This window comes from Meriones unguiculatus, chromosome 5 (assembly GCF_030254825.1).
Source record: "Meriones unguiculatus strain TT.TT164.6M chromosome 5, Bangor_MerUng_6.1, whole genome shotgun sequence".
In the NCBI taxonomy this organism is placed as follows: Eukaryota; Metazoa; Chordata; class Mammalia; order Rodentia; family Muridae; genus Meriones; species Meriones unguiculatus.
Window position 1 is genome coordinate 28,342,746 of NC_083353.1, and position 233,651 is coordinate 28,576,396.

The window sequence follows — 233,651 nt, forward strand, 5'->3', positions numbered from 1 at the left end:
GATGTCATTATTGGGGAAAACTGGGTCAAAGGTAATTGAGATCTTGGCTATTTTTGCAATTTCCCATGAGTCCATGAGTAAGATAAAGCTTGGAAATATGAATAGCTGCCCTAATTAAATATTTGTAAGCTACAGATAGTTGGAATTAAATATAAATGCTGCTTCTCATGTTTCACCAAGTCTTGGAAATCCATAACTTTTATCTTTTAATGTTCTCCACAAAATCTGATAAAAGTGTATGGTATTAGGGGCCAAATCTTCCCATCTATCTCTGACATCCCATTCAGACTTCAAGTCTTCATAATCTTGCTTTCACTAGAGCCCTGCATGATATTTTGACCTCAAGTAGGCTTTTGAGGCATATTAGTGAATAAAGAATAAATTAATGAATGTATCTAATAGGCTCTTCAGTGTTATATCCTCTAGTTAGGTCAAATATCTCTCCCCACTGCTCTTGAAAGAATCAGACTAACTTTGTAACCTATGTTTCTTTTAATTGCCTTATAAGTTATATTTGCAAGTTTTAGGCCCATGTTAATTAAAGCCTCTTAGTGCTTCTTCAGAGAGCCCAGGAATGTAAAAGTTCCTGACATTAGCCATCTGTGAGGGCAGAGGTAAGAGAACAAGCAGAGATCTCTATGAAATGGAGAGAAAATCACCGGCTGGCACCAGTGAGATGGGCTTTGTTTGGAAACTGGGCCAAATAGCCCCAATCCTTCTCCTGACCTTTGATCCAAAGCCTGTAACCCCCACTCCTCAGAACAGACATGGGATGAGTTAATCACCCTCCCACATTTAACTGTGGATGGCAGGAAATTCCAAACTGACTTGAAGATCAGATATTTACGACAGGGCTGACCAGACCTAAGGGTGCCCAGAACCAACCAATTATTTTAAAAGTTAAACACCTCATCCAATCCTAAATCGCCAAGAAAGCAACCCCAGGAGATTCCTGCCTTGTGTCTTTTAAAAACCTAAGGTCTTTGTCTCCTGGTGCCACTCCTAGCTGACCAGCAGGGGTGACCCCATTGTGCAATGGTCAAGAGGAACCTCTTGCATTTTTGCATCGATGGATGATTAGTTTCCTGAGTTCTCTTCATACCTTCTTATATTTAGGCTCTTGTTGGGCCTAACACTCTCACCTACTCAGAAATTCTCCATTTCTCTCCCATCCAACAAATCTTCACAGCTTCATTTTAAAGCTTCCTTTTTTTCTCTCCCAGAGCACTCTTGCTCCAGGCCTGGAAGTCCACAGTGAAAAGGGATGAGCACTGGTCAGCTCTTCTTCCCCTTCTCAGCTTCCTCTTCATTGTGTATGTAAGCTTTATAGTTATATAGGAGTGGTGATGTGGAAGAGGCTCTGTCCTAACATTTGCCTCCGATCAGTATCAGTGCCCTCAGTGGCAAATCTGACTCTCTGCTGTTGGGGTGTGGCCTGGTCAGATGCAGAGTTCTTTGCCCCGAGATCTGATTACAGTCCACACACGGGCATTGTTATTTCTATGAAGAATCTCCTGTATCAATGTTGTGTAAACGTTGTTCCCCACTTATCTCTTAATGGTTAAAAAAAGAAGCTGAGAGCCAATGACTGACTGAGGAGACAGGTAGGTCCCAGTCTTGGTGTCTCGTCTCGGGTAGGTTAGGGAGAAGAAAGAGGAAGAAGGAGAGAAAGGATGTAGCCATGAGGACTGACCTGATGGAGCAGTAGCAGCACAGGCAAGACCAATATAGTAAGTAATTTGTGGCATGTGGCTAGGAAGTAGCCAGACGAGCATAGAGAGTTAGAATAGATGAATGTCTGCCCAGCTCTGGCGCTTTAAAGCTTATTGAATATGTTAGGTCTCTACCTGCTGCAGGGCGTGGCTAGCATACCCCGCCCTACCTGGTATGGTGGTAGGGGAGGGCGGGGATTCCCCTCTCTCAGGGGCCCTTCACTCTATAATCCAGACTTGTCGGTTCCTCCAGCCTCCTTCGCCCTTTGCGCTTTCCGGTGCCTTCCCCCCTCTCTCTCCTGCCCTGCTCTGCCCTCTCTCTGCATTTATATAATATAGGTTCATCTTGCCATTAGCTCATTTCGGTATTTATTCAATCAGAATAAATAAAATCGGTGTGTCTTATTATTTGGGAGCCAGAGAGGACGGTTAGAAAAGGCCTCCAAATGATACCGAACTTTACAGCCTGCCTCCCAGCCCCCGCCGAGAACTTCCCGCTGCACGCTTGGCTAGGTGAACATCTAGGTCCCAGAGTCCCAGCAGCGGTCTCTCCCCAAGGGCCAACCTGGTGCTTGGTCTGTGAGGCTCTCAGCCTTGCTTCTTAATGCAAGTAACTGTGGCGCCTGTGAGCTTGGTTCCCGATTCGTCCTCTTTATTTTTCCTTGAGCATACCATACGCATTTCATTCTGGTCACGTGATTTTCTTTTGTCACCTCGCGCTGTACCTCCGTCAGAATGCAATTGCCAGCTAAACTCCATGCACGCATCTGCATGAAGCTACTCCCATTTTACTGCTTTCTGATGAGATCTTCCCAGATTCATATCCCAAGAAATCTCGTGTGTAACACTTGAAAGACCAAAAGATAACCAGCGATCGTTAACACTATGTAGAGTAGGCGCGGTATAGCAAGAGCTACCTCGCTGCATTCTTTCCCGCCTTCCGGTTCCGGGGGGGTACGTGACTTGGCTCACAATCTGCCTTCCCGCCTTCCCTGTTCTGGGTACGTAACTTAACTACGGCTTTGTTCAAACCACCCAATCAGAACCCTGTAACTGCTTCTCGCTTCTGTAACCGCGCCTCCTGCTCCCGAGCCCTATAAAAACCTGTCACCCTAACCGAGAGGCGCGCAAGTCCTCGGATAGGCTTGGTCGCCCCGGGTACCCGTGTATCAAAATAAACCTCTTGCGGCTTGCATCCGAAGGCTGGTCTCGCTGTTCCTTGGGAAGCGGGGTCTCCCCGTCTAGATAGGCTCCTGGGAGTCTTTCACACTCCACACCCCAATTTCACTTAGGAAACTTAAATGTATATTTAAATATTAACCCTTTACTATACACAGTTCAACATTCATGTAATTAAATACAACACATATAAATCACTTCTACATTAAAAGAAAAAAGACATGGTGGCTTCAAGGGAAAACAGCTGGTTAACTGACCTATAAGTAGAGATTGGAGCATAAGTATATAAATGTATAACTTCTAACTGAAGGCCATATAAGTTAAGACACTAAAATGTACTTATTGACACTTATTTACTGTTCATAAAATGTTGCTGATTGCCTGTTTCAAGGTGGGTGGATTCTTTTGGGAGCTATTTACCTGCTCAGAACCTCTTATTGAGGGGCTGGTGAGATGGGTCAGCAGTTAAGAGCACTCACTCCTCTTGAAGAGCGCCCCATTCCAGTTCCCAGCACCCACATGGCGGCTCATTACCATCTGTAACTCCAGTTCCAGGAAATCTGACCCCCTCTTCTGTATCAGGCACACACATGATACACATACATACATATATGCAGTCAAAATATCATACACACAAAAGTGAACACCTTAAGTAAACTTACTAACCAGTAAAACCAGATACCTGGAGATTTAAGCCTAAAGCAGATTTGTAGCATCAAGTTTTCTAGGGCTAATATAAATCTACTTTAAAAACAAAAACAAAATCTTTTTATTGGTTCTTTGTGAATTCAACATCAACCACCCCAATCCCACTCATCTCCTCCTCCCCTCCTACCTGCCCTCCACCCTTGCAAGCCCCCACACAGAGAGAGGGAGAGGGATAGGGGAGGGAGAGAGAGGGAGAGAAGGAGAGAGAGGGAGAGATCTCATTGTGGAAGCTGTTGTGTGTCCCATAGTAAACCCTTGTCCACACTTCTTTGCTTGGAAATGTTCCTTACAATGACTCATTGGTCTGCTGGGAGGCCTCTGGCTTCTGCTACACTAACAATACTGAATCCTCTCGGGGACTCCTCTTGGATATCCTGTTGATGCCGGGTGTCATGGAGATCCTGTAGTTTTGGATCTGTAGGACAGGCCCCAATATGCACTCCAGCAGTTCATAGATGTGGTAGATGTTGGGGTGGGCCAATTCCAACTCTTGGATCTGGGCCCGAGAGCTATTTGAGCTGATCAGCCCTCCAGCTCTCCTGGACCCATACCACTTGAGAGACCAAAAGATAAATTAGCAGTTATTATTAAGACCTGAAGTGGGTGGGTGGAGAAGTCCAGTAATGCCCTGAGGGGAAGGACCGCCCTACTGCATTCTTTCCCCACCCACTAGAGATAACAGTTGCTAGGAAAGTGGCCCATCCCCCTAGGGAAGGACACCAGGTCATTATGGTCTGGGGACCTTCCTATAGCCAATCAATTCAAAATGTAGCATTTTGACCAATAGATGCTTGCCAGGCAGGAATTGCCCCTGCCTTGGGCATGCTGGGAGGGACCAGAATCTATATATCACCCAACTAACCTGGATGCGGGGCGCTCGGCTCCCACTGCTTCGGCGGTGTGGGCTTGTAATTTACAGTAAAAAGAGCCTCATGTATTTACAGCGAAGTCTGTTTATTCCTGGTCTTTTGGGGTTCGTGAACTGGGCAGAACACGCTGAGGAGAACACTCCTGCCCTGCCCTTGCTCACTCATCCAGCACTGTAGCTAGCAAGGGGCCGAGCTAGCTCTTCTGCTCTCAGGCCCACAAGGCTAGCTCATTCATGTCCGTGCCATCAGGGACAGCTCTACTGTGCTGCCCAGGTGAGGCATAGGGCTGGTCTCTTGAATGTTGAAGCAGGTAATTGGCAGGGCCAGCTCTGCTCTAATAACTCCAGGGCCAACTCTCTTGCCTGCATGCCAGAGCCCGCCGGCAGGGTCGAACGGTTCTCGAATTGGAAGTGAGGATTGAAATTAATAAACCAACACATGACACATGGGACCTTTCTGAGAGGCTCTAGTGGAAGATAGACACCTTGCTTTATTCCAGACTCCTTTTAAGCCAGAGCAAAAGCACCTCAGCATAAAGAGTAAATTCACGAGGAAGTCAAGCAAAAGCTGTGACTTTGACAATACATTCTACCTGCTGTCTCAAACAAAAGGAGATAGACTTGGTGACTTGTCACTGACTCCAGTGAAGGCCAGGGAGAAAGCAGTCTTTCCACTGAGATCTAAATATCAAAGCAGGCTGGCACACCAGCAGCCCCAATACCTGCATAAGGTGCAAGGGGAGAGGGCAGGGAAAGCATCTCTCCCTCACCCACACCACCACTCACCCAAGTTGTGCAGCTCGGGAGGGGCAAGGTCAGTTTTCCTTTCTCATGACCCCAGGGCCACGTCTCCCACCTGCTGCAGGTGGTGAGAGGCAAGGGATGAGGGAGAGATATGCGCATCCATGCCACTTCACAGGAGATGAGTGACAGGGCCAGCTCTCCCCCACTCAGGGCCAGCTCTCCCCCACTTGTGGGGCCAGCTTAACTCCCACAACCAGGGCCAGCTCTACCGTGCTTTCTGGGCTATGCGCACTCACTCTTCCAAGTACTGCAGTTGGGGGGGGGAGAAGGGGCAGCTCTTCCGATCTCATGCTTGCTCACTCCCAGGGCTGAGCTCTGCCACAAGGCACAGGCAAGGGGTGGGGCCAGTTCTGCAAAGCCCTCAGACAGCTAAGCGTCCCCAGGAGGGAGGCGGCCCAGACCAGAGATGTCTGCCTGGCCTTTGGTGATAATAGACCCTTGCTGCTGCAGGGCCTCAGACCCAGACTTAACCTCTAGTAGTAGCACAGGTCTGGACCCCACTGTGGTCCCAGGTGGCATCACCAGCTTCTCACCTCAGGTTATTCCTCCCTACCCTTGAGTCTCCACTTCGGCCTCTCTGTTAATGCTATTTTTATAAAACTGTGTTTGTTTCTCTGTTTTTTTCTTAACCTGACTATCACCCAAATAACTGAGATTCTATTTGTTTAATAAGCTTCACAACACAATACCTAAGCAGTGATTACTCTGTTCTTAACCCTCTAAGATAATCTGGCTTCCTCTTTGCCAAAATCTCCAAAACATTTGGACTTTGTGTCTTTTCCTGCGCCGGCTCTTCTGATGTGTCCTCAAATTCTGCCCATGGCTGAATCCTGTACTTCCTCCTCTACCCCCGACTGGCAGAAAGTCCAGCCCTATTCTCTCCCCTGCTTAGTGATTGGCTGTAAGCTGCTTTATTGGCATATCAGGGGACAGCTGGGGAGCCGTGCCTGCACAACATTGAGACAGGAGATTCCCAGAATATGGGAGGGAGGGTGTACAGAAATCAGCGTTTTCATTACACACTAACCTTATGCCTACACCTCTGTTGTGCCCACAGCCTTCTGTTCCTCTTCCTTCTTCATTTCTCCACCACTTACTTGCTCCTTTTAGTCCTAGGGTCTCTGAGTGTCTGCTGTTGCCTCAGGAGTGGTCTCAGGAGTGCTATGCCCTGCTCTTGCATTATGGCACCGACAGGGGTCATCTCAGGCATGCTCTCCCACTGGCCGGCCCCCCACACCCAGGCCTGTGCAGCACTAAACAGGTGGCCATCTCAGGCTATCTCCCTGGTTTTGCCCCATGACATGGGACTGGTAATTGTCTTGGACTTGCTCCTGCCCAGGGCCGAAAGACCCGGGCATGGTTCTTCTAGTCTCTGGCTTGCTTCCTGCCCTGGAAGCCCATCTGGGCTTGCACAGCACTGGACTGGTAGACAGCTCTGGCTCACTTTTCTCAGGGATTGTTAGGCTAGTAATCATTCAGGTGTTCACAGGTCAGAATGCTGAGCATAGACACAGCCTCTCTCCTGTCTCTCCCGTCTGCCACCTGCTTACACACGTGTGACACAGCAGCCACACCTGTAACACTTCTATGGGCATGTACATTTATTTTCTTTAAATGAAAAAAAATGTTCAGCAGGCACGGTGACGCATGCCTGTAATCCCAGCACTCTGGGAGGCAGACGCAGCTGGTCTACAAAGTGAGTCCAGGACAGCCAAGGCTACACAGAGAAACTCTGCCTTCAAATGCATAGCCCCCTTTTCCACTAATTTTTATTGCATGCATATGTACACACACACACACACACATGCTAATAAATATTCCTAAATATAACCTCCTCAATCTATATAATGTTGCTTGTATACATATTTTCAGGGCTGAACATTTGACACTGAACAACTAATTGGTGTGCTCCTCTCTGAATACTAGCTCTCCCACTCTTAGTATGCCTTAGTTGACTATAGTTCTTTGGGTAGGGTGGAGGGAGGCCTTATTGACATCAGTTTGAAGGACAGTGGGATGGGGTATTAGGAAAGAAGAAAGGGAAGGAAGAAATTGCAATTATGTTATAATCTAAAAAATAATAAGTAAACCAAAGAAAGTGTTCAATATTAGATTGTTGACAGTTGACAGTGACGGGAACAACTTTAAACAATTATTTTATAAGTGGGATATTTTGCCTACACACGTAGAAGTGTACCCTGTACATACTTGGTGCCCGTGGCGCACAGATGAGGGTACTGGCTCTCCCAGAATTGGAATTACAAATGGTTGTGAGCCACCATGTGGTTGCCAGGATTCAAATCCATATCCCTTGGAAAGCAGCCAGTGCATTGAACTGCTAAGCCATCATTCCAGCCCATAGGTCTACTTTTAGATTAGAGACATGTTTTAAATCAAATGTAGTTTACCTCTCCAAGTACTGGGGAATACAGAAATGAATCTCAAAATATGAGCAAGCCATTAATGAAAGGAATTAAATTTTTTAGGTTCTCAGGAAACAGAATATGACTTGTTTCTATTTCTAATTGAATGTAAGTTTTCTTGGCACAACAATTTCTCTCTTTCAACTAACTATTCTATCCCTGTTCTGAAAATACTGATGACAGATGGCAGATGCTCAGTAAAACCCGAATGATTTGAATGAAACCCCCCTACTCTGTGCTTTCATACTTGTTAAAGCATGGTAAGCCCAGGGTCCTAGCAATAGACACGCGGCTCAGATACTGACATGAAAACTGGCAGTCACATGTGCAGATCTTCATCCGCACTTGATAGCGCCTTCTTAGTACCTGTGGAGTTCACTCTTGATATCAAACAAGAGCAATGGGAAAGGCAAGAAAAAGTATGAAAAGAAAATGGTCTTAATATGTTTTATTCAGTGACAGATCTAATAATAGACTATAAGAACTAAATAATTGAACCAGTTTATTATTATGCATTTACTCTTTGATTAGAGACTATACATCCCTTTGTACAACTCAATATTGATGAAAAAATAGGTCATGTTGTTTTTTCCAAAGAAAGCCTTCAAATAAGAGAAATAGAGATTTTATAATCCATATTCTCTGATCTAAGTTTCAACCAAAAATAAGATCTCAAAATGTAATTACTTTAAAACTGTGAAACCTAGTTAAGATAACCCTTGAGGCAAACAGAAAATCAAAGAAATCACTGGAAGGGCTACTCTTTTGAAAATCTATAGGGTAAGGTGAAAGTTATGCTTAGAGTCCTCACATTGTTGAAAAAGAAAAACTAAGAATAAGAAAAAAAAAGAGAGAAAAACAAATATTCAAGATAAAGATAACAATAGATAAGAATTAAACAGTTACAGGGAGCCTAGTGGCAAAATATTTAAAACCTCTCAGTAGACTATTTCCTAGTAAAGTTATCAAAATTACCCAGAAAAATTTAAACACATATTGCCATATATGAATGCAATAGCTTGGAAACTGCCTTCTAATGGAAGTACAAAAAAAAAAAGTTAAAGGAATTCTAAATAATTTAGATGTTATTGTTTCATATATTACTTAAAAATCCAAGATACCTTAATTTGTATTCACAAAAATATGGTACTGTTTTGTTAAATAATGAAGAAGCCATGGACTGACCTCACCTATGGACACATTTGCAAAATGTTCAAACTTACCCAATAACTTGGAGCAAGGCATCAAAGGACCAGGAATGAACGGAGTATCGTGTATGTGTGTGTGTGTGTGTGTGTGTGTGTGTTTGCAAATTGAGAGAAGTGATCCACATCCATCGATGATGAATGAAAGCAGATAAAGCTCAAGATTGATTTCCAGTAAACAAACAAACAAACAAGTCCCAGAGAGTCATAGAAAGAAACTAAATATGGTGGAGATCATCACGTTACCATTTGTTGATGGTTTAGGTGTGGTAAACGCATGAGGGATGTTTTTGGTTTACTGGGTTAATTCTCCAGGGTGCCTGGCAAGCATTCTGATACGTCACTTCCATGAAACCAACCGTGATGTTAAGAAACATGAATGAAGGGGGCTGGCTGGCTGCAGATCCTCTGAGGTAGACCCTCACCCAAGTTTCCTAATAAGGCAATGAAAGGGTCTCATGACCTCGCAGACTCCCACTATCTATCTTTAATCAATGATGAGTAAGGCTTTCTTTTCAATTGTTGACACGTACTTAAGAAGTAAGGTTATGAAGTAGGACAGAGGGTGCTATGTGGCTTGGGTTAGGGTATAGTGGGGAGTATTTACAGTCAGCTTAAGTGCTGACAAAATGTGATAGGAGGGGTCTTCTCCCCCAGTTCCATGAACAAGCTTCCATTTGCCACAGCCTCAAACTTGCTAAAGGCAACGTGTAAAATGTGACATTAGTCCACCTATTTTTAACTCATCCACACCAACTCAATCAAACTGACCTGATTCTTTCCTTATATGGTGAGGAGCAGTGATTTCCTAGGTGTGTAAAAAATAAAGAAGAAATGAATACAAACCAAAAACTTTGTAATTTTGCCTTAACATGACCTATTGATCTTCATTTGAGTGAGGTTGTATTTGTTTACAAGTCTTTTCAAATTAATTGTGTGTGTGTGTGTGTGTGTGTGCGCATGCGTGCCCACTTGGAACCACATGTGAAGTAGTTTTTTAAAGCACATTCCAACTCCCTTTAAAGGGAGCTTTGTTCTCAGGTGATCCATTAATACAAGTACCACTATAGAACTTAGGACAAAACTCAATTTGTATTCTAGAAGTTCCTAATGCGATTCATTTTTCAGGCTCCTCACTCCTCCCCTCTTGCCTCCAAACACATTCTTCTTCCTCCCACCTCCACAGCTATTTCAGAAGGTTCTGTAACAAGTTCTCAGAAGCCCATTGTGTAGTAACAAAGAATCCCAGCAGCACAGCAGGTTCTGTCCTCCAGCTGTTCTGAGTGGAGGACATCCTTACCCCAGGCCTGCAGCTCACAAAGGCTTGACTCCCAAGTTAGGGCTCATCATGGAAATCAGACCTATTGGGTGGATAAGCGGGCAGGTGCTGAAGAACCTCTCTGGCAGACGTATGGCTGACGCTCCTGTAACTGGGGATTCGGGCGTGGGAGCTGGGAACGAGTCCCACAGGCTTCCCTGTGCTCCCAGTCATCTGGGAGGTGGGCCAGGGTTCCATATGCCTGCGGATGTCACAGTGTCTCCTAACTTCTCCTTCCTTAGTTGAGGGGCTCCAGAAGGCGGTCATGGACCTTATAGATGAGATTAAAGATGAACTCCCTAACATCCTAAGATTATCAGAGTCTACTCAGGTAATGTGATTTATAAGCTTCATAAAGAAGATAAGATATGTAATTTTTGTATCATACAAATCATTAATGATGGTATTAGTAAGTAAAGTTTAAGAAATATTAATTTTTCCTCAGAAAAAAACAATTTCACATTTTATTTACCAGGAGGAGTCCTTGAGTAGCAGAGAGGTAGATCAGGAAGAAAATGAAATAAATCAATTAAGATTAAAATAATCATAGCATAGTTAGATTAACAATTTGGAAGTCCTTCATATCAGAAACTGACAATGTCGTTTACTTAATGTAAAACTGGAAAACTAGCTGGAAATACTTAGGTAAAAATCTAAAGACAATGAACTGAATACAAATACTTAACTAAGATAAACTAATACGGAAAAGATACCGAGTGTGTGCTAATGTGTGCTAATGTGGAAAGAGGACACCAATTGCTAGGTCCCCACCTGCTGCAGGGGTGACAAGTCCTGCCTTTTACCGGGGGCGGGGTTTCTCTCCCAGAGGCTCCTCACTGTCTAATCCAGACATTGGGTTCCTCCCGCCTCTTTTGCCCCTTGCCCTTCTCTCTCCCCCCTTTTCTTTGCCCCTTCCTCTTCCCTTCTCTCTCTCTCTCCCTCTCTTTCTGCATGCTCCTCTTTTCTCTCCCTTTCCCTTCCCCTCCTGTGCTGCTCCAAATAAACCTGCATTTATATAATATAGCTTCATCTCACCATTAGCTCATTCTGTTTTAATCAATCATCAATATCTACCAATTTAAACAAAATATATATAGATGCACTGTATTTTTAAAGTCTCTGTTCCAAAATGATTTGAAATACATAAAATATTGAAATTGAAGGCAGGGCTGGAGAGATAGCTCAGAGGTTAAGAACACTAGCTGCTCTTTAAGAGATCATGAGTCCAATTCCCAGCAACCACATGGTGGCTCACAACCATCTATAGTGAGATTTTGTGCCCTCTTTTGGCATGCAGGTGTGCATGTAGGCAGACTACTGTATACATAATAAATAAATCTTAAAAAAAAAGAAATTGAAGGCAGAGAGAGTTTTGAAGACACTTATAGTAAAGAAAAGAACTATCTTTTCTAGCCTAATTATTTTTCACCTTTGCAGTACAATACACTTTACATGACACCGTAAAGGCCAGATTTATAGCAATGTCACATACTGACTTTTTAGCCCAAACCAGAAAGGAACCAGTGACAAAAAACACCTTGAACAACAGAGTAATCACAAATGTTGTGCGCTTCATTAGGACAGGTGTTGGCACTGTCTTACTCATTCCTTGAGATAAGCATCTGTCAAACATTTGCCAAATCACCTCTTAGTTGCTTGGGACTGGGAAGAAAGGAATACAGAGACAAACAGGACATGATCCCTTGTCAGTGAGGTTAATTTAATGAAGACAGGATTATAACGGTAAAGTTAATAAGGCATTATTAATTTAACCCAGACCCAGAATGTAAAGATCTTTGGAAGTTATGCAACAAAGAGTCTGACCCTTGACTAATTATAACACAAACATATGACAGAAAAGATTTTGAGGATGGAAATAATACCCAATTTTCAGATAGTTCAGTGATCTGTCTGTGCAAGCAAAGAGTCTGAGTCCCCAGTACTCACGTAAAAACCACGTATACCTGCATGTGCCTGTCACCTTGGCATTGCGGGGTGGAGACAGGTGGACCCCGGGATCTCACTGGCTGGCCAGCCTGGCTGAAATGAGGTTCAGTGAAAGATCCGTCTCAAAATATCAGGTAGAAAGAGAACGTTAGAGGAAGACACAGGAAGCCCTTCTTTGACTTCTTCATGGGCACATGAACACAGATATGTATGTATATCATACACACACATACACACACATAAAGGAAAAATTATTTTTCTAGTGATAATGTTTTCTTAATACTGGCAGTGTTTCTAGTGAGACTCTACTTTGAATGGCTGCAAGAATATTGGGAATATAAAGAATGGGTGTTCAGTGTATCATAAAATTGACAGTCTGGGATGACAAGGCCATGCAAAGGTTAAGAAAGAGTCTGTTTGTCTTGAGTAGCTAGAAGAATAATGGTTCTATTAAGTAGGACAGGGGACTATGTGGACTATGTCAAGAAGAGAGAGATGGAATATAGTAAAATTATTTTAATCGAGTCTTCATTCAAGGGATATAACACCTTGTGCTTAATCCAGGCAGTTGAGCTGTAAATTGGAGCTACTTAGCTTATAGTTCTGACTGTATACTACGAATAATACTAATACTAATACTAATAATAACAATAATAATAATAACCCTCTTCATCTGTGGGAAAGAAACGCGAAGGTGAAGTGTGGGTTTTCAGGTGGGAGGTAGTTGGGCAGTGTACAGGTGCTGGTTAGCTGAGCAGACCAGACTAAGGCTTGAAAACTCTAGAAGGCAAACAAAATCTTCAGTTTAGAGTCTAGTTACCCCATCTTTGCATTCTCCTGAACTTGGTATAAAGTATTTTGAGAAACGGTGAACTTTTCTTGGCCAAACTCTGAGAGAAGAGATGGACAGGTCTCCTTGGTGGACCTAGAATGTAAGTGTTTAAAGTAGGTGGTAGTGGCAATAATTATTGAAGATGTCTCAAGGGGAGTCCTAGAAGCCAGAGACATGCCTTCCATCTTGTTTTGTTTTCTGATGGCATCATTGTCATCAGATCTATGGCCACGGTTTATATTCAGATAGATAGCTCCCTTTTATCTAGAGGGAGCTCTATATCTCAAATTTAATTTACTAATGAGAATCTTAGACTTCTTAGAGAAAAACACAACGAGGACTTTTTGCCCATTTTGAAATCCATTTTTCTTCTTTCATCATTCACTTTGAGAATGTAGTTAGACAAAGCCCCTCATACGTGTGAGCTGTGCAAGGCACAGGATTGGGTAGAATGCCTTTAGGGAGTCCTTAAGAAGGTACGTACTTACTTGGACACCCCTAGGTCCTCTCATGCATAGTCCTTGGTTGGTGCATCAGTCTCTGCAGGACTTGGGGTCAGTTCTTAACCACACACCCATGATTTGCTTAAAAACAAACCAACAACATAGCATAAGTGACAGAAAATGGAAAACAAAAAACAAAAAAACAAAAACAAAAACAAACCTGGCCGCTGAGAATAAAGAATCTTTAATTTTTTTTTCCTATTAGAACTAAGAAACTTGTTGAACGTAATACTGTTTGAAATCATCATAAACATGTCACTCCACCTTTGAGGAATGTATGTAGCTGCTTCTCCCTGACATCTTTTTGTTCAGAGTGCAGGAGGTTACCATACGTGCATCCCTGTGCTAGGTTTGCTTTCCTACATCGTTTTCCTGAGAGGCAGAAAGGATGTCTTCCTAGGAAAGCCATTTCTGTGGTTTGTGGGAGGGAAGATAAGAGCAGTCAAGAGCATTGTGTTGTTGGAAGTAGCAAGTCTTTGAAAGTTATATGGGAAAGTTTTTATTTATGGTTTGTTTTAAAGAAAAAGGAATAGGGGGCATCTCAGGATCAAATTGTTACAACTAACTTATGATCAAATTGTAACAATTAAGCATTAGAGGGAAGCAAAGACCATAGTCATGAGGCACAAGTTAAGACCTGGGGACAGCTAGGATTTCATGATAACAGCTAAAAATGCTATTATTGCAGTGCAGGCTTGCATGAAATAATATTGTTTTCAACAAATGTCATGTTTTGACCAATCTAAATTATGTGATCCCTACGTGAGATTTGAGATGAGCAAATTCTCACTGATAATTGAATTTATTTTTATATAAAGACAAAAAGCAAGAAAGAAAATGTAGAAGGGGAGTTAGACTGATTTCTCTGATACAATGAATCAGTTTGCTTAAAAGAAACTGATGGGGACAGTGACCGCACGCCGCGGTGTAGAGAAGAGCGTGAGCTGTGATGGTACATGCCTGTAATGCCAGCTCGCAGGGCAGAGGAAGGAGGGGCTGGACTTGGAGCCAGGTTGGGGTTACACAATGCGTATGAAGCCATATAGGCTTAGATAGCAAGACTGTGTCTCAGAAAACAAAACAAAACGAAAAAAAAAAAAAACAAAACAAACAAACAAACAAAAAACAGAAGAAAGTAAAAGATCCTGTAGAGCCACTTAGAAAATAAAAAGAGAAATCTACAGAAGATAATCATTTCACAACTGCCAACATGGTAGATCACCCTAACAGGAATCACTTAAGAAGGAGACCGAGGCTGGCTGTTCTTATTAGCACAGCAACAGAGAACGTGGGTAAACTGCAGTCACGAGTAACGTCAACCTAGAGCCGAGCCCACAGGGAGCCAGGGCTGAGAAGGGAGAGCATGGCATAGACAAGCCAGGAGAAACAGCCCAGCAGATATGGAGCTTCAATACTGCAGGTGGCACGGCTTCTTCCAGCTGTTCTTCAGCAACAGCCAGAAAATGAGACCAAGTGATTATGCCTTTGTGCTGTTTTACTCACTCTGCTTTTAGAGTGCTTTCCGCTGTGTGGCTTGGGAGGGGGCAGTTTCAGCAGCCCACTGTCTCTATCACACTATCTACTGTTGCCGTTGCCAGGGAGACTAAGACCACTGTGGGCCACAGTACTTTTTCAGAACTGTTAACAGAACAAACCACATCAGGACACTAAAAACATGGAAAAATACATCCTTACAGATGGGCCAGAACAGCTTAGTTGTCTCCAATGAAAAGTGCTGAACAGTAAGAAAAACATGGAAATCAGATGGTGTATGCTTATTTTTAAAGTAAATACACAAAAGGTTAGCTTTTAGGCAAACACATGATGTTCACTGCAAACAAACAAAACCAATTCAACAGATATTGAGTATGTATATAGTTAGGCTTGACAAAATGTTACATACTTGAATTTGTTTATCTGCAGCCAATGCTTAACCAATTTTTCCTAAGTTATGACCAGATGACCCCCAACTACTTAGATTAGTGGTAAACTGTGCCTGTCTGTTGCCTGGATTTCAGTTTCTGCGGTAAACTCTTGGGTAGGGCACAGAAGAAACCACATGTCATCTGTTTGATAATGCAACAAGCTTGTAATAGAAATGACTAGAATTTCTGAAGTTTTGAGATGTAAGATTTTTTTAAGCTTACTAGGAGATCTGCATATAGGGTATTTGATTTAGTTTCCATTAAATCTTTTCTACATACTATATATACTCTGGTTCATGACTAAAACCCTTCAGAGTTAGCTTGTAAAAAATAGTTGCAACGGTTTTAAATAAGTGCTATTGCTTAAATATTTCAGATACTGAGTAATACTTAGATAAGAATTATTGTTTACAGTGGAGCCTGGTGATTCAGGACGATAGTACCAGGTAAACAGGAAGATGAGGTAATATGATCGCAAGTCCAAGACCTGACTGGGTTACAGATGAGTTCACACCCAGCCCGTACAACTTATGAGACCTTGTCTTAAAATAGAAAGTAAAAAGAGAGCCAGGACACAGTTCAATGGTAAAGCACTTGCTTAGCATGTACAAGATCCTGGGTTCAATCCCAAGTACTGGGAAGAAAAAAGGGAGGGAAAGAGAGGGGGGGAAGAGAGAGAGGAGGAAAAAGAATCTTGTTTATTTTTTTAAAGCAACCTCTAACATCAATGTAAAAATACCATAAACCACCAGGCACAGTAGCACATGCTTTAATCCCAACACCCCAGTCAGGTGGCGTTCGGCTACATAATTCAAGGCCAACGAGGGTGACACATGAGTATGTCAAAAACAAACTAAAAAACCCAAAAAGAAAGAAAAATCTATCTTTTGGTTAATTCAACTTTTGATATTTATCCTAAGGAAAAAAAATATTAATGTGTTCATACAAAAGCTTTACTTAGGGATGTCAGTGAACTGTATGAGGTGTATTTATTGGATTGAGTAAGTGTAAGTCATAATGTACAATGTAGTTATAGACTCAGTTTCTGCTATAAGTAGATTCTAATAATGTATCAGAGAACCAACCATATATCAGGTTCTTTTTAAAGCTTATTTTTTCAGAAAAACGAACCAGTGCAGAGAACATCCAAGGTCAGAATGGCTCTAGCTTTAGCTAAGATCAACCGTGGAACAATAATTAAGGGACTAAACAGCATATCCAGCTCCTCCAAATCAGTGGCCAAACTTCTGCAGCCGCAGCTGGCATGTAGACTCTTAGAACTGAGGCACATATCCCACCGGCTCCTGAGAGAAGTGAATGAACCCAGGCAAGCCCTGACCAACATTCAGGTAAGCGCACGTGGCATGCTCATGAGCTGTGGAGCTTTTCTAAAGATTCATAACTGACCAAAGTGTTGAAAGTAAGCAACTGTTGAATCCTCAACCCTAAACAGGACGTCTATATCACTCCTTTCACGGCTCAGGGAACATCCCAGGGGCGGGGCAGAAGACTGGAAGGAATGCTGTGAAACCCCACTCGGACATGCCATGCCAGTTGCACCCATGAGCTCAGAGCGGCAGTGGCTACCCGAACACGACCCGGCCCACTGATACTCCATCACCAACTAGGAAAGGCTCGTAAGGCTATAGACAGTTAATGGCTGCTAGAGGAGGGTGAGTCATTTTTCTTAAGTGATACAGGCACAGGTAAATTGCCCCAAACCTATGTTCAAACAAGTCCACGAATTAAAGGTAATGGGCCACCCCTTCCTCAAAAGTCATGAAAGTAGGAGGGGACTTGTTGGGGAAAAGAAAGTATCATTGAGAGAGAGAGGGATAACACAGAAAATATGAAAAGTTATGATCAAAGTATATTATGTTACACAGAAATGTGAAAGAATAAATAACATGTTAAAACTTCTTAAATTTAGAAATAAAATTGTGGTGTATTTGGAGTTCTTCATGTGCAATACATAAAGTGGGATCAAAGAAATATAGCATAGTTGCTAATTTAAATCTGAAGGGGAAAATAATGTGGGATTTTTCTACCTTATTATTTGAGTTTATTATTACCTTATTATTATTGTCCATTTCAAATAGTTCAAAGAAAATATAATCATGCAAATTGACTACCTGTGTCAAACCTAAAGGGGATTCTACAGTGAATTTTCAAAGTGGTTGTATTTTGTTCCTTACGCTCAGAACATTGTTACATTTCTAAAATAACCTTTGGTATGGTAGTTGGGTGTATTCAGCTATAAACTAACTTGTGTGTACCCACTAATATTTATGTCTGTTTCTAATTGTTTTCTGCATGGCTTTATGAAGCTTCTGTTATTTTTGTTAAGGGATGCAACTGTTACAGCTCTATTTCTTTTTTTAACTTCATGACCCAGTAATTCAGATGCTTCAATGCGGACATTGTTCAGAGCATCCAAACTTGTTCTGTGGGAGGAAGCCTAAGTGTATCAGTTTGAATAATTTCGTTGAGGGGAGAGAAAACCATGCTGAAACTGGGTTAAACCAAAAACGAAGTGTTAGCTCACACAAACAACCAAGTTAAGATTCCAGACACAGCTGCACAGATAACAAAGCCCTACCTTTTTTCCTTCGCATATCTTATTCTTTTCCCTACATCCACTCTACTCTTTGACTGTCCAAGATGACTTGTAACTGTTAGAGGGTCTTCATTCTTCCAGGCTCAAGTAATTACAGCAGAATATCAAGTCCCTGAGGCAGTGTTCCTTAGGCTCACTGAAGAAGGGTGGCATACACCCGTGCTTGCCTTTAAACGGGCCACATCGGTTGCTCTAAGACTCCCTGCTTCATCTCCAGACTTGGGGTCAGAGGCCTATCCAGACCACATGGCCTGAAACTGGAAGAATAAGTCCTCAAATAAAATGGATGCAGAATGCCCATTTTGTTATTTAGGAATCTATCTTTAATTAAGGGTTTTAAATTTGAAAAAATAATTAAAATACTTCAATTATTCATTAACTGAGAACAGAATTTATAAAAGGTTTCTTGTGATACTTGATATCTAAAAATATAAAGGGGGGCTGGAGTTATGGGGGGGCTGGAGCTATGGCTCAGAGGTTAAGAACACTGGCTCCTCTTCCAAAGGTACTGGGTTCAATTCCCAGCAACCACATGATGGCTACAACCATCTGTAACGAGATCTGGTGCCCTTTTGTGGAGTGCGGGTGTACGTACAGGCAGAACACTGCATACATAATAAATAAATAAATAAATCTTAAAAATTATTTGAAACAGAATATAATATAAAAAAGTTTGCATTTGCTAACTAATAGTTTGCATTTGCTAAGTTGGAGTTAAGAACTCCAAGCCTTGTTTCTTATCTTTATAATGTTGAAAAAATAACTGAATATTGTCTTAATTCCCTTTGAAATGTTCTTTGAAAGCTGATGTTTTACCTTGTTATTCCTTCTCTGATTTTGCCCAAACCATAGGCTTAAAAAATAATTTCTATTTTATCTGAGAATGTTTGCCTCTATGTAATGTCTGTGTATATCGTGTGTCCATGACCGTGAAGGCCAAAAGACAGCATCAGATCCTCTGGAACTAGGGTTATAGACAATTGTAAGCATATGGATGCTGGCAGTCAAACCCAGGTCCTCTGGAAGAGCAGTGGGTGCACTTAACATCTGAGCCCTCCCGTCCTCAAACCACAGTTTTTATGGAGGTGTTGTGAAATGTCTTTTGAGTATATTTCTGAAGTATTTCTGACAAATTAGGGTGTCATGTTTGTCTGTTTTTTCTTCCTTTTCTACAAACTCAAAGCTGCAAAGGATCTGAGATTTTTAAGCCAACAGGTTTTCCTGTTATAGACACACACACACACACACACACACACACACACATACACACACACACACACCTCATCCCTCATGTCAGGAGCAGCGAGTGTATTCACAGGAAAAGTATTAGCCAGAGCAATGTCTTCTGTTGGTTCCCTACTCTTCATGCCTTCCATAGGATGATGCAGTAGGGGTCTTTTGCTAACTGTGCATATTTAATGTGGTATCTGAAGAGAAGACCCTTGAAATGGTGAAATAGAGCCTTTTTTCAGAGACACTGAAACAGCTGCCCAGAGACTCTTCTCTGGGGAGTGGAGACACTCCATTACCTTGGAGTGTGTCTGCACAAGAAAAAGGAGTGTGCCCTCTCACATAGCTGGAGATTCATCTCTAGATCTCTCCACAGGAATGTACTTGTGGTAGCTGCTAAAGCTATTTGATAGTCAAACATGTCCTTTGCTCAGAAGACACAGTTTGTGCAGGAATGAGTAACCCATGGAGAATAGTCTTTCTGTCCTCATAAAAACTTAGAGGCAAAAAAAAAACCTATCTTTGCATTCCAGGTATGTGTTTCTTTTTATCCATTAATAAGAACTAAAAAATACAACAAATTTGCCTTTTTGCCTTGACTGACAATGAGATTCTGAGATACACATCTAGCTTGTCTTACTCTAGCTTAACTTACTCTAGAAACTTGTTCTGAGGCTGAGTGGCTGGTCCAAGGCCTATGTGGGGTCATTGTCTTCTTTGACATCAATTTATAGTCAGCACACATAACTTTTTTTCCTTGTGAGGGCTCTCTAATGATGTACTGTTAATAAATTTACCAGTGAAAGAATTCAAACGCAAAAGTAATTTATCAGAAGTCCCACACAATCAGTCCTATGGGTGTATCTGATTGCCTTCAGAATGGACTTTATGAAAAGAGACACCTCCTAGCCCCTTCTCCATTTTTCTCACCGAGGTGATAACCATGAAGCTGAAGTGAAGATCTCCATATAGACATTTATATTTTATTACATTTGGATGGCTCTAGTTATGATATTGAATATTACTGTGTACGCTCAACATTCACATACATTACATTATACTGCACTAACCCTTCTGAAAATGCTTGTTTTTGTCTAGCATTATTGGTAAATGTAGCTAGAGTTTATTTTATCTTAGTTTATCTCTCTGGTATTCCAGAAAAAGAAAAGATAATCTAATGTTTGTTACTGGCAGGATGAACAATTTAATTTCCAATTCTTTTCTTTTACAAATGGTGCTTTGGTTAACATGCCTACAGATGTCTTGCCCTCCATGTTTGTCTGCATGTATGCAAGAGGGATTTCCTTCAACTCTTACCAACTCAAACTGTACTTTAGGGAGGCTGAGCTTTCTTGAAAAGTTCTAAGTCCTGAATCTGGCAATAATTAATTCAATTCTTGAAAACCCTTAGTAATATTTTTTCAAATATTATGTCTGTCAGTTTCTATAAACTCTTTTCTGACATGCCTATTAAATGCATTTTAATTGTATTGGTTTTTTCCTTGTATAGCAGTGTTGAGAATGGAAACAAGAACAATGTGCACACTCAGTGAGCATCAGCCCGCCCTCTCACTTTACTCTTCATGTGTGTCTATGTTCTGCGTGCACCGCCCCATCTCTTTCCACACAAGGTTTCACTATGCAGCTCTGGCTGGCCCGGGGCTCACTCTGTAGACCAGGACAACCTTAGTCTCAGAGAGATCCCCCTGACACAGCCTCCCAAATTCTGGATGAAAGGTGTGAGCCAAACATGCCGGGATCTTTATCTCTTCTTTGTGCATCTTGAGTAATTAGCTATGTCCAACACGTTCGACCTATTTAGTGTATCTTAAACGTAAAACCTTGATTCCTTTTGTCTGCACGAGTGTGCATGTGTGTGTGTGTGTGTGTGTGTGTGTGGTGATGTGTATGGAGAGGTGGCTATATGTGTATAGAGAGGCCAAAGGTTGACATCAGGAACCTTGCTCAATTGCGCTCCGCTGTATTGTTTGAGACTGGGTCTGCTCTAAGCCTACAGCTAGGTACAAGATCCTCCCCTCTCTGCTTCCAGCGCTGGGACTGCAACTGTGAGCCACCAAGCCCGACTTTTAACTCAGGGCTTCATGCTTGTATGGCAAACATGTTACCAAATGAGCCTTTTTCTTCTTGCCCCATGTTAATGACTTTAGGCAGACCTGTGAGTTCTTACCCTAAGGACCTGTTTCTTTTTTCCTTCAAGTCTTGGAGTGCTTTTTCGCTTTGAATTTTTCCAATTATCTTGAACAAATTTGTGTGTGTATGGGCTTTCAAATGATTATTTTTTTAAAGTGTTAGGAGCTACTAAGTTTTCAGACTGTCATGGATTTGTATTGCAGGCTCATAGGAGATAATATCCGTATGTTTATAACTGTATTTTAACTGGAACTACCTCAGCAGATTTTCATCCTCACGAAACCATCTCTCCTTGATGGAGGAGCTCTCCGTGAGGAATTGTGCTTGTGCTCCAGGGTTATACAGACAACCTGGGAGCAGGCTTCAAGCTCTCCCTGCTCAGGCTTTTCTGCGCCACCTTGAGAAGCTCATACCCTTCTCAAAGGCGTGACCCCATGAGAAATGCCAGCCCCAGGCAGGGAGCAGCTCCCTCCCCTCCTGTTGTGCCTGGTTGAGTCTCATTCTCACTGAAAAGGCAACTCTGCAAATCCTGCCTTTCACCTGTGTCCATCCAGGCCTCTCACGTAGCCAGGGATTAAAGCTCACCTGTTGGTCCATTAAGGGTCTAGAGACCTGAGATACAAGCTCACATGCTTGCTATTCTATTAGTTTCTTCTTTGTTCTTGACATGGGGATTTATCTTTTGTTGTTGTTGTTGACTTGGCTTTACATAAAGTGTTGGGGTTTAATGATAAACGGAATTCCTCAGCGGTTGTGACTGTTTCCACATTAGCTGGGCCGGATATGCTACTGGAGCCATCTTTCTTTCAGCCCTACTTGCCTTCTTTCCTTTTTTTTTTTTTTCAATTTAATATAAGATGCCTAAATTTCTTTTAGGAAGTAAGTATAGTATAATTTAACCTTTCAATTAATCCAGCAAATACTTATTGAAATCTGATATATAAACTCAATAGTTTAGGCAGCAGGTATTTTATTCAGAGGTATTTTATCCTTGCCCCAGGGAGCCAATAGGAAAACAGACAGATATTGTCAGTCGAGTGTATCAAGTACATGACCAAAGGGCGCAAAGTGGACGGACAGAAGAAGCATGTGGTTTCAGAGGGGCTCTGTAAACTGTCTAGAAAGCACAATATTCTATATGAGACAAGAAAACAGAAGAACCAGACAGATGAGGTGGCAGGAATACCTTCAGAGGAAATGAGGAGTCCTTAATGGAGGTAACAATGTGAGGGAGAGCATGGCTTTTCAGGGAAACGCCAGCAGTGGTGTGTGTTTGGGGTGAGGCAATAGAAGAGAGTTTAGGTGTCAGAGATTTCAGGATATTTGAGCATTAGGGGAGAGGAAACCACTTTGCCACAGTGACATACACAATGGAGAGAGGAATTGTCACTGAGCGAAAACTATTAGCAGCAAGAGAAAAAAAAAAAACAAAAAACAAAAAACAGCCCAAATCTGAAGACAAAGTGAGAGCATACATAGAAGCATGAATGTGAACATTAGGCCAGAGAGACGAAGGTAAAAAAAATGGGATGCATGGGATGTGAAAGGTGGGAAGGCCAGGGGTTGCTCTGGGGACCGAGTGCATCCACAGTGCTAGAGTGTAAACCTCTTAATCACAGATGGAGGAGCTATGCTAATTCTTAAGATCCCACGATAGATTTTCCTAGCTGCTTCCGGGAAAGCTTTATGGTGGAGAATTCCGAGGCATTGATAGCTGGAATTAATGTTCAAAGGAATATGCTGTGTGAGTGCCTGGAGGATATGGCTTCATGTAAACATGGCTGTGGGAAAGTAGGTGACCTCATAACCAATCTGAAGAGAAGTTTCATGGTCCAAAGGTCATTTTCAAGCTGGGTCTTTGATCTGAGAGTAATGCAGCATCTTTTTGTACCTGCAGCAATTTAATTGGTTCTACCGAAATTCTTTTATCCATATGGAATACCAGGGAATCATATTATTATTATTATCATTTGCAAACCACGGAAATAGAGGATATTAGGGCATTGACAATAACTAGAGTGAACCATTAAATAACTAGTTTAAGTCATTTGGTAAAGGGAGGTCTAAGATGAAACCTACAGTACTGGTTTCCTTACAATGAACAGAAAGAGGGTGCTGGCCCAGCACACCTAAGACAGAGACCTGGGTCTTTTGAATGGATGCTTAGATCTGGAGCACCTGAACATTTCTTAGCCTTTAAAATGCATACAAAACATGAGCTGCCCCAGGATCCAATCCACACAGGCTACTTAAGCAGTTTGCTATAGCCAGTCCCGAGTTGAGCACAGAGGTTGGTGTTCAGCCCCTCAAAGGGCCATCTTGTTAGAAACTTCTTTCGCACTCGACTGTACAGATGGGTGCTGAGTCATGTTTCTTCTCATGGCTGCTGAGATGCTGAGTCATGTTACTTCCCAAGCTGTTCCAGGTTCTGCGGAGCTGAGACTGCAGATGCTGATGATGTTAAGCCTCAGAAATGGAAAACTCGGAGCGGAGAATTCCCTGGAGGTTTCCGACATCCCTAGCACTAGCGCTTGAGAGTGATGCATCCGCTCAGCCTGTGAGCTGCCTGGCTGAGCAAGCCTGCAGCTACTCTTGCCGCAGTGACCTAGATAATCAGCTTAGATGCTGACCTCAGCCAAGACTCGTCAGCTCCATAGAGAGCTGTTGATTCTGGAAGGCCAGTCAGAGTGGGGCCGCAGACCGGAGAGCTCCTCCTGGGTGGAGATGAGATGATCGTTTCTTTTGTGTATAGGCATCATGGGAGGTGCAGGACTAGACAGAGCAAACCGAGTGAACCTCAAGCCCTGTACTCCCTGGATATTTATTTGAGCCCTCTTTTCAGGCTGAAGTGAGAAGCTTGCTAATAACAACCCCCCACACACACACCACAACCTTCCCCGCACCCTTCAGGGTGCACTCCAGTTAAGAGTTTAAAGTGTATGTTCTACAAATATCAGGACTTCTCTGGGTCCTTGATGGGCCTGCCTCAAAACTAACCTAGCCGGTGTGGCTAGGTTGAAAAATGTCTTCTCAAAGACATTTTCCAAAAAGGAGGACTTCTCAAAGACATGCTGCTCCAAGCTGGCTGAAAGGGTTAAGCCACCTGACTTCTACTAATCACCTGGATAAAAGCTTTCTCAGGAATAATGTCCCACAAGATGCTAACCAAAGCTTTACATCCTGTGCTATGCAGGGAGTCTTGCTTATCCTCCTAGCGAGTTAGTACGCGAAGGCCAGGTAGCGCCTGCGGACTTATCTGAAGCCTCTCTTCCTGGGCCTGCATGTTAGCAGTCAGGACGACCCACTGTTGCTCATTAGTCAGAGAGTGACAGCTTTGCTCCTGACTCCTCTCCTATCCCTCAGAAAGGTGATTTTTGAGCAACGTAGGGGAAATCAGGCCTGATAGTTGTCTACCCTGCAGGTTATGTGGAATTAGACTTTTATTTTCTCAGCTGCTCAAATATGGCTTTCTTGTGATTTATGTCATTATTAGTGAAAAGAAAAGAAACACAGGTGCTTTTTTGAGATGAGACAGTCAATTATGTGAGTGGAGTTTAAAAGTTGAAATGTTTTCCTGTCTCAAAATGTTAGTAAAACATTGTGCAAATTAATGTACCCAAACTAAAAAATATTGACTCAGCACTGATACTTTACTTTAATTCAGATATATAAACAAGTGAAATTAATAAAACAAATTTAAGATAAAATATGTCAGATAGACCAAGAGAATATAAATAGACTTATTTTTCCAAACATCACCTGTTTATTATTTGTTTTTCTATAATTGCTCCTGCTAAAAGCCAGAAATGAAGCAAGATGGTTTACTCATAAAAAGCACGGAGCACATGTGTCTTTATCTGTGTTCTATTGCTGTGAAGAGACATCATGGCCAAGGCAACCCTTCCAAAGGAAAGCATTTCACTGAGGCCTGCTACAGCTTCAGGGCCTTAGTCTATTGTCATCATGGTAGTAAGCATGATGTCAGGCATGATGTTGGTAAGAAGCAGGTAAGAGCTAGATCCTGATCTACAGGGCAAGAAGGGGAACATGGGCCTGGCATGGACTTTTTAAACCTCAAATCCCATCCCCTGTGACACCCCCACCTCCAGCCCCACAACAAGGCCCCTCCTAATCCTTCTCAAATAGTGCCACTCGCTATTGGCTAAGCCCACAAATATATGAGTCTACGGGGGGCATCCTTTCTCAAACCGCTAAAGCAAGTGACCCATAAAACTGAAAAATACTGCTTGCTAGTAGCCACATAAATTTCGGGGGAATTAGGTTTCTATGGGGATGATTTATTATAGAAATCAAAAGCCATAAGAAATTGAAAACAGCAATCCTTAGGCACTACACAAAATTAATTACTCACAAGTGTAATAAGTATCATCTATACAATACACTCGAAACTAATAATTTTAATTGTCTTTTTATGAGAAGAAATCTGGGAGACCATGTGCAGTGAAATGAAGAATGATTTCTCACACAGAACCTCCTTTGCTATATGAAACTTCCTACTTAGCTCACATAGACCTTCCACTATGCACACAAATGAGGTTTTTCCTCTACAAAGAGGCATTTTGTTGGAGTATATTTGCTTTTCCTTCTCCTGTGTGCTTGTGTCCTGTAGTTATCCATTCAGATTCAAAAGTGTGATGCCATACCCGTGTTTCTGGGAAGAAAGAAAATGCAACCTTTGATTCCTTTTCCAAAGGAAAAGCCAGAAACTTTGAGACATTTTCCATCTTGACTTATGGAGAGATTAGTCCAAGTTAGAGGAAATATTTTTCCTACGGTGGTGATTTATTACAGAAGTAGAAAGAATTTATTGAAAGCAGTAAGAAAGTGGTACCTATTCCACTGGTGTGGCCTGAAGGAAAGATAAAACCATAGAGTTCACCTTACAGTCCCTTGCTTTTAGCTAAGAGGCCTTTGTGGCCTCCTATTTGTTTCTGCATTCCATAAATTTCTTACTAAGAGCCAAGGACATACTGGTGGCCAATTTTGTTCTTCCTTCAGAAGCGGCAGCAGTCAGACAAAATGAAACCTTTAGGGTATTGAGCACACTTAGAGTTTAGAAATTTTAGTAACACAGTACCCTGTGCTTTTTCAACCTAATGTGGATAATACAGAAGAATCTCTCTGAACCAGTGTTCCTACTTCATAGATTTCTTAGAGATTAAAACAATGCTACTAACACTATTAGAAGAAAAGTTAGCTTATAAGGAGTGTTGTATAAATATCAATGATACAAAGTTGTATTCAAACAAAAGCTATTACAATTTTGATCTATTTGTCATTTTCTATTAAAAAAAAACTAGTTGCTTTTTTTAATCATAAGAGATGGATAGAATTCTTAAATTTTAAATCAAAATATTCAGACAAGTTTGCAAATTATCGAATGTGTAACTCAGTGAATTTTCATAAATTGAACACTATTTATGGTAGCCACACCATGAAAAATCTCGTTTTCTTTCATCAGCACTGGTCTCAGTGCTGTGAGGAAGAAGTCCATTTTCTTTCTTTTTTTTTTAAGATTTATTTATTATTCATACAGTGTTCTTCCTGCAAGTATGTCTGCACAGCAGAAGAGGGTACCAGATCTCTCTCTAGATGGTTGGAAGCCACCATGTGGTTGCTGGGAATTGAACCCAGGTCCACTGGAAGAGCAGCCAGTGCTCTTCCTCTGAGCCATTGCTCTAGCCTCCCGGAGTCCATTTTCTTAATTCCCAGCAGTAGAGATTACTTGGGCTCACTTTTATTTAGAGCTTAATTATGCCTAGGCATAGTCTTAACCTCATTCTCGTATATGCCATGAGATATTAATGTGCATCATGACACTTCATGCTACCTGTATGCAGGCGTTGACTAAGTTCTTTAAGTTTGTTCTTGTTTTCCTAGCAAAACTTTGACATAAACATTGACTAGCTCCATCTTCTCCTTTCTCGCTCCAAGGAGCAGAGCGTCCTGGCAGTATAGGCCACCGGTCCAGTGAGGGTTATTCCTTGTTGGAGTAGAACTTTACTTTCAGCAGCTATGTCGCGGCAGAGCGCATGCAACTTCCGTCTCGTTTTCCTCTGCTCTTTGTGGACTGGGAACAGCAAAAAGTGCCACCTTCGTGGAGTTGTTTTAAGGATAAAATCAAGTGTTTATAAAGCACGTATTTGGCTTTGCTGCTGTTTGATTTGAGCTAGGGCCGCTGTGCGAGCATGGCAGCACTTCAAAAGCACACCTTTAAGTCTACAGAATATATTATTGGTCATATTTCACTTTCCTAACCTTTCTGATATCAATTATTTTGGCTTTTTTTTAGGGGGGAGGGGCAAGTATAAGAAACCTTTGCAAATGAGATCTTCCTATGCTGCCCAGGTTGACCTCAAACTCCTGCCTCAGCCCCGAAATAGCTGGAACACATGCTCCTAGCGTGGGTGCATTTTTATCGTATTGCTTCTTGATGATGCTAGGGAATAACTGAGAACTGGTCTGTGCTAGGCAAACACTCTCCCACGGAGCTGAAGCTCCAGCCTCAGCGTTAGGAGTAATGTCTAAAGGCCGTGCACACAATGTTCTTAACATGCACTAAAACTGTGCATTTCTATGACTTCATTAGTCGAGTCCTATCATTGGACAGTCACTGAAGCTGCTCCTGCGTGGCTTGGCTCTCTGACTTCAGAGGAGCACGGCTAACCGCCACTTCACGGCTGGAGGGAAGGAAATGTTCCCAAGGTCCTCCTTTCAGAGCCTGCTCAAACCAACAGAGGTGGCCCACAGAAATAATCCCCCCTTAAACTCAGTATGTTACACTGATTTGTTTAAGGCAGCAACATCTGTTACCAGACACTGGAAACATTTGAGGGGCAAATTCATTATTAGCATAAACCCTGCAGAGCTGCAGGCTGGGTCTGAGCATGGAAATCTGCCTGAAGCTTAATGATCATCTAAGGTCAAGGCTGGCCGCAACAGTCCCATGATTAACATTTCCAAGCAAGCCATTAATCTTCAGGAAATGCTTAGAATTTTTATTGCTGTTTGCATAATTGAGGTTGTGAATAATTTAGTAAGGAATGATTACATGAGTATTAGAACAAGACAGAATTTTTCTAACATCCAGGAAGTACTTCCTTGTGAGCACATTTCACAGCTGTAAACATTGAAATAGTGCAGGTTTCAGAAATGGAGATTCCAGGTTTGTGAAGATCTGTCACAGGTTTAGATTAGTAAAAGAAAGCATCTTCTTGCTAAAAGGAGAAGCAGGAACTAACATATTCTTACAATGTAAAAAAGCGAGATAGTTAAAATAGAGACAACTTTCATTAAGTAAAAATTTTAATTCTTGTAATAATATTGTGAAATGTAACACTGAAACCTTGAATTTTTCATTTTCATAAACTTTCTGTTTTTGCAGGTCAGAAAGCGTTCTTTGTTTGATATCATTTCTTTTCCAGCAAAAACTGCGTTAACTAGCATACTGTATGCCTCCTATGCAGCACTAATTTATTTGGTAAGTTGCTGTTAGATTCTAAAATTAATGTGTGTACGCCATCTAGCATTAGATGTCCTGGACCTGGCAGCGGTCTAGCCACACCACAGGCTATGCAAAATAACTTCAAGTGGTTGCTTCTCTGACAAGCTAAACTCACCCCTTGCCCAGTTTGCTTATCTAATTAAAATTATTTTACTTCTCTAAAGTTAATTACTAATTTAGTCAAAACTAGTTTAACTTTCGATTTGAGGTATCCTGTTGACTTGTTATAGCCATTGTCTCATGATGTTGTTAGTTCAGTATTTCATCATTTGGGATCTGTGACTTTAAAGAACAGTTACTACATTTTGATATACAAATCCTGTCCATTGCTGTGTAGTGTTCTAGTGATTTGCATTTCTTTTTTTTTTTTTCCATTCAACTACCAATGGACGTTAGATTGTTCCTAATCTGAGCTTTTATGAAGTTGCTATATAGATATTTGCACATATTTTGGGTTGAAATTGCAAGGCTATCAGATCTGTATGCATTTATTGCTAACAGATGTAGCAAAAAAAAACTTTTAAAATGGTTTTTAGCAATTAAAACCCATCCTAGACAAAATAATCCTATATGTCATTAGGGTGCTAGATATTGTCAATATTTTAGCCATTTTTGAAAGTATTATAATACCAATTTTTATTTACATGTCCTTGATTAATAATGAGATTGATTACCATTGCATAAATTAATTGGCATCTGTGAATTTCTGTTAGTCTTTTATTTTTCTGAGAGACATTTAATTCTCTAACTTAATGGTTTTGTTTTGAAAATATACTCCAGGATATTCTTGTTTGATTTCATCTTTTCACTTTGATAGGATCTTTTAAAGTATAATTTCTTAATTCTAATGTATTTCAGCTTATTAATATTATTCTTTATATTGTGTGGGGTTTTTTTCTGTTTAAATAAATCACCCAAAGGTCAATGGAAGATTCTCATCTGTTATATTCTAAAAGCTGTATTATTTTGTCTTTCACTTATAGATTTATAATCCATGTGGAATTGGTATGAGGTCAGAGACAAACAGTTACCCCAATGGTACCCAAATATATAGCCTTACTTATTTTATTGTCTTAGAACATTATTGTCACAAGTACGTTTTGTATGTGGGTCTGTTTATAAACTCTGTGTAGCTGGTTTACCTATTTTTGAACCACTTTTGCTCTCTGAATTGTGTGAGCTTCCTAAAATGTCTTTATAAATGGTAGGGTAATTTCTTCTAATCTAAGAAGATGGCAAATCCTCTGTTTACTTTGGTCTTTTGAAAGTTTTCCTAACAATTTTTATGATTTTATTATACTTCTCATACTTCTTTGTTAACTTTTATTATATTGCAACATAAAAATGTAACCTTTTCCCATAATCTACAAGTTTAATGCAGTCCAAATTAAAATCCAAATATGTGTGTCTAAGTCGATTAACTGACTCTAAATTGTACAGGGAAATCTGGGAATGAAATGGAGCTCAGTTGGTAGGGCTCTTGTCTAATATGCATGAAAGTCTAAGGTTTGGTTTCAAGCAATGCATTTATGAATTCGGCATGACTGTGATCTCAGCATACAGGAGGTTGAGGTGGTACGGTCCAAACTGAAGGGAATAAGAGAAGCATGTGTTGCTGCGCTTTATAGTGAGGAGCAGGTAAGACAAGAGACAGGAGAACAGCCTGAGGCCTCAACCCTTTTGCTGTTATCCTTTCAAGAAAACCAGAGCTGGATCTACCTGCACAGGGACTGTTCTGATGCCTTCTGTAGTAAGATGGTGGAACAGAAGGGTCCTTTGCATGACTCTGCAAGTGAGAAGAGTCAGCATAACAAACTACATTCTGAGGACAGAAAGAGGAAAAGCTACAGGAATCAAGACAGAGGTTATAGGAGAACTAAAAGGCAGAGAAACAGCAAGACAACTCAGAGAAAAGCACAAAATGGTTGGAAAGTCTAACTTCGGCCCCCAGCAGGGCTGAGGGGGACGTTGTTCGTGCCAGAATACCCAGTAAGCCAGAATGCAGACAGTCCCAGTGAGGGCATCGTCCTGTCTTAGCAGTGGAGGAAACCCAGAACATGTGCAAGCCTGGCATGTCTAGTGCTGTGATTTGTTCTGAAGTGATTCATTGCTCATGCCTTGTCAGCTTATCAGGATACAGTGTGAGAAGAGCACTGTTAAGGACTAGACTCCTCTGGATTTCACACTACACAGAACCGTCAAAATTCAGAGTGTAAGCTGTGGGGCACAGTGGTCAGTGGCACCTTCCTCTGAGGGAAGGAGAAGAACAAGTGGTGTACTGAAAGGAGTGCTGAGAGAAGGGGCGGTAGACTGTTCACTTCCCACAGGGCTCCCTCTCCCCTCCTATCACCAGCCAGATGTCAGCAGTCTGCTAGCATTCCATGCTCTGCCTCTGAAGATACACTTTGGATGTTTGCCAGTGCCCTGGGAGATACAGACTGAGGACATCTTGAGTAAGGGAACACTCGACTATCACAGATTGGTGGGGTTCGTGTGGAGCCAAACTTCAAGAGAGAAAGCATACCCACCCAGCCCCTAAAGGGGCTTCTTGGCATGCATACAGAAAACCTTTGAGGTGAATGCACCTCTGCCTCAGCCAAATATACATTCTTGACCAAGCCAAGTAGAAAATGCAGGGCAGGGCAGGGCAGAGCAGAGCAAGGCTCAGTCTGCACATAGCACACTGATGGACAATGTTATGACCACTGGCCTTATCTCTGTCCCACTATCCTCATTTCCCCACCAATCACATTTGCTAGAATGTAGAATACAGTAGAGGACAAAGAAAGAAACATTCAATCTACGGACCTCAGCTAGAAGGAAGTTTTTAGTGTTTTCTTCCTTTCTTTACATTATTTTTTTCTTGCTTATGTTTAATTTTACTTTTTATTTTAACTGAATGTTTAAATTTCTCTTACTGCTTTTAGCTCTTTAGTTTATTCTCTATTATTTCTGCTTCTTTTCTATTTTTATTGGTGGTGGTATTGCTGTTTTGCTTCTTAGCTGTTTGTTGTGTTTCTATGTCCAGAAGGTTTTCCTGTTCTGTGATTATTATCATCTCTTTGAGTGATACTTCATACAGAACTCTCAAAAGAAGGCATCTTAGTAAGAAGACCCTTGCATAATAAAGTAGAATAGATATTAGAGAAACTAATTCTAAGAGAAATAATAGCAGAAAACTTCCTACATGTCCCCAGTGCAAGAACAACTTAAGACCAAGTAGATATGACCAGAAATGAAAAATCTGGATTTTTGTGATTTTAAAAGTACATGCTAATAATGTTTATTATTAGCTCACTAATTATGGTGGTATTATTTAACCTATTATAATCATTAAAGGACACAGACCCCTGATAGATTTTATAATTGCCTTATATCACCTTGGGCTGGGTAGATAATTCCACCTACACTATTCATATCTGCCTGTCCCCATCCCATTCCATCTGCTTTAATAATTCCTAATTAGGCTACCTCCCATCTATATTTGCTAATGTTCTTCATCTGGGCCAATCCTTTCAACACCATTCGTGAAGTTTTTCCTCCTGGTCCACGTGATCTCTTCATGTCTCCCTCCTTCTCTTTCTCTCCCTCTGGTGATCCCCTCCTGTCCCCCCAAAGCCCATCAACCTCCGTCAAACCTCTCTATCCACCTTGCCCAGGTATGTTGGCATTTTATTAGTTAAACAGAGAGGCAAAGTTTACAACATCATTTGGGGAGTGTATATGTGCTTGCTTGTAACAAGCAGGCCTCAGGGGTGAAAGTGATTAACTTTAAATTAGACAACCAGATCAACCTCCAACACTGGACCCTTTCTACATAAAAGCTAGGCATGTCAGCATACATCTAGAACTTGAGTACTGGTTGGTGGTAGGTGAGGAGGGACAAGTGAGTCTATGGAGTTTGTTTCAAGCCAGCTTAGATAAACTGACAAGTCTAGGTTCAGTAAGCTACCCTGTCTCAAAAGACAAGGTGAATAGTGATCAAGCAAGATAATATACTCTTGCCTTGCCTTTGTGCACATGTGCACATGCCTCCACATACACATACCATATATACAGATAACACACATACATATGCACACAAAGTTTCAAATCAGCTAATTGGATTATAAAACAAGACCAAAGAAATGCTGACAGCAAGAAACTCACATTCCTCAAGAATTCATACACAGAAAATTATATTCTAAGCAGATTAAATGGAAACAAGCAGGAGAATCTATATTCATATCAAACAAAACATACAAGCCCAAATGTTCAGAAGAGACAAAAATGAGGTCAATTTATATGGACAAAAGAAACTGCTTTCCATCACTGAAAAAAGGAACTGAAAGAATTTTAAAGAAGAGAATGTTGATTTTGGCCCATGGTGTCAGAGGTTTCAGCTAATGTTAGTTTTCTCCACTGCTTTGGCATTGGAGGTATGCGAGACAGAAACAGCATGGCAATGAAAGCAGAAGCTGTTCCTTTTATGACAGAGAAGAAGCAGAGGGAAGAGATATGGACAGGGCAAGATACAGCCCTAGAATATGCCTCCAGTGAAATATTTACTGTAAGTAGTACCCATGACCTAAGATTACCAGTACCCCCTGAAACAGCTCCATTATCTGGGGACCGAGCCTTTAGCCTATGAGCCTGTGGAGAACATTTCATATCCAAACCATAAGAGGAACAATCCAGTAAGGAGACATATGGTTATAAATATGTGTAAATTGAAAGTCGGATCACTCAATCTTATTAAACAAATACTACACAGAATAAAAGGAGATAAAGATACAATACAATAATAGTGGGTGACTTCAGTATCCCTGCTCTCACCACCAGATAGATCATCATGACAAAAATATAAACAAAGAAACATTAAATATACTAAAGTCAATGATTTAACAAATATCTACACAATATTCCATACAACATAGCAAAACACACATTCTTTTAGTCAACACATAAAACACCTTTTTCCAAAACATATTTAAGTCATTAATACAAGTTTTACAAATACAAAAAATGAGAAATGGAGAAAAGAGAGGGAAAGAAAGTATAGGGCAACATAATCTTTTTAATTCTTGAATATCTCTAAAATGTATTAGATGCAAAAAAATGTAAAAGATTTAAAAATTTAACTCAAAAATATATTAAAAAATATCATCTAGCTGAGTGTGGTGGTGCATGCCTATAATCCCAGCACTGAGGAGGCAGAGGCAGGAGAATCACTGTGAGTTCGAGGCTAGCCTGGTCTACAGAGCGAGTCCAGGAGAGCCAAGTCTACACAGAGAAACCCTATCTTGAAAAACTAAAATAACGATCATCTAACATCATTAAATCAGTTTCATAACAAGAATGCTAGGATGGTTTTTACATTTGCAAGCCAATACATTTAACACAGAGTATAAGCAGAAATAAGACAAAAATGGCATGATCATCTATATCAATGCAGAAGAAAGCTATGAAATGAAATTATATCATGTGGAAAAATTAAAACTAGAACTTGAGGTCATCCTGCTGAAAAAGACTACAAAAGACACAGAAAAGTAGAGTATGTGTTGTCTCATACGGAGACTAAAATGACTTTTTAAAAAAGACCTAAACTATTGAGAGTAGTGCTAGGAAGGGGCAAGGGACTGGTACAAAGATGAAGAGGGTGGGTCAGATAAAGATGCAGTGTAATAGGATGTATGGAAGTGCACAAGGGTAAGCCCATCGTGTTAACCAATGTGTCACTCCAGTCAAAGCTTTGTTAGAGGTCACAAAGCCCTCTAGCTTTGAAGTCTGAAGGAGAGGGAAAACAGAGCATCTACTGTCACAACGCCACCTTGAAGCAGCACGGGAAGCTAGTCAGGCTCCCTTTAGCTCTCTGGAATATGCTGCCATCCTACTTGGCTTCATTGTTGTCATCATTAGTAATGCAGAACAGGTTGAATGAATAAGCCTGCTGCATTTCTCACTTCTGCAAATTTTACTTAAACACTTTTCCATATTTAGGATAAGGAATTAATCTGTCGCCTCCCATGACTCAGTGTTTCCTCACAGGAAGGGCTTTTTAAATTAGAACATGTAGATTATTGACTATGTCAGATGTGTTACTTTTTGTCTGTGGTTTTTATTGGTACAGGCCGTCTGTGTTAATGCTGTGCTTGGAAAGATAAAGAGCATTTTCCAAGAAGAAGAATCCATAAGGCAAAATAGAGGGAGTGAGACTTTTAGGAAAGCCTTTTCTGAGCCTGTGCTTCCAACGCCCATATTTTCTGAAGGTGAAATCAAAGCGAAACCTTACAGGTCATTGCCAGAGAAGACTGAGAACCTTGCAGATCACCCCAAGCCTCCTGCCAACAAGCAGAGTAACAAGATCCAGGTTTTACATTCCGTGTTTGACCAATCAGCTGAGCTGAATGAATGAGAAATATGAACAGATACCACTTTATAGAGAGTGCAATAGTTATCTATCCACATGCATTTCATCAGACATACCAGAAGACCAGTTCAGATATGCTGAATGCTCTTTTAAAAGGGGATAGAGCAGCAAAAAGGCTATGGCATCATTCTCTTGTATTTATATGACAGAGACAATAAAATGAATCTTGACATACAATATATGTATGCCTATCCAGTGTTTTTAACTTTTATTTTCATATGTATATGTGTAGGTATCTGCACAGGCCAGAAGAGAGTGTCAGATCTCCAGGAGCCGCCTGACACGGATGCTGGAACCCAAACCTGGTCCTGTGGAAGAGCAGAATGTGCTCTTAATCACTGACCATACTGTTGTAGAAAATATTTAGCCATACAACATTTATAATAATACATATTTTGTTGTATTCATACTGTTTATAATATAGATGTGTTCAGATTCATTTATATGTTAAGAATTGTTTTGAATGTTTATCTGGAAAGAAAAATATCATAACAAAATGCTGTATATTTGGGGGCTGGAGAGATGGCTCAGTAGTTAAGAGCTCTTGCTGTTCTTGCAGAGAACCCAGATTCGGTTCTTAGCCTCTCTGACCGCTCACAAACTCTCTGTAACTGCAGGCTCTGTGATCTGATGCCCTCTTCTGGCATGTGGTGCATATACATACAGGCAGACAGAAACTGTTTAAAACAATGCTTACATATCTTTTTCAGAGAAAGTAAAAAACAACAACAAAAAAAAGGTTCTATTTGCAGGCTCTAGAGCTGAGTCCTCCTCCTGACTCACTTGTAAAATTATAGGATGTATGGAAGTGCACAAGGGTAAGCCCATCGTGTTAACCAATGTGTCACTCCAGTCACAGGACTTGATGTTTATAGATATCATAAGCTTATAAAACAAAATGTTACTTGCAAATCTGGGGAGATTTATGTGATAGGACAAGATGTGATAAGGTTGTTATTTGATAATAAGAGTTTGGCTATATCCCCATTCCAGCTCTGAATTTCTGGGTCAAGTGATCTATTACCTAAGCCTCCTGAGAAGCCAGGACTATAGGATATTGCCACTGAGCCCGGCAAAATGACCATGTTTTTTTGTTTTTGTTTTTTTTAAGATTTATTTATTTATTGTGTATACTGTGTTCTGCCTCCATGTACACCTGCAGGCCAGAAGAGGGCACCAGGTCTCGCTGGGAATTGAACTCAGGACCTTTGGAAGAGCAGCCAGTGCTCTAAACCTCTGAGCCATCTCTCCAGCCCCAAAATGACCACTTTTATTTCCAAATTTAAAGACAAATTAGAACAATGAACCCAGTCCATAAGTGGCAGTCATCACTTCCATTGGCTCATGATGGAAATGCTGCTATACCTGGCCCTATTAACTGAGGTCCTAGTTTTTGCCTAAAGGAATGACTTTGATTTCTCCAGGCACTTTACACTCTAACACATGGTAAAATTTTGTGGCCGGTAAAAACTCCCCTCAGAGATGGCACATTTCTTGAACCCCATGAGTAGCTCAACTGTTCGTGTAAACACTATTGAAGAAGCCCAAACCTGGCTTATTAGTACTTCCACAAATAAGTAACAAATGTCTTCTATCACATAACCCATATCCCAAAAGAAAAGGAAATGCAATAATTCACAGCAAAAGGTCCAAGCACTTGTGAGCCAAACTACAGTCCTCAGAAAAGAGCAGCAAGTACACTTAGCCACTGAGCCATCTTGCCAGGAATCCCAACCTCTCCACCCCAGGTGAAGTCCTTTAGCATGCTAAGTACTAGGTTAAGATACTTAACTCACCCAAACCATGAAAATTCCTATGCTTTGAGATTTGGTTTTGTTTTTCAGTGTATTCGCCCTGAATTCATAACCTTCACACCCTTTCTGGCCCCATTTATACCTCCATTTTACTGAGTGCTAAGTTCTACCTGACAGACATCCAGGGTGTTACTCTAAATCCTGACTAACAATAGGGTCCCAGGCAGCCGGAACAGCCAGGCCACAAATAACTGGTGTAGTAAAACCAGGGCAAGCCAAGTGAACATCAACCCTGCTTGTAGATGCTAAGCAACGAGATGCTCCATCTCTGCTGCCCACACATTTATGGGACTAGATGTTCCCACGGACACCATGTTCTCTAAAATTCTTTTATTTTATTTTAAACTCTTATTTGAAAGTACTTTGGCCCATTAAATAGGAGGCTTTACATCTGTCTTGGCTACAGTGTGTGGCCTTTTTACTTCAAAAATCACCCCTGACAAGAGACAAGTCAAAGATGGGCAGTGGTGGTATACACCTTTGATCCCAGCACTCGGTAGGCAGAGGCAGAGGCAGGTAAATCTCTGTGAGTTCGAGGACAGCCTGGTATACAGTTAATTCCAGGACAGACAGGGCTACAAAAAACCCGCCCCCCCCCAAAAAAAAAAGAGACATTTGGTTTTGACATCTAGCACCCGCAGCCCCCTGGATAGAGTCTCACTATGCAGTGTTGGCTGCCTGGGGCTATGTAGACCAGGTTGGCCTCAAACTCACAAAGATTCTTCTGCCTCTGCCTCAGAATGCTGGAATCAGAGGTGTATACCACCTAGCTTTAAGTTTTTTTTTATGTTCAAAATATACATTGCCCTCATTTTTTGGAGGCAATTTTAACAAGTAACACATGTTAACCATTTGTAAGCAAAAGTATCTAAATACACTGAGAATCTCAGTGTATTTAAATTTTACCTTTAAACCTATAAAAACCATAATTAGAGGAGGTAGGCAATCTGTGGACATAGCAATATGAAAAGAATGCTCGGAACTAGTGAAGCAAGCGATAAGATTCATTCTGCTGTTAACTTTGACCATATGAAAACTTTCCAAAATAAAACCTGCTGTATTTAAGGGGGATCTATTTTCCATCTAAATTTTTCCTGTTTTCTGTTTTATCTGTTATGACTGTGTTTACTCTAGGCTATCTCCATCCTTCTTAAGCTGATTATCTCAAGCCTATAATGTACAGATTCCAATCAGTCCTGAGACAGATGGAAAGTACTCTACCAACATCATCAGGCCCCTGAAATCATACCAAAGTAAATGTGCTTTTAAACCTCCCAAATCCAAGACTGTAAGAAACATCTGCTTTTATTTTCATTTATGTGTAAATGACTTGAGTGTGCAGGTGCGCAGAGAGGCCAGATGAGGGTATCAGATCTCTTGGGAGTCGGAATCACAGGTCACAGGTGACTATGAGCCACTTGTGAGTGCTAAGAACCAAACTCAGGTCTTCTCAAAGAATAGCAAGAGCTCTTAGGCACTAGCCCTTCTCTCCAGCCCCTGACAAAATCTGTGATTTTTGAAGATATTTGTATATATGTTGGAAAAAATTCATCTTTGAAACTGAAAAAAAAAAAAAAAAAGACCGAAAAATCTTTTCAAACATACACATTTTTGTTGTTGTTGTTGCTGCCATATATTTTTTTTATCAGGAAGAACTTTGAATCACTTTGAATTCTCCAGTGGCATAAAAATCAGAGTCACATTTAAAAGGTTCCTTAGAAAGTGTGACATAAATATTGCCATTATCCACCGTCACGGTATGAATCCTTTGCTTTACGCCTTTGGAACACCACTTGGGTTTTGCTGATGGGTCTTTAGGGTTTATAGACTGATATAATCCTTCTCCTGTTGCCAAAGTGATTTTGTATTTATGCCAGGGGCAAACTATGCATGACTGTCCATTGAAATCCTGGAGGAGAAAAATAACAGATTAATACTCTTGACATTTCAAGTGTTATGACAAATCTGAGTTAGTTAAGAATCCAATGCAGGAGAGCTGGGTTAAAGAACAGCTTCATCTGAGCACAGGGGTCTTTTCTGAGACTGATACTCCAACCAAGGACCATGCATGGAGATAACCTAGAACCCCTGCACAGATGTAGCCCATGGCAGTTCAGTGTCCAAGTGGGTTCCATGGTAATGGGAACAGGGACCATCTCTGACATGAACTGATTGGCCTGCTCTTTGATCACCTCCCCCTGAGGGGAGAGCAGCATTACCAGGCCATAGAAGAAGACAATGCAGCCACCCTTGATGAGATCTGACAGACTAGGATCAGAAGGAAGGGGAGGAGGACCTCCCCTCTATCAATGGACTGGGGGAGGGACATGGGTGGAGAAGGAGGAGAGAGGATGGGATTGGGAGGGGAGGAAGGAGCTACAGGGGGGATACAATGTGAATAAATTGTAATTAATAAAAAATTAAAAAAAAAAAACAAAAAACAGCTCCAGGAGCAGGCATTTGCCTGTCATCCCAGTACTGAGGAGATGAGGCAGAAGGACCTTGAACTTGAGGCCAGCCTGGACTGAGTCAGGAACAAGGATGAGTCTGCCAGTGAAACAACTGAGCAGGTGAAGGCACTGGCCTCTAAGCCTCATCTGGGTTTTCAATCCGTGGAGCCTGATGAAGACCAGAGCGGCCTCTGCAGAGTGATCCTCTTTGCTCACAGGGATCGTCCAGACAAATGAATAAACGCACAACACAAACAAACAAAGGTGGCGCTCCACCCTTCCCCCACTTACAAGTTATTCAGCACAAAGAGAAACCTAATCTGCGGACAATCAAGTCCTTTCTGTATCAGGTTAGAACACACTGAGCGGGAGCTCCAGCAGACGAAGATCACAGTGCCTTATCTCTATTAATGTCACTTCCTTGACAGAAAAGGGACAGGGCTTCTGGTGCTTCCAGAGAAACTTTCACTATCTTCTAGGAGAATTGTAAGACCTATGTATGAGTTCAAGGCTAATGAATAAGCGATTTGTGGTCCCAACCTTTAAGAAAATTTTTGAGACAGGGTTTCTCCATGGAGCCCTGGCTGTCCTGAACTTTCCTCTGCAGACCAGGCTGGTCTCCAAGCTGATCCCAAGTTTTAAATTGCCTTAGTGAAGTATTGCCAACCATGGGTTTTGCATGTCTGAGAGGCTCCAACATGTCAAGAGCGCTAGATTGTAGCTCACATGTTGAGAAGTAAATTCTTTATAGGCTAAAACACTGGAGACAATTCTATAGCATTCTCAACATATGCTTACAGCCCAGTGCACCAGAATCAGAGGAATGTTAATTTGGGTTCCCACAGAGGTATCAGCAAAGAGTCACATTTTTATAACTTAAATACATGCCCTGTAACATAAGGAACAAGAACAGATATAGTTACCAGGCAAATAGCAAGTGCATAGAGAGTGAAACTCAGGCTTGTTCTTTTCTTAGACAAAACAAAACATAACAAAACCCACAAACAAATAGAAGACAGAAATTAGATAACTAAGAAGGCAAAGACAATTTCCCCAAATTCTTCAGATAAGATTTTAAAATGTAGTTTCTCTAAAATACTTTGAAAACTTTTTATTATATTGAAAATATATACTCATAAAATTCAAAGCATACAATATATAAATAAAAAGTGAATGCATTAGACTCATTGGAACTACTCCATTTGCTCTTAATACTCAAATGCATTGTGAACATCTCTCCATACCTGCACACATAGGCTTGCTTCATTAATTTAATGAGTGCATAATATTCCCCAACATGACTATGTTATAATGTACTTAATGAGGTGGTCTCAAGTTTTCCATTGTAATGATAGTATAATATACTTTTCCTGTACATAGTCAAACATCTGTGCAATTATATGCATGGGGTAGATTATCTCAGCATACTTGTTAGGCCAAAAGATATTCATAGTTATCATTTATCTGCAAAATGGTTTTCTTTGCATTTTACGATATGACTAGGTAAGAACAGAGGCAATCATCTTCAAAGCACTAAAGTAGAATTGAATATAAATTATTAATCTTCGAATAAGGAATATATAATAAAATAAGAATATAGGAAACATCTGAGTTTGCTTAGAGTAAATTTAATTTTACATACCTCAATTTCTCCCAAGTGTAAGGGTCCTCCAGAATCTGAAAAGGAATTGATATATCTATTCATGAAACTGAATTTTTATAGTTTAATGAGGAACAAATACAAATTCCATAAATGAAAATAAATCTTACGGTAGCAGCGAATGTCCATAGCATGATATTCCCCTTTATGGTAGAAAATGACCACTTCTCTGTCATGGACAACAGCTGTCATTCTTTCTGACTTTCTAATGTCATCTTCTCTGCCAACACAGACAGAAGTGTACTTCTTTTCATCATCTTGTTCAGAGATTTGAAGGTCCATGCTATTTAGTGAGGAGAGAAAGAAGACAAGTCAGGAAAGGATGTGAGGAGGAAAACGAAGGAGAAAAACTGTGTGTTTCTCTGTAGTCTGGATTTCTTGGAACTAATGAATGCATTTTTCTATAGGTGTATAGAATAAAACATTTATAAGCACTAGATTATGCTCATCTTTACCTTGATTTAGGGATCCAACATCTGCTAAACCAAGGAAGACTTCCCACTATCAGGGAAGACGCTGGTTACTTTCAATACTTCAGAAGGAACTTTTGGAGCAGATGCCTAAGCCTCAAGAGCCTAAAGCGTCACTGCACTTTCATTCCCTATCACAGTCACTATTAAAGAACATCCAGTTGTTCTCTGCACTGTTTTTGTCTGCTGAAGGAGTCCCATAGGTTCTTGGATGCCCTGCTGCACTGGCTCACTTGAAGTGCATGAACACATGGCCAACTTTTGTCCATCCAACTAGATAACTACTCTGTGCAAGAGGAGAGAGGGCTGAATAGATTATTCCATTTTTATAAAAAGACACTAAGACGATTTTTCCCTTTGGATAACTTATACAAGAGAATTGTAGACTATGCATTTTTTTTTCTTAGAACAAATATTCAGTCTTTTTAATTGGAAAGTGACTCGGTAGCTTCCACACACTTTAAGACTATAATCACAGTCTGTTGACTCCATGTGAGCAGAACTAAAACGACAGCAGTGTTGAGACTTTAGGAGCCGACTGTGACCTCACAAAGTAAGCTCACCCCTGACAGATATTAAGGTACAGGGGCTGGTAGGTGCCTGGACTGCTTGTTACCTTGCAGCAGATCTACTTCAATTCCTTTATTAGGTGAGAAAATGAAAGCTTACAACAGATGACAGAGGTCACAGTGCCACGGTAACATGTAATCACAGCTGTTCACAACACTGGCAGAGAAGATGCTCAAGGAATGGCTGCAGGTAATCTTCAAAGGCCACCACAGAATTACAAAAGAGCTCTTTCCACATTCTCCTGCAGAGCTTTCTCCTTGTTATAGACATCATTTTAGAGAGGTTTTCTGATCAATGACTATGTGATTGTCACTTTGGGAGTTAGGACATGCAAGCTTTCTGCTATCTCCAGGACTGTGTTCTACATAGTATGATTGATAGAGAATGGATATATAAATACGGATGACATTAAAGTAAATCATGATGAAATTACATTGGTTGACAGGGTGAGGAAATTTTGCAAAGAACTGTAGAGTAACTGAGCTAATCAAGTTGAAGCCCCTCCCCTAAAAGGAGCCAGATATGCGAAGCACTGGCAGAAGAGAAATCCATGCAAAAGACAGAGTGACAGCCTTACGGAGAGAAAAGGCTTGTTTAATCTGACTAACCAAACATAAAGTGGAGGATAATGAGCAAGATTGGCCATCTCTTGGTTAGAGGTAAGAGCTGGTTGTATCACACTAGTGGTGACAGAGGCAAGGACAGCTGTTCTAAGAGCACTGAGAAGTCACCAGCAAGGAAGTTTTACATGTTCCCACTTTCTCTGGAAAATGGGTGCTAACAGAACAAGTATGAAAACACAATAGAAAGCTGCTACAGTGAGGCACCACAGCCAGAGCGAGCTGGCTACAGTGTTTCTGATGTGGGAGGGAGAAACAACCAATCCCTAGAGCAAGTCCCATTTACAGGACAGTAGAAGACAGCACAAGGGGCAAGACCAGTACAGAGAGGCGAGACCACACCTAATAACTGCTAATCAAATGATGATAATCTACTTTATCACCTGCCTCAAATTGCAGGTAGGTAATAACCAGAGAAAACTAAAGGCAGTCAATGAAGTAAAATCACTAAATGATACATGAAAAAAACTGGGGCTTCCCAGGAAACTAAATTGTTCTAAAACTGGTTGTTAGCAAAATGCTCAGACTATCCTGCTTCCTTCCTATAAACTTACTTTTTTTAAATTAAATAACCAAATATTGGTTATTATCTAAGTGAAAGGTATAACCACTACAAGCCCCTTTTTAGCCTATACTTCTAAATTTTGTCTGGCATTTCATTCTGTGTGCCAAAGGTAGACATTAAAAGGTAAACAAATCTGGCACAGTGGTGCACGCCTTTAATCCCAGAACTCAGGAAGGCCAGAGACAGGCAGATTCTTGTGAGTTCGAGGCAAGCATAGTCTACAAAGAGAATCTAAGACAGCCAAGGTTACACAGAGAAACCGTCTTGAAAAACAAAATACAAAACCAAAAAAGGATAAAGAAAAAATCAGGACTAAGAAATTATTCAATATTATCCACAGAGACAGTCTCAAGGGCTACAGGTCTGACTTACCCTCAAGAATAACAATTTATAACATGTGCCACTCCGCAGATGTTCTTCAAGATGCAAAGCGACACAGCCAGATGTTTACAAGACATGCTTGGTTTTGAGCCAGTCTCATGTGTCTTAGGCTGCCTTGCACCCTGATCTTCCTGCCTCCATTTCCCTAATATTACAGGCCTTAGATACCACACCAGGTTAATGCAGTGCTTGGGATCAAATCCAGGGCTTGTGCATACATGGAAAGCACTCTAACAACTAAGCTATATCTCTAGCACCAAATGCTATGTGTACGTTTTCAATAACCAAATACTTATTTGATCATCTTAAAAGCCCTCAATAGATGTTTACATCGGACATAGCCTTCCAAATCAAAATAAAATAATTCTAAAGATTTAGCAATCCTAGGTTTTAAATAATATCCTTTTTTTTTTTTTTTTTTTGGTTTTTATTTTATGTGTATGTCTGTGCACCACATGTTCATGCCTGACTGGGGCTTGAGGAGGCCAGAAGTCAGCGTCCGATCCCCTGGATGTGGAGTTAGAGAGGCCTGTACACATCAGGTGGGCGTGGAAGTCAAGCCTGGTCCCTCTGTGAGAGCGGCCAGTGCCCGTAAACCGCCAGTCCAGAGCGGCCAGTGCCCGTAAACCGCCAGTCCAGTGCGGCCAGAGCCATTAAACCGCCAGTCCAGAGAGGCCAGAGCCATTAAACCGCCAGTCCAGTGCGGCCAGAGCCATTAAACCGCCAGTTCAGTGTGGCCAGAGCTATTAAACCGCCAGTCCAGAGAGGCCAGAGCCCGTAAACCGCCAGTCCAGTGCGGCCAGAGCCCGTAAACCGCCAGTCCAGAGAGGCCAGAGCCCGTAAACCGCCAGTCCAGAGCGGCCAGTGCCCGTAAACCGCCAGTCCAGAGCGGCCAGTGCGGCCAGTGCCCATAAACCGCCAGTCCAGTGCGGCCAGAGCCCGTAAACCGCCAGTCCAGTGCGGCCAGAGCCCGTAAACCGCCAGTCCAGAGCAGCCAGTGCGGCCAGTGCCCGTAAACCGCCAGTCCAGAGCAGCCAGTGCGGCCAGTGCGGCCAGTGCGGCCAGTGCCCGTAAACCGCCAGTCCAGAGCGGCCAGTGCCCGTAAACCGCCAGTCCAGTGCGGCCAGAGCCATAAACCGCCAGTCCAGTGCGGCCAGAGCCATAAACCGCCAGTCCAGTGCGGCCAGAGCCATAAACCGCCAGTCCAGTGCGGCCAGAGCCCGTAAACCGCCAGTCCAGCGCCTTAGCACCTTTCAGTTTCACCTCAGCAATATTATAATTGTATGAATTTTTTATCACAGTATAAGGTTTACAACTTTGCCTTACACAGGATAAAGAATTAAATATGGAAAAGGAAATGAAGTGAATGAAAATGATGTCCCACATTATCAGTAGAAACTCCACTGCTATTAAACACAGCAAAAAGTATACTGTGAAATGCTCCTAGTGTTAAAAACGTACAGTTGTGTAAAACTGAAAAACCGTGAATCACACGTTAACGTCAATACTCCAGTTGTACGAAGATGACCCTCACAACCTACCTTCTAAACACTGATGCTGCCACCTTCACAAGGAGTTAAAAACACCTTTTCTTGACCAAACAGGAAGCTACCCTCCTGGAGCCTTTCAGCCTGAGGCTACATTTTGCGGGTAAGTTCCTCACACATCCAATTTGTTTAATGGAGGACTTGGACCTAGATTATATGACTCCAACCCATCAACCTTACAATGTCAGGAGGGAAAAACTATGACTCATTTAAAAGCAAGCGTACAAAAACAGAAAACATTTACTTAGAAATAAAATCTCTAGGCGGTTTATTAGAAGGGAGCTTTAGAAAAGGGAATTTACAGCCAGGCGTGGTGGCCCACAGCTGTAGTCCTAGCACTCAGGGAGGCAGAGGCAGGTGGATCTCTGTGAGTTCAAGGCCAGCCTGGTCTACAAAGCAAGTACAGGATAACGTAGGCAACACAGAGAAACCCTGTCTCAAAACACAAAAAGCAAAAAACAAACAAAAATAATAACATTAAAAGAAAAGGGAATTTACTGACTAACAATGGGCGCAACTAAGCCAGGTGGAAGTCTGAGTGCACCACAAGCCTGGGGTCTAGAACATGCATGAATGAAAGGAGAATGTCTGTACTGATAGGGTTCTCAGAACTGAGAGCTTTCACACCATGTATAAACTTTACACAAGTTAAGCTTAGGAACTACTCTGGAATTTGCAGTCAACCCTTGCTCTAGTTACCCTAGATGGGCTGCAAATGCTGACCAACAAATGCTGGAGTTCTGTCCCTACCATGTGGGTTGGGGGTGGGTACTTAATTTGGCATTTGACTGTTGTGGTTCTAACAGGAATGGCTCCCAGACTTAGTATTTGAATGCTTGGCCCATGGGGAGTGGTATTATTACGTGTGGCCTTCTTGGATGACATGTGTCACTGTGGAGACAGCTTTGCGGTCTCATATAATCTGACTGCATGCTGCCATGTTTCCCACCATGGTGATAATGAACTCACCTCTGAAGTACATGTCATCATCCTGCCTCCAATATTTTCTCCCGTAAAAGAGCTGCTATCTATGGTCATGGTGTCTCTTCACAACAATAAAACCCAAACTAACACAACTGTTATTTGAAAAACTATGATATATGCTCTTTTACAGAATTATTCCACAATAAAATAAGCAAAAATAATTGTAACAAAAAAAGCAAGGGGCCAGGTGTGGTGGCACACATCTTTAATCCCAGCACTCAGGAGGCTGAGGCAAGCACATCTCTTTGAGTTCAAGGCTAGTCTGGTCTACATAGTGAGTTCCAGACCAGCCAGGGCTGTTTAATAAGACTCTGTCTTAGGAGAAATAAAAAGGTAATAAAAATAAAAATAAAAATCACCATAATTTGGGGGTGTTTGTGGCTGATGAGAAGCTGCAACTTCCTGTATCTATGGTCATCTGCTTTGGCTTGATTTGGTCAAAAAAACAAATTCCTAGTGGGAACATTCACCCTCAGAGCTGGAACTACAGTCTTATCAGATTTCATGGAAAGAACACAAGGAAACCAAACGATAAAAAAGTAAAGAAACAAGTAGAGAATGGGGAAATAGGCTGAAGTAAAAGGAAAGAAATTTTAATATGCAACACACACACCCTACAAAGTAAGACACAGGACGTGTGAAGAACTCTTGTGGACAGAAGTAAATGCCAAATAAGCAAAGTGGTCAGAAGACATGAACAGTTCACAGATGAGGAAGTCCTAGTGGGCAATAGAGATGTGAAGATGTTTAACCTCATTGGGAAGATGAAAGAAAATGCAAAGCAAATCCCAAGCCAGAATATTTCCACCCAGCAGACTAGCAAAAACGCTAGAGAAGATAGGCAAGAATATGGCGTAACCCCTAGGATGGCATAAGCTAGTGTCAGTGCCTCTTGGCATCACCCAGTAAGGCCTAACATTCATGACCCAATATCCTACTTGAAGAATGTCAGAAGAATGACCACACCAGCAAACGACAAGAAACAACACAGATCATTAGTTGCGGGATGAATAATTTGTATATTCATTCCATGGAATGCTGTATAGCAGTAGAAATAAACTCGTTTACAAAATGTGAAAGTAAGCTTTCAGTTTTTAATCATATGCGAAAGCACGTAGCAGATCATTCACGAATGCATGCTTTTAAAATATTTCATTATTATTTAATTAGTCTTGGTATTTTGTCTGCAGGTAGTCTGCACACTACCTGCATGTCAGGTGCCCCAGGAGCTGGAAGACAGCATCAGATCCCCTAGAACTGGAGTTACAGACAGTTTAAATGACCATATGGATGCTGGACGCTGAGTTCACATTCTCTGGAAGAGCCGAAGTGCCCTTAAGGGCTGAGCCATCTCCCTGGGCCCCATGAATACGTTTATAGAATAAACTTACAGAGAAAAGCAAGAGGATAATACAAATATTCTCAGAAATGTTATTTCTTATAGTTAAGGTTATTCTTTTTAGTATTCAAGTTGAATACTTTAAATCTTTGTTGAAAACTCAAGAAAAACAGGGGTTTGTATCAAAGCATTTACCTCCTATTACAGGAATGAACTATTACAGAATTTTGTACAGCTTTTGTCAAAACTTAGTACTAGATAAGAAGTTAGATACACACACACACCAAAAAAATAACAAAATCTAATGCATGTAGACTAACTCTAAAAGTTAATCATTCCTGACAACCAAACAAATAAAACCAAACACAAATTTCAGTGTTTGAACACAGAACATTTACAAGGTTTGCCTCCAAACAAGAAAAACTGTAGTGAACTTTGAAGGGACTGATAAGGAACAGGAAGGGCTCTAAGTGATAACAATTTCAGAGAATTAGGACTATAGCCTTGCATATGCTTAGGAAAGTATTACTTTTCAAATAATAATTTTCTTAATGTGTCATAAATGGTACTACTTTTGGTATGTGATGATTACTTAAAATTTACACTCATATTGTTCTTAATTAAATACTGTGAATATCACAATCCATTCAGACAATGAGTTCATGTGTTCACCATTAAGACTGTATATTTTGTTAATCTTATAAACTATTCATGCAAGCCAACATATGCCTACATATTTCCTCTAATTTAATAATGTAGAATCTTTTTTAAGTATAGTGTTCTTACACTGGCAGATAAAATTTATGTATTCACAGCATACAACATGATATTCTGAAGCACACATACACTGTGGAATGACTAAATTTAGCTAGTTAATAAGTGAGTTACCATATATAATTAACATATTGTGATGAGAACAGTTTACATGCACTTAGCTTTTTCAAAAATCCAATATATTATTAACCACAGTCACCATGTATACAATAGAGTTAAAATAACAGATTCCTTTAACTAAATAAAGGAAAGCAGAAAGTTAGTCAACTACCCTAATAGAGGAATAGATTTCCTTAAATTTTAGTTCTGTTCCACCATTCCCTTAAAAAAAAAAAAAAAAAGTGGGGTTTTGTTTGCAGATCCCTAAAATTAGGCTTCTTAAAGTGAGAATTTCATAAAACTACATATTAGCTAAGCAGATGTCAGTTTTAGACACCTCGCTAATGTAGACAATTCATTCAAGTGTACATTTACTGGAGATAAAAGACATGAAACTAAAGGTACTCACGTGTCGCTTCTCTTGAGCAATGACTATGATGCTCTTACTAAGAGTGGGGACTTGCACCACCCATTACCAAGCTTATCTCAAGGGTGACGCCCTTGCTCTTAGGCTCAGGGAGGGGAAATTCGTTAGTCAATTTTCTATCAGTTTGGATGACAATGAATACATTAAGACCAGCTACATTTATTGAGTGATTACTGCTTGGGCACTTTACATGTAAATGTTCATTACTCACAAAAAATTGAAGATTCATGAACTAATATGTTGCTTGTTTTTACTTTCGTTTAACTAGCAGCCAGCGATTTGTAAAAAACATGCGGCCTGAAAAAAAATCATCTTGAAAACCACAAAAACTGTTCAGCAAAAATGTGTAGAGATCTTTATATCGGTGTTGCATACATATGATCAGGAAAGATGGTTCTGAATTTAAATCCAGGAATGCTAAAATACAAGACAGTGTTCATAAATATTTAAAGCTGAACACTTGCTAAACTTAAGTCATGCAGCGGAGCAAATTCTTGCCAGTGTCTGGTATTAAAGATTATCAGGAGGGGTCACCTGGACGGGAATCCCGGAATGCTGAATAAGCCTTCATCATAGAGCGTGGGCACGAGAACCGCTTTAAAACGCGCCTCTACCATTTACAGCGACTCCGGGCAACTCCAGCTGGCTGCCATCCCTACGGCCCCTGGAGCTCTAACACCAGCTGCGTTGGCTAACAAGCCGGCCTGAAGCTGGAGACAGAGCGCGGCAACTACAGCCGCCCCAACCGCCCTCCCGGCGGAGAACATCTGGGGCGCCTGAGACCTCACAAGATCAGCCTTCAGGGTTCACGTGCACATGCCGGGAGCGCGCGTTTAAAGGCCGCAGGCCGGTCCCGCTTGCGGCCGAGGACCCTTCCCGGAAGAGCCACTACAGGCCAGTCCACGAGGGACCACGCGCTCCGAACCAGACGCCGCGGCCGCCGCGGCCGCCGCCAGCCGCCGCCGGAAGTCCACGCCCGGCCCGGCGTCTGGCCGGAAGCAGCGCGCCGGAAAGCTCCGCCCCCGGTCCCGAACCCCGTCCCGCACCGCGAGAACCCAACCTTCAAAGCTGGGGTCCTCGTCCCAGCCCCTCCAGCCGCCTCCCGGAGTCTCTGCGCACGCGCCGGCGGAGGCGTGTCTCCGAGGGGCGGGGCGAGGTCACGTGCTCGGAAGTACTGGTTCCCGCCACGCCTCGGAGTCTCTAACTCTGGCCCTTCCAGCATCAGTGACATAATTTTTTTTTAAAGACGATTATTGGCCTCTAAATTATTGGTCTGCAAATTGGACATTAAATTTATCCAGATTTCAAATCCATTCAGCAATCTCATGCCTAAGAAAGTACCTTGTAAAAACCATTGGCAGAAGCCTCGTGACGCACGTAATCCACGTACAGGACTGTATATAGCAACGAAATAATACCTAGAGCGATCATCAGCTCAGGCAGTGGTTGGATAAAATACAACAGGGACGTACGAAAACTTTATAGCCATATACTGCACACCCAAAGGTCCAATTCCATGCTGGAAAAAACATTGAAAGACATAGCATATAGGTTCCCATGTATAATATGGTCTCTTTAACACAAATACATTATTGCTTGAGATGCAAATAAGCAGGTACGTATGTACACTTTTAAAACGTTTTTTTTAAATTAGTGGTTTCCACTTTCAAAAATTTAACTGCCTATTTCCCTTTTTGTATTTATTTGTATTAAAAACAACACAATAAGAGTTCCTCATACGCCCAGATGTGGAAGCTAAGTAAGTTACAGCTTTACAAAAGTTCTCTATAAACTGGCAGAAGGCAAGAGCCAGCAGCTGTGGGGGCCGAGGTGGAGCACTTGAACACAGAGACCCATTAAAAAAAAAAAAAAAAAAAAAGGCCAGCAAGATGGCTCATAGCATAAAGGTACTTGCAAAGCTGTCCACCAGAGTTCTAGCCACATAGTCTTACTCTGACCTCCTTCACACAGGCATGCTATAGCATGCATGTGCCCTCTCACATAGAATAATAAAGATTTTGCAAAATTAATTACACTTTGATGCAATAGCTCCTAACCTTGGCTAGGCTTTAGATGTGCCTAGGAATTTAAAAAAAAAAAAAAAAAAAAAAGTCTTTTGCTCAGTCTGTACTCCAGATCAATGAAGTAAAATCTTAGAAGGAATTCAATATATTTTTAACTTCCAAAATGATTCTGCTGTGAACCTAAAATTGAGCATTATAACCTGTACTCAACATACTAACAGTGATTGGGACCTTTAGTCCCATTGGGACCTTTAGAGTCCCAAAGGACTGAGGTACCTGAAACTAGGGAATCTTCTTCATTTATTCTGGTGTGTTACATGCAGTTTTTCTTTCAAGGCAAAGTTTTGCTATGTGGTGTAGGTTGGTCTCAAACTTGTGAGCTCAAATGAGTCTCTCAAATTACCCTCCAAAATCTTTCAAATCATAACACCTACAGGTGTGAGCCACCATGTTTGGCTTATAAATAAAAACTGAGACCCAACAAGTAAAGACAGAGAAGTCCAGGATAATAGCTCATTGTTAGTTTCCCTGATGCTATTATATTCACTGTATAGTTTTAGGATGGCCAGTAATATTTTATAGAACAATATTCCTTCTGACCATTTGGTTCACTTACCAAACAGGGTAATTATCTAGTTTTGATATATCATTTAATAAAGTCACAAAATTGGAATTAAATAGTATTTGCATTATCTATTGCCTTATTTTTTTAATATTCAATTTATGTGTCTGTATGTGTTCCTGAGTGTGCCCCACATGCATATAGAGGCCCTCAGAGGTCAAAAGAGGGCATTAGGGCCTCTGAAATTGGAATCACGAGGGGCTATATGTAAGCTGCTGTGTGTGCTGGGAATTGAACCTGAGTCCTCTGCAAGAGCTCCTAGCAAGTTCATCATCTCTCCAGGCTTGTTCCAAATTATCTTCTTGACTCATAGAACACATTAGCGGTATCCAGCTTGTGGCATCAAATGGTTAGATAAGGATTTTAATTAGAAATGAAAAGTTTTCTTTTTCCTTATTCTAATGTGACATTTAATTTTTTTAGCTACTTTATGTGTATGAGTATCTTATCTACGTGTATGTCAATGTGCCATTTGTGTGTCTGCTTCCTGAGGAAGCCAGAAGAGGACATTTAATCCCCTGAGACTATAGGTATAGACAGTTGTGAGCAGCCATGTGGATGCTGAGAATTGAACTCAGATCCTCTAGAAGAGCAGAGTGCTCTTAACCACTGAGCCATCTCTTCAGCCCATAATCTGACATTTTTTTAAGGGATAAATATTTTAGATCCATTGGCCTTCAATCTGTTTCTAACTCAACATACATAGCATGAAGATAAATTTTTCTTTTTATCTTTTCAAAAGTATTAATGTAGTAGTTGGTCTTGTGATAATACTAAATGCTTGGAAAGCTGTAATGGATAGAAGAACAAATCCTTACTTCCCAGGTGCACACACATGAACACACAAAGTCATGTGTGCACTGTCATATACATTAGGTAGTAGCAACAGCCCTTAAATCCATGTAAAAGTCTTTTCAGCTGAGTAGATTTCACAACTCCCACTGCTCCCTCTAAGTGTACCTGGGACCATCTTGGGGCACCTTCTACTTTTCTTCTTATAAATGATTTACATTTTCCCTACCTCTATTCTCTCTCTCTCCCTCTCTCTCCCTACCCCCCCCTCTTTCTCTCTCTCTCTCTCTCTCTCTCTCACACACACACTCTATTTCTAACCTTAGTCTTCTAGTGACACCCAGTGGTGGTTGGGAAGTCATTGCACACCACCTTTTCCACTGTTTTCTGGACTCTCAGGGACAGTTTCGAGTGTCACTTCTGAAATTTGGGGTGTTTGAGCCCTGCATATTGAGTGAAAGGCTGCTTTTAAGCAGATTTTCCAGCACCACACACTTCCCCTTAGAGAATTTAAACACTGCCTTCATTAGTTTTGTGGGCTGGTGAAGGCTGAATGCTACTAGTTTTCACTACAGAGAGGTTTAAAGAATATTCACCAATCTGGGTTCCCTATATCCTCAAAACAGATATTTATGCTGGTGCTTTTGTGATGCAAATAAGAAAAATAAATGAGGTATTCTGTCTTACTTTTCTATTTTGTGTAAAACCTTAAGACCAAGGCAGATTATAATTAAAAAAAAAAAAAAAGCATTTAACTTGGCTTACAGTTTCAGAGGGTTAGAGTTCATGATGGAGCAAAGGCATGTGGGTCTCTGAAGTCTGACATCTCTGGATAGCCATTTATTTGTTCTTGGTCTATGGTGACAGACTCCCTTTTCTCAGCAGGGTTCTAAAAGTCTCCCCTGATCTCCAGGTCTTGTAAGGAGGGTTATACAACCCTTGGGCCAGATCCTTTCCTGATAAGCTTCAGCTAACTATGTATCCCTAGAAATGACTCACCTTGCTAAGGATCTTAGTCTTAATAAGTGACCTTTATTTGTTCTTAGACTAATTAAGTACTGCATTCTCTTTCTTGTGATAGGACCACGCTCCTGTATGGAAAATGAGGCACTATATCACTACATGCAAATCAAGTATCCCTGACTGCCTGACCCTGGCTTATCAAACATGTTCACCCTCAAAATCTCTCCCACTGCCCAAAGATTTATAAATTCCTGATTTCAAATAAATGGGCTGCTGGGGGTACATGCATGCTAGTGACTGGCTGTGTGACACAATCAGCCTTCCACTATGAGACTGCCTGAGATTCCGCAATCAGCCCCGCCAGCCACATCTCACAGGGCCTTACCCTACAGCCTGCTGAGCCTGGGACTCACCAGGCCTGTGCCTCAGCTGCAAGCCAACTAGGCATGGGCTTCCCTCTCCTGCACTCCCCCCCCCACCTTTGCTGTACATAGCACAGCAGTTTAACCCAGCTCTCTAACACTTTGGTATCACCATGGTTTTGAAATGCCAGAGCTTCCATTGCCACTGGTGATCTCATGCTAAAAGAGCTAAACTGTAACGCTGTGGAAAACCTTTTCTACACCCTGGCCTAGCACATGGGACTTGCTCTAAAGCACTCTAGCTGCTCCTGAGAGAAATGGAACACCCATTCTTCCTCTGGAGGCTGAGTTCCAGGCCTGCCCCGAGCAGAAAATGACAGGCATGGTGACTGTCATTTGGTTGAGGTTGAGAGCTCACATCTTGATCTGGGAATAGGAGGGAGAGAGAGAGAGAACACTTGGGAATGTCATATCTTTTGAAGCCAGTGACAAACCTCCAACAAGGCCACAACTCCTAATCCTTCTCAAGTAGTTCCAAAGTGGGGACAAAGCATTCGAATATATGAACTTATGAGGACCATTCTTCTTGAAACCAGCATAGTGTTTTTCAGTGCATCTTATCTATTATAATACTCAAACCCCTTTCTCTTCATCACACGTCACAGTTTTTCCAGAAGCCATGAGAAAAAGAGTGCTGATCACCCAGAATTTTATAAATTCATAGCCCTACTTTTCTAGCTGATCATGTGGTTTGGGTTAAGAACACAGTGTGTGCTTCTAGACTAACAGAGAAGAGCTTACTAGAAGCTTTGGCAGTTACATTTTCACCTGTCACAAGAGTGAACCACACTACAGATAGAGGACCCCCACCAACGTGGGCCCCAAGTAACTATGGGTAACAAAAATCTCATACTTCTCCATTTCCAACCCATGCAATTCACCAACTTCCATCCAACTGCAAAAGACATATGGCTTCGGCTAAAAATTAACTTTTGTTGTACTGAGGGAACAAATTAGGTAGTTTTTTTCACTGTTGAAACAAAATACACGAAAGAACAACCTGAGGGAGGAAGGAAGGATCTCTTTTAGCTCGTGATTTCAGAGGGTTCAGTGGATGGTTATAGGTCCACTAGTGTTGCAGCATATTTGATCACACTGTGAACCCCCAAGATTGTGTTGTTTACTGGAAAAACCTGTTTCTAATTGTGGTGTGGCTCAGCCCTAGCACACACATTTAATTCAACACAGGAAGAAATAAAGACAATCACAGGTCAAGAAGTGAAGCGAGCAATCAGTTGACAGAGAATGAACATAGAAAAAAAAATAGAAGTCAGAAGAACAGATAGAGAGAGAGAGACATAGGAAGTGGAAGGGAGGAACATTCAGTTTGAGGGTTTTTTGAGATGGTGTGGAGAATGAGAGCATCTTTTTGGGGATGTCAGCTGAGGAGGAAGGTCAGCTGGATGTTTTATTTTTCTGCCTCTCTGAGCCAGCAGGCTTTCCCTCTAGCCATCTGGCTCCCAGGTCTTCTTTGGCAAAATTGAGTGATTGAGACTTTGTTAAAAATGACAGACAGGGCTGTGGACAATAAGCCTACATGACAGAGGTTGCTCCTTACTACTTGGCAGCTGGGAACCAGAGAGGAGCAGAATCCAGTAAGGAGTAATGATAAAATACAAACCCCAGTAACATTCTTTCCTCAATCATTTCCCTGCAATGTCAAGAAATCCACCCATTCCATGATTTCTGGACTCACTGTCAGAGACGTTCCTGTAGGTGTACTTTACCAAGCTTGTAGGTGTTTCTCCATCTTATCAGGCTGACAATGGAGGACCACCACAGGCATTGAAAATGTGTGATTTTTTTAAATTATTAGTTATGTGATTGTTTATTATTGTAATTTGGCATAGTCTGACCTGATATGTCATAATTATATTCAATTCCATTATGTTCAAAGTTAAAATATTAATTTTAAGCATTAGCAAAGATTTGCTAGCCAACTTCTAAAACATCGGCAAAGGGTCAAGCTAGCGAGCTCAGATTTTTTAGGGAGAGCCATCTCTGCTCAAGTATGTAAAGAAGAGATATGCTAAGAAGAACATCTATGTCTCTATCATAACCTTGGAGATCAATATTGTTACATACGGAAACAGAGGGGACAAAGAAGTACAAATTTATGGATTCCAAGAAAAATGCTGAGTGCCAATTTGGTTATGGGTTTTCTTTAGCAGGAATATTGTACACATTTCTGAGCTTTCATTTCTGGAGGAATTATACTCTCTCACCACTCATGAGAAGGCTCCTTTGGCCCCTGACATCATCCTCAGAGCTAAGCTGCCACCGGGTTCTTTCAATTCTACTTTTGAAAATATACTTCAGGCTAACTATACTTTATCTTTTAGATACTGAGAGTTCCTTGTAGATATAATTATTTTTTACTTGTGTTGCTCTTTGAGATATCCATTAACTTTCTTTTCTGTCTGAAAGTACTAGCTGAGACTAGAAGGAAAGAGAACAATGTAAGCTTTACTTAATCATAAACATCTCAACTGGGATGGGTTAAATGTATAGTTAAAGAGTCATGGTAATAGCCTCTGGAATGAAATATACATATGTAAATAGTCTTAGTGCAGTCCTTTTGAAAGAACAAGCCCTACTGTGCCCTTTTTGCAGACACACACAGCCTGAAGGAGAGAGAGCAGCCACTCAGCCACACACACCAGAAATGAGGGACACCTGGAGGTCTCAGGAGGTGAAACATTTCTTGGTTTCTCCTGAATTTTCTTTCAGGTGAAATTTATGACCTGACATTCAGCAATGAATGCACAGCTCCTAACAGGAGATGGAGAAACATGGGTGTCCACCAATAGCAACCACCTGCACAAGGGGCTAAAAGAGACAGAGAACACGAAGGAGGGACACCAAGACAGCCCTCTGATCAAGGTGCCATCTTTATTACAGAGTAAGTCATTTATATAGGCAAACCACAAGGGACTTTCCAAGTAAACATATCCAAGCAAAACAGGAGGCTTAACTAAGCAAAACAGGAGGTGTCTGCTGAAAACAGTAAGAATAGCAAGTCATATGCATGTGACCACCTCAGGTCCAATGGAATGGCTACCTCATGCACAAGATCTGTAGCAAGTCTTGAGTACCAAGCCTGGCTTAGCAAATGTATGCAAAGCCAAGCAGTTCCAGTAAAGGGCCTGTAGATGTAAGTTACTGCTTCATGACCTTGAGCAGCACCCAGAATACCTGCAGTCTAGAGTCTCAGCAAAGAAAGAGACCAAAAAGACAAAGGCCTTAGAGAGCAGGAACAGCTAAGGTAAGACTCTATTAAAAAAGACTGTCTTTTAGTATGCGGGATGTTCAGACAGCAGTGGCTAGAGTAACTTGCTGCTATTAGAAGAAATGAGGTTAATGCAGCTCATCCTTCAGCTTTCCTCTATGCTGGGGCCTTTTCCAGGTAGGTTGCCCATCAGGCCCTAATGGTTTGGTGCACATTTCCTAAAAACAAGGTTAGCAGCTTCAATCATAAAGCAGAAAGTTAACAGGGATTACTTCCTATCATCCCCAAATCCAGTTCAGAACCAAGACTATATTCAGTTGCCTTTTGTTTTTGTTTTTTAAAGCTTCTTTAAGTATAAATTAATGAATCAGCTAGGCAGTTTTAGAGCAAGAACTTTGAAAACAAGCTGTTCTGCCCTTGTCTTTAGTGGATACTTCTTTGTTCTGTCCTGGCTGGAGGAAAGAAATGCCAGAAGTGTTTGGAGGCTCTAGTTCCTAGTTTGGTTTTTGTTTGTTTTGCTTTATCTTTCTTCTACTTTCACATACCTTCCTGGAAGCTGAATGTGAGCAAGACCAAAACTCCAGTCTAGATGCTCATTGTTTTTGGTGAACAATCTGGCCATCGGATCTCTGGATTTTCAGGGTGGGAAAGGGTTATCGCTGTTAGACTCTTACTAGGGACGCTATTTTATGTACCTCGTGCACTCAGCAGACATCTTAATTTTATCTGGTCACAGTTGATCCACACTCAGATGGTGATTGTTAGTATTTAGGCACCTTCTTCTGGGTTGCCTAGCAACCTATGATATAATCATGTGTCGCAGGCCAGATGTCCATACCCGGCAGGCATGGTTACCTTCCTCCTTAAAGGACCACGTTATCCCTCTCTTGCTCTCTTGCTCTCTAGGCTCTTGCCCTCTCCCTTTCTCTGTCTGGGAGCCCCCCTTTCTTCTCCCCATGGAGTCTCGCTCTCTCCTCTCTCTCTCTCTCTTTGTCTCCATCTAATAAACCTCTTTCATATAAAATCTGCTGTGCACCTCATCATTCATTAATTTGTTCCAACACTGGTGCATTGGCCAGGAAGGGCTCTCTCCTGTTCATGCCAGGACCTCTTTCAGACCATGAATGCCTATCTATCCCTAACCACCTATGCCTAAAAATCTTCACTTTCTCTCAACTGCTTTACACACACATCTGTCCCCCTGCTCACGACTGGTGCTCCAAGCACTGGGGACGTAGTGGACATAACTGCACCAAAATTGGCTTGAGGAAACCACTCTAGCGCCGCTTCAGACAGACACAGCCTGCTTCTAGGTAACAAATACTGGGAACTCTGTGCACACACAGATTGCTTTGAATTGCACTGCTGCTTCAGGTCCCATGAGTGAGATTTTAAATTTCCTGAGAAATGCCTGATGCTAGAGGCTGGCTTGCAGAGAAGGGTTTTCAGTTGCACAGACGTCCATGCCATATGCATGCAGAGAGTTTTAAGCTGGGCCAGGACAGCCATCTGACCAGCAACCACCTGGTCTCCTTATGCACATGGCTAACCGCAATGTTGGTTTTGGGAAAAGGAGGGTGGAGCTATAGCTCCACTGCCACCTCCACATGGTTTCACAGCCATCTTAGGGCAATTAAGGAAAGTCACATGATTGGCCGCCATCTTGGTTATAAAACAAACAAATGCTGTGGGTTCTCTTACTACCCGAAGCTTTTACTACTTTGTTTCTGTCCAACTGTTTTTGGAGCTGCAAAACTGCAGTCTCTTATAGGCCCTAAAAAGCCACTGTGCCACTTCCTACCTCCATTCTAAAGCTGCCTATCTGCCCCTATCCTTTCCCATGGATGAGATTCCTTCTATGAGAACTCGACCTTACTGCTGATAAAGCCCTGGTACCAGGCACCAAAGTTCTCGGGCCTAGCCAGACTAAGCCCATGACCTGCCGCGCTAGGAAAAGTTCTGGCTTCTTCACCTATATTTGCCAAACTCAAATGTTTAATATCCAGGAACACTAAGAGTCTTGTCTGTTTCTCTCTGCTATCTCATAAAATATACTCTCTGGTTACTTTTTATACTCTCAAAAAAAAATCTAAAACTAAACAATTTTAATCATAATTATCTGTTTATTTTATCTCCTTTTAGACTAGCACAGCAACAAGCCTCATTTTAAATTGGTATGGATTTTTATAAAAATTCAAAGTTATGTTTTACTATATATATATAATTCAACCCTGGATTAATAATGCTAAAATTACAAAGTTATAAATGTCTATTCAAATTAAGCTAATTTAAAATGTACGTCTAACTGCCTATGTCTTTATCAATTCCTAAGTTAATAAGTGCTGTTTCTCCTGCCATGAGCTGCCTATTATCTGGATTCACCACTAGGCTTTCTGGCTAGTTGGTTTGCTATAATAAATTCAAATGTAATTTTAAAATTGCTTTATACTGTTCTACAATATTGTTGGTTTTAAAACTCATAACTCACAGTTACTACGTACAGGTTTTTACCAATACTCTAAATTAAGAGCTATTAATTTTAGAGGTATTTATGTTAAAACTTGGTCATTGTGCTTTATCTTTACTATCAAAAGGTTAAATATGCTTGGTCTTGTTTTATAAAAATGGTATTATTGTTAATCTATAGTATAATATAACCTTAGACTCTTATAAGCTATGAACTTTTTATATACTAAATCATACTAAAAACTGTTGTACTCTTACTTTAATGGACTATATTTATGACTTTTAAGGCTCCACCTTAACAGGGACTAAACCTAAAGTCCTAATATTTAATGGCTAACAAATGCAAGTTAATAGTCATCTCATAGATGTCCAAAAACGTATTTATAGTCCTACAGATACAAACATGGTCTCACTGCCATCTTTAATAAACAGCTGAGGATGTTCATTGAGTCACCATACAGGAGTTGGTAAAAATAATAAGGAGTTTTCCTGACAGGCTCATCTACAGCAAAAACTATGATCCAGATCTTGGCTGCTGCTCTGAGGCTGTTGGCATTCCCGCACAGAAAACAAGAGGTTTGCAATGCCCCATCCCGCTGGGGTATAGCCAAAAGTCAATTCTGCCAGGTGACTATTTCAAATGCAGTCAAAGGGGGCACTGATCCCGCAGCTGCCTCTACAAGCCATGGCTGCCCGCTGGCAGACTGACCTCTGGGAGTCAAAATGCTTCCATGCAGGCTTGTCCTCTGTGTCAAGCCATGGAGGCTTAACCAGCACAAGAGCCACAAGAGCCATAGACACTTCCAGCCTTCCAGCTCCTTGGCTTGGAGGAGGATAAATGGCTCCTTGATTCAGCGACCTCCACCACTCTCGCCCAGCCCAGGGTAACATTGCAGGTCTGGGGTTCTGCAGACAGGTTGCCAACTTCTGTCTTGAGAGACCTCAGAGGTCTTCTCAGTTCTCTTCATGTGCAGGAGACCAAGCCTTAAGCCGGAGTCCTAGAGCTGCTATTATCCTACTTAGACACAATATGCCTTATTGCCAGACTCAAGAAACAGGCCTGAATGAAACCTTTTACCATCCCTTTAGCTAAAGGACAATAAGTGTTCATTGCAGTCTCACTAATGTCTCATGGTACATACAAAGGCCCCCCTCAAAAAAAATATTGTTTGAGGGTCTGAGAAAGTGTCTTAAAGTTGGCAAATCCAAGTTATACACGTTTGAACATCTCAGAAAGTGTTTAAGGTTGGTAAACAGAAATTATACATGTTTGAGGGTTAAAAAATGTTTTAAGCTTGGTAAATGCAAGTTATAAAGGTTGAAAAGTCTAAGGTGATTTAAGATATACTAAATATGTAAAAAGGCTTAATATTTCCTTCTGTTACTATGCTTATTATATTGACTGTCCAGAGCTTTGACCTTTATCAGTAGAGCGCTGATTTATTAATCTAACTCTAATGCAAAAACATTCTACTATACCATCCACCATCATGGTTCCAAGCTCAAGATTTTAAATCTCCATAATGTGTAAGTATACTAATGGTTAAGATCAAGTGAGCTTTTGCCCCTTCTACTTCAGGAAAGGTTTCTGCCTGTTCAGAGCTCACCTTAAAGAATGCTTATGCTGTTAACACAAATGTGTATGTCTATTGCCTTTTCTATAATGTATATTTCAATGCAGATTACAATTGTGGTGCTAAAATGTCTAAAGTTTTATCTCCTTCATAAAACTTAAAAATAATTCTTATAAGCTGCAAGAAATCCACCTCTCAGGTCAACTGGGCTCCAGATAAGTACTGTACTTATTGCCTATCTCAGAAGGTGGGATTCCTCCCCTTTCCCTGGTTTTGGGACTTCCCTTTCTGGCTGGATTGGTGAGTTCTCCTCATTGGCCAGCCACTGGATTGGTGAGTTTACCTTTTTTATCACCATGAAATGTCTCTCTTGGTAGGGGAACCTTCCAGTCAGCTTCTGGCAACTCCCTACTATCTTTTGAGATGGAGGGGACACCCTCCCCCCAGCCACAGTCTTCACTGGCTAGGGTTGACCCTTTTTGCCGATCTCCATTTAGGACTTCCTCATTCCCTTGGGAGAGATTTTTTTCCCTCTACGTGCACAGTTTCTCTCCCTCACGCTTGCCTATGACAATCAATCCTAGCGCTAGGTAAACTGTGTCTCCTACGGGAAGCTGTGCCCTTGTTCTCTGGCCAAAGCTGACAAGCTGTTGGATCAGGTAGGACCATTTCTAATGGGTTAAACCTTATTCTTGGGATGCCTTGACAGGTCACTGACTTCTACCCTCCCAATGGGAGTAGTCCATTAGTCTGTTCCTCCAGATTCTCCTCTGGGATGTCTTCTGGAGAATTTTAACTGTAGAAACCTATACTTAAAGTGAACGCTTTAGGAGCCTCTAAGTTTACACACTTCTGTAGCCAAATAGCCTCAATTTCCTTAAATGACAGATCCAAAGCAAAACCTTTTAAATTACTGTCAGTAATTGGGTAAATGGAGGTTCCCTCAGGTAAATGGCGATTCCCACGTTCAAGTCTCCTTGATGCAAACCTTCTACCTCTGTTTGCTCTCCCAAAAGTTTTAAATGTACACCTAAATTTTTTTTCTCCATAACCTACTTAACTTTGTCTTCTGCCTATATATATTTTTCAGTATCCTGCCAGACACAGATGTTTCCTATATCCACATTGTGCCAAAGCACCTACCACAAGTTTTCCAGTCTGATCTCAGACTTCCATCAAGCTGGACCTGCACATTCCCTTCCAGCCATGGTTGTTCTTACAGACCCTGGACAGCATCAAAACAGCCTGTTCTTCCTGGATTTGGCCAGCATTTTAGCCTTTTGACCTCCTTACTATGTGCCCAGGGTCAGCAGAAAGTAGCCAGAAGAGAATATACACTCATAATTCACTTATTAACAAAAGGCTGGAATGGTGTGCTTCAGAACCAGGACAAGCAGCTCCAGGTTCTCCCAGCATTCCTCAGTCCCTACCTCCTGCCTTACATGGCTGGCAACCCTCTACCCTAAACTTTCCAGGGCAGGGTCTTCCCCTTTTCCTCTTGACCATGTAATCTGGCTGTTTTGTTGCTATTTTCTTTTTCTCTCTTACCTTCTTGCATAGCAACCAAGAGCTGCTTCCAATGAACCTAAATTTATATACTTTAACTTGTCGTACATGAGAAGCAGCCCAAGCTCCTCATTTTTTAATTATAGAAAAAAGGAGGAATGTTAGTGTTTAGGCACCTGCTTCTTGGTTGCCTAGCAACCTCTGATGTCATCATGTGTCCCCAGATAGGTGGCCACACCTGGCAGGTGTGGTTACCTTGCTCCTTAAAGGGACCAACCTGCCACATTGTCCCTCTCTTGCCCTCTTTCTCTCTTGGCTCTTGCCCTCTGCCCTTTCTCTGTTGGGGCACCCACACCTTTTTTCTCCTTTATCACTTCTCCCTCTCTCCTTCTTTCTCTTTCATCTCCATCTAATAAACATCTTTCATATAAAATCTGCTGTGTGCCTCATCATTAATTAATTTGTTCAACAGTGATGTTGCAACCTCATTCCAACTATCTGAGCTCCCAAGGTCATCCTCCAGGTTCTGCCATCAGCCCTAAACCCCTCTATACTCCAGTTCCAACTCATCTCTTAAATACTTTCAGCCTCAACTCTTTGGGAATAGTGTTTCAGGGATTAACACTTGGAGGCCATTGAAGACGGAACTCTTCCCTCATGGATAGTTTCAGACTCTGTCTCTATTTCTCTGGTAATAGTAGAGATGGAAATATCATAATTGCTCCACATTGTAAGTACCACATGAAAAGGGGGAGATATTAGGAATTTGTTTAGTCCCGTCAAGGGAAAGTTATTTCCTCATGGTCAAAAGAGTAGAATCTGAGTTCTGTAGATTCTGATCTGCTCTGACAATTAGAACTCCTCCTTTAACAGTGAATCCAGCTGGGCCTGCCTGTTTATCACCAGCCCAGAAGTCCACCCTATCGAAAATCTGATTTGCCTGATGACATGCTGAGCCTGTGGGAGGAATAATTACACACTTAATGATGAAATGTGCTTTTACTTCTTAGAAGGCCCTCCTCACGGGGAAGCTGTCCCTGCTTGGACAGCTTCTGCCACAAAGCACTCTTAAGCCTGCCCACTTTCCAAGTTCAAACTAAAAAAAACAGTAGCTTTTTTTTTTTTTTTTTTTTTTTTACCTTTTTCTATTTTCAGATACTTGTCAAAAGCCTAAGCATGCTTTCCTGACACTCTGGGCTTTCTTTCTCATTGTCTGAATCTCCTTTCCACTTCTGCCATGCATTTCTGACTTTCATTGCTGAACATGTTGACTTTCTTAGACCCTAACTCAAAAACTGATGATTACTCTCAGCTGTTACGATTTTGAGTCTGCCTGTTCTGTTTTTTGTTTTTTGTTTTGTTTTCCAAACCCTAATAAAATGGTCCTCTGTCTTTCTTCTGGATGACTTTTCTCCCTCTCTTCACTCCCTTTTGAGACAAGAACTGATCTGCCTCTTAAGTACCAGGATTAAAGGTGCGAGCCACCGTGCTCAGCAACGCTGACATTTTTAATGTTCCGCAGTTTGAGTTAGTCTGATGTTTCCTCCTGGTTAGCTAGTAAAAACAGAAATGAGCCTTTGGCCCTGGGTCATGAAGCCCTGTGCTTCCACGTTGCCACCTACCCTCCCTCGCTACTCCCAGTACCCTGGGATACTGTGGGTCTCCTTCCTAGATTCCCCACCTAGCTTTTTCTCATCTGCTGGTTTTAGGACTGAAGTGTCTCTCTGTGTGTGTGAGAGAGAGACTATATTTGTAAAATCTGTAAAAGTAATAATTTAATTTCAAGAGATAAGATTTATTGTCTCTTTTCCTTTTGCCATTTGCTTTTGGGGTCAGCACAAGGGAAGCTGAATTTGAAATAAATGTAGTTCTTAGTTAGCAGGATATATTTCTATGGTTTACAGATTCCAAGAATATTGCTACTATTTACTAAACTGGCTTGTCCAGTCTGCCCACATCAGGAAGAAAGCCAGTGTTTTAGCGACATGTCAGTGTGCCTGTGGGCTGGTGAAATGACTTGCTGGGTAAACTGTTTATTGCCAAGTCTGATGACCTGAATTCTGTACCTTCAACTTACGTGTGAAGAGAGCCAACTCCTGAACGTTGCCCTCTGCCCTCCACCGGTGGTCCATGGCAACTGTGTAAGTGCCTGTGTATACACACACACACACCACACACTCTCTCTCACACACACAAAATAGACAATATTTAAAAAAGAATTTTTAAAATGTTGCAAGATAACTAGTCCCCTTAAAAACACAGTATTGTTTTTAAGAGGCCAAAATTTTTTTTGAAACAAAATGATAAAATGAAGTATATGAATTTCAATTAGATTTAAATTCAAAGAAAAAAAAACCTCTTCAAATTATACTGATAACAGAGAACATTTGTCTGTGAGCTGAGTATAAGTTATTAGGGAAAATTCTTGCTGATTTCCTTAAGTGAAACCATGCATTTGGAGTTATGTAAGATTGTCTCAGCAGCTGCGTGCTCAGAGGCGCGATCACGAAGCCTGCGAGCGATCTGCAGTTTATCCTGCCACTGACATGAACACAAAAGCAAGCACAGCAAAAGCTAACAACTGTCGCAGTTCAGCGGTGACTATGTGGGCGTTCCTTTGTATTACCCTCTCGGTGTTTTTGTACATTTTATAATAACAAGTTTAGAAAGAAGCAAAGTCTCCTTAACCTAATGTTCCAAGCGTGTGAGTATGAAATGTTTTCTTTCTCCTCATAATAACATTCAGTGCCACGGCACCACCACTGCAGAGTGAACTCCAGAACACGCTTGCACAGGGTAAGGTTTTGGTATCTGCATTTTAAGTATATAATAATGGTAGAGATATAATAATAGAAATGTATAAAAAAACAATAAATTGAAATCTTAGACAGAATAAACAGAAAATGCTCAGTAAAATAAAAAGTTGTTTCAGAAATTAGAAGTGCATTTCTAAAGTCTATGGCTGAAGAGCCAGCTGAAAGCAGTTAACACAGTGGTCAGAATGGTAAAGCTAGAAGCTTACACAGAGGGCGACTAGTATTCACTGCCCAGATCCTTTAGTTAGTATTACCTCAAGGACAGGGATACAGACCAACTCTCCTCGCAGAAAACCCGGCAGGGCCAATGTTTATCATTACTCCCACCTGAACTTAAAAAAGAGCATGCACAAAAAAATAAAAATAATAACAAAAAAAAAAAAGCATGCACATGACCCACATTTTGTCACATGTCCAAGGGAGTAAGGGTGGTCCTGTGAGTTTTGCTGGTCTTAGGTAAAACGAGAGCGACTTTTTCCGTTAGCTGCATTAGGCTGGTATGTTGCTGGAGGGCCCTTGGTCATCATGGCGACAGAGATGCAGGCCTCAAAAAAGGGACAGCTGAGGGATACATGCTTCTTGTGACACATTTTCTGCAATCAGATCCAGCCCTTCCCAAAACTATTTTGTGTTCTTGGACTTCCTAATTTCAATGACTTTTATCTTAATCCAGTTTGAGAGGGCTTTTGCTGTTCATAATTAAACAACTCCTGAATGGTTATAAGAAAGATAATAGGAATGTTTCTGTTTTTCCTAAGTACAACTTCTAAGTGAAATTTTAGCTGAGGGTGATAGCGTCACAAAGCTTTGAAAGACACAGTCAAACCATATCTAGAGCACAGCAGTTGTTTAGCTATCTCCTTTATTGGGACACAGCTCCTTTACCCGAGGGCTGCCCGCCGGGGCAGCTTAAAAACAGCACAGCAGCCTGTTTGACACTCTTTCCATCAGAAGGACACGATTATGTTCTCTTGCCTTTTCATCTGGCAGGTGTGTGACAGAGAAGGATGCTGCCTGATTCCTGAGGCAAGGTGATATTGCTTCTGCCTTGTCACTGGGATGCCAACTTAGCCTGATAAAAAGTCTGGCTCTCTCAAGGCCACTCAAAGGACATGTGGGTACCTGAGTCAACAGATCCTGATGAGCCAAGCTTTTGAGTATCCAAGGTGCTATTCATCCAAAGTGGGAAACTCTTAGGAGATCCCAACCCTTTTGGCTCCTCTCTTCCAAGACAGTGTCATGGCACACTGAAAAACTATTCTGCTGTACTTGGTCTAAACTCCAGCTCTACAGAATCCATGAACATAATTAAATGATGGTTATTTTCTGCCACAAGGTCTGAGGTACTCATTTGATTACTTGGCAACAGCTTATGAGCACGTTGATCCTGAGTAAGACCAGGTTCTGCTAGCAAGGCAGGAGAGGCATGGCGGATAATGTGGGTACCATAGCCTGCTGCGTCTGACAGCTGCTCCTGTATTGTGTGTAAATAAGATGTCTCTAACACTCTTACCTTTAGATGGATATAAGGTCTAGTCAGTATTAAATGACATCCTTTAGGGAAAATAGTACACAGACCTCATGGTAATGGTTTGGCTACAGCCACAGCCACAAACCATCCTTTAAAGCCCCTAAGAAGCGTCATACTCTAACTCTACACCAGCATGTCCTGGGAACTCAGAGATCCCCTGAAGGAATGCACCATAGTCTTGTCTAATTTAATTCAACCTTGGAGCAAGGTGGTGGTGGTGGTGGTGGTGGTGGTGGTGGTGGTGGTGGTGCACGCCTTTGATCCCAGCACTTGTTCAAGGCCATCCTGGTCTACAGAATAAGTTCCAGGACAGTCAAGGCTACAGAGAGAAACCCTGTCTTGGAAAACAAACAAACAAACAAACAAACAGTCAAAAACCAACCTGGAGATATTTTGTAGAGGAAAAGTCCATCTGTTGTAACAAAAACCCATTGAATACAGTGGTTTAAGGAAGACAGATGTACAATCTGCTTGATCTTCAGCCTAGGTTGAGCTGCCTCCATACCAAATGATTCCAAAAATCAGACTATATTCCTATTTGTGCTCCGCCACTTCCCAGAATGGTTCTTTTAAACCTGAAAATTGTGAGGAGAAAGACCAAATCTCTAACTGTCTAATTAAAACAAGCATTATTTTAGAGGTGCACCCAGGACTGGACAGCTGGCTGTCTCACCCTAAGTCAGGATTTTAGAGAGAAGCCCTGGATGTGAGGAAGACAAGGTGTTTGCAGCTCAGGGATAGAGGGTTTCCAAATGGGGAATCTGTCTGGCAAAATAGGCAGGGTTACCAGAGCAGAACGTAAGCATAGTAAGTTAGTCATAATAATGACCCGCTGAATCAAAGACATGATTGCCGTTCCTGGACCAGGAAATGCAGGACCATTGGTAGTTAAGGTTACAGGCAGAGCATAGGCCAATCCTTGAGAAACAGAGCTTGACTTACAAACAGGAATGAACTTGTTTGTCTTTACTCTAAGATGGCTTTCAAGCGTAGGATAGAAGCAGCCTGGTTCTTTAGTCTCCTCATCTGCGTGGATGGAGCTGAGTCACTGTCCTTCCATTAGTTGTAACATGCAGAAGACTGGGCCATTCTGTTGCCCACATAGTAGGGGAGGCCACACTCAATCAGCAATATTGTTGCTAGACAAGACCTGAACATTGACATGCGAATGAGGGAAATCTCACACATCCACCCATAGATCAAGACCTACGGACATTTAATGACAACTGAGAGAGAGAGAGAGAGAATCAGTCTTCCCCATGAATGAGCCGCCTAATGGCTTAACTAATGCCACATAGCAAGCCCTAAAAACATACAAGCAACACTAAATGGATTCAGATTGTGTCAATACACTAATTTCTTTATACATGTAACAATAACAATGAAAGAAAAAGGCGACGAACTTAAGGAAGGAGTCTGAGGTGGGAGGAAATGATGTAAATAAAGTAGATATATGAAATATTTAAAAATTCAAGTTTTTTTGAGCAGTCAGTGATACATGAATGGGGTGACTCAAAGTGAAAGTAGTCCAGGGATCCGTTACAGGTGCCCAAGGAAGAATGTTGAAGCAGAGAAGGAAATTATTTAACTGGGAGAAGTTTGCAAATCCTGATGGGATATTGCCTGTGTCAACACACTTGGGATGGTTATACTTGAGGTGTCTGTTAGAGCATCCAGAACCTTTAAATCCTAGTCAGAGAAGGTTGTGAGCCGGCAAGCATGGAGAAGCCTATGGACCCCATCACTTAGGGTCTGAAGTAGATCAGCCTCTTTTGGATTTTATAAAAACACAATCTCACTATGTAGCCTTACCTGGCCTGAAACTCACTAGGTAGATCAGGCTGGCTTCAAACTCAGAGTTCTGCCCATCTCTGCCTCCTAAATGTTGGGATTATAGGCATGTGCCACTGTGGCTGGCCCAAAGCAGCTTGATTGCAGTCACATAATAATTGAGTCCTTCTTTCTTAAAAAGTGTTTCTGTGACCCCATCATTTAACATAAGTTACATATTAACTGGGCTCAGGTTAACTGGTCTAAGGAGCGTATCCTCCCTTGAAAACCTTTAAAAGGAAACCAAAACCTATTACTTCCTGTTTTAGTATCTGTGATGCTAATAAGTCAACAAAGTTTATGCTATGCATGTTACAAACAGAATATATACTGTACCATATTATCCAGACTCAATGCTTTTCTCTCAAAGCTCTCTTTTTCCTGCCCCAGAGCTAACAATAGCCTCCCTCCAACCCATGTGTTAAAGGCTTGGTCCCCGCCTGGTGGTGCTTTAAAGAAGTGATTGGAGTACAAGACCTGACTGTGGCATTATGATCTTCAATTTCCTAGTCCACTGGTGAGTTTAACCTGAACAAACAGGAGGTAGGAACTGGTCGGAAGATGTAAGCTACAGAGGCTGTGCCTTCAAGAGTTTATCTTGTTATTGACCACGACCTACCTCTCTGTGGCCAGCCATGAGGAAGTAGCTCAGCTCCATAATTCTCGCCTGCCAAAATAAATCTATCTTACTGCAAGCCTTGAAACAACAAAGACATGTGACTGTGGACTGCAACCTGTAAAACGATTCAAAATAAAATTTTCTTAAGTTGTTTTCACAGGCATTTTGTCACAGTGATGAAAAATGACTGAGCTGGTTTGACTAGGTATGTCCCTCCATAGGCTGATGTGTTTGAAAGCTTGGCCCATAAGGAGTGGCACTATTAGGAGGTATGGCCTTGTTGAAGTGGGTAGATGTGGCCTCGTTGGAGGAAACGTGTTACCAGGCCCGGTTTTTGAGGTGTCATGATCAAGCCCCCCGACCCCCATTGCTCTTTTCTGCTGCTTGCAAATGAACGTGCAGAACTCACTTTTAAGCCCAGCACTTGGCAGGCAGAGGCAGGTGGAGTTCTGTGAGTTTGAGGCCAGCCTGGTCCAAGACAGCCAGGATACACACAGAGAAACCCTTTCTTGAAAAACCAAGAAAAAAAAAGGTAGAATTCTCCAGCACTAGGTCTGCCTACGTGCTGCCATGCTTCTCAACAATAATGGACTGACCCTCTGAAACTGTAAGCCAGACCATTTACATACTTTTCTGTGTAGGACTTGCCTTGGTCATGGTGTCTCTTCACAGCAATAAAACCCTGATGAAGACAGTGACTAACACAATGTCAGGTGCCTAGTTTCGCTCTTGTAATTGATAGAATTCAACATCTATTTCCTTTTAAGTTCTTTGTTAGGTGTATTTTGCTTAAGCAGGAACATGAAAGATGCAGCACTCTGATGCACTCTCATTCTTTATTTTAATAATTTGAGGCGGAGGCTCCACCCCAGGCCCAACCGGGCACCTGCAGAGCACGGGAGCGCTGTGGGTGTGCATCCTCTTCTGCCCCACCAGGTTCACGGGACCCTCAGAGACCACCAGGAGATGACTCGATGCAATTGCAAGAGAGCTTTATTACGAGAGCGATCGAACTCGGGACCCAAGTCTCACTGGCACAGCAGTAGAGAAGTGGGACCCCGAGCTCTGAGTGAACAGGATTTTTAAAGGGAAAGTCTGTGAGCAGGGTGTTTCCATGGCAGCAAGCAGGGGGGCACAAGCCTTGGCGTTACAGAATTGGGTGAAGTTTAGCAGGGCGGGGTGACCTTTTCTGAGGCACATAATCACAATGGCTAAGGCATATAATCACAATGGCTATTTTTCTAAACCATATCTGAAACATTGGGGAGAATTTTCCCACCCGATTTTTAACCGATTCCCATTGATTATTGCCAGGGAGTTTGTCTCTATTTTCTATGAAGCATTTATTCTATTATATTTCCTGCAGGCTGTTGCTAGGAGAGTTAACTTTGTTTTCTGCCAGGTGTACATTCTGTGATATTTCCTGGTACCTGAATTCAGTTCCCAGTCAAGATCTTTATTTCAAAATGGAGTTATATTCAGGCTATCTTAAGCTCTTCACTGCAGAGCGAGAATTTTATCTTAAGAAAAAAATTTTCTTTTTTTCTTTTGACTCAACATTTCAGCCTGTAGAATGGGACAATGGGCCAATGATCCGTCTTCTGGAATTTCTTCATGCTGATGATTGGATCGTTGATATCTCAGTTTGAAAGAGGCTAAAATACTGGTCAAAAGTTGGGGAGAGTACATGGGTAAAGATTACTAGGAGCAGTCAAAGGCTGGTCAATGAGGCAGTCCTTAACAGTCTCTGGTTAGTTGATCCAATTGAAGAGACAGGGAGCAGTCATGTCAGCTTCCAACAAGTCCAGATTTTAGTTTGTAGCCTGGAGTCAACCAGGTGAAAATCTGCTGAGACAAATTCAGACTAGAGACAGAAGTTAATATTTGTCTGTTAAATGGAAAAAGTGAGGAATCCCAACAGCAGGGAAAAACTTCTGGAATCCATTTGAGCTATGCCAGATCTAGGTCTCATGACCTTTTGATTTTTATAAACTCATATGAATTTTTGGTACACAAAAGGAAATATATATATATATATATATATATATACTCAGAAAAGTAACATATCAGCAAATCTAATACAGCAACATTTTGAGAGTAACAGGTAAAAACTATATCCAACAGAATGGGTACCAGTCAGCTGTTTGTTTTATATCTTTTATAAACAACTTAAGTGTGTCCATGTGGCAGCCTTTTTGGAGTTAACGGCATCTGAGCAGCAGAACTCAGCCTCTTGGCTATTTTTCAAAGTCCAATCTCTCACAGACTGACCTTGGTGGTCTTACAGCGGACTGCTCTGACCCTGAGAAACTCCGTGCAACCATAGTAACCAGACAGCAGGCTCTGTGCAACCTTGAGTAAACCCTCCTATATTTTGGCTAAGTAAAATTGCCTGTGTGAGAAACTGCTTGTACTTTTTTTTTTTTTTTACTTAAGTGTTAACCTGACATCCATTAAATTGCCACTTTGATCAGTATGTAGACCAACATGTTTTTAGATTTTTATAACCTGAACTCCTATATCCTCAGACCCTATATAAACTTTATATTTTTTTTATTTAACTATTATTGTAAGACATTGGCAACTGATGTAAAGCCTGTGAGCAGGGCAAACCTGTTTTTTTGTTTTTTTATTTTTACACAAAAGATATAGTACCTAGTAGTTTTAACTAACTAATGAACTGTCCAATGAGCTGATAGTGAACCTAACTGTCTGCTCTTTAGCTGCCAAGTTACTGTAACTAAGCCTAGCCTTTTAGCATAGCTGTCAATGTGATCAGAGAGCTGAGAAGGATAAATTATGAGCTAAGTAAATGTACCAACTAAAATGACAGAGAGGACTAGTTAGTCCATCACCTAGGCAGTGTCCCTGGTTCCTGTGGTCTCCTGGCTTTCTGAGCAAAGGCAGTCCAGCCATCAGGCATAGAGGATGAGAAACTGCTGCTGTGGAAAGAGGAACAGGAAAGATTGACCTCACCTTGTTTTTTACAATGTGAGACAATAGCTCTTTAGGTGTCCCCGGCTTTGTCTACAGTTTAGGCTGGGCCCTAGCAGTGGGCCAGTTGGGGCAGTATTGCCCAGTGGTTAGCATACCATAATCCAGAGTTGCAGTCATCTGTCGTTGTCCAAATCTTTTCAGAGACCTTGGGGAGCTACTGCCAGGATTTTGGGACTTTCTGCCACAATAAACTTACATATGTTAAAATGCCATATTCATCAGATCTCTGATAAGCTTGAGGGCCAGCATATTTGAGTTACTCTTTGTTTTTATCATCTGTTTTAAACTGTGTCCTATAAAACAGAATGCTATTTAATCTAGTTTTAGCATATTTTTGACATGTATGTTTTAGAACTATATATTTTAAGACAAATAGGCAAACTTTATAGTTACCCATCCTAGGCTTAACCTTAAAAAAACCCTATACAAAGACACTAGGTAGAGCTCAACATCTTAACCAACTGCAGTCGTTAGCGTAGCTTTAAGTCTGCTCTTTCTGAACTAAAATTAAAGTAAACCTTTTAATTAGATACAGTTTATAGAGGGGCTAGTAAATCTTGCTGATCCTACCACTTTGTATTAAAATTGAACAGTAAAAAGCTTTGCACTTAACACTAATTAGAGGACTGAACATAACTGAGAGACCTAAACAAAATGGTGGTAAACTCATGGCTCCACCCTCTTTATCTCCGAACCAGCATGGCGGCTGGCCACGTGTAACTGAACTCAGCTGGAAGCCCTAAACAAATATGGCAGCAAAACTACAGCTTCACGTGCTCTCTATCCCTGAACCATCATGGCAGCTAGCCATGTGTTAGCACAGGCTGTGACTGACAATACCAAACATAGCCATTAGGTGCTATTGATGACACAGCAAACACTGTGGAGCATCCATAATCCCCCACAACAAAAAGTTTTAACATAGTGATCAAATAAGTTTTAGAACCAACTGCATAACAGAACAGTACAGAACACTTTTAAACTGTATGAATTATTTTAGCCATACCAAACCTATCAGGCAGAATTTTTTCCCCTTAAAAGAGCATTAAAAAAAAAAAAAACATTTTGCAATGAAGAATCACCAGCCTTTTAAATGAATTATAACATATTTAAATACAGTTTTTTTTCTCAAATCATATTAACTCTCTGGCTTTTTAAAATACATCCACTAACCTTTTGCAACATCCTATATACTTTTAGGTTCCTAGCTTTCTTTTTCTGGCTTAACCTACATTTTTGCTTTAGACAAGCTATTTTTTTTTAATATCTCTTGCTCACTCTTTCTTTTCAGACAACAGGAAAACTCTCATTAATTTTTTTTTTTTTAATTTTCCCAAGGGTTGGGAAACTGTTTTAAGTTCGTTGTTAGACTGCCCAAGAGTTATTGCTTAAAAAATCTGATAAACTGTAGATGTTTTATCCTCTTAAACATCTAAACAATTTTTAAAACTCGTCCCTGCAATATCAAAGCAAAGTATCTTCTTTAGGAGTGAATTTACAAAGCATAACCATAATTTTAAACGTCGAAACCAGATTTTAAGACCAAAATTTATCAGTGAAAACAACCCAATCTTCAGAACCAATATCAACTTAGAATAAGACTTTCTTCTTATCCTAAAAGGAAATAAAATCATTTTGACTCAGAGATTTTGCAACCTTTATTCTTTTCCTGAGCCACACCATGTGGCAATTTACATTGTTGTTATTTAAACATATGCATTTATAGACCCTACAAACACATAGGCATATATACGTGTTTAAAACAAGAATTTGAATTTAACCTTAAAACATACCCAATTATTTTTTTATCATATCAACCATTTAAGACCAGTTGAAAACAATCATATAATGGCCATATATTTAAACAGACAGTCTCAGCTGTAATTCTAAACATTACAGCAAGTGCAGTTTTTTCCCTAAATTACTGTTTGATCTGTAAGTTGCAAGCCCCCTAGGTGGGAGGAGGGAAGAGAGGAGCAAGAGGGCGTGGTGAGCTCTTGCTGCTCACTTTCCTGCTGAGCTGGCATGAAGGCAAGGGGGAGGAGTTTTTCCTCACTCTCAGCAGCCAGAGCAGCTCCTGTCGTGGAGCTGCTACGGTGCCAATCCCCACCTAGCCATGTCTAAGGACTTCCACCTAGTAAGCCCATGAGCCTTGCCTGCTCCCTTGGCTCCCTTGTGAGCTTTACTCTAGCTTACCTCCCCCGCAGGTCCTGAACCTGCTTCCTGGCTGGGCCTCTCCCCTCCCCCGTGCTCTTTGGCTGTCCATCACAACAAGGGGCTGCATGCATCAAGCCCATGCCCTTCTGGGCATGCATTGTTATTCCACAGACGCTCAAGTGCCTGAGCACCGCCTGCCCAAGCTCCAGCCCCAGCTCCACATGTCTCCCCAGCCACCCGAAAGCATTCCCTCCTTGGCTCCCTTGGGAGGGAGAGCACACTGCTTGGTGTCCTGCCATGCAGCCATGTGCACTCCCAGGCCGAGAACTAGTTTTAATTTTAACTATCCTCTGTCCGAATTTTCATCAGTCCAAGTCTACAAAGAAACAGACACAGAAAAATACATACATACATGAGAAACACAGGATTTAAATTGTTGGGGGAGCAGAATCTCTCTGCTCCTCCCTGTTCACAGAAAGGGGCAAGCTGAGTGTCCTATAGGATGTCCCATGGACTTGGCATTAATGACATGTCTGTCTGCCTTAATGAAACCGTTCCCAGCGAGTGGCCTTGAACCACTCAGGGGACTTGAACCCCTTCTACAGATGCTCTCGAGCTAGACCATCTCCCTGTCAAAAGAGTCAGAGAGGCAACAACAACAGAAACACAAAGAATCAGGCAAGTAATCAAACAAGGACACCCTTGTGAGTGGTACCACAGTGCTCTGATAGAACGGCTGCCTGGTGGCGGTTGTTCTCTACGAAAATCAGACGGGAGGAGGACCGTCTCAGATCCAACCTCCCAAACGGAAACTGGGGCGTCCCCGAGTTCCCAGTCAAGCGATATTCTGACACGTCTGTCAATCGCAATGACTGATCAGATGGCCAAAAAGATCCAGATAAGCACCTAAACTGAAACAGATTGGTACCACAGAAATCTAATTGAGAGGCTGCCTCATGGCAGCCATCTCTGACAAGAAACAGATTGGTAAGACAGAAACAGACTAACCTGTTCCGAGCTCAACCTCCAAGTTTAGTTTGATGAGGGTTGGGGAAGGGGCACGCCCTTTCCTGGCCAATGCACCAAAAATGTAAGACCTGGGGTCTCACAGCTCAGGAGTTCAATCGTGCCCTTCCCAGAAACTCCCCCAGCCCAAGACTCGTTGCAAAAGCAAGAGGTTTATTAACCATTGTACAACGGGGTCACCCCTGCCGGTCAGCAAAGAGTGGCACCGGGAGACAAAGGCTTTTAGGTTTTTAAAAGAAAAATTGCGGGAAATTTGAAGTTGCAGTTTTGGCAATTTAGGATTGGATGAGGAAGTTATAAAGTAAGATAATTGGTTAGTCTTAGGTGCTCAAGCTTGGCCAGTCCTGCCAAGAGTGGATGCAGCTGCAATTTAAGGTGGGGGTGGTTAGCTCATCCTTGAAGATTAGGGGCTACAGACTTTTGGCTGGAGGTCAAAAGCTACTCAGAAGAAGTCTAGGTTCGTTGCTAAGAAACGCTATCTCAAGGACAAAGGTCTGGTCCTCCTTTTGCTGAGTGAAGGTCATTGCTTGCTTGCCCTTTTTTTTATATCTGTCCTCACAGATAGGGTCACATTCCTTCACTCTCTGGAAAGGTACTAAAAGGCTTTAGCTTAACCTGGACCTAAAACTCAAAACTATAGGCTTTAGAAGACATATAGGTTACAAAGTTAGTCTAACCCTTTCAAAACAAGGACTTGCCTCCAGAAAATAATGGGAAGAATGGTTAAGCCATTTATCTCTGATCATGGAATGAGATAAATTTCAAGATGCTGTTCTCTATTTTTATGCTATTGGACCAATGAGCAATGTAAATAATTAAGGTGTGACAGTTTAAAACACAGGAATGTTATTGTAGCGATCAACCTCAGTTCTGTCTCTGCAGAATTATACCCTGCAAATGTCATTCTGTTGTGTCGGGGCTGCTTTTCGTAAGGTCCTGAAGCATGGAAACACAGTGGCAAGTTTTACAGACTCCTTTCACTAGGGATTGAAATTGATGTCTTCATAGAATGAGACCTTCTAGCAACTGACCTATGTTTATTGAGAAAAACTGTTCTATTTTTATTGTTGTTACTGTTCTTATGGATTGCATTCATATTTAAACCATTTTCATTGCTAACCAGAGCACCTCTATTCTTGGAGAAAATCTGTAGTTTATCACAGGTGTTTAAAATATTTTAAACAAAACTCTGTATTTCTTTAATTAGCATAAAACGTGGGGCTTCTAGTCAAATGTGGTGAAAGAGATAGCTGCCATCCTTACATTTTTTTTTGTTGTTGTTCTTTAGTGTTAAGTCTTCCAAATAGAACATTCACCTCATTTAAAAAAAAAAAACAATTTGATTATGGTTTGCATTAGTCATGTAAGACAATAGCACTGGGCTTAACAAAATCATACTCAGGACTTCCCCAGTTTGTCAACCAGAATTTCACCACGTGGAAAAATGGTCTTATTCAAGACTTGAGTCTAGACTCCGAATTTTAGTTTCTTTCTTGGGTTCTTTCACATTGATTCATAAATCTGTGTGGTAAGCAGTTAAATATTCCACTTCAACAAGCTGCTGGAGACTGGAATTTAAGCCTGGGGTTTCTGCTCCCTCCTCTAAGGAAATGTCTTGCTATATAGCTCAAGCTGGCTTTGAGCTGCCTCTGCACTTTCTCCTATTTAGTTATTTATTGAGTGAAACAAATCACTCCAGTATCTAAAGGTTTACGTTACAGTTCTGAGGTTAGCTCAGAGTTTTTGCAGCTTTCTCCTTGGTTCAAGTGTGTGATTACGTAGAACTGGGGCCCAGCTGGAGGCTGTACCCTGTTGGAGTGACCAAGTGAGTGAGCCTCTGCTCCCATGCAGTGTTTTCTTCTGGGCTTCTTCATGGAATGGTGATATCAGGACAACTTTTCTGAAAGAGCAAGGAGCCATGTAGAAATATTTATCAATCATCTGGTTTGTGAAACGTCTGTTCATGTCTCCTTGTCTAAAACAGATGGCGTGACCAAGCCTAGTCTTACTGTGGGTGAAGATTATACAGAGTAGAGATGGGTGTGGGACGATTCTTTATGAGCTATTACTGTAACCATCTATTCCTGTATGTTTATCATTGTCATTTCTGACCTGGCTATGGAAAAGGACAGTGCAGTAAGTTTACATACAACAGGTTATTTTGAAATGGAACAGATGTCTGTGATAATTGATAGATATCTGAGTGTTTCCCAAATTGTGTGTGAGAATTTCCCTGTACTTGATGCAACTTCAATAATAACAAACATTAGCTAATCAATTAATAAAATTCTCAATGAAAAGTATTCGCAAATAATATTCTCTGCTGTGGGTTGAGTGAGGAATGTACCTTAGTGGCTCATGGAAATAAATGTTCCCAAGCTGCTGGTGCTGCTTGGGAAGGTTATTGAATGGTTGGGAGGTAGAGAGCCTTGCATCATTGGGGCCAGGCTTTGAGGCCTGGCTCCACTTCTTGTCCTTTCTTCCTGCTTCTTGTGTGTAGATGAAATGGGATCACTCTGCTTCCCGACTGCTGGCTGACCTCATGCCTCTGAGGACATGCCTTTCTGCCATGATGGGCAAAGCTGAAATAAACCATTTCTTCCTTAAGATGTTTTTGTCAGGGTATTTTATCCCAGCTACAGAAAACTAACTAATACATCCTCTAATTTTGGTAATTACAAGCTGATTTTTTCTTAAGCAATGGTTTACCATGAAAATTATGATTCTTCATTTAATATCTTTAAACACAAAAGTCATAATTTTGATTTTGACAGATTTGTTCTACTGTCAAGGGCAGTGTTCCATACAGTTTCTTTGTACATGTTGGCTGATAGACTACATTAAAGTACACTGTTGGTATAATGTTCTTTTGGAATGCATACACCTTACCCTTGTTCATTCAAATCCTGATTTCTCTCCCCCACTATCTGGTTTTAATCCAGACATTGCATTTTGATACTTATTCTAAGCATTACCTGTCTCAAGTTTGTGTAAACATGCCACCTTTTGTTCTCTAAAATGTCAATTAAAACAACCAGCCACAATGTTGAGCAATGGGGAGTATAGGGTTCAGAGTGGGAGGAGAGGAAGGAGTGGGAGGCAGAGGTGGAGGAGAAGTGGCAGGAGGAAAGCTGGGAGAGCAGAGGCTGGAGGAGAGGTCTTGAAATGATGTGGAGAGATGAACCGGTCCTAAGATATCACTAAAAGCAAGTATAATAGGTGAATCTGAAGGGTATGAAACTATGCGGGCTTGGAGGTTTAAGACGGAGTTACTATTGCCCAGCATTGTGTTCTAGGTTAACTAAATAAATCCTAGTCTTTCTGTGGTGACTTGGTTATACAGCTGTTTAGGAATAACCACAGCTTTACTAAAAGATATATCAATAGTAAATATTAATAACTTGATATAACAGTACATTAAGGAGCATTCTGTTTCTCTGGTAAAGTGGTACGCCATTCTACAACAGGCTAAAATGGGACTTCGTTTCCCTTGCTAAGGTTTTACTTCAGTTGGTGTTTGCTTGCTGTCTTGGATATATTCTCATTTCTCTGCAATTCCCTTCATGCTCATTCACTCTGACTGGATTATTTCCATGGTGAGTAACACATGATACTAAAGGCAGTGGCTTTATATTGATGAGTAGTTAATTAAGCTTCAGCCTAGTATGAGAAATAGGTCAGCTTTGGGGTTCTCTCAAAACACCTGACTACTCTTAAAGTGGTAGATCCATTCTGAAACAAATCTGAGAAATGTTAGAAAAGGCTTACGGATGCTAAGAAAGCAATCCACCATGGCCATTGCTTCCTACTATGAAGTACCATTCAGAGGTGTCCATCTTCCATCATGGAGTCCCAACATCTTTTGCTTCTCTCCCATAATATTATTCAGTTGGATTTTTATACTTTAGCCCAGTGTTAAAAAAATAACAAGACTCTGAAGAAAGAAACCAAGACTCCTCCACTCCTACCTAGTACAGTTCTTTACATACATAAATCTTATAAAGGAAATTACATAACCACGGTTTTATTGAGAAACCACAAATTCAAAAATAGTGAGGAGCTGAAATGATGGTGACTGAGATCAGGGTTCTATCTTACAGCACTTAAAAAAATAAGAAATAAAAAGTAAAGCAAGATATCTAAATTTATTTTGCCCCTATGTGGATGAAAGTTAAACCTGGCTCTTCAGACTTTGAATATTATGCTCTTCTCACTAAATTACATTGCTCCAAGTTTGATTACCTTTATCAGAACATTCATTTTTACTATAAAAACATCTCCCTGTGTTCCAGAGAGAACATTTTTAGGAATAGGAGAGAAAAAAAAAAGCCTTCATGTTTTTCTAATTTATTTCATGCTTTGTAGGAAGTTAACTTAGAAAAAAAAAACACCATTAAAATTGCTTTTTTTCTTCACAAATAAATCAAGCTGTTCTGTTTTTACATAAGGTTTATAGCTGGTTCTTGGTTGTGTACTTTCTTACACCCCTGTTTTTTGTTTTTTTGTTTTGTTTTGTTTTTGTTTTATATTTTGTGTCAAGTGACATCATAGATTTATGTTTGCTTATTTTTGTTTCTTTGTTGTTGTGTGTTTAGTTTTTTGTTTGTTTGTTTGTTTTGTTTTGTTTTCACAGAGATAGAATTCTTCACATTCTTCTACTAAAATCACTGCTGCCGCATTGCTTGGATCTGGGATCTGGTTGTGATGTGAATTTTCCTATGTGCACAGATTCCTTTGGCATCTTGCATCTCAGGCCTGTGTGCAATGGCTTCATGAAAGTCTAACAGTGACTAGAAAGGATGGTTTTACTTCATTTCAGGGGTCAACTTGAATGTTCTAAACTCCAAATATGTGAATCTAGTTTTGCCTCTAGTCATCTTTTTCAAGGTCAGTTCACTTAATTTAGCCCTTCCGTATGATGTATTTTAGCAAGTGTCTAAACATGAAGAGCAAAGTTAGTTTTCCTGACTAGATGTCTCAATCAGTGTTCTATTGCTGTGAAGTGTTGACCATGGCGACACTTATAAGGGAAAGCATTTAATTGGGGCTTGCTTTTACAGTGTCAGAAGTTTAGTCCATTGTCATCATAGCAGGGAGATGCAGGCAGACATGGTGCCTTAGAAATAGCCAAGAGTTTTATGTTTAGAACCAAAGGTATCCAGAAGAGATAAACACTGGGATTGGCTTGGGCTTTTGAAACCCCAAAGACGTATTTCCTTAAATAAGGCCATGCCCCAAATTCTTTCAGATACTGCCATTCCCTGATGACCACATAGTCAAATCTGTGAGCCTACAAGGGTCATATTTATTCAAGCTACCATACTAAGACATAACCAAATCTCTAGGTTTTCTAAAAGAATTCAAATTCCTAGGTCCAACAGTAACAGATGGCTGCACTAACAGGATGCCTCAATTCCATTAAGCTATAAATGGTTCCAGGAGAAGAAATTCAGTTGTCTAGATCTACATTAAATTTTCAGATTTAGTTAAAATTAGAGGAAACTCCTTACTTAAAGGCATCTTTGTATGATTTGATCTTAACTAAATCTACAAAATTTAGGACTTCAAATTAATTTCTTTAGTTGGTGTTCTGTATTTCTATTTGGAGAATTCTCAAAATTTATAGCTGGCAGTCAGAAGGTTCCTGTTAGAATCGTGAGAATCACCTTTAAAAAACATGACAACACTTTCACAGCTTCTGTAAAAAGTTTAGTCTTGTCTTCCTAACGAGCATTTCATCTTCTTTGCTTAGAACCTATTTCATTTCGTCTTTTGTCCCATGCAGTGCCTATCCACTATTCTTTGTCCCATCCAAATAATGGTAGCTCCAGGTTCCTTGCAATTACAGATCTAGCAATAGACATATTGAAAGTGTTATGCAGTGAAGAGTATCTCAGTGATTGGGAGCCAAGGAATGCCACAAAAATTACAACCCACAACAGACTTCATGCAAGAGATTTATTGGGACCAGCAAGGAAGCAAAATGGTTGCCTCTGAGCAGAGATGGAGACAGTGACAGGCCAGGTTGTAAAGGTGGCTTTATAGAGAGTATGGGGCATGTGCATAGGGAAAATAAGGCAGCAGTGGAATTGTGTCACACTGGGCCTTAGTGACGGCAGGACCGTTGGTGCCGAGTCACGGAAGGTGGGGTGGGAGACAGGGGATGGGAAAATTCCAAGGAACCTGGGTCCAGAATACAGCAAAGGACTTTTGGCAGTTCTTAGACAGTCCAGCACACATGCTGCAGTTTCAGTGAACTATATAGGACAATATTCCGGTGGCTTTCAAGAAATGCCCCTGCTTATGAAAAGTAAAAAAAAAAAAAGAGGGAGTTGTTTAGAACAACTAGAGGGCATGCTTATATTTGAATGTTATGCCTAAAAATGCAGTAAGCATTTGGTGAACTCAAAAGGAACTAGCCTGAATGTCATGTCTACTGCATGGGATTGCAGAATAGAAAGATGGAAAAGATGAGTGGTATTAGGTTTCTCCAGGAACATAAAACCCAATGATATACAGGAGGACTTTATTATGAAATTTGGGTTTGCAGTTATGGAGGCTGACAATTCCATGTGTGTGAAAACCAGAGAAGCAAGAAAACTTGTGGTATATATATCACTTCAAAGTACAAATGCCTGAGAACCAGATGTGTTTATGGGAGGGCTGTGAAAGAAAAGTTTAGGGTTTGCAGGCTCTGATACAGGAGCCCTTCTGTCCCAAAATAGAGTAGGATGTTATCCCAATTCAAGAAGAGACTGTAGATTAATTTGCCCTTTCGTTAGTGTACAGGCAGTTCCGCTGGCCTGCTCTCAGGGAACTAGCAACTGCTTATGTTATCACCTGCACTCACCAACTGCACTCACCAGGTGCCCCCTGCCCGTGTGTGTGTGTGTGTGTGTGTGCATGTGCGCTGCAGATAAAAGGATCACCAGCCACCCCAGCTCTCTCTGTGTTCCCTGTTTGTCTGCCTCTATCCCTTCCCGGGGTCCTCATTCCTCTCCCCTCCCCCAATAAACCTCTTTTGCACCAGATCTGTTGCAAGGCACAATTTCTCAGGGGTACATCTTGGCATTGGCCAGCCCGAGATAAACCCCTTGCTGCATTATATTTCCTAACACCTTTCCCTGTGTTTTTTTTCTTTACTCAAGTAGGTCCTTAATAGATTGGACGAGACCTACCGACATTGGTGAGGAAAGATCTTTCATATGCAGTCTACTGATTGAAAGGTTAACCTCTTCTGGATATACTCCTCCCCCCTCCCCCCCCCCCCCCCGCATATCTGCAAATGCTCCTTTCCCGGGCATCTAGACATCATTTAACTTCTTCAAGCTGACACATAAAGTTCCCATCACAGTCTGTGAGTGTAAGAGCTCATCAGCTAAACAACCCGGAGCATTTCTGCCACTGGACTTCTTGTTCTAGGAGATAGAAACACGAAGCCCGATGAAACTGTTAAACTTTTCTGGTAGGGAAGGCAAGAAGTGATGACTGAGCCAGCTGAAATTTATCATCTCAGGAGCGCAAATCTTGTTTTGGACGTTCTCTGTACTCCTATGGGTCTCTGCATCAATAAAGTGCTGCCCTTTCAGTTAATTTGTCCTTGAGGTAGCCACTGAAAGTACCTTTCCACGACTCATCTTGATCATTTTATAACTCAGATTAAATTCTTCAAAGTCTGCTCCTTGTTTTCCGGGCCCGACACACAAATCATTTTTTATTCAGCTGAGGCTGGCTCTTCCTTTGGCCACACAGCCTAGCAGCTCAGGCTCTATGGGCATTATCTGTGGGCGTTTAAAGTGTGCATTTCAGCTGTGGTCTTTGTTGGTCATGTTCTATGCTCCATGCTTCAGCAGGGCTACTCCCATGGTCTAGAACACTTTGCTGTGTTAGTTACTTTTCTTGTTGTGGCGTCAGAATACAGGACAGAAACAAGGAAGCAAATGTTTGCCCACGGTTAGAATATAGGCCAGTGTGACAGGAAGCGGAGAATCATGGGAGTGGCAGTGGCTCACAGTTAGACAGTGGACATATGAGGTACTTTGCTATATTGACTTTGTGGTTGGAAAACAGAGAAGACACAGGGCTGTACCCCATGTGGTCTGTTCCCCAGTGTCCCACTGCCTCCAGCTAGACCCCACTTTTTAAAGTTTCTATAACTTTTCCAAGCAACACCACCAACTGGGAGCCAGGTATTCAAACACACGAGCCAGTGGGAAACATTTCACATTCAAATCAACCAACGCTCCTTTCCCTCCCAAAGAGAAGGGAGTCAGCCAGGTCAGTCTTTATAGCCCAGCTTCTCCTAGGCCATTGTTATGGAAGGTTGTGGAGCCTCTGGGACTGAGGCCTGTCTTACGTGACAGCAAAACAGGAAAAAGAACAAGTAATGGGAAAGCAAAGCAGAAAAATATACCTTGCAGATTAAAGGTTCTGTTTGCAGTTAAGGCTACTAAGGGTAGGTTCCTGTTTGCCCTGCTTGCTTGACCTGTCTGCACCCAATGTGCTTGATCACACGGGGGCGGGAGGTGCCCAGGAAGAGCATCAGCAGGTATACTTGCCCCTGACTGGACCTGATGGGAAATGTGGTGGCCTTGTGGTTTTGCCTTTTTAAGCCTCTGCAAAATGTGCCATTTCCTGGGAGCCCAGAAATGGACCTGGCCAGGGGCCATCATCCTGACTTGCACTGAACTAAAGCTTGCTTCAGATGTGGCTCATAACTGTAGAACTGGTTTTTCTCTCGAGAATCTCACGATTAACACCAACTGAAGTTGGTCGTGAAGGCTGTAAAGCACTACCTGGTTCTGCATGGAACTGCTTGCTTCTTCGTGTGAATGAGCCACGCTCCTGCTGTGAGCTCTAACTGCTGTGGGCCACAGAACGCCACGTCATCTCTGCCGTGTGTACTGGAATCCCCTAAAACCACAACCAGTGATGAGAACCACAGTGATGACAAAAATAATGACTGCGTTAAACCACCCAGTCCGTCATGGCTATCAGATGATCCTCTGCACTGTTCCCACATCTCCTGGCTGAACCCCTATCAAAAAGTGTGGCACTGAGGTGAGATTGTCAGATTGTCTACTGCATCTGCTATTGTCTCTTTGAGGTAAAAGCATGTTGCTCACTTTAGTTTTTCCAGTGTTTGACATATCTCCTCGCATAAAATAATTATTAGTAACTATTTATTAATAAATATAAAATTAATGCTGTATCCTGGGCTTGGATTTGTGAAGAAGGTTGTATGCTCTCTTTGGCTGGCCTATTTATTACTGGCCTATCTATTTCAGACCATAATATCCTCATAAGGGTGGAGAGGATCAAAGAAAGCAAGGACCCCTGAAGCACAGTGACATTTATTGTTCAAATTCTGGAGGATGGGAAAGGGCTTCCAGGGGTCCTTTTGGCTCAACCATGGGCATAGTCTTCTGAATTTCCACTCTTCCAGCACAGCACTCAGTAGGGGAGGCTGGGCTCTGGGGGCCAGGAGAGGGGCTGTAAGGAAAGACTCTGTGTGCTGGTAGTGGAGATGACTTGTCCTCCTTCGTTGCTATCATGTTGCCAGCCAGTTGTTAGCAGACTTGAAAACTCTTGAGTATTGATCCTTCTCTTTTAGTTAGCAGCTTGTAAAACCAGGAGCAGGAACTGTAGGGCTTTGATTATTGGTCAAAATAATGAGATCTGAGTTTTGTCTCTGGTCTTTGGTGAAGAAATGGCATTCTAAACTGCCAGGAAGATTATAAGTTTACTCTCTAGTGGAAGAATTTCTGGTAAAAACAAAACAGAAAACAAGACTTGACCTTGTACCCTTCCTTGAGAGTCCAAAGAGCCTATCAATCATCTGGACAAGCATGCCCTTCAGGAAATAGTCTGTTTCAGAAACTCTAAGACATGGCAGAAAGCCTGCCTTAAAATGTAGGTTGGAACAATAGTTTTTGTCCACTGTCCACTTTCAGGCTGTAAGAGTGCTTTCCTCCACACTTATCTCCCTGTCCACTGTCTACCTTCACATCTTAAGAACAGCCCACTTTCCTTGTAATACATTCCAGCTGTCTTCTGCTCTACGCTGTGTGTGTCTCACTCAATCTCTTTTGTGTGGATCACAATGCTAGGAAACTGAGGGAGGCAGAGGCAGGTTAGAGGAACATTTTCACCTCTGGCATTTTGAATGAGCACTAAGGCCAGAAGGTGTTTGAGAAATATACTAAAGGGTCAATTTGACCAAACTATCATGTGCTTTGCATAGTTGACTTTCAGTGGAAATTAAGAATCTAACATTCAGAGCCAAATTCACCTCACATTTAGATAGAAGAACTCATGTCCTCATGTAAGACAGCGGTAGTCTGGCTTCCATCAACAGGTCTAAGCACTGCTTAGAGACAGCTTCTGGGCTCTCATGACCTTCCTTGGACAGACGTCTTTCTGTTATAGCAAGGTCCCTCTGGTGGCAAGAAGGTAGGGAACATGATGTCGAATCCATGGATCGCTGATGCAAGGATACATTCTTGCTGGGAGAAGCCCTCACTAGGTTCTAACAAAAACACCTTTGGGTTATTGCTGGACTGAGCCAGTGGGATGAATGAGCCTTGAGGAGCTGTCCCACAGCTGCCGTTTCTTGGTAGCGCTCAGCTGGATAGGTCAGCCTCTCTGGGGAAGATGATGCCAAATGTTCAAGTGGTACAAAGGAGGACGGACCTAAGTCCCTTCTGTCACAGCCTCCTGTGGGCTGAACTGGTGTATCCGAAAGAAGAATAATTCTGGAGGAATGTAAGGCACACTTAATGAAGATTCCCTTTAGCTTACCTTCTATGCGACCTACCTATACCTGACTCATCATAAACCATGCAACAAACCTGTAGAGTGCCTCCTATGTGTCACGTGTTGTAGAAGCATGCAGATATAACCACAAACAAAACACAATCCGCGGAGGTCATTACTTGTATAAGTGAGCTTAAGCCAGTCCCTTTCCCTCTGTTTCTTAGAGGCACCTTTACTTACAGACAGGAAACCAGGAAGTGTGAAAGCTGTCAGGTCTCAGGTGCTAAGCATGTGGTATAGAGCTTGGACATACTGCGCCTCCCCCAGACGAGAGGACAGTTAAGAGGGGCTCACGCATCAACTGTTTCCTGATTTAGTTCTGTCCAGTCCACATGAATAAGCCAGGCATTGTTTTGTTTTGTTTGAGACAGGGTAGCCCAGACTATTCGGGAACTCACTATGGAGTCTGCAAGCTAACGGTTCTGCTTGAGAGTGCTGGGGTTGTAGGCAGGGCCTCTGCACCTGCCGGGTTTGTTTTTATGTAGTTCTGCTCACCTCAGCAGGGCACCTGCTTTCTCCCGTAGATCTCCTTGACACTTGAACAGTGAGCCCCACCCTGGCATGTTGCCTTACCATTTTCCTTGTCTACTTTGCCCAAGGCTTTGCCCTTAGAAGTTCAATTTGGACAGACTTAGAAGCTGGTCTGGGCACAAGAGCTGTGTCCTACAGAACAAGGCACACTGGGAAGGACTAAGGGAAGCTTGATGCTCTCCTCCTGCACTCTCAGTTTCTGTTCTATGGACATTTCACTGGAAACAAAAGCCACACCGATTTTCTCCCCAGAAAACACATTACCATGTTAAAAAAAATGTTCTAGCTGCTCTGTGGGAAATGTTTTTATTTTTCAAATGCTATGTCTCTGAAGTGTCAGAATGATTACTTTTCTACAGCATCGCTAGTAGGACTCCTAGTCTCCCAGGAAGAGCCTTATGGGGATTATCCTCTCAGAAAGAACAGCAAATTTGCTGCTTGCCAAAGATGCACTTGAGTTAAGCACAATTCAAAATTAACAAAAATCATAACACAGCAGCGAAGGAAAATTTGCCAAGTTGGTTAAAGTAGCTGGTCTTATCTAGAACACAATGGGAGTATAAAAGAGAATTGCAAAAATTATAACTCTAGATCTTGCATGGTCTTTAACAACTTTCCAGGAGTTTGGCCTCCAAATGGGCAATATGAGAGGAACTGGAGGGAAGAGAACAAACTGGATGTGAAAGACCTGTTCTTATTAAATGGACGTACGACAGACAACATGGAGGAAGCAGACAGGTTCAGGGGTCCTGGAGACAGATCGACTCTTTGTGATCTAGGCAGACCCCTTACGCCCAGTGTTGCCTGGAGACTGTGCCACAGTGACAAGTGACAAATGTCTGTGCAGCAGCTCCTAGAAGGCACTTTCGCAGGAGCAGGGCGGAGGTCTGGGACGGGGCGGAGGTGGGCGCAGGCAGCCCTGGTCCCGCTCCTCCCTCCGGGCGTGGTGATAATGGGGGTGGGGCCAGCGGTAGCGGTGGAGGGCCTGGTGGTCCCCAGCCCCATCGCTGGTCTCGCCTTCTCCCTCCCGCTGGCAGCACACAACTCCCAGGCACCTCCGCAGCCGCCGCCAGAACCGGCAGTCGCCTGCCTGGAAGAAGAGGTAGACGTAAGGGTTGAGGGCACTGTTGGCCACCTCTACGACGCCCATCGCCACCACCAGGCCCTCTCCCTCCCAGTCACCCGCGGGTCCCGACGACCAGGCGGCCGCCAAGCGGGCAGCGAAGTAGGGCAGCTCGCAGCCCACGAAGAGAAGCACCAGCGCCAGGCTCATCTTGAGGCTCTGCACCTTGGCGTGGGGCAGCGCGTTGGGCAAGGGGCCTCGGGCTGGGCTAGCCGGCCAGGGCGCCCTTGCCCCGGCAGCTTGAGACCCGCGCTGCCACCACACACACAGCAGGTGGCCGCAAGAGACGCCCATGATAGCGGCCGGCGCGGCGAAGCCCACGAAAGCCTCGTAGGTCGCGTAGACCTGCAGGTGCCAGCGCGGCAGGGGCGCGAAGATGCCCATGCAGCGACGCTCCCCGAGCCAGGCGCTGGCAGCCGGAGACGGCGGAGCGCCCCAGCGCACCACGAAGGCCGGCGGCAGCGCCAGCAGCAGCGCCAGCAGCCAGCCCAGGGCGGCCAGGGCGCGCGCCGACAGCCGCGGGCCCTGCGGACGGCGCACCGCGAGCTGGCGCTCGAGGGCGATGAGGGCCACCAGGTGGGCGGAGGCGCCCCGCCCCGACGCCTGCAGCAGCTGCGAGAGGCGGCAGGCCAGGTCGCCGAGCGCCGGGCGCCGGTCGCCCAGCAGCCCCCAGGCCAGCTGCGACAGCGCGGTGCCCCCGCACGCGTACAGGTCGGCCGCCGCCAGCTGCACCAGCAGGAAGTCCATCTGGCGACGCTTGGGACCCGGCCAGAGCCGGCTGCCGCCGCCACACAGGCGGCACAGCACCGTGGTGTTGCCCGCCACCGCGGCCACCAGGATGATCCCTATGAAGACCAGGTGGATCCGGTGGCTGAGTGGCCCGCGTGGCGGAGACTGAGGTCCCGGGACAGAGGCTCCCTGCCCCGAAGTCAGGTTGAGACCCCAGCTCGGCAGAATAGGTATGGAGAGGTTGGAGGCGGGAGGCAGAGCCGAGGGGCTGAAGGAATCCTCCTCCATCCTTAGTCCGGAAGAAGGAGAGGTAACGCTGAGGGCTGTACTCCCCCAAAATACCAAAGAGGAGGCGAGGGGGTGGGGGCCACCGCTGGGCCTCTGCGACTTCCCAAAGTTAGTTGAAAAAGCGCACGCATCCAGGGCGAGATGGGTTCGGGTAGCTTTGCGCTTAGTTGTTTTTATAGGCTGCCCTCGTCATTTGTCACTCAAATGTGGGTTGTACATTCGAGGAACACACATGATCCTGTTCTCCACCTTCTCCGCATCTCGCCCCCTCCCCCAATCCCAGCAGAACCTCGTCTAATCCATTGGGCCGCCCCAAGCGGGCTCGGTGGACCCCTGGGCTCCGAAAACCGTGCCCTGTGGGTCTATGGCCAGACAAAAAAGTTGTGTGTGTGACCACTGCAAAGGCTAATTAATGTTAACTCAGAAGCAATAGAAGAGATAGGAAACTCCTGCCTGAGAGTGCACCCCTCCCCCACCAATTAACTGTGATTGTTAGAAGGAACAAAGATACAGATACTACTTTTGATTAAAAAAAAAAAAGGAAAAGCAAAAAGACATTTTGTAATGCCACAGTCTGCACTAGCTTGAGCAACATAAGCGCGCGAGAAACCCGGCAGGGTTCTCCCATTTCTCCCAGAGGGTCAGCGAGGCAAGCAGTCCGCCACAGAGCTACTCCCCACCTCTAACGTTCCTGACTGGTTTCTGAGCAGGTGTTAGGTAAATCTCTGATGAGGTTATACCTTCTTCTGCTTGCAGTGAGAGCGGTTTAGTCGTACTGTTGCCTGGCAATTAGGAGCAGCAGAGGTTTGCAGATGCTTTCCAATACTCTCATTACTAGAAGCAGAGCACGGCAGCGGCTCTCCACTCTCAAACTCATTTTGCCAGTCTGAGGAGGGCCCTAACAGGTTTTTATACAAATGGTGGTTCATGCATTGAAGCCCCCTGGTATTTCAGTCCAGTGAGGGATGTGTCATGCAGGCAGGCTCCTCTTTCCCCGGATTCTGTTTTCCAGCAGATGGGAGGTTGCTAGGAGGGACTACGCCTCCGATAAGCCCAGAGAAAAGGTGACTAAGAAAATGATACCGTGGCCAATTTTTAAAAAAGAAATCAGCTCACAGGAAATGGTTTAGCTTTAATGCTGCTGCGTTTAGCCCTACCTCACAAACACATTTCAGCTTTCGCGTTGGAAGCCTCTATTTGTCTTTTGTGCACCCATCACATTAATCATGGTGAAAGCAGAATTGCTCCTACTTCCTGGTCATGGGCCAGGGAGGTGTGGGTGTCTGCTGCTGCTTCCCAGGCTCTAGCAGTGTTTGCATCCCGCAGGTGCATGAGCGGGGAGGGCTTGGTGGGATCCTTCCCTGCTTCTTGCTCTAGGAATCCGATTCTCTAAGGTCCATCATTTTGATTGTAGATATTTGTTATTTTCATTATACGTCCAGTGCCTCATGCTGTTCCGGATACATGGCAGATAACCAGTAAATGTGTCCAGTGACTATATTTTGGTGAATATATAATGCACGTAAGATAAATTTGAGCAAAGTTCCAGGCTTCACTATTCATGTATCATATAAGATGCCTTTCATATTGGTGCATTGTCTTCTAGAGGAGCCCCAGCAGGATCAGAGAGTGTGTCTGTGATGATGTCTTTCTTTGCTGGGACGTTGCAGGAAGAGGTAGAATGCCAACAATGGAGAATTTTAGTCCTGATTTCATTTTCACACTCCTTCCACAGGGTTTGTCCAAGGTATTTTTCTGGGTACAGAAAAACTGTACCCAGTGGTCCAGTCTTTTCTCTCTGAGCATTACCTACAGCCAGTGTCTCCCCAACCAAATGTTAGTTCAGTTATTTCTCAAAGTAATTCTACAGTTTGTCGGAATGTTCTCATAAGGTACAAAGCAAAATTCTACCACCAAAACTTCATTCCACTGAATTTTAGAAAGACTGGATAAGATACTGACTTTAAAAAATAGTTGTTTTCTAGGGAACATGGCAGCAACAGCTGCTCAGGCTTCCAGAATCAGTTGTGATGGAGTAACGGTGGGATGGGCTGACCTTGGCCTTCTCCCCACATCTGTGTTCTTCTTTTCTGACATCACCTACTACCTGGCATTGGCAATGGCACTGAAGCAGTGACCAGGGTATAAGGATGTGTATTGGCCCTTTTGGGGGACAGGAAATGCTGGGAATTGGATCTAGGGTTTCATATATGTGAGAAGCGAGAAGCAAGCAAACAGCAGCAGCAGCATGGAATAATTCCCTGCCCAGCTGGTTGAGAGATATGTTCTTTTGCTTTGGTGGAGAAATTTTATCCTGTACCCTGCTTGCAGAGCCTCCACTGAGGTCTCTTACAATCCAAACTAATATTTGACGGGCACCTTTAATCTGGTATGTTATATTTTTCCCCCATCTGACTCAGTTTCCCAGGGCTATTAATTTCTACCCATTTGACTCCTAACTGCAGAATCAAAGGAGTGATCAGAACTTGGAAGGGGTTAAGTATAGTCACACATGCTAATAGCTATCACAGAAGAGGCTAGCTTTTGGATGGGCCCAGGGTGCTGTTACAATTTACAAACAATTGCTGAAAGGAGGAGACTGGAAACCAGAAAGCAATGAACAGCTGGAGATGTCCATCCCTTCCAAGGTAGCCCTGCTGGGGTCAATATCTTTACATTCCAGCTTGGTAAAGCATCTGGCAACATCAAAGCATAATATCATGCATCTTTCTCATGACCATAAAGGCAATCATGGTGACAAAGGATTTTGCTGTGACTCTTGCTCTCTGTGAGGATACCTCACGTCAGATGCTGTTTGGCTGGGAGCAGCAGTATTTATCATGTGAAAGGAAAAGTGAAGCAAAACCACCTTCTAATGATACTGACTTATCAGCTTCCAAGCCTGCCAGAGGCTCCAGATAGTACTATCAAGAATTTCTTGTAGTAAATAATAAAAAAAAAGTGTTGAGCTTTATAGCGCTTATTATTAGTCCTGTGGTATTATTTAACCAGCTATCACAAATAATAAGACCCAGACACCTGTTAGATTTTATAAATGCCTGATTTACCTGGGGCTAGACAGATCTTCCACCTACGCTGGCTCAATAACCTCACCATCCATCTCCCAAACCCCATCCACTAATCCTCCTCATCTGGTTTACCTTCCATCCATAATTCCATGGTTCTTGCTTGTATTCATCTGGGCCTTTCCATGCCATTAGTGGAGTCCTTCCTCTTGGCCCCTTTTCTCCACATTAACCCATCATGGTGTCCTTCTTTCTCCTCGCTTCCCCTCCATCTGTCTCCCACGATTCTCCTGTCCTCTCCAAGCCCAGGAACCTTAGCCATGCCTACTTCTTTCTGCTCTGCCCAGATACAGGCTGTTTAATCAATATATTATATCAACCAGATATGACTTAGGCAGATTTACACAACAAGGATAGGTTTACATAAGATTGTGCTTTTCTGAGCAGGAACAAGATCTTTGGGGCCAGCAACACACCGCAGCCAACCCCCAACAAGAATTTGTGGTGTACACCTTTAATCCCAACACTTGGGAGGCAGAGGCAGGTGGATCTATGCCAGTTCAAAGCCAGCCTGGTCTACAAAGTGAGTAAAGGACAGCGAAGCCTACAGAGAGAAACCATGTCTGGAAACAAAAACAAAACAAAACAAAACAAAATAAAACAACCAAAAGAAAACAAAAAAAGAACTTGTGAGTGAATAGCGAGCTCCAGGCCAGCAAGAGCTACATAGTGAGATCCTGTCAGAGAGAGAGGTGGGTGGGGGATCCGAGACACCCAGTAGAGTCACCAGACAGCCACTGTGATAATTAACAAACTTTGATAATTCCAAATTTGTATGGAAATAGTAACAAGACTGGCTGGGACACAAGAGACTAGTCCATGAGGCACTGGGCCCCAGATCAACAGGACAGACTGTGAGAAGCAGAGGACTCAGGAAGGACATCTGGATGGGGCCTTGGCTCAGTCAAATCAGTGGAGGGAAAGATGATGCATTTAACCTAAGATGTGATATAATGAAATGCAGTACGAGAAGATACAGTTACTAAATAAAAGGTCCATAGTTTAAAAACCACAAAACAAAGATTCATTTTAAAATCATAATTTTAAAAATTTTAATTTTAAAAATCATAATCTTTATTTGATACAAAGATTTATAAATATGTTACAAGAAAATACAAATTTCTAGATGTAAAAAATTCTAGGTCAGTATCAAAAGATAAACTAGGAAAAATATTCTTGTACTTTTAAAAATGTTTGCTTGCTTATTTTTAAAAATTTTCTGTGCATGGGTGTTTGGTCCATATTTATGTCTGGGCATTACATACATGTTTGCTTGGGGCCCCCAGAAGCCAGAAAAGGGTACTGGCTCCCCTGAACTGGTGTTACAGACAAGTTGTGAGCCACCATGTGGGTGCCAGTGATTGAATCTGAGTTCTCGGGTTGAGTAGCAAGTGTTCTTAACCACTAAACAATCTCTACCCCCCCCTTTTTTAGCCCTTTTTTTTCCTCTTTCATTTTTCACAAGGCTAATACTGTCTAAAGCATGCATGTAACAGAAAGACAAGGCTAACAACCAATAGAGAAAATAGCCAATAATTGACATAGAAAAGGTCATCCTGTTGGAAAGTCTAGTGCTTACTAGATGTATGAAAAAAATGTCAGCACTCACAACTAATAAAGGTAAAATATCTTTGTTTTATGTGCTCTTTATTGGCCTGAGAGGTGTGGGCGTGCATTTCTGGTGGGAAGGACAACTACTAGAACTGCTTTAGAAGTAACTCGGGGAAAATCTGTAGAATTTTATAGATTTTTGCTCAGCAATTTTACTTCTCAGCATCCATTGTTAATTGAAAATAGTAAGCCAAATCACAATATGTGAGAAGAAACACTATAAACAGCATATTACCAATTGTGAGTATGCCTGCATTGTGTGTAAAGAATATATTAATTTGGTTGGTGGCAAATATACAGCGAGTCCACAAAATGATATAAGTAACGGGAGTCATATGCCCTTGAGAGGAAGCTGACTGAGAAAGGAAGGAGGCGTCTTGTTCTGCCTTTTGAAGCTTTACCTTTTGCAGATAATCTTTTTTTTTTTAAAACAAAAGAAATAAACGCAGCTATGCCCACAGTCTAAGTCCCATTAAATAGTTCTAACATTAAGTACATCCAAAGAGTTACATCAGCAACAAATAAATCATGAAGCATCATAAGTGATAACCAACAGTTGTTAAAAATAGTTCATATTCTACATTGCCCAGAGAAACAACAAGAATGCTTGCTTTTATCCTTTAAATACTTCTGTCATTAAACTGTCAGAGATCTGAAACAATAAAATCTTAGTACAACCAGTTTTGAAAATACGTAGTTCTGTAATCACTGGCACTTAAGATATAGTACATATTTCAAAGTAAGTAAAATTAGCAATTGCTAAAGCTGTTTCAGTTTAATATTTATCTACATATTCATGTAGATAATGAGAAAGTTTTATTATTGTCTATTACAGCAAACTCTCTTGGACATCCTGGCAGTAAAATGATGACATGGAATCTTTTAATATTCTTTAATGCTTAGGCCTTTTGCTGGGCAGACTCCAGATAGCTTTCTCGCTTAACCCGACTTATCCTGCATTATGTCAGGTCATGCGGCTAGCACTACCTCTCTGCTTTGCTGCAGTCAGTTCACTAACCTCCGTGCCCACTGGTGAGTCTCCTGCGTTTGCCTTCCTCTCCCAGCATATCTCTGTTCGTTCTCTCTCTCTCTCTCTCTCTCTCTCTCTCTCTCTCTCTCTCTCTCTCTCAGAAGTTCCACCCTTCACACAGTGTACCCCAACAGTCTACTGCTCCTGAGTCGGCAGTGAGCCACTGTTCGATTGCTTTTTCATACTTCCTGGGTTCTTTTTGCCAATCTTGATGCCACCTAAGGTGTGCAATAACATTTGAGTAATTCTGTCCTACGCTTTGTTTCCACAACATAAACTGCTCTCTATTGTATTGATGGACAGAAGCAGTCACTTTAGAGTAGTTTACAACAGAACGAAGCTTCTGGTCCAAAGAACGAGTAATTTCTGGAAAATCTGTAGCAACGTTTGTTAGCTCATCTGGATCTGAGGAAAGATCTGAAAGAAAAGAAATAAAGTAGTTACACACTCAAATCATTTTTTAGACTCATTGCGACAGATAATGTATTAGGATTTATTTTCCTTTTCCTTTCTTAGTATAAGAGGGGCAGTATGCATTCACATGCCACACACTGACCTTTCATTTAGCAGCACACCACATACACAACCATGTCCCCCTGACACTACATGTCTTGATTACTCACAGCCATCTTAGGCCAATGATCGCCAAGCAAGCAATGGCTAGGGATAATATACCAAACAGCACTCCTGTTAATGAATGACCAAATATCTTTTTGCCATCATCCTGCCATCCCACTTTTTTTTTTTTTTTTTGCTTATGTACTCTTTGATGCCAAAAATAGCCAAATCCTCATAATTTTTAGTAAGCTGGCTTAGAATAAACTTTTCCTGTTTCTTGATCTTAACAATTATACTTATAAATGCCTTAATTATAACCACTTTTACATTTCTCAGTTTAACAATTCCTCATACGAGTAAACCCTGTTTGTTTTTTTTTACTAAATCTTATTTTTTTTAAAGCAGCCTGTTGTTTAGAATTCTCAAAGTTACACTAATCAATACTGTCCATTTGAGCAATACGACACAAAAATAACTACTTTTCTCAACCAAAACCAGTGAGAAATGATGACAATATTCTCAATAATGTTTCAGATCCACACATGTTCTTTTACATGGGATGGGAACACAGAGGATGTAATTTAGAATACCAATTCTACTGGATAAACAGCAAGTCAAAGACTCATGAGCATTAACTTCAGAGAATAAGGAAAACTGAGTGGGGAAAAGTCTGTACGGGGCTGTTTGGGTACACTGGTCAGGAGATGCCTGAGGCATATGTAACTTTACTAGCTAGCTAAAGATAGCACCTCTTTAGTAAAGAGCAGTCTGTAAATAAATGCTAGACAATACTATCATAGTTGGTGCACCTATGACCCTTCAGTCACATTTGTCTTTTACAGAATGTTGTAAAGAGAAAATTTTCACCAACTGTAAAGATGTAAATGGATTTTCTTTAGTAATTTAGTAACTCATTAATCTAATTAAAGACAAAGTGTTGTGATGAGCTGAGGTGGGAGGAGAAGGGAAGAGAGGAGGAAGGCTTTTTGTTGAGAGAATATTTGTGTATTTTATGGATGCATCGCCTGTTATTTAAAAAATCTGATGGCCTATCACTTAGGCAGGAAATAGGAGGTGTTATATCTGGCAGGCAGAAAGGATTATGGGAGAGAGCAGGCACAGGAGATGCATCCGACAAGATGGGAGGAGGACAGAAGCATAGTACCTGAGCAGAGGTAACCAGTTATGTGGCAAAACGTAGATTAGTTTAACAGCCTATTTAAAGTTATGAGCTAGTCAGAGAAGAGCCTAGCTATATGGCCTAGGTAACTGTAAAACTATTTTGAGTCTCATGATTCGTTATTGCTGGAGGTCGGGGCTGGGAGGAAAACCACCAACAGCTTTTCAAGTTGAGAAAGGATGACGAGATCAGAAGCTAGGAACAGACAGCAGATTGTAATACTACTTTTCATCAATGGTCAAACAGGGGGGGGGAATCCTTATAGAGAGCTAGGATGAGCCTTTAGGATTAGCTGTTGTGAAAGATTGCTTGATTACATGGCACTAAGCTCCAGGGACTGTTTGGATGTGGTTAGGTTTGCTGGGCTTGGTGGAGGAGCTCTGTGGATTTCATTTAACAACATCTGTGAGTTCCATTTAACAATGTCTAATATATATGAGTTGCTCCACTGGAAACCAGGAATCCCTGCTTAAGGAAGTTTGGACCTAAAGAATTATTTGTAGCTAATAATTTTATTATTTGTAACTATGATGCAAACTTAAGAAGCAATAAATATTAAAAATGGCCTTGACACCTGTTTTATGTACAACCTGGGACAAAAGAAACACTCTAAATCAAAAAATGCTGTTTAGAAATAAATTCACAGAGAGTTATGCTAGAACGTATTTTCATACAGTGGAAGGAACCAGGGGTTTGCAGTTGGGCCCATGCTGAACTTTTAGTTTTATAACTTCCTAGTTCTGAGGCCCTGCACAGGTAGCAGACTTTCTCTGACACCACTTTTCTTCTCTGTAAAACTAAGAGAATGACTCAATCCCATAAGGCTGTGGTGAGCCTCAAATAACGTATTGAGAACGTACGGATGTCCCAAGAGTGAGGCAATAATCATTTAGAGTCGATGAAACCTAGGTGTATCATTACACTCGAGGTATTGACTGGTGAAACAAAACAAGTATTGGGAGATCCTACCAGGAAGCAGGGTTGAATGAGCCCTGGGTAGCAGGCCTCACTATGCTGTCTCTGGTTTCAGGTGCTGATGTGTGAAGAAGCTGCTCCTCTTTTATTAGCTGAACACTGACAATTCATACCACTAAACACTCTTTACCATCAGCGGTCACAGGCTACACAGTACATGTGGATTTATAAAGAGGCTAGATGTAAACACTTACTCTAACATGAGGCTGAACCACTGTAGCCTATCCCAGCATGAGAGGCAACAGGTACTCATTTATTTTAAAAACGATTCCTGAAGCTCTTGAGCAGCTCCCGCCACTTAAACTATATCAAGAAGCTCACCAAACAGCTGAGGCTGCACTGACACACCATCAGAGTAGGCGATGTACTTCCAGCGGTCAGTTCGGAGCATGTAGGTGGAAGCATTTGCATTGCATCCATGGAACTCACTCAGAATCCAAGGTGGACGGTGGGTTTGGAATGTCTGCTCACTTGTAGATGCTTCTGATGACAGCGTCAACAAAGAGTATCCACTTAGGGTCTGAGGCACAGCAATCCCAGCAATGTCTTTGGAACAGAAGTAAAGTGGTCTTTTTGTTGTTGTTTTTCCTTCACTACTTCTGGAGTTATGTGATCATTTAGAAACATTTATATTTCCTCACCACTAAGTATTGCAGACTAGAGATAATACATGGATTTGTAACCTGACTGCCTACACTGAGGTGCTCACTCTGTGAACCTTGTTACCTTGAGTGAGTTAGTAACTCCTTTGGCTATTTCCTCATTTCTACAAGAAGTATAATAGTACTTCTACCTTAAATGTCCATTTTCGGTGAATGAACCAAAAGTTAAAATTTGAAAACAATACTTGGCACATAAGGCCCACAGTCAAAATTACTTTATGTGAGGCCAGCCTGGTTTATAGAGCAAGTTCCTGTATACAGAGAAACCCTATCTCAAAAAACCAACCAGTGGCAGGCTCTTTCTGCCTTATGGATGTAGATCAAGATGTCTCAGCTGTTCCTGCCACTTCACTGTGCTTTTACTCCACCATCATAGACTCTCACCCTCTGAAAACATAAGCCAATTAATGTTTTCTTTTGAAAGTAGCCTTGGCCATGGTGCTTTGTCTCAGCAACAGAAAAGTAACTAATGCCTCTTGTAAAAAGTGGATAGAAGATTCTATAGTGGAAAAACTTATATTTTAGGGAGGTAGTGGTAGAGTTGAATATTGTGTATATTATATATATACATATATATAATATATATTATAACTTTATGTTATAAAATAACATAAAGTTATTTTTCATAATAATATAAATAGTATTTACTCAAAGTGTCTTAATTTATAGTCATATCCTAATTGTGATTCTTTTGAAGAGAGAATGACCAAAGTGGATGAAGGCCATAGGAACCCGAGGGCCATTGTCCTTGCTCTTCAGAGTATGAATCTGACACAGAGAGACGCTCAATTTAGGAAGATTCTGAGTACTTCTGTTTGTTTTTTTCCCCCCAGCATTACAAATAAATATCTCCACAATCACTTACCAAGCACAGTACTTACCAAGCATAGTAGGGTAAATATCCACAAGAGAAACAAAATTTGGTACTTGTAGGTTGGCCTTAATTCCTGGTCCCATCATCAAAAGAGGAACATGGGCACTAGCTTCATACATACTCATTTTATAAAACTGGCGGTGTTCCATGGCCATCTCTCCATGGTCTGAAGTATATATAACAATAGTTTTCTGAAGGAGATCTAACTTGTGAAGAGCCAAAATAATTTCACCTATTGTAAAATCAAGATAGATCTTCAGATTAGCTTTAGTTCATATGTCAGTCTATCACACTAATTTTAAACAACTGCACTCAGTTTGTTGGGATACTTACCATCTCAGTAAAACCTAGTTTGCACTACTGACCCACAATTCCTGCTACCTTTTCTCCTTGCCCCTATGCAACTGTCACTTCATGTGCCTAAAGCTGTCTCAGAGAAAGGTGAGCCACACAGATAGCACAAGGCTTGCCATAGGGATAACAGAGCAGTAACATACCGAGAGCCTTTGCCCATGAAAGCTGCTGCCATTGAAATTATGAGAATCACAATAAAGCATAGTGCAGACAGGAGAAATTTTATTTTGGTAGATCTTGAATCTAAGGTGCACAAAGACACATTTGAAGGTCCAGTCAACGTGGAGGACCAAGGCTCTACAGAGTTAAGGAACTGCTTATTAATCAGGTCTTCTTTTCCCCACCCCGCTCCTCTTTCCCTCAATAGTATGCCTTGACCACTCTGGTGGATGCCTTATTTCTAAAAGATCTGTCACAAGTCTTGTCACAAGTCTAATTAAAACTCCAGATTATACTGGGCATGTTCAGTGTGGCATAGCCTGAGGCTTTAACATTCTACAGCTTCCCACTGTCTAATTCTTTGGCAGGACACACAAGTTCTTCATCTACTCTATATACTTAGGATCCTCTACTGTCTGGTAAATCTAGCAGTCTTAGACCACATAGTATACCCTAAAGAGTGGCATAGTTTATGCCTTTTTGCCTCTATGTTGAATGCCCTTTCTCCTCCCTTCCTGTCACAATTTCACTCTTCTTTGATGAGCAGGCTCAATCATTAGCTGGTGAAGCCTTCTCTGCTCTTCCACACCTAATCACTCTGTTCCCCAAGCTTCCTGAGGTGTGGTTTGTTTACAACTGCAGTCATATACTTTAAACCGTGGTGTCTATCTATTTCTATATGTTTATCATATATGCATATATGTCTGTATGCACACATGAGCCATAGCACTAGGGTGGAGGTCAGAGGACACCTTCAGATGTCTGGTCTTCTTTCTTCTATGTGGCTGGTGACAAGCACTTCACCTGCTGCGCCATCTTGCTGGCTGCCTTGTGTTTGTTCGATGAACCTCTGACTATCAGGTACTCTGCTGGGCTCTATACTGAATATTATTAAGAATATATTAACTCTTGACTGTTCTTTATGAAACCCACATCTGTGCTCTGGGATGCAACTTTCTCTCTATGTACTTCTTTCTTAATGTTCATGAATGAAAAATTATATATTATAAAGTATATAGAGTTAAAAGTATAAAGTATATTTAAAACATCTAATTCCCCCCTCTCTCTAAAAAAGAAATAACATATTAAAGACATTACAATTACTTCTCTATCCTGAGGCCTTTATATTTCCTGCCGAATCTGGCTACAATATCTTTTTTGCTTTTTACATGGCTGGCTTTTTCTCAGTTCTGGTTCACAAACCACTTCCTCAGAAGCATCTACTTACATCTTCCGAGTTAGCACACCAGTCTCACCATTCCTTTTGTCCATGCCTTCCACTGTTTACATCACATTTACATTTGTTCCGCTAGTCAGCATCTGCTAATTTCCTTTTCCACTCAGACACTTCAAGAGTTGTACTCACTACCTACAGCAGTATCCAGTGCACAGCATTTCACTCTAGAAGATGTACTTGCAACTTCTGAAAGCAGTCTGAGGATGCAGATGAGACATTCCCCAGTTCATTCAGGAAATATCAATGAAATAAATGTTGTGTAAACACTGCTCCCCAATTGTCCCGATATGTCAACAAAGCAGCTTACAGCCAATTGCTGAACAGGAAAGAGAATAGGGCTGGACTTCCTGCCAGCCAGAGGAGGAGGAGTTAGAAGAGGAAGTAGGGGATTCAGCCAGGGGATTCAGCCATGACAGAGATCCAGGAAACACCGAGAGAAGGAGCTCAAACAAAGATACAAAGTGCAAGTATTTCTGGAATGTATGCTGGGAGGAAACCAGATTAGCTTAGAGGGTTGATAATAGAGTAATAACTGCCCAGTTATTATGTTGTGAAGCTTATTACTAAACAAATATAAAAGGGTCTCAATTATTTGATAGCCAGGTTAAGAGAAAGACTAAGAGACACAGTTTTATAAAAATAACCCTAACATACAACTAAACAGTCAGGGAAAGTTACGGCTAAAGAAACAAATATTACTGTCATTACGAGGGAGCGGTGGGGTGTACTAATGCTAATACTTAGGAGATAGTATCAGGAGATAGTATCAGAAGAATCAGGAATTCAAGGTCAGCCTCAGCTATATAGTGGATTCAAGGTTAGTCTGGACAACATGAAACACTCTCCCACCCTTGTCTCTGTCTGTCTGCCTGCCTCTCTTTCTCCATCTCTCTCTCTCTTTCTCTCTGTCTCTCACACACACTGAGATCTTGAAAATTCCTTTTACTTTCCCATATTTATACTGATTATTTAGGTAACTTATCCACATGGCTTCCTTTTTTTCTTTCTGCTATATTCTATTTCCTCAGTGAGTACTAATAACATTGGCTGTTTGTCCTCAAAGGTTTTTCATGTATAGAAAGATGCTGCTGACATTTCACCAAGGCAGTTGTGTTCTATCTTAAAATGTAGCAAAGTAAGTGACACAATGTTGTGAAAATAACCTCATCCAAATACTGTTGGTTTTTTTTTTTTTGTTGTTGTTGTTGTTGTTTTTAAAACAAGGTTTCTTCAGTAGGAACTGGAAACTGCAGTACATGTGAACAGGGAGAACTCTTCCACAGTCATGTTATGGAGGCAGGCCTGTCTGAGAGGACTTTGAGCCTGACTGTCAGGACACCCAGTAATTGCAGCCACCAGAGGAAATGGATATGAGGTGGGGGTAAGCCTTACTCTACAGGTTCTAGGGAGAATGAATTTGTTTGTAGGTATGAAAAATGTGGAAACTACTATAAATACTAACAAAGAATTCTCTCTAAAAAGTTTTTTAATAGAGACGTTAAAATGATACTGGTACATGTGCAGTAAGACCAATTAGAGATGACAGTAAATACTGAGGTGTTAATTATTTAAACTGAAGATATTTTTCACACAGCGAGTATGTTTTACCTTTGAACTAATAAAGAGATTAGCTAAAAATGAACAGATCTCAGAAATCAGTGGGCCCATATTTAATCTGCTTATGTTATTTAACATATTAAAGGCAATAACTTCCAAATTTTGACTTATAAATTAGTGTTATATATTTCTTGTCCTCTTGGCTGTGCATCTTAACCTTAAGAGCTGAGCTCTGTCTCCAGCCTGATTGTTAACATTTATTTCTAGGATACTTTACATGCTGATTGGACATCTGTTGATTTTTCTGAGTGAGAAGAATACAGAGAATGTACATAGACCTCTTTACCATCTGACTTGACACTAAAAAGTAGGCCATTTTGGAACTACAGATTGACCTATGGGTCTTTTACAGGAACACCAAGTACTCTTAACTATTAAGCTATCTCTCCAGCATCTAGAATGCATTTTAAACATGTTTAAAATGATAGTGTGAAACAAACATGAGTGCTAAGTTCTTTTCAGAGCACCTTAACCTATCCCTGCTCCACCCCTAAGACTGACATTCCCAGTAATCATAAGATACATATTGGAATTTTTAATTTTAATTTATGTATGAATGATTTTATAAAGATAATTTTATCTACGACTTTTATCAGCAAGTGACTTTTTCTAACTTTATATAAAAGTATTAGTTGACACCTAATGGTACAAAGCATATGTAAGAAATTAACATCTGCACTCTAGAAGGCAGAGGCAGAGGCAGATTTCTTTGCGTTCAAGGTCAGCCTGGCTTACAAATAGAGTCCAGGACAGCCAAGGCTACACAGAGAAACTGCCTGGGGGGGTTGGGGGGTGGAGAGGAGGAATAATGTTTGGTGAAACATCAGAGATTCTTTTACTGTTACTTCCTGTATGTGTCCATTCTACTGGGCCCCTGAGGACCATTTGGCAAATCCTTAGGTTCTTGGAGTGTGAAGCTTTTCATCTCCTGGGAGCTAAGTTGCCTTACAGTCACCTGTCACACGCCTGTGTTCAGCCACGCACATACCTGCTTAAGGCTGACTGTGTTTTGCTTCAAATAGAAAACAGCTTTCTATGACTCTCTTTATGTATGAACACATCTGAGAACTTATGAATAATTAAAATAGAAAGGGCCCTTTATTCTGTTATTAATGTATTTTTATGAGTCAAGAATCTCAAAGTTCTAAGTCTCAGGTATCTAAGCAACTGCTTTAAGAAGTATCTGAAGATGCTCCTGCAAGCCCATCTAGCATAATCACAACTTGTTGGAAAAATATTATCCTTTTTTTCATGTAATTGCTTATTAATTATACCACCTACCTAGCATGGCATCTGTCTCAGCACACATAGCATAATAAAATGCTCTAATGTTCTTAATTTCCTCTTCAGTAAACTTCCCAGTGCAGTTTTTTGTATAGGAGGAGTAATAATCCACAGGGTGCATTTCTGACAAAGTCAACCACTTTGGGATTTTGATGGCATCATGAGCTACCTGAAAAGGAAAGGAAAAAAACAGAACAAAACAAACCTTTACATTAGCAAAGTCATAGTATCCATTTCTTCCAATGAGTATCTGTGGTGAATGTCATGTTTCATACATAGAATGATTGAAAAGAATGGCTATGAAGCACAACACTTCCCCAAGTAGGAGTGGGCTGAGTAAACCTCATTACACTATCTGGAGGAGGAGTGTTTGGGATTTTGGTAAGCTTTCCTCAGATGTCAATAGGAGAAGAGATGTCTCCCAGCGATAAATCCATGAGACACTTCACAAACGTGGATAACAAAAGAAAGATGGAAAAAGCGCAGTAGGTACAGTGTGAGCAGGGCCAGGCTCCCTGTGTGCAGCCTCTGACCTGCGGTGTGAATAGTGCCCATGCTTGCAGGTCAGCTGCACACAGGAAGGTGGGCTCTGCTCACAGTGTCTTCAGCATTCTTTCTATAACACTGATCCCAAGCATTTCTGTATTTGCATCAGTAATACATTATGCTATTCCTGTTTAATACCTAAAGCAAAATGTTAAATATTTTGACATGTGTTTTTAAAGTTCTAGAAAGAAATGATAATTTCTTCCTTTGACAATTAAGATTGTTTTTTGCAGCCCCATTCCATATAGTTATTTTTGCCATCCTTAACCGGGGGAAGTGAGGTCTGCCCACAATCCAAAGATAATGTCTTTCAGTTCCTTTTTATAGACATATCACATGTAAATCTATACTGTTAACAAATTATAACATTTTATTTCCAGAATATTATTCTTTTAACAAACTCATTACTGGTTTAGTTTAAAGGTGTAAATTCCTAATTTTTCCATAAGAATAATAAAAGCACGAGCTAATGCCAGGTAGCATTGCATATGGTGTCAGCATCTCCTTTCCCCCCACTTTGGTTTTCAGAGACAGGGTTTCTCTGTGTGGCCCTGCCTGTCCTGGAGTTCACTCTGTAGCCCACACTGGCCTTGAACTCATGGAGACTTTCCTGCTGTGCCTCCCCAAGTGCCGGGATTAAAGGTGTGTGCTGCCATACCCAGCATCAGTGTCTACTTTTGAGCACCCAGACAGCACTTACTTTTTCAAGCCAATAAAGGGATGTGTGAAATGTAGAGGCGCCAAAGTTTTCTCCTGAAGATGGTGAAGGGTAAGGGTGAGGTAAATTCAGTCCCAAGTAAAGGACAAATGGCTTGGTACAGTTAACTGCTTCCTGTCTTAGCCAGTCGACTGCTGTGTCCGTAGTCAGCCAGTCCTTTCCCATCACTCTCCTCCTATTCTTGTCAGGGATAAGAGTAACCGTGGGCCTGCCTTCTTGTCTGAGCAGGAATGCAACATCTCTAGTCCATGCTTCCACACGATTACTGAGGGGGTAAAAAGACAAGCACATCAGAAAACACTCATGCGGTCTTAGAAACTGGCTAAACAAATGCATGAACGCAACAGGGAACCGATTTTAAGACTAACAAGCGTAAGCGTTTAGATAAGTGTTAGACGTAAGCGTTTAGATAAGTGTTAGATAACATTTCAGCCAAAAAGTTTTTATTACAGATTTAAAAGCTACAGAAAACAATTGAATATTCATTTGTACTAAGATTATGACAGGTTACTTAGAACGATTAATTTTGTTTGTTTTTTGAGAAAGATACTTAGTTGTTCTGGATGGTCTTAGGTCAACGTGACATAAGCTAGAGTTATCTGAAAGGAGGGGACCTCAATTGAGAAAACACCTCCATAAGATCCAGCTGTAAGGCATTTTCTTAATTAGTGGTTGATGGGGAAAGGCCCAGCTCATAGTGCATGGTGCTAGTCTTGGGCTGGTGGTCCTATGTTCTATATGAAAGCTGGCTGAGCAAGCTATGAGGAGCCAGCCATGGGGAGCAAGCCAGTAAGCAGCATCCCTCATGAACTCTGCAGCAGCCTCTGCCTCCAGGTTTCTGCCGTGTTGGGAGTTCTGTCCTGCCTTCCTTCAGTGGTGAACAGTGCTGAGGAGATGTAAGCCCTTTCCTCCCCAAGCTGCTTTGGTGATTTTATTACAATAGTCAGCTTAACTAAGATATTAGTTAAAATATTTCATATTCCTAGAATTTTAGTATCTTTCTCTCAGAAGAGACTATTCCTAATCAAAGTTACTATAATTCCTTTGCATCACTAAAGTTTTTATAGTTAAAAAAAATTCTACCTCCCACTTGTACTTCCTGTGTTTCTAAATTCTGATTTTAATATGTTCCCTGTTCTAGCTTCTCTCAGGAAAAAAAACAGTTTAGCCGAGGTCTGACCTACCATAATAGTGATACAGCTTTCTTATTTGTTATAAACCGGGTACGTTTTTGTGCTGACTTACACATTACTTATCCAGCTCAAGCTGTGGAAGTCTTTAGTTTGTGTCACATGCTTCTTGATGTTTTCAGGAAATGACTAGGCTTATGAAGCTGACGCTGTTACTTATGGAGCTTACCCAGCATTGCCAAGATGCTTGTTTCATGTATAAAAGCCTTTGAAGTGCTCTAGCAGACTAAGAAATATTTTTTAAGAATCTAGATAATAGGGCTGGAGAGATGGCTCAGAGGTTAAGAGCACTGTCTGCTCTTCCAGAGGTCCTGAGTTCAATTCCCAGCAACCACATGGTGCCTCACAACCTTCTGTACTGGGATCTGATGCCCTCTTCTGACATGAAGGTGTACATGCAGATACAGCACTCATATGTAAAATAAGTATTTTTTTAAAAGAATCTAGATAATAACCTTAGCAAAATTATATTTCATGTTAAAACAATACTCAGGAAAAATTTCAGACAAGAAAATGACCATTGGCCCAGGATGAGGCCAAATAAAAGTTTTCCTCTTTTTTTCACCTGATCACTGAAGGTAGATAAGAAATTGAAGTAGCTATAATACAAATATTTTTAACAGTACAGTTAACATATTTTAATAAAAGCATCAAAAGTAGAATTTTAGCAGAATTACACCTAACATATTCTAATTAATTCTAACAGATGAGAGACTGCCAGGCATAGTGGCGCATGCCTTTAATTCCAGCAGAGGCAGGTGGATCTCTGAGTTCTAGGACAGCCATGGCCACACACAGAAAGCCTATCACGAAAAAATAAACCAACCAAACAAAAACACTAGTAATCATTATCGGACTCTATCAGAGAATATAAAGTAGGTTCTGGTGTGCAGAGTATAATGGAACAATTCCAACTTTATTATTACTTTTAGAGAACAAAGTATTTCCTGTAGTCTCAAATCCAACCTATTTGATGAAGCATTGAATTTATTTTCTGCCAGCTGCTTTGTTTATAGTCAAGACTTGATACAATTTTTAGATTATTACTTCATTTTGCCTAACAGAAGTCTGGTTCCTTTAATGCCCTCCAAAAGATTTGTTCATGCTGAGTTGGGTGTCATTGTTAAGACATTTCTCCTTCCTATTTTTTCTTTGTGACTACTGATGACCTCTCTCTATGGAGTTCATCAAATTCAAAATTACATTAATTAGAGGACACACACACACACATACACATGCCATTAAGGAAACAGTGAAGCCTATCTAACAGATTTCCTAAAGTAGGAGGTAAACTTTACTATCCACAGCTAAACTTGTATTACTTTAGTAAAAGAACCCTAAGATTTTTAGTAACTCAAAAGTATTACCCCTCTGTTTTAAGTGAGTGAAGGGAAGAACTATGGTCTGCAGGCTGGGGATTTAACTGAGTATGCTCAGCATATGTGAGGCCTAGGTTTTAATACCACAAACAAAGCAAAGCAAAGCAACAACTTGAGTCATGGGACATGAAATCTCCAGATTTTTCTAGGCTGTTCAGCCATCACAAGCAAGGGTTCTGGGTAATAAAACCAGACTAAAACCACCACCAACAATAAAACAAATGAACAAAAAACCACAACCAGAAACCAAAACACAACAAACAAAAACCAAAACATATTCCACTATTGTAAAGATGATGCTGAGAATATCATTCTGGACACTAAATTTTAAAAACAGAAAAATGGAGAGTTCTAAAAGAAGCTACTAAGATGACCAAAGTAAATGGCTATTTTTCTTAAAAATAACATTATTATGGAAAAAGCATCTAAAAGTATAATGAATATATCTTAGATTACAAAATAATAGTCAGAGATTGAAAGAAAAATAAACAAACAACCCAGACATTCATTAGGTAGTAGAATTGCAGAAGCTACTTTTGTCAGTGTTCTGAGTTTTGCGGTCTCCCCTTTGTCACTCTAGTTCTATCTGGACAGCTCTTATTGCTGGTCTGGAGCTGCACAAGGGGGCACTACTTACCAAAGTTCTGAGTGCTATGAAATCAGCATGTATCTGTTCTTTCATTTGGGAAGTATCCCTCTAGATCTCATTTGTTTGGAAGGATTAAAAATGTTTCTCCTGAAAAATAAAATGAAAAACAAAACAAAAAAAGGTTTCTCCTGAATAGATTTAAAAGAAATCTATCTTAATGAGCAGAGAACATATATAACTACAAGATGAAATGACAGATGACTTGATTTAGGGCTTTATAGTTTTAACTAGTCAAACAAGACAGAACCTTGTTTATTTTCTGATAACATTAGAAATATCAGAAATAGGTGTATTAGTTGTCCAGTTGCTGTGATAAAAACCCTAACAAAAACAATGTTAGGGAAGAGGTTTATTTTGATTTGTAGTTTCAGAGTACAACCTACCATGTCAGAGTAGTAATGGCAGCTGGCCATATCGCATCTCTAGTCAGGAAGCAGAGAGAGATGAAAGTCTGTGCTCAGTGCATTTTTCTCCTTTTAGCCTGCAACCCAAGCCTAAGGAATACTGCTACCCACAGTGGACAAGTATACCTATCTCAGTTATCCTAATTTAGATAATCCTTCACAGGTGTGGCCAGAGGCTTGCCTACTAGTTAGTTCTAAATACTGTCAAGTTGCTAATTCAACTAACCATCACAGATGATAAGTTTCATGACACTCAAGAATGCTGCAGTTTGATCATTGTATTTCAGTATCTAAGAACAGTCTGGTACGTATCAGTTAGTTCATAAATTTAATGGATGTTGTTTTAAGTCAAGATCATCTTGTAGCCTTAGTGCATTGTACATATGTGTGTGTATGTGTCACGGAATGTGAATGGACATCAGAGGACAACTTTTGGGAGTGCTTGCCTTCCACCGTGTTCAGAGCAGGGTCACTTTAGTTTCTTGCCAATGTACTATGTGTATAGTCTAGCATAGTTGGTTTGTAAGCGTCAGCCCAGTTCTATCTTCACCTCCTATCCTGTAGAAGTTCTTGTATATGTGCCACTTGTATCCTGTTTTTATGTGGGATGTAGGAATCCAGACTTAGGTCGTCAAGGTTGCATGTCAAGTGCTTTTACTCAACAGTCCGTCTCCCAGGCCCTTAGTCTTGGTAATGACTACCACATTTAATGTCAATCTTTATTACACTGGTATTAGAAACTTAACTTTAAATGTTTCTCTATAAAATCAACCACCAAATTCCATATACTTATAAATTAACATTTGCCTTTGATTTTTTAAAAAAGATTTATCATGTATACAATGTTGTTTGCATGTACACCTGCAGGCCAGAAGAGGGCGCCAGATCTCATTCTTGATGGTTGTGAGCCATCATGTGGTTGCTGGGAATTGAACTAAGGACTTTTGGAAGAGCAACCAGTGCCCTTAACCTCTGAGCCATCTCTCCTTTGATTTTTTTTTAACCCTAAAAAGAAAATCTCTACAAACATGACACTTTCATCAGTGGTATAGCCCCTGATAACATGCCTATAGTCCAGGAAACGGTGCCCTACCCATGCTCATAAAGTAACCCGAATTAAACTTAGTGGATCACACACACACCAAGAAACATGAAAGTAGGAGAGGAACTTGTTGGGATCATGGTCTGCAACAGGAGGATGGAGGATGAGTGAGGGAAGTAGGGGATGAAGATGACTAAAGTTCACCATATACATATATGGAACTATCAATGAATAATAATAAAAAAGCTCCTCAAACAGACAAATTGTTGCTCTCACTCTCTTCCTTCTTTTTCTACGTAAGTGGAAAAAGTGGAAGTTTATTCTTCCAATTGACAATGTTGGCCATCACTTTTAAGTGTGGCATTTCTGAGGGCATAGTGTTGAGCACAGAGCACCTGATTAGCCATGACTTCTCAATCTCTGCACTGCTGATATTCTGGATGAGATAATTCTTTATGGAAGAAGGGTCTATGCTCACCACTGTAGATGGCTCTTAACAGTGAGGATCAGATGAAAGTGCCAGCGCCCAGGAGTGTCAATAAGACATTGTGAAATATCATCCAGGAGGGAAAAACTGCTGTTGGCTGAGAACCATCATTTTAGAGACTGGGAATACAGTGATAAGACAGTTTAAAGAAAAACAGATCAAAATACCTGGTGAATAAAATACAAACTATTTTTTCAACTCTACCCCTCAATACAAACATTTTTAATTGAGAGGAAGAAACAGCAAATCTGAATTTAAAATAAACACAGTATGTGCAGTGTTAAGGGTCCAGAAAAAGCACAATGACTAAGGAGTCACTTAGTGAAACTCCTTTGAAATTATCCCCAAATTTCAAAGCACTTCTGAGTGAAACAACTTTTAAGGTTACTTACATGTATTTTTGTATATGTGTAAAATTAAAAAAAATATTAAGCATGCACACGTGTATGTGTGTGTGTACATGTGTGTCTGGAGGTCAGAAGGTCACTGTGGGGGTCAGTTCTTTATTTCCACTACTGTGTCTCCAAAGGCTTGCACCATATTATCAATCAGGCTTGGGGGCAGGTTTCCTTAACCACTGAACCATCTCAACAGTCCAAAGTTATTCAGTGCAAGCAAAACTCATGAATCAGGGACTCTAAATAGACAGATGAGTTGTTCATGATCTTGTAGGCAGTGGCATTTTAATAACTAGTTCAACCAATACTGATTTAAGAACTGTTCTGAGGAAACAAGAGCATCCTGAATTCAATCTCCAGCATGACTATAAAAACCAAACTAAACCCACTACCAAAAGCACTCATATATCACACATACCGTCAGTAAATGTTCAGAAAGATGGATGCACTGTAATAAAGAAATTCATAATGTTGCTGATAATGTACGCACATTCAGAAGTGGCCACATTCAAATTAGGTGTGGTGGTAGCAAGAGCGTGAGATTCAAAGCCACTTTGGACTATTGGCAAAAACCCAATCCCCCTCCCCCCAACATAAAAAATGTGAAAAGTGGCCATTTTTAGGAACACTTGGTGCCTCTGTTTATAGAGTACGATATCAAGAGACTTTTCCCTGAAACTCGTTTTTACATTCATATACAAAGATCCAAATATATGTCAAAGTTCATATAACCTTTCAGACATACTATTAACAGAAGCTCTGGCCGGCATGCTGGCCCAGTGGCTGTGTGGGCACATGCAGCACTCATGCAAACAGCTCTGAAAATCTGCTTCCATTTCCTAAGTATGCTGCAAGCTACCGTTATGCTAGCATTCAAAACAATACATTTAAGTGGTTTTTTTTCTCCTACTAATTTTGAAATTTTACAGGACAAAATGAAGAACTTAAGGAACTGAGACTATTTCAATTATTTCAAAACTCTAAAATCCTTAAAAACAGGCAACACACACAGAGGAGAGAGAGAGAGAGAGAGAAGGAAAGAGCGAGATCAATGTATTAATGTCATTTCTGTATCAAGAGAAGTGACTGCAGTTCAACAGAATGGCACCATCAAATGATTAGCTAACGGTAGACCAGTGTAAGTTCACTTACTCTTATTTTCAGCCATTCACGTCCTAAATAAGTACATACCTGCCACATACCGGCACTATGCTGGGAAGTGATACTACAACAGTGAAGGAAACTTAAGGCCTTTGCCACTCAAAGTCAATGTCTTGGTCAGTGTTCTGTTGCTGTGAAGAGACACCATGACCATGGCAACTCTTTTTGGTTTGTTTGTTTTTCAAGACAAAGTTTCTCTGTGTTGCCTGGGCCTTCCTGGACTCAAATTATAGACAGGGCTGGCCTCCAGCTCACAGTGATCCTACTGCCTCTGCCTCCCCGAGTGATGGGATTACAGGTGTGCACCACCACACCTGGCAACCATGGCAACTCTTTATAAGGAAAACATTTAATTGGGGTTGGTTTATGGTGTCAGAGGTTCAGTATAGTATCATCATGGCGTGGAGCATGGGCGTATATCCAGACATGGTGCTGGAGAAGAAGCTGAGAGTTCTACATCTGGATCCGGAGGCAGCAGGAAGAGAAGACTCTGGGACTAGCTTTGGCTTTTGAAAACCTCAAAGCCCACTCCCAGTGACACACTTTCTCCAACAACAAGGCCACACCTCCTAATTCCTTTCAAGTAGTGCCACTCTCTGATGACCAAGCACTCTCCTTAGTCTGACCACCAGTCATTATCTCGATTCAGAATAAAAGGTCACAACCACTTCATAAATAAAAATGAAAGTTTCAAGATGGACAGAGCATTTATCCTCAAACAATTTATTACTTGATTGACTGAGAAAGAGAGGAAACAATTTTAAATAGGATAGTATGAAGAACTGTGTCCTGCTTTGGATTAACTTTTCTTTTAATGAGGGAAAGGTTTTGCAACTCAAAACGATTAAAGACTTAAATAAAAACCCTGGAACTACGTGGGAGGGGCTGGTAGGTATATGCATGTTGCGTGCAGCTGCCCACAGAGGCCAGAGGCCTTGGATCACATGGAGAGGGAGTTATATTTAACTGTGAGGAACTTGATGTGGGTGCTGGGAATTGAACGTGGGTCTTCTGAGAGAGCAGTATATGCTCTTCACACTGAACTATCTTTCAGCCTCCAAGATTTTTCTTTTTATGACTCCAAAAGCAAAGGAAACAAAACTGAATAAATCAAGATAAAAAGATTCTACAGAGCAACAGCATGAGAACAATCTACGCATGAAGGAAAACATTTGTAAGCTATCTTATCTTACATGGAGTTAACTTCCGGAATATATGAGGAACTTAGCTCAACACCAACAGCAGGAAAGCCCCACAATACTACTAAAAGTGGGCAGTAGATGTAAAAGCCACAAATAGCCAATGACTATATGAAAAAATTCTCAGCATCACTCACCAGCAAGTAACAAAAATCAGAACTATGAGATATCACTGTACCCTAGAAGAACAGCAACAGATGAAAGGGTTAGAGAATAAGTGCTGGGGAAGAGGTAGAAAAAATTGTTGACAATATAAATTAGTACAGCTCACTAAAGAAAACAATTGGGAATCTTGGCACAGTGGCCCACACATGTAATCCCAGCACTTGGAGAGGCAGAGGCAGGTGGATGGCTGTGTGTTCAAGGCCAGCCTGGTCTACAAAGTGAGTCTAGGATAGCCAAGGCTACACAGAGAAACCCTGTCTCAAAACAAAACAAAAAGAGGAAAGAAAGAAAACAATTTTGGAGGTTCCTGCAAAAACTAAGAATGAAATTATCAGATGATCCTGCAATTCCACATACAACATATATGAGAGTAATTAAGAGATCATATTAAAGAGACACTTGCACCCTTAACACACTCCAACAGTATTTATATAGCTAAGACAAAAACAGGCTAAGCATCCATTCATCAGTGAGAGGAGAAAGCAAGTGTGGCATATATACAGGGGAAGAGTGCTTAGCCACAGAAAAATGACATTCGCAGGCACCGTGTTAAGTGAAACCAGCCGGGCACAGAAGACAAGTAGGCTATAGTCACAATCCTTGAAAAAGTGGAAACCTAGGTCTTCTATAAGTTGAGAATGGATTGGTGGCTCTTACAGGCTGAGGAGAGTATGGGCTTACAATTTCAGTGGGTTAAGACTGTCATGGTGGGAGTATCATGGCAGCAGGCAGGCACGCACGGTGCTGGAACTGTAGCTAAGGGCTCACAGCTCAACCCGAAAGCACAAGGCAGAGAGAATTAACCGGGAAATGTGAGCTTTTTGAAAGCTCAAAGCCCATCATTAGTGACACACCTCCTGCAATAAAACCACATTTCCTAAATAGTTATACCAACTGGAGACCAAGTATTTAAATACATGAATTTATGAAGGGCAGTTGTCAAACAACCATAAGCATGTTTTCTCCATAAAAATAAAGGGGAATATTTTCATGAGAAATTTGTATGATTCCATGAAATAAAAGGAATCTAAATCACTTTAAAAAAGCAGGAGTTATCAATATGTCAATCCTGTCCATGTCCAGGCTGGGTGAGGTAGCTAGCCCTGATGAGACCAGAGAGGCTAAGGTCAGACAGTAGGGGAGGAGGACCTCCCCTATCAGTGGACTAGGGGAGGGACATAATGGAGGAAGAGGGAGGGAAGGTGGGATTGAGAGGAGACGAGGGAGGGGACTACAGCTGGGGTACGAAGTGAATAAACTAATAAATAATAATAAAAATTAAAAAACAAATTACAGAAAAGGATTAAAGTAAAAAAAAATGAAAAAGAAAAGCAGGAGTTATCTAAATACTAAGTTGTAATAGTTGAAGTCAGCACATTTAGCATTTATCCTAATTCCAGAGTCTGTTATTTTGAGACATCTGCAGGTACGATTCATTTCCAGATAAAATCACATTGTGAAGCTTCAGTGCTCTCAAGTTCTGGTGGAATATTGTTCATTCCATCACCTGCTTGCTATTTTTACGGTATTTTCAGTTTTCTTACTTATCATCTCTCATCAGTATACGGTCACTCTGTTATCACTCACCAAGCACAGCTGCTGCGTGAAGTCCTGACTGTGTTTTTGTTGGGAGCCCCAAGCATTAGTGGACCCAAGGTCACACCCCTGTAGGAGGGACTTCAGGACTTGGAACATGTTTTTCCATCAAAGTGGACAAAATCAGCATAAGGAAAGGCACTTAGAGTGAAGACCAAGGGAGCGAGCAAACTTCCACCAAGAGCGCTGGGATATTCTGGATTCTTCCCGTGTGGCACTGTGACTGCAGGACTGAGGCTTTGTCTCTGTTCAATGCAGGAAGTGTTCTCCCGATTCAGAGAACCAGTACTCCAGTTTCTATTGAGGGATAACCTGTGCCTGGCCCATAGAAAAATCCTAGTCTCCGAAGAAAGCTGGCTGTTCAACATAAACCATACCATACAAACACTCCAACCCCCTCTTAATTCTTATAGAATGGTGGAAAAACACCTCCCGAACCCAAGTCCCCAGGCACCAGCCAGGGCCAATCATGTGGGTAGGCAAATATTATTTCGGTAAGTTTCAGATATACATGCTAGCACTTTTCTGCACTAATTATCTAGCTTAGTCATCACACTAATTAAAGTTCAGAGAGATTCAGAACAGGTGTGTTCAAGATTACACAGTTGAGAAGTAGGGAAAGCAGAATTCAGAATTAGGCAATCTGATTCTAGACCAACACTCTATACCACAATGCTCAGATGTTCATTTGTTTTTGTGGTGGTGTGGGAAGAACCCACTGCCCTGTGCATGCTAAGCATGTTCTCTGTCATTGAGCCAACCCCTAGCTAAGATACCTGCCTGAGTTTTGAAGCTTTACTAAAATGAAGGAGAAGTCACAATGGCTTTAAGTTCTAGGAAACTGTCAAAGGTAAGTAGCAAGAATGTTACTGTTACAAAGATTGTAAAACGAAAAACAAAAACTATTATATAACAGAAACTCACAAATAATTCACAGGCTAGACTATTTTACAAATATTAAAACCTATTAACTATAATTGCTGTGGGGATCAGGAACGGGGGAAGCAGGGGTGGTGAATGGTGACAGAGCCCACCCAGAATCCCAGGAATCAGACTCCAGAGATGAGACTCAAAAGTGCAGATCTAACTTTATTGTCCAGTGTAACAGCCTTTGAATGACTGAAGGCCAATCAGACCATCCCATGCTAGCTCAAGCTCCAGTAACAGTCAATCAGGGTGGTTCAACTATAAGGAAATGTGGGAGATGTGGGGCCAAGGTCACCTGAGGAGACTTCCATAAAGAAGAGGGAAGCAGTCACTGCACTAGCCTCAGATCCATTTTGAGACTTCACTAACTAGTGTGCTTGGAGTCTCTAGTGGATTAACACTGTGTGCAGTGGATCAAAAAACAAAATATTATATAACAGAAACTCACAAAATAGTTCACAGGTTAAACTATTTTACAAATATTAAAATCTATTATAATTTTTGTTTGTTTGTTTTGAGACAGAGTTTTCTCTGTGTAGCCCTGGCTGTCCTGGAATTCACTCTGTAGCTCAAGCTAGCCTCAAATTCATGGAGATCGTTTGCACCCCCTCTTCTCCCCACCTCCTGAGTGCTGGGGTTAAAGGCATGCACCACCAATGCCTGGCTGCTAAGATTCATTAATTATAGATGTTAATGTTTTAGACAAAAAACAAACAAACAAAAAACAAAAAAAAACCTCATCAGAATATTAGCAATTTTAATATTTTAAGAAGATTAATGGAAGTCTAGCTTTAGCCAAATTAGTGTAATTGAGGGATTAAGAGATTTATTTTCAGTGCTGTGGTAAATTAAGTAGAAAATGGGCACACAAACGTGCAGTAGCAGAGGACAGTGTGTAACCCCTTTTCTGAAAAAGAAACTTCATTTTAAGGGTAAATGCCCTAGGCATAAACACTAGTTTCAAAAGGAGAAAAACCCTCCAAAATGTGCTTTGACCTCTCACCTCTGATAATATTTAACCATCATCCCTAGCAACGGCTAATCAGTGAATACCTAAAGTTTACCCACGTGTTCTTTGCAATAGGATGAGTAAAACAATTATGGTTTGGCCCTCTGAACACCTGATATTTGCTAAATGTCAATCAATCATAGAACTGCCAAGCTGGAATTCCCCAAACCTTGCTGTAACCTTAAATAAAAACCCTTCTGTCCCTGACCTTGGGGCTCAACACTCAAGAACCACTGTGGGGTGAGCCCAAGCTCGAGCTTGTAATAAAGTCCCCACTGCATTTGCATCGGAATCAGTTCCTTGGTGATCTTTGGGGTCCACCAGACTGGGGCACAACAGGTTCAGCCTGTTTAAGTCTTACCTAATGGAATGGTGTCCTGAAGTATAGTCCAGTTTTCCAAATTTTTGTGTCTGATAGCCATGCTCTTCCATGACATCCATCCATGTTGTATAATTTGGATCGAGACCCTTGAAATTATTCCAAGATTCTGTTAAGTGAGAGAAGAGGCCACTCCACATTGCTGGTGGGGGGTAGGGGAGAAAGAGAAAGAAAAGAGGCTGTTAAGGTAAAGCGTAACAATTCAACTCTAAAGGCAATTACCTGGAGAGTGTGGCTGGCTGTTTCAGAGTCTGTGATCTGGAAGAAGAATGGCACCAGTTGGAGTAGTTCCCAGACATTTCTCGTTGTTACTTCATTTTATCAAAGGGAAAACCCTACAAGGAGTTAGTACTCCTATTCTTCAGATGAACCCACCAAGGCCTAGAGATTAAGTTGATTAAGGTGGCTGTTTATTTATGGCTGGCATTAAATATAGGGCCTGAACATCATTATCATATTTTCAGTCAAGAAAGCTATTTTTTAAACGGTAAGTTGGAGGACTGCAGTGGGGTAATCTTTGGCATACTGTGTGAAGGCTGTGTCTGTATATTCAATTGTTGACTGTCACCCAGCACAGAGCTGAGCACTGGCTGGACTTGGGATTGTTGTTCTTAGGGCCCATCACTGGCCTCATATTTTGTCAACATTCACCTTCCTCACTTGTTGACTGGCTTTAGTAAAGAGCTGATGGGCAATAGCAAAGGCAGGAGGGAAGTGGGAACTTCCAGGCAGGGAAAGAGGCTCTGGGAGAAGATTCAGATGTGGGAAGATTTGTTAGGTGATGTGGGAAGGAAGTGATGTGAACAGGAACAGAGGTAAAGAACTGGCCGTGTGCTAGACTAGTTGGGGTGAGCTAGCTGAGATTCTGCCCAGCTAAGGCCTAAGCTTTTAAATAATAAGTCTCCATGTGTTTATTTAACTGCTGGCAAGTCCAAGAAACCCTGTTATAGGACTAACAATTATAGACCTCTCTTCCCTTATATCTTCAAGAACTTTCTTATTAATTATCTTTTCACCAGATTTTTTTTAGTTATTACAATTTATTCACTTTGTATCCCAACTGTAGCCCCCTCCTTCATCCCCTCCAAACCCCACCCTCCCTCCTTCTCCTCCCATGCCCCTCCCCCAGTCTACTGATAGAGGAGGTCTTCCTCCCCTTTCATCTGACCCTAGCCTATCAGGTCTCATCAGGATTGGCTGCATTGTCTTCCTCTGTGGACTTCACCAGGTTTTTCTAGGAAAAGGAAATAAGAAAGGATGCTCTGTGCTCCCTCTCATTTTCTAAAACTTTTAACAAGTGCTTCTTTTCCTTAATGATTTCTGTGTGCAGAAATGGTAGGCTGGATATGCCTTCTTTTCTCTGTGTGCATGTGCATATCTATAGTATCTTCCTTAACAGTTTCTGAGATAAGCTCTGTGTGTGTGTCTGTCTCTGCCTCTCTTTCTCTCTCTCTGTGTCTGTCTCAACCCCCCCCTCGCTCTCTCTGAACCTGCAGCTTCCTATTTGCCTTTACTGGCCAGTTATCAAGCCCCAGGGCTCTTTCTGTCTCTGCCTCCCCAGTGCTAGCATTAAATGCATGCACTGTTACATCAATTTACTAATTTTTTTTTTTTTTTAAATTCATGGGTGCTGGGTATGCAAACTCAGGTCTCATGCCCATGGGGCAAGCACTTTTATCATGTGAGCCATTTTGTATGCCTCTCTTTTCTTCTCTAACAAATACTTTCTGAGCGTGGTAGAGTATGAATCCCAGTAACCACAGTTCTGGTACACCCTCAGATGTTATCCAACCAACCTTTCTATTTTAGTTTTCTTCTGCAAATTGGGCTAATAACAGTAACCATGTATGAGGAATATCTATAAAACATTAGAAGATATTTACAATATCACCAAATACAGTGAGAATACGCTAATAATTTTTTATCAATATCATTCCTTGTCAAAATATGCTGCTTCTAGGAAAAATATCTTTGTGAAACCTTCAGAGTTCATGAACCACTTTCTCATTTATTATTCCAACTGACAACCATATTTGCTCTGTGGGACACAGCACATTTGGCATTCTGCATCTAAGGAAACTGGGCTACTTCCATTATGGAAGCTTCCATCGAGGCTTAGAATCGCCTCACCTTAGCTCAGGGCTCAACCTAGTCAACACAGTATAGAAACGAGCAAACACATTTTTACATGTGATCTCTATGGCTCTATTGGCTCATAGAGAAATAACTCTTCATGTTATCAGGGTTCCATGGCAGGTCATCACAGCCCACACAGACAGAGGCACAGGAAAACAACGTTTAGACAAGATTCCTAAAAGCAAATTTTCATTTTCAAAACTTAGGGCTATAGTCACTGACATGCTTGTCACTGGAACTGTGCCTATTTGTTAAATTATTACACTAAGGTGGGCTCCGAGATTTGGGATAGATGTAAATTGGGACAGAATAGAAAGAGATGAAGTATATAACCTGCAATAATTTGGAAAACTTAAGATAAACATGATTATGAGAAGTTGTGACTGGAAAGAATCTTCCAGAGAGTCTGCTGACTCCTCTAAACCCCCACAGAAAGACTTTCCCGGAAGTGGAACTCTCTGAAGTGTGAGTACCTCTCATCTGAGAAAATGAAACAGCAACACAGGGACTACACAGCTCCCAGGCAAGAGAAATCCCTACTTCATAAAAACAAGTTATAAATTCAAATGACCCCAACATTCACTATACACCTTAGAAACACCAGTTACCCTGAGGCATTTTTATTAGGTACTAAATGTGACTCTATGATAGGTTTTTGCAGATGATATTTTAAACATGAATGTGCTTTTAGGGATTAGACTCTTTCCACTAGCATTAGGCACCTTATGGCACATTCGTACCTGCACGTGACGGGCAGCAGATAGGAGAGTTTGTGTAGGCATTCAGGAAGGTGGTGCCATGTGCTTTCATGAAGTTAATGAAGGGAAGTTTTACCACCTGACTTCCTGGTTGAAACGTTAGTCTTCCATCCTGAAATAAAGAAATTCAACCACTGCTGATTACTCTGAGGATTGAACACAGGGCTTTGTACATGTGAGCTACATGCCAGATATGGCTATAAATTTTAGTAAATCCTAAGTGCACTTCTGAGCACTTATCATTCTGGGTCAAGGAGGATCAAAGGAAAAGTTTTAGGTTTCAAGCACTGTTCTAGTTCTTTTCTGTGGTTGTGACAAACATAACCATGGCCCAAAGCATCTTATAGATTTATTAGTTCCAGGTTACAGTTCATTGCTGAGAGAAGCTGGGACAGGAACCTAAGCAGGGTCTTAAAGAGCGGAAACTGTGAAGAGCACTGTGTGCTGGCCCAGCCTCCGGTTCACTCACTCACTCACTGTCTTAGGCTCAGGGCTTTACTGGAGCCCAGAACCTTCTAGACTGGCCATGGGATGATGCCCACAGTGCTCTGGACTCTACTGTGTCAGTGGATCATCACGACAGTCTCCCATAGGCCAGTGTGATCTAGTGATCTGGGCAGGTTCTCAGCTGAGCTTTCCCCCCCAGATAATTTTAGGCTATGTCATGTTGACAATTAAAGATAACTAGGAAAAGCATTATCCTAACCAAAGAGTCAAACAATGACTTATCTGCCGGGACAAAGCTCTCTCAGACCTATCTGCCTCATACATTCCTGTCCACTCTTCACCTCTGGAATCTCATCAAAATGAAAAGCAGTGTGGGTGCAGCAGCGGGGTGGGGCAGTGAGTGTGGAGAGGGGTGCCCATGTCCTTTATGGCCCAGGCAGAAGTACTGTTTATCTTTTCTTAAAAATGAAACAAAACAAACTCTATCCACATACAATTTACATACAACTTACATAGTTAAAATGAGCAACTCAAAGGTTTTTTATGTATTCAGAAAGTCATTTGAAACATTTTCGTCATTCCCAGAAGAACCCTCAGCCATCACCCTGGACTCATCCAAAACTGAGGCCTCTACTAATTTGCTTTCTGTCTCTACCTAGGTGTTTTCTTTGGACATTTCATATAAATGGAGTCATATAAATTGCAGTTTGTCATCATTTCTCTTACTGAGTATTCTAGGTTTGGCCACAGTGTAACAAACATGGGTTTCAGATTTCTTTTTTGCTTGCTGAATACTACTACCAAATTTCATGTATACATTTACTAGTGGGTGGATATTTAGGTTGCTTTTACTTTTCATCTTCTAGCGCAATACTGCTATTAAGAAGCATAATATTGCCATGTAAAACCATCTGTGTGGACGATGCTTTCATTTTTCTTGGACACACACAGGAACATATATACTTAAGAATAGAATTGCTGGATTGCATAGTAACTAGTTAATCGCTGCAAAATCTGTCAAATGCTTTTCCAGGTGGCTGCACCAGGCCACAGAGCATTGTCAACAGCAGTGTATGAGGTTCCAATTCCTCCATATTCTCACTGACTCTGGTGATTCTCTATGTGTGCGCGCATATATACATATGTATATATATATATATACATATATGCGCACACACATTATATATCTACTGAAGAAGTTGTAACTGAAAATAATGGGCTTATTGCAACACTTTCATACTTTGATCATATTTACTTCTATATTACCTCCTCCCTTTCCTTTGGTTCCCTTTATCTTCTCAAATAACCCAAATGCCCTTTTGATTCTGGCTATCTTTATGGGGATGAAGTGATTTGCTCTACATAGTGTCTCACTATGGTTTGCTCTACATTTCCCTAATGATTAACTTCTTCTCATGTGCTTATTGGCCATCTGTGTATATTCCATGAGGAAATCTCTTTTTCAAAATCTTGGCTCATTTTAAATTGCCTAATTCAAGGTTATAAAAATTCAGACTTCCATTTTTGTGAAGGAGTTATAGTCTTAGCTTTGACATTTAAGTCATTGATTCATTTTTAATTTTTACACACAGTGAAAGGCAAGACCCAACTTTTTTTTTTTTTTATAATGTGGAAATTTAATTTTTCCAGCACTACTTGTTTATAAGACTTTATTTCTGGACTCTTAAATCTAGTCTACTGATCTGAATGTTATCTTTCTGCTTGTAACACACTATTGTGATTATTGTAGCTTCATCCTAAGTTTTGAAACTGTAAATTCGTTTTATCAGTCTTCTTTTTCAAGTGTTCTCCTCAATTCGGAGTCCTTTCAGTTTCCATTTGAATTTAATTAAAATTTAAGATTATATATACACATGTAACTTCTTTAAAATATAAGAAGGTGTTATAGGATATTTGATCACATTGTGAACTCTAAGATTGTTCACTGGAAAAACCTGGTTTTAGTTATGGTGTAGCTCAGCCCTAGAACACACCTCTAATCCAAAAACTGTTTATTGTAAACAGGTGGGTGTGGTGTGGCTCAGTCCCAGCACACACATTTAATCTAAAAGCTTTCTGTAAACAGGGTTAAATAAAGTTAGCCTTAGGTCAAAATGCAAAGCAAGTAACCAGAGGACAGGAAGTGAACACAAGAAAAAAACCGTAGAGAGTGAGAGGAAGTCCAGAGGATGGCTAGATAGATGCACAAGAATTAGAAAGGAGGGACACTTAGTTTGAAGGATATTTAACAGTGTGGAGAAGGAGAAAAGGCTTTTTCCTTTGGGAGTCTGCTGAGTAGGAAGGTCAGCTGGGTGCTTTCTCGGCCTCTCCAAGGTAGTACTTTCACTCCAGTATCTGGCTCCTGAGTCTTTATTGGTAAAATCGAAAGTTTGGGTTTTTGTTTAAAAACAACAAGATTGTAGATTAAAGTTTAACAACTAATATTTAAATCAGCGCTAACACAATTATTAAATGTCTACATTAGTGGTTCTCAACCTTCCTAATGCTGCGACCCTTTAATACAGTTCCTCATGTTGTGGTGACCTCCCAACCATAAAAATTACTTTTGTGGCTACTTCATAACTATAATTTTGCTACTGTTATGAATTGTAATGTAAAAATCTGATATTCCCAATGGTCTTGGGTGAGCCCTTGTAGGAGTGTCATTCCAAGCCTTCGGAGGGAGGGGTCGCAACACACTGTTGAGAACCACTGCTGTAGATAATAACGTTAAGTTTCCTTCCTCTCTCACCCAGACCTTAATTCTTGCAAACGTAGGTAACTGACATGTGGTTCTGGAAAACGAGTACACTTCTATGGAAGTGAACGATGCGTTTCCCTTCATAACTGAATTGATCTAGGATATAGGCTAAACATTAATTAACAATGGCAAAAGGCTTGAGTGGACCGAGTCTAGCATTGAAAGGTAAAAATGTGTGCCCGTGGCGCTCGGCCGTACTCTCTACTGGAGAGGTTGAGGCAGAAGGATCGCTGCAGCCAGAGTTCGAGACCGCCTTCTTTCTACTAATTTACATGTTTGCAAACGTATGCCGGTACGCGCGTACAGGACCCCCCAACCCACGACGCGCTCTCTCCGACGTCGGTGCCCAGGTCCTCAAGGTACTTACGAAGGAGTCACTGGCGACGAGCACTACGTTGGGCACCTGCAGCCCCTGCGCCTGTGTTCCGGGGGCCGGCGCTGCGAGCGCGGACGCTGCGACCACCGACACCCACATCAGCAGCGTCGCGGGCATGGTCGTTCAGAAGCGGCGGCCAAGTCCGTACTGCGCAGGGACGGGACCCTCAACTAGGAGTTTGGGTTCTAATTATAAAAGTAATGGTGGTGGGCACGGCGAAACTACAGCTCCCAGCAGGCTCTGAGCAGGCGCATGCGCAAGGGAGGACTCGCGCTCTCAGCCCATGTAAAGACCATTGTAATCAAACTTCGAGTTAAAGATAGCTCAGTCAGTTCCCCTTACCCAAGAGCTGGCTGGAGAAATGCGCATGCGCTCTCCAGACTTGTACTCTGTGGCAGTCCCGTAAGACCAGGTGGGTTCTGATTGCTTTCGGTTTTGGCAGAAGTTGAAATCTAAAGGCAGGTGAAGTGGTATTTAGGGGGAGAAAGGACTGGGCATGGCGGGTGATGTTGGGGATGGTCTCCCTTTCGCGCAGCACGGCGTGGGTGAATGTTCGCTGACAGAGTGAACTTGGCGGTGATGAGGTGGGAGTGCTGTCACTTAAGTTCGATGCGACTGTGCCCCAGTGGGTGTTTAAGGCCGGGTCACCTCAGGAGTGGTCTGGACAGTGGTTTGGATCTCTGCGGCGCTCCCGAACCCGAGTCGCACAGCCTGCCTTATCGTCTTGCCTCTTTTTGCCGGGGCAGTGAGGATTGTGCTTGTATGCGGTGAAGAGCCGGGCCTAGGACGTTTTAGGTTCCAGATACGGAAAAGCTTGCTGCTCTTTGCTCGTAGAGTCGCAAAAGGGGGAAAAGGGCCTAAGGAACCGGTTCTAAAAGGAAGAAATGTGGGCTGTAAGTGTGCGGTTAACTGACATAGGCTGAGAGTAACACTGTTGGGTGCAGAATAATCAGCTGTTCCCTTTTTGATTGCGAGATTCCTTTGGAGAATTCTCGCAGAAGCATGTTTCTATCTCAAAGTCAGATTCTTCACTGATAGTTTCAGGTACATCAAACCGGTTGTTTTGATTTTCTGGCAGTAAAAGGAGGAGTTGTGCTGTTTATTTAAAAGCTCAATCCTCCTGTGTGGCAGCGTTTGATACAGGATAATTATAATAAAGGAAATATCTTACGTATCTAATATATTAGTGGTATGTGCTTCGTGTTCTGTTGAGCTACTGTGTATTTACTGTGTAACATGCTTTTATGTGAAATACACTGTTTCGTCTCTATTAGTGAAACAGAGACGTTAATGCAGCATCTCCCTGCAGATTTGTATGGATTTGCAAAAACATACTCTTTGTCCCTGCGGAGTTCACACTCGCAGGTAGGACACCCAGCACACGTAAAGTAACAGTACAGTAAGGAAGCTCATCCAAGTGGATTGCCTCCTCAATAGGACGCACTCCCCAAGATTGTGCTGATTTGGACTGTAGACCATGCTTACAGCAAGAGTATCAGCTGGCATTTAGTTTTATAAAATTTATGTTTGGCCTGCTTTTTAGGCATAGTGATGGTTTTTTGAACACTGATCATTCTTGGCGACTTTGTTTCTGCAGACCCTTATTCTGACCACAGGCGCACATCTTTTTCTGCCCTTGTAGTGTGAGAGAAGCTGCTGCAGTGGGTTGATGTAGCATAGGTATTTTAGCGACCCAGAGACAGTGTGCTGCTAGAATCTAAGAGGCTTCTGCTCCGTGATGTTCAGTAGGTCCTATAATGTTCCTCCTGTAATGTTCCAGCATTGGAGAAGCTTGTTCTGCATTTGTGTGGGTTTAAGTATTTAAAGTTCTGAGTTGAGCTGAAGTCAGTCTTTACTTTTAAGCTCTCATTTATTCATTGCTCTTTGCTATTACAAGGATAAAGTGTCTTCCCACTTCCTCTCCTCTAGCAGTCTTTCTCCAGTCCTTCTGCTTGCTGTCACTTTACTTCCGGTTTCTTCATTGTTGTAGTGACTGCCTTCTAAGCACAGAATGCTTTTGTTAATCACCAAGTTCCTCTTGGAGCAAGGGAGCTTTGATGTGTGCATGTGTTCCTGTAGTTAGGTAACATTCAGGATAGGGACTGTGGTTTAGTTTGCAAAAGCTGATATAACAAAATATCACAACAGACATTTATTTTCTTATAATTCTGAACTTCAGAAGTCCAGATTTTGCCAGGTGTGGTGTCTTTTGAGGACATTGTTGCTGTCTGGTAGATGGTCACTTTCTCAGCATGTCTGCACCTGCTGTGTCAGTGCATGTGCATGTTCTTTTAAGGGTGACAGATTGGATTAGGGCCTTCTTATGTAATCTCACTTAGCCTTCATTACTTTGTGCTTTGCTGATATTGTGTCCTGAAGTACTGGATATATGCTTGGATATATGGATTTTGGAGCATTATGTGTCTTCCTGTGGCAACGTGAACAAACATGTATTCACTCCAGAGAGGACACCGGTGATAGAGCGGAATAACTCCACCATAGTTCATCTTGCTGAACTAGTGAGCTTATTGAGTTTGCAGAGCATGGGTGTGGGGTTACTTACAGTAATGGTGACTCAAGGTAGGTGCATCACTGAAAAACCCATTGCAATGTGGGTGATGATTCGTGAAGGCTGTGTTCTTGAAACTTCCTGTACAACCTGTTAATAGTTCAGCCACTTGGAGAGTATCCTGCACCACATTACTGCACACTTGCTGTTACAGTTATTTTACCCTGGGGGCGGAGCCTGGTTAATCATGTAAGGTTCAGATGGTTTCTGAGATTTGTGAGATGTTTATTTCTTGAGCCTTACAATCTTTGTTTATTTTTTGAGTCTAAAGGAGTATCTCTCCAAAATGGTATGTTTTAATTTGGAAGAAATTACTATATAACAGAGGGATGCAATTATTTCCACAAGAGCTTCAGATCTATCTGTCTGTCTATCGTGTTTACATCATCAGCTAATGATTTCCATGTTAGGGACAGGTTGCTTCAGTAAAAATACTCTGCTCTTTAGAAGTTGGAGAGGTCTTGGGTTGAATAGTCTGGGTCTATCTTATGGTCCACTGCAGGTCTTTAAATATCCAAAGTAATAACAGAATTTCCCAAAACCTTTCAGTCACCTTTGGGAAACACACAGATATACATACTTGTAAAAGTCTAATAAGACTAGAAAAGGTTTTAAAAATATGAATAATAGTTGAATGAAAAAATTCCACAAGAACCCAAAAGGAGTAATATTCTAAGTTGTGTTCTGGAGCATGCTAGTGTTTTCAAAAGTCAGCTGGCTTTCCGAGAGGTGAGTGTTCTGGGATGGTAGATGTTCAGAGTTGCTGCATTCAGCTGTGTTGGGGTATTCGGATTCCCAGAGGAAATGCCAGTGTATATTGTGACTGAAGACTGAGATCTGTATGGTAGACACAAATTTCCAGCACCAGGGAGCAATGCCTTTAAGCATGTTCCTTGGAATATATTTTTGGAGATGCTGGTAGAGGGCATGCATAGATGCTACAGAATCAGATTGGTGTGAATTTGGTATGGTGGAGGTTGTGTGCTTGGCACTTCAACTCGGTCTTGAATTATGAGTAACGTGAAAATAGAAGTCAGAATAAGCTGGCTGAGTGGTTGGGAGAAGCAATTATACACAGTTAGAAAATGAAGGAGTGTCCAAAAGAGTGACGCGAGTGAGTGTTGGTACATGCCTTTCAGTGATCTAGACTTTGGAAGCTGGATCATCAGTCATGTGTTGCATGTTTTTACTCAACAAGATTATGTTAGAGTTACTATTGCTGTGGTGACCAAAGCAACTTGCGAAGGAAAAGGTTTATTTGGCTCCTACTTCCACATCACAGTTCATCATCAGAGGAAGTTAGGACGAGAACTCAAACAGGACAGAGACCTGGAGGCAGGAGCTGATGTAGAGGTTGTGAAGGTTGCTGCTCCCTGCCATGCTCTTCATGCCTTACTCAGGCTGCTTTCTTATAGAACCCAGGCCCATCAGCCCAGGTATAGTCCCATTCACGATGGATTGGGCCTCCCCCATCAGCCACTAAAAATGAACACAGGCTTGTCTGCAGCCCAGTTTTATGGAGGCATTTGAGGCTCCCTCCTCTCAGATGACTTCAGCTTGTGTCAAGGTGACGTAAGACTATCCAACACAGATTGGTTATATAAGGGGCTTCAAACAATATGACTTTCTCTTGCTTTTGAGAAAGAGCACACATCTCTATAGAACAATTAAAAATTCTGTTATGTTGTTCCCAGGCCTGACCAGGAATGAATAGTTGGTTAGGTTTCTAGTAGTAGGAAAGAATTTTTCTGTTGAGCAGATCTTACATCAATTAGACAGCTGTTGGCTAGCACTCAAATATTAGTGCCACTATTGCTTGTACCTTTGGGAATCTTTTGCTGTTCTGGTCATTGTGTGTATGGCAGATGTCATAGCTGGGTAGGATTATTTATTACTTCTTCTTGTCAATTACATGGTACCTTCCAGCACCATGAAAGCTAGTCCCCAAGGGGAGAGTTTTAGGTCAGATCCAGCTTGCTTCCTCTGTCTTCTGTGTCTGAAGTGTTTTCATCAATAGGGACTAACTCTCAATTCTGCTCTCACAGACACATAATGGTTTAGGGAAAACAAAGACTTAAAATTTTCCTACCATTATTACTTAGCATCTATGAATCATATTAATACATCTTCAGATTAAGTTGTCTTAGAATGTTTGATTTAAAAAATTGCTGTTTGGCTTGTTGATTTGGGTTTCATAAAAGCATAAATCATAGAGGTGGCCACCCACAGTGGACTGGGCACCCACACCAGTCACTAAGTAAGGAAATGCTCTACAGGTTTGCCAAAAGCCCAGTCTTATGGAGGCATTTTCTCAAGTGGGGTTTCCTTCTCTGAGACAACTCTAACCTATGTCAAGTTGATATAAATTAGCACTGACCCTGTGCCTGGGTCCCTGGAGGCTGGAAAATGAATTGAGCTCTCATTCTTTTGGGGTAATCACATTTGTATGCTTTGATTTGCAAAACTTTTTTTTCTTAAGTATTTTTAGTTTCCCCATATTATAAATGAAGAAATAGCCATCTAGAGAGATCAAGTCCATTACTTGGGGTCACATAATAAATAATATTAGCTGCATTTGCCCTGAAAAGGAAATTTTGTATCACTGTCATGAATGGGACTACAGTATAATAATGATAGAAGATAGAATTATGTAAGAATTAGTGATTTTGAGTATGCGTCCTTAAATGGTGCATCTATACCATCCCTTCCCAGCTCTAGAGGAGCGTTGTGGGGAGAGTGTGGAAAGAATGTAAGAACTCGGGGGGGGGGAGTGCTGTGAAATACTTTTTTCTGGATATGGCACACACATATACTCATGAAATCACAGAAACCGTGGCTACCTGCATAAGCCTTACCATAAGGCCAGGCCCATCATCATTTTCTTGTGGATAAGGATCCCTCTTGAGGAGCCATTGGCAATTAATGGTTACTAGGAGAAGGAGAATTATTTTCTTCAGTGATGTAACCACTGTTAAGTTGCCCATGATCCAGTAAATAACTTGCATTCATGTTCATGGGAGTAACCCTAGTTAAACTCAGTGACTCACTTGGAAAAAAAAAAAAAACAGGGAAAAAAAAAGAAAGGAAAGAAAAATCAGAGATTGAATTTTGGTTTGAGATGAAGACAGGATTTCAAAGTTTCTAAAATAGCTCTAATTGTCACTTTTGCATATGGGAAGGGGTGTTCTCAGCATTGACAATTCTAAAATCAAAATAGTGATTTTGAAACTTCTGAAAGTTTTTGAAGATATTCTGTATCTTGCCATATCAAATATCCAGCCAAGATTCAATTCTCTGTTTAGGAATAAACATTCATTTCACTATTATGTAAATTTCCTTTGTTCTTTAACAAATTATGTGTATACCAAAGAATTGTTTTAAAGTAAATTTTTTTATGATTTACTGTCATAAGCATTTGATTGTATACCTTCGTTTATATGCCTGTGTTCTCAGGCTTGTGACATTTTACAGGTGAAAAGCAGTCATGATTGAAATAGTATAAGTCCTGGTTTACACCAGCTCAGAAATTTAGAGATGAAGATCAGTAGCTCTATAGAAAGATGAAAGATCAAAAGTCAATGAGAATTATTTCTCATGCTTTAAATTTGATCATGGTGAACTGATTTTTAAAAATGTAGAAGGTTTGGGTGTTATAAGTCACTGTCTTATGCTTGTCTTTACCTAATGTAGGTGAAAAATGGGTAAGGAACAGCTTGACATTCAGTTCAGGAAGAAGATGCAGGCATGGTAAGAGGTGAGTGCCATGCTCACTCACGAGCCGTCAGTCTCTCTCGACTTAATGATGCCTTCTAGGTCCTTCTGTAGAGGGACTAATGATAGATTTCTTTTTGTATCATACTACAGATCAAAACAAATACCTTTAGACTTTTGTTACTTGATTATTGTTACTGTTTTTCCCATTTTATAACTTTCTTTGTCATGACTATTTCTGGTTTTTACTATTGTTATTTTTTATTTTATGGAATCTTTGAATGTGCATCCTGAATATTCTTTAAAGTTCTTTTAGCTTTAGTTGGAGTAGTTATATCAATTCATTTATCCATAGTTGATAACTTTGAGGGTTAGTATTACTTTTTGTTGTGGCTTATTTTCTAACTCTGAAATATAGTTATTGCTGCTTTTAGAGCTTAATTTGAATAAAAATCTTTTAAGTTGGTAGTAGGAAATTTTTCATTGAATAAAAGTATGCAAAATGTATGCATTTTCTTTTGATAATTAGTTAATGTATTTAGCATCTTTTAGTATGCTAAATTTTAACTTGGGAGGAAGGACAAGTGATAGGAAAATATTAGAGTTGTACAATAATATTGCAGCCTTTCAAAGGCGTTATAGTCTTAGAAGTGCCTAGAATTGAAGAAAATATCCTAAAATGAGCATAGGGATAGATGGGATAATTTTGGACATTGAATTTTTCATGAAAGAAAAAGTTTTGTATGCTACTTAGTTGATGGTCAACTTTTCAGTGTTTATTTAAAAAAAAATAGAAAAGGTTAATGGCCTCTTCCTCTCCTATTTAAAGAAAGTTCCATGTGGAAACACATAGATATGGAAGGTACTGAGTGCAGCAGCTGTTACCAACAGAAAGTGCAGTTGTTTCTAGTGGGCATTAAAAGTGGCTTACACAGTCTCTAAAGCTTTCCTGCTGTCCTTAATCTAAGCTTGCCCACCTGGCTCAAGATCTGTAAGCTCAGGCAGCTCTGTTCTACTTTCCCCAGTTTGCTTCTGATATTGGGTGCATCTACTCTGGTCTGTTCAATGTGATTTTCTCCTTCTGTCTTTCTTGCTTCCCCTCTTGCTCTCCTCTTCCTGTTCTCTCCTTTCTCTTTATACAATGTCTTGACTGCAGTGATTTCCTTTCTTCTCCACATTGTTGTGCTCAGGCTTCTAGTGGGTTATTACTTTACACAGCACGCCTTCTCTAAATTGCTTTGCCTTTTAATTTTAGCACTTGGTTCTCTAGTGGTTCATGTGAAGCCTTAGATGTTTCTCCTCAGTTAGAGTGTATTCTTCAGGGCAGCAGGGCCTTTTTGTATTTTATCTCACGTTGATGCGCTTGGAGCCCACACGGAGATAGTCGTTTCTTCCTCGTGTGTGCGCCCACCCCAGGTCGTCTTTATTTTGTTTCTTTCTTTTTTTTTTTTTTTGATATTTCTTTTAGTTTGGATTTCTTTTTTTTTCTTTTTTTTTTTCAATGCACTTTATTCAGGAACCTTGAACAATCATCTGACCCTGGGGAAAGCCAGCCCACAGCTTAAATAGCCTCTGGGTAGCCAACCCAGGCGTGCCACGTGGGCAATGCAGATTGTTTCTTTTTTAATTTGGCTGTCGCTATTTGTCTAGGTCAGCTATCCTCGATGACCTCTTCTTTTTGCTCTGCAGGTTACCTTGCAGAAGGAACGTGGCTTGAGAAACTTGATGTGAAATCCACGCTGTTAACCCTGCCATCAAGATTTGCAGACTGAAAGCATTTCTTCTCTAGTTCACCTCGAAGTCAATATCAAGATACTTTCAGGTAAGGTAGTCGTTCAAAGATGGCAGAATGTGAGGTGCAGTTTGAAATTAATTATTGTAGCAAGATACTAAATTATATTTGGGAAATCTGAATCATCACACATAAATTGACTTTATAGTGTCTTAATTTGTATATTATTTTGAGTGCTAGCTTTCTTTAAGTTAAAGCAAGCTTATCTTCAAATCTCTAACTTTGTAGATTTCTTTTTTCTGTTTCGTACTTGTGCATTTCAGCTTGTCTGGAGTGTGCTGGTGGTATTCTGTGGTGTGCTGTGTTAGGAGACTGTTAGTGTACCGCGGTAGCGCACTGCTTTACTGCAGCGTGTTAGGGTTCTGCGGTAACGCAGTACATTAGTGCAGAGTGTTAGTGTGCTGCTGTAATGCATTAAATTAGTGCACTGTGTTAGTGAATGTTGTTAGCATACGCGTGAATAGATTGTGTTAGTGTAAAATGTTCCTGTACTGCTTGTATGCAGTGTTAGTGTCTGTGTGAGCAGTTTTCCTTTACAGTGTATCAGTGTACTGTGTTTGTGTGTATAGTTTACCGCCTTAGTGCACTGCATGAGTGTGTTGTGTAGTGTGCTGTGTTAGTGTACAGCATTAGTATATTTCGTTAATGCACTGTATCAGTGCACTGCATGAGAGTGCTGTGTTAACATGTTGCCTTTACAATGTTAGTGCGCTGTGTTAGGCTGTAGTATTTACAGAACGTGTCAGTGTGCAGTATTTGTGTACTGTGCTAGTGGAGCATGTTAATATACTGTGTTCATTACCGCGTTAATGGACCGTCCGTGCACTCTGCTTGTGTAATATGTTAGCACGCTTGCTGTGAGAGAGTGTTTACTGAGTTCATTAACTGTATTTGAATACGATGGTAGTGTATGGTAGTGTATGGCTGTGATGGCGGCTCAGTTTGTTTCCCTGAATATCTGAAGTCTGTAGAAATAGGTTGAGTCTGCAGAAAATACAAATGTTTCTCTTTTAAGAATTGTATTGTGGAAAAAAAAAGAATTGTGATTGCATTTGGTTTGGGTAAGTTGGTAACTTGTAAAATATTAACATGGGCTGCTTTATTTAAAATCAAATTAATGTACTTTAATATTAATATTAATGTACTTTAATATTAAATAAAATAAATTGCCTCTAAAGTAAAATCTTTAAAATTTCTAAACTGAAATTTAAAAAATTTAAATTAGTGTAAAAAAGTGTTAGGTTTCATTTATGGGAAGTTGGCCTTGAACTTGCTATGTGGCAGAGGATGGCCTTAAACTTCTGATTATCCTGCTTCCAACTCCCTAGTGCTGGGATTACAGGAATATGCTGCCACACTTGGACATATGTAGTATCTCTTCATGGCTGAAAGAAGTTACAGTTCTTGCAAAGTCACCACTCTTGTATTCATATGCAAACATTTATACTTACTTTTCAGTAGAAAAAGTAATATGGTAATCCTCACTATGAATACAGTTCGCATCTTGATGATACGTTACAGAATCTACTATTAGAATAACTTTCTTAGCCTTTAAAAATTTCTTCCATCTTAGTTACTAAAGCTATTTATGTTTTTCTCTGTCTTGAGCTTATTCTTTGCAGCTGGTCTTTGCTGCCTTGTGGGTTCTTCTTCTTCCAGCCATATTTCATTCCTCCACCTCTGGCTTTACCTCCTACCCCTAGATAGGAGAGAAAGGATAGAGAGGAGAGAAGATAGAGATCCCCAACTCTAATTTCTTTCCTTTTATTTCTTCTTTGAGTATGACTATTAACAAACCACAGCCAATCTCTCTGAATGACCAAAAAACACCCATATCACCTGTCAGGGCTTTACCATTTATACACCTTCTGAAAAGTTTCCAGAGTTCCAAATGTCACACAATCATAGAAACTGTCTGCAGCTGGCCAAACCACGCCCTGCTAGAGCACGAGGCAAACCATAGTCAGCTGCTGCAAGGAAGTCCCAAATCCCCACATGGGATTAAAATGAAGACTTTCTTGTGTGTGTGTGTGTGTGTGTGTGTGTGTGTGTGTGTTTTGTTTTTTTTTTTTTGTTTTTTTTTTTTAAAGAAACCGAAATTCCAGAATTGTCACTAGAGATCTTGCTTTTAAAATTGGATTGGGATTACTATATATTGTAGGTCCTTGTTCATAAGATCATTTGTATTTTACTAAAAGTGTAGAGTATAATTCTGATACAGGTGCATTTCAACACATATTTATTGGTCACCATCATTTGTCATTTGTCCTAGAGATGGAACAACAAAACATGCAAAATCTTATTCATACAGAACTGCAATTCTGTTGTGGTTAACATGCATATAATAGACTAAAGACATAGATGTGTTACGCATTATGAATTAAAAAAGCAAGGGAGAGTATAAGGAAATATGGGTGGCTTTAGGTAGGAGATGGAAGGATTAAAATCTTAAGTAGCTTGTCCAGGGAGGGGCCCATTGAGAGGAGACATTTGAGTAGAAATCTGAAGAATTGAGGGAATGAACTGTGTGTATGGTAGGAGGGAAAGCATATTCCAGAGAGAAGGAATCAGATGTCTCTCTTTCAGATGGTTAAGCCTATTGGGACTCTTATCATTAGGGAGGTATTATTGTAGGCTCACTGTGGCTTTTTGTCTTGATAGAATGTCTAGCAAAGAAGTGAAGACTGCTCTAAAAAGTGCAAGAGATGCCATCAGAAACAAAGAATATAAAGAAGCTTTGAAACATTGCAAGGTAAAGCATATCGTTTCATTGGCAGTTAAATGCACTACCAATTCATGGGTTATTTTAAGATATAATCATTTATTGTCTAATTCAGTCAAGTGGTAGAATTTGTATAGCAGTTGGACTCCTCTCTCCTTATTAGTGGCTTCTATTGCTGCACTTAATTTTCTTTATTGCTAAAGATACTTCTCAAAGCCAGAAGTATCATAAGCACCTTGCATTGCAAAATACCACTGTACTTTAGCGTTATTATTATTATTATTATCTTTGTATTACATTAAAAATGTCTCTGTTGTGTGTGTTGTGCTTGTAAAGGTCAGAGGACAAATTGTATTAATCAGTTCTCACCTTTAACACTGTGGGTCCTGGGGCTTGAACTCCAGTCGTTAGATTTAGTAGCAGGAACTTAACCACTGGGCTACCTTGCCTACCCAGCATTTTTTATTATTTTAAGGTAAGTTGACATTCTGCTTTCTGTCTGACCAGTGAGTAGAAGAATCAAGATTCTAAAGCTTCCTCGCGTGTTGATGGGAATGTTCCAGTTAAAGAGATAAATTGAATATACTAGAGAGACAGAGGTGGTAGAGGTGAAGTCTTTAGGGAGGCGACAGGGTGTGGTCCAGATCATTAGAGAGGCCTTCAGTTCATCTCTTTTAGCAGGAGAAAAGTTAGGTTCAGATCCATACAGGATTCTATTTGTTGATTTGGCTGTGTGTTTGGGGGGGAAAGAACATTTTTCTCTGGTGGCTTCTGTTTTTGGTGACATATGTATTGAGTTGCACTAAGGATATCTGAGACAAAAGCATGTTTCAAGCAGTTACTCATGGTGGGAAAAATTGTGAATAGGAATTAGAAGCAAACATTGCTCTAGTAAGTGCCCGTTTGAAGTTCTGTTATTAAGGTGAAATCTGTCAGTTATGGATGGTAGAATGAGGAAGGAAGAGAGTCAAGAATATGTGACAGAGTAGGTATGACAGTTATGGATCAACAGAGAGATGAAACCAAAGGGGCAGGAAGGACGGGGCTTAAAAAGTCAGAGTCCAGAGGCCTACAGTTGTTATAGTAAGACCATTACAGAAATTGAATTCAGTGGGTAGGCGCATCAGTTAATGGCCTCCGAGGCACCAGAACATACTGGGAAAAAGATCAAAGTACTTCCTCTCGGAGTAGTTTAGCCTGGAGCAAACCCAGTGTTGAGTTCCTGCTTCCCTCCCTGTGTCTTCCGTCTGTGTGCAGTTTATGGCTCTGGGCCTGTGTGATCTGGTGCATGTGAGTCTTTGCCTGTGCCTGCCTGAGTGCTGTCTCGTGAGTTTGTCTCTTGCAAAGGGCTTTTTCCCACTCTTTTATTGATGAGCATAGAAAGCATCACAGAGGGAAGGAATGGGTGACACTTTACAGAAGTCTTTAACAGTTTTGTAAGAGACTGAACTCTACTGGTCTGGAAGCACTGAGGAAAGCAAGCATAGCAGTGAAACCTCAACAGACTTATTAACTTATATCCATGTTGCTGACCTGGTTGCTGTTTTCAGTGAATGATTGTCATAGCACACATATTGACACACATGCATTTCTCTCTGGATCAGCGGCATGAAAGAATATGCAATTTAAGAACAAACCTGTGTATTACAGGTTGTTTCTTCCATTGAACTCTTAAAGGCAGGATAAACAAACTGGCTGAATACACGGCAGGATGGCAGTCTTAAGTGGTCGCAAAATTTATTATTTATTTGTCTGTGAGTTCAGGGACAGTGCCAGCCGCTCTGAATGTCAGAGATATGTTCATAAAAGTGTGTTGCTGATCAAGACTAGCAGGCATATGCAGCCCTGACACAAGGTACAGACTGTCCAAGTGGAGGATGGAGAATATGTGCAGTGAGATGAGAGGACAGCTTCCTCCCGCACTGAGCGTACCTAACTAATGCTGCACGTGTGCTTACGCTTCTCAGTAATAACAATAGTTATTATTATAACTGTTACTGTGTGTGTGTGTTCTATATAGGCTTGCACATGTGGAGATCAGTGGACAACCTTGTGGAATCGATTCTCTTTTCCCTTCTTTGTGTGAGTTTTAGAGAATTAGCTTAGTTCCTTAATCCTTGGTGACCCACTGAGCCATTTTGCTGGCCCATGTCCCTGTTATATTGGTTAGCATGGGTATCTTTCTATAGGTATTCTGCAAAAATGTGACATAAATCTCACCAAGTAGCTTATAATTTATAATGGCAAAATCCAGCTATAGATGGGAGAACAAAGTGGAGAACAAAGCCATGGCCGATGTCTCTTATCTGTAGTAACCCAGAACTGGTTGAGACTAAAGAAAAACTACCGGAGAGGGTATTTGCTGTGGTTCTGTCCCTCGGAGCTTCACAAGACAGGATAAGCATTCCTTTGAGGAAGCTGGCTCCAGTTTGTGGACATACAGTATGGTACTTTTTCCTCTGTGTTCTCTCAAAATTTTTTATTTTCCCCACATTTTTTTGTATGTGATAGTTTTCTTAAAAGAATGTATCTCAGATACACAGTAATTGGTAATTGGTAGTTGACGGATAGATAGCTTGGGTCAACTGATAATGCAGTTGCTTCTCAGTGCTCGGTGTTTGTGGCATAGCAGAACAAGCCCCTAGCGTTAGAGTTTGACTTTGGCAGAGACTGTATTGAGTTTTGTAGGAGGCAGCGGTGTTGGAGAGAGTGCAGCTTGTACAGTACAGTGGCGACAAATTGCTGGACATGTGTGTAGATGCACATATTAATCTTGCTTTAAGCTTTCTACTTTATAGCAGCAAGAACTCTTATTTCTTTTTTTCTTTTTCTTTTTTTATTAATTTATTTTTTATTAATTAGAGTCTATTCACTTTGTATCCCAGCTGTAGCCCCTTGTCTCCTTGTCCCCTCCCAATCCTGCCCACCCTCCTTCATCTCCTCCCATACCCCTCCCCAAAGCCACTGATGGGAGGCCTTCCTCTCCTTCCCTCTGACCCTGGCCTATCAGGTCTCATCAGGACTGGCTGCACTGTCTTCCTCTGTGGCCTGGTAAGCGGAGCACTCCGTCAGGGAGAAGTGATCAAAGAGCCAGCCACTGAGTTCATGTTAGAGACAGTTCCTGTTCCCATTACTAGGGAACCCACTTGGACACTGAACTTCCATAGGCTACATCTGTGCAGGGGTTCTGGGTTACTCCATGCATGGTCCTTGGTTGGTGTATCAGTCTCAGAAAAGACCCCTTTTCACAGAATTTTTGGTTCTGTTGCTCTACTTGTGGACTCCTGTCCCATCCAGATCTTTCTGTCTCCTGCTTTTTTCATAAGATTCCGTGCACTCTGCCCAAAGTTTGGCTATGAATCTCAGCATCTTTGATACCCTGCTGGGTAGAGTCTTTCAGAGGCCCTCCGTGGTAGCTCCTGGTCTGTTCCCTGTTTTCTCCCTTTTCCAATGTCCACCGCAAAGAGCTCTTATTCCTGAAAGCATGATCTCTATATACCTTCGTTCTCAATGGCAGGTATGAGTTCAACGTTCATTGCCACTGTTTATTTTGAACATGTTTGGTATAGTTATATTAGGGTGAATTTACCTCTAACTGCCATGAGGAATCTGTCTTTAAAATGGCAAAATATTATTATGGAAAAGAAAATACTGGAGTGGGTAAAGTGATATGTAGGCAAGATTGGGGCTGGGCATTACCATTCTTTTCTCCTCAGCGTAATCATGAGGTGGGTGAGGCATTTGATGTGGATATCAAGATCCCTCGGCACTTTTCAGAAAGACACCTTCTTTTCCAAATCGTTTACGGTTTTTCATTCACAGTACCTGGCTAGGCACCGTTCTAAAGGGCGCTCTGTTGGTGGCAGATGCAGTGTGACTCATAACAGACTATTGTTTTGTTGCTTGTTCGGTAGTTTCCAAAATGTAATGACTTACTCTTAATTTTTTTAATCAGACAGTGTTAAAACAAGAGAAAAATAACTATAATGCCTGGGTTTTTATTGGTGTTGCTGCAGCTGAGCTAGAGCAGCCTGAGCAGGCCCAGGGTGCCTATAAGAAAGCTGCCGAACTGGAGCCAGAGCAGCTACTCGCTTGGCAGGTATGGAGACATGCTTATTTCTCAATGTAATTAGGGAAAGCATTTCTTTTCCATTTTTCAAAATATAAATTCCAGTGTTAAAATAAGTACTTAAATCTATCTCATGAAAAAAAATAAATTTTATAAATCTGAGAGTTAGTTTCAGGTGCCAAAGATACTGTTTATCAGTCTTTAACTTTCTACCCAATGAGTTTTTAAATATAAACACTTTAAGTGTGAAGATTCTGTTCTACCTTCAGTTTACTTGGAAGGAAATTCCACACATACTTCATCTGTAAACTGTGGTAATTTTTATATGTTAGTACATTATTTCACACAGTAAGTAAGTGTGGGGACATGAGACATTTTGCTTCCTCTTTTAGGGGCTAGCAAGTTTGTACGAGAAGTGTAATCACGTAAATGCTAAGGATGATTTACCTGCTGTTTACCAGAAGCTGTTGGATCTCTATGAAAGGTAGGGATATGTGGCAAAGGCTAGTTTCTTTACAAGCTTGAATTAGAATAGAGTGATTAGAAATTATATACAAGTGTGTTAGTTAGGACTCTCTAGAGAAACAAAACTGATAGAATGAATCTACACATGTAGAAATGAATTTATTATTGGAGTGGCTTACAGGCTGGGGTCCTACTATTCCAGCAGTGGGAAGTCCATGAATCTAATGGTGAGCTTTGATAAACTCAGGAATCCCAGAGAAGTAGGCCGTACTGCCAGTGGAGAAGTGGACTTGCCAGAGTGGGGACAAGCAGACAAAGGGCAAGCGTCCTTCTTTCATGTCCTTCATGTAGCTGCCACCCCAAGATGTGGCCCAGATTTTAAGATGGGTCTTCCCACCTCGAATGATTCAGTCAAGAAAAATCCCTCCCGGCTGTACCCACCAACTTGGATTTTAGTTAATTCCAGATGTAGTCAAGTTAAAAACCAGGAACATCCATCACAGAGAGAAGGAATGTAAACATTTACTGAGAATTTAGAAGCAATTTTCTTCTGTAAGTTTGTCACAAAATTTCTTGTGATTGAAATAGACTGAAAGACTCTCAAGATGATTGACTCAGTTTGGGATTTAAAAATTTTAAAATTTTGCATCAAGATAGTGAGGTGACCTTTCCTCATCCTTTACGAAAGGCTTGCTATGTAAAGTAACACTGTAATTTCAAATGTTTCAGGCTTTTAAGACTTTGGGTGTTCTCATATCAAATTAAGTTTTCGTTTTCTTTTTCTTTAACGTAAGTGTTGACAGGCAGAAGTGGTGTGATGTCTGTAGGAAGCTCGTGGATCTGCATCACCAGGAAAAGAAATACCTAGAGGTTGGTTAATTATTTCTGAGGTACTTTCAACAAAAGTATGATAGAAAAAAGCTTTCATTTAGCTTTAATGAAAGTTAAAATTTAAGGTAAAGAATGATATGAAAAAATTTGAGAAATTAAGGTAAAGTGTGATATAAAAAATTTGAGAAATTGAGAAAATTTGTTTAGAAACTGTGAATTACAATTCAAATTTAGGATATCCTGACTTCTAAACTTGAAAACTGGCTGAAGTTTACTAAGTAGTGTACCCTTGGGGCTTAGTGAGCCATTTGGTTACCTTCTGAATTGTGGGCCTGGGGATGTCATATCTCTTATATCTTAGTGATATTTTTGAAAGAAGGGCTCTGGACATTTACCTGATTAACTTATTTTTATGTTGGAGTTCATATAGAATGGGGTATCATACTTTTGCTATTTTTACATGTTAATGAATGAAATAATTTTGGTCTTTAGGTTTAACATTTAAGTTTATGGTAACATAACTATTTTATATCTCCTTGTCAATAGGTGTCTCGGACATGGTATAAATTGATAAAGATACGTCAAGAAGATGGAGCAGATAAACAAGAGCTTCATGAGCTGTGGAGAAAATTGACACAGTTGCTGTCTGAGAATATAGAAGATCAGAATAATGAAACACAGCAGATGGTAACACCTTGTTTATTTCTCACGCTTTACATCATGAGAATTGATAACTTAATGAAGTAACAGCAGAGGACTTTGTGTCAGGACAGTGAGCACTGTGGATGCTCGGTTTTAAATTCATAGAGGTTCTTTCTTGCTGATGAAATGAGAAACCTTTCCCTACAGTCTCTGGAATGTGAGGGGGTACACTTGGGCCTTAGAACATTAGACTTTCAGATACTTGTTCATAAGAATCCACAACAGGTCATTAACTTAGCTACTGTAGAAAGGAAACTATGTACAAACTGACTTTCATCAAACTGCTGGAACTTCTAGAAGTTGTACTTTGTAGGTGGCATTCATATACTTGTTATATAAGTAGCCTAATTTTTATTATAATAAATGCCTATCAGTGTACACTTCTTAAATTGAGTACAGTTTAAAACCTTAACAGTTCCAGACTGTACACAGTGGAAACTCTGTGTATGTTCACTCGCTCACTCGTCAGTTTGTTCTTTTGTTTAGAGATTGTATTGAGGATGTATTGTGTGCCAGGCCGACCCCAAAGGGTTTAGGATTGAGAGTGTGAGAATACGATGTGTCTCTGCTAGTCACACTCTGTCGCCCAGTGAGATGCCTGAGGGAACCAGCTAGCGAGGAGGGTTTACCGGGCTTCACAGCTCCAGAGGTTTCAGGGTGGCTGACTGCTCCCTGCTGCCTTGTGTGGAGCAAGACAGGCATCGTGGCGGGGAGTCCACGCAGCTGCTCCTTTTGTCAGGGCTGGGAGGGAAAGAGCCGAAGGAAAGGCCAGGGCCCAGTATCCCCTCCAGGGCCACCTACCTCCCTGTCACCGCCTTACTTCCTGAAGCTTCTACCACCCACCAGGAGCCCTACAGGCTGTGACCAAACCCTCAACACATGCCTTCCAAGGATGTTTAGATCCAAATTATAAGCTGTAGTAATAACGACTTAGCTGTGTGCATCAGTTGTGGAAGAAACTTAGTAGTCACCAAATTGGGAGGCTCATCAGTTTTTTAAATCTCTATCTATAGAATAGACTTACTATTTTTTTAAATACTGTATGTTAACAGTATCAAACTTACGCCTAAATTATTAAATATATTTTTTACTTACTTATACTTCATGGACGATAACTCATTAAAAAAAAGTAGTATCTGACTTTGCCCAGCCTAGCCCCAAACTCCTGAGCGTACGTGTTTCTCTGTGTCTTCATTTCTCTTCCCTTCTCCTTTGTGTTATTGCCCTCCTCTTTTCCCCATGTCGCCCGCCTTCATCTTTTCCTTCCTCCTCTCTTCCTTTTTCATTCTTCTTTCCTTTTTGCCCTCTCTGTTTCTCCGTATTGTTTTTTTTTTTTTCTGTGCTGGCAGCTGAATCTAGTGACTTGCACAACATTCTAGGGCCATACTGAACACTGAGCTATTCCCAGTCTCCATTTAACATACACATGTGTACACACACACATGCACACTCATACACACACGTACACATTCATGCATGCACACACAGAGATACATGCACATATACACACATGTATTCACACACAGACACAAATACACACATTCATAGACACATACTCCCCTACATACATACACAGGCACATACACATACTCACACATTCACACATGCATACACACTCATACACATACACACATACAATCCCACACACAGATATACACATACGCACACATGTATTCACAAGCACACACATATGCAAACACACATACCCATGCACACACAGTACACCCTTATGCACACTCACGTTCATACATGCACACACATACACAAATGCACATAAGCATCCATACCCATGCACACACACATATACACATGCTCACACACGTACACACACACACACACTCACATAGACACATACACGCTCACACATACACACTCATGCCCACACATATGCATACTCAAACACACATGCATATATACATACTAGCACACATGCATGCACACATCCATACATATTTACACTCATGTACACACACACACACTCACACATACACACGTTTTTGTTGTTTGCTCTGTTTTCTTTTTGACTTTGAGACAGGGTCTCATTATATCCCAGGCTGGACTGGAGTTCTTGATCCTCCTGCCTCAGTCTCCTGCAAACTAAAGGTTATAGAAGTGTATCACAATACCTGACGATTTTTAATAAACATGTATTAACCATGCGTATTTACGGCATTCATACAGAGTGTATTCATTGATCATATTCACTTCTTTCTTCACTTTCTCCTCACCTCCTGTACTTTTCTTAGCTAATTTACTTAAAAAAAAATTAAATATAATTGCAACATTTCGCTCCTTTTTCTGTCTGTTCTCCAACTCGTCCATCACATCCCTACCCCTGGCTTCAGTGTTGGTTGCCTGTGTATGACTTCAGGGCTGACTATTTGGTATCAAATGACCAGTGAGGAGACACTTCCCTGGGGAATACTCCTCTCGCTGTCTGCACTCCTTAGTCTCCTGTGGTTGTTTGTCTAGGGGCGGGGACCCATGTGATTTTCTCCTTCCATCAACCTGTCTCTTAATGTTTTCCTTGCTCAGGTCTGTATTGTATTACAGTTGTGCTTCCCTGCAATTGCTGTAAGACACAGTTTGATAGAAGATTTCCTCATCCTCTGGCTTTTACAGTCTTTCTGTCCCCACTTCTGTGATTTTCTGTGAGTCTTGGATGCGGGAGTTGTGTTAAAGCTGTATCTATTTAGGCCATGACCTAAATTGTCCTCTGCATTTTGACCAGTTGTGGTTTTCCTATAGTGCGCTCTGTTGCGAAGAGAAGCTTCCTCAGTGAGGTAGGTGCTACACTTATGTGTATGTAGTGGACCGTGCTGGTTTAGTGATGTGGTTCTCCTCTAAGGCCCGTGACTTCACTAGCCTTCAGTAGCTGGCTAGGTTTCCAGAACTAGGTGTGATTTTCCTCCTGTTGAGCAAGCCTTAAGTCCAACTGGACAGTTGCTGGTTATCACTGAGATACGAGTGCCACCACTGCGTTTTTAGGATCTCTTGCCAGGCTTCACTGTTGTGCTTGATAGGCTTCAGTAGCTGGGTAGGACTATTGGCTGGTCCTCTTCCTTTGGCAGCTGCCAGGCTGTGGAAGTTCAGGGGCGATGCTTTCAGATCCAGCTCCCATCTTCCCAGTCCTGTGCCCGAACGGCATGGTATCTTCACCAGCAGGGACTTACCTTAGGCCTCTGGGTGGCAACCAAGGACAAGAGCAATAGCCAATGTTGCCACGCTGAGTTTATCATGCTTGGTATTGTGTTTTAATTAGGTAGTGTGTGGCTCTTGAGGGGAGCATTGCCAGCCCAAGTGGTTTAACCTCATTTAAACCATATATGTACATAAATTTTTATGTACGATGTGTAATTTTTGATAAATTAAAAAAAATAATTCTTTATTTTTCTGCTCCTCCTTCCCTCATCTGTATTTCCCTCCTTTCCCATTCCTTAATTAAAGCCCCTGCCCTGTTTTTTTACCCTTCACATTATCTGAATTCTGCCATTCTTCCTTTTAGTGCTCCTCTTCTTAGTCCTTAATAACATACTTTTAAGAATTCATTTCTAGGTGTTACACAAATAAAAAGATAAGGGATGAAGTTTAAATAATGGTTGTTCAGAAAAAATGGTCACTTATTTTTCCATTTGTAATACTTTATTATTTGAAAAACTTAATTATGTTATATTAAGTTAAGTTTCCTTTCCTGTGAGATCATTATCCTTACTAACCCTTATTAGAAAAGTGAAATTTTCCTTATTTTTACAATCTTTATCTTTCTAATTTCCAGAGAGATGTTGAGGTGACGAGATAGGGGTTGGTTGTGATGACTGTTTCCGTCAGCTTGAGTGAGTCAGCATCCGCACATCTATGATGTGACTGTGTGTGCTTGCTAGTAAAGAGTAACTGGGGTGTTTGTACTGGGAAACCTCCCTGTATGTGAGTGGCACCATCCCAGGGGCTGGGCTCCTCGACCAAATCAAAAGGGAACAGAATGTTAGCCTCCCCCTCCTCCTCACATCCTGGGCTGCTCGAATGTGAGCACACAGCTTCATGCTACTGCCATGACAGTTACGAACTGTGCTTTCTGCCATGGTGGACTGTCCCACCAACTGTGAGCCATAATGAATCTTTATCTCTGGTCACAGCAGTGAGACAGTGACTAGTATAGTGGATTTTATCAAGTCGTGAATATACCCTTGCAAATGTACAGCTTATATAATGAAATGGAGGGTGTAAAGTGCTTGTCTTCCATTCTGCTTTTGGTTCTTGGGCAAAATACGTAAAAGGTCTCTTTCAGGATTTTTTTCAAAATCAGTTATACTTCTACTGTATCTGTTTTGTTTGTTTTTTGTCAAAAGTATAACCTAACTTTATAATTTTTCTTAAAGATTTCCTACTCTAAGAATGTGCTTGTGATACTATTGAACCATATAAGATAACGTTCTAGCCACTTTGTAGCAGTCAGCAGGGATGGAAAAATGCTTTATTAAGCTAATGTTTTAAATTTATAGTTGTCACTTAATAGTTTAGTATATAGTCTGTTGGTCAGTTGGCGTTAGATGTAATTTAAAGCTTACATACACATTTTTTTAAAGCTCATTCAAATTGTCAGGACCAAGCAGATTGTGGTGTCTCAGTCTGTAATCTCTGTAGTTGGGAGGCTAAAGCAGGAGGATTTCTACAAGTTCAAGGCTGGCTTGGAGGACAGAGTGAGACCCCTGCCTTAAAAAAACTGACCGAACAAACACAAAAACAAGTAAACAAACGGAGGAATCATGAGGGTCAAACATAAGTTGAAGGCTTAGCTTTTATAAAGTAGTTTTAGTACACTCCAGAGGGTGCCACATTTTTTCATTAAGTGTGCTACATAATAGCTTTTGACTTGTTTCAGCTTTTAACTGCCTTTGAGAATGCACTGGACTTAGCAGAGAGTATTCCCAGTGAAGATCACCAAGTACTTTACAGGCATTTCATTGAGTGCTTATCCAAAGTAAGTGAATTTATTTATTTCTAGTTATGAAAATGTCCGTCAGTATGTTCCACTGCTAATGGAATTCACTTTCTTATGCTCTTGTATTTTCAAGTTTCCTCACGAGGCAACTAGGTTGAAGAAGGCCTGTGAAGAAATGATAACTATCTATCCTACCGCTCAGTATCCACTAGAAGTGATTTGTTTGTACTTAATTGAGTCAGGTAATTTTTTTTTATGTTGCTTCCCAGAGGTGTATAATTATAAGAATGATATTGCAAATAATCAAGTACTGCTTTAGTGATTACTCTGTATGAAATATATTAGTGTTTCTGGACATAAAAGAAATATAGTTACATAGTGTTGTTATGTCCAGATAGTGTGAGAAGTAGATGAGTCAGGACTTATGGGATGTAAAGGTACTAGTTCATCAGTGATGTCCTTGTGACGGGGGGACTTGAGAGATGTCTTGCATTTTCTCTGATGACAGGTGCAGCAGGTGTGACAAGCAGTTCAGTTGGCAGCTACAGAGTTGTGGTACTAGATTCACCTTCCTCCCTTTTAACCGGAGTAGGAAAATAGAGCTGTCTGATAGAGCAGGAGGAATAACTGAAGCCTGCTCGGCTGAGTAGGCTGGCTTATGTTCCGTCTGTCTTGAGTGCAGTGGAAAGGACTTGTGGGAACACTGAGCTTCGGGGTGTTGGTGTGAATGCCGTAGACGCTGGGTTGTCAGGAGCGGCTTATCTGGAGCCGTGTAAACCTGTCATCTAGTTTGATGTTCCTGCAGATTGACCGCTGGGATCGTTCAGGTTGGCCTCTGCCCTTGTCAGTGTTAATGCTGAAAAGGGTGCTTTATGATAACGGGAGTGCACTCCTATACACGCTTTTATTCACTCAAGATAAGTTCACAGAAATCACTGATAAACTGAACTGGACCTAGCACCTGCAGTAGCCAGCTGGTGACAGGATTATTGCAGAACTTTCCTAGCGCAGTGAATCTTTATCACTTGGTTGCAAAATCTTTAACTACATGGAACGTTTTATATGAATGGCTCACGTCTGTCATAGTTGAACAATATGGTTGTGTTCTGGAGATAACAGGGAGGCTGGGCAATCGCACCTATGTTGGTTCTGCTCATTGCAACACTCCTTTATCACTCCTTAAAGTTTCCCGCTCTGTATGAAAACAAATGTTCTTCCTTTTAGTCTTAGAATTTCCACTGACAAGTAAGAAGATCTTTTTCTTGTTTTCAAGATAACTACCTTGAAGAAGCACCAAAGTATCAGAATGAATTACTTTATGCAGTACAGGAGCTTAAACTAAGATTAAGTTAGAATGGACAGCAGTAGACTAGAGTGATTAGACCAAGAGATTCCAAGAAGGAATAACTGACCTTGGAATATCATGGCAGTAATAGGAAGGAACGTATGAATGGAAAAAATGTATAGAACTTCTTTTTTTATTACTTTTTTTTAATTTTTCATCAATTACACTTTATTCATTCTGCATCCCCCCATAAGCCCCTCCCTCCCCCCTCCCAATCCCACCCTCCCTCCTCCCTCTGCGTGCATGCCACTCCCCAAGTCCACTGATAGGGGAGGTTCTCCTCTCCTTTCTGATCTTAGTCTATCAGTTCACATCAAAAGTGGCTGCATTGTCCTCTACTATGGCCTGGTAAGGCTGCTCCCCCCCAGGGGGAGGTGATCAAAGGGCAGGCCAATCAGATTATGTCAGAGACAGTCCCTCTTCACATTACTATGTAACCCAATTGGACTCTGAACTGCCCTGGGCTACATCTGTGCAGGGGTTCTGGGTTATCTCTATGAATAGTCTTTGGTTGGAGTATGAGTCTCTGGGAAGTTCCCTGTGTTCAAATTTTCTTGTTCTGTTGCTCTCCTTGTGGAGACCCTGTCCTCTCCAGCTCTTACTATTTCCCAGTTCTTACCTAAAATTCCATTCACTCTGCCCAACAGTTGCCCATCAGGCTCAGCATCTGCATTGATAGTCTGTAGGGCAGAGGCTTTCAGAGGCCCTCTGTGGTAGGTTCCTAGGTTGTTTCCTGTTTTCTTCTTCTTCTGATGTCCATCCTCTTTGCCTTTCCAGATGGGGATTGGACATTTTAGTTAGGGTCCTCTCTCTTGCTTAGTTTCTTTAGATGCACAGGTTTTAGTGGGTTTGTCCTATGAGTGAGTATATACCATGTGTGTCTTTTTGCTTCTGGGACAACTCACTCAGGATGATCCTTTCCAGATCCCACTATTTACCTGCAAATTTCATGATTTCCTTATTTTTCATTGCTGAATAATATTCCATTGTGTAGATGTACCACAATTTCTGCATCCATTCTTCAGTTGAGGGGCATCTGGGTTGTTTCCAGCTTCTGGCTATTACAAATAAAGCTGCTACAAACATGGTTGAGCAAATGTCCTTTTTGTGTACTTGAGCCTCTTTTGGATATATGCCCAGGAGTGGTATGGCTGGATCTTGAGGAAGCGCTATTCCTAGTTGTCTGAGAAAGCGCCAGATTGATTTCCAGAGTGGTTGTACCAGTTTACATTCCCACCAGCAGTGGAGAAGGGTTCCCCTTTCTCCACAACCTCTCCAGCATGTGTTGTCACTTGAGTTTTTGATCTTGGCCATTCTCATGGGTGTAAGGTGAAATCTCACTCTCAACAAAGGACAGGTCAACAAAACAGAAATTAAACAAAGAAACAATGTCTCTGACAGAGGTCATGAATCAAATGGACCTAACAGACATTTACAGAACTTTACACCCAAACACAAAAGAATTTACCTTCTTCTCAGCACCTCATGGAACCTTCTCCAAAATAGACCATATAGTGGGTCACAAAGCAAGCCTCAACAGATACAAGAAGATTGAAATAATCCCTTGTATCTTGTCTGATCACCATGGAATAAAGCTGGACCTCAACAATAACAGAAATAGCAAAAAGCCTACACACACATGGAAACTGAACAACTTGTTACTAAATGACAGCTGGGTCAGGGAAGAAATAAAGAAAGAAATTAAAGTCTTTCTAGAAATCAATGAAAATGAAGACACAACATACCCAAACTTGTGGGACACAATGAAAGCAGTGCTAAGAGGAAAGTTCATAGCACTAAGTGCCTTCAAGAAGAAATTCGAGACAGCTCATTCAAGCACCTTAATGGCTCACTTAAAAACCCTAGAAAAAGAAGAAGCAGACACACCGAAAAGGAGTAGATGGCTGAAAATAAACTCAGGGCTGAAATCAATCAATTAGAAACAAATAAAACAATTCAAAGAATCAATGAAACCAAGAGCTGGTTCTTTGAGAAAATCAACAAGATAGACAAACCCTTAGCCAAGCTAACTAAAAGGCAGAGAGACATGATCCAAATCAATAAAATAAAAAATGAAAAGGGGGACATAACTACAGACACTGAGGAAATCCAAACAATCATTAGGGCTTACTTCAAAAGTCTATATGCCACAAAATTTGAAAATTTAAATGAAATGGACAATTTTCTTGATTGATTTGACTTACCAAAGCTGAATCAGGACCAGGTAAATCAATTAAATAGTCCTATATCCCCCAAAGAAATAGAAGTGGTCATCAAAAGTCTCCCATCCAAAAAAAGCCCAGGACCAGATGGCTTCAGCGCAGAATTCTACCAGACCTTCAAAGAAGAGCTAACACCAATTCTCTTCAAACTATTCCACAAAATAGAACTTCTTAAAAAGAAGGGCAGATTTTTTCCCAAAGTTTAGTTTAGTTTAGTTTCAAAGTTTAGCCCAAAATAGAAAAAAACAAAAACCAACAACTATGGTTTATGTGAAAAGTGTGTTATTTGAAAGGAGCTTTTAAAGTAGTCACAGCCCATCAATTGTTTGTAAATAGGAAATCTGCAAACTAAAGCTAAGGTGTTTTCAAGCTTCATGTAACAGAGTCGAATAACTTTTCTAGTTGCAGTTTGTTGAAAGGTACTTTTTGTGTTTATGCGCTGAAAGACTGTTTTCATTTATTTTGCCTTGTAGCTGAAATGTAAGAGGACAGAGAGGCTCTTGGCTCTTTAAATTCAAGCCGAAAACAGCTTCATTAAGGTTATTTATGATTTTGTGTTTGGGGTCCAGGGAGACAACCCAGGGTAGGACACTTGCTTAGCATGAGTGAGCAAAGATCTGGGCAATGAAAAATAACAAGAGGCTTGATGTCTTAGAAGTATTTGAAAATCCAGGTGATTAACATAGAAAAATGAGTGCCATCATGCTGTATTTTTTTCTTACTCCAAAGCTAGGTTTATTTAAAAGTGACAATTTATAGTGTTCCCCAGTTTCTTTTGTATGTCAGAAATGATTTTAAAAACCAAACCAAACCTTTTATTGTGGTATAATTTAGGAAACTGAATGCCATAAAGCTATTTTTTTATCCATCAGTTTTATCCTTGGAGTTTTAATATTTATCAGACTTCGAGTTGTCCTGCCTTTTTGAGAAGTAAACATAATATTGTTTAACTGTTTTTAATAATTGTTTACTTGTTTTTTATTCTCTTTCGAGATTATAATTACACCATTTCCCCCTTTCCTTGCCTCTCTCCACATCCTCCTGTGTGGCCCTCTTTGCTCTCTTTCCAATTCCTGTCCCTTTTTGCATTACTTGTTGTAGCGCAACGTAATGTAATGATATGATTCTGCTTTTAGACAGTGCTGTAGAGTGTCTCAAAGGTCCTCCTGGCCAAATGTGTGGGGAGTGTTACCTGGCCCCGCCCACTTCTTAAGACAGAGGCTCTTCTATTCTAGGCTGGCCTTAAACTCTGCATGTAGTTGAGGGTGGCCTTGAACTCCTGAACCTCTCTGATCTCTGTGTCGCAACTGCTGAAGTTACAGGCCTGTGCCAAATGTCTTTTGTTTTTGCAGTTGTTCTTCAAGATATTAGCAAAGGGAATATATTAGAAAGGTCCCTTATTTTCAAAGCTGCTCCTGTTTATCTTGGCCTTTGGGAGATACCTGCCCATGCTGTGTTTACCCATATGTAATTTGGGTGCTGTTATCTGTGGATCATCTTTGGAGACATTCATAACTATCTTTTTCTTTTGTCATTCTAGGTATGCTTGTGATAAAGGCGGTTTGTGCTATAAAAAGTAGCATGTCATGAATTACATTTTCAAAGGCTCATTTAATAAATGCTTACCGTGCATGCTATACCTTCTATCAGTCTCTCCTCTAGAAGGTTTCATTTAGTTACAAAGGCAGCAAAGGCACTGTATGTCTGTTAGACTAACACTATAGCTAACATGTGGTCTTAGCGAATGTGTGGTTCTCCTGGCCTGGACATAGCATCGGTATTACCCGAGAATTCGTCAGAAATGCAAACTCTAAAATCTTGCATCACAGATACTGAACCAGATGCTGGGAGTGGGCTCAGCATCCTCTGCTGAGCAAATCAGATCCTTCAGTTGTCCTGATGTGAGTGGAGATGTGTCATCGTGGACACACCCTGTGTAGACGTGGGAAGACCTTGTGTAGACATAGGAAGACTGCAGCTCTCGAAGGACGATATGAGGGTGTGGAACCAACTGGAATCCAAATTCCAGTTCATAGAGACAACGGTGAAATGGTCTTGACAGAAGTAAAGTCATGTCTGGAAGCATCATAACTAACCAGAGTGATATTTTTTCCAGTTAATTTCATATTTTACCATATTGTGCTGAAATTTTAATTTTTTAGCTAGTATGACTTTGTTTATTTTGGATGCTCATTTGGAGTTCTAAATCGGTATATACCATTACTTACAAATTATTCATTGGTATGCATCTGATATACATTATATTGAAATATTATGAGCATTGTGCTAATAATTTAGTTTAATAACTGATTCAGACAATGATTTCATATGTGGTTTGAGGATACATATTTTACCATAGATGTTAAAACAACAGGGCTTTAAGTTATTAATTATATTTATTTCCTCCCGGTGCTTATTCTTTCAAGTTGTCTGTCTTAGTTACTTCTTAAGAACTTGCCTGTGTGGTTAAACAATTTATTAAAGTGTTGAATGTTCCTCGTTAATTATAAAAACAAGTCATATTTTTCATTTTTTTATATGAATTTCTAGAAATTGGAACATTTAATTTCTTTGAGGTTGGAGAAAATTTACTAAAAGAAGTTAAGATTATTGCCGCTTTAGATAATTAATGCATAAGCACAATTATTATATAGGCAAAAACAGTTTGGTGAAAAATGTGTGCAGTGTATTGCTAAACTTATAAACCTAAGAAGACTGTGACTGAGTTTTCACTCCGTTTCCTGAGTCTAGTGCAGCATCTATTGAAAGTAGGATGCTGGAGAAGTCCACCAGCGTCAGCTGCTGTCCCTCGAGCTGTAAATTATGGCCCTCAGGGAAACAGTAAGATACTAAAGATAATATGGCTGAATAGGAAACACTGCTGAGAGTTGAATAGGAAAAGGAAACGTGGCAGCCCAAGGACTTGTAGCAACGGGTTTCTGTGACAGCCCATGGACTTGTAGGGACAGGTTTTTTTGACAGCCTATGGACTAGTAGGGACAGGTTTCTGTGACAGCCCATGGACTTGTAGGGACAGGTTTTTCCTTTGAAACCTTTCAGTTTTAGTACATATTTAAGGTGGTTTTACTTCTAGTATCTAAATGTGTTAATGAGGTATTAATATCTTCTTTATTTGCTGCTTTATTTAAGTTTTTAGTTCTTGCAACAGGGTTTGGTAAAGTATGTATAAAGCAACTTTTGAGATTTATGTATATAGATTTTGGTAGTTAAAAATTTGGTGTAGTTTTACGTATATATGCATGCTCATAACGGATTTTATTATTATTATTACTTTTTTTTCATTTTAGGGAGTCTGATAGATGAAGGACAGCAATATTGTTGTAAATTAGTGGAAATGAATCCAAAAAGCGGTCCAGGCCTCATTGGCTTAGGTGTTAAAGCTTTACAAAACAAGAAGTATGAAGATGCTGTTAATCACCTAACCGAAGGTAATGAATGTACAGCATCTAGCATTTAGTATGGGCAGTGGGGATTCAGTCCACAGGGACCAATGTTTTTGCCTCCTGTAAGAAGATAAACTAACAGGAAAATGTAGACATATACTCTGGAGTCTGCTTATTAGATTTGAATTTCAAGTCTTCAACTCAAGACTGGAAAATTTGACCTTATGTGTCCCAGTGATTTCCTTTGTACTATAGAGAAACTTTGAGGAAGCCTTAGAAATAGAGAGGCTTAGCTTAGTTATTGTAGGTGTGGTGTTTTTGGGTAAACTTCTGTTCAAGCTTCAGAATGACAGTGAGGAAAGTAGATGAAATGTGTATGTGGTGGCGGAATGTTTGGATCAAGAAAGATGTTTGTGCAGGAGCTCAGCTAAGGAGAAAATTGTTGTTCAGGGTCGTTCAGGAAGCCTTGAGGATGGAGTCTGGGCATGGGAAGGGACAGGAAGTAACTGTTAAACACTGTTAAAAAGCTTATACTGCCCCCTGAGGACAGCAGTTACCCATGGAAGCTCTAAGCAGTAAAATCTTATGTTCTGATTTGTGGTTTTAGAATTACTGTGACAGGGTGTGGCTGGCAAGGTAGATCAGTCAGTAAGGGCTGTGAACGCTGAGGACCTGAATTTGATTCCTGGAACCCATGGTATGTGTAATATTTCATCCTTCTAGGCCTGAAAGAAAGCCCTCTCTGCATAACTGCCTGGTGTCATCTAGCGGAAGCCCAAGTCAAAATGCACAGACCCAGGGAAGCCATTCTTTCTTGCAATCAAGGTATTCTTGATATACTTTGGGTTTGTATGTAAGGGAGAACAATACTGTTTGTTTTTGTCTAACTTGAGAAACTATTTTAGAAATGATGGACTTTTTTATTCTAAATTTGTAGTTGAATTAAATTGAACTGGTGAAGATACATACATGCCAAATCCGTGTGGTGTCTGCTAGTCTATTTCTCTTTAAGGTGGGGGCTTAGGATGTTCTGCCTTTCCAACAAGGAACTTCCTGGTATGTTGGACCTTTATGAATTCTTAATGTCATAGATCTAGATGAGAGAAAATTCTTTGTTCTTGACCAGCTAGACTTCTGTATTTGACAGTCCATTCTAATTCAGCATCTTTCCCCTTCTAGGTCCTTAGACAGTCTGTTTTAGTTCAGCTTCTTTCCCCTCCCAGTGTCCTTAATTTGCCAGATGCAGAGGGCTAGAAGCCATTGTTGTTCTTAAGCATCTTCAATTGTGTTACATACCATGTGAAGATAGAGGTCTTAAATTCATGTGTTTGCTTTTAACTTCAGATCTTTCTAGAAGAATTTGAGAGTTTATTTGCATATGTATGAATTGTTTGTTTCTTTCTATATAATTGTATATAATACATATTAGGAATATTGCTCACTATAAGTATGCTATGTTATTCTTTTTAAAAAATATATATATATATGTTTTGTTTTGTTTTGTTTTGTTTTTGTTTTACAAGACAGGGTTTCTCTGTGTAGCCTTGGCTGCCCTGGACTCTTGTAGACCAGCCTGGCCTGGAAATCCCAGCAGCTCATCTGCCTCTGTCTCCCGAGTACTGGGATTATAGGTGTTTCGCCACCACGCCAGGCAAAATCTTACATTTTAAAGATTGACTTTATGTTGTATATATCAGAATGTCTGCATGTATTTCTGTGCGTCATTTCACACATTGCTTGTGGAAGAAGAAGGGATGTGGGATCCCCGGGAACTAGATGGTTGTGAGCTGCCCTGTGGGTTCTGGAAGTCAAACCTAGCAGCCAGTGTTCTTAACCACAGAGCTATCCCTCTATTCTCATAGTCATTCTTCAAAAGTTTTTTGTTTTAATATCTATCTATCTATCTATCTATCTATCTATCTACAGATTTGTTTTAATATTTATTGATGTGTGTGTGTGTGCATGTACATGTACACCTGCCATGACATGAGTGTAGAAGTCAGAGGACAGGTTGTAGAACTTGGCTCTTTCTTACCATGTAGTTTCTGGTACTGAAGTCAGGTTGTCAGGCCAGAAAAGAGCCATTATCTTCTAAGCTGTCTCATTGGTCTATGTTATTCTTTTTTTTTTTTTTTTTTTTTTGAGATAGTGTTTCTCCATGTAGCCTTGGCTGTCCTGAGTGCTGGGACTACAGGTGTGTGCTACCACACCTGGCTCCCTATGTCATTCTCAAAAAGCAAGCAAATGGAACCGCTGGGGATTAATTCCTGTGCCCTTCATCTTGTCAGCTCTGAAGACTATAGATAATGTCGGTGCGTCAGGTGCCCGTCTTCATCAGAGGAATCTTTGTCTTCGTCTGAAAGCAGAAGCTCTGCTTAAACTCTCCGACTGTGAATCTTGGGAGGAAGCAGTTCGCACTCTTGGTCAGGTAGGCAAGAGTGTCACCTTCCGTCTCCACCCATCTCTCCTGACCACATGATTCTGAGTCACCTCTCCACGCTCTGATACATCTTCCACACTCCTGAACCCCTCACTGTTTGCCTTCCGGTTAAAGCCTTCAGTACATCTCATGAGAAGAATTTCTGTTTTGTGTTAGTGCCTGTTCTCCTATCTCGTTTCTGTCCTCCTGCAGTAGCACTGCTTGTTTATTCACGATATACGACTTTAACTTTTTCCTTCAGAAAATGTTTTACAGATTATTGATCAGTTGTTGGCTTAATAGCTTCGTTCTCAAAAATGTAAGGTTTGGTTCACACATAGATGTTGATTTTTGTCTTTAAAGGAGGACACTGTTTTCTTAAGACTTTTGGTTTAATTTGAAATTCTTAGTGAGAGAACATAATGGGCAAATCATGAGTTTTAGCAACATTGTTCCTTGAAGTGCTGTGTGTATTTCAGAGGGTTTTGCATTTGATCATGTTTCTTTAGAGTGACAGCAGCTGTTGGCCTCCGTCAAGAATTCTTGTTTAGCGGGATGTGGTGGTTCAAGCTTGTTACCCAGGTACAGAGGCTCAGCAGAGTCGGCTGTGAGCTCCAGGCCAGCCTGCGCTGCACTGTGAGACCCTATCTCCAGAAAACCCAATACCTTATTTTCTCCATGTCTCTCCTTATTGTGTATCTTATGTAGATGCCTTATTGATACCTTTCCAGTACCTTTCTTCACACACACAAAAACAGAATGAAAGTTGTTTTTTTTTTTTTTTAAATCTGTAAGAGTCCATATCTGAGACACAAAATTTGTAAGTCGAGCACAAAACATTATGTTGTGCTAGAAAGCAAAGAAACTAAAGAACCACACTAAACAGTACAGGAGCTGGCTGAAGGAATTGTGCTGGGCCACCAAGGTAATGGTGCACGTACGGAGGAGAAACTCTGTATTTAAATACGTTTAAGTTCATGTGTTGTGACACTGCCACAAAGAAAAAAATCGGAGCAACTTTTCAAAAATTTGTCACTGGGTTATGCTAACAAACAAACTGGAAAGAGTAAATGCATTTATTGGGCCTTCTATGAACTCCTCCACAAGACAGCCAAACATGATAAGGGGAGGAGAAATTTCTCTTGGTTTGAGTAGTCTGTGTGATAAGGGCAGAACAATGATAAACTGGATAGAACTCTCCATTTTGTAACCTTTAATAAATGACTAGATGTAGAGGTTGAGGGTCAATGGCTTCCACGGACAAAAAAAGATGGCCTCACACAATCAGGACAAGTACACATAGCATGTCACTGCTAGAACAGGACAAGTACACATAGCATGTCACTGCTAGAACATGAAACCATGATCGGTCAAGCGTCTAACCCTACCTACTGACACAGGGACTAGCAAGAATGTCAAACACCATGAGACATACTCAGTAGAAACTTGACCTTGTAAAACTGTGACAAATGGCCTGTATTTTCACAGTTACACTGTAGGAAGAAAGCAGAGATAGAAGGGGACCCTGTAGATTAAAAGGTACTTAACAAGAGTTTTCATCTAATTGAGATTTATGTACCTTGGTTGAATTTTGACTAAAATAAGCCTCTCAAATGCCTGATGATGCAACTAGAAAATCTGACAATATGAAAGTATATGGTTGATTTTGAATGGGAGAGTGGTAGCGTGGTTGTCATTTACAAATGGCTCTATCTTAAATTTGTATGCTGAAATATCACACGTGAGAAGTTACACTATCTGACATTGTTTTAAATTCATCTGGGGGTCTGACAAAAGGATGCGTATACAGGGAACATGGCCTTTGAGTTTACTATTTTGTAGCTGGATGATGAGTGTGTGCAAGGTTGTTAACCGGCCCTTCGTTTTCTGCTCTATTTGACATTTCCCCAGCTGAGTGCTTAAGGAATGAAAATCTGGATAGTGGTGTAACTAGGTAGGGCTTCTGACCACAGTCTCTCAGGCCCTTTCTTGTGTGGCTGTTCTTTAAGTAGAACGAGAATGGGGGTGCAACTGTCTGAAGAGCTGTGTAGCAACTGTCAGTCATTTTCCAGGTTTCGGATGCAGATAAGACCCCAGGACTGCTGGTTCTCCAAGGCCTGGCTCATCTGAACATGGGCGCTGTAGGCGAGGCTATGAAGGTTGGTGCTCTTCATTCAAATGGAACATGATTTGAAGGCTAAGAGAGGGTACTGGGCATTTAGATCAGTGCTAGAGTGTTTGCTTACAAAGTTGAAGGCCCTAGCTTTGGTCCCAAGAACCAAAAATAGGATAAAATAAATTATAAACAAACCCAACTAAGAAATAAAAGTCAAAAGCAATTTAAAAATATTTTATTGTATTTTATGTGTTATGGGTGTTTTTTCTGTATGTATGTTGGTGCATCTCATGCCTGGGGCCCTGAGAGGTCAGGTAAGGACTTGGGATTTCCTGGTATTAGAGTTATAAATGTTGTCAGCGCCATGTGGATGCTGGGAATCGAACCTGGGTCTCTGGAAGCCCTGAGCTGTCTCTTTAGTCCCCATTGTTTTTAGTGGGATATGGAACTGACAAGTGCCTCCTCCACAGATCATGGAAGACCTTGTGGCCTCTCACCCTGACCTAGCCAAGGTTCATGCTCTTCAGGCTGCGGTTCATTTTACTAAGAAGGACTACCTGCAAGCAGAAACATGGTGAGAATCGACAGTGCCTGTGCTCTAGTCATACCTTATTTACTTCTCAAAAACTTGAGATGAGCTTGATAAACGTTCCAGTTTTAGATTTATGTGGCGTGTGTGTGCATGTGTGTAGATATGTACAGGTGCGTGGGTGTTTAATTTCACTTGTAGCCTAGGAAGTTTACATTTCTGTGTAATCTGTTTCTAATCCAGTTTGTTGATCACAATGCTCAATTAGCAGTGTAATATATGGTCTATGCCCTGAACATGTGCAGGGCCAGAGGTCACTGTGCTTCTTAAAGCTCTTTTTCAGTAACATCAGTTTTGTTTATTATAATCTGAATCCTGGAGTAGTGACATGTTTAAATTTGGGAATTGTTTTTTTAAATGTTTAATTATTATATGTAGGTGGGTGTTTTCCCTGTATATGCACCACATGTGTGCCTAGAACCTGCAGAGTTCAGAATATGGCATCAGATCCCCTGAAACTGGGATTACAGGCAGTCTTGGGCCTCCATGTTGGTACTGGGAACCTAGGTCCTCTTGGAGTTCCTTATGTTTTACACACACACACACACACACACACACACACACACACACACTAATACTCCTTTTCACTTCCCTTTGGTGATTTAGTTTCCTGAGAGCACTTGAGAAAGACCCGGAAGTTGCTGACTATCATTTCCAGCTTGGGTTGACGTACTGGTTGATGGGTGAAGAAACAAGGACAGATAAAGCAAAGGCTCTTACCCACTTCCTGAAGGTAAACAAGTGCCATTAAATTAAGTGGATTTTTTGTAAAAATAAAGTAGGTGGCAAATCACTCTTGCTTGAAATATCTTTTTGCATTTCGTTTCTCAGAATAGAAGTTTTGTGAGAATGTTCTATGGGGTTTTCTAGATAAAGATTTAAATCATGGAAGTGTAAAAGTGTCTGTTTCAGAAATATACATTATAGAAGTCAAGACCTGATGACTGGTAGCAATGCTCTTTTAGCTGATGGGCTCTGTAGTTTTATGGTTGCATGAGCCTGGATTTTTAGCTTCCTGTTTTTACAGATGTTTAACACTATGTCTTAAGTTTGTATCTTCTCATGAGAGCATATTCATTTAACAATGGTGCCAATTTCACATTTTTTTAAATCAAAGAAATGTCAATTTTACTGTGTATTTATGTTCTATAGGCAATGTGGACCAGCCTTTGTGTCTGTCTTAACTGTCACAGTAAAGGATTGTTTGGCATAATTCTATACGTTTAATAAGATAGTTTCTTTAATCAGTGTGCTATATCCTTTATATTCACTGAAATGAATTTTAAATTTTCTTTGTCCACGCTTACTTCCAAGGCTGCGAGACTGGATGCCTACATGGGTAAAGCTTTCTGCTACCTAGGCCATTATTACCGAGATGTGGCTGGAGACAGAAGCAGAGCCCGAGGGTGTTACAGGAAAGCTTTTGAATTAGATGACATGGATGCTGAGTCTGGAGCTGCGGCAGTTGACCTCAGTGTGGAGCTGGAAGACATGGTCTGTGCAGACACTTTCGTCTCTTAGTCTCTCCCCTAGCATGTAAATGGGAATGCTTTTATATTTGCTTGTAAGTTACCTTAGCTTTCACTGTTCATTGTAGGGAAAATGGGAATATCTTTGCAATTTTTGTAGACTACATTTTCTTTTCATTGGTAGATGCTAAATTACTTGTCACTTTTCTGTGTGTACTTTTATGTGGTACATCCATGTATGCATGGTATTCAGATGGGTACACGTGTATGCATGGGTGTGTGGGCCTGAGGTCATCGTCTGGTGTCTTTCCTTGATAGCCTGTCGTCTTTTACCTTTTGAGAGAAGGCTGTTCCCTGAACCTGACCCTCACAGACTGGGCCAGGCTAACTGAGCAGTGAACTGCAGGGATCTGTCCATCTCCTTACCCCCATCCCCTGGTGCTGGGGTTTCAGGAGCATTCCCCACACCCAGCTTGCTCCATGGGTTCCGGAGATCTGGGGTTCTGAACTCAGGTCCTTGTGTTTATGTGTCAGGCACTTTACCAGTGTAGCCAACTTCTAGACCTGACTTTTATATCATTAAAATTAGTTTTATGAGGGCTGGGGATTTAGTTCAGTGGTAGAGCGCTTGCCTAGCAAGTGCAAGGCTCTGGGTTCGGTTCTCAGCTCTGAAAAAAAAAAAATTAGTTTTATGTATTTCGTTGTGAATTTAAAAGATTAGAAATGGGAACTGAAAGTACATTTGTATTCTTTGCATAGTAGTTCTGTATTTTTACATTTGGTGTCCCTCACATTGATATTTTCTCATTAGGAAACTGCTTTAGGTATCTTAACAGCAGTAACTCAAAAGGCAAGTGCTGGAGCAGCAAAGTGGGCCTGGCTTAGGCGAGGACTCTACTATTTGAAAGCTGGTCAACATTCTCAAGCAGTGGCTGAGTAAGGCATCTTACATTTACATTTGAACGGTGTAGTGTTGATTACATTTCCTTGGTAGCCATATGACCTTTATAAGTGGCCTCCTACCGAGATGCATTTTGAGAGAAAGATAACAAAATTGATTATGATTTATTGGGTGCTTACTGCCTACAAGGCAGTAGAATTTGAAGTGGACGGAGGCATGGACTGTAGCTGAGGGGTTAGCCAGTTAAGTCTTTGTTGGCATCATAATGCAAGAGGTCCCCTCAGGAGCAGTCAGTAATAGAAAGCGAGGACCTTTGCTGTTACATTAACATGTGACTTCGGCAGGAGAGGCCTTTGAGGCTTGAAGGGCTCATGTGTGATTATTTTAGTCATTTGGTTTGAACTGTATTTCAGAGTGAAAATATAATTGAGTCAAGATAAGTCATTTCTGATGTATGTTACTTTCTAGGATGTAAATATTCTGATTTTTTTTTTATAAAAATGCAATTTGACTGGATATGTACGCATCCTTCTTAGTACTGTACTTGACGGGTTTAGTAGGGGGACTGACAGGCTGCTGGACTGGGGCAGGCCAAGATGTCCATGCGTCGTGGTGGCACAGAAAACTGGAGTTCTGATGGATAATAAAGAAAAAGATTATGGTCAACATTTTCCCAAAAGAGCATTTTGTGCTCATTTTCTAAAAATCGCTTCACAAAATCTTCTTACTATTAAAATCATTCGAATTATTAAAGACATAGGGAAAACTGCATTAAGTGCCATTTTTGTAACTCAGAGGACTTGTGGATGATTTAATTGAATTGCTTATTTAATATATTCCTTCTAGATGTGGATATAGTTATATTACTTTTAATTCTCTCACTGTTTATTAAAATTTTAAGTTTACAGGCCGCTTTAAGGGCAGACCCAAAGGACTACAATTGTTGGGAGTCATTAGGAGAGGCATACTTAAGCAGAGGTGGCTATACAACAGCCTTGAAATCCTTCACAAGAGCCAGTGAGCTGAACCCAGACTCCACATACAGTGTGTTTAAAGTGGCAGCAATACAGCAAATCCTGGGCAGGTACACGGAGGCCATTGCTCAGTATCAGCTGATCATTGAAAAAAAAGAGGACTATGTACCTGCCTTAAAAGGTAGTTTTTTTTTTAAAGTTCCTTCCTTCTCTTTTTAAATTTTAATAATGCTCAACTATGAAACATCAAGTAAATTTTCTTCCGACCTGTATCAAATAACTTGAAAAGAATGTAGTCCATAGCAAGTCTCTGAACAAGAATTTATCATACAGTGTGATATGTATTTGATTGTAAAAACATGAAATTTTGTTTCCTAACAGTTCATAAATAGTAATGTTGTAGAGCTTTTACTTTTAGACAAATAGAGCAAAAGCTAATGGAGCCCAAATAGATCTTCTGAGCAAATTTTTTCTGATGTTATTTGTCTTGGTTGGGGTTTCCAGTGCTATGAGAAGACACCATGACCAAGGCAGCTCTTATAAAGGAAAACATTTAATTGGGGCTGGCTTATAGTTCAGAGCTTTAGTCCATTGTGGTCATGGCAGGAAGCATGGCAGCAGCACACAGGCAGACATGGTCCTGGAGAAGTAACTGAGGGTTCTACATCTGGATCCAAAGACAGCAGCAAGAGAGTGACACTGGGCTTGGCTTGAGGATCTGAAACCTCATTACCAGCCCCCACTCCAACAAGGCCACCTTCCTAAGAGAGCCACTCTCTATGAGCCTTTGTGGGCCATTTTCATTCAAACCGCCACACTATGTTTTGGTAATTGTATATTCCCAGAATATCTTAATAATTTTAAAAGTTATTTTGTAAGTTATAGAAGTTTACTTAGATTTTTTTAGATGCAATTTGCTTTCTTTTATAATTAAGCTGATTTAAGTTGCTTCTTTAGTATCCCTTCCTAACACTGCTTTAGCAATAGAAGGAAAAACATTGCCACCTATTATAATTTAAGTTTATGAGGTTGTTTCTTATCCCTTCATAAAACTATCTAGGCTGCTATGTAAGCTCCTCTATTTCAATCCCTAATATTTGCAGGTTTTGAGCTTGGAGTCATTTTTCTCTTTTCTTTTTTTCTCTCCCCCTTTTACCATTTATAAAACTTTTCTCAAGAGAAAAAAAAAGAGCTCACTTTTATGAAATATTTCCTGACCCTTGAAGAATTTACTACTTGATTTAATTTTTACTGTATAGTTTGAGACACAGATATTAATGTAAAAGATCAGATACTATTTTTATTATGTTAAATGCATATGATAGAGAGTAACAGTATCCTTAGTTAGGAAGCTGACATCTGAAGAAAATAATTAGCCTGTAGTCAAGGAACTCTGTACAGATAACTTTCTGTGAGGTTTAGTACATTTTTATTTCAAGGGAACCTTGACATTTGAGATCTCCTTTGCAAAATTAGAGGTAATTTTATAAAATAACACTGTATATTTTCTGGGAAGTGTTCTTAAGAAAGCAATAGGTTTATTCCAAGTTGATTCTCAGTGTTTGCTTTGTATCTTTTGATGACCTTCACAAACTCACTTTGCTGTAGGATTGGGTGAATGCTATCTGATGATGGCCAAGGCGGCCTTAGTGGACTTTCTGGATGGAAAAGGTGTTGACTACGTGGAGAAAGCACTGGAATATTTCACTTGGTTAGTATCACCTTTGTTTAGCACTCTTACTTTTGTGGTAGTATAAGAAAACTAAATTTAAAATACAATTTCATGCCTATGCTGCTAGATAGAGCAGTTATTAGGACTGTCAAACGTAAGAATAACAGACTAGCTGACTAATTCTATAGTATACAAACTGAATTAATTTGACTCCTGAAGAAAGAGACTTCTGTGCTCTTTGTAGTGGCTGCCGTGCCACAGAGATGAGGGAAACGGTAGGGGAGGCTCCCTAGTGGAGCCGCTGCTCTGGCAAAGTGTCTTAGATCTCCATCTCCTGATCTTGAAGTGGGTGTCTCTGTTGGAATTGATTGACACGTGGCACTTCAGACACAGAGTATGCTTTGCAGTCTTCAGTAGGGCCTCAGTCAGGCTTTTGCATGGGCTGAAGGTAAGGAAAAAAAAAGCTTTTAATTAATCCTGCGGAGAAAATTTAAGGAAAAAAGTGTTATAAGAAAAGAATCCAGGAAATTTACGTCTAGTGCAGTGTTATTTGTGTTATATGACTTTAAAAGCACGCATGTTAGGGACCAGGGAAATGGCTTCGTAGGTAAGAGCTGTTGATGGGCAAGGGTGAAGACCTGAGTTTACATCCTCAGCACTCACGCTGACTGTGGCTGCACGTGTACCTGTAACTCTGCTGAATCACTGCATTGTACTGGCTGTCAGCCTGCCTCTAGGCTCAGGGACATACCTACCATGTGTCAAAAAATAAGACAGTGAAGGATAGAGCAGGATTTCTGATGGCCTCTAGTCAGATGTGCACAGGCATCACATGTGTGCGCGCGCACACACACACCAACAGCTATAACAACAAGAAGTCTGTCCTGGGCACAGTGATGCGTTGCTGTAATCTGAGCCACTTGGGAAGCCAAGACAAGAGGATAGGATAGCACTTCAAAGGCCATTTCAGCAACCTCTCAACAGCAGCTGTACCACTGAGAACTTCCAGCTCTGATTTAAAAACTTTTTTTAATTAAAGTTGAAAAGACATGAGTTTGGGCTGTTAGGATTGCTACTGTTTTCCTTCTTTTTCTCCTATGTCAATTTTAAATGTCCTACTAAGATACTGGAAGGAACTTAGGAATAGTGTCCTCCGCCCTGACTCACCGTGGGTGGGTTTTCAGTAGTGACTAGTGTTTCTTAGGAAGACACTGGGAAATGGATCTTGGCTAGCCTCCTGGAGCAGAAAAGGCTGTGAGAGCGTTCCATCTGCTTGCCCATCTGCCTGTGACACAGCAGTTTGTAGTGGCTGGTTACTGAGACTTGGCCTGAACTGAGATGCTGAGAAAGGTGGAGAGGACATGTTCAAGAATTGCACACCTCCCCTGTGCACTTTCTGAGCTTTTGTTCAAGCTCTTCTCACCTGCTCCTGAATGTAGAGCTTTACATTTTGCTATCTTACTCTCAGTGAAAATCCTCTGCTCCACCAGCTCTTGTTGGTACAAATGTAGTTAATATATTTTCGAATCTTTCCAGGGGAAGTCCAAGCTTTTAGAACAAAGTCACTGCCTTCATTAGCCAAACAAAAGGCACACATTCAGAATATTTAGTTTAGTATCAAAACCAAACTGAAACAGTCACAAAGTTGCCCTAAACTTTTGTCCTTCAGTGTTTTCTAATATTTATTTGTTTTCTGCTATGTCTTCACCAACAATTATGGTGAAGAAAAAAAACCTGCAGAATTTCCTGCCACATAAAATACCCAGTTCCCCCTGCTGTAATCTTTTCTCGAGCTTTTTCTCTTCTTAGCGTGGAGGTGGTAGGGTATGTTCTGTTAAGCCTCACTAGTCATTGCCCTTGGTCACTATCGCATGGAGCTCTTCTGTTCTGAGGATACACAGTCCTGAGGGGCACACAGCTCAGCTTTGGGCGGAATCTGGAAAGCCACTGTTTGTCTTTCAGGGCTCTGCAGCACCGAGGCGATGTGTCTTGCCTGTGGAAGCTCGCTGGGGACGCCTGCACCAGTCTGCATGCTGTTTCACCATCTAAAGTGCGTGTACGTGTCTTAGGCGTCCTTCTTGGTCAGCAAGAAGGAAGAGAAGTATTAAAGAAAGATGAGCTCCTGCATCTCGGAGGAAGGTGATTTATAGAGATTTCCAGCCATTGGCGTTAGAGTCGAATTAGAACACTATACTCTAAAAGCATCTAACTATTTATTTTTATTTTTCTGCAGGTGTTATGGTCGAGCATTAAAGTTGATGTCTACATCGAATACATGGTGCGATCTTGGAATTAATTACTATCACCAAGCACGACATTTGGCAGAAACTGGCAGCAACATGAATGACCTTACAGAGTTACTGCAGAAATCTTTGCATGTATGAAAAACTTTATGAACTTAAAAAAACAAGTGATTTTATGAAAGATGCTGTTTATACTTTATTTTAACATTAAACCACATTTTATTTATATAAATGCTGATATTCAAGAAATAAAAAAAATAATTTAATTTGACTTCTTTTTAGTGTCTGAAAAAGGCAGTGAGACTGGACAGTGAAAATCACCTATATTGGAACGCACTTGGTGTGGTTGCATGCTACCGTGGTGAGGATAGAGTAATACTTTATTTTATAAGATATTTGTTTCCAGGCAACACATTGTATTTACTTTAAATTCTGTATGTTTCAGGTATTGGCAATTATGCCCTTGCTCAGCACTGTTTCATCAAATCAATCCAGGCAGAACAAATTGTAAGTGTTCTGTGTGTCTACAAAAAGAACTGCAAAACTCAGTGTATTAATTTTCTTTTAAAATTAATTAATTCATGTAACTTGTATGTGGATGGATGTGTGAGTGAGTGCAGCTGTGTGTGTACCATATAGAGTTACTGTTAGGAGTTGGTTCTCGTCTTCCACTGTGTTGAGGCAGGATCTCTCTCACTTTAAAAGTATTGTATTTAGCCAGGCGCAGTGGTTCACGACTGTAATCCAAGTGCTGGGAGGCAGAGGCAGGCAGAGCTCTGTGGTTGGAGGCCAGCCTGGTCTATAAAGCAAGTCCAGGACAGCCAAGGCTACACAGAGAAACTCTGACTCAAAAAACAATCAAAAAATTATATTTATTTATTGAGTGTGTGTGTGTGTGCGCATGTGCACACATATGCACGGATGTGTGTGTTTGCATGTGGTTGTGAGGACTACTTTGAGTTTAGTTTATTCTCTGACAATTTTATACACATACATAATGTGTTTTGATTATGTACAACTCCCTATGCTCTGACATTCTTCCCACTTCCTCTGATCCCCTTCATCTTCCCAGATTCCCTTCCTACTTTCATGTCTTAATTTTTTTGTTTGTTTTGTTAACAAACAAACTACTGCGTTTAATTTGGACTGCTTGCATGAGCATGGACATGGGACATGGGGTTATTTGGTGGCAAATGCACAAGTTCCCAGCAGCTACACCATGAAGAAAAAGGACCCCTCTCCTCCATTAACCATTAGTCCTGAGAAAGCTGTGGGGTCTCAGGAGCTCCTCCCTGATCCACAGTACACTGTTGGTGCGCTGAGTATTGCATGGATCTTGCAAGATCATGAATACATCTGCTGTGTGTCATGAGTACAACATCCAATAATGTCAGGTTCAAAAGACTGAGCACCCCTTCCCATCCTCCAGTGCTTCCGTGCTTTCTACCCCGTCTTCTGAGGTGTTTCCTGAGCCTCGACAGTGTGCTACAGATGTTCTGTTTAGGGCTGAATACTCAACAGTCACTTTATTACTATTATTATTTTTTAGCACTTTGACTAGTTTTGAGTTTGTATTAGCTGCTGGTCACTGCAAAAAAAGCTTCTCTGAATGAAGTCTGTTTGTTTTTAATATCTCTTTTAGAATGCTGCTGCTTGGACCAACTTAGGAGTGCTCTACCTTGCGACTGAAAACATTGAGGTATCATTATTAGTTTTGATCTGTTAAAAATGAAATATTTTATGTATTATGTATCCAATATGTCAAACATAGTTAATTGATGGCATTTGTTATATTATGTTGAGTAATGAATATGTAAGATTTATTTTTCTTTCCATGAAACTCAGGAAAGTTCTCATTTTCTATTCATATAAAACCTTTTCACCCTTCTGAAACTGCACCTTTCTGTGTATCCATGCTAGCCTTGAACTCACTGGGTAGTAGCCAACCTCTTACTTCAGCCTCGTTAGGTAATTTTTATAGATAAAACAGTTCTCTTGTTAATTAATTTGGTAACAATATAAATAATAGAGTTTACTGTACAACATTTAGGCTGGGTGAATGAAGATAAGAGAGACAAATATTTTTTAATATCTTAAGTTTAACCTTTAGTATTACAATTTAGACTTGGGCTTCAGCAACTGTTAATTGCCTTTAAATGTCCCAGTGGAATTCGTCCCAGTTGAGCAGCTGGACCCTAGTACCTGGGTCATGTTCATAGGCCATATTTGGGAAGTCTTCCCAAGTCCAGTGACAATGCCATAGCTCTACAGTGTGCGGAATCCCATCCTTTGACAAAACAAACAAGCAAACAAAGAAACTCTTCCATAATTCTTGAGGATATATTACTCACTCAGTGTAAAAAATGATCAGCTTTGGAAGACTGTAAATTGAAAGAAATTTTTAAAATACATTTTGAGAAATGTGAAATACTGTAGCTGTAGCTCAGTGAAAGCATGCACACTTGGTATGGGCAGAGCCCTAGGTTCAGTCTCAGGACCACTAGCCACAAGCGTTCATGAGCTTTCTTCCTAAAGAAAAGTCTCTTTCCTGATGCAGCAGAAAGCAGTGTGGAATAAGTGTGTTGTTGCTTTTAAAGCAGCGGACAGGAAGTGTGTAAGTTTATAGTCCAAGAGAGGTATCTTTAATGTCTCTTGCCTGCCCATTATAGAACTGTGTTGTTAACTTTACTTTCTCCAGGTCCACAGGTTCAGCTTCACTGGTTGTGAGTTCTTACTCCCTCAGTAAAGGGGATCGAGTCAGCCTTACTTAGCAATTTCTTTCACATGTAGTTAGCACATGGTATGTGATTATATGAAAGTTCTGCAGACTAGGTGATAGAGGCCTAGAGATTAGAGTTAGATAGAAATAGATGTCAATCGAGGTAAGATAGAGACCTATAGTGTCATTTTGTAGGGGACCAGAGCTCTTAACCTGTAGGGGAATTTGTTGCACACAGCATTGGTCTAAGACTCTGTAGTTAAAATATTGCATTCTAATTGTGCTTGAACAATGAAATTTTATATTTATGTATATCATGACAAGTTTGACTTCTTTTATTTTATACTTTATACACCATTGATGTTTATGAAATTGCTTGATGTGATATTCGTTTATTTATTTTGTTTTTTTTGTCTAGCAAGCTCATGAAGCTTTCAAAATGGCTCAGTCCCTTGATCCATCTTACTTATTGTGCTGGATTGGACAAGTAAGATATACAACAGTTATTAATAAATTTATCAATATAAAATAACCTCACACTAGTGATAGGTGATAGCATTATGTGCATGTTTGAAAACTTACTGCATGCCAACCATGTGATTAGGTTTTTGCATACAATATTTTAGCTTATCTGTTGTCAATCCTTTGAGGTGTAGCTATTGTTATACTCTTTAAAGATTTAGAAACTTAAACTCAAGACATCCTAAATGTTGTGTCATAGCTGCTAGTGACTAAACTTGAATCCCATGACTCTGATTATTACTTTGCCTAAAAAATAAACCTGGAACTTTTATTAAACTTACATTTGTAAAAACATACATTTACAAAGATCGTTCTGATTATTGTTTTCTAATTTTCTATGAAATCTTTGTATTGGGTTGTGCATTTATGAGTATTTTCTCTTTTACCTTGTTTAGATTTTTGTAGTGCCAGATAGAATCAGGTTACTTGTTTCTAGTCTGGGTCTGTCACTGATTGTTTTTGCTTGCATCAAATCATCTGAAAAGCAGCATTGGGCACCAGGATGACTTGTCTAGTCAAGAACAGCATTGAATTACTAAGTGGTGTAGCAACAGTAGGAGCACTGCACGTATCAGAACACCATCGTCATTGATTAGTTATGTCTTACTGTGCTTTTGTATCTTAGTCTAATTCCAGTTACCTGGTGGTAGAGGTAGCAAGGCAATTTCCTGTCCTACTTAGGTGCAGTGCCGCACGGGAGCAGGGCAGTTTGCACTGCTCTCTGTCACTTATTGGACAGGGAGCACCGGAGTTTGCATTTCTGCCTGATGTCAGTCTCAGGCTGAGACTGTTCAGGGTGTGTTGTGTCGCTCTGGGTTAGTAACTATTATCATAGTGACCTACATGGAAAATGTTTTCTATTTTGACAGTATTTTGTTTTTAAAAATAATTATCTCAGGACACAACTCACAGGCTTAGTTAAAAATGGTAGCACTGGAAATGAAGCTTAACTCTGCTTTGAAGTATGGCTAGTAAATGTCCGGTTCTTCTAGAAGCATTTATTACCACTATTTTTATTCCTTTTAAATTAATTAAAACTTTAAAATATTTTTAATAGGCTCTTATTGCAGAGAGAATTGGAAGTTACGACACCATGGATCTCTTCAGGCACACTACAGAGCTCAGTATGCATGTAAGAATCTCAATATTCTTCTTGAGAATTCAAAATATCCTTGTTAAGAAAATGAGTAGAGACTGGAAGTAGTGACACTCAGGAGGTACAGGCAGAAGGATCAGGAGTTCCAGGTCATCTTCAGCTATAATGAGATTAACATTTTTTATTCATTTTGATGTGCGCACCAAGTGTGTGCCTGGTGTCCATGGAGTCCGGCAGAGGGCACTGGAGCTCCTGGGGCTAAAGTTACAGATTTCAGCTGTAGTGTGAGCTGTGGATTGAGTCTGGGTCCTCTGGAAGAGCAGTCAGTGCTCTTAACCACTGAGCCGTCTCTCCAGCCCCCACACTGAGATTTATTACATGTAGTAAGAGTAATGTTGAAAAGAAATTGAGACTATAAGAAGAATGAACATGAGTGAAGAGGCGCTTTAGTTGATAACCTAGACTCTGAGAATGCATTGGATTAGTTTGACTTAACCTATGGGGATGGTCTGAGAAGGGGAAAAGCAGCCTACTTGGCAAGCCTCTGTTTTCTACTTTTTGTTGTATTTGATTCTTCTACTCAGGATTAGAGAAGTGGTTTTAAATTGATCTCAACAGTTTTTGTTTTTTTCATGGCATCTTTTGTTAAAGACACTTAAAGAAGACTAAGCTATGACACTGTTGTTATTGAAGTATATTTTATTTCTTAGTTTTATTGAAATATTATAAGTTCACTATGTTTCTTTTTCAAGACTGAAGGAGCAATAGGTTATGCATATTGGGTTTGTACAACTTTACAAGATAAAAGCAACAGAGAGACAGAGCTTTACCAGTACAACATCCTGCAGATGAATGCTGTCCCTGCAGCACAGTGCGTTCTCTGCAAATATGTGGGTAAGACACTGGCTGCATTTGACGCAGTATCAGACTACTGAAATGACTTGCTTTCTTTTTAATTCACCCATCCATGTTAAATGTTAGTGTTATTTCACATGTTAATTTGCTTTTTTCTTGTTACTTGGAAGGAGTACAATTTTTAAATCGAAGTATTTTTAAATCAAAGTAATGGCTTTCAAAGAGTGATTAAAACTCCTTTATTACTTACTGAATAAGATTTCCTTGTAATAATGGACACATGATAAACGTTAAAGGTTCTGAGTTGTTGCTGCTGTTACTCCTCTGAATTCTTCAGTTTCAGTTTGGGGACCAGACATTTTATTTCCCTTAACTTGTATTTCATTTTGGGGGAGAGAAGATCACAATTCTCAAGTTATACAGGTATAGTTAGGAGAGTTAGATAAGATAATATATGTGAGCTGCCAAACCCTCACCCAGTGACTTTAACCTTGCCTTTTAACTCCTGACTACCCTGTAAGATACTGGAAAAAATACATTTAGATGCAGGAAACTGGCAGAATGGTGAAACTTATTAGCTTTCCCTGGTAATAATTTTCTATATTTTAAAATAAAACCACCACTGAGTTTTTTATCTCTGCTTCACTACTTGGCATCAGTACAGAGTTCTTGGGCATACTGTACAACTGCGTTTCAGTTTCTTACCTGTGACATGAAAGGGAAGGTGCCTGCTGCTTAGGATTTCAGTGACAAGAGTGGTCTCTGAGGGTGAGCACTTGGCAGAGGTAGTCATAACAGAAAGAAGCCACAGGATAACGTGAACTAAAAAGCAGGAGAGAAAAGGGTTCTGCCCAGAAAGGGTTCTGTTGAGTCAGTTCTCTTATGTGGGTCGTCTGGGCCACTTGAGAAGAAGGTCTGAGTTTCCTGGCATCAGCACTTTGGGACGTTGTCCTCTATTGCAGTGTGCTGATCAGTGTGAAGGACACTGATAAGTCCCCAGAGCTGAGGACGTGTCCACTCAGAGATCTTACTTATGAGTTTCCTTACTGTATAAGTAACTTAAAGGATGTACATAAAGAGGTAAATCTCCTGATAAAATGCAGGTAATCGGAAGTGATGAACACAGCACCTTCTAACAAGTGTGTACAGATGGTTTTTAAATGGTAGAACCATTTTCATAGACTCATGCAAATGCTGTGTGCTTGGCTAGGAATACTAACATAGCAGACATAGAAAAAAGAGAGATGTGATGAGAGTACGTATCCATATCTGTCCTGCTGAGTTTGCAAAACATGGAGCATGGAGCTTTTTTAAAAAACTCTTTTTGAAGGTTTTATGTTCTTGTACCTTAGGGATTTAGAGACGAGAAGGACTTTAGCTATTTCACCTTATACTCTGCTGTTAGAATCCCACCTGTCACACAAGATTTATATTTGCTTTGTTAAACAGCACAGGGGACCTGAAACCCTTCTCTGTATTACTAGTTCTTAAGTAAATTAGGGAAGGGATACTTTCCTTTGTCCAATGTAGACAGACGATGCACTTCCAATATTAAAATTGGAAAATACCTATTGAAAGAGCCCAGATCCATTTTTTCTGCTCCTGGTGTGAAGTACTGAATTATGTTTTAGAACATAAAGTTTGGAATAGAACCACCAAGAGAAAATTATTGCTAAATTAAATCACAAGAGGTTTAATTGATTAGCCAAAAAGATGTATGAAATTCTGTGAGAACTAATTAAAAAAATTGCAGAAACTGGAATTTCTTTATAAACATCAGACCTAGTTTTAATGAGTGAATAATTTTACTTTAAAGAAAACATTTTTTTGCTTTTTTACTAAGCATGACAATAAAGTATATTAAGATAAACAGAACTGTCACATGGAAACTAGACAAAGCAGCGCAACAGAAGAAAAAGAGCCCCAAGAGCAGGGACAAGAATCAGAGACCCAGTCATTCACACACTCAAGAGTCCCATAATAATACTAAGCTAATAGCTAAAATATAATCAATGCACGTGCATGCGTGCGCGCGCGCACACACACACACACACACACACACACACACAGAGGACTTGCTGCAGACGCATGTAGACACTGAGTGCTGCTTCAGTCTCCGTGACTTTATATGAGCCTTGATTCATACGGCCTTGTTCTCCTGGTGTGCTCTATTTCCTCTGGTTCTGACACTCATTCTGTTCCCTCTTCCAAGGGCTTCCCTGAGCTCTGAGGGAAAGGATTTGATGGAGACATCCTAGTTAGAGTTGTGTATTACAAGGGCTTAAAGAAAACATGATTAAACTATAAGATATAACTAGAAAACCACATGTGATTCTTCAGTGTTACTCAGTGACTTAGAAAAACTATCAAATGAACACTGGTGTATTCAAGATAAATTAGGCCATTATTCTCAATAATACCACCAATCTCAAGAGGTAATCTCTTGTTTTGGATATTGAAACAAAAAGAGAATTTAACTGCTATTTTTGTGTATATAGTAAGCACACACATACAAATTAAAGATATTTATGAATTTCCAGGAAGAATTCAGAATTACGCTCCAGCTTTCTCAATGTTGGGTTATTTAAACGAGCATCTGCAGTTGAAGAGGGAAGCAGCAGAGGCATACCAAAGGTAGGCAATGCTTTCTGCACAGTATTCATTGTGTTGTCAGTATTCCTTTGAAGTTCAGTCTCTTGACAAAAGAAATAATGCGGTTTTGACGCCTGTCCTGATCTTCCTCATATCACCTTGTGGAAGGTGAAAAGATGCAGTTCCAAATTTCCAGCTGTATTTTATGTTCTGTTGGCTAGGGGATGGGGGACAGAGAAGGGCAAAAAAACAAAGGCTATAGATTTTATTTTAAAAAATCTATCCCCTTTAGTCAGACAAGAAACAACAACATGAATATTTGCTTGACTCACCTTATTATCTGTTACGTATTTATTCCTGTTTGTGGGATTCTGTGTGCCAAGCAGTATCCATGGCATGAGAAATTTATCAGGGAATTAAAGCAGACAGAGGCCCTATTCTCCAGGACCTCCTCAATTGGAGATACTCAGGAAGCTAATAATACCTGGTTAGTAATAGTAGCTAAGGAAGAGTTAGAGTAGGTCTAGTGTTAGAGAATGTGGGACAGTGCATTTTCGATGGAGTGAGAGCAAGTACTCCCAAACAGGAGTGGTTTTCCATATTGAACACACTGCTAGTGTGCTAGAGTGGAGTGGCCAGCCTGGAGCCTGGTCAGAATGGAAGAAACTAGTGTTTTCTGTATGAGGTAATGGTAGGTGAGTGTGAAAATAACTGCTGATCTCATGAGTAACTACAGAATAATGTTAAAAGAGCCGATTGCTTAGCTTTAAGACACAACACTGCTTCAAATATATGTCAGTATTCAGAAGACATCTGGTCAGATGTAATGAAGTATACCAAATACTTAACATTTGTGGATTCGCATGCAGTTCAAAGGAATAATCACTAGATGGTACTGGAGGCTGTACAATGAAGTTCTTTTTCCAGGTGATGGAGAAATGTTTATAAAACAAAACAAAAACCCCACAATTTTCTTCTTACAGTGTCAGTAAACTTAGAGTAATTAAAACATATAATATAGCAGTTAACACATAAGACTAGACAGCTTAAGGTGTTTGCTACCTTTTTGAGTGTGCTCTTGCTATTGTAGACATGCTGACTCTGGCTTCACTGTACCTCAGACTTCAAGGGGTGACTCCACAGTCACTTGATATGTACCTCTCCTTTTTTACTGACCACAGCAACTGTCTTATATGTTACGATGTTTGAGGCTGGAGACACAAATAGCGCATAAATTCAACCAGAAGTGTAGTTTTAATCTCTGTAGCTTTTTTGTGCTACCTGAGCAAATTGTTTTTCATGCAATGTCAAGTAGCTAAAAAGCCCTTCTTAGATATTTCTCCTGTCAGATCCTCTTTAAAGAGAAAAGAAAGGGGCTGGAGGGATGGCTCATGAGATCTGGTGCCTTCTTCTAGCATGCATGCAGAACACTGTATACATAACAAATAAGCAAATAAACGAGAGGAAAGAAAGAAACCATAAAAAAAAAAAAGCTTAGCTTTTAGGACATTTTCCCCTTTCCTACAGAGAACACAATGGGAGAAGAAAATGTTGGCTTTAGCTATTGGTAAGTATATTCTAAGCCTAGAGGAACCTCTTATGTTTTCCCTTAACTCATTGTCTTTCAGTGTTTCTGTGTGTATAGCCTCAAGAGCACATGAAAGCATTCCTTTTTCTGCTTTCCTACATAAATATTTTTAAGAGTGTCTTCTGTAAACTTCAGTGTATCAAAATATACCATTGATATGGTCATTGCCTATGTTTAGATTACAAATTTTAGAATTTCTATAACTCACAGGCAATAATAAATGGCTTTACTTGTGAAGAAAAGAACAAGAAGGTTATTTTTTACTGGCAACTTAAAATTTAAATATATTTAAGTGCCTCTGTGGTATTAACTTACTGAAATATGAATAAGCTTCCATAAGTAGCATTAAAGAATTAGCAGAATTGGAAGAAAAGAATATTAATCCATGGATTTGGCTGAGAAAGAATGAGTAAAAAAAAATATTTCGCATAGAAAATTTAAAATACCTTGTCCTTTCTTTTAAAGGGCAGCTGCGCTGTTACAATCTGCCGAAGACCAACATACTTACAATGTTACAGTGAGAAACTGGGGCAGATTATTATGGTAAGGCTATTTTCCCTCATTAGTTCTGTGAATCTATTTCTCAGGGAAAATTGGGGCACTATAGACATGAAGACTAGTGTCCAGCGCACTGGGATACATTATTCTGAGTGCCAGAATGTGTTAAACTCTGCTCCCTTAAAACGTAGTGTGAATGTGTCTTGTGAAAAGTGAGGTTGGAGCAGATGCTTATGAACTGGATGAGGAACGCTTGTGAGCAAGGCGGTGGTTTTCCCTAAGGAAGCCCACTTATCTCATTGGGGAATTGGATTTATCCTAATTGGCTCTATATTTTAGTTGGGAGTGAGTATTGTGGTCTAGGAGTTCCTTTACACAGTCCTAAGGAATTCAGGCAGTGGAGCTAAGACCTTCCCTTGCGTTCTCGAAGTCTTCTGACTTAGAGAAGGACAGGCAGACTGGTTGCTTTAGGGGGTCAAGGTAAAGCTGGAGTGCAGAGACACAGGGAGAAGGTTTGTGACTCGTGAGTGAGTTCTCTGCTTTAGAGTTGCCCTCAACTTGAGTGGTCTAGTTCCAGTACTTTAACTTGAGCTTGGAGCGTTAGGTTCAGCCCCTCTATCTTCCAAGGAGCTCACAGGGAGGCAGGAGGTGGCCAGTTCCTTCCTATCACCACGGCAACTGAATCAATCCATTAATCAATCCACCTCTGGTTGCCTATTCCTTCAAACTGTTTCATTTGGGAGGTAGGTAGAACTCTTGTTAATTTCAGGGAGTTGTTGAAACAGAGGAAACCTAGACTGAGAAACTGTAGCTTATCTTCTCCTTAGGTTTGATATTTCATATATTTTTTTTTTTGCAGAAAATTTTACCTTCTGTAGAAAATTGGTTATCTATTTTCTTTTTTTAAAAAAAGATTTTTATTTTAGGTGACTGTATGTGAAAAGTATGTGCAGATGCCAGAAATGATGTTTCTGCAAGCTAAGTTAACAGGAGTACTGAGCCCTGCTAGGCACTGACTTGGGTCCTTTGTAAGAGCAGTATATGCTTTAACCACTGAGCATTTCTTCAGCCCCCCCCCTTTTTTATTATGAAATATCTTGGACACGGGCATATGGCAAATAATAAACTATAGTATGTAAATTGATGAATAGTCACCACTTGTGTAACACATTAAAATTCTGTCAGTTTGCTTCAGGTTTCCTTTTAAAAGAAAAAGCCATAAAGCTGAAGTCTCCTTACTCCTTTTCCTGTATTTTTTCCCTGTATACATTTCTGAAAAGAGTTTTTATTTGAAGAAATGTATATGCACATTATAGCTTAGACTTTTCACCAAACCTACTTCATTTAGGGTTCTTAAACACCTTTACCTCCCTTACAAACTTCCCTCCACCCCATAGGTAGGAGATTAATAGGGAGAATGGCTATAGACTTTATCCACTTCCTGCTGATTAGGGTCGATGGGTCTTTAGGGCATTACCAAACTCAGGCATCAGGACACCAGCAGTCCAGTCCAAAGGCCAACACCAAGCAGCAGCACCGAGTCAGCCGCGAGACTCAGCTGGATTGCCCTGAGAAGCTCTCTGGAGCATTGCCCTCTGCGAAGTCAAGTGTGGAGGCACGAAGGTCAGCGCAGCAGTGTTGATGCAAAAAGCCATGTCTCACTGTGTGCGGGCCTCTATCTATGTCCTCTCCTCACAGTCCACCCATGGATGTCCTCAGCTGGCCAAAGCCACACACGTGAGCGCTCACAGCAAAATATCACGTAACAAAACTGAGACTTCAAAGAAACCAGAAATTCCACTTCAGCACATATTTACAAAAAAATCCACCTACATCAAAGGATACCCTTTCTTTAAAATTAGAGCTTAATTTATTTTTCATCTTTACAAAAGTAATATTAGAAGCAAAGTTTGCTTTTCTTTAAACTTCTACTTATAGCTTTAAAGATTAAAACGCTTTTATCACACATTTTGTAACATTTATAAAAAACTTTTGGATTATAGTGATAAATACCAGAATGGAGAATCTCAGAAATAGTAGTTTAGATAACAGTTGGGGCTGGAAAGATGACTCAGCAGTTAAGAGTGCTTCCTACTCTTTAGAGGTTGTGAGTTTAGGTCCCAGCATCCATGGGACGTGCCAGCATACATGTGACAGACTCACACAGACAGACACACGTCCATGAATTCAAGATCTTTAGGTGATGGCAGCCGAGCTTGTGTGACTTCATGGAAGATAAGCAGCCAGCGATTATGCTACTGTGATCCCTAATGTGTGTTAGTTTTTCTCCCTAGATTGACACACAAAACAATAAAATTTCCTATGTGGAATTTTATTGTGTCTGTATGTCATCCAAAGAGTGTTGTGTGGGTAAGTAGTTTTCAGAAAGGCTAGGTTTTCATTCTTGACTAAAGATTTAGAATTTACTAGAGATTCTAGATTCACACTCAGCATATATTTAACTAACAGTAAGCTTAGTAAGCTTAAAAAATTACAATTTTTTTTTTTTTTAACAAAAGCCAGCCTGAAATTATTCTTATAACTTGGGATTTAAGTAAAGTTTGTTAAGGTTAAAAAAAAAAAAAAAAAAAAAAGAAGAGCTAAAGAGCTTAAGAGAGTGATTTGAGTTTAGCAGGGGCTGAAATTTTTACATATAATTTAAGAGAAAAAAATGTGAAGTTAAGTCATTCTGGTCTACTCTACTTATTTTAAATCTTTTTAAAATAAGTATTTTAAATCTTTTCAACAACTTGAGTAGTATTATATTTTATTTACTAAATTACTGTAAAAAAAGGACATGAAGATGAGTCATTAAGAGTGACTGAGTGGGCTGGAGAGATGGCTCAGAGGTTAAGAGCACTGCTTGCTCTTCCAGAAATCCTGAGTTCAATTCCCAGCAACCACATGGTGGCTAACGACCATCTATAATGAGATCTGGTGCCCTCTTCTGGTGTTCAGGTGTACATGCAGACAGAACATTTATATATAAAATAAAATAAGTAAATCTTAAAAAAAGAGTGATTGAGTAATTATATCTGCATACTTTTGTAAAACCAAAATTAATATTTTTATCTTTTTTAAAATTTTTTATTTTATTTTTATATTAATCACAGGTTGTTTACTTTGTATTCCAGCCGTAGCCCCCTCCCTCATTCCTTCCCAATCCCACCCTCTCTCCCTAATCTCCTCCCTGCCCCTTTCCAAGTCCACTGCTAGGGGAGGTCCTCCTCCGCTTCCATTTGACCCTAGCTTATTAGGTATCTCTAGGACTGGCTGCCATGTCCTCCTCAGTGGCCGAGCAAGACTGTTCCTGCCTCGGGGGTGGGGAGGTAAAGGAGTCAGTCGTTGAGTTCATGTCAAAAGTAGTTCCTGTTCCCCTTACTAGGACACCTACTCCCACTTGGTTACTGAGCTACCATGGGCTTCATTTGAGCAGGGTTTCTAGGTTATATCCATACATGGTCCTTGGTTGGAGAAACAGTCTCCTACAGGGCCCCCGTGCCCTGATATATTTTGTCCTTGTGGAGCTCCTGTCCTCTCTAGGTCATACTAACTCCTCCTTCTTTTATATGATTCTCTGCACTCTGCCCAAGGTTTGGTTATGAGTCTTAGTATCTGCTTTGATACACTGCTAGGTAGAGTTTTTCAGAGGCCCTCTGTAGTAGGCTTCTGTCCTGTTACTTGTTTTCTTCTACTTCCCCTGTCCATCCCATTTGTCTTTCTAAGTGAGGATTGATCAACTTACTCTGGGTCCTCTTTCTTGTTTATCTTCTTTAATATTTTTATCTTAAGTAAGTTGTGCTTATTTCTTAGCTCCATTGGTGAATATGACAAAGCTATCCAGGCCTTTAAGTTAACGCCCCTTGAGGAACTGGAGGACCTCATAGGTTTTGCACTGGCATTGTTTATGAAGGGACTATATAAGGAGAGCAACAAAGGTAAGTAATCAGATCACTTGAAGCTTTTGCAGTATTTTAATTAGTTAAAAAATTTTAAATGTTATATGTATAAGTGCATGTATGTCAGTTCATGATTGTGTGCCTGATGTCCTTGAAGGCCAGAAGAAGGTGTTGAACTTCCTGGGACTGGAGTTAAGGACATTTGTGAACTATTGTGTAGGTGCTGGGAATTAAACCTTGATCCTCAGGAAGAGCAGTCAAGTGTTCTTAGCTGCTAAGCCATTTCTTCAGCCCTGGCGCTGCAGTATCTGCTAAAACCTGACTAGGAGTCAGGAGCCATATGTGTCATCTCATTAGTATGCTCTCATGAATAATCCTTGTAAACAGTTTGAGCTGAGCATCCATTGTACATTTGAGGAGACTAAGGCACAGGCCTTTGTGAGGGATATGTAGGTTAGCATTTGAAGATAGATACTTAGTATTCTATACTGCTTAAATGAAGTTTTTGTTAAGTGAAAGCTTCAACTTTTGTTAGTAATACATTTTTATTTCTCCAAAAATGTTAACTGAGGAAGTTCTGATACGCCTGGGTTCCACCACTGCGTGTATAGTGCACTTAAATACTCTCTGCTCGGTGACTCTGACGATCTGTACTGGGAATGTGATCACACATTAGTGCTTCCAGGTCTCCTTTTCTACCTCAGGTGACTTACCTCACAGTATATCTGCAGGCAGAGGTGGGGACTGTTACCTGAAGAATGTAAGGTACCCTCAGAGTCACTGTGAAATAGCTAAACCATGGTAGGCTTTACTCTGTCTGCTTGAAATCAAGAGAACAAGGAAGATGGAATTTTAGTCAGATCTTATTTGAAAATGGGATTAGGAAGGAGGAAATGTCATATTTTGTTACTTAGAATTGCTTTTATTTTGCTTGCTTTCTTCTCTACACTAGCCTATGAGAGAGCCTTGAGTGTTGTTAAATCAGAGCAAGACAAAGCTCATATTCTGACAGCTCTGGCAATAACAGAATACAAACAAGGAAAAATGGATGCAGCTAAGTCGTTGCTTTTCAAATGGTATGTATAGCTGACTTTAACACTTGTAGATCAGAGCCTTAAAACATTGGAGATAAGATTTGAATAATGTAAAGTTCTAAATGTTTTAGGGCTGTTTAAGTAAATGGAAGGAATTTGACCTACCTTGTTCTGAATTGACAGTCACAGTTGGAGTTAACTATCATGGCTGAATTCATAGCTTTGTATCTGTGTAAAACTGCTTATTTGTTTTCAAGAATAAGTGACCATAGGGACTCTAAACTGACTTGCTCTCCAGTTGCTGAGATCCTCAGAGAGACTTTACTCCTTCCTTCCTTCCTTCCTTCCTTCCTTCCTTCCTTCCTTCCTTCCTTCCTTCCTTCCTTCCTTCCCTCCCTCCCTCCCTCCCTCCCTCCCTCCCTTTCTTCCTTCCCTCCCTCCCTTTCTTCCTTCCCTCCCTCCCTCCCTCTCTCCCTTCCTTCCTTCCTTCCTTCCTTCCTTCCTTCCTTCCTTCCTTCCTTCCTTCCCCTTCAAGTTAACCTGAGAACAGGTTCCTCCAAAGCTACCTGTGGGACATCCATGCTTCTGCTTTCAGAACAAGTTAAGACGAGAGCCTCTGAGAACAGGGGTATTTATACCATGCTTGCTGAGTTCTTGAAGCTTGTTTGGTTTTAGAAAGCTGGCTGTAATTCCTCTAGTTTGAGTAATGCAAATCCTCCTCGGAAAGAACCCTTCCTCATTGCAGGAAGCTTATGGTCCCACCGTCACACATGGGAAGACTCCTTGGTTCCTGTGACAAGGAAAACATGGGCTTGATAACTGCCCCTCAGCCCCCAAAGGAGGAACTTCTGTTAAACTGGAAATTTCTCCCCTGAACTTCACTGACCTTGACTGCCTGATGTGCCATGATAAGATACAAAAAATGGAGAGGTTTCTGACCCTCCAAGCAGTTAGGGAAAGTGATAAGATGTTTTGAAAAAGTCTTCCAGTTACAGCCCTGTGTGACTTCAATAGGAAGGGCTGAGAACCCTTTCTCCAGTGCCAGCCCTACTGGGCCCTGGGTCTCTTTTCTCCCTAGACTATAAGCATGCAAGGTCAGGTTCGTGCTGAGGAGACCAGGGGACTGTCTCAGTCTCTCAGCTGTAGCTCCTCTGGCAAGGAGAGGCTCCCACTAGCAGCCACCCGTCGGGCCCTTGGTATACTGAACCGTGGTGCTTCTGGTGTTCGCTGTCCCTGCCCCAATTTTAGGACTGTCTTGCTTTCCTGCAAAGCAGGTTGTGCCCCCAGGAAGCAGCCACCTCTCCCTTATCTCAATCTGGGGCGACAAAGGAGAGCTGCCTCTGAGCTGCTGTTTTCTGACCTTCCTTTAATAAAATAGGATTTTATTAAAACTAAATATTTCACTAAAATTGTTCTCATGATTTACCTAAAACTGAGACCCAAAGAAGACAATTTATATTGTTTCTAAAACTTAGACATAATGACATAAAATGAGATTTGCCAATTTATGCTGTGAAAGGCCATTATTATTTTGCTCTAGTCAGATAACTATTATCTTTCAATGTAAATAAAATATATATTAAGCACAAAATTGGCTTATTTTGATGAATCTTTAAGTAAATAAATTTTCGTATTAAGTAAAACCTCCTAATAGGTATTAGACCACTGTATTAATGGCTAACAGACTACTAAATGTTTATTTATAGCTCTATTTTAAAGGAACCGACCACAGAAAGCCTTCAAGCACTATGTGCTCTAGGGTTGGCAGTGCAGGACATTACACTGTCAAAAGCAGCACTTAATGAGTTGCTGAAGCATATCAAACACAAAAACGATTATCACAGATGCCTTCTCACGTCAGCAATTTATGCACTCCAGGGCCGCACTGTGGCAGTGCAAAGGCAGGTGTCCAAGGCTGTCCACAGGTGAGCCTCATTTGGGGACTAATTCTATCTGATGGGATTATGTTCAACTTTTGGGCTTTGTTATGACTATCGAGTGAATTAGGAGTCTCGTTTTAGAACCCAGACTGCCTGTTATTCTGGTGAATATTTTTCTTTATTTCGATGAAGCTCCACTTATTTTGATATAAAAGTCTGAAACTCCTCAGTTTGTAATATCTTCAGTTCATTCCCTGATATGTAACAATACATATCTGTAGACCAGATCTGTGAGTTTGAGGCCAGCCAGGTCTATAGAACAAGTTCAAAGTTACACAGAGAGACCCTGTTTCAAAGAAGAATCATATGTTTAATGGTAGTTATCTGTATTTGCATATATTTTACTTTTAATTCTTATTAATAACTTATGCTGGCTAGATACGTTAACTTTTTCTTACACTTGTTTTGGCGTGGGTGAGTGAGTTATGCGCCAGTAGCACCTGTGTGTAACACAGAAGAACAGTTGTGGGAGTTACTTCTCTCTTAACCTGTACAGCTCCAGCTGGCTATGGGTTCCCACGGATTCTCAGCCTGTGGATCACAACCCCTTTGGCAAACCTCTGTCTTCAGAAATACCCACAGCATGATTCATAATAGTAGCAAAATTATAGTTATGAAGTAGCAACAAAAATAATATTATGGTTGGGGTCAGTCCAAGATGAGGAACTGTATTAAAGGGTCATAGCATTATGAGGTTGAAAACCACAACTTTAGGTCAGGGTCAAGTGCCTTAACCTGAGTCATCTCTCTGGCCAAAATAAAAAGAAATAATGTGAAGTTTATTTCTTATGCCGTATTTTTCTTAGAGTTCTATCCGCCTGCTGAATAATGTAGTTCATCCTGTTTCTTTAAATTTCTTTGTAGTTCCTTTGCACACATACGCTACATTTTCTTCACTGTTTTTGTCTCATAATTTTGTGACCATAACATTTGATTTTTTTTCTCTTCATCTTTTAGCAACATAAGAACTCTTCGTGTTTATAGAAGATAGTATAATATGCTTTCTAAAGATATAAGATATTTTCAGTTAAATGTGGGCAAATGATATGAACTTGCTGAGGTGTCTAAAAGATTTTAGGCATAATATATTTGCTGAGCTTTTTGTGGTTAAAGTAGCTCCTACCTTTAGGTTGAGTGTTTCTGATGTTCTCTCTAGTAACCCCGCTGACCCTGCTCTTTGGTCCTTGCTATCGCGAGTTGTGGCTCAGTACACTCAACGGAATGCAAAGGTGAGTCATGTCTGCATTTCTGCCTGTGCTGTGTTAAATATGTATATGCATATGTACACTTACACAAATGTATATATGCTCACATATATATGCACAGAGAGAGAGGAGGAGGAAGAGGAGAGACAGAGAGAGAATTCCTCACTATATAGCTCTGGTTGGTCTGGAATTTTCTATGTAGACCAGGTTGGATTTAGACTTAAAGATTCTACATGCCTTTGCCTTTGAGCACATGATTAAAGGCATCAGCCATCTTAACCCACCTTAAGTATAGTTTTAATATAGCATTTTTCTTTAAAATAGTAAGTACAATGAAGAGAACATCATCATTTAATCAATTCCTATTTGCACAAATACTAGACTGAGTACCCTCCATGTACTTGCAAACTGTTCTGAATATTATGGACACTACAAAGTAGAAGGACCCTTATGTTCTGAAAATATAATGATTATCTCAATGCCTGTATGAATAAGTAACATGCATAACAAGTAAGCATTAGTGATTGTGTTTTTTAAATTCTCAAAATCATCTTATTTAAAAATCATCTAAAGGTAATAATAAAAACACTACTAATGTCTAAAATCTCAATAGAAGCATGAAGTCAATGTTTTGTGAGGAATTACATACTGTATTTTGTCATAATTTTCAGGTATCTATATTTCATTAGTTTCTGCCACTCACTTAAGTGGTTGGCAAACAATAGCAACAGCTAATTTGTTTTGAAGACTTATTTAGTAATAATTCTGATATCTAAAGTCTTTATAGATTTGTTTTTATTGTCCATTGTTCCTCTTGATTTTCATTCAAGGTAGCTTTAGTTGTGTGTTTGACTGACTATATTTTCTGGAACATTATTTTTAGACATAAGTTGAACCTCAGGATTAAAATAGCTTCATATGAAAGAATTTGTACTTGTTTCTGTGAGATGTGTTGGCAGCCACATTCATAATTGGGGCTCATTGTTAGAGCAGGCTCTTCTGTGCCGGGGTCTCAAGCCATCCTCGGGAGGTTTAGTGTATCCTGAGCTTTCCTATATACACCCTCATTGTATGAGTCCTGGGCTTGTCCTGCTGGCGGAAGAGCCCCATTATTAGGATCTACAAATGGCATAAATGATCTTTCGACTCTAATTTGTGTCTTTAGATTCTGCCCTTTTAACTTTCAGTTTGGGCTTGGTAAATAGCTTGTCAGTTATTCAGTACTTTTAGGAATTTGTTTTTAAAATATTTCATGCCAGTGCTTTTGAAATGTTAACATGCTGTTTATTGATATCACCTAGTGCTGCTATAAATGCAGGTTATGACTTAGCAGGTCTGAGGCAGCACTGAGGGTCTGTGTCTAACAGCCTCCCAGCACATGTCACAGGTTCTGATTCAGAGGCCATTTGAGTAGTGGGTTTTAAGCTATTTTCAGTGGCTGCATTGTCTCGAAGGCTGTCAACTGTTAGACACTGCATGAAGTGCGCACTGTGCCTGAGTTACTCTGCTACAGTTACAGATGTATTTTCATTAGCAATTGTATAAAGTTTCTGTAATTACGGTCCACTTTCTGGAGAAGGAAGCTTAAGGCATTGAGGTTAAGTTGACTTGTGCAAAATCACAGTTGGTGGTGGTGATGGATTTTAAACCCACTCTGGAATCATCCCGTTCTGACTGTTGCATTGCCATCTTTTCTTTTCTTTTCCTTTCTTTTTTTTTCTTCTTTTATTTATTTATTTTTTTTTTTGAGACAGGGTTTCTCTCTGTAGCCTTGGTTGTCCTGACTCACTTTGTAGACCAGGCTGGCCTCAAACTCACCTGCCTACGTCTGCCTCCCAGCTGCATTGCTTTTCTTTTAATACACTTTTGTTTTATATTGATACTTTATTTCAGCATTCTGTATTTGAAGTACAGTGTTGAAAGCATTGATGATGCACATTTCATATAAAATGCAGGTGTAAAATACACGTGATGAAAACTATTGCATTTGCTGTTGTTTCTTTATTTTTTTTAGAACAGTCACAACAAACATTTTAGTTGGTTTTCAAAAGATATTTATATGTAAATAAGTTTTTCCTTGAGTAAAGATTGTTGTGATCCCCACAGGAGCCTTTCCTCCCAGCCAGCTTGATGGAGAATGCTAGGGAGGCAGAGGCAGGAACCCTGTCTGACCTGAAACTTGCTGTTGTTTTGAGACAGTGTCTCATATGGCCCAAGCTGACCTAGAACTCACGATATAGTCTAAAGTGGCCTTGAACTCATGGCAATACTTTTGCCTCAACATTCTGAGGGGTAGGACTGTAAGCATGAACCATCATGTCTGGCAAAATCATTCTTTTTATTTTTTTAAGGTAAACATTTCAGTAATTGAATTTCAGATATTTAGATTTCAAATTGACCTTCTCAAAACTCTGGTGGTATGTGTATGTGTTTTTTGTTTTTCTGTTTTGTTTTGTTTTTTTTTTTTTCTCAATGCAGTTTATTCAGGAACCTTGAACAATCTTCTGACCCTGGGGAAAGCCAGCCCACAGCTTAAATAGCCTCTGGGTAGCCAGCCCCAGCATGCCACGTGGGCAATGCAGATAGGTCCACATACATGGAAGCAAGCCAGATCCTCAGCCTTAGCCAAATATGGAGTTGTTCGTGACAGAGAGTACTCACCATCGGGAAGGTGGAAGGCGGAAACCAGCTCCATCTTTAAGGCATAGCATTCCGCAGCTCTCTACAGTTCCCCCTTTTTGTTTTAGATGCATCAGGCAAGAGTAGAGGTCTGATCTCTGATATTAGAAATAAATTGGGACTTTGTACTGATGTTCATTTAGGTGTCATCCACCCAAAGAGCATCAGACCCGTCTGATACCTTTTTCTCAGAGGCGGGACCTGGGGCATCAACCCGCATGCAATCAGACATGCTCTTCTCTGGGTCGAAAGCAGCTGACCCTGAGTGCAGTGCTTAGCCTTGCATCCTGAGCGTAACATTTTAGCTTTTTATGGTAGCCAACCATGCTTGTTTTGTTTTTTTAAGTATTGACAGAAAGAACCTTGATGGCACACTGACATTTAGTATTAAAGACTATGGAGGTCTTAAGATTCGAATTTTCTTTCTTTGTTTTTACACTGAAGGACTTTATTACAGGAAGTCATCATTGCAGGAACCTGGAGTCAGGAGCTGATGCAGAGGCCAGGGGGTGCTATTTACTAGCTTGCTCCTTGTGGCTTGCTTTTTTGCAGCTCAGGACCACCGGCCCAAGGATGGGGCCACTCACAGTAGGCCCGCTGGGCCCTTCCCATCAATCACTAAATAAGGAAATGTTCCCCAGGCTTACCTACAGCCTGATCTTAGTGAGGCTCGCTCCTCCCAGAGACTGTAGCTTCTGTCATGTTGACATAAGACTAGCCGGCACATGCACTTTAACAATCACTTGTGTGCACTTGTCCACCACAAAAACATGAAAATTCCATGACAAAGTTAACACAATTAGCTTTATATGCTTCTTCCTGACTCATGTGACCTTGACCTGTATTCTGTTCTTTCTCATTACCTGATATCATCCTTCCTCTGCTTTCTGTTTGTTATACTGTACCCCCACCTACATTTGTTTATACACATATGTTTCCATTGCAGGTTAGGATCCACAAATAAGGGAGAACATATGGTTTATTTGTTTTTTTTCTTTCTGACACAAGATGACATTCTCAAGTCCATTTTCATTTTTCTGTAAAAATACGATTTCATTTTTCTTCAGAGCTGAGCAGTATTCCATTTCATTCTGTCTATCTGTCTATGTATGTATGTAGATACCTGATTTTTATTGTCAGTTCATCTGTTCATTGACAGCTAGGTATTTTCCAAGAATAAGCTATATTAGTGTTTATTATTCTTAACTCTCTCTGTGTTCCTTCTTTCAGTATTTTTATATTGTTAGGCAGTTCATATGTTTCCTTGGTGCCCCTACAAAATCATCTAACTTTTGAGCTTTTAGTATTTTAATAGAAAAAGTGAAATGATCAAAGCAGCCAGGTTTTCTTTCTTAAAGCTGTAATATGTTGATATGTACAGAGTTCACAAGTTGCAAGTTTTCTGAAAACTGAACTTCTCAAATGATTTGAAGGAAAGATTTTATTAGTCTTACTGTTTTGTGGGAACTGCATTTGTCTAAACAGTGTGTTTTGTTATAGGGAGGGGCTGTAGCTGGCAGTGTGGCTCATATTCTGGATTCAAATCATGGAAAGGTTAGTTTTTGCTCTCATGCAAAGAAAATAAATATTTAACTTGTTAAATAGTATTAATGAATCAAAATATGTTCCTCATTGCTTTAGGATTTATATCACATTAAATACAGGCCCTTTGGTTTTAAAAACAGGGAACTGTGCAGAGAATTGATAAACATACTTCTTTGTCTTCTTATTTAGAAGGCATTGTTATATACTGCAGTAAACCAGTTGGCCATGGGAAGCAGTACAGCAGCAGAGGAAAATATTGCTCTAAAGACCATTCAAAAGGCAGCTTTTCTTTCTCCAGGTGAATATATTTTAATCTATTTCATTAATCTAAATGTCATCAATTTTTTGCATTTCTGGGTTAAAAGAAAAAGGTTTGCAGTTTTATGATTTAAGAAATTTTAAGACTGTATTTTAAAGTTTTATATATTACTTGATTATTACAATATAGCAATTGTTTAAACAGGCCGATGAGAATGTTTTCTTAGCGATACCTTATTATCTGTTACTGAATATACAAATGACATATTTTGAGGCTATTTTACTTCAGTTTTTCCATAGCCTGGCTTAGTGTGGTTTGTATTTTATTTCAGTTTTTCATTGGCCTGGTTTAGTGTGTTTTATCTTTGTCTACTAAATTGCTCAATATAGAATTTGTGTGTGTGGCTAACTTTGGGAAGTTGGGCTATGTTTTGTATCATGTGTTACTTTTCTTGTTTTTATGACAGTACCTGACAAAAGCCACCCAAGGAAGGAGGGTTTATTCTTGGTCATAATTTGAAAGTCCAAGCAGTCTAACATGATGAGGAAGGCATAGTCTCAAGAGAGGCAGCTCAGCGTACTGCATTTAAGTCAGGAAGTAGAGCAAGATGCAAGTTGCTGCTCAGCTCACTCGCTGTCTCTCTGTTTGGCTGGCACCATAGCCTACACAGTGGCTCTGCCACATTGAGGGTAGATCATTTCTCAAGTAGAGGTTAGAGGTGTTTGGAAAACACCATCAATACACCCAAGAGAGTGCTTCAATGACATTAACAAGATTAACTGACAGGTGTGGTAATGCTAGAAATGTAAAGCACCACCTGGGGCCGGAGAGGGGCTCAGAGGTTAAGAGCACTGGGTGCTCTTCCAGAGATCCTGAGCAGTTAACCATATGGTGGCTCATGACATCTGTAGTGGCGTGTGAGTCCCTCTTCTTGTGTGTATGAAAACAGAGCACTCACATCCATAATCAATCAATCAGTCTTTTACAGCGTCACCTCAGCTATTGTTAATTCTAGTAGGCTGTGCTGTATTTATGCCTTTGACCGTATAGGTAGTGAGGAATTGCATTTTACCACCCCAGTGTGTTTCCATTGTTACTACTGGAAACTGTTAGATGGCTAGAAGGCCACGCTCTATAGGGTTGTATAGAGTTTTACAGTTTTGTCTTAAATATGAAATACAGCATCACACAGTTGTCTTTTTCAGGGATATGTAATCACAGAAGCAGCATTCACTCAGCATTATGAAATATCTTTCATGCTTTTCTGTTAGAACATATATTCAGTGTTGTGTTTTTCCTTTGATTCTTACTTTTATTAAGAACCAAAAACCAAAACCAAAATGTGCTTATTTATCCTTAAACTAAGCCGTTGAAACAGGAACAGAGTAATAAAGATGAGTGTCTTCTTGAAACCAATTGCACTTTCCATAACAGCACAGTACTTTAGGAACTGAGCCAACCAGCCGTGGGACAAGAACTTAGACTAATTCTTCTATGAGACGTTCAGAATATTTACAAATCTTGAAGATTAGATATGCAAGTTAGCTTTTCTTTAAGGAAGTGAATATTTTTCTTAAGATATAACTACTTTTTCTTGGGAAAGGCATAAACTTCTATTTATGATAGTTTTGCAACTGCATGTTGATATGAACAAGCCTTCTAACTGTATTTCTTGTTTAGATGACCCTGCTGTCTGGGCTGGGCTGATGGCAGCCTGCCATGCTGATGATAAACTGGCTTTGGTCAGCCACTCGCAGCCAAAAAGAGTAGATCCGTACTTGGCATTGCTTTCTGCTGTGTCTGCCTCACGTAAGATTTATTTTTATGTATTTACATTAAAAAATTAATTGCATACAATATTTTTGATCATACTCTCAACCTTCTGTCAAGTCCTCCCAGATCCTACCTACGTTCCCACCCAATTTTATCTTCTTTCTCTCTAACAAAACAAAACAAAACAAAAAACAAGAAAAGGAAAACCCTAAAATGACAAAAATACCAAGCCATAACAACAACAAAGAAAAACAAAACAAAAAACCATGAAATCCATTCTTTCTTGGTCAACGGTCAATTGTTCCTGAGCATGGGTCATACTCTGGAGTGGGGTTGATTTGCCCATTGTCACTCCACTGGAGAAAATTGTTCTTCCAGCAGGTATCAATTGTAAATAGCTTTTTGGTTGGTGGTGGGACTTTGAGCCTACTTCCCCTTATCTATGCTATGATTTTGTCTGACTTTAATTTGTTTAGGTCTTATGCATGCTGTCACAGTCTCTGTGGATTCATATTTGCATCAACCCTGTTTTTTTCCTTGGCGCCATCTACTACCTCTGGTTCTTAGAATCTTTTTGTGTCCCTTTTTACAGTGATCTCTGAACCTTTAGGGCAGAAGTTCAATAAGGACATCTCATTAAGAGCTGAGTGCTCCGAGGTCTCTTGCTGTCTATACATTGTCCAGTTGTGGGTTTCTGTGTTAAGTACTATCTACTGCAAAAAGAAGCTTCTCTGGAGAAGGCTGAATAATGTACACTGATCTATGGGCATAGTGATAAGCTATTGGGAGTCAGTTTGTTCAGTTGTGCATTTAGCAGAATAATAGTAGTAGGTTTTTTCCTAGGACTCACCACGTCCCCAGTCTTATGTTTGGGGCTCACTAACAGTGTCCGGTGTGGATTCCATTTCATGAGGTAGGGCTTAAGTCCATTTTTAAAGAAGCACAACATTTGTGCTTCTATTACATCAGTATATCTTATAGGCCACAGGGCTTAGCCTGGTGAAACGATGATTACTTTTCTCCTCTGCTATTGTAAATAGTACCTTCCTGCACTATGCATTCTAGCCAGTAGAGGTAAAGATTCTAGTTGGTCAATAGCTCCATTTCTCCTTGCTTGATAACATAGGTAAGTGGTGTCTTCAGCAAGAGGGCCTTGCTGTCGTTTTGTAACCAATAGTACTAGCACCCTGTAATATTTGAGGGGTTGATCTATGGGCCAATGACTCAATAAAATGTAATCCTTTCCTGGTGCTGTGCGCTTTAATTGGTAGCATCTGCTGTCTGGTTGGGCATTCTCTTCCCCCATTATATGGTAACTCCATTTAAATTTCTTTCACATTAGGGATCTTCTAGAGTAGTAAGTTTCCATATGGCTTTCCAAAACCTTTAGTGTTAGTTATTTCTTCCCATAGTCCCTCCTTTACCCTGCTTTCCCATTCTCTAGTCTGAAGTAGAATACGATAGAAAATAGATACCTATTCATTGATTTATTTGTTGATTCCTGAAAACACTGTTTGTACTGCCCTTTTGGGAAGCATGGCTTAATTTGCTAACTGAAATAGCATTCTGGAGAAAAGCTGAAATAATGGGTTGTTACCCTTAACAACCCGCTGGCTGCCAAGTACACTTCTGTAAAATCTTGCTTGCTTGCCCATTGACCTTGTGTTTTAGAGGCTAAAAATGGCAATATAAACTGGATGCAAGACTGAAGCCTTTCAGGAGCTATCCTGGCTTCCGTCACACCTCCTCTGTCCCACTCTCACTGGTATGGTAGTGCTTTTGCCAGAAGGGGTTCTACAACATTCCCATTTCAAATAACTTGTAAAAAGCATTTGTGTACATGGTTTAATTCAGATTTCACCAATGATTAAATCAAGAACATATACAGTGTTGCTATTCATGGTAATAAAAATGTGTTTCATTTTCTCAAACTTGATTGAATGACACTGTTGCTGTCATTTTTGAGTCGTTACATATTAGTAAATCAATAAAGGATACAAAGCCTTTTATGTAACTCTGAATTTTGATCAATGACTGTTATAACTTCCTTCCTCTCTAATTTTCATTTCACATTCTTGCAAAGTAGGTCCACTGGCAACATAGTCATTCAATTTTTTGTTTGAGAAAGCCGCTTTTTTTTTTTTAAGGATTTTTTTTTTCAGGGTACAGAATTGTAATTCCTCTCTTCTTTGTTAAAACTTTAAATATTTTATTCTCTTCTCTAGTTTCTGAGGAGAAGTTGGATATGGTCTTATCTCTCTTTTCCCTCTGACTTCTTGGTGGAGTGTTGACTTATCTTTGATTGTCTATGGTTTGAAGATAATGTAGCTGGATATAGTTGGGAGAATTTTTTTTTTTTTGGCTGGTGCTCATCTTTCTCAGTGTTCTCTGAGCTCACTGACTGGTGATTTTGTGTCCATTGTTAATTTGGGGAAAAATCTTTGTCATTATGGTTCTAAATATGTTCTCTTTTCTGGAATTCCCATTAGCTTTACTTAGATCTTTTGTAGCTGTCTCGTAGTTATTGAAAATTCCATTCTATTACAGTCAGTATTTTTTTTTCTTTTTGCTTTACTATTTGGATGATTTCAGTTCAGATATCTGAAGTTCAGAAATTCTTTTTTGTCTTATTTTTTACTAGTTACAATTTATTCACTTTGTATCCCAGCTGTAGCTCCCTTCCCAATTTCACTTTCCCTCCCTCTTCTGCTCTCTGCCCCTCTCCCAGTCCCCTGATAGGGAGGACCTCCTCCCCTTCCATCTGACCCTAGCCTATCAAGTCTCTTAGGACTGGCTGCATTGTCTTCCTCTGTGGCTTAGTAAGGCTACTCCCCCATCAGGTGGAGATGATCAAAGAGCCAGCCACTGAGCACATGTCAGAGACAGTCCTGGTTCCCCTTATTAGGGAACCCACTTTCAGAAATTATTTTCCCAGCAATCTTCAGTCTGTCAGTAACCTGTCACGAACATTCTGTTCTTTTTGTAGTTTTGATTTCTGTGTTTTGTTGTGTCTGGGTTTTTCAGAATCTGTGTTGCTCTTCTCTTGTATGTTGCCTGCTTAATTAATGGAAGCTTTTACCATATTAATAATAGCTGTTTAGTTCTAGCATCCCTACCATATTCAGCATTAGTGCAGTGCTGAATCTGGTCCTGGTGTTTCCTCTGTTCTACAAATGTGTCTTTTTCACTTGAATGCCTTTTTTCTTTATAGCTTTGTCATGATTAATGTAACTGTTGTAAACCTTTGATAATGCGGTGGTAAGGTGGGGTGTGGGGCACATTCTGAGGTCCTGTGAGTGAGTAGTCTCTGTCCCAGTGAGCCTGTGACTCTAATCTGTGACTACCACCGTCTTCTCAGTCTGTCCTTTACCCTCACTTTGGTAGAATAGGCTGCCTACAGCTGGCTACATTTGTCTTATAAATAGGAAGCCTAATTAAGTTCCCGTCTTTTGCCAACAAACAACAAAATGTTAACTGGGAAATTCTTAAATATTTGGAAAACAGTAAACTTCTAAATAACTCAGACTAAACAATAAGCCCAAAAGAAAATTAGGAAATATTTTTAAGTGAGTGAGTATCCACGGTGTGTCAAAACTGTATAACATGACTAAAGTACAGTTTAGAGGAAATTTATAACATTAAATGGTTACATTAGGAAACATGAAAAACTTCCCTTAAATTAAAGATGTCAACTTCTGTCTTAGGACGCTAAAAAAGAAAGATAAGTTAAGCCCAGAGCAAGATGAAAAAAGAAAATGATAAAGGTAAAATAGAAATCTGTTAGATAAAAGAGAAAAATCAAGAAAATTTTTAAATGTGGGTTTTATATTTATCACCCTGCACTAAACTAAAGTATAGGTGAATCAAAAACCTCAACATAAAACAAGATACTCTAAATCTATTAAATGAAAAAGTGGGGAAGAGCCTTGATCCCATTGGCATAGGAGACAACTTCCTGAACAGAGCACCAACAGCACAGGCTCTAAGATCAAAAATCAATAAATGGGATCTCATGAAAATGAAAAGCTATAAAACAAAGGACACTGTTCTCAGAACAAAATGACAGCCTAAGGATTAGGAAAGGATCTTCACTAACCCTATATCTGACAGAGGGCTAATATCCAGGATATATAAAGAACTTAAGAAATTCAACACCAACAAACGAAATAATCCAATTTAAAAATGGGGTACAGAGCTAATCAGAGAATTCTCAACAGAGGAATATCGAATGGTGGAAAACTATTTAAATAAATGCTCAACCTCCGAGGTCATCAGGAAAATGCAAATCAAAATGACTCTAAGAATCCATCTTATAGCCATCAGAATGGCTAAGATCAAAAACTCAAGTGATAGCACACACTGGAGAGGATATAGAGAAAGGGAACCCTCCTCCATTGCTGGTGGGAGTGTAAACTTGTACAACCACTTTGGAAATCAATCTGACACTTTCTCGGACAATTGGGAATAGTGCTTCCTCAAGATCCAGCTATACCACTTCTGGACCTATACCCAAAAGATGCTCCACCATATAACAAGGACATTTGCTCAATTATGTTCATAGCAGCTTTATTCATAATGCCCAGAATCTGGAAACAACCCAGATGTCCTTCAACTGAGGGGACAGGAGCTTCATATGAAGACCAACAAAGCCAACAAATCTGGGCCCAGGGGACCCTGCAGAGACTGATGCAACAACCAAGGACCATGCATGAAGAGGACTTAGACCCCTTGCTCAGATGTAGCCAGTAAGCAGCTCGATCTCTATGTGGGTCCTCTAGTAAGGAGAGCAGAAGCTATCTCTGACATGGACTGTGTAGCCTGCTCTTTTATTACTTCCCCTTGATGGGGGCCCATTGCCAGACCACAGAGGAAGAGGATGCAGGCAGTCCTACTGAGACTTGATAGGCTGCTGTCAGATGGTAGGGGAGGAAGGCTCCCTCTCTCTGGAAAATAAGGGAGGGGAATGGGGGGGAGAGAGAGAGGAAGGGTGGGATCATGAGAAGATAAGGAAGGGGGCTACAATCAGGATATAAAGTGAATAAATTATAAAAAATAAATTTAAATTAAATGTGTGTTTTTTTGAGAACAATATAATTAATAAGTCTGTAGCTATATGATTCAAGAAAAAGAAGATAGGATACCAGCATTTGAATGGAAGTATGTCATTACAGCTATCAATACATTAATAATATTTCAGCATCAACCTCATGCCCTGAAATTTGACAACTCAAAATAGTGAAATTCTGTAAGACAAAGTTTGCCTAAGCAGACATAAATTCAATAGCTACATATCTATTAAGGATACCCAGACTGAGACCTGTTGAAGAAAACTGTAAGACCAGGTGACGTCACTGATGAATTCTGCCAGACATTTAAGGAAGAAATAACACCGGTTCTTTAAATTTTTTTCTCGAATATCAAAGAGATAAAATGCTTTTGAATATCTTCTATGAAGCCAACTTTATCCCAGTACAAAACAAATCATCCCCAAACAGGAAAGGGCTGAGCAGTTTCAGTCCTAGCGTGCATGAAGGAGTTTATAACAGAACCTGAGCATTTATACCCAACAGCACAAGAAGATAAGGCATCAGAACGAGGTGTGGTTTGTCCCAGCATCCTGAGAATGAGTGCAGTTAAAGATGCCATTCATATGAGTGCTTCAGTGTTTTCAGGAGCAGGGTTCTGAGAAGGGCTCTGGGTGAGCTGCAGACAGAAGTGACCACACGGGGCCTGGAGCAGCCTTTGCTAATGGCGGACGTGTATTTCGCCTGCACTGGGATGTCTCTGGTGGATAACATGGAAGGCTTCAGAATAGACCCAGCTGATTTTACTCCAGTTACCTTGTAGAAAGGGTTTGATTTTTTTCCTTCTTTCCTTCAGGATATATATTTAGAATATCAGTCAGAGGTATTGATGGTAGATTCGTAGTGTTCTAGTGGTCCAGTACTAGGTGTGGGGCTGTACTTCTGTAATCATGAGAGTACAGAGATGTCTGTGGTCAGCCTGGGCTGGATAGAGCCTGACTGTGTAGCCGTGATCACTGTTAGCAGTGGTGCTCCTCTTGAGAGCACATTAAGACATAGCAGAAGACAGTAGCATTGATCTTTTTGTTTGTTTGTTTTACAGTTAAGAACACGGAAATCTTGAAAAGTTACAACCAGTCACTTGAAAAGTGGTCTCTCTCACAAGCTGTCACTGGTCTAGTAGACACAGGAAAAACATCTGAAGCTGAGTCTCTGTGCACAAAGGTACTATTGTGGACTTACACATTGAAGCTCGTGCAGTTTTGTCCTACCTAAAATAGGGAGAGTGAACAAGGATAGTGGTGATGACAGCATCCTCACTGCTTACTGACTGCGATCGGTCCTTCCTTTCAGTATTATTGTTTTTGGGCTTTACAACAATCTGTGATGTACATGTGTATCATTGTCACCCTCTACAAATGAGAAATCTTTGTAAAAAGTATTTGCCCAGAAGCTCACAGCAGCTAGAAGTGGATTAGAATACTGTACTACTGCTATAACCCTCATGGTCTTTTTTTTTTTTTTTCCAAAAGAGATATTATTTACTTATGTTTATGTATGCATATCTGTGTATGAGGAGGTCGTAGGGGTACCATGTTTTGATGATGGAATTACGGGCAGTTGTGAGCTATATTACATGGGTGCTGGGAATTGAACTCTTGTTTTCTGTAAGGTCCGCATGCTCTAAGTCACTGAGCCACCTCAGTACACCTTGCCTTGTGTTTAGGGTGTCGTTCGTTGGTTTCTGGTTGCTCCTTTGAGAATACCGCATTCAAGGATCTGCTTCACTTTTCCAAGCTCCGAAGCCATAGAATAACTGGACGTTGACGGGTGGCGGTACTTGTTAATCACCATGGGCCAGGAATGGGGGGCTCTCAGCTGCTGCCTCTGTGGGTAGATGCTTAGCATCTTTCCTGCCACACAGCAGGGACTCCATCAGTATTGATTCAGTCAGTAAATCAGTTTCATGGACCTAGTAAAAAGGAGAGTTTTAAACGTGGCTTTTTCTCTGAATGCTTGTGTTTCATAGAGTGTATGAGTGTATTGTTCTCTTAGAAAAGGTCTTCGGAGAGAAACAAATTTTACAGCAAAAAATGGTCTTTCATGATCCCTTTTGTCCTTGAGTTTTTTGAAAAACAGAATAATACATTTTCTTTTTCATGTGAGGAATTCTATCTGTCTAAGTCCAGGGCAGTGTATTAATTATATTGTGGATGCTGACTAAGCATAAATTAGCAGTTGCGATGTCTTCTCTAGAATAAGGAATGTTTTATGAGCCTTCCTTTCATCTTATTGTTTCAGTCTGTCTTAGAAGAAAGCCTTCAGAGACTCTTTAGATATATGTTGGACTGTGATTTAATGATAAAAGATAGATAAAGTATTCTCTGAAGAGAGAAGCAGTACACAAATATTTTTACTACAAAAGAGTTGGAAGTTTGCCAACCTACAGAGCTGACATTTGAGATGAAAATTCTAACTATTCTGATCTGATCACAATATATGTATTGAGTTACGGTGCTATACTCCATAAATACAAATGTTATATTAATCATGGAGTATGGTATATTCTACTGAAATAGTGATTACCTTTACTTTTTATATTTCTTGGGTCAGTTTTATATTCAGAACATACATATTTTAGAATAAGAGCTGAGAATAAAGCAGCTCAACAGGACTGTTTAATCTATATTCAGTGACTCAAACACTATAACCCTATTATTTATATGAAAGAGTATTTAAATGTAGGCTTTGGTATTCCCAGGCTGGGTAGCCTTTTGTGTATTTAACTTTTGTACCCACTTTTGCTATAGCAAAAAAAAAAAAAAAAAAAAAAAGTTTAAATTAAGGTGGAAAAATATGTTATCATGAAGCACATTTTTTACTTATTTCAGTTTAGAGCCTATTTGATATGTTTCTATATTGGGTTTAATTTTTAGAATTTAAAAAGTAACCCTGATCAGCCCGCTGTAATCTTACTGTTAAGACAAGTTCAGTGTAAATCACTCCTGGAGTCTCAAAAGCCCCTCCCCGATGCTGTGCTGGAAGAACTGCAGAAAACAGTCATGTCCAATTCTACCTCTGTTCCTGCGTGGCAGGTAAGTCCGCTGCTTTCTTATGAGTCCTACGTCAAAATATGCTGTGCTGCTAGTTGAGGAATATACCCCATTTCTGTTTAAGTCTTGCTTTAAGATTAATCATAATTTGCCCATTTCCAAATGTGAAGAGTATTGTGGAAATTCAACATTCATTTAGGATCTGTTTCTATAATACTTTAAGTCCTTCTTAGTTGTTGATTGTAAATTTCCTCAATTGAAAAGAATAGCAGACATCTGTCTTTTTCTTGGAGTTGATGTAAAAGAAATAAAGACATGTTGAAGATGTTTTGTAATAGTTTTGTCTTAGTTACTTTTCTTGCTTCTATGACAAAATATCTGATAAAAGCAACCTAAGGAGGGGCTGGAAAGATAGCTCAGAGGTTAAGAACACTGGCTGTTCTTCCAAAGGTCCCAAGTTCAATCCCTAGCAACCACATGGTGGCTCATAACCATCTATAATGAGATATGATACCCTCTTCTAGCTTGCAGGCACACATGCAGGTAGAACACTGTATAAATAATGAACAAATAAAAGCAACCTAAGAGAAGAGGGTTTATTTTGGCTCATAGTTCCAGGGTGGTTTGAATGAAAATGTCCTTCATAGGCTCAGGCATTTGAACACCTGGTCCCTTGTTGATGGCACTAGTTAGAGATATTTTTAAAAGCCCTGGCCTTGCTAGAAGAAGTATGTCTCAGATGTTGGGCTTTGATAGTGTTTGGCCTCAGCTCATTTCTAGTTTGCTCTCTCTGCTTCCTGATGTGATCTCTTTCTGTTCCTATTGCTATGCCTTTCACTTACTGCTGTCATCCCTGCAATGTTGGAGTCTTATCCCTCTGGAACTGCATACCAAAATAAACTCTATTCCTCAAGCCAATTTGTCACGGTGCTTTATCATTGCAACCTCAATTGCTCAGTGGCTTTCACTCAATCCAGAGCTCACCATTTTGGCTGCTCTGACACACCGGCTTGCTCTGTTTCTAGTCTCCATTTCTTGAATGCTGGGATCACAATGGATTATGCCCACCTGACTCTTAAATGGATTCTTAGGCTCTGAACTCCAGCCTTCACTTGCATCACAAGTGCCTTGCCTGCTGTCTAATATGCATTCTAGTGTAGCATTTCCATTGTCATTTGTTTCAAAATGTTCTTTATTGTTGAGATTTGATTTGTTTTTTTATATAAAGCATCTTGGAAAATGTCTAATATGAAAATATTCTAGATATTTTTTCTGCTAATGATTTCAAGCATAATTGCATTTAGTTAGAATGTAATTTTATGATTTCAGGCTGGTGGTATTTTTGAAATGTAGTCTGGTGATAGTTTTTCGCAACAGGGGCTCCACAGAAGCCCAGGGCGGTCCTCCTGGGACTTGTGATTCTCCTGCTTCAGCCTGCAGAGTCCTAGGACTAGAGCATGATCAGCAAGTCTGGCTTGAGATTTGTTCTTTATAATCCAGCATAAGTTCCAATTGGATAAATCTTGCGTGGGTAATTGTGAACCAGGTGTTGTGCAGTTGTTGGCCAGTCTTTTAAGTAGGTAGTGTGAGCCAAGCTTTGTCATTGTTTGTGTCTTTGTCTTCTTGCTGGACTTTTATTTTACTTTATTTTCAGTCTGTTTCTTCATATGAACACTGAAACAGGCATGTTAAAATCACCTGCCAGTCTGAACGTGTCCGCTGTTGGTTGCTGTCAGCCTTTTCTCATGAATTCTGTGCCGTTGGGGATTTACAAAGGTAGAAATGCGTATGTGGAAGGAGTGCTGTGATAGTATCAACATCATCATTCACCGTTTCTGTCTTAGAGACGTCATTGTTGGGTGGTGCTGCAGGTGTCCAAACTTTCTTTTGATTTATATAGTTTATTAGTATTACATAGTTTATCAGTTTTTGCATTGTAATTTGATGTTCTTGGTTTGCCATCTTTGGAGATACTTACATTTCAGCTTGATAGGTCTAGGGAAGTGTTGCTGGCAGCATAAGCAATGTGACAAGGCTCGTTCGTTTTAGGGTCCTGGGGCATACCAGTAGTTCAATTAAAAAATTAAGTTTATTAGCATTTATTAAATTTGTTGGGAGTCGGAGATCATACTCTATACTAAACTGGAATGCTCTGCATCTGTCCTCCTTTCTATTCCTTAGTGGTTGGCACAGGTGTATCAGTCCCAAGGAATGATGGGTGCTGCAGAGATGTGTTACAGAAAGAGTCTACAAGTGGCATCCCAACAGGACAGCTGGAGTGGGAAGCTCTCCAGTCTGCTGAAGCTGGCACTGCTCGCGCTGGAAGTGTGCATGGTAAGCATAATTGCGACCGTGAAAACTTGATTCCTGCATAAAACCTATTTCCTTTTTTTTCTTTATTTTTAAATAATTTTATACATTCACTTGTATCCCAGCTGTAGCCCCCTCCCTTTTTCCCTGCAAATCCTCCCCTCCGTCCCTCATCTCCTCCCTGCCCCCTTCCGAGTGCACTGATTGGGGAGGTCCTCCTCTCCTTCCATCTCACCATAGCTTATCAGGTATCTTCAGGACTGGCTGCAATATCCTTATCTGTGGCCTAGTAAGGCTGCTCCTCCCTGGGGGGGAGGGGGGAGGAAGCTCAATGAGCCAGCCATTGAGTTCATGTCAGAAATAATTCCTGTCCCCCTTACTAAGGAACCCACTTGGATACTGAGCTGCCGTGGGCTATGTCTGAGCAAGGGTTATAGGTTATATCCATGCATGGTCCTTGGTTGGAGAAACAGTCTCAGAGAAGACCCCTGTGCCCTGATATGTTTGGACCTTGTGGGGCTCCTGTCCCCTCTAGGTCATCTAACTCCTCCTTCTTTCATATGATTCCCTGTACTCTGCCCAAGGCTTGGTTATGAGTCTCAGCATCTGCTTTGATACACTGCTAGGTAGAGTCTTTCAGAGGCCCTCTGCGGTAGGCTCCTGTCCTGTTACCTGTTTTCTCCTTCTTCCAATTCGATCCCCTTTGTCTTTCTAGGTGAACCTATTTCCTTTTTAATTGCGGAAGCTTTCACATATGAAACTCTGACGTTTTCCCCATTGTTCCATTATCTTTTGCTGTGATATCTTGTGGACTTTGTACCTTGAGCTCTGGAGATACATAGAGCAATAGTAACACACAAGACTACAAGAGAATTTCATAACTGTTTAGGAACAATCTAAGATTGTGATTTTAAAAGTTGGATTGTAGCAAGTATATTCTTAGGAATGCTTAAGAATTCAAGGCTGCTACTTTTTGTAACAAAGATGCCAGAATTTAATTTTTTTTTCCTAGTTCAATTTGGCATTCCTCAAGGTATTTCTAGGGACCTGTGATTTGATATCCTATTTTCTGATGCCAGTTTACATGGATTAACTCAAAAAGTCTTATGTGCCAGTAGGGAAAATTCTTAAAGATAACATGTACATGAAAGTGAAGTAAATTACTGGAACAGTTTATAGGATTCTTCTTGAGCACTTTGTGTACTTGGTATATATGTTTTAGAATCAGGATAAATACTATGTGTATTTGTAGGTATATAAGCACAAAAGTGCATAGATAACATTTCATGGAAAGATAAATAAAAACTGTAACGACAGTTACTTTGACTAGGACAGCTGGAGCTTTTAGTGATGAGAGAGAATTTTTAAATCATATCTTCTGATTCTATTTGAATTTTTAGCGTATTCATATAAACTCATGGTTAAAAGATGAGCTGTCTTGCATGGTTGGAGGAGACTGTCCTGGGCGGTCCTGAAATACCTTGTTTTTACCCAAGCATCCATGGAAATATGATTATCTCACTTTATATATTTTGATTAAGAAAGAGAAGAGTGGAGCGATGTTTTGGGGTGGGTGCTGTTGGCAGAGTTGCTGTAGACACATGGGGCATCCTCTGTTTTCCTCCTTCTCTTTCCATTGCTTCGTGCTTAGGCGCTCTCCAGTAAACAGTTCTGGAGCAAATGAACAGACCATAACAGGGGATGAGTTTGAGGTAAAAAAAAAAATGGAAATAGTAAATATAGATTATCTAATAAGTTGTTTTATTTTTTATGTTTAGGTTTCACCAGGGTCTTTAAGGCCTTGGAAGTGGCTGAGCTACAAAAGCCACATGTAGTCTCTAATGTACTCTTGAATGTAGAAACCAGGTGCTTTTTAGCCTGACTTAGTATTTGCTAGTTATAAGGATCGAATAAAATAGAAATATCATTTAAAGATATTATAAACATAATATTTGTAATTTATAAATATCATTTATAAATACCATATAAATCCAAGAAATTAGAAACCACCTGGAATGAAAGGAATAATAATTAATAATAATTATAGTAATAGTGATTGCGTCGAGCTCTAGGCTAAATGCTTTATACTTGTTTAACAATTCCGGCAGCCGTCTTTCAGAGATGTGAAAATCAGCATGTCAGCAATAACCATGTCTGTGTTCTTCTGCCCCCAACCACTGCCACCCTAAGACCGTTTTTCTCTAAGAGCCTGTGTTCTGGTTCTATCCGTTATGGCCTGTGAACTTTCCGGCTCCTCAAACCATTCAAGTCTTGTTTCCTGGTTTTCTCCTGACATCTGCATTACCTTCTTGTGACTTTATTATGCATGTTAAGTGAAGTGACATTTACAAAAGCCTCTTGCAGGTGTCATAAATGTCTATAAATACAAACCATAAAGCATTAACCAATTTAGTTTGTTGTTACAAGATTTGACACCAATAGTTACTATAAAAAATAAAATTGATACCATGTGCAAGTGTAAAACATTAAGAGGAGAATATGGCTATTTTAAAATTGAACTGTATATATGATACTATATGAGCAAATAGTAAACTAATAAGTTAATGAAGGTATTAGACATTGTATGCCACAGTGAGACATTAGATCAGGAAAGATGTTTTTGAGACAAAAGATTGTTAGCCTATAAGGAAAGTATAAATGCTCCAGAAAAGCAGAATTGAAGAGAAGTAAAAAATTTCTGGGCCAGCGGTATTACCTTCACTTTTGCAATAGGGCCAGTCAAAAGACACATGACAGTAATGAGCTGCTTGGAGGCTTGATGTGCGTCTTCTTGATGTCCGCCTTTAAAAGTATTTGGACAGATAACTGTTTCAAAGGTTGTGGTGCTCAGTCTAAGGTTTTACTGTGGAGAAGGAACTTGCTGATGTTCTTGGAAATGACTTCTTGCTTCTAGGAGAAAATAGGCAACAGTAGTTGAGTTTCAAGGTGGGCAAGAATACCTACTTATAAATAGAGTGACAGTAAACTTTTATCTCACATTTTGTTTACTCTGTCCTGGCCTGGTGATAGGTGGTGAAAGTCTGTTGGTTGTGGACAGTAACAGCAAACCATACTTGCCATTTCTGCTGTGTGCTAATGAGGGCAGACAGCTAGTGCTATACTGTATTGATGAGCGGTAGTGTTTGGGAGTTGATGTGTGTTAAATGTAATTTTGACTTTGTGATCTTATCAACTTAGAGTAGGTTTGTTGGGATTTAACCCCGTTATAAGGGAGAAGCATCTGCAGGGTATATTAGTGGGCACGTGTCCCATGCCAACACAGGGTTCCACACTTGAGTTAATGCTCTGCACTTGCCATCCTCAAATTAATAATTAATAATTTCTGAACATTTTTATTTTTGTACTTAGACCTGTGGGTTGTGTGGATAGAACTGCAAATGGACACATAGTCCTAAAATTGAAATTCTCTGAGAAAACTAGTATGAGCAAAACAGCTTTAATATCTCTCAGTCCTGAAGAGCTTCATGTCATTTCCTACTGTAGTACTCGCCAAATTTAAACTTGCAAAAATTTACTGAGGGCCTGGAAATACAATCAGCATGAAAGTACAGTCAAGGAACAGCTTGCCATCATGACTTTGCTGAAGCCCAGCCTTACCCTGAGAGGGTTGGTGAGAGACTGTGGGTAATACCCTTGTATAGTAATCGAACTGTTGACAAATAGAACATATTTTAATTTAGTAAGTGAATGAATGTGTACAAGATGATGTGAGTCACGAGTCTGATAATATATACAGCAACAGAAAAGTCTGTAATAAATTTTATTATGCTTTAATAAAATAGTTTTTCATACGATATGCTCCAAGTACCATTCTCCTTTCCTAATTCCTCCCTGCTCTTCCCAACCTCACCATCCACCCAATTCCACGCCTTTCTCTCTCTTTAGAAAATAAATGGGCAAGTAAAACAGAACAGAGTTAAAAGAAAGACACAAGAAACCCGCATAAACAAAACCCATAAAAACACAAAGTTGGAAACCGTAATATACAAGCAAAACACCAGAAAGGCAAAAGATGCCAAACAAGGCGACGTGAGACAGGAAGTCTGCACAAGCACCGTTGAGTTCACGTTGTATCTACTCTTGGGCAGGGGGCCTGCCCTGAAGTGTAGTTAGTGTACCCAGGGAATTTTCTCTACTGAAGAAATCTAAAGTTTCCTTAGCAGGCAGATGTCAGTTAGAGATAGCTTCAGGTTAGGGATAGGAGCTCATGTCCACTTTCCCTTCTCAGTGCTGGGACCCCATTTGTTTTGATCTTGTACAGGCCCTGTGTGACACAGCCCTCTGTGACTTCATATGTGTGTCAGTCCTGTTGTGTTAGGACAGTGTTTCAAAGTCTGTCACTCTCTGAACACCGTTCAGTTTTGGAACTCTGCATTAGTTCTCATCTGTTGTAAGAAGAAGCTTCTCTGATAATGACTGAGACACTGATCTACGGGTGTATAAGAATAATGTTATTAGGAGTCATTTATTGCTGGGTTGCTTTAGCAGAACAGTGGTATTTGGTTTTCTCCTAGGCCCATGGCCTAACTAATCTTGAGGCATTGACCACATTAAGAATGCTCCATCTCAGGAGTAGACCTTAACTCCAGTCAGATAGTGGTTGATTACTCCCATGTTTGTGCCCCTGTTGCAGCAGCATATCATTCAGGTAGATGACCATTGTAGATCTCAGGATTTGTATCTGTATTGACCTTGTACCTGGTACTGACTTTGTATCTGTTTTGTTTTTGTATTGTATTTGTATCTGGCATTGACATCTTTCCTTTGTGCAGAGTACCTTCCAGTACCATGTACACTGGTCAGTAGTGGTGAAGGCTCTGGTTAGGCATCAGCTCAACTGTTCTGTGTCCAGCGAGGTAGATATGTAAATGCTGTCTTCACCAGCAGGGCCTTACCATCAGTTTGTGGAGAGCAACCACGAGTTCGTCAGTAGCCTGAGACGTTTGAGGGCTTCCAGGGGCCTCTTTGGCCAAAAGCTCAGCTAGATGTAACCCATTCCTAGCACTGGAGGTTTCACTTGGTGGTGAAGATGTCTAGTTGAGGCATTGTCTCACCCACTCTTGATGATTTCATTTAGATTTCTTTCTGTTTTTACACTACTTCCACAGTATGGGTCATTATGACCCTTCCACTGGTCCGTAGTGTTAGCTGTCCCTTTCCTTTTTCCCTTCCTTACCCCTCTCTTCCATCCTTTCCCATTTAATCCTCCTGCTCCATGCTCCCCCTTGTTGCTCCCTACTTCTCTATTCTATTTCCCCTTCCTTTCCTTCTTCCGTATGATTTATTTACAGAACAGAAAAAAGTCGATAGTAAGGATTATTACTTACTGTTTGTTTGTTTGAAACAAGGTCTCACTGTGTGGCCTTGGCTGGCCTGGATCTTGCTATGTAAACCAGGCTGGCCTTGAATTCAGAGATCCACCAGCCTCTGCCTCTTAAGTGCTGGAATTAAAGGCAGGAATGATTACTCTCAGCACAATAATAAATTTTAAAGAGATGGAGAGACACAATTACATTGTCTGCCATGCGTGAAAGGAAGATTTGATTTCTGTGCTAGTGAGTTTCATATTTGTGTGTGTTCTTGTGTTCGCATGTGTGTGGGTGTGGATATGTGCACACGTATGTGGAGGCCAGAAGCTGGTGTGGAGTTCTTTTCTTCAGTGTCTGTCCACCTTACCTATTGAGACAATTAAAAACCAGAAGTCTCCAATACATGAGCTGTTCATCTTGCCTTCCCATCCTCAGCCTCTGCTGTCCTAGCACTGAGATTACAGGTGGGCCACCATGCTTCATCCATCCCACCTGCAACCCCCAGCATTTATATAGGTGCTGATGATTTGAGCTCAGGTTCTTACACTTACACAACAAACACTTTATCCAGAGTCGTGTTGTAAAGAGACACAAAGAATTGTTTTATAGACACAACACTTGGGTGTGGGCACCACAGTCTTTTGTTCTCTGCATTTCCATCTGTTGTGGTTTTCTATAATGGTATCCTATTGTTGTAAAGAGAAGTTTCTCTGATGGAGGGGTAAGAACTGAACTTATCTGTGTGTATAAGGAAAAATATTTAGAATTTAGGGGTTATGTTGGTTTAGTAAAGTGGCTGGTACCTCACTAGTTTCAAGTAGTTGGCTAGGTTTCCAGTACCAGACATGATTTGCCTCCTGTTGAGTAGGCCGTAAGTCCAGTTAGAGAGCTGTTGGGCTCTGCCAAGGTATGTATGCCACTACTGCACTGTAAGGGTTATTTTGCCATTCTGGTAGTTGTGATTCATATGTATATATGTAACAACAATTTTAAAAAGGTTCTCTGAAATTGAGAAAGAGTGAGGGGATGTTTCTGGGAGGGAAGGATGAAAGGGAAATATGAAAATTATACATATATATATGTGTGTGTGTGTGTTGATACATATATATGTTAGGTGTATATAAGCTTCCTCTGTTTCCATATGTAAAAAAGATAAAAAAGATGTCTCACAGCCTCCGTTATCCTTTTGTGAATTCATTAAGCATTGATCTTCTTCCTAAATTAAACAATTACTCTTGTTTACACTATATTTAGAGGCTATTGCTCTGATATTTTTCTTACAATTAAGTGAAATGTGTCATACTTATTTATATAGATATATTTGTTATGATATGGCTATATTAAAATTCAAAATAAAATATATACTGACTTTTAAAATGCATATTCTGGATATTCGTAATTAAGAAATCTTGGAGCCTGGTGCAGTGGCACACGCCTATAATCCCAGAGAGACAGAGGTTGGCAGATCTCTGTGAATTTGAGATCAGCCTAGTCTACAAAGTGAGTCCAGGACAGCCAAGGTTACAAAATAATCAATCAATCAATCAATCAATCAATTAGAGAGAAAGAAAGAGAGAGAGAGGAAAAGAAAGAAAGAGAGGAAAGAAAGAAAGAAAGAAGGAAAGAAGGAAAGAAAGGAAGAAGGAAAGAAAGAAAGAAAAATCTCAGTACAATTTGAGGATTTTGTTATTGTTGAATATTTATTAAATTCCATAGGGGTTTTCTATAACCTGGCTAGTTCCCAAATAATTGAGAGAGACCTGTTGATTTATTTTAAATGCTTTAGCACAATAACTGGGCAGGTACAATTTAAACTACATTTCCTAAACTAGTCTGGCTACCTCCCAGCTGCATCCCCCAAGTTACTTCCCAGTAAGTCATCCTGTCTGGACTGGATCTGCTCCATCATGCCATGTCCTCTTTCTGTATCTTTTTTCCTTCCTCTCTCTCTTCCCCTGCTTCCTTCTCCTGACCTTATTGTCCTTCTCTCAGACCCCAAACCCTGGAATGGAAGCTCTGCCTGTCTCTGTTTTGCCCAGTAATTGGCTGTTAGCAACTTTATTAACCAATCAGGATAACTAGGGAACAACGTTTGCACAACATTGGTGTATGTGAGAATGCACTCATCTCACTGTAATCAGATTTTGGGGCCAGAATTTAGAATCTGAATACACACCACCAGACCAACTCCCAACGTGTTTTTTTGTTTGTTTGGTTTGGTTTGGTTTGGTTTGGTTTGGTTATCCTTTTTAATATTTTTATTTTTTAAGATTATATATAATTAAATCATTTCTTTTTCCCCCCACCTTTAAATCATCCTTTGTGTGTCCCACCTCCCACCCCTATAATGTTGACTCATCCAAAACACAATTTCTATACGTAAGGATCAGGCATTATTGGGGTGGGGACTGAGGGGATGGGATGCGGCAGAGGATTCTAGAAGCCAGAGGAACAGGGGTCGTGCTGTAGGACTATTTGTTTTGAGGTAGGGTCTCAGGAACCACAGGCTGGCCTTAGACCAATGGGTTGTTGCGTTCCTCTGAGCTTTTAAGCTCCATGCACCCACACGTTGGGATTGCAGGTATGTGCCACCGTGTATCATTTTTAAGCAGTGCTGGGCATGGATCTCAGTGCCTCATGCCTATCTGTCAAACACACGACCAAGTGAGTTCCGCTTAAAACTCCAGCTAAAGTTTTAGTAACTTTTTTCTTTTAGTTTGGTTACTGCCTGTTTTCAGTTATTGTTTTGTAGGAAGTACATGTTATTTTTGAATTAGTACTTTCTATGAAACTTATTTGTAACTGAAGGAATATGTATGCATATTTTCCCTGGCAATGCTTTTACTTTGTTTTCAGTAGTAATGACTTTGGTTTAATTATTCTCTCATCTGCCATGTTTGTTCTATATTGTGATTTTATCAAATTTCCGCTTTCTTCTCAGATGATTTTGAAAAGCAACATCATACATTTACCACTGCCTTGGTCAATGTTCTATTGCTGTGAAGAAATGCCATGCACAACAACTTTTATTTTAAAAAGAAAGCATTTAATTGGGGCTGGCTTACAGTTTCAAAAGTTTAGTATATTATCGTCCTAGTGAGAAGCATAGTGGCATGCAGGCAGACATGGTGCTGGAGAGGTAGCCAAGAGCTCCACATCTGTATCAGCGGACAGCAGTAAAATTGAGAGACATTGGGTCTGGCTTGGGCATTTGAAAACTCAAAGCCCAAGCCCAGTGGCACATTTCCTCTAACAAGGCCATACCTCCTAATGGTGTCACACCCTAATGACAAAGCTTTCAAACCTATGAGCCTATGGGGGCCATTCCAATTCAAAACACCAAAACCACTGTTAAAAATTGAGTCATGTTAAATTTGGTAGACTAGAGAAGAGATTACTAGGTAATAGGCTTGTCATCTATAATATGTATTTTTCATTTAACAAATGTTTTCATGTTATAAAATGATGCTTTGTTTTTTTTTAATTTTTATTTTTTTCTTATTAGTTACATTTTATTAACTCTGTATCCCAGCTGTATCCCACTCCCTCATTCCCTCCCAATCCCACCCTCCCTGATGCTTTCTTTTTTCAGATCTTCCCTTATCGCAGTGTAGGGATCCTGTTTTGTTGATTTTTATAGTCAAGGAACTGATCCTAGATAATTTTTAGTAATTACAATTTTGCTTCTTGTAATATTTGTACAATGTTAGACAAGAAGAGAATTCATAGTGAGAACTGATTTATGCATTTTTTAAAGCGAACATGTCAAAACTTTGAGTTAATATTTTTGAATTAATATTTATTCTGCCCTTTTTAGGCTAATGTTTCGGGTGATCACTGGTCGTCCTTGGTTCAAGAGGCCACAAGTGAGGCCTTGAAAGTTTGCTTTTGTCCTCTGGCTGTCTTCTTGCAAGCTTTGTTGCAGTTCAACCGTAAGATGGGAGCAAGGTATACAAAAATCTGTGTTTATTCTTTGCTTAGAAATTCTGCTTTGTGTAAAGCCTAGGAAATGATCAAAGGAGGTGTTATAATGAGATTAATTAGTGTAACAAGCTTTGGGATATTCTTCTGTCTCTACTTGAGGAAAATCTCATTCTGTGTTGCAGTGAGGAAGAAAACATTTCATATTCATTTAACAAAAAATGGTACATAGATATAAATATGACTAGTTTGGCACAAAAGTACTTCAAGTGAAGACTCACCTAGGGTTTTTTATTTTCTTCTATTTGGGATGAACCAACAGTGTAATGTGGATTCTAGACGCAGACCCTGGCTCAAGATTATATTAATAGAAGCTTTGCTTATTTAACAAACTAGAAAAATTAACAAATATTGAAAGATAAACCTATGTGAATATGTGCTTTCATGTCTAGAACAGTCAAAGACTGTTCAGATTAAAACCAAAATTCTGATAATAGAGGTTGGGGATGAGTGTCATAGATCAGAAGAATCTTACTTAGATGTCATGTGTATAGGTGAAAGGTATTTAAAAATTAAAAACGACATCTGGTTTTAATAAGTCAACTGTAAATAAAACAATGATTTAGGAGTAAATATCCCTGACACAGAATATAGAATAGGTATTATAGAAATAGAGCTCACTACATATAAATATGTCTCCCCTCAAAAGCAACCCTCACAAAGTAAGACAGAAGGATGGATGAATTAATGTTCTGCAGCTCTTTAGTAAGTTTATTTATAATACTCCCCCGGTGGGGGCTCTTTCTGTATGTGTGTACATGCATGCATGTGTGTGTGTGCGCCTTCACATTGTGAGTGACACAAAAGCAGTGGCTCTTGTGTGACCCTGCTATACTTATTACCATTGTTGTCATCTCCAAAAGTTAGCCCCTAAATAGAAGTCTAGGAAGAAACTATGATTGTGACATAACACTGTGCATGGACTTCTTCAAGACAAAGTCTTTAGTTCCTGCTCAAACTCATTGCTCTTTATTTGATTCTTCAACTTAGTAGTTCACAAATTATTTGTTTTATGTTATTTCTACCACTAATTTTGAGGCTCATAAATGTTTATAAATTAAGAGAGAAAAAAATAAGACTATAGCTATAATCTTTTTGTAATATAATCATTTTGTAATTATATGAGTTAAATTCACATATTGTACATATCCTTGAAAACACTAAAAACTTGATTTTACTCATGTGGCTTCTTGTATCAAATAGTGGAAATTTCTTGTTCCACTTATATATTTCTGTTATTGGTTAGTTAGTTGGTTGGTTGGTTGCTTGTTTAAGAATTTTTTCTCAAAACTTCAAGTCTCTGAAGAAAGAAATTGAAGATGTCAGAAGGTGGAAAGAGCTATCATGCTCATGGATTGGTAGGATTAACATAGTGAAAATGGCCATCCTGCCAAAAGCATTCTACAGATTCAATGCAATTCCCATCAAATTACCAACACAATTCTTTACAGACCTTGAAAAAACAATTCTCAATTTCATGTGGAAAAACAAGAAAAGCAAAATAGCTAAAATAACCCTGTACAATAAAAGAACTTCTGGAGGTATCTTCATCCCTGATCTCAAGCTGTACTATAGAGTAATAGTAATAAAAACTGCATGGAACTGGCATAGAAACAGACTCGTGGATCAATGGAATCAAATCAAAGACCCAGAAATAAACCCACACACCTATGAATACTTGATTTTCGACAAAGAAGCCAAAACCATACAATGGAAAAATGACAGCATCTTCAACAACTGGTGCTGGTCTAATTGAATGTCTGTATGTAGAAAAATGTAAATAGATCCATATTTATCACCCTGCACAAAACTAAAGTCCAAGTAGAACAAAGACCTCAACATAAAACCAGACACACTAAACCTGTTAGAAGAAAAAGTGGGGAAGAGCCTTGAACTCATTGGCACAGGAGACAACTTCCTGAACAAAACATTAACAGCACAGGCTCTACGATCAACAATCAATAAATGGGACCTCATGAAACTTAACACCTTCTGTAAAGCAAAAGATTCTGTAAACAGAACAAAAGGACAGCTTACAGACTGGGAAAGGCTCTTTACCAACCCTATATCTGACATAGGGCTAATATCCAGAATATATAAAGAATTTAAGAAGTTAAACATCAACAAACCAAGTTATCCAATTTAGAAAATGGGATACAGAGATAAACAGAGAATTCTAAATAGAGGATTATCGAATAGCAGAGAAACACTTAAAGAAGTTTAAAGAAGTGCTCAAAGTCCTTAGTCATCAGGGGAAATGCAAATCAAAATGACCCTGAGATTTCACCTTACACCCATCAGATTGGCTAAAATTAAAAACTCAAGTGACAACACATGCTGGAGAGGATGTGGAGAAAGGGGAACCCTCCTCCACTGCTGGTAGGAATGTGAACTTGTACAACCACTTTGGAAATCAATCTGGCACTTTCTCAGACAATTAGGAATAGTGCTTCCTCAAGATCCAGCTATACCACTCCTAGGCATATATCCAAAAGATGCTCAAGTATACAAGGGCATTTGCTCAACTATGTTCATGGCAGCTTTATTCATAATAGCCAAGATCTGGAAACAACCTAGATGTCCCTCAACTGAAGAATGAATAAAGAAATTGTGATACATTTATGCAATGGAATTCTATTCTGCTTTTTAAAACAAGGAAATCATGAAATTTGTAGGCAAATGGATGGAACCAGAAAAGATCATCCTGAGTGAGGTATCCCAGAAGCAGAAAGACACACATGGTATATACTCACTTATAAGTGGATATTGGCCATGTAATATAGGATAAACATACTAAAATCTAGTCCTAAAGAAGCTAAAGAACAAGGAGAACACTAGGAAAGATACTTGATCCTCATTCAGAAGCAAACAGGATAGACATAGGAAGTGGAACAGGATGAGACCCTACCACAGAGGGACTTTAAAAGATTCTACCCAGCAGAGTATCGAATCAGATTCTGAGACTCATAGCCAAACTTTGGGAAGAGTGCAGGAAATCTTATGTAAGAAGAGGGAGATAGAAAGACCTGGAGGGGACAGGTGCTCCACAAGACCAACAGAGCCAAAAATCTGGACCCAAGGGGTCCTGCAGAGACTGATGAATTAAACAAGGACCATACATGGAGAAGACCATGGACAGCTCAGTCTCCATGGGGGTCTCCTAGTAAGAGGGGCAGGAGCAGTCTCTGGCATAAACTCGATTGCCTGCAATTTGATCATCTCCCCCTTTGAAAGAGGATCCAGACAGTCCTGATGAGACCTGATAGGCTAGAGTCAGATAGTAGGGGAGGAGGACCTCCCTTATCAGTGAACTAGGGGAGGGACATAAGGAGTGAAGTGGGAGGGAGAGGCGTAGGGCCAGGATACAAAGTGAATAATTTGTAATACATAATAATTTTTTAAAAAAAGAAAAATATTATTATTTTTTTTCCCTGTGAAATTTTTAAACCAATGAGGAAGGTCAGGTATGCATGAGACATAAAATCGTGTGCTTGTCTTTCCTCCAGAGAGACGCGGAGACTTTTGGAGAGAGTAGTGTACCAGCCTGGATACCCCAGCTCAATTGTATCAACTGCACGTTGGTACCTCTTGAGACACCTCTATGCGAAAGATGACCATGAGCTCATTGACGTAAGCTTTTAACTTCACTGAAAATACTAGTTATGTTTTCAGACTTGTCCTACTATTCTTGAAATTTTAAAAGATGAATATCGATTTTTTTTCTGGGACAGCCCTGCAGAAAGCATGTGGAGTCGCGAGTGTAAGCAAAGCAAGACCCCGAGTTCTGTACAATGCTAATAATTACAGCAGCCAGGACTCACAATGCTTATATGTTAACTCAACTGAGCAATTTATTACAGCGAAAGTAAGCAACAGCATCTGGATAGTGAGTTTTACCCTTGAAAATTGCTTCCCAAACTTCTGTATGTGCTCTCACGCAGGTTTTGGTGAAGAATGCGGAGACTCACGGTGATAAAAGAACCTTGGAACTGAATCAGAAGCTGTCCACACAGTGATCGTGGACTGGGAGGCAGCAAGGAATCGAAGATAACACTGAGGAATGAAGCAGTAAATCAAGAGTTCTCACCAGAACAGTGTATTTTAAAACTGTAGTTGTATGAGCTGGGTGTGGGGGTGCACACATTTAACCCCAGCACGTGGGAGGCAGGGGTAGGTGGATCTCTGTGAATTCCAAGCCATCCTGATCTACACAGATTTCCAGGCCAGCCATCAGTACACAGTGAATCCCATCTTGAAAAAATAAAAACAAATAAATTTAAAACTATAGTTTTAATCATCCATTGCTTTCCCCTCTTTATTTTGTTATTACCATTTTTAATCTACAGAAGTTGAAGTTCTTAAGTTAGGGGTGTAGCTCCAGTAAGCCTTGATCTGCTCTAACCTTCATGACATCTTTGACTTGGCCCATGAAGAAAGTTAAAACCTTGATTTCCTTAGTTTTAACAGTTACTTACTAACTGTTATTTTTTGTTTCCAAGACAGGGTTTCTGTCTGTAGCCTTGGTTGCCCTGGAACCCAGAGATCCAACTGCCTCTGACTCCCAAGTTCTGGGATTAATGGAAAATTGGGGGAAATGATTTTGATAATATTTAATTATTCATGCAGTTTCTTTGTTCATGATGAAAAGATGTGGACTACCTGAAATAAAACAAAAATCATGTCCTATTTTTTTATATTATCAATATGAAACATAGTTTTTAAGTTTTGGGTTTTAAAACCTAAAAGAGTTCCTGTTGTTTCCTAAAAAGAATTCATATATTTAAACAGTCTGGATGTCACTTGCTTTGGATTGTGGTTTTCAGTGTTCCGGTGGGCATGGTGGTGCATACCTTTAATGCCAGCACTTGGGAACAGCGCCTTGCGGATCTCCATTTGATAATAGCCTGTTCTACATAGAGTTCCAGGCCAGCCAGAGCTGTATACTGCGATCTTGTCTCAACAGTCTTTCTCAGATGTAAACATTTATTGTACAGAGGTATGTGGCAGTATAATTTTGTATGTGGTTTTTATTAGCCCACAAGCTCATTGTATTTTGTGAAATCGTATAAATTGGTAATATCCCTTAATTAAACTGTATGTCAGGTTATTCTCGTAGATAGAACTTCACCTGGTATTTTCCAGTTGTGGTGGAGTGTTGTGATCACTGACAGCTATTCCATCAGAAACCTTAGGATGGGAGGGCTCTCTCTGCTTTCTGATGGAGTCTGAGGAAGTCTATCAACATGTTTGCAGATCTGACACATACATTCTCCTTATTTCTTCCTCCTTCTCCTTTTAAGCTGATCCAGCGTGTATAGCATGACCCAGCCAGAGGTGCCCTGGGAAGGCTGCTGTCAGCTGTATTAGACACAGTCCCTGCTGTCCACCTGCTTTATAGGGTCCCATGTGCTTCACAGTTAGATTATGTGACCATGTTTGGTTTAGAAAATGTATTCACTTAAGATTTGTGTACTGAAGATCACTCATGGACTGTTTAGCCTTTTCACACAGTCAAGTGGTGACCTTTGGATTCTTTTGCCAATTCTGCCTTCCGTGGACCTGAGTTTTCTGGAAATCAGGATCGTCAAAGCCAATTCATTTCATTCTTTTTTGCATTTAGAATGTGCACATGCATTTTATTTTGTGCCAAAATTGGAATCATCTTTCTTCATCTTCTCCTTCAATATTGGTGTTAAGCCACATTCTTAAAGGCACTTTGAAACAAATCAACATTATAAAACTGTGGAAAATGAATTAAATTAAAGCTAATTTCTCCAAGGACTGATATTCAGTATCTTATTATTATTGCTACATTTGATTTCAGAATTAAAATGTGTTTTCTGTTTTTTTGTTTTTTAACCCACCATTTGGCTACCGATGGTTAGCTAGATATGTCTATAGTATTATTTGGCTCCTAATGGTAACCTCCTATAGGAAACACATGTCAGCTTCTAAGTAAATTCTGGACCACTCTCTGTTTGCTTGGAATCACTTGTCACGTTTCTTGTAGTGTCTCTTCTATTTCTGGTCAGAAAAAAAGGTGAAGGGTTATATTTTTTTACACATTACCAAATGGGCGATTGACAGGTTTTCTTTGGTTTGGATTTGGCACAGAGTTGAGACTGGATTGGAAAACAGACAACTTGAAAGGACTGAAGGTGCCTGTCCGTAAGACAGGGTGGTGTCCGCTGTGACCAAACCGCAAGAACATAAAAATGAGGCAGGTTTTGGAACATGAGTCGGTGTGGGTTGTAAATATGGTTTTTTTGCGTGTTAAAACTGGAAATTTTGCTTTCTTCAAGTTCACTCTTGCTTCTTTCCAGTGCTTCCTTCTTCCCATTTGAGCTGCCAGTGGAAGGACCTCAGGTCCCCTTTCTGACACTTGTTCTAAGAGGTAACACCAGGTTTCACACGCGGACCCTCGTTTTACAGGAGAAGATGTTCTGTTTCATTTATGTACTTGAAATATGTATTTATGTATCGTAAAGACTTTTTATATGGAAGAAATATCAGAGCCTTTTGTCATTTACAGTTATGACTGATTTTTAGTTAGAGAGTAGTCATAAGAGGACCAGTCATGGTGTTGAGCTGTTGTGCTATAGTTTTTGGTGTGGCAATTTTTTAACGTTCTTTTGCACACACACACACACATACACATTTTTGTTCTTTGTGAATTTCACATCATGCACCCCAGTCCCACTCATCTCCTCCTCCCCTCATACCTGCCCTCCACCGTTGCAACCTCCCTCCCAGGAGAGAAAAAATAATCTCATTTTGGAAGCTGTGGTATGTCACAGTGTGTTCCACAATGCACATTTTGTCCATGCTTCTTTGCTCGGAGCCACTCATTGCAGTGACAGGTTGGTCTGGTAAGAGGCCGCTGGCTTCTGCCGCTCTATCAATACTGCATCCTCACGGGGGCTCCTCTCAGATAGCCTGCCCTGTGTCACGGAGCTCCTGTAGTTTTGGATCTGTAGGCCTGGCCCCTCCATGCACTCCAGCAGTTCATAGATGGGGTAGACTTTGGGGTGGGCCAATCCAAGCCCCTCGATCCGGGCCGGAGAGCTATCTAAGCTGGTCAGCCCTCCTGCTCCCCCAAGGGCGGCTCTCCTGCAACACCTTGCAACCAGGCCCGTCTCTACCCTGTGCCCAGGCAGGGGCCCCTCTCGAGTGCTCGAGTGCTAGCAGGTGAGGGGCGGGTCTGCTTTCCCACTCTGGTGATTTGGGGCCAGCTCTCCTACCTGCCGTAGGTAGCAAGGGGCAAAAGTGGGGAGGCATCTTTCGCTTGTCCAAGTCACTAGATGGCAGACCTTTGGTGGGGCCAGCTTTCCCGTTCTCACGCCTTTGGAGGCGTGCTATGCCCCCAGGTGCTATTCACCTGGATAGGTGCAGGGGTCACTCCTGAGTGCTGCAGGTGGGGGAGGGCAGTGGGGGAGGGGTATCTCCACCTCGTCCATGCCATTGCAGTGGAGACAGTGTTCATAGGTCTCATATCTTGGGGGCTGGCTCACCCGAGTACTGCAGCTGGATAGGGGCAGGCTTAGCTCCCCAGGTCTTACGCCCCTAGGACCAGCTCTCCCATGCCGTGCAGGTAAGGGGTGGGGCCAGTTCTACACAGCACTCAGACATCAACCGTCCCCGGGCCGCAACCCACACCAGGGACATCTGCCTGGCCTTGGTGGTGACAGACTCCTGCTGCTGCAGGCCTCGAAACCCAGGTGTGGCTAGATCCTGGTAGCAGCACAGGCCAGGACCCCACCATGGTCCCAGATGGCATCACCGGCTACTCACCTCAAGCCGTTCCTCACTGCCCTCCAGTTCTGCCTCTCTTCATTGTGCCCACATCCTTTTGTTTCTTTTGCTCTTCTATTTCTCCCCCACTTACTTGCTTCTTTTAGTGGTGCCCAGTGTATCTAAGTGTCTGGGCTTGTCGCAGGCGTGGTCTTAAGAGTGATATGTCCTGGTCGTGCATTATGGTGCCTGGGAGGGGTCATCGTGGGCATGGTCTGGCACCTAGGCCTGTGCAGTGCCTGTCTGGTGGGCATCTCAGGCTGGCTCCTCACCCCGCCTGCACGGGCAGCCCCATGAAAGGGTCATCTGTCTCTAGCTCACATCGTTCCTCTAATCTCCAGTTTGCTCCCTGTCCTGGGACCCCACCCAGGCCTTTTGGGCACCACACTGCTGCTCATCTGAGACTCACTTTTTTAGAGAATGTTAGACTCCTGATCATTCAGATGTCCAGCTGGGCATAGTGGCACTCCAGGAGACAGAGACAGGTGGATCTTTGTGATACAGGCCACCCTGGTCTATGAAGAGACACTATAAGACAGCCAGGGCTACACAGAGAGACACTATCTCAAAAAATTAAAAACAGGCAAGCAAACAAAAGAGTCATTGAGATGTTCTTAAGTCAGAATGCTGAGTAGACACAACCTCTCCATTCTGGCACCCGGCCACACCTGTAACACTGGTAGGGGCATGGATTAGACAGTTTTTAATAGCAGTATTTTAAATTCTAGTTGACCCAAATACCCTGTAAAACTATTTATATTTTCATAAATGCTATTTTTTACTTTAAAATATTTTGAAATAGAAAAAATTTCCTCAAGAAATAGCCATTGTTTCTGACCGTAATAGGAAGGAAACGGAATGAGCCTAGATGTCCATAAGCGGGTAAAAGGACAGGACACTGTGGCACATATACACCTTGGCATTTCATTTGGCTGTAAGGAAAAATGAAATTTTCAGGAAAATGAATGAATTGTGAAATTATTAGGTGGGCTAACCCAGACTCAGAAAGACGAAGCATGTTCTCTCTTACTGTGGGTCCTAATTCTAAGTGGTATATATGTATACACCTATTGGCATAAGTGCAGTAGGAATAGGTCATAAAGGTAGAAGGAGACCACAGTGGGGGAAGTTTTCTGGAAGCAGAGAGAAGCGAATAGTGTGTGTGACGTGACACCGGTAAGGGGGCACCAGTGATGGCAGGGTGCAGGTCCCGGGGAGGAGGAGGGAAGGATCAGCCAAAACAACTTATATATGAAAATGCCGTAAAGAAGCAGATAGCTGTTGGGTGAGCCATTTATTACAGAATTTTAAAAAAGAGAGACTTGAGGTTGGCAGGGGGATGTAGTGAGGAAGTTGGAGAGGACAATAGTGAGTGATTATGATCAAAATACCTTGTTCTTGTGGATGAAATTCTCAAAGAAATAAACGTACTGTTTTTAAATGTCATAATGGAATTCATTACTTTGTGTGCTACTTAGGGAACAAGCAGGGGACAGGGTTGCTTACTGGTTAGGAGCATTTGATGCTCTTCAAGAGGACCTAACTTCAGTTATCAGTACATATGTTGGGCAGCTTACACCTACCTGTACATCTAGCTCCAGGGGATCCAAAACCCTCTTCTGGTCTCCACAGGCACCTAAACAAGGTTGAGGCCTGGGAGCGTTCCCTGTTCTGTGTTGGCATGTCTATCGGTGTCACTGTTTAAGGCGGCCGTGTCCAGTGGTCAGCCCTGAGATCATACTCATATAGGTAGCATATGAGTAGAGCAGGTTGTGTTTATTTGGGAATACACACTTACACATGCATGTAATAACAGAAGAGATTATGAATTTAAGAGAGCAAGGGTACATTGGAGGAGTTGGAGGGAGAAAAGGGAACAGGGAAATGATGTAATTGTTTCAAAATAAAGTTATTTCAAAATTGTTTCAAAATAAAATACATTTTTTAAATAAAACCTAACTAGTAGTTCTGTCTGATTCTCTTTTAAAATGCATTAAATCCTAGTCACCCAACATAAGATGCATGTTGTAGGCTGGTGAGATGTCCTAACAGGTAATGGAATCTGGCAACCTCAGACCCATTTGTGAAACCCGTGTTGGATGGAGTTCTTCTCTGACCTCCACAGACACACTCCAGCACATGCATCCGCATACACACATCACTGTGTGCACACAATTTTCATAAAGTTACTCAGACACACATGCACACACAGTGTTCACATAAAGGCATTTGATTGGAGTTACCCTACATAGGGGATAAAGCTACTCCCAGAAGCCATACGTTGCCAAATAAAAAATATCTGAAAATCCTCTCTTCGAGTTGTTAGTCAGAGAGTCCTGGGTACCCCAAACAATGCAGACTATTGCCATTGCTCTTGGATGCTCAGCAGAACTAGCTGGTAAGACACTGTGTGATGGTAAGATACTGAAGACACCACACACTTGGTCAGAGGTCTTGGAGAATTCAAGCTGGTACTGAACAGGAGGTTTCCTGGCCACTTTTCAGCATACTGGAAGGTGCTAGGCAGGCTGCTGAGGGAAAAACATCATCAATAGTCTTAGCTGTGATCCCTGTGACATACAATAATAACAAGTGTGGCAGGACATGGCCACGAGGGCAATACTGAAAATATGTAAGGGGGTAAGAACCACTTTCTGATTGGATTTAAGAGCCATTCCATAGGAGATGCTGTAAATCTGATTGGATTTAAGAGCCATTCCACAGGAGATGCTGTAAATCTGGTTAACAGCCAGCCTGTGGCTTGAAACCAAAGCGATGAACCTTGAACCTACTACTGGTATTTTGCTAAGTGTTAAACGGCCCTCTAAATTCTTGTTTCTATCCCTGTAAATTAGTGCAGATCTCAGACCTCACCAGAGACATTTCAGTGGACAGGATTAATGCAGAAACTCACAACTTGACAAAATAGAGAGAACATGTGTCCAGAGTGCTCAGCCAAAAAGGGGACATATCACACTCCCTCCTCAAAGATCAGACAGAGGTCATTTTGGAAGAGGGAGCTGAAAGGTAGCAAAGCTGAGGACGGGGAGGACCTGAGCAGAGCAGCACCTTCTGAACATGACGGGAACACTGCACTTGGGAACTCGCAGCAGCTATGGCCACCTGCACGCAGTCTAACCAGTCAGCAGTCCAGCACAGAGCAGGACTATTGACTTTTGATGGTTGAAGGGCTCTAGCAGGCCAGAGCATGGTACACATAGCATGGACAGATTTTGCCTTTTACCCTTCTTGATGGATCTTCACCAATCCAATATCTGACAGAGGGCTAATATCCAGAGTATATAAAGAACTCAAGAAGTTAAACAGCAACAAATCCAGTAATCAAATTAAAAAATGGGGTACAGAGCTAAACGGAGAATTCTCAATAGAGGAATATTGAATGGCCGAAAAACACTTAAAGAAATGCTCAAATGACCCTGAGATTTTACCTTACACCCATCAGACTGGCTAAAATTAAAAACTCAAGAGACAACACATGCTGGAGAGGATGTGGAGAAAGGGGAACCCTCCTCCATTGCTGATGGGAATGTAAACTTGTACAACCGCTTTGGAAATCAATCTGGCACTTTCTCAGACAATTAGGAATAGTGCTTCCTCAAGATCCAGCTATACCACTCCTAGGCATATATCCAAAAGATGTTCAAGTATACAAGGGCATTTGCTCAACTATGTTCATAGCAGTTTTATTCATAATAGCCAGAACCTGGAAACAACCCAGATGTCCCTCAGTGGAGGAATGGATACAGAAATTGTGCTACATTTACACATTGGAATACTACTCAGTAATTAAAAACAAGGAAATCATGAAATTTGTAGGCAAATGGTGGGAACTAGAACAGATCATCCTGAGTGAGGTATCCCAGAAGCAGAAAGACACACATGGTATATGCTCACTTATAACTGGATATTAGACATAATATAATCATACTAAAATCTGTATATCTAAAGAAGCTAATCAAGATGGAGGACCATGGGTAAGATGCTTAATCCTCATTCAGAAAGGCAAATGAGATGGACATCAGAAGAGGGAGAAAATGGAACAGGACAGGAGCCTACCACAGAGGGCCTCTGAAAGACTCTACCCTGCAGGGTATCAAAGCAGAGGCTGAGATTCATAGCCAAACTTTGGGCAGAATGCAGGGAAACTTAGGAAAAAGATGGAGTAGAAAGACCTGGAGGGGACAGGAGCTCCACAAGGAGAGAGAGAGAGAAAAAAAATCTGGCCCCAGGGATCTTTTCTGAGACTGATACTCCAACGGAGGACCATTCATGGAGATAACCTAGAACCCATGCACACATGCAGCCCATGGCTGCTCAGTATCCAAGTGGGTTCCCTAGTAATGGGAACAGAGACTGTCTCTGACATGAACTCAGTGCTGGTTCTTTGATCACCTCCTCCATCAGTGATGGGGTAGCAGCCTTACTAGACCACAGAGGAAGACAATGCAGCCAGCCCTGATGAGACCTGATAAGCTAGGGCCAGATGGAAGGGGAGGAGGACCTCCCCTATCAGTGGACTTGGAGAGGGGCATGGGAGGAGATGAGGAAGGGAGGGTAGGATTGGGAGGGGACAAGGGAGAGGGCTACAGTTGGGATACAAAGTGAATAAAATGTTATTAATAAAAATAAATAAAAATTTTTTAAAAAAGAGAAAAAACCCTATTAGATTACATTCCTAAAGCTAGCCACCAATGTCTATCCTCTTCCTTCACCTGAGACTAATCACTAAGGTCCAGCTGTTAAAGGTATTGACATCCAACAATCAAATGCCCCCTTTTGACTCACCCATTTAACATTTCCAGTCAAAATTAAACACCTCCTAACACATCCTAAGACAGGGCTTCCCCTTTCCCTTTTTGAACTGCTGTGTGCCCAGGTGCCACACCTATTCCCTTTGTCTAGAGGCAGTTCTTTTCCCTCCAGGGCAAATTCCTTCCCCATCTGTGTTTCTTTTTCCTTCTCCCAAGCCCTCTATCTCGGGTCTTTATCTCTTATTCTTTGACCTTTGTCCCTCTAAGGCAGATAAATCCTTGGGCTGAGAACTCGGTCCTGTCGTCCCCTTTAAATGTTTTCAGGGAAGGGGAGTGTAAAAGTGTATTTGGGAGGAGTTGGGGAAAACAGTGGGAGTAGGGAGAGAGTATAATAAAAACACACTGTGTGCATTATGATAGTCTCTGTTTTTAAAAGCTTGGTTTAGTGTTGGCTCTATTTGTGGCTATATAAGTCTTTTCTCTTGGCCTTTGAACTGTCTATGAATTTACAAACTTAGGGTCCTAGCTAGATTTCTGTCTTGCTTGCTTGCTTTCTTGCTTTCTCTCTTTCTTTTCTTTCTCTTTTCATTTTGCTTGTTTGTTTGTTTTTGTTTTTCAAGACAGGGTTTCTCTCTGTAGCCTTGGTTGTCCTGGACTCTCTTTGTAGACCAGACTGGCCTGGAACTCATAGATCTGCCTGCCTCTGCCTGTCTGAGTGCTGAGATTACAGGTATGTGCCACTGTGCCCAGCTACTAGCTAGATTTCTAACGGTGACATTCTATTCCTCTAATGAAGTTATTGAAGTTTTCCAAGCCAAAAATGAATGAAAGAAAATACTAGAATAACCTGTTGCTACAATGCCTGTACCTACAAGCCTTAGGATAGAAGCCTTTTTCAGTAAGGCCCATGTGGCAAAAAGTGTTAGGGGAATCGTCTTGGCGCTAAGACGAGGAAGGAAAATTGTCCTCACTCAGTGGATGGATGTCTGATAGAGGCCTCCATTTGTGAAGGGTTGTGTATAATTACACACTCCTGCAATATGCCAAATAGGTTGTGCTTTTTACAAGACCACACACACGAAATAGAATATTCATGCTGTTTTGTAAATCTGAAATAACTTGAGTCTCTAAGCCCCTGCATTTTAATGTCATTTTCTTTCTTCGAACACACAAAATATGGTCAATGTTTAATCTCCATAAAGAAAAAAAAATGCTGCATAATCTATTAATAGGCAGTGGTAACTATTTTGGGAAAGCAGTGCACTGGTTTAAAAGATTTAATTGATATGCACTATGTAATGTTTTGAGAAAATAAAAGGAGAGATGGTTTTTGTAAACATGGAGCTCAGAATTTGGGGAATTAGGAAGAAGCCAGTTGTCGTGGAGTAAAATAAACAGTTCTTATCTTACAGACTGAGTTACAAGCTTTTCTGAGAGCAGACATTTCTGGAAGTGCTAATTTCTCTTATGTTTGTGACACAAATTTGTCTGGGCACAAGGTAGAAGCCAGATAGAACAGATGGTTTTTCATGGAGAAAGAAGGAGAGGAAGTTACAGAGGGGGAGGAAAAAACAACGCTGGCTGAGAGAGAAATTTTGCAGTGAAACTACCAAACTGGACTATGCCATAAGCAGAAAGAGAGGATCCCAGCTGCCAGGCTCTCTCTCAGAAGCAGAGATTAGCAAGTGGTAGAGTGAGCCTTGCCAGTATTAAGGGGAATGGTAGTGGGTGGTGGCAGCCTGGTAGTTAGAATACTGGGGAGTGGGGTACAGGCCAGAACACCCTAAGAACTAGTATTTGAATGACTTAATCCACTGAGACTGCCTTGAGCAGTTTTTAGTATCTGGTAAATACCTCATCAAGTCTGTCACAGGCTTGTCTGATGTCCTTGTTGGAGGTAGTTGGCTGTAGGAGCATCTGGGTAAGGAAGTGATGATTTTTCCTGACAAACAGAAACTCTGCGCCTACGGTTTCTGGGGAATGCTGTTTAAGTTTTGTTTATCTGCTAGCAATCCTTTTGTTTATCTGGTCAGAGTCCAGCCCGAGCTGAGTCCTTTTTGTCATTCAGGACATTGTCAGCAGGGCCACCCACCATTTGGGGGGCCCACTTTGGACCTAACAAGAGGCAGCTAATGTGAGATGGAGGTAAACACACTTCTGAATTGCTTGAGGTTTCTGCAGAGCCTCCAGACAAGTGCTATGCATGTGATCAAAAGGCTCTTCTAAAGTAAGCTCTCTAGACTCCAAGTCACAGGAAATGGTGAATAACATATAAATATTAAGGCATAGCCAGTGCTGTAGCTTTTGTGCTAGTCAAGCAGCCTCTAGGGGAGCCAAAATCAAGATACAGGATCTTGACACTATAATAGCCAATCATTTGCTTCAGCCTGAGTGTTTGTGCTCACACATCTTTTTTTTTTTATTTTTGGTAGTAGCCTTTTCTCACCAGGCTTTCAGTACCCATGAGCCCATGGGGAGAAACAGATTGAGTACCTACTGTATGACAAACCCATTATTTCCTTTAATCTCACATCATTTTGTGCATTTTCCTACTTTAAAAAGGGAACAGAAAGGATCAGAGAGATTTGTTTCTAAATTTGTTTTTTCGGCAAGTAGAATCTACCTAAAAGATCATTCCTAATGGCATATATTTCTCTTCATTGCTGTAATTCAAAGAAATGTAGAAGAGTTTGTATGTGTATGTATGTATGGTATGTATAGTATGTGTGTGTGTGTATGTATGTATGTATGTGTAATGTGTGGTGTGTGTATGTATGTTTGTGTGCGTATGTGTACTGTGTGGTGTGTATGTGTTATGTGTGTACTATGTATGTAGGTATGTGTAGTGTGGGTTTTGTGTGTGTGAGAGAGCCTTAGTTATCCTAACAAGCTATATTAATAATGTACCATAACCATTTGTAACAATCTGAGTTCTGGAGAGGAACCTGAAGAGGAAAGCAGCACCCTCCAAAGCCACCTCTGAGCAAATGTGAATCTTCGAATTGATAGGGAATGTAGATTTAATTCTTTTTTATTTTTACATTTTTTTCTGTATTAATTACACTTTACTCACTTTGTATCCTCCCCCTTGGTTCCCTCCCTCCTCCTGTCCCAATCCCTCCCTTCCTCCACCCTCTGCATGCATGCCCCTCCCCAAGTCCACTGATAGGGGAAGTCTTCTTTTCCTTCCTTCTGATCCTAGTCAATTAGGTCTCATCAGGAGTGGCTGCATTGTCTTCTTCTGTGGCCTGGTAAGGCTGCTTCTCACTCAGGGGGAGGTAATTAAAGAGCAGGCCAATCAGTTCATGTCAGAGACAGTCCCTGTTCTTATTACAATGGAACCCACTTGGATACTGAGCTGCCATGGGCTACATCTGTGCAGGGATCTTAGGTTATCTCCATGCATAGTCCTTGGTTGGAGTATCAGTCTCGGGACAGACCCCTGTGCTCAAATTTTTTGGTTCTGTTGCTCTCCTTGTGGAATTCCTGAACTCTCCAAATCTTACTGTTTCGCACTTCTTTCCTAAGATTCCCTGCACTCTGCCCAAAGGTTGCCTATAAGTCTCAGCATCTGCATTGATAGTCTGCAGGGCAGAACTTTTCAGAGGTCCTTTGTGTCAGGCTCCTGACTTGTTTCCTATTTTCTCCTTCTTCTGATGTCCATCCTCTTTGCCTTTCTGGATAGGAATTGAGCATTTTAGCAAGAGTCCTCCCTCTTGATTAGTTTCTTTAGGTGTACAGATTGTAGTAGGTTTATCCTATATTATATGTCTATATGAGTGAATATATACTGTGTGTATCTTTCTGCTTCTGGGACAGCTCACTCAGGATGATCCTTTCCAGATCCCACCATTTACCTGAAAATTTCATGAGTTCCTTGTTTCTTATTGCTGAGTAATATTCCATTGTGTAGATATACCACAATTTGTGCATCCATTCTTCATTTGAGGGGCATCTGGGCTGTTTCCAGCTTCTGGCTATCACAAATAAAGCTGCTACAAACATGGTTGAGCAAATGTCCTTACTGTGTACTTGAGAATCTTTTGGATATATGCCTAAGTGGTATAGCTGGATCTTGAGGAAGCGCTATTCCTAGTTGTCTGAGAAATCGCCAGATTGCTTTCCAGAGTGGTGTGCAAGTTTACATTCACACCAGCAGTGGAGGAGGGTTCCCCTTTCTCCACATCCTCTGCAGCATGTGTTGTCCTTTGAGTTTTTGATCTTAACTGTTCTTATGGGTGTAAGGTGAAATCTTAGGGTCGGTTTGATTTGCATTTCCCTGATGGCTAATGAGGTTGAGCATTTCTTTAAGTGTTTCTCTGCCATTCGATATTCCATCGAATAGAAGACCCTGACATAAATCCACACACTTATGGACACCTGATTTTTGACAAAGATGTCAAATCCATTCAATGGATAAAAGACAGCATCTTCAAGAAATGGTGCTGGTCTAACTGGAAGTCTACATCTAGAAAAATGCAAATAGATCCATACTTATCACCCTGCACAAAACTAAACTCCAAGTGGATCAAAGACCTCAACATAAAACCAGACACACCAAACCGCTTAGAAGAAAAAGTGGGGAATACCCTTGAACTCATTGGCACAGGAGACAACTTCCTGAACAGAGCACCAACAGCACAGGCTCTAAGAGCAACAATCAAGAAATGGGACCTTATGGAACTGAAAAGCTTCTATAAAGCAAAAGACACTGTCCTCAGAACAAAACAACAGCCTACAGATCTTCACCAACCCTATATCTGACAGAGGGCTAATATCCAGTATATATAAAGAACTAAAGAAGTTAAACAGCAAAAAATCAAGTAATCCAATTTTAAAAATGGGGTACAGAGCTAAACAGAGAATTCTCTGCAGAGGAATATCCAATCTAATTTAATTTAATTCTTAACTTTATAGAAGACCAAGGCCACAGTGAGCAAGTTGTTTCATTTAATTCTTGGTGACTTCATAGCCTTTATTCTTCTCTCTGTTTCTCTAGCTTCTTCCTAAAGCCTATTAACTTTCTTTTGAGCCTCATAGTGTAGGTACCCAAATGCTTGACTGGCTTTGGTGGCCTTTGCACTACAGTGTCAAGAAACCCTTCAGAAGAGGTACTTGATAGAAACTTATGAGTGTTCTCTTTTTCATTGCTCTTCTATTTGCCCATCTTATATTTCTTGAAGATGTTGTGTCATGAATGTGTGAAAACCTTTTACTTAAAAAACTTAGTAGTGGACTATAGAAGAGAGAAGAGAAAAAAGTCTACCCTACAGGAGTGGTTGGGCTGTAGAAGTGTGGGTTTGTCCAGGACCATGTAGACATTGCCCACTTGAAGTCTATCCCTGGACTTGTCTTACGAGCACAATGTATAACTTTTTTGGAGGAGCATCTGCCAGCTGGATGCTAATGGATTCTATTTGCATAAGGGCTGTTAGGTTTGTTTTGATGGCTCAAATTAGTGGAGGAAATATTATGTATTGCAGATTGGCATTAGCATCTTACGGAAATACTCAAAATCCATAATTTCTCTTCAAATGTTACCCTTCCTCCCAAGATAATAGAAGAAAGCGTTTTTCAAATTAGGAAATAGTGTCATTGTCAGTAGGTCATCCAGAAGAAACTTCTATTTTGCATGCTCTCTACCCCTATCCTTTCCTAGAATTTTACAGACAGAAATGTTTTTTCTTATGCAGATAGATGAGTCTTTTAAGCCCAAATATGTTTAGATAATGATCCGAGCTATGTGGGGAGTACCATGGACCTTTCTTTCCTCGGGAAAATCAAATGCTCTGTGTATTAATAGAAAATGTCAAGAACAGTCCCCACTAGATGGGAGGTGATCTGCTTGTGTTTAAAGAAAAAGTACAGACTGACATTTAAAGCTAGTCCTCAGTTCAGGCAGTGTTAAGGTTATTTTTATACAATCATGTTTTTAATTTCTCTCTTAACCTGGCTATCACACAAGTAATCAAGATTCTATTGTATTAACATGTTTCACAGCATATGAACTGAGCAGTTATTACTCTATTCTTAACCCTCTAAACTAATTTGGTTTCTTTCCAGCTTACATCCCAGAGATGTTTGCGCTTTGTAGCTCTCCCTGGTCCAGCTCTCTCTTGATGTCTCCTGGACCTCTGTCATGGCTGAATCCCCTACTTCCTCCTCTAACTCCTCCTCCTCTGGTTGCCAGGAAGTCCAGCCCTATTTCCTACTCAGCTCAGCGATTGACTGTAAGCTCTTTTATTGGCATATCAGGTGACAATTGGGGAGTAGTGTTTATACAACATTGAGACAGGAGATTCTCAGAACAACCAGATATGGGGGGAGAGGTACAGAAATCAGCATTTGAATTACACAATAACTTTTCACCTACAGAGTGGGTTCAGATCCTGGCTCTATCTAGTATCCTGACCATATGTAAGTTACTAATATCTGGTAGTTTGAATGGCTTCATCCATTTAGACTGCGTTGAACAGTTTTTAGTATCGGTAATACCTCAATAAATGTTCCTCCTAATCTCTCAGTAACGTTCAGGGCAGGTGCGTTATTATTGTCCCATTTTAGGATGAGGAAGCTGAAATTACAGAGCAAATCTAGAGCCACACTGATGGTGATGGTGGCACAGAATTAAAGTCAGGTTTTGTAGCCCTGAACACCCCTCAAGTTCTCTGATAACTAATAGTTTCTCCTCATTTGTTTCTGAGGCTGTTGAAGTGTCTTAGTGTTTAATATACCAATAGCTTATGTCTTAGTGTTGAATATACCACTCATTTCAGATTCTCACTTGTCACACATGCATACCTTCTGAAAATGAAGTAGCTACATTCTACCAAGGAGCAGGGTTGTAAAACGTAGCCCATGGAGTCAGCAAATGCCCTGACTATATACCAAGAAAATAATGTTAAGCCTTTCCACAAGCATGTGTGACTCTGATCTTCCAGAGAGCTAGAAATGCCTGTGGGATAGGGTCCAAGAACACTGTCTTCCTTGCAGCAGCCCTACCTCTCTGAAGAACTCATTACCTCTGTGTGCTTGAAAAGACATATATTGATTTATGAAAAAGGAGAGGAATCAAGAAGGTACTTAAGTCATCATTCTGTACTTGCACATTTACATTGGAGGGAAGGGTTGTCTGGTAGTTGGGCTCTAATGATAATAGCAGAATGCTAACGAATCACGGACACTGTGTGCATGCAGAACACAAGACCTTCGCCTGAGGACGCTGGCTCTCCATGGCTGTTTCCATCCCTACCTGTGCACGCCTGTTCCTCCAGCGCTGGGTGTTGCATCTCTTCCCCTCACAGTCTGCACGCCTCTACCCCCACGGTACTCACTCTCAGGCAAGTCTTTCCCACAACCTTTCCTTTCCTGGGGACTCCAAAGCTCGGTTCTCAGTATGGGTTTGTATCTGGCCCCAGTTTTTTCACATTAACCCCTGGACACGTAGCTTTGACTGTCCCCAGGTTAACCTGAGCGCACAGCCCCTGCTCTGCTGCATGATTTTCCTTTCTTTCAGCCTCTATGTGCTTCTTGCACCCCGTCTGTTCTCTACGCTCCAGGCAAAGCCATCTCGAGGGCAAAGCTAGAAATGTTACTCTCATACTTAAATTGCTTGGGGCCTATTGTGGGTCCTTGGGACAAAGCTCAGTTTCTCAGCATTAATTACAAGGCCCTTTGTGGTTGCACCCCCAAACACACCCTCAATCTTCTCCAGCTCTCTCTTTCTATACCAGTTTCTTGCATGTTCCTCCCTTCCCCATCTTCCATGACACACTTTAGGCTCTGACTGTATTGATTTTCTTGTCCTCCAGACCTGTGCTCTACTCCACTTTCCTTAGCTCCCATCACATCCTTGCCCGTGTATTTGCAAATGTAATTATTGACCTTTCAAAAGACTGTAACTTCCTTACGATCAAGATATTAGCTTCCTGTCAAATCCATGGTTAGTACATGAAATCTGCCTTTCACATCTGCAGGTGAAAGGTGAATTTCTTGATTGACTCAACCATAGATGACAAGCATTTTAAAAGATGAACCTGGGCGCCAGGCATGGTGGCGCACAGCTGTAATCCCGGCACTCAGGGAGGCAGAGTTAGGTGGATCACAGTGAGTTCGAGACCAGCTTGGTCTACAAAGTGCATCTAGAACAGCCAAAGCTACAATCCCTGTCTCAAAAAAAAAAAAAACAAACAAAAAACAGTTGAGTCTGTAATGAGCATTGTCTTTGTTGTTATCATTCTCTGCTCCCCCCCCCACGCCCACCCTGCCAAAAAGGCTTAGCAAGCTATGTAGCACTGACATTGTAAGTAATCTACTGAGATTTTGGAAGCCATTCATGGCTAGGTGTGTGGCTGAATTGTAGAGTGCCTGAATTGTAGAGTTTGAAACCCTGGAGTTGCTCCAGTACTGGAACAAATAAAATATAAAGATCTGTGTAGGTCTTTAGCAAATACTACATAATTTTACATGAGTTAAACATGCCTGGGTCATCATAGGTATGTCCATCGTCATGATGCTGAAGACAGTGGGCTACATGTGTGCAGGGGGCCTAGGTATGCATGCTCCTTAGTTGAGGTCTCAGCCTCTGAAAGCCGCCATGGGCCTGGGTTGGTTGTCTCTGTTGTCTTCTTGTGAGTTTCCTGTCCGCTCCAGGTCCTTCCATCTTTCCCCCAGCACTTCCACAGGAGCCCTGGAGCTTGCCCAGGGCTTGGCTGCAAGTATCATTAATACTGTCAGAGGCTGGCTTTCTACCCTGGGGTGGGTCTCAGGCAGGTCAATTATTGTTTTGACTTTCAGTCTTTGTTCCCTCTTTATCCTTGCACTTCTTTTAGGCAGGGTAATTTTGGGGTCACAGGTTTTGTTGGTGGTTTGTTGTTCCCCTCCTTCCACTAGTCCTGCAGGCTAGGTGGTCACTTCAGTCTTCACCTCCTCTCCCATTAGGAGTCTCAGCTAGAGTCACACCCGTGTGCTCCCAGTTGCAGGCCTCCAGCTTGACAGAGAGATGCCCCCACTCAGTTTCCCTTCTTGTTTCCAGCCCCCTCGCCTCTCACAGCTCCCATTCTCCCCACATCTGATCTCCACCTTTTCCCCCTCCCCATTCTATCTCCTGCCCAGTTCCTCTTCATCCACTTCTGTTGTCTATTCTATCTCCCCTTCTGAGTGACATTCTGATATCCTTCCTTGGGCCCTCATTACTTCACTTCTTTGGGTCTGTGAGTTGTAGTGTGGTTATTCTGTACTATAGGTCTAATATCCACATATAAGTGAATACATACCATGTGTGTCTTTCTAGATCTGGGTTACCTCACTCAGGATGACCTTTTCTAGTTCCATCCATTTGCCTGACATTTTCATGATTTCTTTGTTTTTAATAGCTGAGTAGTATTCCACTGTGTGAATGTAACACAATTTCTGTACCTATTATTCAGTTGAGGGACATCTAGGTTGTTTGCAGATTCTGGCGATTATGAATATAGCTGCTATGAACATGGTTGAGCAAATGTTCTTGTTGAATGGTGGAGCATCTTTTGGGTGTATGCTCAGGAGTGACTTAGCTGGGTTTTGAGGTAGAACTATTCCTAATTTTCTGAGAAAGCGCCAAAATTCATTTCCAGAGAAGTTGTACAAGTTTGTGTTCCCACCAGCATTGGAGGAGGCTACTCCTTCGTCCAGCTTGTGTTGTCACTCAAGTTTTTTATCTTAGTCATTCTGACTGGTGTAAGATGAAATCTTAAAAGTCGTTTGATTTGCATTTCTCTGATGACTAAGGACATTGAGCATTTCTTTAAGTTTTTCTCAGCCATTCGATATTCTTCTGTTGTGAATTCTCAGTTTAGCTCTGTACCCCATTTTTAATTGGATTATTTGGTTTGTTGGTAATTTCTTGATTTCTTTATATATTCTGGATATTAACCCTCTATCAGATGTGGGGTTGGTGAAAATCCTTTTCCAGTCTATATGCTGTCATTTTGTTCTAACGAGTGTCCTTTGCTTTTCAGAAGCTTTTCAGTTTCACGAGGTCCCATTTATTAATTGTTGATCTTAGAGCCTGTGCTGTTTGGTGTTCTGTTCAGGAAGTTGTCTCCTATGCCAATGAGTTTCAGACTTTTCCCCACTTTGTCTTCTAAAAGGCTTAGAGTCTCTGGTTTTATGTCAAGGTCTTTGATCCACTTAGACTTGAGTTTTGTGCAGGGTGATAAATATGGGTCTACTTGCATTTTTCTAAATGCAGAATCCAGTTAGACAAGCACCATTTGTTGAAGATGCTGTCTTTTTTCCATTGTATGGTTTTGTCTTCATTGTCAAAACTGAAGTGCCCATAGGAATGTGAGTTTATTTGTAAGTCTTCAATTCAGTTCCACTGATCAGCCTGTGTATGCCAATACCATGCAGTTTTTATTACCATTGTCCAGTAGTATAGCTTGAAACCAGAGATGTTGATACTGCCTAGAGAACTTTAATTGTACAGAATTGTTTTGGCTCTCCTATGTCTTTTGTTTTTAAATATGAAGTTAATGGCTGCTTTTTCTAGGTCTGTAAAGATCGTGTTGGAATTTTGATGAGACTTGCATGGAATCTGTAGATGGTTTTTGCCTGGATGGCCATTTTTATTCTGTTAATCCTACCAATCAATGAGCATGGGAGATCTTTTCATCTTCTAAAATCTTCAAAGACTTGAAGGTCTTGTCTCACAGGTCTTTTACTTCTTTGATTATAGTTATACCAAGATATTTTGAATTATTTGTGTCTATTGTTAAAGGTGTCATTCCCTAATTTCTTTCTCAGCCCTTTTGTCACTTGTATAAAGGAGGGCTACTGAGCTTTTTGAGTTAATTTTGTATCCAGATACTGTGATGAAGGTGTTTATCATCCATGGGTGTTCTCCGGTAGAATCTTAGTTGGTCACATATGTTTACTATCATATCATCTTCAAATAGGAATACTTGGATTTTTTCCCCTTCCAATTTGTATCCCCTTGATCTCCTTTGCTTGTCTTACTGCTCTAACTAGAACTTCAAGTATTATATTGAAGAGATATGGTGAGGGTGGGCAACTTGTCTTGTCTTTGATTTTAGCAGGAATGCTCTAAGTTTCTCTCTATTAGGTTGATGTTGGCTATTGACTTGCTGTATTTTGCCTTTATTGTGTTTAGGTGTTTCTGTATTTCTTTAAGGGATTTATTTGTTATCTCTTTAAAGCCGCTATCATGTGTACAAGATTAGATTTACGATCATCTTCTTGTGCTTCAGCTGCGTTAGGATATTCTGGGCTTGTTGTGATAGTATAGCTCAGCTCTGGTGGGGCCATATTGCCCAGGCTCTTGTTGATTTTGCTCTTGCGTTGGCCTTTAGCCATCTGGTTGTTCCTGGTGCTGATAGGACTCCTGGGTGTTTCTGAGCTGGCAGGGCAAGCCATGTCCTGGACATTGGAGCTCAAGGAACAGAGCACAGCTTACCAGTGGGAAATAAAAATTGGAATGTATTATTTTCTTGCTGATTTACAAACATTTGAGATTACTTAGCATATCAGATCTTGATCCTAGCATCATATTTGATTACAGAGGTCACTTTGGTGTTTCGAACTCTAAATCTACTATGCAATTCCCTCAAATTACAGAGCTTAGAATGCTATGTATATACTAATAACAATAAGTAGAGATGTTTTACATGATTAAAAAATTAGAGAAATGGGTATAGGTGAGATATTTGGTAGTTAAAATTGCTTTATTATGGGGGAAATTGTCACTGTTCTGCAAACTAAGGAAGTTTCTAAATCTGGTAATGAGTTCTCTTGTCAGGTTTACAAAAGTGTCTGTGGGTAGAAATTAGTTCTTGTTCCAGCAGTGTTTGTCACAAATAGTTTACTTTTAATTTTCATAAATAAAATTGCTCTCTTCTGATAGTCTTTGTAATGACTGGCTTTGTCAACTTGGCACACCTAGACTCACCTGAGAAGAACACCTCTGAGCAGTCATCCACAAGGCAGTCGGCATGTGGATGTATTTGTAGGGAGCTGTCTTAGATTAATGGATGAGGGAGCCCATCTCCACTGTGGGTGGTGGCGTTTCTTTTCTTCTCCTTTATTATTGTTACTATCATTTATTACAATTATTCAATATTTCCCAGCTGTGTCCCCCTCCCTCATCTCCTTCCAATCCCACCCTCCCTCCCTCTTCTCCCCCCATGACCCTTCCCAAGTCCTCCTCCCCTTCTATCTGACCCTAGCCTATCAGGTCTCATCAGGACTGGTTTCATTGTCTTCCTCCGTGGCCTGGCAAGGTTGCACCCAGTGGTGGCATTTCTTTGGCAGGGGTCCTGAACTCTAGAAGAGTGCAGACAGCTGAACACAGTAAGCACAGGAACTCTTGAGGCATTCATTTCTCTCTGCTCCTAACTGGGCATGAGATGAGCTGCTTCAAGCTCCCACTGCTTGATTTCTCTACAATGGTCGTAAGCTGAATAAATCCTACCTCCCTTAGAGTCGCTTTTTGTTAGAGCATTTTATCACAGGAATAGAAATGAAACTGTAACAGCTCTATACTTAAGTTGTGTGTTTTAACTTT

The 233,651-nt window shown here is 40.7% G+C and overlaps 5 protein-coding genes and 2 pseudogenes across 12 annotated transcripts; 3 read left to right on the forward strand and 4 right to left on the reverse strand.

Annotated features, from left to right (window-relative positions):
* Nucleotides 1–6,726: 6,726 nt before the first annotated feature.
* Nucleotides 6,727–6,867, reverse strand: LOC132654433 (small nucleolar RNA SNORA17; annotated as a pseudogene).
* Nucleotides 6,868–10,247: 3,380 nt separating this feature from the next.
* On the forward strand, nucleotides 10,248–35,465 carry Spata9 (spermatogenesis associated 9). Its single transcript, XM_060383579.1, has 5 exons — nucleotides 10,248–10,308; nucleotides 10,460–10,548; nucleotides 16,546–16,773; nucleotides 28,828–28,923; nucleotides 35,057–35,465. Exons 1-5 carry the CDS (start codon nucleotides 10,248–10,250, stop codon nucleotides 35,339–35,341), a joined length of 759 nt encoding a protein of 252 aa, XP_060239562.1. The 3' UTR covers nucleotides 35,342–35,465.
* Nucleotides 35,466–38,457: 2,992 nt separating this feature from the next.
* Rfesd (Rieske Fe-S domain containing) lies at nucleotides 38,458–50,169 on the reverse strand. 3 transcript variants are annotated; one of them, XM_060383580.1, is made up of 5 exons: nucleotides 49,039–50,034; nucleotides 47,624–47,674; nucleotides 41,391–41,563; nucleotides 41,263–41,297; nucleotides 38,458–39,079 (listed from the first exon to the last, which is right to left on the reverse strand). In XM_060383580.1, exons 3-5 carry the CDS (start codon nucleotides 41,560–41,562, stop codon nucleotides 38,816–38,818), a joined length of 471 nt encoding a protein of 156 aa, XP_060239563.1. In that variant the 5' UTR covers nucleotide 41,563; nucleotides 47,624–47,674; nucleotides 49,039–50,034; the 3' UTR covers nucleotides 38,458–38,815. The 3 variants fall into 3 exon arrangements, with proteins under 3 accessions (XP_060239563.1, XP_021482817.1, XP_021482814.1); XM_021627142.2 differs by lacking the exons at nucleotides 47,624–47,674; nucleotides 49,039–50,034 and adding an exon at nucleotides 50,117–50,169; XM_021627139.2 differs by lacking the exon at nucleotides 47,624–47,674 and having other exon boundaries at nucleotides 49,591–50,033.
* Nucleotides 50,170–87,232: 37,063 nt separating this feature from the next.
* Nucleotides 87,233–89,381, reverse strand: Gpr150 (G protein-coupled receptor 150). Of its 2 annotated transcripts, XM_060383586.1 has the most exons (2): nucleotides 88,159–89,381; nucleotides 87,236–88,066 (listed from the first exon to the last, which is right to left on the reverse strand). In XM_060383586.1, exons 1-2 carry the CDS (start codon nucleotides 89,114–89,116, stop codon nucleotides 87,765–87,767), a joined length of 1,260 nt encoding a protein of 419 aa, XP_060239569.1. In that variant the 5' UTR covers nucleotides 89,117–89,381; the 3' UTR covers nucleotides 87,236–87,764. The 2 variants fall into 2 exon arrangements, with proteins under 2 accessions (XP_021482661.1, XP_060239569.1); XM_021626986.2 differs by having other exon boundaries at nucleotides 87,233–89,381.
* Nucleotides 89,382–91,146: 1,765 nt separating this feature from the next.
* LOC110540171 (trimeric intracellular cation channel type B-like) lies at nucleotides 91,147–92,038 on the forward strand (annotated as a pseudogene).
* A 1,187-nt stretch (nucleotides 92,039–93,225) lies between these two features.
* On the reverse strand, nucleotides 93,226–123,691 carry Arsk (arylsulfatase family member K). The gene is made up of 8 exons (XM_021626984.2): nucleotides 123,462–123,691; nucleotides 119,869–119,998; nucleotides 116,975–117,134; nucleotides 104,990–105,272; nucleotides 103,741–103,912; nucleotides 99,100–99,324; nucleotides 97,878–98,102; nucleotides 93,226–95,260 (listed from the first exon to the last, which is right to left on the reverse strand). Exons 1-8 carry the CDS (start codon nucleotides 123,585–123,587, stop codon nucleotides 94,941–94,943), a joined length of 1,641 nt encoding a protein of 546 aa, XP_021482659.1. The 5' UTR covers nucleotides 123,588–123,691; the 3' UTR covers nucleotides 93,226–94,940.
* Nucleotides 101,877–214,311, forward strand: Skic3 (SKI3 subunit of superkiller complex). Of its 5 annotated transcripts, none has more exons than XM_060383584.1 (44): nucleotides 101,877–101,977; nucleotides 102,077–102,223; nucleotides 129,730–129,793; nucleotides 131,440–131,572; nucleotides 134,204–134,294; nucleotides 138,220–138,363; nucleotides 138,726–138,817; nucleotides 139,593–139,668; nucleotides 140,176–140,316; nucleotides 145,211–145,309; nucleotides 145,404–145,512; nucleotides 152,146–152,286; nucleotides 152,965–153,066; nucleotides 154,530–154,669; nucleotides 156,733–156,819; nucleotides 157,247–157,350; nucleotides 157,972–158,098; nucleotides 158,680–158,859; nucleotides 159,646–159,770; nucleotides 160,637–160,890; nucleotides 162,318–162,420; nucleotides 164,344–164,520; nucleotides 164,615–164,759; nucleotides 164,907–164,985; nucleotides 165,070–165,131; nucleotides 166,267–166,323; nucleotides 167,762–167,830; nucleotides 168,923–168,997; nucleotides 169,714–169,855; nucleotides 172,357–172,450; nucleotides 174,462–174,539; nucleotides 178,308–178,432; nucleotides 179,346–179,469; nucleotides 181,134–181,352; nucleotides 182,524–182,596; nucleotides 186,752–186,805; nucleotides 186,986–187,094; nucleotides 188,736–188,864; nucleotides 194,955–195,076; nucleotides 196,789–196,947; nucleotides 199,087–199,239; nucleotides 208,363–208,493; nucleotides 212,033–212,156; nucleotides 212,468–214,311. In XM_060383584.1, exons 5-44 carry the CDS (start codon nucleotides 134,205–134,207, stop codon nucleotides 212,540–212,542), a joined length of 4,689 nt encoding a protein of 1,562 aa, XP_060239567.1. In that variant the 5' UTR covers nucleotides 101,877–101,977; nucleotides 102,077–102,223; nucleotides 129,730–129,793; nucleotides 131,440–131,572; nucleotide 134,204; the 3' UTR covers nucleotides 212,543–214,311. The 5 variants fall into 5 exon arrangements, with proteins under 5 accessions (XP_060239567.1, XP_060239565.1, XP_060239566.1 ...); XM_060383582.1 differs by having other exon boundaries at nucleotides 102,077–102,217; XM_060383583.1 differs by having other exon boundaries at nucleotides 102,080–102,217.
* Nucleotides 214,312–233,651: the final 19,340 nt, after the last annotated feature.

Bases quoted from the DNA above. Each gene is read 5' to 3' on its own strand.
- Spata9 (XM_060383579.1), top strand. From the start codon at position 10,248: ATGGAAATCAGACCTATTGGGTGGATAAGCGGGCAGGTGCTGAAGAAC. The intron at 10,549-16,545 runs GTAATGTGATTT...TTATTTTTTCAG, and splicing joins GATTATCAGAGTCTACTCAG to AAAAACGAACCAGTGCAGAG. The intron at 28,924-35,056 runs GTAAGTTGCTGT...TTATTGGTACAG, and splicing joins ATGCAGCACTAATTTATTTG to GCCGTCTGTGTTAATGCTGT.
- Rfesd (XM_021627139.2), bottom strand. From the start codon at position 49,673: ATGGTAGAGGCGCGTTTTAAAGCGGTTCTCGTGCCCACGCTCTATGAT. The intron at 41,564-49,590 runs GTGACCCCTCCT...CTCACTAAATAG, and splicing joins ATTCCGGGATTCCCGTCCAG to CATGGACCTTCAAATCTCTG. The intron at 41,298-41,390 runs GTAAGATTTATT...ATTCCTTTTCAG, and splicing joins TATGGACATTCGCTGCTACC to ATTCTGGAGGACCCTTACAC.
- Gpr150 (XM_021626986.2), bottom strand. From the start codon at position 89,116: ATGGAGGAGGATTCCTTCAGCCCCTCGGCTCTGCCTCCCGCCTCCAAC.
- Arsk (XM_021626984.2), bottom strand. From the start codon at position 123,587: ATGCCCGCGACGCTGCTGATGTGGGTGTCGGTGGTCGCAGCGTCCGCG. The intron at 99,325-103,740 runs GTAGGTGGTATA...ATTTTACAATAG, and splicing joins TGAGACAGATGCCATGCTAG to GTGAAATTATTTTGGCTCTT. The intron at 95,261-97,877 runs GTGAGCTTCTTG...CTTTTCTTTCAG, and splicing joins AGTGCAGCCTCAGCTGTTTG to ATCTTTCCTCAGATCCAGAT.
- Skic3 (XM_060383584.1), top strand. From the start codon at position 134,205: ATGTCTAGCAAAGAAGTGAAGACTGCTCTAAAAAGTGCAAGAGATGCC. The intron at 169,856-172,356 runs GTAAGACACTGG...ATGAATTTCCAG, and splicing joins CGTTCTCTGCAAATATGTGG to GAAGAATTCAGAATTACGCT. The intron at 182,597-186,751 runs GTGAGTCATGTC...GTTTTGTTATAG, and splicing joins ACACTCAACGGAATGCAAAG to GGAGGGGCTGTAGCTGGCAG.